Here is a 288,358-nt window from a genome sequence, read left to right on the forward strand (position 1 = left end):
TTACTATTGAGCTGCTGGGGGAACAGACACGCTTAATAAAGCCTCATCGACTTCACTATATTCGTCTCATGGAGTCTTTGTGCGCTACAATTTATTAAGCGTGCCTAAAAAGGACTATGGAGCTCAGGATCATTCCAGAATGCCTGAGGATCAGCCCCCACGCGTGCGCTACACAGCATCCACAGTATTTTGCATCAGCATTTTGTTCCTATTTCAGATTCCCAGCATCCACAGTATTTTGCCGCAGCATTTTGTTTCTATTTCAGATTTCCAGCATCCACAATATTTTGCCGCAGCATTTTGTGTTCATATTGCAGATTTCCAGCATCCACAATATTTTGCCGCAGCATTTTGTTTCTATTTCAGATTTCCAGCATCCGCAGTATTTTGCCGCAGCATTTTGTTTCTATTTCAGATTTCCAGCATCCACAGTATTTTGCCGCAGAATTTTGTTTCTATTTCAGATTTCCAGCATCCGCAGTATTTTGCCGCAGCATTTTGTTTCTATTTCACATTTCCAGCATCCACAATATTTTGCCGCAGCATTTTCTGTTCCTATTTCAGATTTCCAGCATCCGCAGTATTTTGCCGCAGCATTTTGTTTCTATTTCAGATTTCCAGCATCCGCAGTATTTTGCCGCAGCATTTTGTTTCTATTTCAGATTTCCAACATCCACAGTATTTTGCCGCAGCATTTTGTTCCTATTTCAGATTTCCAGCATCCGCAGTATTTTGCCGCAGCATTTTGTTTCTATTTCAGATTTCCAGCATCCACAGTATTTTGCCGCAGCATTTTGTTTCTATTTCAGATTTCCAGCATCCACAGTATTTTGCTGCAGCATTTTGTTCCTATTTCAGATTTCCAGCATCCACAATATTTTGCCGCAGCATTTTGTGTTCATATTGCAGATTTCCAGCATCCACAGTATTTTGCGGCAGCATTTTGTTTCTATTTCAGATTTTCAGCATCCGCGGTATTTTGCTGCAGCATTTGTTTCTATTTCAGATTTCCAGCATCCGCAGTATTTTGTTTCTATTTCAGATTTTCAGCATCCGCGGTATTTTGCGGCAGCATTTTGTTTCTATTTCAGATTTCCAGCATCGGCAGTATTTTGTTTCTATTTCAGATTTTCAGCATCCGCGGTATTTTGCGGCAGCATTTTGTTTCTATTTCAGATTTCCAGCATCGGCAGTATTTTGTATCTATTTCAGATTTTCAGCATCCGCGGTATTTTGCGGCAGCATTTTGTTTCTATTTCAGATTTTCAGCATCCGCGGTATTTTGCGGCAGCATTTTGTTTCTATTTCAGATTTCCAGCATCCACAATATTTTGCGGCAGCATTTTGTTTCTATTTCAGATTTCCAGCATCCACAATATTTTGCTGCAGCATTTTGTTTATATTTCAGATTTCCAACATACACAATATTTTGCGCATTTTCTGTTCATATTTCAGATTTCCAGCATCCACAGTATTCCGGCCGCATGTTTGGCTTTAATCGAATTCAAAAAGCTGAGGCGTTGGTTGGAGCAGGTGGCGGAAATGAATAAGCGAAATGTTTGCGTGGATGGGGTTTTGAAATTGAAACCTCCCTTTTGAATAGTATTCTGAAAAGCGACCATCCCTGTTCCATTCTTGCCCCGCCTGTGCAGACTGCGCGTCAGGGACTGTTGATTTGAAGTGCAACTGCGACACGTAATACTAGCATTTCCCGGTCTGCTTAAATTGCAGGGAGGCCTCAGCTCAGCACATACAATAGTCATGGCTGAACAAGGTAAGCTTCACTAGGGTCTGTCAGAGGTGAATTGCCGCGCGGTGGGCCAGATATGTCTGCCCCGAACAACAAGCAGCCAGCTCCGGGGTATACCTCCACATACCGCGCCAACAAAAGCAAGCTCCCGGAATGACTGCGCTACACACGGTTTTGTTTGCTTAGTTCTTTTTTTTTGTTGCGGTTACTTTAAATGAAGGATGAGCCGAGCGAAGTGAGCAGACCGCACAGACCGGATCCTGACGCATTCCCATCCTGGAAGTGCTTTTTCAGGGCCCGTCTTTCAAATCAGCACAACTTCAGTCTCGCCTCCGAAGCACAGCCCTGTTTCTCGCCTTGACATGAAAGCCCTCGACGGCGGCACCCTGTTCAAAAAGGATTCTAGAAATCAAACTCAGGATTTCAACTGCGGTTAATATATATAATCGCTTTGGGCCTGAACTTTATGTGGTGGGGGGAAATGGAGAACCTAGGACATTTGGGCAGGAAAGCAGCATCACAGCTGCCCTGAGGGCTATCTTGTTACCCGGCCAGTTAGGGGCCTCTTTCTACCCCACCCTGTGCCCCAGGCCAGGCTGCTCCTTAGCCATTTTGGCCTGAGGGTGAGGTGGGTGCCCATTGTGGTTACCCTCAAAATGGTAACTCCTCTCCCCATCCCAGGATGGTAGCATTGTGGAAAGCACAATTGCTCCAGGGTCCCAGGTTCGATTCCGGCTTGGTTCACTGTCTGTGTGGAGTCTGCACATCCTTCCCGTGTGTGCGTGGGGTTTCCTCCGGGTGCTCCGGTTTCCTCCCACAGTCCAAAGATGTGCAGGTTAGGTGGATTGGCCATGATAGTGTACAAAATTGCCCTTAGTGTTGGGTGGGGTTACTGGGTTGTGGGGATAGGGTGGAGCTGTTGACCTTGGGTACGGTGCTGTTTCCAAGAGCTGGCGCAGACTCGATGGGCCGAATGGCCTCCTTCTGCACTGTAAATTCTATGAAAACAGTAAAAAAAGACAAAATAAGAATACTGGTTTTGTTATGCTCTTGTCGTAGCATAAGCTGCTTCCTTGATGTGCACTCTGACAAAGGAAGGTTCAGACTTGGAGATAGCTTTAACATGTTAAACTATTAACAATCCTCCTACTTGGATTCGACACTACTGTTAATCCTGCGATAGCTACTCAGACTGACAAACCAGTCTGCTACAATCCACGTGGTGGGAGTGATGTTCAATCAACCCTGTGTCTGTACTCGTGGAGAGTCTCCACTGGAAAGAGACTGAGCATGTGTGATGTGTCCTTTTATATGGGTTGGTGTAATGCCCCCTGTGGTAGTGTCACCTCTGTGTGTATCGTGAATGCCCATTGGTCGTGACCTATTTTACTGACCTATTGGTTGACTGTGTGTCATAGAACATAGAACGATACAGCGCAGTACAGGCCCTTCGGCCCACGATGTTGCACCGACATGGGAAGTCAAAAACAAAAGCCATCTAACCTACACTATGCCATTATCATCCATATGCTTATCCAATAAACTTTTAAATGCCCTCAATGTTGGCGAGTTCACTACTGTTGCAGGTAGGGCATTCCACGGCCTCACCACTCTGCGTAAAGAACCTACCTCTGACCTCTGTCCTATATCTATTACCCCTCAGTTTAAGGCTATGTCCCCTCGTGCTAGCCATTTTCATCCGCGGGAGAAGGCTCTCACTGTCCACCCTATCTAACCCCGTGATCATTTTGTATGCCTCTATTAAGTCTCCTCTTAACCTTCTCTCTAACGAAAACAACCTCAAGTCCATCAGCCTTTCCTCATAAGATTTTCCCTCCATACGAGGCAACATCCTGGTAAATCTCCTCTGCACCCGCTCCAAAGCTTCCACGTCCTTCCTATAATGAGGTGACCAGAACTGTACGCAGTACTCCAAATGTGGCCGTACCAGAGTTTTGTACAGCTGTAACATGACCTCATGACTCCGGAACTCAATCCCTCTACCAATAAAGGCCAACACTCCATAGGCCTTCTTCACAACCCTATCAACCTGGGTGGCAATGCTCATTTCTCTGGTGCTCCCTCTAGTGTCTAGTTAGGTGTAGTATATGTACATTAACCGTTTGTGTACTTACAGTGATGTATATCACCACATCCCCCCTTTTTCATGTTACATATTTTCTGTACAGAGTTAAAGAAAATCGAACAAACTAGGTAGATGAGTGATACTCTGTACAAGTTATGATAACAGTGATCATTAAACAATAAGTCCAAATCATATGCATGAGTCCAAAGTTCACTAATTATTATGGTCGAGTGGCTTTCTTGTTTGGTTGGTGAGTTGGTGATGTTGATGGTGGCATTGCATTGCAAACGCCATCAGTGTCTCTGCTGAAGGAACCAAGAAGTGGTCAAATCACTTCGTTGTTGGATTTGGACTCTTTTTTTTTTTCTTTCGATGCTTGTGGTGGTAATTCTTGATGGCATCTGTCCTGAAGCCAGGTTGCCTGTTGGTAGTGCAACAAACATGAATTGGTAAGATGCATCATCCTGCCATGGCATGTCATTGTACTGAGCTGAGCAGTAACATTGTCCCTCATTTGCAGAGTTGTACCATGTCGTACCAGTCGTAGTTCCATTGTTGTTGTTTTTGTTGTGCTTGTTGTCGACGTTGTTGCCTTTGGTACGCTTCTTGCTATTGTCTTTGATGTTGTTGTGGTGGTTGGTTTTGTTGCCGTGTTTGCTGAGCTCAAGGACCACACTCTGTGGATAATACGAGTCCTTCACACAGTTACCCGTATTAGCGTGCTTTGTGGCATCTGCTGTCTCCTTGAGCATGCCGTCACTGAGTTTGCGGTGCCCCTCGTCTGGAGTCATGTCCGGCTTACTTGAATCAGCTTTGGCTTGTCGATGCTCCCCATCTGGAATCTGGTCTGCTCCCCATCTGGAATCTGGTCTGTTTCATCTGAGTCAGTTTTGGTTTGTTGATGCTCCCCGTCTGGAATCTGGTGTGGTTCAACTGAGTCAGTTTTTGGCTTGTCGATGCTCCCCGTCTGGAGCCCTTTCTAGTTCACCTGAATCAGCTTTGGTTTCTTGATGCTCCGTGTCCGGAGTCACTGCAGGTTCACTTGAGTCAGCTGTGATTTCTTGATGCTCACAGTCTGGAGTCATTTCAGGTTCACTTGCATCTTCTGAGGTTTCTTGATGCTCCACGTCCGGAGTCAAAACATTCAGGAATGCATTTGCTTGCGGAGAGGCTCGAGGGAGTGACGTTTGAAGTAACGTGGTGTCACCGGAGTCACCAGTCGTCTCACTGTGATTGTCGAGTGCCTCTGTACATTCTTGCTGAGGTCTGTCAAGGTGCACATCTGGTATGGGAAGTGGGATGCCGTTGTCACTTGTCTCATACAGTGGATAGAGCCTCCGTGTCTTCTTGTCGTTCATTTGAGCTGGGTAGACCATCAGAGTCTTCTTCTGGGGGCTCAAATAATCTGGGTGGACTGTCATAGTCTGCTTGCTGTACACTTTAGCGTGGTAGACTGTCAGAGTCTTCTTGTTCACTGGAGCGTGGTAGACTGTCATAGTCTGCTTGCTGTACACTTGAGCGTGGCAGACTGTCATAGACCCTCATGGTCTTGTTCATGCAAGGACCGCGCTTTGGAGTCTTGCATTGCTTCTATCATGGAGGCTGTCCACAAGCTCACTGTGGAGGCTTGTGTCACTCCCTCGGTGGAGTCTTGCAGCGCTCCTTGTGTGGAATCGTGCATTGGTCTCTCTGTGGAAACGGTCATCACTTCTTGTTCATGCAAGGACTGCGCTCTGGAGTCTTGCGTTGCTTCTATCGTGGAGTCTGTCCACGAGCTCGCTGTGGAGGGTTGTGTCACTCGAGTCACTTCTTGTGTGGAGACGTGCAGTTGTCTCGCTGTGGAGTCTTTCATCGCTTTCTGTGTGGAGTCGGGGACCCTTCGCGGTGCGTGGACCACTCTCTGTGTGGCAGCAGGCTGCTCTCTGTGGGCTTGTACCGCTCTCTATGTCTCATTGGTGTCAGGCCACAGCATAATCCTGCACTCACGAGTCGGGATGTCATATCTGCTGGGCTGAAGATCCTTAAATCCGAAGAACTCATCGTCGGGGTCGTCAGTGTGCAACACGTCTTGTTGCGGTTCGGATTTGGTACTGGGGTAGCCTCCCAAGGTGAAAGCTTTGTCTGAGTCGTTGTCTTCCAAGACCATATCATCACGCTTTGTATCGGAGCTGGCATTGGGCTTGCGATGTCCAAAGAAGAATTCAAGGTCTGAGTCATAGTCTTCAAGGACTGTACCATCACTTTGGGCGGTGCTTACTGCTTGTTGCAGGGTTCTGCGGAGGTTACTTTCAGCTACTGGTCAAATTTCAGGCATTGTGTTGTCGTTCCAGGTGAAATAATCTGGTTTTGAGGCTTTTGTTTTTGTGTTTTGGGACATTTCCCCTTTAAGTGGGCATGGTCCGTGGCCTCTGACATCACGAAGCGTGTGACGTAGTGCATAGGAAGTGATTGCGCATGCGTAGATCGCTGTTCCTTTACTTGGGGCCTTGTTCTCAATTGCGCATGAGCGGCTCCTCGTGCATATGCAAACGGACCTTCCTGTTCTGTGCGCTCTTTGTGCAACTGTGCATGTGCAGCACCTTTTCCAAGATGGCTGCAATTCAAAACTGCCGTTCGTTGCTGCAAGCCTACCTCGCGGTGAGTTTTGGTGCCTCTTTTACCTTTTCTTATTGTATGTTCCTCGCAGAATTCTTGGAATTTGTCCAGGACTGCCTGGAAGTCACCCTTGTTTTGCCCCTTTGAGTATTTGAAGGTCTGGAAGATTTCAGCTGCTTCTGGACCCGCGATGGTAAGTAGAAGCTTTATTTTCTCTGCATCCGGCACACCATCTCGGTCGGACGCTACCAGGTAGATCTCGAATCTCTGCCTGAACCCACGCCAGTTTTCACTGCGATTGCCTTGGTACCTGAGCTGCTGTGGAAATGGAATCTCGAACATCATCTTGCCTGGCTGCTGTTGCTGGTAGTCACTTTTTGCTGAGTTTTAACAATATGGATTGAAACAGATCACTCCTGGAACAATGTTTTGTTATGCTCTTGTCGTAGCCTAAGCTGCTTCCTTGCCTAAGCTGCTTCCTTGATGTACGCTCTGACAAAGGAAGGTTCAGACTTTGAGATAGCTTTGACATGTTTATTAAACTATTAACAATTCTCCTACTTGGATTCAACGCGACTGTTAATCCTGCTATAACTACTCAGACTGACGAACCAGTCTGCTACAATCCACGTGGTGGGAGTGATGTTCAATCAACCCTGTGTCTGTACTCACGGAGAGTCTCCACTGGAAAGAGACTGAGCATGTGTGATGTGTCCTTTTATATGGGTTGGTGTAATGCCCCCCTGTGGTAGTGTCACCTGTGTGTATCGTGAATGCCCATTGGTCGTGTCCTATCTTACTGACCTATTGGTTGACTGTCTGTGTCTCATGTCTCTGGTGCTCCCTCTAGTGTCTAGCTAGGTGTAGCGTATGTACATTAACCATTTGTGGACTTACAGTGATGTATATCACCACACTGGTTAAAACTGCTCTTCAATACTTTAACACTAAAATTACTAAAAATTGGGAAATAAGAATATTGGCCCGAACTCTCCCCTTCCCCCTTGTTGGGGCTTTGTAGTCCCAGTAATGGTGTCTATTGAGTTCTCTCAAGGGCGGATTTCCCTCCAGGGCAGAGGTCCCACTCTCAGCTTGTTTTTTAAAAATATTTTTATTCCATAAATTTTCACCATACAAAAGAAAAACAAGAAGAACAACCCTAACGATATAAGAAATGATCCCATCCCCCCAACAGTCAACAGTAACCAACCCCCGAAAGTGCATGATGAACAAACCTCAACAGTTGTAGAACCCCTCCTTCACCCCCCTCAACTCGAACTTCACCTCCCCCGTAGAATCATAGAATAATAGAATTTACAGTGCAGAAGAAGGCCATTCGGCCCATCGAGTCTTCACCGGCCCTTGGAAAGAGCACCTTGAAAAGCCCACACCTCCATCCTATCCCAGTAACCCCACCCAACCTTTTTGGACGCAAAGGGCAATTTAGCATGGCCAATCCACCTAACCTGCAGATCTTTGGACTGTGGGAGGAAACCGGAGCACCCATAGGAAACCCACGCTGGCACAGGGAGAACGTGCAGATTCCACACAGACAGTGACCCAAGCTGGGAATCGAACCTGGGACCCTGGAGCTGTGAAGCAACTGCGCTAACCACTGTGCTACCAGGGTCAAAAGCTCCAACAGGCCCCCCTCCATGCCGAGGCGCAGGGTGGAGCAGCTGACCGCCACACCAACAAGACCTGCCTACGAGCGATCAGCAATGCGAAGGCTAAAACATCTGCCCCTGCTACGCCTGCAACTCAGGCCGATCCGACACCCCAAATATGGCATCTAGGAAACTGAGCTCCACATCCATATGCAAGACCCCCGGGATTGTACTGAATACCGTCCAAAACCTTTCCTGCTTCGGGCAGGACCAAAACAGATGAACATGGTTCGCAGGGCCCCTTCCACAACACTCACAGTCATCCTCCACCCCTCAGTGGGCGGCACAGTAGCACAGTGGTTAGCACTGTTGCTTCACAGCTCCAGGGTCCTGGGTTCGATTCCTGCTTGAGTCACTGTCTATGTGGAGTCTGCACGTTCTCCCTGTGTCTGCGTGAGATTACTCCGGGTGCTCCGGTTTCCTCCCACAAGTCCTGAAAGACGTGCCTGTTAGGTGAATTGGACATTCTGAATTCTCCCTCAGTGTACCCGAACAGGCGCTGAAATGTGGCGACTAGGGGATTTTCACAGTAACTTCATTGCAGTGTTAATGTAAGCCTACTTGTGACAATAATAAAGATTATTATCGAACACCCGGCTCATCCTTGATTCTGTGAGGTGAGTCCTAAGTATAACTTGCAGCTGTATCAACCCCAACCTCACACACAAAGTTGAGGCATTCACCCTCTGCTGCACATCACACCACAGTCCCTCTTCCAGCATCCCCCCCCAGCTCTTCCTCCCAATTTGCCTTAATCCCCTCCATGGATATCCTATCCTCCAAGATCCTCCCATAGATCGCTGAATCAACCCCCTTCTCCAGCTCTCCCACTGACAGCACCGCCTCCAGCAAGAACGGAAGGTCGGGAAAACCTTTCTTGCATAGTCCCAAACCTGCATGTACCTAAACCACCTGCACCCCCAAGTATCTGAAGTGGGTTGCCGCCAAACAGAATGGCAACCCCCCACCCCCGTCCCTACTCCCAGCAGGGAGACCATAAAATACTCACTTTTGCCTGAATTCAATTAATACTCCGACTCTGGAGCAGCTCCATTATACTCCCCACTGACGTGCTCGGTTCTGAGATATACAACAGCAGGTCATTGGCCTATAAGGACACCTGTGTTCCATTTGCCTCCCTTCTGCAGCCCTGAGCTCCTTAGCGCAAAGGCCAAGGGCTCTATAGCCAATGCAAACAACTTAGGGCACCCCTGTTTCGTGATCCAATGCAGTGCAAAGTACCCCAAGTTCATGCTGTTAGAGCGAACACATGCCACTGGGTCCTTATACAACAGCCACACCTGCGCCACAAACCTCAGCCCAATTCCAAATCTCTCCAATACTCCATTAAGTAACCCCATTATACCCAATCAAAAGCCTTCTCTGCATCCAGTGCCACCACCACCTCTGTCTCCTTTCCCTCTGCTGGAGACAGGACCACAGTCAACAATCTCCTCACGTTCTAGAAGAGCTGCCGTTCCTTCACAAACCCTGTCTGATCCTCCCCAGTCAGCTTTGGGAGACATCCGTCGAACTTGACGACAGCACCTTTGCCAATATCTTGGCTTCTACATTCAGTAGAGATATGTGCCTGTACGACCCATACGCTACCGGGTCCTTATCCTTCTTTAGCAGCAACAAAATAGAAGCTTGCCCCATTATTTGTGGCAAGACTCCCCTGCTTATCGTATCTTCAAACATTCCCACCATCAACAGCGCCAACTTGTCCTTAAATTTCTTATAAAATTCAACTGGGAACCTGTCTGGCTCTGCTGCCTTCCATGCCTGCATCCTCCCAATCATCTCCTTCACCTCCTGCTCCCCCACTGCCTCCTCTCCCCCCAACACTGCTCCATCCGCTTCATCCAGCCTCGGACATTCCAACCCGTCCAGGAACACCATCATTCCCCGCTCCTCCCCTGGAGGCTCCGATTTATATAGATCCCTATTAAACTTGAATACATTATTGATCTGCTCCTGTGCCACCACCAGCTTCCCCATCTTATCCTGCACCTAAACTATCTCCTTCCCTGCCACCTCCCTCCGGAGCTGGCCAGCCAACATACGCCCTGCCATCTCCCGGTGTTCGTAGACCGCCCCCTGTCTTCTCAACTGGTGCACCGTTTTCCCTGTGGAAAGTTGGTCGAACCTCGCCTGCAATTCCTTCCTCTTGGACAAGAGACCCAGGTCCGGGACCCCCGCATACCTCCCATCCACCTCCAGAATCTCCTCTGTTTTTGGCACTCCTCTCTCTACCGTAGCTTTGAACAAAATCACCCCCCCCCCCCCCCCCCCCCGCCCCGCCTTCAGAGCTTCCCAAGCCACCGACTGAGAAACCTCCACTATGCAAATAAATCCCACATATTCTCCGATCACCTTCCTGATCTTGTCACAAATGTTCTGGGCCGGGATTTTTTGCCCTGCCGCATCACTTGTCTGCCCCGATCCACGGCGGGATTCTCCGTTATGCAGGTCGGTCAATGGGGTTTCCCATTGTGGGGCAGCCCCGCGTCGTCAGGAAACCCCCACGCACCGGCAAAACGGAGAATCACGCTGGCGGAGAATCCCGCCCCGGTCTGCTAACAACCCCACGTCCATTCTCCACCCCGACCTCTGAGTCATCCCCTTCTCCAAAGCCACATCCAGCCAATGCTCAGCATAGTTCGAAATCCCAATTGCTGAGTACTCCGACCTCCTAACCAAAGCCAATAGCGCCTTCCCCACCATGAAAAAGACTATCCTCGAGTACACCTTGTGACCGGGTGCAAGAACCTCCACGGGTCCACTCCTCCCATCTCCCTCGAGAGCCGAGCAAGCACCTTTGCCCCCATGACTGGGCCAGCGAGCGTGGCTGAAATATGCCCACCTTCGGTTCCTACACCATGGGATGGATTCTCAAAAAATGGTGGTATGTCCCCACACTGGTGTACAAACGTTGGCGTTTCACTTCAGACTTTCCTAAAAAAGATAAAGACCCATTCACTTACCTGCAGGGGGCAGGCAGGGACCCGGGGAGCTTTACACGAACGGGCCACCGCACCTCTGGTTCCAGGTCCACGCATTCGCACGGCGGCGGCCTCCAGCGGCCACGCCGAACGCGATGGCGGACTCAGCCGGCAAACCTGGACCAACAAACAAGGGCCCACCGATCTGCCCCGCGCCGCTCCATATGACCTGCCTGATCGCCGCCCATAAGGCCCCCCCCACCCCCCCCCAGTGCTTGATCCCCCCCCACCCCCCAACAGGGTGGCCGTGGACTGAGTCCCAACCGGCCAGACATGTTTAGAACCACGCCGTCGGGAATTGGGCCGGTCGGGACCGGAGAATCGCGGGAGCGGCGCTGGGCCCGATTCGGGCGTAAATGTCGATTCTCCGCCCACGCGCCAAATGAGATTTCGGTACGGGGCTGCGGAGAATCCAGCCCCTTATTCCAATTCCCCACCCTCACTATCAACTCGTGGGTCTCCAGATCCAGGATGGCACCCAGCACCCTCTTCACAAACCCTGCATCATCCCAGTTGGGGCCATATATGCTTGCCAATGCCACCGACCTCCCCTGTAGTGCTGCTGTCACTATCACGTACCTGCCCCCGGTCCACCACCACCTTCTCCATCTGAAACCTCACCTCTTGCCCACCAATACCACCACCCCCCCCCGAACCCTCCGAGTGGAAAACCTTATCCAGTTTCAGGTAGTTCATAGCGCGCACATGACGCTGGCTAGGATGAGCAGGTTCTTTAAGGGGGTAGAGGACAGGTGTGGGTGCGGGGAGGCCCACATGTTCACATGTTTTGGGCACATCCAAAACTGAAGGGGTTCTGGCAGGGGTTCGCGGACGTAATGTCCGAGGTGTTGAGGGTGAAGATCGTCCAGAAGTGGCAATATTTAGAGTGTCGGAAGAACCGGGCGTCCAGGAGGCGAGAGAGGCCGCTATCTGGCCTTTGACTCCCTCGTAGCCCGGAGATGGATTTTGCTGGAGTGGAGGTACTCTGAGCTAGCACTCCAAGGTGTTAGGATCCCAGACGAGATCCAACAATTTGCAATGTGAAGGATGCTTCATCATAGTAGTGATAACATTGACCAATAAATAGGTAACTTTTTTGTTAAAACAAACTTTAATTCTCCCAGTAAGATGTCACATGACCTGTTTATCCAGGACTCCGCACCATCCCACATAAATTACCTCCACTCTTGGATCCTCCAAAATGAAAACAATGTTCCATTAGCCATCTATCTGTAAATAAGTAAATGGTTAAAATCAATGATTACCTTATCTTTACGACCTCTTGTATCACAGCTTCAGCAGACACATTGCTTGTATGTATTTAGACCCAGGGTTAATAACATTACTGCAACAAATATAAAATACAATATAACATTTGCCTATATTCATCATACATCCCCACTTAAATAAAAACAGCCAGCAACCTGAAAAGATGGCTTCAGATTGCCAAATATCTCCTGATATTCTGACATCCAATGAATATTCCTGTGCTTTTTTAAGAGTTCAATCAGTGGAGCGCAACACTGCTAAAATTTGTCATAAATTATCTGTAGAAACCGCACATACCCTGAATCCTCAATTTCCCTCCTCTTTGAGGGCATTGGGAACTACCCAATGGCTTTCATTTTCATTCCGTGGGGCCATCTGACCATGTCCAACAGTATGGCCTAAATCTTCAGTCAAGTTTACCACAAAGCCAGTCTCTTGTAGTCAATCAAACAATTCCTTCAACTGTTCCATATGCCTTCCATGTTAGACTGACCACCACCCAGATCGTCTATGTACACTGCACAATTCCCTAATCCAGAAATGACCATGTTGATTAGTTTTTTGAATTTTGTTGGCACATTCTTCATTCCAAATGTCATACCAGTTATTCCAAATAATAATCCTTATTATTGTCACAAGCAGGCTTGCATTAACACTGCAATGACGTTACTGTGAAAATCCCCTAGTCGCCATACTCTGGCGCCTGTTCGAGTACAATGAGGGAGAATTCAGAATGTCGAAATTACCTAACAGCATGTCTTTCGGGACTTGTGGGAGGAAACCGGAGCACCCGGAGGAAACCCACATAGACATAGGAAGAACGTGCAGACTCCGCATAGACAGTGACCCAAGCCGGGAATCGAACCTGGGACCCTGGCACTGTGAAGCAACAGTGCTTACCACTGTGCTACCATGCCGCCAACAAATGGTCAAAAAATACTGAATCCCACTTTTTGTCATGACACGCTGGAAAATGGCACTGACCAACGATACACCGAAAGGCCGTGAGCGTTAACTGACAGTGAGCTGAGAATATGCTGGTGCACGTCTTGCAAAATTCTACCCTAGGTTTTAACTTCAATGTAGCACTGAGAACGTGTACGCTGTGGGGTTGGTGATAAATCACTGACTTGGGGAATGACTCACAAACCCTGGGAAAGTATCAGTCCAAATTTGTATGACCTATTGGTGCAAGGGATAGTCATATTTGATTCAAATCTGTCCAAAGATGTGCCGGTTACGTGGGTTAGCCATGCTAAATTGCCCTTAGTGTCCAAATAGGTTGGGTTGGGTTGCGGGGATAGGGTGGAGGTGTGGGCTTGGGTAGGATGCTCTTTCCAAGGGCTAGTGCAGACTCAATGGGCTGAATGGCCTCCTTCTGCACTCTAAATTCTATATAGCCATTTTTAAATGCCGCCCCGATCTCTGAGGCCACTGAGACAATCACCGACTCTCTCACCCCATAGCCTGACGGACGATGGGAGGGTTCCCGGATCACCCCGCACCCCCCCCAACACCCACTCAGGGCACCACCGGCCCGATCCTGTGCAGAAAATGACAACCTGGCACCATGGCAGTGCACATGCCAGCTGGCAGCACCACCTGGGCACCATGACAGTGCCAGGTTGGCACCCAGGTGGTACTGTAAGGGTGTCAGGCTGCCATTGCCAGGGCACCACCCAGCCCAAAGGGTGCACCTGGGGGCCTCTGATCCCCTGGGAGACCCCCATTCAATCTGGTCCCCGTTTGTGGGGACCAGTGCTGTACAGCGCTCGCCAAGGTCTCCGAGTAAAGGCTTTGAATCCCAAAGACTCGGGTACCTCGGGAATCTGCACATAGGAGCAAGACAGCTAGTCTCGCTCTAATGTGTAGATTGCCAGAAAGTGATCCTGCCCATTGTGGGCGGGATTTACGTCGCAACGTCTCGCGAGATTGCATTGGATCTCGCAAGGCCTTGTGAGCCGGGTATATCCTGGGAGCGGTGTCTTCCAGTCTTTATCAGCCAAGCTGCGCCGCAGCGAGCTGCTTTTCAGGCACAGCGTGGCCCTTAGCCACTTTTTTGGGCCCTGGGGAGTTTCTCACTGGTTTAGCCCATACTTAGAATTTTTTTCAGCTAGGGCAATGTCACTCCACACACACATGGGCATTATCCTACCCCCCCCCCCCCCCCCTTCCCAAAGTGAGAACATCTCGCTATGGGGGTCCCTGGGGGACCCTCTCTTCAGGCCCCCCACACACGGCTCCTTAAAAGACCCCAACCTCCCAGACGCTCCTACCTTTCTGGCCTGCACCCCGCACCCTTCAAACACCCTCTCCACCTTCCTTATTGGGCATGACCCCTCTCAGGCCCTGACCCTTGGCAGTGCAACCCAGGCACCCTTGTACTGGCATCCTAGCAGTGCTCCTCCCAGCTTGGCAGTGCCAGGGTGGCAGTGACAATTGGACGGTGCCATGGTGCCTGAATTCTAGGGCGAGGGCCAGGGAGTCACCCAGCTGAGGCATTGCTGGGGAGGCTGGAAGATTCTGGGAGGCCGATAGATCCTGCGTAAGCTTGCCTAAGTCGGTTTGAAACCTACTTAGGCGCCTGTTGTTTGTTGCGCCTTGCGGGACTTGGGTATATCCCACGAGGCGTAAAGGCTGCATAGATGCTTGGGGGAGTAATCCAATTCTTTGCCTTCGTTATTTAGCGTCGCCATGTCTGGGACTTGCGGTCGGTTGGCCCTGACCACAAGGAGGAGTGCCAGTCCCTCCTCGCCCCGATGGCCTGGTCGCACTGCCTTTTGGGTCCTGCCCTGTAGCCCTAACCCCCGGTATCCCACAAGCTCTATGCGATAGTTCACAGTGCCAATGTGTTGCTCTCTTTGGTGTTGTCTCTTAATTTGGCTCTGTTTAATTACGTTTGCTCAAGAGTCGGCAGGTATCTTTCGACACCGCCACAAGGTTCAAACCGAATACTGATCAAAGACTCGATACACCAGTTAGTAAGTTCAAAAGCAGTGCTCATTTATTTACACACAGTCAAATCTACTCGTGCATAAAACTCTACAACCTAAACTATCACTATTACAAAAAGCCTATACTTAGCTTCGGGTGCCCACTCAGTCAGAGGAACAATGGCCGTTGCTCGGTTCTGAGGCTGCTGGGTTGAGCTGTTTACAGGATAGCAACTAGGAACGTCTATCTCGTAGTGTGCGTTGACTTGGAACTTACTTGGTCTGGCGTAGCTGCTAGGCTGGTCTCTCTTCGCTGAGAGCCAAGGCCAAAGAAGAAAGATTCTCTCTTGGGGAATACTTTTTATACCTGAAAGGGCTTCGCGTGCTTTTGGGTGGGCCTTGAACTTGGCCTCAATTAATTGGACCTTTCCCAATCATTCTTATCGAACTTCCTCCAATAGAGGGGTGGTTCCCTGGTTGCTGGGCGTGTCCTAGGTGGCCGTTGGTTTGCTTTGTTTGAGTCTCCTCTGGTGCCGGGGTGTCTGCCTGAACATTGTTTATCTAAATGTTTCCCTTTTGTCCCCGGAGATGGCTCATTAGTATGTAGATGGCTTAGCAGTTTCTTTCCTGTCTGAGAGCCAAGGCTCTCATCGACAGACAAACCTTGTACCTGCTTGTTTCTCAGTATTGTCCAATTTTCCCTGCGTTCTTTGCAAGTGTCCATTTTGTAATCGGGACATGGCCATCCCAGATGGCTACAAATGCATGTGTTGGTTCTCGTTTAGACAATTGCAGAACGTAACGACGAGGGATTACCCATCAACTGGGGCAAAATACTGCAGAGAAATAAAGGAGACAAATGGTGGCAAGTGGTTAGCACTGCCTCATGGCGCCAAAGACCCGGGTTCAATTCTGGTCTTCGGTGGTGTGGGGAGTTTGCACATTCTCCCTGTGTCTGTGGCGATTTCCTCCGGGTTCCCACAGTTCAAAGGTATGTAGGTTAGGTGGATTGGCTATGTTAAATTGCCCCTTCGAGTCCAGGGGTGTGAAGGTTAGGTTAAGGGGTTATTGGAATAAGGCAGAGAAGTGGGCTTGGATCAAGTGCTTTTTCAGAAGGTTGGTGCAGACTCAATGGGCCAAATGGGTTCCTTCTGCACTGTTGGGATTCTATGAAAAGCGAAACAAACACAATCACTCCCATAGACAATGTATACCCCACCACCATTCACAGAGGTCCATAGTTTTGCACGAACCCATTCAGTTTTTGCCCAGTACATTCCTTTGCGTGAAATCATTTGCCTCTTCAGGCGTGTTGAAGAAATAATCCCTGGGCGGGATTCTCCGAAATGGAGGCAGAGTGTCTGTGCCATCGTGAACACCGTTGTGTTTTACGACGGCACGAAGCGGGCGCGGGCACTACCGATTCTGGCCCCCACAAGGGGCCAGCACGGCGCTGGAGCGGTTCACGCCCCTCCAGCCTCCCTTCCCGGCGCCAATTGGGCGCCGCACCAACCCGCGCATGCGTGGGGGACTTCCTCAACGCGCCGGCCCCGACGCAACATGGCGCGGGGGTTCAGGGGCCAGCTGCGTAACAAAATAGGGCCGGGGCTGGAGAGGCCGGCCCGCCAATTGGTTGTCCCCGATCGCGGGCCAGACCCCATCGGAGGCCCCCCCCCTGGTGAAGGAGCCCCCCTCCCAACCCCCGCAGGCCCCCCCCCCCCCCCCCGACCCTACGCGCCGGCTGCGAGCAGGTGTGGTCGGCGCCGGCGGGACTCTGCCGTTTCCGCGCGGCCGCTCGGCCCACCGAGGCCGGAGAATCTGCGGCCCGGCCACGGAGAGCGCCTCGCGACCGGCGCCGCGCCAAACGCGCCAGCGCAAATGCCGCCGATTCTCCACTGCTCAGAGAATCGCGTGCCGAATTCGGCGTGGCGCGGTTGCGGCGATTGTCCGGCCCGGCACGGGGCTCGGAGAATCCCGTCCCCTGTCTTTGTATGTGACCCAGAGTCTTGCCAGTTATAGCATGCAGAAACTCACCTTGTTTTTAAAGAGTGCCACTTTGGCCCCATTGAATTCTGCTCAGCGCTTGGCCAGGTTGGCCCTAATGCATTGGTAGATACGGATGCTATGTGCTTCACATTTGCAAGATCGCGTGTTCCTCACCCAACTCAGGATTCGTTCTTTGATATTTGGGTAGCCTGACGATTACCACCCGCGATAGTTCCCCCGTTCTTGGCTTCTGGCAGAGTGACCTGTGGGCCCTGTCTACCTCTGGGGGGTTTGTGAAGCCCTCATACCCGACCAGCTACCAAGCATTTTTATTTTTTAAAATAATTTTTATTAAAGGTTTTCATAAAATATCAATCACAAAATGAGAAAAAAAAAGAAACCAACAGGGTTAAGTACAAATCACAATCTAGAAAAGCAACCCTCCATACCACCCCCCACTGTACATAGATAATAAATTAACATTAACACCCCGACTTAACACAACAGGTGTATACACCCCCTCAGTCCCTTCAGTGTAAATAACAAAAACAATAATAAAGTAAAGCCCCCCCCCGAGCTGCTGCTGCCATTGACCAATGTCTATCATTCTGCCAGAAAGTCTTAAGAACGGTTGTCACCGCCTAAAGAACCCTTGTACCGACCCTCAAGGCGAATTTAACCCTCTCCAATTTAATGAACCCTGCCATATAGCTATCCAGGATTCCACGCTTGGGGGCCTCGCATCCTTCCACTGAAGAAGAATCTTTCGCCGGGCTACCAGGGACGCAAAGGCCAGAATACCGGCCTCTTTCGCCTCCTGCACTCCCGGCTCCTCTGCCACCCCAAATATTGTGAGCCCCCAGCCCGGTTTGACCCTGGATCCTACCACCCTCGACACCGTCCAAAATTCCTCCAGCTCTGGGCATGCCCAGAACATATGGGTGTGATTTGCTGGACTCCCTGAGCACCTAACACACCTGTCCTCACCCCCAAAAAACTGGCTCATCCTTGTCCCGTTCATGTGTGCCCTGTGCAGCACCTTAAACTGTATGAGGCTGAGCCTCGTGCACGATGAGGAAGAATTCACCCTCCCTAGGGCATCTGCCCACGTCCCTTCCTCAATCTCTTTCCGAGATCTTCCCCGCTCCCACCGACCCCCCCCCCCCCCCCCCAACACTCCCTGAGAGCACCCTGTCCTGTACTGTGTGTGGCAGTAGCCGCAGGAATTCCACCACCTGCCGTCTGGCAAACGCCCTTACCTGTAAGTACCTGGAGGTGTTCCCCGGGGGGAGCCCGTACTTCTCCTCCACCTCACCCAGGCTCACAAACCTCCCGTCCACAAACAGGTCCCCCAACTTTCGTATCCCTGCCCTTTGCCACCCAGAAAACCCCCCACCTGATCTTCCTGGGGCGAACCGGTGGTTCCCCCGTATTGGGGCCCGCGCCGAGGCCCCAACTTCCCCCCCCTGTGCCGCCTCCACTGCCCCCAAATTTTGAGGGCAGCCACCACCACCGGGCTCGTGGTATACCTCGGAGGGAGCGGCAGCGGCGCCGTTACCAGCGCCCCCAGACTCGTACCCACACAAGACGTCTCCAGCCTCTTCCATGCAGCCCCCTCCCCCTCCATCACCCACTTGCGCACCATCGTCGCATTGGCGGCCCAGTAGTACCCACAGAGGTTGGGCAGCGCTAGTCCTCTCCTATCTCTACTCCTCTCCAGGAACACCCTTCTCACCCTCGGAGTCCCTTGCGCCCACACAAACCCCATTATACTCCTGTTAACTCGCCTGAAAAAAGCCTTTGGGATAAACACGGGGAGGCACTGGAACAGGAACAAAATCCTTGGGAGCACCGTCATTTTGACTGACTGCACCCTACCAGCCAATGACAGCGGCAACGCGTCCCACCTCTTGAACTCCTCCTCCATTTGCTCCACCAGCCTTGTAAAATTAAGCCTATGCAGGGGCCCCCAGCTCCTGGCCACCTGGACCCCCAAATACCTGAAGCTCTTCTACGCCCTTTTTAGTGGAAGCTCACCAATCCCCCTCTCCTGGTCCCCTGGATGAACTACGAACAGTCCGCTCTTCCCCATGTTGAGCTTGTACCCCGAAAAAGTCCCCGAATTCCCTAAGAATCCTCATTCCCTCTGGCATTCCTCCCACCGGGTCCACCACATACAGCAGCAGATTGTCCGCATAAAGTGACACCCTATGCTCCTCCCCACCCCGCACCAACCCCCTCCAGTTCCTTGACTCCCTCAGTGCCAGAGCCAGGGGTTCAATCGCCCGTGCAAAGAGCAGGGGGGACAGGGGACACCCCTGTCTCGTCCCTCGGTGCAGCCAAAAGTACTCGGACCTCCTCCTGTTTGTGGCCACACTCGCCATCGGGACCTCATACAACAGCCTAACCCACCTGACAAACTCCTCCCCCAACCCAAACCTCTTCAGCACCTCCCACAGGTACCCCCACTCTACCCTATCGAAGGGTTTTTCAGCGTCCATCGCCACCACTATCTCCGCCTCCCCCTCCCTCGCCGGCATCATGATAACGTTCAAAAGCCTCCGCACATTCGCGTTCAACTGCCTCCCCTTCACAAACCCCGTCTGGTCTTCATGGATGATCTGCGGCACACAATCCTCAATCAAAGAACAAAGAAATGTACAGCACAGGAACAGGCCCTTCGGCCCTCCAAGCCCGTGCCGACCATGCTGCCCGACTAAACTACAATCTTCTACACTTCCTGGTACCGTATCCCTCTATTCCCATCCAATTCATGTATTTGTCAAGATGCCCCTTAAATGTCACTATCGATCCTGCTTCCACCACCTCCTCCGGTAGCAAGTTCCAGGCACCCACTACCCTCTGCGTAAAAAAACTTGCCTCGTACATCTACTCTAAACCTTGCCCCTCTCACCTTAAACCTATGCCCCTTAGTAATTGACCCCTCTACCCCGGGGAAAAGCCTCTGACTATCCACTCTGTCTATGCCCCTCAGAATTTTTTAGACCTCTATTAGGTCGCCCCTCAACCTCCTTCGTTCCAGTGAGAACAAACCGAGTTTATTCAACCGCTCCTCATAGCTAATGCCCTCCATACCAGGCAACATTCTGGTAAATCTCTTCTGCACCCTCTCTAAAGCCTCCACATCCTTCTGGTAGTGTGGCAACCAGAATTGAACACTATACTCCAAGTGTGGCCTAACTAAGGTTCTATACAGCTGCAACATGACTTGCCAATTCGTATACTCAATGCCCCGGCCAATGAAGGCAAGCATGCCGTATGCCTTCTTGACTACCTTCTCCACCTGTGTTGCCCCTTTCAATGACCTGTGGACCTGTACTCCTAGATCTCTTTGACTCTCAATACTCTTGAGGGTTCTACCATTCACTGTATATTCCCTACCTGCATTAGACCTTCCAAAATGCATTACCTCACATTTGTCCGGATTAAATCCATCTGCCATCTCTTCCCCCAAGTCTCCAAACAATCTAAATCCTGCTGTATCCTCTGACAGTCCTCATCGCTATCCGCAATTCCACCAACCTTTGTGTCGTCTGCAAACTTACTAATCAGACCAGTTACATTTTCCTCCAAATCATTTATATATACTACAAAGAGCAAAGGTCCCAGCACTGATCCCTGTGGAACACCACTGGTCACAGCCCTCCAATTAGAAAAAATCCTTGTGGCTAAAACCTTCGCTAGCACCTTGGCCTCTGCATTTAAGAAGGAAATCGGTCTGTAAGACCCACATTGCAGGGGATCCTTGCCCCACTTCAGGATCAAGGAGATCAGTGCCCGGGACATCGTCGGGGGCAAAGCCCCCCCTCCCTTGCCTCATTGAAGGTCCTGACTAACAGCGGGCCCAACAGGTCCATATATTTTTTATAGAATTCGACCGGGAAACCGTCCGGCTCCGGTACCTTCCCGCCTGCATGCTTCCTATCCCTTTGATCAGCTCCTCCAGCCCAATCGGGGCCCCCCAATCCCGCCACCAGTCCTTCTTCCACCTTTGGAAACCTCAATTGGTCCAGGAAGCGGCCCATCCCTCCCTCCTCCCGTGGGGGCTCGGATCGGTACAATTCCTCGTAACAGTCCCTGAAGACCCCATTAATGCCAACCCCACTCCGCACCACACTCCCTCCCCTGTCCTTAACTCCCCCGATCTCCCTAGCTGCATCCCGCTTCCGAAGCTGATGCGCCAGCATCCGGCTTGCCTTTTCCCCATACTCGTAAATCGCCCCATGGGCCTTCCTCCACTGCACCGCCGCCTTCCTGGTGGTCACCAGGTCGAATTCGGCCTGGAGGCTACGCCTTCTCCTCAACAATCCTTCCTCGGGCTCCTCCGCATACCTCCTGTTTACCCTCACCATCTCCCCCACCAGCCTCTCCCTCTCCCCCCGCTCCCTCCGCTCCTTGTGGGCCCTAATGGAGATCAGCTCTCCCCTCACCACTGCCTTCAGCGCCTCCCATACCATCCCCACTCGGACCTCCCCGTTGTCGTTGGTCTCCAAGTGCCTCTCTATACTTCCTCGGACCCGCTCGCTCACCTCCTCGTCCGCCAACAGCTCCACCTCCAAGCGCCACAGCGGGCGCTGGTCCCTCTCCTCCCCCATCTCCAAGTCCACCCAATGCGGGGCGTGGTCCGAAATGGCTATTGCCGAATACTCAGTATCCTCTACTCTCACTATCAGCGCCCTACTCAAAATGAAAAAGTCGATTCGGGAATAAGCCTTATGGACATGTGAGAAGAATGAAAATTCCCTAGCCCCCGGCCTTGCAAATCTCCAAGGGTCCACCCCTCCCACCTGGTCCATAAAACCCCTCAGCACTCTAGCCGCCGCCGGCTTCCTACCCGTCCTAGACCTGGAGCGACATACACATGTTGGGGCATGTTCCGGGGCATACACATTGACCAGTACCACCCTCTCTCCCTGCAACTTACCATTACGTACCTACCGCCATTATCTGCCACAATGCTCGACGCCTCGAATGACACCTTTCCCACCAAGATCGCCAGCCCTCGATTTTTGGCATCCAGCCCCGAGTGAAACACCTGACCTACCCACCTTTTCATCAATCTTACCTGGTCTGCCACCTTCAGGTGTGTCCTGGAGCATAACCACATCCGCCTTCAGCCCCGTCAGGTGCGCGAGCACGCGGGCCCACTTAACAGGCCCATTCAGTCCCCTTACAGCCCAGGTTATCAGCCGGATCAGGGGGCTACCCGCCCCCCTCCCCACCCGACGAGCCATGACCCCTCCTCGGCCAGCCACACGCCCGCACCCCACACCCGGCCCGTTCCCCACAGTGGCAGACCCCCGTCTCGACACCCCCCACTCTCCCCAGCTCCTCCTTGACCATAGCGTCACCGAGCTGACAGAGAAAAACACAGAGAAAAAGAAACCCGGAGCAATGCAAAGGCTCCCCCCTTGAAAAAAAAACATAACATATCAACCGCAGTCCCCAATCGCCCATCCCGACCCTCAATCTGTATCCAACTTCTCGACCTGAACAAAGGCCCACGCCTCCTCCGGAGACTAAAAATAATGGTGCCGGTCCTTGTAGGTAACCCACAGTCGCGCCGGCTGCAACATGCCAAACTTCACCCCCTTCCTGTGCAGCACCGCCTTCGCTCGATTGTACCCGGCCCTCCTCTTCGCCACCTCCGCACTCCAGTCCTGGTATATTCGAACCTCCGCGTTTTCCCACCTGCTGCTCCTCTCCTTCTTGGCCCACCTGAGCACACACTCCCGATCGACGAACCGATGGAACCTCACCAGCTCCGCCCGCGGAGGCTCATTAGCCTTGGGCCTCCCCTTCAAGCTCCAGGCGCCAGCACTCCCCTTCAAGCTCCAGGGGCCCCTGGAAGGACCCCGCTCCCATCAGCGAGTTCAACATGGTGACCACATAGGCCCCCAGGTCCGGCCCCTCCGGGAGGCCTAGAATCCGCAGATTCTTCCGCCTCGACCGATTCTCCATCTCCTCGAACTGCTCCTGCCATTTCTTGTGCAGCGTCTCGTGCGCCTCCACCTTTACCGCCAGGCCTAAGATCTCGTCCTATTGTCAGAGATCTTTTGTCGAGCCTCGCGAATCGCCACCCCCTGGCCGTCTGTGTCTCCAGCAGCTTATCAATAGAAGCCTTCATCGGCTCTAGCAGGTCCGCTTTAATCTCTCTGAAGCAGCGCTGGATACCCTCCTGCTGCTCCTCTGCCCACTGCATCCACGCTGCCTGGTCTCCGCCCGCCGCCATTTTTTTCTTCTTCCCTCGCACCTTCTTCGGGTCCACCACCACCTTTTTTGTCGCCCCGCTCCTGGTTGAAGCCATATACTGACAGGGAGCTGTTATAAACTCCTTCCCACACCGGGAAACGTCGAAAAAGTTCCGTTGGGGGCCCTGAAAAGAGCCCAAAGGTCAGTTTTTGCGGGAGCCGCTGAATGTGCGACTTAGCTCCGCATAGCCGCAACCGGAAGTCGACCAGCTACCAAGCATGTTTGACATGAACTCGGTTGGCCTCCTCCCTTCTTTACCCTCTGGTAATCCAGCAATCTGGAGGTTTTGGCGCCAAGACCTGTTTTGTTGGTCATCTATCTTGGCCTTCAGTGTCTTTTGGGTCACTACCAACCTTGTTTTTTTGGCCTCGAGCGAGGTGATTCATTTGTCTTGCTCCGTGATGGCTTTGTCCACTTCCCGGATCGTCGCTCCTTGAGTCTCCAGCTGTCGTTACACCTTGTCCATCGTTCCACACATGAGGCCAGCAGGGTCTTCATTTCTGTCTTCATCACTGACATTAGGTCCTCTTTTACTGCCTCCCTATGCTTTTGGAGTTATATTGATGTGAACTCCATCAGCTGCTCCGTCGAAGACTGGAACGGGAATGGTGATTCTGCTGGGTCCACCAGATTTGCGTTGTTACGAGGGTCCCCTGGCTCCGATGTTGGGGTCTTTCTCTCTCTGATTTTGCTTCCCTTGCGATCTGTCTGGTGTTTCGCCGGCTCCCAAATTGGGTGAGTTATTGATGGGGGGGTGGTTGGTTGGTTTTTTACAGATTTGGTGCCCATTCCTCAGGTCAAAAAGGTCCAACGAACGGTTGGAGCCACCTTTCGTGTGACCGCTCAGCTCATTGCCGCTCCCGAATTCCTGATTTTTCCTATTTTAAATTAATTCTAGTAGCAAGGTATTTTCGTCTTTTAAAAAAATAATCGAAGGTTATTTATTATCTTGCTTTCCTTGGATGTTTGAACACAATGGGCTGGATTCTCCGATTTTCAGGCTATATCTACGACTGGAAATTCGCCTCAAAACGGCCACCGATCCACCGTTTTGCTGGGGGCTAGCATGCAGACAGCATAGAGCACCCGGCTCCAGCTGCCGATATGGCTGGAGAATTGCCAGGTCCATGGCCGCGCATGGGCACAGCAGCGGCCTGCAACGGTATCGCCGCACGACATGGCGCTAGCCGCGCACAGACCCGGCCTGCCAAATAATGGCCCCCCTTTGGCCGGCTTGCAATCCCCGGACCACCCTGGACGGCGGTGCCCGTTCCGGAACCCCATTCATTGGCCCACAGTGGGGTAGCACGGCGATGGAGCGGCCCACACCGCTCCAACTGCTGATTCCGGCCTGAACCCGGCGCCGCGGGGTCTGCGCATGCGCGGTTGGGCCGGCGCCAATTACCGCATGTGCAGTGGCCTTCTTCCCCGCGCCGGCCCCGACGCCAAATGGCGCAGGGCTACAGGAGCCGGTGCGGAGGAAAGGAGGCTGGGGGGCAGAGAGGCCGGCCCGCCGATTGGTGGGCCCCGATCGCAGGCCAGGCCACTACGGAGGCCCCCCCCAACAGGCCGCCCCTGGACCCTTTGATGCCGAGGTCTCGCCGGCTCAGAGGATGTTAGAACGGCGCCGGCGGGACTCGGCTTTTTGATGACGGCCGCTCGGCCCATCCGGGCCGGAGAGTCGGCGCATAGCCATTTTCACAAAGTATGATCACCCAGTCCATAATATCCAGGATCCTCATACTTGTACTGAATGTGACAGCTGCCATGCATGACACAGTACCTGCATTGCGATATTATAAATCTATAGGGTCATTAAAAAATATAGACTTTCAAAATTATTCAATATGTCTCCTCGGTGCTATCAGACCGTTTTGTGGATTAAACCATGTGGTCTCTTGAGGCAAATAATTATTTTCTGATATTGACTCACTGGTTTCGACCAGTCAATGAAAGAAATTCCATCAATATCTGTATTGTAAAAACGAAAGTTTGCCTAGTCAAATGTAAAATTTGGCTACTATTTTGTGAATTAAACGATGTTATCTATCGAGGGCTAAAAATATTTTTTTCTGATACTGACTCACTGGCCAAGCAATAAACAGAACTACATATGAGAGGTATGGTTAGTAAATTTGCACATGACAGAAAAATGGCGAGGGGGAAATCCTTAAAATGCAGGACGATATAGACGGGCTGGTTGGGTGGCCGGAGCAGTAACAAATGGAATTTAACCCTGAAAGTGTGAGGTGATACATTTTGGGAGGACTAACAATGCAAGGGCAGGCACAAAGAACAAAGAAAGAAATGTACAGCACAGGAACAGGCCCTTCGGCCCTCCAAGCCCGTGCCGACCATACTGCCCGACTAAACTACAATCTTCTACACTTCCTGGGTCCGTATCCTTCTATTCCCATCCTATTCATATATTTGTCAAGATGCCCCTTAAATGTCCCTATCGTCCCTGCCTCCACTACCTCCTCCGGTAGTGAGTTCCAGGCACCCACTACCCTCTGCGTAAAAAAACTTGCCTCGTACATCTACTCTAAACTTTGCCCCTCTCACCTTAAACCTATGCCCCCTAGTAATTGACCCCTCTACCCTGGGGAAAAGCCTCTGACTATCCACTCTGTCTATGCCCCTCATAATTTTGTATACCTCTATCAGGTCGCCCCTCAACCTCCTTCGTTCCAGTGAGAACAAACCGAGTTTATTCAATCGCTCCTCATAGCTAATGCCCTCCATACCAGGCAACATTCTGGTAAATCTCTTCTGCACCCTCTCTAAAGCCTCCACATCCTTCTGGTAGTGTGGCGACCAGAATTGAACACTATACTCCAAGTGTGGCCTAACTAAGGTTCTATACAGCTGCAACATGACTTGCCAATTCTTATACTCAATGCCCCAGCCAATGAAGGCAAGCATGCCGTATGCCTTCTTGACTACCTTCTCCACCTGTGTAGCCCCTTTCAGTGATCTGTGGACCTGTACTCCTAGATCTCTTTGACTTTCAATACTCTTGAGGGTTCTACCATTCACTGTATAATGAATGGTAGAATTCACTGCACAATGAATGGTAGAATGCTAGGATGTACAGAGAACCAGAGGGAACTTGGGGTGCATGTAAAGATCCCTAAAGGCAGAAGGACAGGTAGATAAGGTGGTTAAGAAGGAACATGGGATACTTGTCTTTATTAGCCGAAGCATCGAATATAAGAGCAAGGAGATTATGATGGAGTTGTATAAACCACTCATAAGACCACAGATAGAGTACCGTGTGCAGTTCTGATTGCCATACTATAGGAAGGATGTAATTGCACTAGAAAGGGTGCAGAGGAGATTCACCAGGATGTTGCCTGAGCTGGAGCATTTCAGCTATGAAGAGAGGCTGTCCAGGCTGTCGTTTTCCTTCGAGAAAAGAAGGCTTGATTGAGGTGTACAAAATTATGAAGGACATAGAAAGATAAGAAGTAACTTTTCCTCTTAGAAGAGGAGCCAATAACCTGGGTGCATAGATTTAAGGTAATGGGCAGGAGATTTAGAGGGGATTTGAAGAAAACATTTTCACCCAGAGTGTGGTGGGAATCTGGAACTCGCTGCCTGAAAGGGTGGTAGAGGTGGAAACCATCACAACATGTAAGAAGCATTTAGATGAGCATTTGAAACGCCACAGCATACAAGGCTAATGACCAAGTGCTGGAAAATGGGCTTAGAACAGATAGATGCTGGATGAGTGGTGTAGACACGATGGACGCAAGGGCCTCTTTCTGTGCTGTAAAACTCTGGGGGGCCACTTTTTATGCCCACGTTCGCTGTGAGTGTGAACAGAGACACGGGCACAAAATTTTGTGGAGTTGGGAACCACTATTCCCGCCGCCATGATCTCGATTCCCATTTCCCCACTCTTCACTGGTGCCATAATGAGGTTCCCACCCAGGAACCTCATTTAAATATGTTTTAATGAATTGGCGTATCATTTAAAGGGCTGACTCGTGCATGAACCCCCCCCTCCAATCAGGCAGTTCCAGCCTCTGCAGAGGGCAGTGCCAGGAGCGGGCGTCCAGATCAGTTGGGAATGTGCAACGAGTCCTGGATGTTCCCATACACCAGTCACTAAAGATAAGCATGCAGCTACAGCAGGCGGTAAAGGAGGCAAATGGCATGTTGGCCTTCATAGCGAGAGGGTTCGAGTACATGAGCAGTGATGTCTTGCTGCAATTAAACAGGGCCCTGGTGAGGCCACACCTGGAATATTGTGTGCAGTTTTGGTCTCCTTATCTGAGGAAGGATGTTTTGCTACAGAGGGAGTGCTGAAAAGGTTTAATAGACTAATTCCTGGGATGACAGGACTGACTAGCTCACCCTTCAATTAGGTGCTGTCACGTAAATTTAAGGTGTCACCTTTTGTTGCCCATGATCAAACATCTTTGTATGTGGATGTATGGATTTTCTTACCCTTGGAGTAATTGCCTCAATTTAAATAACTCATCAGCAAGCTTTTATATCTTTTAAATGAAGACATGTTAGTTTACTTCCCATTTACGTGCCCCAGAGGTTAATTGAGACATGGGACAGGATTCCCCGACCCCCCGCCGGGTCGGAGAATCGGCGGGGGGGCGGCGTGAATTCCGCTCCGACGACGGCTGCTGAATTCTCCGGCGCCGGTTTTCGGGCGGGGATTGCGCCTTGCTGGTCGTTGGCAGTGGTCCCCCCGGCAATTCTTCGGACCCCAATGGGCCGAGCGGCCACCCGTTCCTGGCCAGTCCCGCCGGCATGAAATGGACATAGTCCATCCCGGCGGGACCTGGGTTGTCGGCCTTCTAGCGGGGTCCTCGCGGGGGGGTGGGGGGGGGGGGGACCGGCCCTGGTGCCCACCGATCTGCGGGCGGGCCTGTGCTGTGGGGGCACTCTTTTCTTCCGTGCCGGCTTCTGTAAGGCTCCACCATGGCGGGCGTGGAGGAGAAACCCCCTGCGCATGTGCAGGAAACCCGCTGGCGGTCCTGCGCATGCGCCAACTCGCGCCGGCCGGCGGCGGCCCTTCGGCACCGGTTGGCGCTGCATCAACCCCTCCAGCGCCAGTCTAGCCCCTGGAAGTGCGGCGGATTCCGCAACTTCCGGGTGGCCCGACGCCGGAGTGGATCACGCCGCTCTTGGCGCCGGTACGGGCCACCCCGCCAATTCCAGGAGAATCCCGGCCGTAATGTCTCATTCACACGGCTCATCCATGGCATCACACACACACGAGAGAAATAGAAAATAGGAGGGGAGTCATTTGGCCCTTCGAGCCTGCTCTGCCATTCATTCATGGCTGATCATCCAAATTAATAGCCTAATCCCGCTTTCCCCCATATCCTTTGATCCCCTTCGCCCCAAATGCTATATCTAACTGATTCTTGCAAACATACAATATTTTGGCCTCAGCTACTTCATATGGTAACAAATTCCACAGGCCGACCACCCTCTGGGAAAAGGAATTTTTCCTCATCTCTGTCCCAAATCACTTACCACATATCCTCAGATTGTGACCCCTGGTTCTGGACACACTCACCATCGGGAACATCCTTCCTGCATCTACCCAGTCCAGTCCTGATAGAATGTCAGAGGTCTCTATGAGATCCACATTCATTTTTCTGAACGCCAATGAATATTATCCAAACCAAATCAATCTCTCCTCATAGTCAGTCCCACCATCCCTGGAATCAGTCTGGTAAACCTTCGCTGCACTTCCTCTAGAGCTAGAACACCCTTCCTCAGATAAGGAGACCAAAACTGTACACAATATTCCAGGTGTGTCCTCACCAAGGCCCTGTATAATTGCAGCAAGACATCCCTGCTCCTGTACTCGAATCCTCTCTCAATAAAGGCCAGCATACCATTAACCTTTTTTTTAAATTTAGAAAACCCAATTCTTTTTTTCCAATTCAGGGGCACTTTAGAGTGGCCAATCCATCTACCCTGCACATCTTTGAGTTTTGGGCGTGAGACCCATGCAGACAAGGGGAGAATGTGCAAATCCACACGGATCAAACCCAAATTAGTTCATCCACTTTATTGCGAATGCTCCGCGCGTTAAGACACAATGCCCTGAAGCTTGTCTTTTTAATATTACTAGTCCCGCTCCCAATATTTTTCACTGTGGCCCTGTTTGAATCTCGTGATTTATCTGCCTCTTTTTTAAATTCCCCTTTCTGTCTTTTGTTTTTGTCCTTATTTCCTCCTCCTCTGACTCCTTGCATAGGTTCCCATCCCTCTGCCATATTAGTTTAAACCCTCTCCAACCACTCTAGCAAATATGACATCAGTCCCGGTCCTGCCCAGATGTAACCTGTCCAGTTTGTATTGGTCCCACCTCCCCCAGAACCGGTTCCCAATGGCCAAGGAATCTGAAACCCTCCCCCTCATACCACCTCTTCAATCATGTATTTATCCGATATATCCTGCTATTTCTACTCTGACTTGCCCGTGGCACTGGTAGTAATCCTGAGATCATGACTTTTGAGGTCCAACTTCTCAACTTTCTTCCTAACTCCCTATTTCTGCTTTTAGGACCTCTGGTCGTTGGTACCAATGTGTACCGTGACTACTGGCTGTTCACCCTCCCCCGCCAGAATGTTCGGTAACTGCTCTGAGACATCCTTGACCGTAACACTAGGGAAGCAACATACCATCCTGGTGTCTCGTTTGCGGCTGCAGAAACTCCTATCTATTCCCCTTACAATTGAATCCCCTGTAGCTATTGCATTGACATACTTTTTATTCCACCCCCTGCAGCAGAACCAACCGTGGTGCAACAAATTTGGCTGCTGCTGCTTTCCCTTGAGAGGTCATTCCCCTCAACAGTATCCAAAGCGGTATAACTGTTTTGCAGGGGGCATGGCCACAGGAGATTCCTGCACTGCCTCCCTAGCTCTCTTGTTCTGCCTGGTGGTCACCCATTTTCTTCCTGCCTGTGAAGTCTGAGCCTGCGGTGTGAACACCTCTTTGTACATGCTGTCCACAACACTCTCAGCTTCGGGGATGCTCCACAGTGTCCCCACCCGCCGTTCCAGCTCCGAAACCCGGGCTTCCAGAGCTGCAGCTGGAGACATTTCCTGCACACATGCTGGTCCCGGGCACTGGAAATGTCCCCGGCATATTGGAAATCCTGATGTGGAAGGTGACATTGTCTTTTCAGATACGATGGAGAAACTGGGAGAACTAGGGTGCAGATTAGAAACAAATGTTTTCCTCTTCAATAGGTTGCCTAAGATCTTGTATGATTCAACTGAATATCCTGTGGGCGTGAGTCCCATGTCAAACTTAATTATTTGGTAATTAACTTAAAAATTGCAGTTTGGGGTGGAAGAAGGTAAGTTTTGGACCAGCTTTCAAACAGGGTTCATACACGCTCTGCTTGCAGCTGCAACTTGTTAATTAGATAACTGGCTGAAACCAGTTTTCAGAGGCTAGAGTCGGACAGCATAAAAATGGGCGATGTTACAGCACTGACTTTGGGCTGCATTAGAATGCTAAAGTGGGAGTTTTGTGACTGAGGGAGTTCGGTGAGGAGGGAGCACGGTCCTTTCGTTTCCTACCTGTCCTCAAAGACCGTGAGGGGTCCTGGGAGTTTACAAAGAGTGCAACTGACTGGTGAGTAAGCCCTGGGGTATTAATTTTTAAACAAGATTGAATTGTAAGTCATTGTTTTATCAAGGGTAGGGACTTTGTTGACTTATTTTTAAAAATATAATAGTCTTCTAAAGTTTTAAATTTAAAGGGTTTAGTCATGGCAGGAGAACTCAAAGCCGTGTTTTACTCCATGTGGGATCCGGGAACATTTCCAGTCCCCGGGACCAGCATGTGTGCAGGGCGAGTCCAGCTGCAGCCCAGGTTTCAGAGCTGGAACAGCGGCTCGGGCCACTGTGGAACATTAGCGAGTCTGAGAGCATCATGGACAGCACTTTTAGAGAGGTGGTCACACCACAGCTGAAGAGACTTGAGGAACGAAGGGACTGGGTGGCCACCAGGCAGTCCAAGAAAAACAGGCAGGTAGTTCAGGAGTCCCCTGGGGTCTCGCACTGCCAGGTTGAGGGGGATCATGTGGCGAGTCGGTCTTTTAATAATATGCAAATTCATTAAAACATACTTCATAGAATCCCTACAGTGCAGAAGGAGGCTATTTGGCCCATTTGAGTCTGCACCGACCCTCTGAGAGAACACCCTACCTAGACTCCCGCCCTATCCCTGTAACCCTACCTAACCTTTTGGACACTAAGGGGCAATTTTGCCTGGCCAGTACACCTAATCTGCATATCTTTTGACTGTGGCAGGAAACCGGAGCACCCGGAGGAAACCCACGCAGACATGGGGAGAACGTACAAAGGAATAGTGTTTCACAACTCTCACTGAGGCATTAGTAGAATAGAGAAACTGCAGGATGGAGCTTAAGAAAGCAATTAGGAGAACAAAGAGGGGATTTGAGAAAGCTCTGGCTGCTAAAAGTAGGGAAAATCCCAAGATATTCTATAAATCTTCTAAAATTTGGGCAGCACAGTAGCACAAGTGGATAGCACTGTGGCTTCACAGCGCCAGGGTCCCAGGTTCAATTCCCGGCTTGGGTCACTGTCTGTACGGAGTCTGCACGTTCTCCCCGTGTCTGCGTGGGTTTCCTCCGGGTTCTCCGGTTTCCTCCCATAGTCCAAAGACGTGCAGGTTAGGTGGATTGGCCATGCTAAATTGCCCTTAGTGTCCAAAAAGGTTAGGAGGGGTTATTGGGTTACGGGGATAGGGTAGAAGTGAGGGCTTAAGTGGGTTGGTGCAGACCCGATGGGCCGAATGGCCTCCTTCTGCACTGTATGTTCTATGTTCTAAATATATCAATGGGCAGTAGATAACCAGGGAAAGAGTAGGGCCCGTTAGGCACCAAGGGCAAAACCTGTGGGTGGAACCAAAAATTGGTAGGATTGAACGAATACTTCACATCCTTTTCTTCACCGAAGAGAATGAGGAGGTAGATATGGAACTCTGGGAGAAAGACTGAGGTTCTTAAGCAAATTGTTGTAGGGTGTTGGCAGGCTTAAAAGTGGACAAATCTCCAGGTTTGGATGAATTGTGTCCCAGGATGCTGTGGGAGGCGAGGGAGGAGATTGGAGGGGCTATGACCCAAATTTTTAATTCCACTCTGGCGACGGGGGAGGTGCCAGAGGCCTAGAGAACAGCTAATGTGGTCCTACTATTTAAGAAAGGTTGTAGAGTTAAGCCAGCGAACTACAGACCACGGAGTCTCACGCCAGTGGTAGGGAAACTATTGGAGAAAGCTCTGAAGGAGAGAATCTATCTCCACTTGGAGAGGCAAGATTTGATTAGGGATAGTCAGCATGACTTTGTCAGAGGAATGTCATGCCTAACAAATTTGATTGTTTTTTTGAGCATGTGACCAGGTGTGTAGATGAGGGTAGTGCAGTTGATGTAGTTTACATGGATTTCAGCAAAGCCTTTCACAAGGTCCCACATGGGAGACTTATTAAGAAGGCAAATGCACATGGGATACAGCGTGATTTGATAAAGTGGTTAATAATTGGCTTAGTGTGGGAGGCAGAGGATGATAGATGGCTGCTTTTGTGACTGGAAGCCAGCTTTCAGTGGTGTACTACAGAGATCTGTGCTGGTCCCCTATTGTTTCTCACTGATATAAACAACAAAGATGACTATGTGAGAAGTGGGATCAGTAAGTTTGACCGAGTGGTTGAGTGTGTTGGGTTACAGGGGGATTTTGACGGGATGTTCAAATGGGCAGAAAAATGGCAGATTAATTTAACCCTGAAAAGTGTGAGATGATACACTTCGGAAGGAATAATTTGACAAGCTAGTGTTCAATGAATGGCCCGACACTGGGAGGTTCCGAGGAACAAAGGGACGTTGACGTGTTTGTCCATAGATCTCTGAAGGCAGAAGGGCACGTTAATGTGATGGTGAAAAAGGCAAATGGGACACTTGCCTTTATTAATCGAGGCATAGATTACAAAAGCAGGGAGGTCGTGTTGGACTTTTATGGAACTTTGATGAGGGCACAGCTGGAGTACTGTGTGCAATTCTGGTCGCCACATTATAGGAAGGATGTGATTGCACTGGAGGGGGCGCGAGGCAATTCACCAGGATGTTGCCTGGGATGGAACATTTAAGTTTTGAAGAGAGGTTGGAAAGGCTTGGGTTGTTTTCGCTGGAGCAAAGAAGATTGAGGTGCGATATGATTGATGTATACAAGATTGTGACGGCATGGACAGGGTGGATAGGGAGCATCTGTTCCTCTTAGGTGAAGGTTCAGTTAGGGACACAAATTCAAGGTCAGGGCAGGAGGTTTTTTGGGGAGGGGTGGAATTTAAGGAAAAACGTTTTTACCCAAAGGGTGTTGCACTGCCTGGGAGGGTGGTGGATGCGGGCTGCCTCACATCCGTTAAAAAGTACCTGGATGAGGACTTGGCACGTCATAATATTCAAGGCTATATGCTAAGTGCTGGCAAATGGGATTAGGTAAGCAGGTCAGGTTTCTTTTATGCGCGGAGCAGATTCGGTGGGCCGAAGTGCCTCTTCGGTACTGTATTATTTTATGAGTGCATTTAGCCGGGTGTCTCCTGGCCCTGGCATTGTCGAGAAAGACCCCGCTATCTATTGGGATTCTCTTTTATTTCGGGACCTCAGCGGGGGACTCCGGCCGAGGTTGCATTTTGTCTCATTTGATGCACTGAGGAGCTCCATTCCACTCGTGATCCCTCATCACGACCTACTGGACCCCCCCCCCCAACTTACCTATAAAGGGGTCATCGAACCCCCATACCTCAACTAATAAGGGCATGGCACCCCCTGGCCCGATCTGCGGCGCAGGCAAAATGCCACCTGGGCACCTTGGTATTGCCAGCCTGGCACCCTGGTCATACCTCTGCTAGCCTGGCAGTGCCATCTGGGCACCTTTGCAGTGCCCAGCTGTCATTTCCAAGGTGCCCAGGTGCCATCAGGGGTGCCTGGGTATAACCCAGGGGCAGCCGATCACCTGGGAGACTAGCGGCTCACTTTAGTATGCAAATATGCCAAATACGGATCTCGCCCATTGTGGGCATGACCCAGAGCAGACGTGTCACAATAACCCATTAGTTCTCTCGAGGCGTGGCTAGCCTGGTAAATCCCGAAAGAGGCCTCTCCCGGAATCTACCAGCTGCGTCGTGTCCTGATTCCGGTGGGATGCGGCTGGTTGATTGCACCCTATGTGTAAGGTGCTAGGAACCAGACATGACTCAGTGGTAGCACTATTGCCTCTGCACTGTAAGGTTCCAAGTTCCACACCAGGGATTGAGCACAGCACCTAGGCTGACCCTTCGGTGCCATACAACCAGAATTCTACAGTATCAGGTGCTAACTTGCAGATGAGATGTTAAACCAAGGCTCTGTCCTTCCCCATAACTGGATTTAAAAGGAAATTTCATTGAAGGACAATGGAGTTTACCCTGGGTCTCTGCCAGCATTCATCCCTCAATGAATTTCACTAAAATGGGTTGGCATAGAATTTACAGTGCAGAAGGAGGCCATTCGGCCCATCGGGTCTGCACCGGCCCTTGGAAAGAGCACCCTACTTAAGCCCACATCTCCACCCTATCCCCGTAATCCCACCTAACCTTTTGGACAGTAAGGGGCAATTTAGCGTGGCCAATCCACCAACCTGCACATCTTTGGACTGTGGGAGGAAACCGGAGCACCCGGAGGAAACCCACGCAGACACGGGGTAAAAGTGCAAACTCCAGACAGACAGTCACCGAGGCCAGAATTTAACCCAGGACCCTGGAGCTGTGAGGCAGCAGTGCTAACCACTGTGCCACCGATTTAGCAGTAAGAATAATGGTGAGGATATTGGTGCTCACTTATTATAGAGTAAATCGGGCAGCAATCTCCAGTGTCCAAATTTGCACAGTAAAATATGGAAATAAAGAGCTGCTGTCTTTAGTTGAACTGTTCTTCTGCAAGCTTTGATACATCAGTACCTTGCTGATAGACTCAGTATTCATTTACAGGAGGTGGTGGTGCGCTACAGTTCACACACGGAGCCAAGTTGCTATGCCAACATGCACTTTTACATGCATATTGTAGTCTGGAGATATGTGAAGTGATGGTGGCGGCTTTATTCTTTTCATTACATGACTGTTCAGGAATCTCTCCTGCCCTTACCATCTGCCATTGAGAAGCTTTGTAAGGATTTGTAGATTGATACTCGGCGTGTTTGACCAAGTCATGAATGCACCTTCCTTGGTCATCATATCATGGGATGGGAGCGTACCTGGAGCTTCTGGCTTAGAGGCTACCCACTGTGCAACAAAAGTTGCGGTACTTATACACTAAACACACCAGAAATGGTTAGGGCTGATCCATTGAAGTGAATTTTCAACAACATAATAGATAAATCTTAATTGCTGCCAAACAACACCTTTGTCGTTGAAAATTTACTTTTATATGTGTGATGTCTCATTCCTACAGATTTTAATTATTGTTAGAGATTTTGTAATTAAAAAAAAAACTTTGTATCAATCTCATTTCTCTCTTAGATACATCTTCATTCTCTTTCACTTTGCTTTCTGCACATGATTTTGCAACGAATGAAGTACTCTAATTGACTCTTCATGGTTTAAATTCTTGCATGTTTTAATAAGAATTCTTAAGTCTGTTTGGTTGAAGAGACATGAGTGGAATTTAGTGTAGCCTGCTAGAATGGGCAAGATGGTGTATGGACCTAGAGAATTGGGTAGGAGACTTTGCGCCTGACTCACGACAGTGGGAAAACAGTCCCACATTTAGTGAGTAGCAGGAAGGGCCGGTAGCAGCAGGGATGCAATTAGGCTTGTTAATGAGCCCCGTAAAACCAATTATCCTGAGCCCAGCGGGATTTACTGGTGGCTCAAGGATTATATGACACTCGCATGAATCTCCAGTGCCTCCAGAAAGCTACCAAGGAAACTCTGGTTTATCAATGGCCATTAGGGGCTCCCTCATTCAATAAATTCATGTGAGCAGTAAGAAGGGTGTGTGTGACAATACTGACGCTGTTGGGGGAGGCCATTAGGATTATAACATTTAATTGGGGGGGGGGGGGGGGGGTTTAGTTTCTGTGTCCAGAATTTTAAACTGATATTTTTTGCAATGATTTTCAATTTGCATGATTTTCAATTTGCATGATTGCTGCCTACCAGTGTCATGTGAATCTTGGGTTATGTGGACAACGTGAGCACTAATGATCAATTTAACTGGCACCGTTAGCTTGATTTTCCCCAGAAATACCATCCAACCTGATCTTCAGAAACTTTAGAATTCTATTTTAACACAAGTAGATTTCCTCTGATTCCATGGAGTTAATAGGATTTCATTTTCTAAAATTTAGATTTGTATTATAAACCTGTTACTCAGTCATTTAAATGGAATAAACTGAGATTAGGCCCCCATGAGGTACCTGCTCTGCGGCATGGGGATTATAAGATTCCTCGTCTCATTTATTTTCCATATTGTTCTTATCTGCTTTTAGCCAAAGTGAAGGCAACCACATCTGATGGTTATGTGGACACAGTATTGTATTTAAAATCAAACCTGAACTGTAACCCACACGGTATACCAGCACATGATCACGACTCACACATGAGGAATCGCTAATTGACTGAGCTATGAGAGGGTTGATGATACTGAAGGAACCAAGTCTCTCCTTCAGTAGAATAGGCCTGAAATTCTGCGGAGTGGCAATCAGAATCTACCTCAAAATCAAGCCGATCCTTTCCAACTCAGGCCAGGTGGGAACTGTGTTAGGCAGCGCACTCTTGAGGCCTTCGGTCAAAGGCTGTAGATGGAGAGAGGGAAGCTACACCGCCTGTTTTCTTTAATGGTGTCTGCTGCCTTTAGGCAGGTACATTTAAAGGTCGAGCCACTTTCAGAAGCCATGGAAAAGATAGGTTTGTAAGATAAGTGTGTAGAATCTAGGAGTGGGGAGGTTGAGGTTGGTCAGTGGGGAGGGTCAGGTGGTCAGTGGGGGAGTGGGGATGATCGGTCAGGTGCTATCGGATCAGTGGGTCGATTGGTCAATGGCAGGATTGGGGGGAGGATTGTGTGGCCAATCAGGGAGTTGGGTGATTGTGGATTGTGGGTCGAGTTGTTGTGATTGGGAGTTTGGCTGAGAGGATGTGAGAACTTTCCAGGTGCGTTCCTCAGCTACAACATTGAAAGTTACGGACATTAGCTCCAGAATATCTGACATAACAAATTAATAATTAATCAGCGTGTAAATTTGAATTATAAAGATCCTCCAAATATTGACTGTAATTTAAAAAGAACTTGACAGGACATGTGCCAAAGCAAAGTTTTAGGTGGGGCATAAAATTGAAGAAAGCAGTGGGGAGTTTTCTTAAAGGATGAAACCTTTTGCTTTGAATGTTGATGACACAATGGGGACGTGTTTGGAATCGAGGAGCGGCTGGGAAACCTATAAAAATGGCTTCCTGTTTTACACCAATGCTAATCCTGCTCATGGCCAGGCATTGCTCACATTGCCAAGGCTGAAGGCAGCCCTATCCACGTTGGGCCATGCTGATTGGACCTCCAGACACTGAAACCCTGATGCTGTCTCTAATTGTAAGGGACTCCCGAAGGTGGTTTATTGGTTGGTTGCCTCCAGGAAGATTGCTCTGTTGTCCCTGTTCCTGATTTGCAATTCGTCCCGAAGACAGGATAGTTATGCTAGAGGTAAAGTTTAGCCCCTTTTGGACACCAACACCTTGTTGGAAAGTAGAGACTTTTTGCCATCGCCTCCCAGCCAACTGACCTTTCAGGAGGAAACTTTGGGGAAATTATGTTCTACTCTGGAATTTCCCCATGCTCAGAAAGTCTATAACTACTGAAGCAGTAGAACTGAAGTAGCTTTTGACTGAGCTGTTTTTCTGATCTTCTGATTGTACAGAGTTTGCAAAGGTTGATGCCACAACTGGTCAAGACGAACACTGTTTCAAGATGGGTCCTGAGGCTGAAGACAAACTAACTTGTTTAGAGGTAGGTTGGATTTCCATTTTTCATTTTTAGCGATTTATACTTCAAAGGTGAAATAAAATGATAAAAATATGCCCCAGATTAGTTGACATCTTTGGAGAGCAATAGCAGACTGATATTTCAAATGTTTTATAATTTTCCGGAAGTCCTGATGGATTTTCTGAGTTGCTGAATACTTAGCCTCGCCATTACAAAAACTTTTTTTCCCCCCACTTCTGTAACATCACCTGCCTCGGCCTATCTGCTAGCAAAATCTCAACTTGGCTTTTATCATGTCCAGACTTGAATAAACCAGAACTCTACTGGACAGTCTTTCACCCTCCATAAACTTCAGCTCGTCAAATTCTGGAACAAGCATGTGCTTTCAACAATCCAAGCCTTACAATTTGCAATTTTCTCTCTAAATTTCTCTGCTGAGCTCTCTCTCTCTCCTTTCAAGTCCTTCCTAAATATCCGTTGCTTCAACCAAGCTTTTAGTTCCTCTTTTATTATCTCCTCCTCGTGTTCAGCATCATTTTCTTCTGATTATGTTTTTATGAAGTGCCTTGGGATATTTTTCTCTGTTAAAGGTGCTATTTAATTCCAACTTGCTGTTGCAATTGCTTTGTAGTTTCTAGGTTTTATTACTCGGTTTGTAAGAATGGTATAGAATTGACAGACTTATTTTTGCATTGAAAGTACTATTCTTCAAAGAAAATGAGGACAGTTATATTCATTGATTCTGATGTATTTTCTAAGGTGGAGAGTGACCATGTTGAAGGACTGTCCAGAAACAGTTTATTAGACATAAACCAGAAGCTTGGTTTCTTCCCAGCAATGAGTACTGATGAAAAGATAAAGCAATTCCAAACCTTCCTCACAACTGTACTGATAAATGATTTGGTGAGTATTAATGTCAAACAAAAAAAAAATCATATTCAGTTATTTTACTGTGCACAACACTGCCCAGAGTACAGAGAGTATATGTCGTTATAATGAAATTAAACTGACAGAGTTGTGGTTCTTGGTAACACAAAGTATACTGCTTTATCGTCGTAATGCTCCTTGAACTCTGTTATAAAGAAAGGCCTATGAAAATAAGTGCCAAGCATAGGAAACATTTACCAAAGGAACTGATAACTTGTCCATGTGTCATTCATCCCAGTGTCATTCTGTTCATATTAAATGTACAATTGGGACAAAACAAAAATGTTAGAAATTTGGGACCAGATTTTCATATTGGAGGTGGGAATCGGGGCTAATCCAAGATCCCCAGCAACTGCGGCTGGGGTTCAAGCCCGAGGTGGAAACAGAAGTGGGCCAAGTCCAGCGCAGGTCTAAAGGCCTGCCTCTATTCTCAAAAGGTCTATGCCCAGTGTTGGCTTACCTAATGTACAATTGAACCTTTTCATGGCTTTAAACCATCCTTCTCATCACCCTCACTCTATCGCCCATTATCCACTTAGTGAACAAAACTCACAATCACTTGCCTGGATGAGCATGGCTCCAACTGCATTTGAAGCTCGACACCATCCAGGACAAAGCTCCTGATGCACCATCCTATACATTCACTCTCTCCACAACTGACAGACAGCGGGGACAGTGTCTGCTATATATAAGGTGGACAGAAGCAAATCACAAAGGCTTCTTTGTAGCACCTTCCAAACCTGTGATCTCAACCACCTAGAAGGACAAAAGCAACAGGGAACACCACCACCTGTAAGTTCGCCTCCAAGCCACATACTATCCTGTCTTGATCTATATCGCCATTGCTTCATTGGCACTATATCAAAATCCTGGAACTCCCTCCTTAACAGTACTGTGGATGTACCTACACCACATAGACTGCAGTGGTTCAAAAGCTCACCATCACTACCTTCTCAAGGGCAATTAGAATTGGCCAAGCCAACGATATCCACATCCCATAAAAGGATTAAAAAATAGCAGGGAAGTAATTGGCTGAATCAGTTGGGAAAGTGATGTCAGTGATTATTCATTCTACAAATGATTTTAGTGCTGAAGCAATGTATTTATATTTCTGTAAATTGGTAAGTGAATGTGCTGTTTGGGGAGCTAAATCATACATACCATGAATAAGCTTGGTTTCATCCTTAGTTAATACTCAGCAGGAAGGGGGGGGGGGGAAACTTCCATTGAGGATTGTACAGCTTAATTTAAGGTGGTAAAAAAAAACTAAAATAATTGGGATTCTCTGTCCTGATCATTATCCAGAGACTTTTGCTGGAAGCAGATATATGTAGCCATTGGGTGAAGGGAGAGTAATACCTTCATCATAAATGACATACCACCTGCTTAAAGATTCGCTGCTTGGGCAAGGCAAAGGAGACCAAGCTGAGTGGTGCAACTGTTAACACAAGAATGCTGAGGCCAGGAGAATATTGAAGGTTTTCTTTAAAAGTGTCACCTTTTCTGTAAAACCATAAGCATCAGAGAGAGATGATACCTGTGGCTAAGTGATACCACTGCATCATATTCAGAAGATTGTGGGTGTATGTACCAATCTGTAACGTCAGCAGGTAGTCTGACACTTTAGCAGTGGACCGAGGAAGTATTACACCGTCAGAGAGGCTGACTGTTTGATGAACTGAGACTCACAGGGGGATCACAAAGATTTAAATAAGATCAGAGGTGCTTTCCCATGTTTTGGGACCAATATTTATCAGTAAAGCAGGTCTTTATCACATTGTTGCTTGTAGGAACTTACTGTGTGCAAATTGTGAAATTATAAATGTAAATACTTGAAAAGTATTTTATTGGCTGCATTGGGTGTCCTGCAGTTATGTAATGTGCAATATGAATTAACTATTTTCTTGCAGAAACTTGGAGATAAACAACCCAATAGATTTAATTCTGTATTTCTATGTTTATTGCTCTTAGGTGCGACAGATAAGTGAAGTACAATACCTCTTGCTATTGCATTACTTTGTTATGGCTCTCTGTTCCAGAGGCCAAGCACAGGTACATCTTGTTCCCATTAACATTTGTTTGAAGTCATTGTGGATTACCATCATTAAACTGTCACTTCCAATTCCAAATGTTTCGTTTTATCATATTCAGTATTTTAAGAGAGCTCAAACAAAGGTTTGGTAAAGTACTGCTACTTAGTGTAGCCAATGAGTATGTATGTTTATATCGAAACATAAAAGGATTGTCTGCAAAACTATGGGCGGCATGGTGGCACGGTGATTAGCACCGGGTCCAATTCCAGCCTTGGGTGACTGTGTGGAGTTTGGACCTTCTCCCCGTGTCTGCGTGGGTTTCCTCCGGATGCTCCGGTTTCCTCCCACAGTCCAAAGATGTACAGATTAGGTGGGTTGGCCATGCTAAATTATCCCTTCGTATCCAAAAGATTAGATGGCGTTACTGGGTTCAGGGGATGGGGTGCGGCAAAGGCCTAGATAGGGTGCTGATTCGGAGAGTCGATGCAGAGTCGATGGGCTGAATGGCCTCTTGTACTGTTGGGATTCTATGATATTACAGCAACATGTATTTTATATACGAACATACGATGAACGTCTGAGGATCCTGGGATTATATTCATTGGAGTTTAGGAGGTTGAGGGGAGATCTAATAGAAACTTACAAGATAATGAATGGCTTAGATAGGGTGGATGTAGGGAAGTTGTTTCCATTAGCAGGGGAGACTAGGACCCGGGGGCACAGCCTTAGAATAAAAGGGAGTCACTTTAGAACAGAGATGAGGAGAAAGTTCTTCAGCCAGAGAGTGGTGGGTCTGTGGAATTCATTGCCACAGAGGGCGGTGGAGGCCGGGACGTTGAGTGTCTTTAAGACAGAAGTTGATAAATTCTTGATTTCTCGAGGAATTAAGGGCTATGGAGAGAGAGCGGGTAAATGGAGTTGAAATCAGCCATGATTGAATGGTGGAGTGGACTCGATGGGCCGAATGGCCTTACTTCTACTCCTATGTCTTATGTCTTATGGTCTCATATATCTTCTCTAGTCTAAACACAAATGTCCCAGGGCACTTGGTAATAGGACACAAATGAATAATGAAAAAAAGACTGAGATACTGAAAGGGTTGGCCAAAAGCTTAACTTACGATGTGGATTTTACAGAAGGCCATAATGAAATAGTGGGAGCTCAAGAACTTTAGGGAGGGGTTTCCAGAGCATAGTACTTAGGCTGAAGTCGATCAGCAATAATGGGGAGGAAAGGATGCACACAAGGTTAGTCAGAGTTGCAGGAAATGAGGTAGTAGGGCTGGAGGATATTGGAGATGGGAGCAAGGCAATGAGACCATGAAGCAAATTCAATATGAAGATGAGGATTTTACCTTGAGGGTACAGTTTTAAATAAGCTGAAGTTTATGGAGGATAGTAAGAAGTCTTCCAACACCAGGTTAAAGTCTAACAGGTTTGTTTCGATGTCACTAGCTTTCGGAGAGCTGTTCCTTCCTCAGGTGAATGAAGAGGTATGTTCCAGAAACATATATATATAGACAGATTCAAAGATGCCAGACAATGCTTGGAATGCGAGCATTAGCAGGTGATTAAATCTGTACAGATCCAGAGATTGGGTAACCCCAGGTTAAAGAGGTGTGAATTGTGTCAAGCCAGGACAGTTGGTATGCCACTTTATGGAGGATGGCAGGCCAGTCAAGAAAACATTTAGAATAGTTCAGTCTGGACAATACAAAAATATTCCAATTATCTCCTAGCTAGCTCTACCATTTCCCATCCTCCAAATATTTCAGTTCATCTAAAATTCTGCTGCTCACATCCCAACTCAAACTCATTCCCCATCAACTCTGTGCTTGCCAACTTAAATTGGCTTGCTGCCCAACAATGCCTCAATTTAAAATTCTCATCCTGGTGTTCAAACTCTTCCAGGGCCTTTCCCCTTTATTCTCTGTAATCTGTTACAAGCCTTCCAAAAATTTACATTTGTCAAATTTTGGCCTTTTGATTATGCCCTAATTTCTTTGACGCACAACTAGCAGTGTTGGAAGATATATGTGGGTGTTGTGGAATCTAGCTGTAAGAAGTTAGGCCTGGTTGCCAGGGGCTTTTGGTGACTAAGTGAGTGTGATACATTGAACAGCGTGGGAGCAACAAGGTAGGAAATGTCATTTGAAGATGCGTTCACTGGGACTTCAGGTGGTGGCCATGGTGTGAGCAGTCACACATTTGGCAGCTCCCGCTTCAGGCAGGTTTTTTTCGGACCTTTTCCGCGTTCCGAGGGTGCATGTGTGGCTGAAAAAGGTGTAGGGTTTGCCAGAGGGAAGTCTGACTCCACTGGTGGGACTGATGGATAGATCCATGGACCAGAAGTGGGTCAAGAAGAAGGAAGGGAGCAGGAGAATCTTTGTGTGCCACAGCTTAAGATGGCAGAGGGTGCAGGGCCCACGCTGCATACCCAATGGTCAATGGACCAACTGGTGGACTTCTTAAATGAGAAGTTCAGCCAGCAGAGGAGAGAGGCCTATGAGGATCTAACCAAGGCTGTAGATCTGTTGAAGTCGGGAATCGATCGAGTGGAGCAGAGGCTCCCGGAGGCAGAACTTGATAATTGTAGGGATGCCTGAAGGCATCAAGGGAGTGGACGCTACCCCCTATGTGGCCAGAATGCTGGAAAAGCTGATTGGAGAGGGGGCCTTTGGCCAGCCCCTGGAGGTTGACAAAGCGCACAGGGCGCTAATGAGGCCGCAGGCAAACGAGCCAACAAGGGCAGTGGTGGGGTGTCTTCACCGGTTCCTAGATAAAGAAAAGATCCGGAGGTGGGCGAGGCAGACGCGGAGATCATAGAATTTACAGTGCGGAAGGAGGCCATTTGGCCCATCAGGTCCGCACCAGTTCTTGGCAAGAGCACCCCACTTAAGCCCTCACCTCCACTCTATCCTTGTAAACCAGTAACCACACCTAACCTAAGGGCAATTTAACATGGCCAATCCACCTAACCTGCACATCTTTGGACTGTGGGAGGAAACCTACACAGACACGGGGAGAACGTGCAGACTCCGCACAGACAGTGATCCAAGCTGGGAATCCAACCTGGGACCCTGGAGCTGTGAAGCAATTATGCTAACCACTGTGCTGTTAGATGTTTAGCTGCTGTTGTATAAGGAGTCAAAAGTTCTGCTGCTTTTCACCAACACCTTTATTTCACTTCACCAGACTCTGCACAAAACTCTAACATCACATCACCTGACACAAAGGCCACCTGAAGCCCCTTTACATATCAGTGTCAATTATTGGATACTTAACATAAATGAGACAACTAATTGGAATGTCTCTTAACCCATTACTTAACATCTGCTACCATGATGCACCTGGGAGGGGAGTGAGCTGAAAGTGTATCAGGACCTGGGCCAGGATCTGGCAAAGAGGAGGGCCGGGTTTAACCGGGTGAAGGCTTTACTCTTTAAAGAGGGGGTGAAGTTCGGGATGCTGTACCTGGCTCGCCTCTGGGTGACATTTAATAACAAAGAGCACTATTTTGGAACACCAGAGCCGGTGAGGTAATTTTTGAGAGGAAATGGACTGGCAGGAGAAGGAGGTTGTTGAACTGTGGAGGTGGGGTGTTTTTTTCCTGTTCTTTGGTAATTTCTGTATTTTTTGTTTTGTTGGTGGTTGGGTAACTTTTCTCCTCTGTGATATTTTGATGCAATGAGGGGGTGAATGCACCTTTTGGACTTTTAATTTTCTTTTGTTCTTGTTGGTTGCGGGTTGTGTGAGCAGGGGGAGGGGAATCAGTGGGGGTTAGGAGGTTTAGGCGCCTTGGGTGGGGGCTACCAGGTTAGCTGGGCGGGCTAGTTAACAGGAGCATAATGGGGGGGCGGGTGAACAGGTGATTAGTGAAGTAGAGGGGGATGGCGTTGTTTTGTTTAGTGTGGGAGGCGGTTGCTGATGAAGGTGTTGTTAATGTGGGGTAATATGGGAGGGAGTGGTGATGGTGGACATCCCGGGGTGGGCCTGGAGGGTAGTGAGGCACGAGCAGGGGGTTGGCCTACGAAGGGGTATGGTTGATTGGGGGGGGTGGCGGTGGGTGGAGAGATGCTCTCCGTCCAGGCTGGTCGCTTGGAACATGAGGGGGCTGAATGGGCCAGTCAAACGATCGGCTGTTTTTGCGCATCTGAGGAGTTTGAAGGCAGATGTGGCCTTTTTACAAGAGACACATTTGAAGATCGGGTCAAGGCTAAGGAAAGGATCGGTAGGGCAAGTTTTCCATTCGGGGTTAGATATGAAGACGCGTGGGGTGGTGGTGCTGGTCAATAAGCGTGTGGCATTTGAGGTGCGGAATGTAGTAGCGGGTTTGGGGGCAGGAGGTTCGTGATGGTAAGTGGAGGGGATACCAGTGATCCTAGTAAGTGTTTATGCCCCAAATTGGGATGATGTGGAGTTTGAGGTGAGTATTGAGGAAGATCCCGAATCTGGACTCGCTGATTAAGGGGAGGGGACTTTAACACGGTCATTGATCCGGGGATGGACCAGTTGAGCTCGAGGTCGGGGAGAGTGGTGGTGAGGGAGCTGAAGGGGTTCATGGAGCACATGGGGGGGAATGCACCCGTGGAGGTTTGGGCGGCTGAAGGAGTTTTCATACTTCCCCCACGTGCTTGCAGATTGATTTGTTTTTGTGGTGGTTAAGTTGTTGCTGCTGGCGGTAGTGGATTTGGGAGACCTCGGTGCCGTGAGGCAACAGTGCTACTCCCTGCGCCACCGTGCTGCCCCTTGGAGACGTGGTTAAGCAGGTGAATAGGGAGGTACGCGGAGGCCCCGGAGGCGGGAAGGAGAGGCAGAAACTCCACTCCAGATGGAGTTTGGACTGGTGTCCACAATGAAGGCAGTGGGGCAGTTGCAGAGGGCTAGGGGGACAGTGTATGAGTACGTGGAGAAGGCTAGTAAGATGCTGGCCCACCTGTTAAGGAAGCAAGAGGCGGCGAGGGAGATTGGCAGGGTGAAGGACAATAAAGATGGAGTGGTATTGGACACAGTGGTGTGAATGGTGTATTTAAGCAATTTCACAGGAGGCTTTATGATTCTAAGCCCCCGGCCGGACGGGAGGGAATGCAGAATTTTCTGGACGGGCTGAAATTCCCCAGGGTGGAGCAGGGCCTGGTAAAGGGGCTGGGAGCACCCATTAGACTGGTGAAGGTGACGGAGGGCATGGAGCAATGCAGGCAGGGTCGGGCCTGGGCCCGGACTGCTTTCCAGCAGAATTTTAGAGAAGATTTTCGGGAGACCTGGGTTGCTGCTGGTGAGGCCATTTAATGAAGCGAGGGAGAAGGGTGAGCTCCCCCCTATGTTGGCGCAGGCCTCAATATCTCTGATCCTAAAGAAAGACAAGAAGGAGCAGTGTGGGTCCTACCACCCAATATCACTATTGAATGTGGATGCCAATTTGTTTGGCCTCGGGGATTGAGGACTGTGTGCCGGGGGTGATGGGTGGGGACCAGACGGGGTTTGTAAAAATAAGACCCATGTTGGCCAACATCAGGCGTCTGTTAAATGTCACAATGATGTCCTATAGGGACGGAATGTGGAGGTGGCGGTCGCGATGGAGCGGAGAAGACTTTGGTCGGGTAGAATGGGAATATTTGTGGAAAGTATTGGGGCAGTTCGGGTTTGGGCAGGTGTTTGTGGATTGGATTCAATTGTTGTACCAGGTGCTGGTGGCAAGTGTAAGAACGAATCTGGTGAGTTTGGGGCACTTTAGGCTGTATCGTGGGATGAGGCAGGGGTGCCCACTCTCCCTGCTGCTTTTCGCCTTGGCGATAGAGCCACTGGCAATGGCGCTTGGAGCATCTAGGGTGTTGGAAAGGGATAGGGCGGGGGGGGGGGGGGGGGGGGGGTGGAGGGTGTCTCTATATGCAGACGACCTGTTGCTGTATAAAGCGGACCCACTGGAAAGCATAGGGGATATTATGGACATGTTGGTGGAATTTGGCCAGTTTACAGGGTTTGTGGAATTTGGCCAGTTTACGGGGTATAAGTTAAACATGGGGAAGAGTGGGGTCTTTCCGATCCAGGCGAGGGGGTAGGAGAGGAGGCTGGGTGAGCTGCTGTTTAAGGTAGTGGGGATGGGTTTCGGGTGTCTGGGCATCCAGGTGGCGCGGGGGTGTGAACAATTACACAAGTTGAATCTGCTCGGCTGGTGGAGCAAATGAATGGGGAGTTTAAAAGGTGCAATGTGCTTCCGTTGTCATTGGCGGGGTGGGTGCAGTCCGCGAAGATGACTGTGCTCCCAAGGCTTTTGTTTGTATTCCAGAACCTCCCTATTTTTCTCCTTAAAGGCCTTTTTTAGGAAGGTTAACACATTGATATCGGGATTTGTGTGGGTGGGGATGGCCCCATGAATGAAGAAGGCCCTGTTGGAGCAGGGGGGGGGGGGGGGGGGGGTAGGGGGGCGCGCCTTGCCTAGTTTAATAAATTATTGCTGGGTGGCAAATATAGCCATGGTAAGGAAGTGGGGAGGGGTTGGTATGGGAACGGATGATGACAGCCTTGTGTAAGGGTACTAGTTTGGGGGTGCTGTTGATGGTGCCTCTGCTGTTTTTGCCGGCCAGGTACTCCACAAGTCCAGTAGTAGTGGGTTCTGTGCCCTGAGGGTGTGGGAACAGTGGCAACAGCACCTGAGGCTTGAAGGGGCCTCGGTTTGGGCTCCAGTCTGTGGGAATCACAGGTTTTCTCCGGGAGGACTGGACGGGGGGGCGGTTTCAGGGTTGGCGGCGGGCGGGGATCGAGAGGTTTGGGGGTTTATTCGTGGGGGGCAGCTTTCCAAGCTTGGAGGGACTGGTAAAGGAGTACGAGTTGCCCAGCGGAAACTGGTTCCAATACTTACAGGTGTAGAATTAGGAGAGAAAACGGGTTCCGTCACTTCCTGATCTGCCGCCCCCGGGGTTGCAGGTGAGGTGCTGTCGAAAACAGAGGTTGGTGAGGGCAGGGTGTCAGAGATATATAAAGGATTTATGGATTGGGAGGGCCCCTTTTGGAGTAGTTAAGCGAAAGTGGGAGGAGGAGCTGGGGGGACAGCTGGAGGCTGGATTATGGGAGGAGGCTCTGAGGAGGGTGAATGCATCCTCTTCGTGTGCCAGACTGAGTCTCATTCAATTCAAGGTAGTCCACAGGGCGCATATGATTGTGGCTAGAATGAGTAGGCTCTTTGAGGGGGTGTAGGATAGGTGCTGGCAGTGTGCGGAGGGACCCGCGAACCATGTCTATATGTTCTGGGCCTCCCCGAAGCTGGAGGGATTTTGGCGGGGGTTCGCTGACGTGATGTCTGAGGTACTAATGGTGAAGGTGGTTCCGAGTCCAGAATTGGTAGTGTTTAGAGTGTCGGAAGATCCGGGAGTCCAGGGGGTGAGAGAGGCCGACGTTCTCACCTTTGCCTCTCTGGTAGCCTGGAGACGGATCCTGTTGGGGTGGAGGGACTCGGACCCGCCAAAACCAGGGAGTGTGGGTGAGCAACCTCGCGGATTTCCTTAGGCTTGAGAAAATTAAGTTAGCTTTGAGGGCGTCGGTGGATGGGTTTGCCCGGAGATGAAAACTGTCTATTGATTTCTTCCACGACAACTAAGTCAGCAGGGAAAGGGGGGGGGCTTGGGTCACTGTTGTGTGGAGTCTGCACGTTCTCCCCGTGTCTGCGTGGGTTTCCTCCCGAGGGCTCCGGTTTCCTCCTCTAGTCCAAAGATGAGCAGGTTAGGTGGATTGGCCATGATAGATTGTCCTGAGTGTCCAAAAAAGGTTAGATGGGGTTACTGGGTTATGGGGATGGGATAGGCTTAAGTGGGGTGCTCTTTCCAAGGGCTGGTACAGACTCGGTGGGCCAAAGGGCCTCCTTCTGCACTGCAAATTCTATGATTCTATACTCTTGTCCACGTCCCCCATTAAGATCTCCAATGCTGCATCTGTAACTCTGAAAATCCCCCCTTTGCTTGATGTTCAATTTTCCTTGTTTAGAATTGCAGCAGTAACATTCAGCCGTAGCCTCCTGCCATTCAGGGCAGCTCCTCTTTAATGGGCACCTTTAAGAATAGACAGTTGGCTGCTCCACATGTTCTCAGCACAGCGCTGTTCAGCCCCCTAATGAGCAAAGGGCAACCAGCAATACATGCAGCTCGCTGTGCAGCAACCGCTTGACCCTGAGCTATAATCATGAAAACCAAGGTGACACTGGAACCAGTGTAGGTAGATTATGAATTGCATCTATCTATTGGTGTTATCCATTTTTTAGCCCACAGTTTGTGTGTCAGTTGCTTTGCAGCCATTTTACATTATTTTATCTCCAGGATCTCTCTGAAGCTGAAAAGCAAATTAAGACAATTGAAAAGATGACGAAGGAGACACAAGAATGTGAGAGCTTTCTGTACGTAGCCTATCACACGTTAGGCTGTTTATACTACAAGCAAAATAGGTAAGGAATCTGTGCTTGAAGTTGGATATTTTAAAAACTACATAACACACCACAGGAATTTACCTGCACGGAAAACAAGCATTCAGTTTGGATGAAATCATCTGAACATGTCAATGTAGTATATACTCCCTGTTTTATATACTTGTATGTTTTTTGTTGAATCATAGAATCATAGAATTTACAGTGCAGAAGGAGGCCATTCAGCCCATCGAGTCTGCACCGGCCCTTACAAAGAGCACCCTACTCAAGCCCACGTATCTACCCTATTCCTGTAACCCAGTAACCACCACTTACACTTTTTGGTCACTAAGGGCAATTTATCATGGCCAATCCACCTAACCCGCACATCTTTGGACTGTGGGAGGAAACCGCAGCACCAGGAGAAAACCCACGCACACACGGGGAGAAGGTGCAGACTCCACACAGACAGTGACCCATCCGGGAATTGAACGTGGGACCCTGGAGCTGTGAAACAACTGTGCTAATCACTATGCTACCGTGCTGCCCTAACCTGTTATTTGTTTGTACTTCTGGGTTTCTTTTCATGGTGTGGGGAGAGAAACTTAAGAAAGGGATTAAATTTTCTTCTTGTGTAGAAAAATGTATTTTTTAGTAAAATTAGCTTAACAGTACAGAAGTTAGTCCTAATCTCTCTGTATTCTAAGAATGTATTAAAAGACACAAGATAGTAATTGAATACATTTAGTTAAGCGATTGTGAGATATATTTTGTTCAAACCCTTATTTTGGATGTTAGAAGTTTCAGTTACTTGGGGAGGAACGGTGCATCACTGAAAAAAATGTAAGAACTAATTTTGGGGGGAACCTATACGTACATACAAATTAGGAGCCAGGAGTAGACCATTCAGCACCTCGAGCTTGCCCCGCTATTCAATAAAATCATGGCTGATCTGGTTGTAACTTCAGTCCTACTTCTGCCTAACACCTTGTTAATCAAGAATTTATCTGGCTCTGCCTTATTAAAAAAAACTAGCACGCAATTACAGGATAGTAAATTTGGATCGGTAAAATCTTTTAAAAGTGTGGTTCTGGGAATTTATACTGTTAGAAGTTTTATGTATAAATATTGTGGGGGAAGCATAGTTTTGTAGACTGGGAGTGCTTGCGTTCAGTGAAGTGCAAGACTTCAAATGTGTAATGTCAGAGCATACAGCATTAACATTGTGGCAACTAGGCATTGAAGGGCAGCTTAATTTCTGAATAATAATCTATATTATTGTCACAAGTAGACTTACATTAACACTGCAATGAATTTACTGTATAAAGTCCCTCGTTGCCACACTCCGGCACCTGTCCAGGTACATACAGGAAGAATTCGGAATGTGCAAATTACCTAACAAGCACGACAAGGAAGGACTTTTACACTCTACACCATGAGTTCTTATTTTGTGCGATGACCTTTGTCGCACCTTCTCAAATGCCTTTGCAGAATCCGATCAATCGGTTCCCTATTATCCACCTTTCTTGTTACTTCCTCAAAAGATTCCACTAAATTAGTCAAACTTGGTTTCCTTTTAATGAAACCATGTTGACTCTGCCTGACTAATATTATTTTCAAAGTACCTTGCTATAACTTCCTTAATAATTGATTCTAGCATTTTCCCATGACAGGTGTCTAGGCATACTGGCCTACAGTTTACTGCTTTCTGTCTCTCCCCTTTCTTGACTAATGGTGTTGCACTTGAGGTTGCCCAATCCACTGGGACCATTCAAAAATCTAGGGAATTTTGGAAGCTCACTGCATCCATTTATTTTAAGACACTAGGATGCAGGCCATCAAGTCCAGTGGATGTGTCAGCCTTTAGTTCTAATAATTTTTCCAGCACCCTTTCCATCGTGAGCGTGGTTTTAAGTTCCTCCAACCGTTTAACCTGTTGATTTTCAAGCAATCTTCAGATTTATTTGTGTCTTCTACAGTGAAACCAGACACAATACCTGTTTAATGCTTCTGCAGTTTCCTTATTTCCCATTGTTAATTTCCCATTACTTGTATTAAAAGATGCCTTCTCACAGTTCTTTTTTTGCATTTGTCTTACTCCATTGGATTGTGTAAGCAGCATTTCCAAAGATTGACTCCTTTTTAAAAGAATCAAAGAATACTTAAAGTTTGGCAATTCACGTCAGTGAGACGTTGGTCCAAAGTGTCCTTTCAAATTTTCCATAAATTCAATTTTATAGACTTCTGTAGCCATTTGATTATATGTTATACTGCTCTCAGCTCCGATCTAACCAAATTCATGTATGTTTATGTACTCGCATTAGTGGCAATCTAAGGTTCAAAACCTTTTTTTTTCAGATTTAAAGGTGCTATGAAATGGTTTCAAAAATCCAAGCAAGAATTTGAACATAATCCCCCAACTATAGAGTGGACTGATGTGGTGTTAAAAGCAGAAGAGATTAAACCGGAAAATTTTGTAGTAAGAGTTTTATTTCTTTTTTAAAAATTCATTAATGAGAAGTAAGCATCACCGACAAGGTCAACATTTAATGCCCAACTCTAGCTGTCCTTGAGAAAGTTGTACTGAGCCATTTTCTTTCATGTACATCTAGAGTGTGGTTAGGAAGCGAGTTCCAAGATTTTGACCTAGTAAGGTCAAGACTATGGAAAAACTATGGGTGCAATTCAGTGGCCTTGTCGTGCCCGACTTGGTGTCAGGACAAGGCTGTTGAATGTCTCAAGATTCATGACGCCTGAAATGTCTCGTGAGATTCAAAGCAGAGCTGCTTTGATAGTGAATTCGCCTTCCAGAAAGGCATTAGTGAACCTGATAGGTTTTAGAATGGTAGTTAGTTTCATGATGGTTACTACTAGTGGGATTTGAACTCGTGTCTCTGCAGCATTAGTTCAGGCCTCCGAATACCAGTCCATTGGCATTACTACTATGCTACCATTCCCATTCACCTTCAAGTCAAGCCCCACTCGCACAATAGATTTGAGCACAAAAGGCAAGGCCGGCATTTCATTTGATATTGAGGAAATGCGCAACTTGAATGAGATGTTGAACTGTGGCCCTGTCTGCCCTTTTAAGTGGATATAAAATTTCCCGTGGCACTAATTCAAAGTGTTATTTCCGGTGTCCTGGCCAATATTTATCCTTCAATTAACAGAGTATAAACAGATTATTTGGTCATTATCGCAATGCTGTATGTGGGAGCTTGCTGTGCACAAGTTAACTGCCATATTTTCCAGAACAGTGGTAGCACTTTAATGGCTGCAAATCACGTTGAGGTGTCCAATGGTCATGAATGAGGCTAGTCATGTGTTTCGAGGCACCTTTTATTTCCATCAAATGACAATTAGTATCTGACTCCGTGATCTATGATGTTAGTTATTGAAAAAAGTATTTTCTCCCATATCATTTTTTGATTGGTCAGGAAAGATTCATGGTTAGTAATACTACCACCCAGATGGAGTTTTCTTAGTTGCCATCCAGTGGCGATGAGGCACATTAGAAAGTGCCACCCAAAACTTTGCTGTGTTTCTGTAAGCTTAATAAATATTACCAAATTGATTAATTTGGCCTCGGTTTCAATGGTGCAGCACACTAACCTGGCCAACTTTGATTTTTTTTCAGTTTTGCTTTCGGTGAAGTGTAACTGCACATCAGAAATGACACAACTGCTCAGCCATGCAAAAACATACTCATTATCACTTTACCCTTCGAGATTTTTCAATAAAATTAATGTGGGTGGATGGTGTCATATTAAATATGTTGGTGTATGCTATCTGAATTGAAGGTCAATAGATGTTGTTTCAGTATTAATGACTGATGAAAATGCTGCCAATCTGCTTGCATTGATAATGTTTTTAAGCGCACCTTAGTTAACACTCCTTTTGCTTTGTAACCATGCCCCTTAACTAGAGTTACTATTAAAACTATAAAGTATGGAATATAGATAACCTGAGTTCTGTTTTTATTTTCATAAATGATGTGACTACTGGAAGTTTGCTTTTATCATCCCATAGGTCAAAATAAATGAATATGTTGAAATGTGTAAACATGCTCCTGATCCTCTAGGCATCTGCCAAGATGCTAATTGTCAGGGATATTACAAGAGGGAAATATATGATTCTGACCCAGATTACAAGGTATGTCTTAACAAGAAAATCTAAAACAATCTTGATTGTGCTTAAAGGTCAGATCTTACAAATATTTTGTATTTGAAAAATATTTCAATGTTAAAAAGCTGTTCTAAAATGACTCCTTGTGAGCAGTTCTGTTTAATGTTTAACTTGCTCGAAAACATTGTTACCAGATTGCCCCACTGACCTTGTAGATGTTGTCATGGGATATAATTCCTAATTGTCTTTGCTGCCAATGTAAAGATAAAAATAAATCTAGATTCTAAAGCTTGCTTGGTTAGAGCTTCTAAGAAATGTGAATGAGCAGTTATCAGATTGATCATTAGAAAGTCATGCTGAATATCTGCCTAGTTCCAGGATTTTAATTGGTTCAGGGAGCATCTATCTGTTTAAGGATAGGTTACTGTAAATAATTGCATGATAATGTAATTCCACCTTTTTGTGCTGCACCTTTTTGTGCTGCTTTATTATGCTGCTTCCTTTTTCTGAGGGTCGCAATGTGCTGATCTCCGAACAGATCTCCGGTTTAAATGAACAGGTGCCCTTTTTGTTTTGAAAAGTAATTGCTGAAGCCTTTCTTTTCCTGCTCTCCCTCCACCCACCATTATTATTGCAGCTTTTCTAGAATCCTGTGACCGTTTGTTTGGTGCTGCTTTTTTTTGGCCTCTGATGTCATCCTGCCGCATTTTGGATGAAGAGAAACGTTTTTGTTTTCTTCTTTGACATTGCAGACATCCCTGGCAAGGCCAGCAATTTGTTGCCAATACACACATTGTCCTTGAAGATGGTAGGTATGATGAGGGAGTTAAGGCTGCCCCAGAACCACCTGTATCCACCCAGCAGTATCTGTACCCCAAAATGCAGAGGCAGAAATACAGTCATTGACCCAGGAAAGAATGCTTATCCAAGGGCCATCAGGACCTGCAGCCAAGGCAGAGCTGTGTCTATAGATATTTTAAGCAATTCGCTGATGTCTTATTTGTACAAGTAAGCATCTACTTGTGCTTAGATCAGTTTGGAATTGTGCCCAGAAGAAGCACCCCTTTTTGAGCCAAGTGAGAATGATTTTGGGGAGACCAATACAGCATGAAGATTGTATTCATTGATTTTAGAGAAGACTAATGTTTGCGTGCTAAGGGAGGAAGTGTGGAGATGTGCTAGAATTCATGAAGTCCCTGAGAAACATATATGACTATTAAGGACATGTACAAGGAATGCTGTACAGGAGTAAGAAACCGTGTGGGTGGAGAGTGAGAGTTTAGAAGACAAAGTTGAATTGCACCAACGATTGGCATTGAGCCCTTTCCTATTCCTGATTGTCATGGATATTCTAACTCCGCAAGTAAAGCCGGAAGTGCCATGATCCATGATGTTTGCAGATGACATTGAGCTTTGTGGCGGGGGTGATGACTCATTATTAAGAGAATTGTGGAAAAGCGCTGGATGATCGGGTCATGAAAATCAGTAAACCAAAGATCCAATTTTATAGACTATCAGTTTGAGCCGAGAGCAGAGGATCAAAGTGAAAGTGTATGGGTGAAGACTTGGGAAATAGTGAAGAGTTTCATGTGCCTGAGATCAATGGTGGCAGAATATGGAAATTAGCAACAGATTGGTTCTGGTTGGAGTCATTGGAATAAGTGCAGTGGAGTGTTACATGATAGAAAAGTAGCAAGAATCTGCAAGACAATTGTGAGACGAACCTTGTATAGTGAAGAAACTTGGGCAATTAAGAAAAGAGGAACAATGACTGCATACTAATGAGCTGGATGTGTGCAGCAATGAGGAAGGACAAAATCAGGAACCAGTACATCAGGGGTTTAGTGAAGATTGTTGGAGCATTGAAGAAAATAGCCAAGATTAAAGTGGCATGGTTATCTGGCATGAAGATAGAGAGGAAATGTGATGAGGCAAGTGATGGGGATGGAACTGCCAGGAAGAAGGAGCCAGGTAGGCCTAACACCACAAGGAAAGATGCGGTGGTGAGGGACTTCTATGCAGTGGGATTGGAAGAAGAATAAGTGACTGACAGGAGGAGCTGGAGAAAGGTGATCAACCACTTTTGTGGTGACCCCCAAATATAATGGGAGAAACCCAAAGAAGAAATGCGAATAACTTAATTCCCATCAATTTGCAGATGTAAGAAGAATACACAAATTATCGATACCACCAACCAATTCCTATTATTTTTACTTTTAATTGACTTGAATGCAAAACTACAGAGAGAAAAAAAATCATGATTTGTTTTTGATACTTTCCTTATTCTAAAAGCAGAGTAAATCCCATAAATTATGTCAGCTTTATTCACAAAGATTATATTGATGTTTGATTCAGGCTACTCCATAAATCTATCAACTCCGAGGCAATATACATATTTTTGAAACATGAAAAGAGAAGAAACTTGGTACCAGACTTGCAGAGGACAATGGTTATACACTGCTATTTGTGTACTTCTGAAGATCAGTAATAAAAACCATGAACAAGAAAGGATCCAGCAGTTCTATTTATCATTGGGGCCCAGTTTGGCTATCAACAGGAAGCATTCAATGTTCATGCAATGTTAACAAATGCCAAATCCATTCTCCTAGTTTCTGCTTGTACTATAATATTAATTTCCCGAAAGTTCAACAGCCACATTTGTTCTTCTATCAAAAGGTTTCTGAAAATCTAATTTCTTATTCCTCTCTTTTCCTGCCTTCCGCTCAAAATACAGCAAGGAACATTTTGTTTTTAAATCTTTAAAATTTGACACTTTAAAATTTGACACATCAACACATGTAATCTTGTCTTGTTTCAGGGCTATGTTGAACTTTGCTGTGATAATCGCTGTTTGATAGCATATCATACTACTTGCTGGAAAAAGCTAAAGGACTGCCAGTATCGTGGAAAAGCTAATCAAGTGAGAAAGATTCAAATTTCATTTCTCTTTCCCCCTTTCATTTATTTTATCTGTTGTTGAAAGCAAAAGGATTGGTTACCACATTGAATACTCCCCACCACTAACGCTGCTCCTGAAGTCCAGATACAGTTTCTAGTGGCAAGGAAAATCAAGGTCAGATTTTCACTACCAAAGCGGGTAGCTTAAGTTGGGAAATTTCTCAACTTGGCAGACTCCCCTCCAATTTAAATGGCCCCATTTGACCCAATTTCTGCTCCAAAGAGCCAGTAATTCCGGAAGCAGATATTAGATGCCCAAAAACATGGCCAAGCGCCAAGACATGCTGATTAGACGGCCTGCATCTGTTATCTGGGACTTGATCCTAGTTGCTTTAGAAGCAGTCAAGCCCGCTAACCCTCAACACTCAACCCCCACCTACCTTCCGGCAAAGCCGACGGCCCCCTCATTCCACTTCCATAGTCACACCTACTATCCCATGGGCAGACCTCAGGGGTCATGTGGAGATTTAAAAAAAAATAACTTGTAACAATGTTAAACAGACCTAACTCATACACGTTTGATAGTGGGGTGGGGGGCGAGGGGGGGGGGGGGGGGAATCCCATTCATGAAACCTATTTAGAACTTTTAAATTTCCTCCAGTGGTTGATCTCTTCTAAAACCAAACACATTTCTATTCCGCAGTCACATCCAAGACAGCTAATTCCTTGATATCCTCTTTTAAGTTGTCAACCAAACTGTGAACTAAGAATCTCCCGCAAGTGCTTTACAGGTTTTGAAACTCAGCCAAGCATCATAACGATACAATAACAGCCATTAGGAAATGTCAACAAGAACTCTATTAAAACTGTGGAACAGATGGCCTTTTTTTTTTCTAATCTAACCAGATGGCCTGTCAATCAAAGTCCAGCCGACTTTCTTTTTAAACTCTCACAGCTTCCACCTGTAAGTTTAGAAGAAGAAACTTTTGAAAAGATTCAGATCATGACATTTAAAGAGATCTTGCCCTCTCTTCGTGAGCGTGTACATCTACTCCATCAATTTATGGCTCCCCACACTGGGTTGAAGTCTTTGAAACAGCCAGAATTGATTCCACTTGAACTCAGCAGGAAGTTCAGAAGGTCCTGCTAAGTTCAGGAGTCTCACCTGTTTGAATCACACCCCCTCTGTATCTGTCAGAAATGGGGTTGAGACTTATGCATCCAGGTGCCACTGCCATTTTTAAAGGCCTGCAAAACCTTTCTGATTGCGACAGTTTAGCCACAGGCCTCATTTTACATTTGTTTTGATATACTTCATAGTAAAATAACTCAAATTAATTTATTTTTATATATTTCAGGATTTCTGTTTAATGAAATGTATGAACAATGATTGTAAAGGTCTTGTCATAAAATGTGTGATTCACAATGCCTTAGGAAGCACGCAAACTGAGGTAAGAACTTACAAAAATTTTAGACATATAGGACTGTTAAAAGGCAGCATAGCTTAGAACACTCTCCTCATTTCCTGCTTGCAGAATCTCCTATGCCTATTCACTACCTGTCCTTCCGGAATCTCCTGCACCTATTCACTACCTGTCCTTGCGGAATCTCCTACACCTATTCATTTACCTGTCCTTTCATAAGACATAGGAGCAGAATTAGGCCACTTGGCCCATCGAGTCTGCTCCGCCATTCAATCATGGCTGATATTTTCTCATCCCCATTCTCCTGCCTTCTCCCCATATCCCCTGATCCCCTTATTAATCAAGAACTGATCTATCTCTGTCTTAAAGACACTCAGTGAATTGGCCCCCACAGCCTTCTGCGGCAAAGAGTTCCACAGATTCATCACCCTCTGGCTGAAGAAATTCCTCCTCATCTCTTTCAAAGGATCGTCCTTTTAGTCTGAGATGGTGTCCTCTGGTTCTAGTTTTTCCTACAAGTGGAAACATCCTCTCCACGTACACTCTATCCAGGCCTCACAGTATCCTGTAAGTTTCAATAAGATCCCCTCTCATCCTTCTAAACTCCAACGAGTACAGACCCAGAGTCCTCAAACGTTCCTCATACGACAAATTCTTCATTCCGGGGATCATTCTTGTGAACCTCCTCTGGACCTTCCAAGGCCAGCACATCCTTCCTTAGCTAGGGGGCCCAAAACTGCTCACACTATTCCAAATGGGGTCTGACCAGAGCCTTATGCTGCCTCAGAAGTGCATCTCTGGTCTTGGATTCTAGCCCTCTTGACATGAATGCTAACATTGCATTTGCCTTCTTCACTGCAAACTGAACCTGACATTAACCTTAAGAGATTCATGAACAAGGACTCTCAAGTCATAGAATCATAGAATTTACAGTGCAGAAGGAGGCCATTCGGCCCATTGAGTCTGCACCGGCTCTTAGGAAGAGCACCCTCCCCAAGCCCACACCACCCTATCCCCATAACCCAGTAACCCCACTCAACCAACACTAAGGGCAATTTTGGACACTAAGGGCACCCAGAGGAAACCCACGCACACACTGGGAGAACGTGCAGACTCCGCACAGACAGTGACCCAGCCGGGAATCGAACCTGGGACCCTGGAGCTGTGAAGCAATTGTGCTAACCACTATGCTACCGTGCTGCCCTTCGTGCTTCTGCTTTCCGAAGCATTTCCGCATTTAGAAAATAGTGTACGCCTAAATTCCTCCTTCCAAGTGCAAAACCTCACACTTTTCCACATTGTATTTCATGTGCCACTTTATTGCCCACTCTCCTAGCTTATCCAAATCCTTCTGCAGCTCCCTTGCTTCCTCAATACTACCTGTCCCTCTACAGATCTTTGTATCATCTGCAAACTTAGCAACAGTACCTTCAGTACCTTCTTCCAGGTCATTAATGTATATTGTAAAAAGTTGTGGTCCCAGCACAGACCCCTGAGGCACACCACTAGTCACCGGCTGCCATCCTGAAAAAGACCCCTTTTATCCCCACTCTCTGCCTTCTGCCAGTCAGCCAATCCTCTATCCATGCCAGGATCTTACCCTGAACACCATGAGCTCTTAACTTATTTAACAGTTTCCTATGCGACACCTTGTCAAAGGCCTTCTGGAAATCTAAATAAATCACGTCCACTGGTTCTCCTTTATCTAACTTCCTTGTTACCTCCTCAAAGAACTGTAACAGATTTGTCAGACATGACCTCCCTTTGACAAAACCGTGCTGACTCAGTCCTATTTTATCATGCACTTCCAAGTCTCCATGTGACCTAATGAATCAATTTTGTGTTTCTTTTGATCTTCTCTTGACTTTTATTATGTATCATGCTGTCTGGAAAACTCTGCTGAAAAAAACTGGAAGGCAAATATCATTACAAACCTGCTGTGTTTTGCCATTCCACACATTTCTTTTCCCACTGGGAACTTGTCTTACCCAATGAACCATTTCTTCATTAAATGCTACATGATTCCAAGTGGTTGTGATTATGGTTGTTGATGGTGTTTTGTCTCTTTCTATAACTTGGAAAGTTTTTTAAAAAACTTTTGTACATTTTTCTTACAGTTTGAACTTAAAGTTCCAGATTTGTCATCTCAGATTCCAGCTGCGTACGTATTTTAAAACAACAATCTGCATGTTTTTCTTTGTTTAGTATAATAAACACATTACATGTGAGAAACAGCTTGAACATTAGAAAAATCTACCAAAAGGACAATTTATGGGGTGGGTATTGTGGAGAAGTAGTAAAGCAATAGGACCTGGTTGGGAGGGCTCGGGTTCATGAGCTGAGTGAGTGGGGGGGGGAGCACCAATGGTAGTGGAATACATGAAGTGTGAGAAGCAGGGGTGGTAGGGTGCATCAGAATGTAAGGTTCGGAACTTCCGGTTGCGGCGATGACCAGCTAAGCCGCACGTTTCGGCGGCTCCAGCTCGAATGGACCTTCGGGCTCTTTTAAGAGCCCCAACGGGGAATTTTTTCGGGACGAAACCCGGTGTGGGATGAGACAACAGGGAGTCCCCCCCCAACGAAAAAGAAAAATATCGGCGGCGGCGGCCAGATCGCGAAGAATCCTCGAGGACAGGGGCAGAAGGAAAAAGGAGCAAGATGGCGGCGGAGAGAGCCCAGGCGACATGGGGGTCGGACCAAGATGAATTCTTGAGACGGTGTGTGGAGCTGCTTAAGAAGGAGGTGCTGGCCCCGATGCTACAAGCAATTGAGGGGCTTAAGGAGGCATAAAAGACCCAGGAGATGGAGCTCCGCGTGGTGGAGCAGAAGGTGACGGACAACGAGGACGAGATCCTGGGCCAGGCGGTCAAAACGCAGACGCACGAGGCGCTCCACAAAAAGTGCATTGAAAGGATTGAAGTCCTAGAAAACAAATCACTGAGAAAGAACCTTCGGATCCTGGGTCTCCCCGAGGGAGTGGAAAGAGCGAACGGCGAGGCTTACGTGAGCACGATGCTACGCTCGCTAATGGGAGCTGAGGCCCCCTCGGGCCCCTTGGAAGTGGAAGGGGGCCCATCGGGTCCCTGCGAGGAGACCAAAGGCGGGAGACCCACCTAGGGCGACGATCGTGCGATTTCATCGCTTCAATGACAGAGAGGTGGTTCTGAGATGGCCCAAAAAGGTACGAAGTAGTAGATGGGAGAATGCGGTGGTACGGGTGTACCAGGATTGGAGTGCGGAGGTGGCGAGAAGGAGGGCGAGTTTTAATCGAGCCAAGGAGGTGCTACACAAGAAGAAGGTGAACAAAGAACAAAGAACAAAGAAATGTACAGCACAGGAACAGGCCCTTCGGCCCTCCAAGCCCGCGCCGACCATACTGCCCGACTAAACTACAATCTTCTACACTTCCTGGGTCCGTATCCTTCTATTCCCATCCTATTCATATATTTGTCAAGATGCCCCTTAAATGTCCCTATCGTCCCTGCTTCCACTACCTCCTCCGGTAGCGAGTTCCAGGCACCCACTACCCTCTGCGTAAAAAACTTGCCTCGTACATCTACTCTAAACCTTGCCCCTCTCACCTTAAACCTATGCCCCCTAGTAATTGACCCCTCTACCCTGGGGAAAAGCCTCTGACTATCCACTCTGTCTATGCCCCTCATAATTTTGTATACCTCTATCAGGTCGCCCCTCAACCTCCTTCGTTCCAGAGAGAACAAACCGAGTTTATTCAATCGCTCCTCATAGCTTATGCCCTCCATACCAGGCAACATTCTGGTAAATCTCTTCTGCACCCTCTCTAAAGCCTCCACATCCTTCTGGTAGTGTGGCGACCAGAATTGAACACTATACTCCAAGTGTGGCCTAACTAAGGTTCTATACAGCTGCAACATGACTTGCCAATTCTTATACTCAATGCCCCGGCCAATGAAGGCAAGCATGCCGTATGCCTTCTTGACTACCTTCTCCACCTGTGTTGCCCCTTTCAATGACCTGTGGACCTGTACTCCTAGATCTCTTTGACTTTCAATACTCTTGAGGGTTCTACCATTCACTGTATATTCCCTACCTGCATTAGCCCTTCCAAAATGCATTACCTCACATTTGTCCGGATTAAACTCCATCTGCCATCTCTCCGCCCAAGTCTCCAGACAATCTAAATCCTGCTGTATCCTCAGACAGTCCTCATCGCTATCCGCAATTCCACCAACCTTTGTGTCGTCTGCAAACTTACTAATCAGACCAGTTACATTTTCCTCCAAATCATTTATATATACTACAAAGAGCAAAGGTCCCAGCACTGATCCCTGTGGAACACCACTGGTCACAGCCCTCCAATTAGAAAAGCATCCCTCCATTGCTACCCTCTGCCTTCTATGGCCTAGCCAGTTCTGTATCCACCTTGCCAGTTCACCCCTGATCCCGTGTGACTTCACCTTTTTGTACTAGTCTACCATGAGGGACCTTGTCAAAGGCCTTACTGAAGTCCATATAGACAACATCTACTGCCCTACCTGCATCAATCATCTTAGTGACCTCCTCGAAAAACTCTATCAAGTTAGTGAGACACGACCTCCCCTTCACAAAACCGTGCTGCCTCTCACTAATACGTCCATTTGCTTCCAAATGGGAGTAGATCCTGTCTCGAAGAATTCTCTCCAGTAATTTCCCTACCACTGAAGTAAGGCTCACCGGCCTGTAGTTCCCGGGATTATCCTTGCTACCCTTCTTAAACAGAGGAACAACATTGGCTATTCTCCAGTCCTCCGGGACATCCCCTGAAGACAGCGAGGATCCAAAGATTTCTGTCAAGGCCTCAGCAATTTCCTCTCCAGCCTCCTTCAGTATTCTGGGGTAGATCCCATCAGGCCCTGGGGACTTATCTACCTTAATATTTTTTAAGACACCCAACACCTCGTCTTTTTGGATCACAATGTGACCCAGGCTATCTACACCCCCTTCTCCAGACTCAACATCTACCAATTCCTTCTCTTTGGTGAATACTGATGCAAAGTATTCATTTAGTACCTCGCCCATTTCCTCTGGCTCCACACATAGATTCCCTTGCCTATCCTTCAGTGGGCCAACCCTTTCCCTGGCTACCCTCTTGCTTTTTATGTACGTGTAAAAAGCCTTGGGATTTTCCTTAACCCTATTTGCCAATGACTTTTCATGACCCCTTCTAGCCCTCCTGACTCCTTGCTTAAGTTCCTTCCTACTTTCCTTATATGCCACACAGGCTTCGTCTGTTCCCAGCCTTTTAGCCCTGACAAATGCCTCCTTTTTCTTTTTGACGAGGCCTACAATATCACTCGTCATCCAAGGTTCCCGAAAATTGCCGTATTTATCTTTCTTCCTCACAGGAACATGCCTGTCCTGTATTCCTTTCAACTGACACTTGAAAGCCTCCCACATGTCAGATGTTGATTTGCCCTCAAACATCCGCCCCCAATCTATGTTCTTCAGTTCCCGCCTAATATTGTCATAATTAGCCTTCCCCCAATTTAGCACATTCATCCTCGGACCACTCTTATCCTTGTCCACCAGTACTTTAAAACTTACTGAATTGTGGTCACTGTTACCAAAATGCTCCCCTACTGAAACATCTACCACCTGGCCGGGCTCATTCCCCAATACCAGGTCCAGTACTGCCCCTTCCCTAGTTGGACTGTTTACATATTGTTTTAAGAAGCCTTCCTGGATGCTCCTTACAAACTCCGCCCCGTCTAAGCCCCTGGCACTAAGTGAGTCCCAGTCAATATTGGGGAAGTTGAAGTCTCCCATCACCACAACCCTGTTGTTTTTACTCTTTTCCAAAATCTGTCTACCTATCTGCTCCTCTATCTCCCGCTGACTGTTGGGAGGCCTGTAGTATACCCCCAACATTGTGACTGCACCCTTCTTATTCCTGATCTCTACCCATATAGCCTCACTGCCCTCTGAGGTGTCCTCTCGCAGTATAGCTGTGATATTCTCCCGAACAAGTAGCGCAACTCCGCCTCCCCTTTTACATCCCCCTCTATCCCGCCTGAAACATCTAAATCCTGGAACGTTTAGCTGCCAATCCTGCCCTTCCCTCAACCAGGTCTCTGTAATGGCAATAACATCATAGTTCCAAGTAGTAATCCAAGCTCTAAGTTCATCTGCCTTACCCGTAATGCTCCTTGCATTAAAACATATGCACTTCAGGCCACCAGACCCGCTGTGTTCAGCAACTTTTCCCCGTCTGCTCTGCCTCAGAGCCACGCTGTCCCTATTCCCTAGTTCTCCCTCAATGCTCTCACCTTCTGACCTATTGCTCCCGTACCCACCCCCCTGCCATACTAGTTTAAACCCTCCCGTGTGACACTAGCAAACCTCGCGGCCAGGATATTTATGCCTCTCCGGTTTAGATGCAACCCGTCCTTCTTATACAGGTCACACCTGCCCCGGAAGAGCTCCCAGTGGTCCAGAAAACGGAAACCCTCCCTCCTACACCAGCTGTTTAGCCATGTGTTTGTCTGCTCTATCTTCCTATTTCTAGCCTCACTGGCACGTGGCACAGGGAGCAATCCCGAGATTACAACCCTCGAGGTCCTGCCTTTTAACTTTCTGCCTAGCTCCCTGAACTCCTGCTGCAGGACCTCATGCCCCTTCCTGCCTATGTCGTTAGTACCAATATGTACAACGACCTCTGCCTGTTTGCCCTCCCCCTTCAGGATTCCCTCTACCCGTTCGGAGACATCCTGGACCCTGGCACCAGGGAGGCAACATACCATCCTGGAGTCTCTTTCACGTCCACAGAAGCGCCTATCTGTGCCCCTGACTATAGAGTCCCCTATTACTATTACTCTTCTGCGCTTTGACCCTCCCTTCTGAACATCAGAGCCAGCCGTGGTGCCACTGCTCTGGCTGCTGCTGTTTTCCCCTGATAGGCTATCCCCCCCGACAGTTTCCAAAGGGGTATATCTGTTCGAGAGGGGGACAACCACAGGGGATTCCTGCACTGACTGCCTGCCCTTTCTGGTGGTCACCCATTTCTCTGCCTGCACCTTGGGTGTGACCACATTTACATAACTGCGGTCTATGACGCTTTCCGCCACCTGCATGCTCCTAAGTGCATCCAATTGCTGCTCCAACCGAACCATGCGGTCTGTGAGGAGCTGCAGTTGGGTGCACTTTCTGTAGATGAAGCCATCCGGGACGCTGGAAGCCTCCCGGACCTGCCACATCTCACAGTCAGAGCACAACACCCCTCTAACTGACATTGCGTCAATTAATTAAAATTAAAATTTGTCTTTTTTTTTTTAAATACTTTTTTTTTTAAATTGCAAAGTTACTGTCAACTATCTGTTTCCTAGCACTAGATTTCTAATAGAAATGCGATAGCTAACTATAATACTCTCCGATCTCTGGCTTAGATATCCTCTAAATTATAATTAAGTTATTATGTTTAATTAGTTCCCAAATACTCAAATTTTTTTTTTAAATTTAGGTTAGAATCCCAACCAGCCACTCAGGTCACAGCTTTTCTGTGATGTCTCTTCAGTTTCCCCCCGACACACACAATTTGAAAAAAGGTATAAAAGTAAAAATCACTTACTTGCCTTCTGAGTGTCTGAGATGTTCTCAGGTTCTCTCGCTGACAGAGACTGCTCCTCCACCACCGATCCTTGACCTGCACAATGCTAATAATATAATATGGCACTTACCTTACACCAATGGGTCTTATTATTAGGTTAGAGGAGGAGGGCGGGTGGGAGACACTACACGTGTAGTGTCTCGGGTTTCCTCTCCACCGGAATTTGTTGGTGGGGGGGGGGGGGGGGGACTTGCCAGAGGTAGAACTTCCGGTTCCCGCCTTATATAAAAACAAATAAAACTGAAAAGAAGAACAGACACGGGACCAGGCAAGGCTTTTTTCGGGATGTTGCATCCGGCGCGACTGTGGGTCACGCACCAGGAGAGGCATCACTACTTCGAAACGGCGGAAGAAGCATGGACCTTCATTAAAAACGAGAAACTGGATCAGAACTGAGGGACTGATGTTGGAGGGAAAACGACAATGCTGATGTATATAGAGATGTAAATTGGGGAGGGGGGGGACACTAAGAAATGTGGGCGCCGGTGAGGGGGAAGAAGAGTCATAGGCGGGGGATGGGGAATGGAAGTGGGGCGGCAGAGGGAGCTGCGCCACAAGGGGCGGGACGGCTCTAGAGAACACGGGGCTTATTGTTCTTGTTCCCGCGCCAGAAAGGTGATGGCGGAAAGATAGGCGCAAGGTAGATGGGAGTTCCCCACATGGGGGGGTCAAGGAGTGAGCGGGAGAAGCTGGGGTCAGTTGAAGTCAGCTGACTTTCAGAAGCAATATGGGGGGAGTAATCATGCTAGATGGGGATCTAGCGGGGGGGGGGGGTGGAGGGGGGGAGGATAACTGGGTTGCTGCTGCAGAGATCGAAGAGGAACTGGTAAAAGAAAAGGTGGTCGGGGCGGGAATGCGCAGCCTGGGGAACGGGTGGGTGCGTGGAACCGGGACGTGGGACTGGCCTAGAGAGGGTGATGGCTAGTCGGGGGTGGGGGTGGGGGGGTGGGGAGGATAACTGGGTTGCTGCTGCAGAGATCGAAGAGGAACTGGTAAAAGAAAAGGTGGTCGGGGCGGGAATGCGCAGCCTGGGGAACGGGTGGGTGCGCGGAACCGGGACGTGGGACTGGCCTAGAGAGGGTGATGGCTAGTTGACAGGGGAGGGGGGCAGGCAGCCCCCCAGTTCGGCTGATCACGTGGAACGTAGAGGCCTAAATGGGCCGATTAAAAGGGCCCGAGTGTTCGCGCACTTGAAAGGACTGAGGGCAGACGTGGCCATGCTTCAGGAGACGCACCTGAAGGTGGCGGACCAAGTTCGGTTAAGGAAAGGATGGGTGGGACAGGTGTTCCACTCAGGGTTGGATGCAAAGAACAGAGGGCCATACTGGTGGGGAAACGGGTGTCATTCGAAGCTAGGAACATTGTAGCAGACAGCGGAGGCAGATATGTGATGGTGAGTGGCAGACTGGAGGGAATGGAGGTCGTGTTGGTTAACGTATATGCCCCGAATTGGGATGATGCGGGATTTATGAAGCGGATGCTGGGACGTATCCTGGACCTGGAGGTAGGAAACCTGATAATGGGGGGGGACTTCAACACCGTGTTGGACCCAGGGTTAGATAGATCTAGGACTGGAAGAAGGCCGGCAGCGGCCAAGGTGCTTAGGGGGTTTATGGACCAAATGGGGGAAGTGGATCCGTGGCGATTTGTTAGGCCGATGGCCAAAGAGTTCTACTTTTTCTCCCATGCCCATAAGGTGTACTCCCGGATAGATTTCTTTGTTTTGGGAAGGTCACTGATTTCGAGGGTGGAAGGAACGGAGTACTCGGCCATAGCTGTTTCAGATCATGCCCCACACTGGGTGGACCTGGAACTAGGAGAGGAGAGGGAGCAGCGTCCACTCTGGCGACTGGATGTGGGATTACTGGCGGATGAGGGAGTCTGCGGAAGGGTGTGTGGATGTATCGAAAGATACCTGGAGGCCAACGACGACGGGGAGGTCTGAGTGGGAGTAGTATGGGAAGCACTAAAAGCGGTGGTCAGGGGAGAGTTGATCTCCATCAGGGCTCACTAGGGGAAAACGGAGGCCAAAGAAAGGGAAAGGCTACTGGGGGAGATTTTGAGGGTAGATTAAAAATATGCGGAGGCCCCGGATGAAGGACTATACAGGGAGAGGCGACGACTCCAGACGGAGTTCGACCTGTTGACCACAAGGAGGGCGGAGGCACGGGATGAGATATGAATATGGGGAAAAGGCGAGTCGCCTGTTGGCCCATCAGCTGTGAAAGAGGACAGCGGCGAGGGAGATAGGGGGAATTAGGGATGAAAAGGGAACTACGGTGCGGAGAGCAGGGAAGATAAACGAGGTGTTTAAGACCTTAAACGAGAGACTATATAGGTCCCAACCCCCAGAGGGAAAAGAGGAGATGCGGCAGTTTTTGGACCAATTAAGGTTCCCGAGGGTGGAGGAGCAGGAGCTTTAAGGCCTGGGGGCGCCGATTGGGGTGGACGAGGTTACCAAGGGGCTGTGGAACATGCAGGCAGGGAAGGCCCTGGGACCAGATGGGTTCCCGGTGGAATTCTATAGAAAATATGTGGACTTGTTGGCCCTGCTGCTGGTAAGGACCTTTAACGAGGCCAGAGAAGGAGGGACCCTACCCCCGACAATGTCGGAGGCGACGATATCGCTAATCTTGAAGCGGGATAAAGATCCGCTGCAGTGCGGGTCCTATAGGCCTATCTCACTGCTAAATGTGGACGCCAAGTTGCTAGCAAAGGTGCTGGCAACGAGGATAGAGGACTGTGTCCCGGGGGTGGTGCACGAAGACCAGACAGGGTTCGTAAAGGGGAGACAACTAAATGTCAACGTGCGACGGCTATTAGGGGTGATAATGATGCCCCCAGCAGAGGGGGAGGCAGAGATAGTGGCGGCAATGGATGCAGAGAAGGCATTTGATAGGGTGCAGTGGGAGTATCTATGGGAGGTGCTGAGGAGGTTCGGGTTCGGGGACGGGTTTGTCAGCTGGGTTAAACTCCTCTATGGGGCCCCAACGGCAAGTGTGGTCACAGGTCGGCAAAGGTCGGAGTATTTTCGACTACACAGGGGAACAAGACAGGGATGCCCGTTGTCCCCATTACTGTTCGCGTTGGCAATTGAACCACTGGCCATAGCGCTGAGAGACTCCAGAAAATGGAGAGGGGTGATTAGAGGGGGAGAGGAACATCGAGTGTCACTCTACGCGGATGACCTACTGCTGTATGTGACGGACCCAGTGGGGGGGATGACAGAGGTCATGCAGATATTGAGGGAGTTTGGAGATTTCTCGGGATATAGGCTTAACATGGGAAAGAGTGAGCTTTTTGTGATACACCCCGGGGACCAGAGTAGAGGGATAGATGGCCTACCGCTAAGGAGAGTGGAAAGAAACTTCCGATACCTGGGGATTCAGATAGCCAGGAGCTGGGGAACCTTACACAGACTCAATCTGACACGACTGGTGGAACAAATGGAAGAGGATTTCAAAAGGTGGGACATGCAGCCGCTGTCACTGGCGGGCAGAGTGATGGTCCTCCCGAGGTTCCTATTTGTGTTCCAATGTCTCCCTATACTGATCACTAAGGCCTTCTTTAAAAAAATAGATAGGAGCATCACGAGCTTCGTGTGGGCAGGGAAGGCCCCGAGGGTAAGGAGGGGGTTCCTACAATGTAGCAGAGACAGAGGGGGACTGGCGTTGCCGAATTTGGGCGACTACTACTGGGTCGCCAACGTGGCGATGATTCGTAAATGGATGATAGAGGGAGAGGGAGCGGCGTGGAAAAGGTTGGAGATGAAGTCCTGCAAAGGGACGAGTTTAAAAGCGCTGGTGACGGCGCCACTACCGCTCTCCCCCAAAAAATTTACCACGAACCCAGTGGTGGTGGCAACATTAAGTATCTGGGGGCAATGGAGGCGACAGAGGGGTGTGCTGGGAGCCTCGGTGTGGTCCCCGATCAGGAACAACCATAGGTTTGCCCCAGGGAGGCTGGACGGAGGATTCCAGAGCTGGCACCGGGTAGGAATAAGGAGAGTGGGAGATTTATTTATAGACTGGACGTTTGCGAGCTTGGGAGCGCTTGAGGAAAAGTATGAGCTGCCCCGGGGAAATTTCTTTAGATATATGCAGGTGAGAGCGTTCACGAAACAACTGGTGAGGGAATTTCCGCTGCTCCCGACACAAGGGATCCAGGACAGGGTGCTTTCGGGGGTGTGGGTCGGGGAGGGCAAAGTGTCAGAGATATACCGGGAGATGAGAGAAGAGGGGGAGGAGTTGGTGGGCGAACTGAAGGGAAAATGGGAAGAAGAGCTCGGGGAGGAGATTGAGGAGGGTTTGTGGGCTGATGCCCTAAGCAGGGTAAATTCCTCTTCCTCGTGTGCCAGGCTTAGCCTGATTCAATTTAAGGTGCTGCATAGAGCACACCTAACGGGAGCAAGGTTGAGCAGGTTCTTCGGAGTGGAGGACAAGTGTGGGAGGTGCGGGGGAAGCCCGGCGAACCACACACATATGTTTTGGTTGTGTCCGGCACTGGAGGGGTATTGGAGGGGAGTGACGGGAGTGATCTCGAAGGTGGTGAAGGTCCGGGTCAAGCCAGGCTGGGAGTTAGCTATATTTGGAGTAGCGGATGAGCCGGGAGTGCAGGAGGCGAAAGAGGCCGATGTCGTGGCCTTTGCGTCCCTAGTAGCCCGGCGTAGGATTTTACTCATGTGGAAGGAAGCGAAACCCCCCGGACTGGAGGCCTGGATAAACAATATGGCGGGGTTCATAAAACTAGAGCAGATGAAGTTTGCGCTGAAAGGATCGGCTCAAGGGTTCACCAGACGGTGGCAACCGTTCCTCGACTACCTACTGGAACGTTAGAGGGAAGGTAGATGGCCAGCAGCAGCAACCCAGGGGGAGGGGGGGTGGGGGGGTAAACTGTTTGGGTTTTTGGAGGGGGAGAGGGGGCGGGGGGTGAGTATTACTTTGTGTTATTTGGTTAGTTTACCATGTTAGTTATATTGCAGTTATCATGTTACCTTTATTTTTATTTCTTTGATTTGTAAGGGAAAAAATTGTGTTTGAAAACTTTAATAAAATATATTTATTAAAAAAAAAAAGAATGTAAGGTTCGAAAAACATGTGGGGAAGATGTGGCAAAGCTGCCAAATATTTTGTCGTCAATGATTTTGAATTTGGGTCAAAGACCGTGAAGATCAGGATGATGAACTAAGGAAACTGCTTTTCTCTGCAAAGATAACTCCTCTAATCCCACTTCATCTGCCCTTTCCTTGTAGCTCAGCAAATCTTTTCTCTTCAGGCATTTATCCAATCTCCCTTTGAAAGCCACAGTTGAATCTGCCTCGACTGTACACTTGGGTATTGCTTTTCAGATGCTAACTACTTGCTGCATTAAAAGAAAATGTCCTCATGTCACCATTAGTTGCGTTAAAATCAGCGTCCTCTGGTTTTCAACCCTTCCAACAACCAGAATCTGTGTTTAAGCTATGTAGATTCCTCAAAGTTTTGACCACTTCAATCAAATTTCTCAACCTTCTCTTTGTGGAGAAAAACACCAGCTTCTCCAATCTATCCACATTGCTGAATTCCCTAATCGCTGGAACTATTCTCTTAAATACTTTCTATTCTCAAATACTTCCTGCACCATCTCGAAAGCCTCCAAATAGTTACTAAAGTTGCAGTGCCCAGAATTGCACACACTGCTTCCGTTGAGGCCAAACGATAACATACTCTCAGAACATCCTTTCTTTTGTGCTCTATGGTTCTATTTATAAAGCCCAGATCCATGTCTTTTTGCCATTTTCTCAACTTTCCTTGAACAATTTGTGTCGTATACCTAAAGGCCTCTCTATTCCTGCACACCATTTATAATTGTGCCCTTTATTTTGTATTGCCTATCTTATTCTTCCGACCAGATTGCATTACATCTATATTAAATTTCATCTGGCATGTGTGCACCCATTCCATTAGCTTGTTTATGTTCTTTTGCAGTCTTATCACTAACCTCTCTTCACAGCTCACGGTATTTCCAAGTTTTGTGTTTCCTGCAGGTTTTGAAATTGTACACTGCACAACAAAGGCTAGGTCATTAATGTAGATTTTTAAAAAAGCCGTGGTCCAAGTACAGACCTCAGGGGAACCAGGAACTGTACTTTCCGACAATCTGAAAAGCAACCATTCACCATCACTCTTGTTTCCTGTCACTCAACAGCCCATCCATCCTGCCACCTTACCTTTTATTCCATAAGTTTCAACTTTGGCTCAGTCTATTATATGACACTTTATTACAGGCCATATTCAACACATCAACCGCATTACCCTCATCAACCTTCTCTGTTCCCTCATCAAAGTACTCAATATAGTTAATTAAACACATAGATGACAGAATTCTACATAAACTGGAACTTGTGTAGGGAGGAGAATGTTTAACAAGTTAAGTCTTGATATGACAGAGTCTTATCTGTGAAATCAAAGCAGATGGTGGCAAAATGTATTAGAGACAGAATTACGTGCAATGAGTCCAAAGATGCGCAGGTTAAGTGGATTGGCCATGATCAATGCGCGAGGTTACAGGGATAGGCCGGCGGAGTGGGTCTGGGTAGAGTCTAGATAGAGCGTACTTTCCAAGGGTCGGTGCAGACTCGATAGGCCGAGTGCACAGTGGGATTCGATTTGAGCAGGTCTGGATTTGAAGTACAACTCAGGGTAAATTTACACTGTGTAGTAAAGCCTGTTAGGGCAGGCAGAGACTTGGGAACAAGTGTATGATACCCTCGAAGCAGTTTCATTTCTAAATTAAAGCAAAATACTGCGGATGTTGAAGATCTGAAATAAGAAAACTCAGTAGGTCTGCATCATCTGTAGAGAGAAACCGAAATGGTGTTAACACTTTGAGTCCACTATGACTTATTTTCCATATTGGACTTGAAGCGTTAACTGTGTTTCTGTTGCTCTAAAGGTGCTGTCAGACATGCTGAGGTTTTCCAGTACTTTTTGTTGTGATTTAAAAATAAATCATATTTGTGGTCAGCTGCTTTTGTGGCGATTGTCAGCTTATTTATTGTATTTTAGTAATCTGGAAATGTTAATATAAAGACGCAGTGAGTTTCTTTTTCCTCAGTCTTTTGATCGTTTTTCTTTTCCTTGTCATTGTGGACCTTGAATCACTTCCAGATAGCAATTTGTCAAATCAGTCAGTTCAGCTTATACTTTTATCCCAAGAGCAGGAGAGACACTTTGAATATCTGAGGAGTTGCAATTTGCACATGCAAATTATCTAAGATGGGGAAGCCAAAGTAATCTAGAGTGAAAAGGGTAGAAAAGAAACAAAAACATAACCAATATTTGAATAATCTTCATGCTTTATGCCTTAAAGCCCTGACGGAATTTTTTCCTCTCCTTCCTCCTCTCTACACCTTTTCCCTACTGATTTGAACCAGATTTTGAACTTTATGTGGTATAACATGGTAATGACGAATTTACAACACCACATGACAATGAAAGGTTCAAAGTGCAAAACAACAACAACTTGTATTTGTATAATGCTTTATAGCTATTTACATCATACCTTTAAAGTAATAAAATGTCTCATGGAGCATTATAATGAAAAAGTCAAGAGGCCAGAATTAGTAATTAATAATCTTCAAAACTGTATTTTATTTTTGTCACAGAATTGGGATACTATGCTTAAATCTAAGTCTTATAAATTGGTTCAATATATTCAATTTATTTAGCAAAGAAGCTGAATCTCCCTTTGACCTAATATTTTGTCCCTCCTTTTACAGAAAAAATGAACAAAAAGAAGTTGCCCTGGAGGAGTCCAGTAAATGCAATGAGCAGAATAACATCAAGATAAGATCAGACGAGAAAGGAGCGGATCTGTCTCTGCCGACAGGTTTGTCTGCTCTAATAATCATTTTAGTCATGGCTATTGTTCTTTTCCAGTTCTTAGCCTTGTATTTAAATTCCATCGCAGCTGCACCACCATCCCTCGAACCTCCCCCAACTCAGAACAGACAATTCTGTGTTCCTTCATCTCTGAACTTGTGCATTGTTCACTTTCTTAGTCCTCTGGTTGTCTTAGTCCTCTGGTTGATAAGTGTATCTTCAGTCATTTAAGCTCTTAAGCTTTGGAATTCTCCCGTAACTTAACGCTTCTCCTTTTTAAGTTCTTCCTTAAAACGGCATGGGTGACAATTCTCTGGGGCCGCTAGCCCCAGGCAGGAATCGTGGTGGCCTGTTGAATCGAGCGCGAGGGCAAAAAAGGGATTCTCGTGTCAAAGCCAAAGCGGGCGAGAACATGCTAATTCCTCATTTACATTAATTTGAATGTAATTATCAGGCAGGAAGCCTGACTTACCGGCCTCCTGGGATGCCTCTTCCTCCTCTTCCTCCTCTTCCTCCTCTTCCTCCTCTTCCTCCTCTTCCTCCTCTTCCTCCTCTTCCTCCTCTTCCTCCTCTTCCTCCTCTTCCTCCTCTTCCTCCAGCAGCAGTAGTAGTAGTAGTGCAGGTCCTAATCATTGAACTTTCTTTTTACAACTCTCTTGATTGCCAGGTTCAGGCTATTTCAACAGCGGATTTAGCTTTGTTGTGATAGCTCGTCATGGTCCATTAACTCCAAAGTTCCTTCTCTTTTGAGCAAGTGTTCTTTCATAAGCCGATTTTTAAAAAGAGACTGTTTATCTGTTCTGCAGTGCTTCCTAAAAAGAGCATGTGCGGGGCAGCACTCAGACAGGGAACCTGCCCTTTCTAGGAAGCACTTCATAACCAACAAAACCAGGCAGGATTCTCCGTTGCTCGATGCCTAAATCGGGAAAGGTGATTAGGCAAAGAATGGCTTCCGATGCTGATTTTGTCGCCTCCAAATTGCCGTCATTGAGATGCGTGCAGTTGCAACCCCATTTTAATATAATTATCAGGCCCACCTGTGATGCCAAAAGGGCACCGGAGTAATGTTGCCAATTAATAATGATGCTCTTTAGAGTCGCCAGGTATCCAATGATAGCATAGGGCTAAAGAGCTGGCTTTTAAAGCAGACCAAGGCAGGCCAGCAGCACGGTTCAATTCCCGTACCAGCCTCCCCGAACAGGTGCCAGAATGTGGCGACTAGAGGCTTTTCACAGTAACTTCATTTGAAGCCTACTTGTGACAAGCGATTTTCATTTCATTTCACAAGGCTTTACCGAATATCGATCAAAGGACCATACAACCAGTTAGTCAGTTCAAGTTCAAAGGTGGTTTATTTACACACAAGGATTACTTCGGCATGCAACACAAAACACTACAAGTTAAACTACACCTAACAACTACAATAACCTATACTTAACTTCAGGGCAACCAGCTCTATGCAGATGGACAAGGCCTTTGTCCGGATCATGCGTGGTTGGGTGGATGAAGTGGCTCTGTTTTTGCTGGGCTCATCCGTCTGGTAGTGATCGTTGGTCTTGAACTTGTCTGTCTGGTCATTATGCTGCACTTGGGTTGGCAAAGGCCGGATCCAAGAGAGACCGAGCACATGGCTGTGTCTCTTCTTATCCCTCTGGGATTTTGCGCTCTTTCGGGCGGTCCTTAACTTGGACCCAATAATTCGACAGGCTTCGATCACTGCCTTCGATTTTGGCCAATAAAGGGTTGACCAATTGATGGCTGGGCGTGTCCTTAGCGGTCATTGACCTTGGCTGTTTGGGCTCCCTGAGTAAAGGGAATGACGCCGCTTAGTCTGTATCTGTATCAGTTTCTTGAGTGCAGTCCTATTGTTCTGGGAAAATGGGCCATTAGAATGCAAACGGGCGGGGGGTTTCGATCGGGTCTGGCTATCTGAGTTGCAAATACACACACAAGCTCTGAGTCTGTCTGAGTCCTGGGTTGGCCATAATTCCCATGGTCCTTTGCAGGTGGCCATCTCAGATGGCTACATCCCGTCCTCTTGATCCTGAACGCGAAGCGTGGCGGAGCACACTGTTGATGCCTTGTCCATCCTTGGTGTATCGGTTACCCTTGGTCAAGGACAGGTTCTACACTACTCTGTCCTATGTTTATGGAGCATTTACCTAACATTTTTATTAACGCATCATACATTCATAATTTTTAACGGGTCACTAAAACATTTCACTGTTCCGCAGAATTGAATATCTAAATAACACTGTCTAAGCTACTCTCATGCTGCTGGCAAATACCAAAAAGAACTTGTGTACAATACAAGGTTTCAAAACAGCAGCATCACATTCCTACTTAATCTATCAAAGTTACAGAGGTATACGGTCTTTATTGTTATCAGCGATTACAGTGTTGTTGTTGTACAGTGAGTTGGGTGAATTCCAAAGAAGGGAGCTCGGAGTGTATATATCGGGGAGCGGGAGGCTCTTTTTCGCTATTTGCAGAATCTTAAGTGTCTGGCTGACACTGCAGATTATTGCAATTACCAGAAGGGCCTCTACTGTGTGTGAAAGGGGGTACCATTTGGCAATGTTTTCGCACCAAGTGGTGGTTTCAGTGTCTATCTCTAGGTGTGGTGTACGGGCTAGGGGTGTCCTGTTGTGTGGTGGTGTTCGGGGCTGGCGTGGTGTGTGGTACAGAGGTTTGTAATGTGCGCAGTTGTAGGAGTCCAGCAATGATCAGTGCAGGTGATCAGTCCTCTCTTCATCGTGTCTCTGTCTTCCATTTTCCATATATTCCTGGGGGTGCAAGCATAATATCTGTTATTATCTTCGGTTAATATCTCGTTTATTTGTCTTTCTCTCCTTAACTCCAATTACCCATTAGAATCATCACCATGTGGGACTCCCTCATTTTTTTTAATTTTTTTAAATAACATTTTGAGAGACAAGACATTGCCAAAAAAGAATTTCTTTGTATGTGTAGAGATTCTCGAGGCTGGTAGTTGATGCGGGGGTGGGCGGACAATTTCTCCGTCCAGTCTTTACTTTACTGCAGCCAGTGATGGCTGAGGCTCATCGTAACCAGCTGAATTTTAGGGTGGCCAGTTTTATAAAGTTTTGTCGTCCCAGGGTCCAGAGGTAGTTCGCGTGTAGCAGCATATGTGACAACCAAGTGTGTCATATGTGTAAATAGCAGATGGGGAACGACCAGAGGGTCGAGGAAGGTAAAGGGATGAGTGTACGGAGCGTGGCAAAGGGCATTCTTTAAACCACAATAAAAGAGCAGAGAAGGGAAAACTAAGACCTGCCAAAGACAGTGAAAAGTGTAAAGAACCATTCCAGAGTACTCAAAGTGACGGGAACATGAGGTACGTGTGGGCTGCGGCAGGACAAGAATGGGTGGAATTCCCAGGTAGGGCAGTGCCATTGCTCCACTACCCGAGCTTAGGTGACCGGATTCATTGGGGGCCCTCAGGCAGGGTGGGGATCAGTGCCGTTATTATCTACCTTGTTGACCTAAACGAGCGGAAAGAATTTGTGACACATGAGATCCAACAATTGTTCCTTTAACGGCCATTGGTCAGTAAATGGCGTCGGAAGAGTAACTATGACTGTATCAAGAAATTAGGTGTCAGACCAACATTAATTAAAACCATGTAACAAGAAGGAAAATAAAAAGGCGGGCCGGCTCCATCAGAAAGTAGGACACCATAATTCTTATGCGGCGTCTTTTTCTCATCATCTGGACACCTCTGGGTTCTGTATCAAAAAGCGTTGTAAAAGGATTACCATTACCAGAGTCAGAATCTGAATCATCACCATCTCCCGGTTGCCAGACTCGTGTCTGCCATTTTTGTGCCGTGGCCGCATGGGCCGTCATGGAATCCGAATCATTATGTCTAACCAGTCTACAAGAGTCGTCGTGGTGCCAAAACTTGGGTCGTTTGTCATGAGGCGTAGGGGCGATGGCAGTGAAGGGCAAGTTACTGTTGTCGGGCGGTGGCTCTGGCTGTGGCTGTGGAAGGGGGTAAAGGGGGCCAAACATGTCTTGGACGTGGTACCGGGGCCTGGAGTGACTGGGGCCGGGGTGGTTGTACCAGTGGTCAGTCATCGTGGTCAATTCGGGGAGGCTGGCGCTGTCATCAGTCAAGCTCAAGGTTGTTTTGAAAAACTCACCACTAATCTTAGAATTCCCCCTATACCAAAAAGGGCGACATTCTATATGGTGATCAGGGATTCTCACTTCCCGACTCCGATGCAAGCTTCAGTGGGTGCTATTCAGGTCAAACTATGTTTTCAAGTTATCCCCCGGTATAACCCATACCTTCACCGAAGATTTCATCTACTTACCACTTAGTAGCATCGATTCTGGGTCCCGCATTGCTAAGTAAGTAAAGTAGACTTTGGAATAACCACTATTTTAGGTTAAAACTTTAAGTTATTTTATTATTATATATTTTTTTCTCTTTTTAAAAGATGCAATCACTGTCTTTACAGAAAAGTAAAAAGATCTTGCTTCTGGATCCTTCTGGTTGTTTCTAAGGGACCTTCAGGCCCAACTTGACAATCAATCTTCTTTAAAGTCTGGTCTTCTTTAGATGTATTCACTGTTGCTCGGTTGCTATGGCCTATCTTTCCCATGTACTGAGCTGTGAGAGCTATCTCTGAGCTGACTCTGAGCTGAATCTGGCTACTCTTTAAATTCTAGTCCTCCTTAGATGTATTAGCTATTTTAGCTTGGCTGCTCTGCCCTGTCTCTTTCCCCTGACCGAGCTGATTGTAATCTGACTCTAGCTGCTTGTCCCCTCTCTCTCAGCTCTGGTAGGCGTTCTGGTTCTTCCTGTTCTGGTCTCTTGCTTTATATTAGTTTTCTAACAATTACATTTTTATGACGTTATTGTAAAGTAACTCATATTTTCTTTGATTGTAAAAAGTATCTTTTGATCTAAACCTTTTAATCCAATTAAGTATTCATTTTGACATGACTTCATCTCATAGATATGATTACATTGTGTCCTTTGTGATGTTCAAAATGCTTTGACTTCAAGAGGTGTTACTTTTAATTCCTGTCAATGATGTAGTTTTATTTTCCAATTGTGTCCTCAGCTCAATTTTGACTTTGATTTTGGCTTTGAAGTATGTTTCTCGTAGACTGATAAACCTGGTATTAGCAAATTTTCACACCTAGAATTACCACCAAATTCAACTGAACCTCATCCATTCTTTTCCAGATCCTTACTAAGATAGTTACTTTCAATGAAGGTGTGAGCCATTGTCTTTGGCTTCATTCAAAATCCTGTTTGTCTTGTTTGCTGAGCCTGCTTGACCAAGGCTATCTGCATTTTACAATCCTCCCCTGGCAGCTGCTGTCAACCCTTTGTGGGATCTTTCCCTGTATCCTCATGTTTCTCTCAGACCAGATATTGCCAGACTTCCATGTTTCAAATGACACATCTTTCCATATTTTCAATAACAAGGTAGAAGGTCGTACCTGTGCGCGGAGACGAGGTCGGGTCTGTGGGCATGGACGTGCTGTCAGGGCTGGGGGAGGGTTGGACTAGGTTGGGGCGGGGCAGAGGCATCTGCTATTGCTAGGGAGATGTGGTGGGAGTGGCTGCATTGGGTTCCATAGACTTTGAGCTGGTTGATGTTAAACCAACCAGTTTTACCATTGGGATACGTTATCTTGTACACAGAGGGACTGACTTTGTCCGAAATGGAGTAGGATCCTGCAAATTTGGGGGAGAGGAAAGAACTGGGATTGTAAAGGGAAACCAGTACTTGCTGACCGACTGTGTACTCTACGGGGTGGACGGTTTTGTCAAAGCAGGCTTTACTCTGCTTCCATCTAGCGCCTAGTCGAACAGCTGCAGCGAGTTATCCTGCTATAATATTGTCTGTGACTTGTTGGACTGCTTTTTCATGGGTGAGGGTGGTGACTGTGTGGCTTGCCAAATCGAGACCTAATAAATATTCAATTCCTTTCATGGGCCATCCGGTCATGAGAGTGTGGGGGGTGAAACCAGTGGAACTGGAAACGGTGTTCCAAAGAAACATAAGGGCAAATGGGAGAACTGTGTCCCATGTGGTGTTATTCTGTTGCACCATCTTTCTAATGGTTGCTTTTAAAGTGCGATTCATTCTCTCCACAATGCCGCTGGATTGGGGGTGATATGCGATGTGAAATTTTTGTTTGATTCCAAAAATCGTTAGGACATTTTGCATGACTCTGCCGGTGAAATGGGAACCTTGGTCTGACTCAATGCTATGGGGGAGTCCCCAGCGTGTAAATATCTGTTGAAACAAAATCTTAGCTGTGGCCTTTGCAGTGTTTGTCCGTGAGGGAAAAGCTTCTACCCATTTTGTAAAAGTGTTGATTACCACTAATACGTATTTGAAACCATTTCTGCTAGGGGGGAGGGGGCCAATGTAGTCGAGTTGCAAATTTGTCCAAGGGCCATTAACAGGTCGGGTGTGTCTCAATTGTCCCTTCTTGGAATACCTTTCAGGATTGTTCTGTGCACAGATTAAACAATTCTCAACATAATGTGTGACCTTGGATTTTAAATCGGGCCACCAGCACAAAGGTCTTAAATGGGCAATGGTATTGTCTATCCCCTGATGTCCATGTCCATCATGAAACTGGTAAATTATCTGGTTTCTGTCCTGGGTGGGGACCACATAAATTACATTTTTCAAAACTATACCGACCTGTACCATCAGTGAGTCCTTGCATTTGTCGTACGGGGCTTGGAAGTTACCGTCTAAAACCTGTTTGAGAGTGTCGTCTGCCTTTTGGGCCTGGGATAGATACATAGATCATAGATCATAGAATTTACAGTGCAGAAGGAGGCCATTCGGCCCATCGAGTCTGCACCGGCTCTTGGAAAGAGCACCCTACCCAAGGTCAGCACCGCCACCCCATCCCCATAACCCAGTAACCCCACCCAACACTAAGGGCAATTTTGGACACTAAGGGCAATTTATCATGGCCAATCCACCTAACCTGCACATCTTTGGACTGTGGGAGGAAACCGGAGCACCCGGAGGAAACCCACGCACACACTGGGAAGATGTGCAGACTCCGCACAGACAGTGACCCAAGCTGGAATCGAACCTGGGACCCTGGAGCTGTGAAGCATTTGTGCTATCCACAAGGCTACCGTGCTGCCCGTATAAATTTAGAGTACCCAATTATTGTTTTCCAATTAAGGGCAATTTGGTGTGGCCAATCCACCTAACCTGCACATCTTTGGGTTGTGGGGGTGAGACCCACATAGACACGAGAAGAATGTGCAAACTTCACATAGACTGTGACCCAGGGTTGGGATCGAACCTGGGTCCTCAGCGCCGTAGGCAGCGTTGCTAACCACTGTGCCACCGTGCTGTCTGGGACCAATACTCTATATTGGTCTGAGAAACCTGGACTGTGTGTATCGGTTCACTTTTGGGGGGTTGCCAAAAGTGACCATGGGGTGATCCTGCCTTGGCTAAGGCGTCTGCCTTTACGTTACCGGGTGGGGAGGAACGTTGATGGTTTCTCACTTTAATAATACCGTGCGTGCGGTCTTTAGCTGTCCTAAGAATGTGTTTCAACAATGAGGCTGAGGGAAGGGGTTTACCATCAACTGATACAAATCCTCGAGATTCCCACAGGGGCAGGAATTCTGTCAAGGTATTGCACACATATAAGCTGTTCGAATACATGTCCGCAGGGGTTGGAAAGGAATCAGGGCGCTGCACTACATATGCTATGGCTGCTAGTTCTGCTGCTTGTGATCCTAGGTGGCCGGGCAATTTTAAAGATATTTCTTCTAATGCGCGTCCCCGTGCGTCTTCGACCTAAATTCCACAACCAGTTATTCTCTTTCCATTTTCTATTGTGGAGTAACCGTCTACATAAATCTTTAAAGCATTGTCTATGGTGTGTGGATTCTGCGTCTTACTGCCTGCTCATGTGTGCAGTGACTTTGGAATAAAGGGTCCTGTGTGGTGTTGGGCTGCTATGATCTGGCACTCATGTTGGGTCCCTGCATATTGAAGGTTGTCTGCTAGAAATGTGTGGGCCTTTGTATGTTTGACTGTAATGTCCCTTCCTTGTAACAACAGTGTCCAGCGAGCTGCTCTGATCTGGCTGACTGAACCGTCCTTTAACCTACCATCTAAGAATAGCTGCGTGGGGGTGTGCTTGGTTAAAATCGTTACTGGGTTAAGGCCTGTGATGTATGCAAAATACTGTACTTCCCAAAAGACTGCAAGCAAGTGCCGTTCGCAGGCTGTAAATCCTTGCTCTACAGTATCCAAAATTTGTGAGGCAGAGGCTACAGGTCCTAAGCGGTCATGTCTTTCCTGTAGGAGTATTGCTGATAGGATTCGATTGGTGGTTGCTACTTCTATGGCATAGGGAGAGTGTGTGTCTGGAAATTGAAAAGCGGGGGCTGTGCCTAGGGCATGTTTTAATTCATCGATGACGTCTGTGTGCTGAGGAAGCCATTTCCATGGGGCATTCTTTTTAAGGAGTTCTGAGAGTGGGGCTGCTTTTGTGACAAAACCATGGTTCCTACAATATCCAACTAATCGTAAGAATGATCGGAGTGCAGTGATATTGTGGGGCAGGGGCCATTTAACTATTGACTAAATTTGCTTCTGTTCGATCTCTCTTCCCGTGGGTGATAATGGTGCCTAAATAAAGGACCTTTTCTTTTAGGATTTGGGCTTTTTTGGAGTTGACCTTGCATCCAATGGATTGCAAAAGACCTAGTAATTCCGAAAGAAGCTTTCCATGCTCTTCCTTTGTGTCCGGCTGTAGGAGTAAGTTGTCCACATACTGTATAAGTCATTCGGGGCGGGAAAATTTGGAAAGTCCGTTGGCCAATTGTCGGTGGAGAATGGAGGGGGAGTTGTGGAATCCTTGCTGGAGGCATGACCAGGTATACTGCTGCCCTTGAAATGTGAAGGCGAACTTGTATTGACAGGTCTTGTCTAGCGGGATGGACCAAAAGCCATTGCTGATGACCAGCACGGTGAACTACTTTGCCTGTACTCCTGCTTGAGCATGGTGTCGGGACTCGTGGCAACGGTGGGGGCTGCTAAAGGGGTGACCTTGTTAAGTTCTCGGTAGTCGATTGTCCGTCGCCAAGAACCATCGGGTTTTTTCACGGGCCAAATTGGGGCATTATTTGTTGAGGCTACCGGCCGAATTACTCCTTGATCTAATAAGCTATTGATGACTTTTGAAATCTCACCCTCTGCTTGCTGTGGGAAACCGTATTAGCTCTCTCGAGTGCCCATCCTGTTTCCTTTCCTGCAGCTACAGCCTCATCAATGGCCACCTCTAGTATGGCACTGCTGAGCTGTTGGCCCTGTGATTGACTAGCAGCTGTTGGATGCAGACTACCTTCTTTTCACTGAACAGCACCCTGAAAGAGCCATTAATTGGCCACCGCCACTATTTGCCGCCCCAGGGTCCCCCGCTGGGTGAAGTAGCCTTGGTTCCCACTTTCAGAACCAGCAGCAGCATGATTGAGTCACCTCCACAGAATCCAGCCCATTAAGTGTGAGCCTGTACAACAGAACATGCCTCATCTCTCTGTTCCCATACATGTGTGGCAGCTCTTCATCCACAGTATAATTAAATTATGACGTCGTTGTTTTGGACATGCCCAAAACTCAGGGGATTCTGGCAGGAGTTTGCAGACGTCATGTCCACTGTGTTAAAAACAAGGGTGGCACCGAGTCGAGGTGGCAATTTTCGGGGTGTCGGAGGATCCGGGAATCCAGGAGGAGAAAGAGGCGGACGTTCTGCCCTTTGCTTCCCTGGTAGCCCGGAGACGGATATTATTAGCTTGGAGGGACTCGAAGCCCCCGAAGTCGGAGATCTGGCTATCTGACATAGCTAGCTTTCTCTGTTTGGAGAAAATCAAGTTCGCCTTGAGAGGGTCGATGTTAGGGTTCGCCCGGAGGTGGCAACCATTCGTCGACTTCTTTGCAGAAAATTAATCGTCAGCAGAAAAGGGGGGGGATTAGCTTGGAGTAGGGGGTTAATAAAGGTGGGACCTGTAAGGGAGGAAGCAGGCTTTTTGCACTGTTTATAGACTCATATACATTGTTTATTTTGTCGTTGTTGTAAAACCAAAAATCCCTCAATAAAATTGTTTATTAAAAAAAGAATTATGACGTTGTCAGAAGTTTATTTTGATTTCGAAGCCCCGTGATGGTCCAAAGTGGGTTTATCATTTTTGTTTTGTAACGATCTAGTTAATGCAATGAATCATTTGTACCAAGATTAGTTCTTTAGTTTGCCAGATACCATGGGACTCGAGCATCAAATATGCTGTAAATAAATTAAGATTACTGGGGCTTTCCAATTCACTTCACACATTCCCTCCACTCTCCTACACACCGAAACCAATGCTCTCAACCACCTGCATTCTAGAAGAATAAACACCACCTGCATCCTCGAAGAATAAACACAAATATATGTTGCACTGTATTTCAAATAATAACAAGGGATCAATTTAAACATGAGGTGTAACCTGCAGTAAAATTGCTCGAAAGGTCAATATCTTTGATATATTCTAGATTTTTAAAAAAAATCTCTGTTTTATAAATGGGTGTCGTTCTAATTTTCTGTGGTTTGGGAGTTGGGGGGAAATTGTTCAATTGTTTTTATACTAAAACATTATACTTGGTCTGATCTTGGTATTGATGTCATTATGGGAAACAAATTTGTCGAAATTGCCAGGGAAATCTTTGTTTATTACATATTGTATGTAAATTTTATTGAATTAAAGTTGACTAGGACTTGCCAATTTATATTTACTAATTTACGTCATGCAGATACACATCTGTGCATGCAAAATGGGGTTGGACTTTCCAAAAGAGTGTTGCAGCTCTTTGGGATATGATACTTCAATGATAACAGAAATTTACAGGATATTGCAGTTGTTTCAAAACGACCACAAAGTAGTATTCCCAAAATCAACCTACAATGTTGCTGCAGTATGATGCATCTGTTTGAAATATCAATGTAATACATGCAACAATAATAATCTTTATTAGTGTCACAAGTAAGCTTACATTAACACTGCAAAGTTACTGTGAAAACCCCCTAGTCACCACACTACAGTCTACAATGCCTGTTCGGGTACACTGAGGGAGAATTCAGAATGTCCAATTCACTTAGTAAGCACGCCTTTCAAGACTTGTGGGAGGAAACCGGAGCACCCGGAGAACCCCACGCAGACACTGGGAGAACGAGCAGACTCCGCACAAACAGTAATGGGCTTGATATACATGTCACACTGTACTTCAATGAAAAGGAATGTAAAATTTGGTGAGGGGGGGTTTCAAATGCAGTTTACTTATCAAATGTGTGCTTGTATGAATATATATAATGTGACGTACTGTATAACTTAAGTTGATTGAAAATTTTGTTGCCTCTTGCAGATAAGTGTCGTTTGTTCTGTGAGGTCACTCTGAAAAGAAAGTTGATTGAAAATGCAATCGCAGAAATCGGAAAAATGTCTGAACTAGTGGCCCGCTGTGGCTTGAAAGAAGCATTTATGGAGAAAAGCAGTGAAATTACAGCAGAAATGATTGTAGACCATGTTTTGGGATGGAACTGCAATTTTAAAATCCGCCGATTCCTAATTCTATTTAAAGATGAGGATTTTTCTAATCACCCAGAATTAAAGGAATGGATGGGATTTATCTTGGAACTGGGTAAGATTTGAGTTTTCGCTACACGGAGTTGACCACAATACAGAGACCTTGACATAATTGAAAAGCACCATTTTAGTTAGAGTGACAAGTTTGATGTGAATGGATTTTTAGAAATCTTGTCGGGGATAGGGTTGGTGAAGTACTGCAAACTTGTGATTCCTTATCCACCTTGTCATCTGTTCATGTCTTTCACTCGTAGAAAGTCATGTCAATTAGTTTCATAGCAAACAGTTTTTCACCTTAGAAACATCATCACCATTAAGCACAATATTTTTACTATACTGTAGAACTTTATTTTGCCCAGCATCTTGCTCTGAATTCAGTGATAATCTTAATATGGGGCTCGATTCAACCGAAACATTTCTATGTTCGGTTTCGGGAGCATTTAACAGGATGTTTCTCAGCACCTGCAATGCCAAGAAAGACCCCGCTATCCAATGGCACTTTGCTGGGTTTTTCTGGCCTTGGCGAGGAATGTCCCATCAAGGCCGCACTTATGTAATTTCTTGCAGCTAGTGCAGATAGATTACTCGCGGATTGGGGTAGTTTGTCACCTCTCCCCGGACACCCCCACTTTACCCAACTCGTCTCTTCTGGAGTCCTAGAGCCCTACCTCACTCCACCTCTTATGGGCAAGGACACCTGACATGGGCCACCTGGGCACTCCCATTTTCCTGCCTGGCAATGCCATCCGGACTCCCTGGCAGTGACAGAATGGCACTGCCGGGGTGCCTGGGTGGAAGTGCCAGGTTAGCAGTGCCCAGGTGCCATTGGGAGTTCCAGGGCACCATCCTGACTAATGCCCGACCACCAATGAAGACCGGAGGTCTCCAATGGCCTGAGAGACCCCCCCCAGGGGGCATAATGATTGGTCCATGTTTAAGTGGACCAGTACTAAACGCCGCCCTGGCGAGGTCGCTCAGGCACAGCTGGTGAATCCAGGCGATTCCAGCAAATGCACATTTAAATGAGCCCAGCGAGATCCAGATCTCAAAGACTGTTAAAGCTCACGAGAAGTTTTGAGCATCGTAAACGGCCTCAGCCCGACAGCAAGTTGGGCGCGACGAGGCCGTTGAATCACGCCCATGAGCTACTGAGATTATTCTGCTGTCACAGGTACATATATTCAAGAGTATTTTTTTGCTTCATTTTATTTTTCTATATATGCAAGTATCTATTATCACTTATTAAGTCCAGTCTGCATTTTCTTGTATTTTAATAATAGTCGTGCCATTTGTTCTTATCCCATTAAGTTTCCTAAGATACTGGCAGGTTATTCAAATTTTAATTGCTCTAGTCCCAGGAGACACAATAGGTCAGAGCCAGCCACTTGAAATGGGCTTTAGCGAATTAACAGCCACTATTTCACTGTTCCTTCCTTTGACGTTCACAGAATGATAATTCAAGCTCTTTTTTTTTTTTAAACCTGTTTCCTAGTCTCATTATTATTTTATTTGCTTTGAAATTAAAGATTTTGGCAATATTATCTAAATCAGTGGAAAATAAAAACTGATGCAACAAAAAAACAGTTTTCTGATTTGCTATGAGCCCGTTTTGAATTGCTGATGTGGACCATTTTTACCTCCTATGTGTCTGAATGAGATTTCCTAATGCCTCCCATTGTGTCCAAACATAGTGATCTCTTTCATGTTTTTTGTTTAGGTGATCAATGCAGCTTGTGCTTCCTATATAGCTACAAGAAAGCTATAATCCAGATTCTTTTTGAAATGGAAAATCTCTTCACCTTTGCTCAAAAGCTGCTGTCAAGAAAAGCTCTACATAAAGAGGAAATAAAGGTGCTCAATGCAACCCCATTTGAACAAAGGCCAGATGTTCTGATGGAACAAATGACCACGCAGAAAGATCTTTGGCAGATGGGAGAGCTAGTGTTTGCCCTGGCTGACGAACGAGAGCGGATTCCCAACCTGAAGCCTTTATTTGAAGAGTTTGACCGAGAGTTTGAGAAATTCAGTAAGTTGAGAACAAGATCACAATTTCAACAAATTTTATTCAGACTGACACACCTAATCTTTGCATTTCAAAATGTCAAAAGCAACACATGAGCACGTCACTCTTCAGTCGTCAGGCAGACAGAATCAACTGGTGCCAACTTTAGCTCAAATGTATTGTGCAGCTTTCTTTGAAGTCAGCTACTTCTTGACTGTAAGCTACATTCTTGTATCAAAAAAAAATTCACTGCAGAGGATAGAATTGTAATTAATGTTTTGTGATTGATTACTCCTATTTTCAAATGTTCCTTTTTTGATTTGCAAGAAGAGGGAACAGTGTCAGACAGACCTTAACTTGGAACCAAAGAGGAAGGTTTCATTAGTTATTATTTTATTCCAGACTTAAAAGTTTTAGAGTTCTTCCCACCCAATTTAACTCTGGAACAATTTTCATTCTGATCTACAGTAGGGAATTGTCGGATTAGAACTACGAAACCCATGTCGATGACCTAACAAGATGGCCTAGAACCTCTGTTACCCCCACCTCTTCTTTTTTTTTTACTGAGGAGCATCTCTGGGGTGATGGGGGAGTTGGGACTTGCATCAGCTCCTGTGATGCCTCCTGGCCCTGACTATATTTTTGGCCCATTAACATGCGGGCTGTCTGGTCTCCTTCAAGGAGCAGTAACAGTTTGAGGCAAATAATTGCAGTAATAAACTCCAGGGCCTTTTCACAGAGGAAAAAACAATAACAAGCAGGTGAACTTTGGACAACTTTCTTTTCTCTGATTGGTGGGGTATGTATTAGTTACACTGGTCGCATTTAATCAAACCCTCTCTCTGTGTTTATGGAGAAGCCCAACCTTGGAGTCTTGCAGTTCTGGATGGTAGGTGCCTTGACCATCTAAAGTGTGCAAATGGCATGAAACAGAGCAGAGGCCATGTTTCCCAGTTGCATGAAGTGGTCCCCTGTGTATCATTCTGCCCCTGCCAATGGCAGATTTGTGAAAAGCTGAGAGGAATAAGAGCAGGTAGGTGGTGTGTGATGGGGAGTGAAGTGCAGAAGTGGAAACGGGTGGAAGGCCTAGGATTGTGTTCAGATTTGATTGGATACTGCTGGCTTTAAATAGCTACCATTCCTAGATTAATTCGAGATAATGATCTGGGTAACTCGCAGTACTGTTGGTTGAAAGTTCTAAGCTATATTAGTCATGGAACAGCTAGCACGTTTACCAGCATAATTATATTTTTTTATTCAGTTGCTCCAAATATGTTATGGACTATGATTGGAATTAAGAGGGTAATATATTAGTTTTGCAGAGCACTGTTAAAGAGTCCATATGTAACATCTGCTCTTGCTCATGTAATCCTAAAGATAAATTGACAGTTTAGTTGAACATGGCAAATTTCCTGGCTAAAATATTTTTTCCATCGAGTCCCGACAGTGCCGAGGGAGGACTTTCGGCCCATCAAGTCTGCATTGATCCTCCTAGGTCCACTCTCCCATCCACCCCACCCTATTCCCGTAACATAACCTGCACATTCCTGGACATTAAGGGGCAATTTAGCATTGCCAATCCACCTAACCTGCACTCTTTGTGCATCTTTATATATGATCTTTGTGGAATTGTAAAGTTGTAATTTGAGTGCATGATATATTGCTATGATAACCCAATTATTTTACATGTTCTTCATACTTGCTGACATTTAGACAAAGGCCGTGTCCCTAATTTTGGAAATGTTTTGCCCGTGGATCCCCTATCCCAGATCATGGATTATTCCTTATTTTACCGTCTCCTTCATCTGCTCATTATAAAGGGTACTGAGGTCGTTTTGCAGATATTTGATCGGGCAGTACCACCTCAGATACTGAAGAGGGAATTGTTGAAAAACAAACGCGCTCTGGAACCTTTTCACAAAGGCACTTCAAGAACTACACTTAACACCGGTGAATGGGGCTTACTTTATCCACCTAACAATGAACCACCCAACTCAAAGAGATTTGATATCACATTACTGGCATCACTTATTCGGCACATGAAGATCCTTCCTGCGCCACGCCGTGGATGGGATGCTGAACCATTGGAAAATGATCAGAGCAAAGGTGCTGCTATATTGCGCCTTTGTAACTTTCGAAACAAACTTCTCTTTGAAACTCTGAACACGGGAATTGAGGAACATGAATTTAAAATTGAGTGGGACAGAATCATAGATGTTCTCATGACCCTAGGAGCAGATAGCGAAACATTAAAGGAGCTTAAAGACTGCGCTGTTGAAAACCTCTGGGAAGATCACCATCGACTGGCTGGCTATCTAGGCAAACCCGTAGCAGATGTCATGCAACTGCTCTTGTCATTTTTCCAACAAGGTACAGTACAAACAAAGCAGGAAATAATATTTTTATAATTGGATAGAATTAATTTTTGTAAGTGTGCAATGAACATGCGGCAATCAAATGTTACGCAATACTCAATAGTCCCGTTGATCATAGAATCATGGAATCATAGAATTTACAGTGCAGAAGGAGGCCTTTAGGCCCATCGGGTCTGCCCCGGCCCTTGGAAAGAGAACCCCACTTAAGCCCACGCCTCTGACCCTGGAGCTGTGAAGCAACTGTGCTAACCACTGGGCTACCATGCTGCCCCATAGATTATAGTGCAGGAGGCCATTCAGCCCATTCCAATGGAGATGCTAGCTCTTCAACTGGCATTTATCCAATCTTACTTCTCTAGCCTCCCTTTTTCAGTTTGTATTCTTCCTTTACAAACGCTTATCTAATTCTTCTTTATTTGCCTATCCTTTATTAAGTAGCCCCTCATAATAAAGTATTCCATAATTCCAAAAACAGGCGGTGAGGGGAGAATTTCTTCTAACTTCACCTCATACTTGTATTCATAATCTTGGATCTGTTACTAATTTGCCAATGTGTTTTCATTGTTCATAGTTGGAGTAATTATTAATACTAGTGCATGCTCATAATGCTGTTAATTAGATGCAGGATTCCCCATATGAGCGATTAAACTGTTAAGATCCCACAGAAGCAATCTTTGATAATGGTCTTACTCTTGTACGCACATGAGTATAATGTCAGTCCTTAAACATAAATACTACAGTCCAAAGTTTGATTTTCCAGTCTATTATGTTTTAACAAACTGAATAAAACAATGAAAAAAACTGCTTATTTACATATGAATCAAAAGCACAAAAAGAGTAGGAAATAAAATCAATATATTCCTTTCCCTTCTGACACAGTTGTTTCTCTGTTGCATAGAGTAGGATGAGCCCCTTAGCTAAATTGATTGGGCGCTCCCTCTTCTGTCAGGCCACAGAGCAAACTGATGTTAATGGACAACTAAATGAGCAACGTTTCTAAATGACCAAACTACGTACATGTATTGCTGTTAACAATAAATTCAAAAATACTAAAATGTAACTTGAGAGCTGAAGGCTCTTCTCGGCATCACCAAGTGGCCCATCGCTAATAAAACTCTCATCCTTTTGTTTTAAAATTTTATAGGGGCGCCCATACAGGCAAAAGGAGCACCATCAACAAATAGTAAGTAATTGGCTGTATTGGTGAGAAACTGAGAAACCTGACCAAATGCATTCTGAAACAAAGGTTAGGCTGACAAATTGTTATTTTCTTTAGCAGCCAGGTTGCCTGCACTTCCTGCTCCAGTGGAGACAAAAGAGAAAATAATGGAGCCAGCAGATTTAAAGGATGATGCTGATGACTCAACGGTAAGATCGCCCTCCTATAAATTATCACGGATCATGTTTGGAAACTAATAATAATCTTTATTACTGTCACAAGAAGGCTTATGTTAACACTGCAATGAAGTTACTGTGAAAAGCCCCTAATCGCCACATTCTGGCGTCTGTTTGGGTACACAGAGGGAGAATTCGGAGTGTCCAAATTACCTAAAAGCACGGGCTGGATTCTCTGCACCCTGAAGCCGAAATCACGGCTGGCGTCGGGGCGGAGAATCCATTTCCCCGCACTGAATCGGGACCGGCCGCAGTTCCCTGATTCTGCGAGCGCCACCTAGCACCTACCTGGGGCCATTGCTGGAGGCCTGTTCCACCATTCTCCGCCACCGGCCGAAATCCCGATGGCGTGGGTCTAATGTGTCCTGCCGGTCGGGATACTAGCGTGGCGGCTGTGGACTCAGTTCGTGGCCGCCCTGATCAGGGGCGGGTTGATTGGAGGGCAGGCGGGGCCTGATACCCAGCTGGGCAATGTTTGGGCGGGCCATCAGGGTTGGGCGGGTGGCCGGGCCGGGGGGGGGGGGGGTCTGTTTTCAGTGTCCAGCTCCGCGATCTGGGTCCGCCATGGAGGACGCCGCGGCCACAGTGCGCATACGCGGCCTCCGACCCGGAAGTGCGGGGGCCCGTATCTGCAGCAAGAGCTCCTGGATCTACGGCGGATCCCTGCTAACCCCCTGCAGGGCAATATGTGATCCTTTCATGCCAGTTTTCTGGCATGAATGTCCACAGTTTTGACGCTGGCATGGGGACATAGACCCAATAACGAAGAATCCAGCGCCATGTATTTGGGGACTTGTGGGAGGAAACCGGAGCACCCGGAAGAAACCCACGCAGACACAGGGAGAAGGTGTAGACTCTGCATAGACAGTGACCCAAGCCGGGAATCGAACCTGGGACCCTGGCGCTGTGAAGCAACAGTGCTAACCACTGTGCTACCATGCCACCCAGTTAGATGGGACAAGGTTCTTCCATCTTTAGAATGTGGAGGAAGAGATGTAAAGTCTCTTTGTCAGATAAAGGCCCAGTTAAGCCTGTTTCAATTTGGTTCCCCCTTTCCAGGTCCTCACTACTGATTGTTTCTAATCAATACACTTTGCACTAGTATTGCAAGAAAAAGAAACTAGATACTTTCAAAAACACTTCTATGGTGATGTGGCAGTACAATAGGATGAAATCTTAAAAGAGTTAGAGGCAATTTAATGAAAAGATATAACACTCTGAGGGGTATGACAGGTTGGAAATGGAGGTGACATTCCCTCTTGTGGGAGAACCTAGTACCAAGGATCACTGTTTAAAAATAAAGGGCCGCCCATTTAAAACTGAGATGAGGCAAAAAAAAATTCTGAGAGTCGTGAGTCTTTACAACTCTCTTCCTTAAATGCAGCAGAAGCAGAGCCTTTGGATATTTTTAAGGCTGAGGTCGATAGTTTCTTGGTTAGCAAGGGGGGTCATAGGTTATTGGGGTAGGCGGGATGCAGATTTGAGGTTACCATCAGTTCAGCCATGAACTTGATAAATGGTGGAGCAGGCTCAAGGGGCTGAATCTCCTGCCCCTTCTTCATATGTTACACCTCCTCATTGTATTTGTTCAGTGCCGGTATGCCGAGTGTCTTCTAAACCTTGCATCACTTAGGTATTTGTTCAAGACATTGGCAGCAGTAGCATTGTTGAGAGGTCTGCTGTCAGACATTTTTACACATCCTGGAAATGCCTAATCTGCAGCCAGCAACCACGGCGGGCATTGTCAACAAGATCATCCCACTCAAATTTGAATTGCCCGCCAAGGAAACAAATTGTCTACTTGGTTTCCACATGAAACCAAAAGATTGGTGAAAGGTTTTGAATGAGAGCTACATTTCACTCGTTTGTTTTCTTTTGGTCTTGTAGGTATTGAAAGCCAAAATCAAGTCTAAGAAGAAAAAGAAGAAGGCTAAGAGTAAAAAAGTAAGCTGTGTTCCCATTTAACTGAATTAATGAAGTGTTTTCTGCGTTAAAAAAACCACAGTGACAGGTCAGAATACACGTTGTTCAAATGATTATTGATGGAAGGAGCTTCAGTGTTTGTGTTTGCTTCAAGTAATTCCAGTCATAATACTTTGTATGTAGAAACACCATGTACCAATGAGTTGCTTCTGATCACCAATCAAAAATACTATTCCATGCCCCTTTTTTATGTTTATGATACACAAAATGTTTTTTTTAAATTGCACAAAAATGATTTGCAAAAACATTGTAATAATAGAAGAGGTTTCTGACACTTTTTAGTGGTGAAGTCTGTAGCCAACTGCCTGTGACATAGCAAAACAGATAATCATGGCAGGGAGAACACAGGTTCAGACCCCACACTGAGTTCCCAATCTCTATTTAAGGGACTTTAAAGGAGCGCACAGGGAAGTGAGAGGTTTCTGTGATGCTGAGCGTTTGTTTGCAGCAAGCTCAGGGAAGCATCGATTTGATGAAAACAGGTCATGGGACACTCTATTTTACATGGATGGATATTCTCTCAGTAGTTGAGTTGAGGTAGAGTCATTAATTTATTAGCTAAAGCAGCTTTTCCCAACCTTAGTTCCATAGAACCCTGAGGCTTCCAGAAATCCGCGGAAGCAATGTTTGAAAAGATGTCCTTCCAGCTTGTCCAATCGGAGGCGGTTTTCACTCTACGTTGGCTATTGATAGGTGCACTAGTCAGTCTATCAGCCGCCAATGGACTGAGAAGTCGGCCTCTGATTGGACGACCTGGAAAAAGTACCTAAGCGAACATTAAATGTGCGAGGTAGGAGTCAGTATAGCTGAGAGCGCAGGCCCAGCGGCTGAGCAAAGGCAGGACAACTAGGTGATACACTGGTAATGCTATAGAGCATGATCTCAATGGGATGATATAAAGGGAGCAGAAAATTGTCACGCTCAGAGATGTGGGTGCATTGACTGGCCTGTCTGGCAGCCTCTTGTCACTGCCAAAGAGTAGAGCAGAATATGGCTGTAAGGTGGCCAAATACATGGCATGGAGCTTGTCTGTCTAAAACCTTGCGCCAGCTCCCTGCCACCGCTGATCCATACCTGTACAACTTTTGTTTTTAAAAATTCATTCTTGGGGTGTGCGCATCACTCGCTAGGTCACCATTCATTGCCCATCCCTAATTGCCCTTGAGAAGGTGCTGGTGAGTTGCCTTCTTGAACTGCTGCAGTCCATATGGTGGAGGTGCACTCACAGTCAGTGCTGTTAGAGAGGGAGTTCCAGGATTTTGACCATGAAGGAACTGTGATAAATTTGACAAGTCAGGATGGTGAGTGACTTGGAGGGGAACTCCCAAGTGATGGTGTTCCTATGTCTACTGCCCTTGTCCTTCAATATGGTAGTTGTCATGGGTTTGGGAGGTGATGCCTAAGGAGTCTTGGGAAGTCCCTGCAGGGCATCTTGTAGTTGGTACACACTGCTGTCACTGTGCATTGTTGGTGTTGGTGGGAGTGAATGTTTGTGGAAAGGATGTCAATCAAGCAGGCTGCTATGTCCTGGATGGTGTTGAGCTTCTTCAGTGTTGTTGGGGCTGCACTCATCCAGGTAAGTGGAGAGTATTCCATCACACTCCTGACTTGTATCTTGTATGTCATGGACAGGCTTTGGGGCGTCAGGAGGTGAGTTGGTCTCTGCAGAATTCCCAGCCTCTGACCTGCTCTTGTGGCCACAGTATTTATATGGCTAGTCCCGTTCAGTTTCTGGTCAATGTTAATCCCCAGGATGTTGATAGTAGGGGATTCAATGATGGTAACCTCCTTATATAAGTAAATAACATAAGTTATAATAGCAGGACCGGTGTGATTAGAATGTAATTAGCTAGAGGAATTTTAGATGAGGATTATTGATCTGGAAGCTGAACTGCAGATTCTGCGCAACATTTTGTTCCAGAAAATGGTCACATCTCTTAGAATAGGGTTATCTGTTTTGGGTAGCGATGAGGAACAGGGGGATGTGACCATGAGCGAGGTAGGTATATGGACCGAGCAGACAGTAATAGAGGAACCTCCGACCTTGCAATTGTCAAGCAGGTTTGTGGTGCTCGCAACCTGTGTGGATGAAAACGAGGTCTGCAAGTTGGATGAGCAGGTTGGCCATGGCACCGTGGTACAGGAAGCCGTTCACGTGGTTGATGTGAGCAGGAATGTAGTCACAGTAGGGGACAGTATAGTGTGGGGATTGACGCTGTTCTCTGCAGTAAAGAGTGAGAGGTCAGAAGGTTGTGTTGCCTGCCCCGTGCCAGAGTTTGTGACATTTGCTCAGGGCTGGAGAGGAGGAGGATCCAGTTGTCATGGTACATGTAGGTACCAACAACATAGACAGGACAAGGAAAGACGTTCTGTGTAGTCAGAATGAAGAGCTAAGCATAGAATTAAGAAGCAGAACCTCAAGGGTAATAATCTCTGGATTATTACCTGAGCCAGGTACAAATTGGCATCCGGCACAAAAGAACAGGGACATTAATGCATAGCTTAACGATTGATATGGGAAAAGGTTCCAGTTCGTGGGGCACTGGCATCAGTACTGGGGAAAGTGGCGGCTGTACCTTTGGGACGGTCTACATCTGAATCATGCTTGGACCAGTGTTCCAACAAACCTCATAACTATTGAAGTAGAGAGGGTTTAGACTAAACCAGTGGGGCTAAGGGATCAAGCTTGTAGAAAATCAAGGGATAGAGTCAAGGCAGGACAGCAAAATAGTAGTACGGGAAATGAGTGTCAGTGAATGGCGGACAGGGAGAGAGAAAAAACTTAAGAGTATGTCAACAGTCCAGACTAAATGTTATAAAGAAAGCTAAAAGACAAAACTAAAGGCTCAGTATATGAATTCATAAAGTAAATAAATTGATAGGGCACATTGAAGTAAATAAATCTGATCTGATAGCTATTATGGAAACGTGGCTGTAGGATGGCGAGGATTGGGTCCTGAATATTGAGAAGTATGTGACAGTCAAGAAGAATAGGAAGCTAAGTAAAGGTGGAGGGGAAACACTGTTAATCAAGGATGGCATTGATGCAATAGTTAGAGATGATGTTGGTCAGGACATCAGGATGTAGAATCAGTTTGGGTAGAGATTAAATAGTAGTGGAAATAAATATAGTGGGAATGGCCTACAGGCCCCCAACAGTATTGTCCACTATATAGGACAAACTACAAGAAAAAACTCCACTTTGCAGGAAAGTGGAGTTGATGCCGACAGGAAATCAGCCATGATGATATTGATTGGCGGAGTGGGTAATGGGCATGCTGTAGATATAGTATATCTGGACGTCCAGAAGGCATTTGATAAGGTGCCACACAAGGTCAGACCACATGGGATTAGGGGTAATGTATAGAAGACTAGCTAATCGACATAAGAAACAGAATCGGGATAAATGGGTCTTTTTCTGGTTGGCAAGATGTAACTATTGGGGTGCCTCAGGATTCAGTCAACGGGCTCCAATTATTTAGAATATATATTAATGACTTGGATGTAGGGCTAGGAGAGAGAAGCCAAATTTGACACTAAAATAGGTGGGCTAATAAGTTGCAATGAGGAAATAAGAAATTTACAAATGGGTATACATAGGTTATGTGAGTGGACCAAAATTTGACAGATGGAGTTTAACATGGATAAGTGGCGAGTTTTCATTTCAAGATTTTCCATTTTGGTCGGAAAATTGGAACAGCAACTTATTATTTAATTGGAGAGAAACTTCAGAATGCTTCGTTGCAGAGGGATCTGGGTGTCCTTGTACATGAATCGCTGAAAACTAGTCTGTAGGTCCAGCAGGTAATGGCAAATGGAATTTTGGCCTTCAAAGCTTGTAGCTTAAGGCATGGAGTATAAAAGGGAAGTGTTGCTGCATCTGTAAAAGGCATTGGTGAAACCGCACCTGGAGTACTTTGTACAGTATTGGCCCCCTTATTTGCGGAGGGATGTAGTTGCATTGGAGGCAGTTCAGAGGAGGTTCACTAGATCGATTCCATGATGAGGGGTTTGTCATAATGAGAGAGATTGAGCAGTTTAGGCCTACACTCTCTCGAATTTAGAAAAATGAGAGGAGATCTAATTGAGATATATAAGATAACAAAAGGTATTGACAAAGTCGACGTAGAGCAAATGCTTCCTCTTCTGGGGCAATCTAGAACAAGAGGTTGATAGGCTAAGGGGTAGCAGTTTTAAAACAGATGAGGAGAAATTACTTCTCAAAGGGTCATAAATCTGTGGAATTCACTACCCCAGCGTGAGGTGAATGCCAGGACATTGAGCAAATTTAAGGAGGAGATGGGCAGATTTTTAATTAATTGACAGGTTATGGAGAACGGGCAGGAAAGTGGAGTTGATGCCGACAGGAAATCAGCCATGATGATATTGATTGGCGGAGTGGGCTCAAGGGGCTGAATTTCCTCCTCCTCCTAGTTCTTATGATAAAGGGACAGCAATAATCATCAGAAATGATTAAAATCACCCATCATTGCCATTCCTTTATTTAATCTACATATAATAGTAGCCTGGATAAGGAGTTCATAGAATGCTTTTGAGAGTTTTTTTAGAGCAACACATTCTGGAACCAACCAGAGAGCAGGTTATATTAGACTTGGTATTGTGTAATGTGACAGGATTAATTATTGACCTCAAAGTAAAGGCACCCCTCGGTAGCAGTGACCACAATATGATTGAATTTTACATCCAGTTTGAAAGGCAAAGAGTAGATCCTAGACTGGTATTTTAAACTTAAATGAGGGCAATTATGTGGGCCTGAAAACTGAGCCAGCTGAAATGATCTGGGATATTAGGCTAGAGGATAGATCAATAGAGAAACAGTGGCAGACAATTAAGGGCATATTTCAGAATATTCAGAATAAATTTATTCCTACTAGAAAGAAAAATTCTAAAGGGAGGACTGACCCATCATCTGTGGTTAACTAAAGAAGTTAGGAAGGCATCAAACTTTAGGAAAAAGCATATAACTGCACAAAAGGTGAGTGGCAGGCCAGATGATTGGTCAGAATATAAAGCAGAGCAGAGAATAACTCAAAAAGGTTAATCAGGACAAATAAATTACGACCAAGAGAGGAAGCTAGCTAGAAATGTAAAAACAGATAGCAAGAGTTTCTACAGATACTGAAAAAGAATGCAAGGAAAGTAAGTGTTAATCCTCCAAAGAGTGAGAACGGAGAGGTAATAGCAGTAAATTCTGCACTGTAAATTCTATGATAATCTATGATAAAGATATGGTGGATGAAATTTTGTCTTCATAGAAGATACAAAAACATCCCAGTTATAGCTGTAAATCAGGAGGTGGAATTTGGACACGGCATTGCTGGCGGACAAGGGATTCTGTGAGCATATGTCCTATGCCATTGGAGAGTACATTGAGTTCAATGGAAGTGAGGCGGTCTCGCCTTTACACTGTGGAAAGCAATGAAGATGGTTATTAGAGGGGAGATCATCTCCTACAAGGCGCATTAGAATAAATCTGGAATAGTGGAGAGGCAGAGGCCGGTGGATTCCACCCTTGAGGTGGACTACCAGTACTTGATTGCCCCGAACCGGAGTTGTTGGGGAGTAGGAAAAAACTGCAGTCGGAATTTGAGCTGTTCTCGACGGGAAAAACGGAGAACCAGCTGCAATGCTCGAGGGGGATGTTTTACGAATATGGGGAAAAGGCCAGTTGTCTTTTGGTGCAACAGCTGAGACAGCAGGCTGCTTCCTGGGAGATGGTGCAGATATGGGATTTGGGTGGTGGGTTTGTATTCCGTCCCAGGGGAGGTTACTGCGGTGTTCATGGCTTTTTATCGGGAGCTATATAAGTCAGAGCCTCCAGAGGAGGGATCGCCAATGATGCAGTTTTTGGACAGGGTGTCTTTCCTGGTGGTGGAGCAGGGGAGAAAGGAAGAGTTGGAGTCGATTTTAAGACCGAGGAGGTTATGAACTGTTTTGGGCTAATGCAGGTGGGTAAACTTCTGGGTGCAGATAGGTACCCAATCAAATTCTATAAAACGTTTGCAAGTTAGTTGATTCTTTTTAGACAAGGAAATCAAAGGTTATCTGGGGTAGATGGGAATGTGGAATTCATAACACAAACCGATCAGCCATGATCTTATTGAATGGCGGAGCTGGCTCCAGGAGCCAAATAGCCTACTTCTCCTGTTCTGTTTGTTCATATGCAGACATTGCCAACACCTATGTGGCCCAAATTTGGAATCCTGGTGTCACATCAGCCGCAGCCAGTTAGACTGTGAGATGCCAGGATAATGATGGTTAAGCATATTTGAGTGCATATTGGGGACCCAGCTGCATGCGTCTAGATCAATGGAGAATGGCACATGGTGCAGGCAGCGGCCTGTGATGCAAACTGTTTCTGGGGTACCAAGTAAGCCTGTGTAACTTCATTAGAAGCAGCGCTCTACAAAGCAATTATGTGCTCCAAGTGTTTTCCTAGAGTCATTAAAATTGGCAGTGTACTTTATGGTCAGAGGCATAAAGCAATTGGAAAAAGATAAACCAGTAATAGACAGAATACAAGGATTATGTGCAAGGCAATTCTAGGGTGGCACAGTGGTTAGCACTTCTGCCTCACAGCGCCAGAAACCCAGGCTCAATTCAGGTGACTTTGTGGTGTTTGTACTTTCTCTCCGTGTCTGCGTGCTCCAGTTTCCTCCCACTGTCCAAAGATGTGCAGGTTGGGTGAATCGGCCATGTTAAAATTGCTTCTTAGTCAAAATATGTGCAGGTTATTGGGGTTATGAGGGAGTGGGCCCAGGTGGGGTGCTCTTTCAGAGGGTCGGTGCTGACTCGATGGGCCAAATGGCCTCCTTCTGCACTGTAGGAATTATATGGTTCTATGTAGTTGATAACGATTAAATGATAACTCTCGACAATGCAAAGTCGAGAGCTCTATAATAATACAGAAACACACCATCACTTGAATCTAGTGTTTAGTCTGCTCTAATCCATTTATTACCACCCAGATACAAAGAAGCACATGGGTACATTGTATTCAACCTGTGCCAACACCACCTGATTTCATTAACAATGAGAAATCATTATTTCGATGGAAAGGACTTTTGTGAGCGCTCCTGTGTGGATGAAATTTTCTGAAACAAAGTCCTTTCCTTCCAGGCTCAAATAAATGAAGAGGATCAAAATACAGCCCATGATGCAGCGTCTGACAAATGGTAAGGTCCTTTTTAAATGGACTAATCTTCTTTACATGAACACTTAATTGGCAACATAATCCATTTCTGTTTCTTCCCTACATGTATAAACTTATTTATGAACATTTAGATTTAATTCAATTATATTTGGAGCCAGAGTGCGACACAATTCCTTAACTTGGCATATCCTGTTTATATCCCTGTTGGGTCAGTATGAGAACAATGAATTGATGCATCAAATATGACTTGAAAAGAAATAATGAGCGGGATTCAACCACCGGATTGTGCCTGATGCGGATTAGGGTGCGCTGGGTGAATAATGGGAAAGGCCAAAATCAAGATTCTTGTCAACCGCAAACCATTTTACAATTCACCTGACCCCATGGCGCGTTCCGATATCATCCAAAAATGGCGAGCAGATATCGTTAACCATAATTTGCAGTCATTTCAATCTCATCAACGACATTGAGGTCGAATTCCTCCCGGGAATTACCTGACTCCCCAGTGACAAATCACGCCGGGGTCGTTTAGTACTCCATTTTGTACAAGGCAGGAGAATGGTGATAACTCACTGTGAGAAAAACTCTGGTGCTCCTCCATTTCAGCAAAAGTCTGACTCCTGTCAATCTGCTGACAGCGAGGTCACACCCATCCTCTGAACGGAATCGGCATCGGAGGCTTTTCATCTTGGACCCAAAGGCTGGTGTATAGAACATAGAACATAGAACAATACAGCGCAGTACAGGCCCTTCGGCCCACGATGTTGCACCGAAACAAAAGCCATCTAACCTACACTATGCCATTATCATCCATATGTTTATCCAATAAACTTTTAAATGCCCTCAATGTTGGCGAGTTCACTACTGTAGCAGGTAGGGCATTCCACGGCCTCACTACTCTTTGCGTAAAGAACCTACCTCTGACCTCTGTCCTATATCCATTACCCCTCAGTTTAAAGCTATGTCCCCTCGTGCCAGCCATTTCCATCCGCGGGAGAAGGCTCTCACTGTCCACCCTATCCAACACCCTGATCATTTTGTATGCCTCTATTAAGTCTCCTCTTAACCTTCTTCTCTCCAACGAAAACAACCTCAAGTCCATCAGCCTTTCCTCATAAGATTTTCCCTCCATACCAGGCAACATCCTGGTAAATCTCCTCTGCACCCGCTCCAAAGCCTCCACGTCCTTCCTATAATGCGGTGACCAGAACTGTACGCAATACTCCAAATGCGGCCGGACCAGAGTTCTGTACAGCTGCAACATGACCTCTCGACTCCGGAACTCAATCCCTCTACCAATAAAGGCCAACACTCCATAGGCCTTCTTCACAACCCTATCAACCTGGGTGGCAACTTTCAGGGATCTATGTACATGGACACCTAGATCCCTCTGCTCAGCCACACTTTCAAGAACTTTACCATTAGCCAAATATTCCGCATTCCTGTTATTCCTTCCAAAGTGAATCACCTCACACTTCTCTACATTAAACTCCATTTGCCACCTCTCATCCCAGCTCTGCAGCTTATCTATATCCCTCTGTAACCTGCTACATCCTTCCACACTATCGACAACACCACCGACTTTAGTATCATCTGCAAATTTACTCACCCACCCTTCTGTGCCTTCCTCTAGGTCATTGATAAAAATGACAAACAGCAACGGCCCCAGAACAGATCCTTGTGGTACTCCACTTGTGACTGTACTCCATTCTGAACATTTCCCATCAACCACCACCCTCTGTCTTCTTTCAGCTAGCCAATTTCTGATCCACATCTCTAAATCACCCTCAATCCCCAGCCTCCGTATTTTTTGCAATAGCCTACCGTGGGGAACCTTATCAAACGCTTTGCTGAAATCCATATACACCACATCAACTGCTCTACCCTCGTCTACCTGTTCAGTCACCTTCTCAAAGAACTCAATAAGGTTTGTGAGGCATGACCTACCCTTCACAAAGCCATGCTGACTATCCCTGATCATATCATTCCTATCTAGATGATTATAAATCTTGTCCCTTATAATCCCCTCCAAGACTTTACCCACTACAGACGTGAGGCTCACCGGTCTATAGTTGCCGGGGTTGTCTCTGCTCCCCTTTTTGAACAAAGGGACCACATTTGCTGTCCTCCAGTCCTCTGGCACTATTCCTGTAGCCAATGATGACATAAAAATCAAAGCCAAAGGTCCAGCAATCTCTTCCCTGGCCTCCCAGAGAATCCTAGGATAAATCCCATCAGGTCCCGGGGACTTATCTATTTTCAGCCTGTCCAGAATTGCCAACACCTCTTCCCTACGTACCTCAATGCCATCTATTCTATTAGCCTGGGACTCAGCATTCTCCTCCACAACATTATCTTTTTCCTGAGTGAATACTGACGAAAAATATTCATTTAGTATCTCGCCTATCTCTTCAGACTCCACACACAATTTCCCATCCCTGTCCTTGACTGGTCCTACTCTTTCCCTAGTCATTCGCTTATTCCTGACATACCTATAGAAAGCTTTTGGGTTTTCCTTGATCCTTCCTGCCAAATACTTCTCATGTCCCCTCCTTGCTCGTCTTAGCTCTCTCTTTAGATCCTTCCTCGCTACCTTGTAACTATCCATCGCCCCAACCGAAACTTCACACTTCATCTTCACATAGGCCTCCTTCTTCCTCTTAACAAGAGATTCCACTTCCCTGGTAAACCACGGTTCCCTCGCTCGACGCCTTCCTCCCTGTCTGACCGGTACATACTTATCAAGAACACGCAGTAGCTGATCCTTGAACAAGCCCCACTTATCCAGTGTGCCCAACACTTGCAGCCTACTTCTCCACCTTATCCCCCCCAAGTCACGTCTAATGGCATCATAATTGCCCTTCCCCCAGCTATAACTCTTGCCCTGCGGTGTATACTTATCCCTTTCCATCATTAACGTAAACGTCACCGAATTGTGGTCACTGTCCCCAAAGTGCTCTCCTACCTCCAAATCCAACACCTGGCCTGGTTCATTACCCAAAACCAAATCCAACGTGGCCTCGCCTCTTGTTGGCCTGTCAACATATTGTTTCAGGAAACCCTCCTGCACACACTGTACAAAAAACGACCCATCTATTGTACTCGAACTATATCTTTTCCAGTCAATATTTGGAAAGTTAAAGTCTCCCATAATAACTACCCTGTTACTTTCGCTCATATCCAGAATCATCTTCGCCATCCTTTCCTCTACATCCCTAGAACTATTAGGAGGCCTATAAAAAACTCCCAACAGGGTGACCTCTCCTTTCCTGTTTCTAACTTCAGCCAATACTACCTCGGAAGAAGAGTCCCCATCTAGCATCCTCTCCGCCACCGTAATACTGCTCTTGACTAGCAGCGCCACACCTCCCCCTCTTTTGCCTCCTTCTCTGAGCTTACTAAAACACCTAAACCCCGGAACCTGCAACATCCATTCCTGTCCCTGCTCTATCCATGTCTCCGAAATGGCCACAACATCGAAGTCCCAGGTACCAACCCACGCTGCCAGTTCCCCTACCTTGTTTCGTATACTCCTGGCATTGAAGTAGACACACTTCAAACCACCTACCTGAACGCTGGCCCCCTCCTGCGACGTCAAATCTGTGCTCCTGACCTCTATACTCTCATTCTCCCTTACCCTAAAACTACAATCCAGGTTCCCATGCCCCTGCTGCATTAGTTTAAACCCCCCCAAAGAGCACTAACAAATCTCCCCCCCAGGATATTTGTGCCCCTCAGGTTCAGATGTAGACCATCCTGTCTGTAGAGGTCCCACCTTCCCCAGAAAGAGCCCCAGTTATCCAAAAATCTGAAACCCTCCCGCCTGCACCATCCCTGTAGCCACGTGTTTAAATGCTCTCTCTCCCTATTCCTCATCTCACTATCACGTGGCACGGGCAACAACCCAGAGATAACAACTCCGTTTGTTCTAGTTCTGAGCTTCCATCCTAGCTCCCTGAAAGCCTGCCTGACATCCTTGTCCCCTTTCCTACCTATGTCGTTGGTGCCAATGTGGACCACGACTTGGGGCTGCTACCCCTCCCCCCTAAGGACCCGGAAAACACGATCCGAGACATCACGTACCCTTGCACCTGGGAGGCAACATACCAAACGTGAGTCTCTCACGCTCCCACAAAATCTCCTATCTGTGCCCCTGACTATAGAGTCCCCAATTACTAATGCTCTGCTCCTCTCCCCCCTTCCCTTCTGAGCAACAGGGACAGACTCCGTGCCAGAGGCCCGTACCCCATGGCTTACCCCTGGTAAGTCGTCCCCCCCACAAGTATCCAAAGCGGTATACTTGTTTCTCAGGGGAACGACCGCAGGGGATCCCTGCACTGACTGTTTTTTCCCAGTCCCTCTTACAGTTACCCACCTATCTCCAATCTTTGGTGTAACTAATTCCCTGAAGCTGCTATCTATGACCCCTTCTGCCTCCCGAATGATCCGAAGTTCTTCCAACTCCAGCTCCAGTTCCCTAACTCGGTCTTGGAGGAGCTGGAGATGGCAGCACTTCCTGCAGGTAAAATCAGCAGGGACACTAACTGCATCCCTCACCTCAAACATCCTGCAGGAGGAACATTGTACTCCCTTCCCTGCCATTCCTCTAACTTTCTACCAAGATCTGGCTAACAACTAAATTAAATTTTTATAAAAAATAATAATAATAATAATATAATAAAATATGGTACTTACCTCAGACCAATGGGTTTTATTATTAGGTTAGAGGAGGAGGGCGGGTGGGAGACACTACACGTGTAGTGTCTCGGGTTTCCTCTCCACCAGAATTTATTGGTGAGGGTCTTCCCAGACGTCCGCGGGTCGACTTCCTGATCCCGCCTAAAAAACTAATTTAAAGAAAAGAGAAAAAGTCTCAGCTCCTGCTGAAACTGACTCACCACTCACCAGCTGCTCTCACGCCGCCGAAATCGACTGGCCTGCCCCTGCAAAGAGAAGTGCTTTTAAAGGTTGACTTACCTCCCAGCACCCTCCTTCCGCAATGCTCCCGCTGAAACTGACTAACCAGCTGCTCTCACGCCACCGAAATCAACTGGCCTGCCCCTGCAAAGAGAAGTGCTTTTAAAGGTTGACTTACCTCCCAGCACCCTCCTTCCGCAATGCTCCCGCTGAAACTGACTAACCAGCTGCTCTCACGCCACCGAAATCAACTGGCCTGCCCCTGCAAAGAGAAGTGCTTTTAAAGGTTGACTTACCTCCCAGCACCCTCCTTCTGCAATGCTCCCGCTGAAACTGACTAACCAGCTGCTCTCACGCCACCGAAATCAACTGGCCTGCCCCTGCAAAGAGAAGTGCTTTTAAAGGTTGACTTACCTCCCAGCACCCTCCTTCCGCAATGCTCCCGCTGAAACTGACTAACCAGCTGCTCTCACGCCACCGAAATCAACTGGCCTGCCCCTGCAAAGAGAAGTGCTTTTAAAGGTTGACTTACCTCCCAGCATCCTCCTTCCGCAATGCTCCCGCTGAAACTGACTAACCAGCTGCTCTCACGCCACCGAAATCAACTGGCCTGCCCCTGCAAAGAGAAGTGCTTTTAAAGGTTGACTTACCTCCCAGCACCCTCCTTCCGCAATGCTCCCGCTGAAACTGACTAACCAGCTGCTCTCTCGCCACCGAAATCGACTGGCCTGCCCCTGCAAAGAGAAGTGCTTTTAAAGGTTGACTTACCTCCCAGCACCCTCCTTCCGCAATGCTCCCGCTGAAACTGACTAACCAGCTGCTCTCACGCCACCGAAATCGACTGGCCTGCCCCTGCAAAGAGAAGTGCTTTTAAAGGTTGACTTACCTCCCAGCACCCTCCTTCCGCAATGCTCCCGCTGAAACTGACTAACCAGCTGCTCTCACGCCACCGAAATCGACTGGCCTGCCCCTGCAAAGAGAAGTGCTTTTAAAGGTTGACTTACCTCCCAGCACCCTCCTTCCGCAATGCTCCCGCTGAAACTGACTAACCAGCTGCTCTCACGCCACCGAAATCGACTGGCCTGCCCCTGCAAAGAGAAGTGCTTTTAAAGGTTGACTTACCTCCCAGCACCCTCCTTCCGCAATGCTCCCGCTGAAACTGACTAACCAGCTGCTCTCACGCCACCGAAATCGACTGGCCTGCCCCTGCAAAGAGAAGTGCTTTTAAAGGTTGACTTACCTCCCAGCACCCTCCTTCCGCAATGCTCCCGCTGAAACTGACTAACCAGCTGCTCTCACGCCACCGAAATCAACTGGCCTGCCCCTGCAAAGAGAAGTGCTTTTAAAGGTTGACTTACCTCCCAGCACCCTCCTTCCGCAATGCTCCCGCTGAAACTGACTAACCAGCTGCTCTCACGCCACCGAAATCGACTGGCCTGCCCCTGCAAAGAGAAGTGCTTTTAAAGGTTGACTTACCTCCCAGCACCCTCCTTCCGCAATGCTCCCGCTGAAACTGACTAACCAGCTGCTCTCACGCCACCGAAATCGACTGGCCTGCCCCTGCAAAGAGAAGTGCTTTTAAAGGTTGACTTACCTCCCAGCACCCTCCTTCCGCAATGCTCCCGCTGAAACTGACTAACCAGCTGCTCTCACGCCACCGAAATCGACTGGCCTGCCCCTGCAAAGAGAAGTGCTTTTAAAGGTTGACTTACCTCCCAGCACCCTCCTTCCGCAATGCTCCCGCTGAAACTGACTAACCAGCTGCTCTCACGCCACCGGTGTGGTGGAGGGTAACAGAGTGTGGATGCAGGCAGGCCCGTTGTGATGATTAAGAAGTTTCACATGTATCAGGTGTTACATGTTTTAATAATGTACATTTTACATTTCCATTCCCTTCCAGCTAGAGATAGTGAACAACCCAGTGCCCACTCGGTGCTCCTTGCTCTTCTTAATCGTTTGTGGTCTGGTGCTACTCTAGGTGTGTCCCAGGAAGCACATCAGGCGGAGGCAGCCTGCTGCCTTCCACTCCCTGTGGCATTTGATGCCGTTGATGGAAGATCTCTGAAGGGCCTGGAGCCGGAGTGTCTCGGCCAACTTACTGGTGTGGCGGGCGTCGCCTTGCCACCCTATTCTGCCCGCTGCCCTTGAGATTCGCCGGTGTCAGGAGGAGGGGTTCAGGAGAAATAGAGACTGATGTCATCTTCTTGTGGCAGGCCCCAGGCTGGCCTCTAGCACTTTGTTCTCTCTGGTGGTGCCCAGCGAGGCAGCGGGAGTTAGCTCCAGAATCAAAAGAACATACGACCTAGGAGCAGGAGTAGGCCATCTGGCCCTTCGAGCCTGCTCTGCCATTCAATGACTGATCTTTTGAGGACTCAGCTCTATTCCTTTATTCTTCAAAAAACTATCTTTCTTTATCTTGAATGAAGGAGCCTCAACTATCTCACTTGGCAGGGAATTCCATAGATTCAGAACCCTTTGGGTGAAGACATTCCTCCTAAGCTCAGTCCTAAATCTATTATCACTTATTTTGAGGCTGTGCCCCCTAGTTCTGCTTTCACCCGCCAATGGAAACAATCTCCCCGCATCTATCCTATCTATTCCCTTCATAATTTTATATGTTTCTATAAGACCCCCTCCCCCCGCATCCTTCTAAATTCCAACGGGTACAGTCCCAGTCTATTCAACCTCTCCTCGTAATCCAATCCCTTCAGCTCTGGGATTAACCTAGTGAATCTCCTCTGCACACCCTCCAGTGCCCGTACGTCCTTTCTCAAATAAGGAGACCAAAACAACACAATACTCCAGGTGTGGCCTCACTTACACCTTGTACAGTTGCAGAATAACCTCCCTAATCTTAAACTCTATCCCTCTAGCAGTGAAGGACAAAATTCCATTTGCCTTCTTAATCATCTGTTGCACTGTAAGCCAACTTTTTGCGACTCATGCACTACGACACCCAGGTCCCTCTGCACAGCAGCATGTTTTAATATTTTATCATTTAAATAATAATCCCTTTTGCTGTTATTCCTACCAGAATGGATAACCTCACATTTGTCAACATTGCATTCCATCTGCCAGACCCTAGCCCATTCACTTAAACTATCCAAATCCCTCTGCAGATTTCCAGTATCATCTAGACTTTTTGCTTTACCACTCATCTTAGTGTCATCTGCAAACTTGGTCACGTTGCACTCCAAATCGTCCATGTAAATTGTGAACAATTGTGGGCCCAACACTGATCCCTGAGGGACACCACTAGCTACTGATTGCCAACCAGAGAAACACCCATTAATCCCCACTCTTTTTGCTTTCTATTAATTAACTAATCCTTTATCCATGCTACTACTTTCCCCTTAACGCCACGCATCTTTATCTTATGCAGCAACCTTTTGTGTGGCACCTTGTCAGAAGCTTTCTGGAAATCCAGATATACCACATCCATTGGCTCCCCGTTGTCTACCACACTGGTAATGTCCTCAAAAAATGGCACTAAATTAGTTAGGCACGACCTGCCCTTTATGAACCCATGCTGCGCGTGCCCAATGGGATTACTTCCATCCAGATGCCTCGCTATTTCTTCCTTGATAGATTCCAGCATCTTCCCTACTACAGAAGTTAAGCTAACTGGCTTATAATTACCCGCTTTCTGCCTACCTCCTTTTTTAAACAGTGGTGTCACATTTGCTAATTTCCAATCCACCGGGACCACCCCAGAGTCTAGTGAATTTTGGTAAATTATCACAAGTGCATTTGCAATTTCCCTAACCATCTCTTTTAGCACTCTGGGATGCAGTCCATCGGGGACAGGAGACCTGTCTATCTTTAGCCCCATTAGCTTGCCCATCACTACCTCCTTAGTGATAACAATCGTCTCGGGGTCCCCACCTGTCATAGTCTCATTTCCATCAGTCACTGGCATGTTATTTGTATCTTCCACTGTGAAGACCAACCCAAATAACCTGTTCAGTTCCTCAGCCATTTACTCATCTCCCATTATTAAATCTCCCTTCTCATCCTCTAAAGGACCAATATTTACCTTAGCCACTCTTTTTTGTTTTTTGTTTTATATATCATCTGATTCGTGTGGCTCTGCCAGTCCTGGAGACTACCTATTGTCTGCACCATGGTGTTGACACCCTCAGCCATGCCCTGGAGTGCCTAGGCAATGCCCACCTGTGTATGGGACATGTCCCTCATCGACTGGGACATGATGTCGAGACCTTCAGCCATGGTCATCACAGACTGAGCCATACCTTGGGCACCACCACTCATGATGTGGACGTCATGCTCCAGGTTTTCCACAGCTATCGTCACCCTAGCAGTGTTGGCCTCAGTGCCATGCATTGTCAGCGCCATCTCCGGCATCTGAAGCCTTTGGGACTCCTCCAATCAGCCTTGCAGTCACTGGAATATTGCTGACACCCCCTCCTGAAACTCATGGCTGTGTCCTATCATTTGCATCAGCTCTTGGAGAACTTTGTCCGGAGGCTTGGCATCTGACTGAGATTCAGCTGAGTCCTGGGCTCCAGCAGACCTTCGACTGCTGTTGGCACGCATGTCCAAACTGGAACAATTGTTTATTCCTGTCTGGCACAAAAATAGAACGGGAAAGGTGGCCATGGCTTACAAGGGAAATTAGAGATAATATTGGATCACAGGAAGAAGCATACAAATTGGTCAAGAAAACCAACAGGTCTGAGGATGGGGAGAAGTTTAGAATTCAGCAAAGAAGGACAAAGGGATTGATTAAGACTGGTAAAATAGAGTAGGAAAGTAAGCTTGCAGGGAACATAAAACTGACTGTAACAGTTTCTATAACTCAGTGAAGATAAAAAGACTAGTGAAGTCAAATGTAGGTCCCTTATAGTCAGAAACAGGGGAATGTATAATAGGGACAAAGAAATGGCTGACCAACTAAACACATACTTTGGTTCCGTCTTCACAAGCGAGGACACACATCAGGTACCAGGAATGTTGGGGAATGCAGGGTTTAGTGAGGGGGAGGAACTGAAGGAGATTACTATTAATAGAGAAATAGTGTTGGGGAAATTGATGGGATTGAAAGCTGATACAACCCCAGGGCCTGATTATCAACATCCCAGAGTACTTAAGGAAGTGGCTCTATAAATAGTGGATACATTGGTGGTCATCTTCCAGGATTCTATAGACTTTGAAACAGTTCCTGCAGACTGGAGGGTAGCTAATGTAACCCCACTATTTAAAAAATGAAGGTAGAGAATAGATAGGGAATTATAGACATGTAAACCTGATCTCCGTAGTGGGGGAAATTCTGGAATCCATTATCAAAAGTTTTTTAACAGGGCACTTAGAAAATAGTGGCAGGATTGGACAGAGACAGCGTGGATTTATGAAGGAGAAAACATGCTTGATAAATCGACTGGAATTCTTTGAGAATGTAACTAGTAGAATTGACGAGGGGGAGCCAGTGGATGTGGCATAGTGGAACTTTCAGAAGGCTTTTGACAAAGTCTGTATAAGTGCAAAATTAAAGCACATGGGAATTGGGGGTAGTGTATTGAGATGGATAGAAATCTGATTGGCAGACGGGAAACAGAGTAGGAATTAACGGGTCTTTTTCAAATTGGCAGGCAGTGACTAGTGGGGTACCACAGCGATCAGGCTGGGACCCCAGCTATTCACAATATATATTAATGATTTAGATGAGGGAACAAAATGCCATATCTCCAAATTTTCTGATGACACAAAGCTAGGTGGGAGGGTGAGCTGCGAGGAGGATGCAGCGATCCTTCCGTGTGTTTTGGACAAGTTGAGCTAGTGGGCAAATTAAAGGGCGATGCAGTATGATTTAGAGAAATGCGAGATTATCCACTTTGGTAGTGTAGCGCACAATGACTTACGAGAGAGACGAGAAGTGATGAAGTCGATTCAGGCTTTATTAAGCAAGACGTGTCCCCAGCAGTTCAGCAACAGAATGAAGCGGCGGGGAGAAGCTCGGGTTCTTATACTCCGCCTTCAGGGCGGAGCCAGGAGTCAGCAGCCAACCAGGACCCGGGATCTGTCAGCCAATAGTATCACGGCTTCACAGTCCCACATGACCCCTAATACATACCACCACATTCACCCCTTGTTAAAAAGGAACCCGGCGGGGTGGTGGTTCGCATGGTGGTAGGGGTTTACAAGGCTGGCCCTGGAAGTTAAATTTCGGACATGTTACTACAGTTTTAGCCCTACACTGGGCTATGTACAAGTTTGTGAAAACTATTTACAATATTAGCCAGAAAAAACATTTTTTTTTTTTTGTTACAATACAACAACATTCTTGGTGTCACGCGGATGCCACGAGTCGAGCGGGCGGTCTGGTCTTCCTCGTTGATCGCCTCAGCCCCGGTGGTGGTGCAGGTGCTTGTTCAGGCGTTGTCGTCTCCGGGAGCGTTTCGGTGTTTGTTCCTGTTTTACTCCTGGGCGGGCACGGGAGGAGGACCGGTCCCCCCGGGAAGGGGGCGGTCGCGGGGTGCGCCGGTGGCAGGGAGGGGATGATCAGTGTCGGGGGTGTGTCTGGGCGCTGGGGGGGGTGGGGTGTGTGTTGCCAGCGGGCGCCAGGTCCCGCAGGGAGACCGTGTCCTGTCGGCCGTCGGGGTACGCCACGTAGGCGTACTGCGGGTTCGCGTGGAGAAGGTGAACCCTCTCGACCAACGGGTCCGATTTGTGCGCCCGCACATGTTTCCGGAGCAAGATGGGTCCTGGGGCTGCCAGCCAGGGCGGCAGCGACGTTCCGGAGGAGGACTTCCTGGGGAAGACAAGGAGGCGCTCATGAGGCGTTTGGTTAGTGGTGGTACACAGCAGCGACCGGATGGAGTGGAGAGCATCCGGGAGGACCTCCTGCCACCGGGAAACTGGGAGATCCCTGGACCGTAGGGCCAGCAGGACGGTTTTCCAGACCGTGCCGTTCTCCCTCTCTACTTGCCCGTCCCCCGGGGGGTTGTAGCTGGTCGTCCTGCTCGAGGCTATGCCCTTGCTGAGCAGGAACTGGCGCAGCTCGTCACTCATTAAGGAGGACCCCCTGTCGCTATGGATATACGCGGGGCAACCGAACAGAGTGAATATGGTGCCAAGGGCTTTAATGACTGTGGCCGCTGTCATGTCGGGGCAGGGGATGGCGAAGGAGAAACGAGAGTACTCGTCCACCACGTTCAGGAAGTATGCGTTGCGGTCAGTGGAGGGGAGGGGCCCTTTGAAATCCAAACTGAGGCGTTCAAAGGGGCAGGAAGCCTTGATCGGGTGCGCTCTATCCGGCCTGAAAGTGCGGTTTGCACTCTGCGCAGATGTGACAGTTCCTGGTGACTGTACGGACCTCCTCCACAGAGTAGGGGAGGTTGCGGGACTTTACGAAATGGTAGAATCGAGTGACCCCCGGGTGGCAGAGGTCCTCGTGGAGGGCTTGGAGGCGGTCTATTTGTGCGTTGGCACATGTGCCGCCGGATAAGGCATCAGACGGCTCGTTCAGCTTTCCGGGACGGTGCAAGATCTCATAGTTGAAGGTGGAGAGCTCGATCCCCCACCTTAAGATCTTGTCATTTTTAATTTTGCCCCGCTGTGCATTATCGAACATGAAGGCTACCGACCGTTGGTCGGTGAGGAGAGTGAATCTCCTGCCGGCCAGGTAATGCCTCCAATGTCGCACAGCTTCCACTATGGCTTGGGCTTCCTTTTCCACTGAGGAGTGGCGGATTTCTGAGGCGTGGAGGGTCCGGGAGAAAAAGGCCACGGGTCTGCCCGTTTGGTTAAGGGTGGCCGCCAGAGCTACGTCGGATGCGTCACTCTCGACCTGGAAGGGGAGGGACTCGTCGATGGCGCGCATCGTGGCCTTTGCGATATCCGCTTTGATGCGGCTGAAGGCCTGGCGAGCCTCTGTCGACAGGGGGAAGGTAGTGGACTGTATTAGCGGGCGGGCCTTGTCTGCATACTGGGGGACCCACTGGGCGTAATACGAAAAGAAACCCAGACAACGTTTCAGGGCTTTGGAGCAGTGGGGGAGGGGAAATTCCGTAAGGGGGCGCATGCGTTCGGGGTCGGGGCCTATTATCCCATTGCGCACTACGTATCCCAGGATGGCCAACCGGTTTGTGCTAAAAACGCACTTTTCCTCGTTGTATGAGGTTCAGGGCGTTAGCGGTCTGGAGGAATTTTTGGAGGTTGGCGTCGTGGTCCTGCTGATCGGGGCCGCAGAAGGTTACGTTGTCGAGATACGGGAACGTGGCCTGCAACCCGTGCTGGTCCACCATTCGGTCCATCTCCCGTTGGAAGACCGAGACCCCGTTTGTGACACCAAATGGGACCCTTAGGAAGTGGTATAGACGCCCGTCTGCCTCGAAGGCTGTGTACTTGCGGTCACCTGGGCGGAAGGGGAGCTGGTGGTAGGCGGACTTGAGGTCCACGGTGGAGAAAACCTTATACTGGGCAATCCAATTTACCATGTCGGATATGCGGGGGAGAGGGTACGCATCTAGCTGTGTGTACCTGTTGATGGTCTGACTATAGTCTACGACCATCCTTTGCTTCTCCCCGGTCTTTACTACTACCACCTGGGCTCTCCAGGGACTATTGCTGGCCTGGATTATGCCTTCCTTCAGCAACCGCTGGACTTCAGACCGAATAAATATCCGGTCCTGGGCGCTGTACCGTCTGCTCCTAGTGGCGACGGGTTTGCAATCCGGGGTGAGGTTTGCAAACCAGGACGGGGGTTCAACCTTGAGAGTTGCGAGGCCGCAGATAGTGAGTGGGGGTGTTAGGCTCTGCAGGTTACACTGGAAATCTAATCCCAGTAATGTGGGCGCGCAGAGTTGGGGAAGGACGTAGAGCCTGTAGTTCTTAAACTCCCTCCCTTGCACCATTAGGTTCGCGATGCAGAACCCTTTGATCTCTACGGAGTGGGATCCTGCAGCTAGGGAAATCTTTTGCGTACTTGGATGGATGGTCAGAAAGCAGCGTCTTACCGTGTCTGGGTGAATAAAACTTTCGGTGCTCCCGGTGTCGATCAAGCATGGTGTCTCGTGTCCGTTGATCAGCACCGTTGTCGTCTGGAGCGTCCGGGGCCGTGATTGATCCAGTGTCACCGAAGCCAGTCGTGGGAGTAGTGTTGCGGGGTCTTCTTCGGACCCCGTGGAGCCGTCGATGCTGGGGTCCTTTTATTGTCAACCAAGATGGTGGCGTCCATGAATCGCACGCGGCCGGGGGTGGACAAAATGGCCGCCCCCATGGATCGCACGTGGTCGGGGGTGGACAAAATGGCCGCCCACTGAATCGCACGTGGCTGGGGGGGTCACAAGACGGCGGCGCCCACCCTCTCCTCGTGGTGCCCGGGACCCAAAATGGCGGCACCCGCGGGTCGCACATGGGGCGCTGGGGGGGGTTGGGGAGCGTTTGGGATATGCTGGGCTCGTTCTTCTCCGGGGATTGCGGCGACCCCCCGGGACCGGCACACTGCCGCGTAATGGCCCTTCTTGCCGCAGCTTTTACAAATAGCTGCGCAGGCCGGGCAGCGCTGCCGGGAGTGTTTCGCTTGCCCGCAGAAATAGCAGCGGGGCCCCCCAGGATGGTCTGGCGCTTTAACCGCGCAAGCCTGTGAGGGGGGGAGGGGGGGGGGTTTGTCGCGACGGGGGTCCAAGGGGCTGCCGCGCGGTCGGGGCCGTAGGCGCGGGCGTTTTGCGAGGCCACATCTAGGGAAGCTGCAAGGGCCCGTGCCTCAGAGTCCTAGCGACTCTCTTTCTAAAAGTCTTTGGCGGATTTGGGGAGAGTTCATACCTGCCACAAAAGCATTGCGAATTAGCATGTCCGTGTGTTCGATCGCGTTCACCGGCGGGCAGCTGCAGCCCCGTCCCAAAATTAGCAGCGCGGCGTAGAATTCTTCTAGCGATTCTCCGGGACTTTGCCGTCTCGTCGCGAGTTGGTGGCGCGCGTAGACCTGGTTAACGGGCCGAACGTAGATGCCCTTCAGTAATGCGAGCGCCGTCGGGAAATCCTCTGCGTCTTCTATGAGAGGGTAAATTTCCGGGCTTACCCTCGAATGCAGGACCTGCATTTTCTGGTCTTCTGTGATCCGGCCGGGGGCCGTTCGGAAGTAGCCTTCAAAACATGCTTGCCAGTGTTTAAATACTGCTGCCGAGTTCGCTGTGCGGGGGCTGATCCGCAGGCATTCCGGGGCGATCCGGAGCTCCATAGTCTTTTAAGCTCGCTTAATAAATTGTAGCGCACAATGACTTACGAGAGAGACGAGAAGTGATGAAGTCGATTCAGGCTTTATTAAGCGAGACTTGTCCCCAGCAGTTCAGCAACAGAATGAAGCGGCGGGAGAAGCTCGGGTTCTTCGGAGCCAGGAGTCAGCAGCCAACCAGGACCCGGGATCTGTCAGCCAATAGCATCACGGCTTCACAGTCCCATATGACCCCTAATACATACCACCACAGGTAGCAAAAACGAGAAGCCAGACTATTATCTGAATGGCCATAAATTAGGAGAGGGGATTGTGCAACGAGATCTGGGTGTCCTGGTACACCAGTCATTGAAGATAAGCATGCAAGTGCAGCAGGCAGTAAAGAAGGCAAATGGTATGTTAGTCTACATAAGGAGAGGATTCGAGTACAGGAGCAGGGATGTCTTGCTGCAATTAGACAGGGCCTTGGTGAGGACACACCTGGAATATTGTGTGCAGTTTTGGTCTCCTTATCTGAGGAAGGATGTTCTTGCTACAGAGGGAGTGCAGTGAATGTTTACCAGACTGATTCCAGGGATGGAGGGACTGATGTATGAGGAAAGATTGAATAGGTTAGGATTGTATTCGCTGGAGTTCAGAAGAATGAGGGGGATCTCTTAGAAACCCATGAAATTCTAACCGGGCTGGACAGGGTAGATGCAGGAAGGATGTTTACGATGGTGTGTGTGTCCAGAACCAGGGGTCACAATCTGAGGAAACAGGGTAGATGATTTAGGACAGAGAGGAGGAGAAATGTCTTCACCCAGTGAGTGGTGGGCCTGTGGAATTTGTTACCACAGGAAGTCATTGAGGCCAAAACATTGTATGTTTTCAAGAAGCAATTATATATAGCACTTGGGGCAAAGGGGATTAAAGGATATGGGGGGAATGTAGGATTAGGCTATTGAGTTGGATGATCAGCCACAATCATAAGGGCGGCACAGTGGCTAGAATACTGTTTCCAGCGCCAGGGACCCGGGTTCAATTCAGACCTCGGGTAACTGTCTGTGTGGAATTTGCACATTCTCACATTCTCCCCGTGTCTGCGTGGGCTTCCTCCGGGTGCTTGAATAAGGAGCCTGAATGGGGAATTGCGACCGGGGCTGCACATAGCCCCATTTTGTACAGTAGGGAGCTCTGCTCGCCTGAACTCCCCATTGTAGCGAGGGATTGGGATGCCATTTTTAAATGCTATTGGGCCGCCGTCTTGAGTGGGCTGCCCAGTAGCGAGCCTACGCGGCTGCCCGACCCCCAGCACCGCAATTGACCACGGCCACCTTAAATCAGCTCTGACCCCCATATTGCCTAGGTGCCCCCCCATCCCCAGGTATTGGGCGTAGGGAGGATGATCTTTCGAAGGGTCAGCGCAGACTCGATGGGCCGAATGGCCTCCTGCACTGTAGAGGCTTGATGATTGAATGGCCTCCTTCTGCACTGTAGAAGCTCATTACCAAAGGCACAAAACTGATCTTTGGAAGAAGGCAAACCTGATCTTTGGAAGAACATAGAACATAGAACAATACAGCGCAGTACAGGCCCTTCGGCCCACGATGTTGCACCGAAACAAAAGCCATCTAACCTACACTATGCCATTATCATCCATATGTTTATCCAATAAACTTTTAAATGCCCTCAATGTTGGCGAGTTCACTACTGTAGCAGGTAGGGCATTCCACGGCCTCACTACTCTTTGCGTAAAGAACCTACCTCTGACCTCTGTCCTATATCTATTACCCCTCAGTTTAAAGCTATGTCCCCTCGTGCCAGCCATTTCCATCCGCGGGAGAAGGCTCTCACTGTCCACCCTATCCAACCCCCTGATCATTTTGTATGCCTCTATTAAGTCTCCTCTTAACCTTCTTCTCTCCAACGAAAACAACCTCAAGTCCATCAGCCTTTCCTCATAAGATTTTCCCTCCATACCAGGCAACATCCTGGTAAATCTCCTCTGCACCCGCTCCAAAGCCTCCACGTCCTTCCTATAATGCGGTGACCAGAACTGTACGCAATACTCCAAATGCGGCCGTACCAGAGTTCTGTACAGCTGCAACATGACCTCCCGACTCCGGAACTCAATCCCTCTACCAATAAAGGCCAACACTCCATAGGCCTTCTTCACAACCCTATCAACCTGGGTGGCAACTTTCAGGGATCTATGTAAATGGACACCTAGATCCCTCTGCTCATCCACACTTCCAAGAACTTTACCATTAGCCAAATATTCCGCATTCCTGTTATTCCTTCCAAAGTGAATCACCTCACACTTCTCTACATTAAACTCCATTTGCCACCTCTCAGCCCAGCCCTGCAGCTTATCTATATCCCTCTGTAATATGCTACATCCTTCCACACTATCGACAACACCACCGACTTTAGTATCGTCTGCAAATTTACTCACCCACCCTTCTGCGCCTTCCTCTAGGTCATTGATAAAAATGACAAACAGCAACGGCCCCAGAACAGATCCTTGTGGTACTCCACTTGTGACAGAACGCCATTCTGAACATTTCCCATCAACCACCACCCTCTCTTCTTTCAGCTAGCCAATTTCTGATCCACATCTCTAAATCACCCTCAATCCCCAGCCTCCGTATTTTCTGCAATAGCCTACCGTGGGGAACCTTATCAAACGCTTTGCTGAAATCCATATACACCACATCAACTGCTCTACCCTCATCTACCTATTCAGTCACCTTCTCAAAGAACTCAATAAGGTTTGTGAGGCATGACCTACCCTTCACAAAGCCATGTTGACTATCCCTGATCATATTATTCCTATCTAGATGATGATAAATCTTGTCTCTTATAATCCCCTCCAAGACTTTACCCACTACAGACGTGAGGCTCGCCGGTCTATAGTTGCCGGGGTTGTCTCTGCTCCCCTTTTTGAACAAAGGGACCACATTTGCTGTCCTCTAATCCTCTGGCACTATTCCTGTAGCCAATGATGACATAAGAATCAAAGCCAAAGGTCCAACAATCTCTTCCCTGGCCTCCCAGAGAATCCTAGGATAAATCCCATCAGGTCCCGGGGACTTATCTATTTTCAGCCTGTCCAGAATTGCCAACACCTCTTCCCTACGTACCTCAATGCCATCTATTCTATTAGCCTGGGGCTCAGCATTCTCCTCCACAACATTATCTTTTTCCTGAGTGAATACTGACGAAAAATATTCATTTAGTATCTCTCCTATCTCTTCAGACTCCACACACAACTTCCCATCCCTGTCCTTGACTGGTCCTACTCTTTCCCTAGTCATTTGCTTATTCCTGACATACCTATAGAAAGCTTTTGGGTTTTTCCTTGATCCTTCCTGCCAAATACTTCTCATGTCCCCTCCTTGCTCGTCTTAGCTCTCTCTTTAGATCCTTCCTCGCTACCTTGTAACTATCCATCGCCCCAACTGAAACTTCACACCTCATCTTCACTTAGGCCTCCTTCTTCCTCTTAACAAGAGATTCCACTTCCTTGGTAAACCACGGTTCCCTCGCTCGACGCCTTCCTCCCTGCCTGACCGGTACATACTTATCAAGAACACGCAGTAGCTGATCCTTGAACAAGCCCCACTTATCCAGTGTGCCCAACACTTGCAGCCTACTTCTCCACCTTATCCCCCCCAAGTCACGTCTAATGGCATCATAATTGCCCTTCCCCCAGCTATAACTCTTGCCCTGCGGTGTATACTTATCCCTTTCCATCATTAACGTAAACGTCACCGAATTGTGGTCACTGTCCCCAAAGTGCTCTCCTACCTCCAAATCCAACACCTGGCCTGGTTCATTACCCAAAACCAAATCCAATGGGGCCTCGCCTCTAGTTGGTCTGTCAACATATTGTTTCAGGAAACCCTCCTGCGCACACTGTACAAAAAAACGACCCATCTATTGTACTCGAACTATATCTTTTCCAGTCAATATTTGGAAAGTTAAAGTCTCCCATAATAACTACCCTGTTACTTTCGCTCTTCTCCAGAATCATCTTCGCCATCCTTTCCTCTACATCCCTAGAACTATTAGGCCTATAAAAAAACTCCCAACAGGGTGACCTCTCCTTTCCTGTTTCTAACTTCAGCCCATACTACCTCGGCAGAAGAGTCCCCATCTAGCATCCTCTCCGCCACCGTAATACTGCTCTTGACTAGCAGCGCCACACCTCCCCCTCTTTTGCCTCCTTCTCTGAGCTTACTAAAACACCTAAACCCCGGAACCTGCAACATCCATTCCTGTCCCTGCTCTATCCATGTCTCCGAAATGGCCACAACATCGAAGTCCCAGGTACCAACCCATGCTGCCAGTTCCCCTACCTTGTTTCGTATACTCCTGGTATTGAAGTAGACACACTTCAAACCACCTACCTGAACACTGGCCCCCTCCTGCGACGTCAAGTCTGTGCTCCTGACCTCTATACTCTCATTCTCCCTTACCCTAAAACTACTATCCAGGTTCCCATGCCCCTGCTGCATTAGTTTAAACCCCCCCAAAGAGCACTAACAAATCTCCCCCCCCCCCCCAGGATATTTGTGCCCCTCAGGTTCAGATGTAGACCATCCTGTCTGTAGAGGTCCCACCTTCCCCAGAAAGAGCCCCAGTTATCCAGAAATCTGAATCCCTCCCGCCTGCACCATCCCTGTAGCCACGTGTTTAAATGCTCTCTCTCCCTATTCCTCATCTCACTATCACGTGGCACGGGCAACAACCCAGAGATAACAACTCTGTTTGTTCTAGTTCTGAGCTTCCATCCTAGCTCCCTGAAAGCCTGCCTGACATCCTTGTCCCCTTTCCTACCTATGTCGTTAGTGCCAATGTGGACCACGACTTGGGGCTGCTCCCCCTCCCCCCTAAGGACCCGGAAAACACGATCCGAGACATCACGTACCCTTGCACCTGGGAGGCAACATACCAAACGTGAGTCTCTCACGCTCCCACAAAATCTCCTATCTGTGCCCCTGACTATCGAGTCCCCAATTACTAATGCTCTGCTCCTCTCCCCCCTTCCCTTCTGAGCAACAGGGACAGACTCTGTGCCAGAGGCCCGTACCCCATGGCTTACCCCTGGTAAGTCCCCCCCCCCACAAGTATCCAAAGCGGTATACTTGTTTCACAGGGGAACGACCGCAGGGGATCCCTGCACTGACTGCTTTTTCCCAGTCCCTCTTACAGTTACCCACCTATCTCCAATCTTTGGTGTAACTAATTCCCTGAAGCTGCTATCTATGACCCCTTCTGCCTCCCGAATGATCGGAAGTTCTTCCAACTCCAGCTCCAGTTCCCTAACTCGGTCTTGGAGGAGCTGGAGATGGCAGCACTTCCTGCAGGTAAAATCAGCAGGGACACTAACTGCATCCCTCACCTCAAACATCCTGCAGGAGGAACATTGCACTCCCTTCCCTGCCATTCCTCTAACTTTCTACCAAGATCTGGCTAACAACTAAATTAAATTTTTTATAAAAAATAATAATATAATATCATAAAATATGGTACTTACCTCACACCAATGGGTTTTATTATTAGGTTAGAGGAGGAGGGCGGGTGGGAGACACTGCCTGTGTATAGTGTCTCGGGTTTCCTCTCCACCAGAATTTATTGGTGAGGGTCTTCCCAGACGTCCGCGGGTCGACTTCCTGTTCCCGCCTAAAACACTAATTTTAAGAAAAAATTCTCAGCTCCTGCTGAAATTGACTAACCAGCCAGCTCCACTCCCGCCGAAATCGACTGACCTGCCCCTGCAAAGACAAGTGCTTTTAAAGGACAGACTTACCTCCCAACAGCCACTTCCGCACTGCTCCCGCTGAAACTGACTCACCAGCTGTTCTCCCGCCGAAATCGACTGGCCTGCCCCTGCAAAGACAAGTGCTTTTAAAGGCAAACCATTCTCCTCTTTTCCATGGAGCAACAAGATGCAACTCTGAAATTGTAGCTTAACTGTAGGTTGGGTGCCCAATAACGTTGCTATTGGCATGGACATCGGCTCCAATATGTAAACTACCCTGCCACCTAGATTTGTGGCAGCTTCATCACGGGAAAGTGTAGCGTGCTGAAGTTAACACATTAAACGACAGGATTATTGGAATTTCCATGCTGATATAATCTAAGAGATATAACGAAAAGTATGTGGTTAGTTAAGACAATCAGACATAGGAATCTCTTTGTTCTTTGTTTGTTCTTTGAGCAGAATTAGGCCACTCGGCCCATCGAATGCTCCGCCATTCAATCATGGCTGATATTCTTTACATCCCCATTCTCCTGCCTTTTCCCCATAACCCTGATCCCCTTATTAATCAAGAACCTATCTATCTCTATCTGAAAGACACTCACAGTGGCCTCCACAGTCTTCTGCGGCAAAGAGTTCCACAGACTCGCCACCCTCTGGCTGAAGAAATTCCTCCTCATCTCGATTTTAAAGGATTGTCCCTTTAGTCTGAGATTGTGTCCACTGGCTCTAATTTTTTCGACAAGTGGAAACATCCTCTCCATGTTCACTCAATCCAGACCTCGCAGTATCCTGTAAGTTTCAATAAGATCCCCCCTCATCCTTCTAAACTCCAGGGCAGCACGGTGGCACAGTGGTTAGTATTGCTGCCTACGGCACGGAGGACCTGGGTTCAAATCATGGCCCTTGGGTCACTGTCCATGTGGAGTTTGCACGTTCTCCCTGTGTCTGCGTTGGTTTCACCCCCACAACCCAAAGATGCGCAGGGTAGGCGGATTGGCCACGCTAAATTGCCCCTTAATTGGAAAAAATAATTGGGTACTCTTTTTAAAAAAAAAAAAAAAAAAAAAAAATGTTAAAAACAGTCCTTCCAACGTGAACGAGTACAGACCTAGAGTTCTCAACCGTTCCTCATACAACAAGATCTTCATTCCAGGTATTATTCTTGTGAACCTCCTCTGGACCCTGTCTAAGGCCAGCACATCTATCCTTAGACACAGGGCCCAAAACTGCTCACAATACTCCAAATGGGGTCTGACCAGAGCCTTATACAGCCTCAGGACTGAACCTGCACGTTAAGCTTGAGAGAATCGTGAACAAGGACTCCCAAGTCCCTTTGTGCTTCTGATTTCCTGAGCATTTCCCCATTTCGAAAATAGTCTATGCCTCAATTCCTCCTTCCAAAGTGCATAACCTAACACTTTTCCACATTGTATTCCATTTGCCACTTCTTTGCCCACTCTCCTAGCCTGTCCAAGTCCTTCTGCAGCCCCCCTGCTTACTCATTACTACCTGTTCCTCTACATATCTTTGTATCATCTGCAAACTTAGCAACAGTACCTTCAGTACCTTCTTCCAGGTCATTAATGTATATTGTAAAAAGTTGTGGTCCCAGCACCGACCCCTGAGGCACACCACTAGTAACCAGCTGCCATCCTGAAAAAGACCCCTTTATCCCCACTTGCTGCCTTCTGACAGTCAGCCAATCCTCTATCCATGCCAGGATCTTACCCTTAACACCATGTGTCTTAACTTATTTGTATTCTGAAATTCTGTTCGATCCATCCATGGACAAGCATTAAATGGATTGGGTGGCATTCCAGGAAGGGCTTGTTCAGCCATTTTCTATTGTATAGATTAGCACTCTTGATATGTATGTATATTGTTTCTGTGGGAAGAATGCAGGAAAGATTGGAGAAATGGTGGGAGGTAAAGAAAACCCCTGTGAATAAAAGTGAGTATTTGAATGTCCAGCCTTTCACTCTGGCAAGATAGTAGCAAACTTTAGCTGCAGTTTGTCTTAATTTTTCGTTAACGCCAAACGTGTTAGTTCAACTTACTGAGTTTTATTTATAACAGCGAGACCCTATCAATTCCTGTGCAAGAGAACCAGCTGAATGAGAATGGAAGCAACAAGCAAATGGCAAATTCCAGCTGTGATGTTTCTGCATTTAGTGCCTGTGCGCCAGCCTCCTCACTACTGGCATTGGGAACTGTGACTGACAACAGTAATGCTGGTCCCTCTTTAACAAGTCATGAAGTCAACACACTTGACGACTTCCCTGATCAAACTTACCAAAGCGATGGAGAGCTGGATGACATTGATAATACTCTCATTGATGAGGAGTCCACTGGTTCCTCAGTATGTACCGCATCAGTAAGTTAAAATTTGAGTTTATGATCTTTTTATATATTTTTTTAAAAATTATCGCACAGGGCTTGAAACTCATTAAAGGTCAACTTAAATATGGATAAGGCAGTCATAGAATCAAACCAAAATTTGCTTTGATTCAGGTTGAATGTTTTCTGGAGAAGAAGAATTGGATAGTGAGTTTGCTATAATCATTAAGGTGGAGGGGTTCGTGACAATTTTCATTTGGTTTGATCTTGATTTAGCCCTTATTTAGCTCCTGATCTTTGGACACATCAAAAGACAAGAAATAGGAGCAGGAGTAGACCACATAACCTGTCGAGCTTGCTCTGCCATTGAATACAACCGTGTCTGATCTTGGTTTCAGCTTCACTTTCCCACCCACTCCCTATATTCCATGATTCCCTGAGAGACCAAAAACCTGTCTCTTGTAGCCTTAATTTTAGTCAGAAATAGAGCATCCACATCCTCTGGGATAGAGAATTATGAGGATTCACAAGCCTTTAAGTGAAGACATTTCTCCTTATCTCAGTCCTAAATGGCTGTTTCCTCATCCTGAGCATAATTGTTGATTGCTGGGGGTAATTTCTGTCACTGATAAAAGTATAAATATGATGAACTGATGATTTTTCCAATGCAGAAGCTACACTTGAGAGAGTTTAAGCTATTTGATTTTTCTCTTGCAGGATTTGTATTCATCTCCATTGGTTGTCGACGGAGCATTCAAAATGCAGGAGCGCATATGGCAAAATGTGAAAGAGGAATCTGAAATGAGGCAAAAGTTCATTGCTTCACAAAATGAAAACGAAGTAAGTTTTTTCCCCAACATTGCTTCACAAAATGAAAACCAAGTAAGTTTTTTTTTTCCCCAACATTATTTCATTTGTAACACATTCATTCCTGCCAATGTGCCATCAGAACTTCTTAAAATGGACCACAAGTCTCTCTATTGAAAAATGGCATTGGATAGATAATTTTGCCGCTTTTTTACTGATTACTGTTGATGGAGGGGAATTTCTGGCTTTACCAAACACCTTTTACTTCAGCATCTGTTTCAATTGTTTGAAATTTTTACAGGTTCTTACACGGAACTTGGAACAATTGATGACTAAGCTCAAGGAAGAGCAACACCAAAGAAGCTTCACAGAAAACCGTTACTCAAGACTCCAAGAATATTATCAGCTCGAAATATCCAGGTATGTCTCCACTTGGAATATGCACAGTGTACATCTGCTAATGAAGATGCAAAACACATTGGTCTGGATTTAGTGATCAGCGATGAAATTGCTTGTCGTTGACTTCAAAGAAAGCTTTTTAAAAATAAATTTAGAGTACCCAATTATTTTTTTCCAACTAAGGGGGCAATTTAGTGCAGCCAATCCAGCTAACCTGCCCATATTTGGGTTGTGGGTGTGAAATACACACAGACACGGGGAGAATGTGCAAACTCCACGCAGACCGTAGCCCAGGGCCGAGATCCAACACGGGTCCTCAGTGCCATAGGCAGCAGTGCTAACCACTGCGCCACTGTGTCCCACATAACTTCAAAGAAAGCTGCCCACAAAGATCTAGTGAGCTCTGTGCTAAGGATTCCCCCTTTCTCAACATTAATTTCTCTCCACTAAAGGGGAATTCTGGAATCCAGCACTTGATGTCACCAAGCAGCCAATCACATTGGAAAATTCTCACAGACTGCAAACCAGGAAGTAACAAGACGATTTCATCTTAAGAACATAAGAACTAGGAACAGGAGTAGGCCATCTGGCCCCTCGAGCCTGCTCCGCCATTTAATGAGATCATGGCCGATCTTTGTGGACTCAGCTCCACTCTCCGGCCCGTACACCATATCCCCGAATCCCTTTATTCTTTAGAAAGGCATCTATCGTTTTCTTAAAAACGTTTAAAGAAGGAGCCTCAACTGCTTCACTGGGCAAGGAATTCCAGAGATTCACAACCCTTTGGGTGAAGAAGTTCCTCCTAAACTCGGTCCTAAATCTACTTCCCCTTATTTTGAGGCTATGCCCCCTAGTTCTGCTTTCCCCGACCAGTGGAAACAACCTGCCCGCATCTATCCTATCTATTCCCTTCATAATTTTATATGTTTCAATAAGATCCCCCCCGCATCCTTCTAAACTCCAATGAGTACAGTCCCAGTCTACTCAACCTCTCATCATAATCTAATCCCCTCAACTCTGGGATCAACCTAGTGAATCTTCTCTGCACTCCCTCCAGTGCCAATATGTCCTTGGGTAAGGAGACCAAAACTGAACACAATACTCCAGATGTGGCCTCACCAACACCTTATACAATTGCAGCATAACCTCCCTAGTCTTGAACTCCATCCCTCTAGCAATGAAAGACAAAACTCGATTAGCCTTCTTAATCACCTGTTGCACCTGCACTCCAACTTTTTGCGACTCGTGCACTAGCACACCCAGGTCCCTCTGCACAGGTCCCTCAATCACTGACCATAACTTTTCAGAAAAAATTGGGACATATGCATGCAGGATTACAGTAAAAGTTGAAATATCATAAATTAAAAAAATATCTTCATTATTTTAATGTTCAGAATTTTTATTATGGAATGGAGAAATTTGACATTCCACAAATATAAAATTAGATTTCCAGCACCAGAAAGCTTTTTCAGCAATAATTTTGGCTTGGTACACCATTTTTAAAAAAACTCACTTCCACCTCATTCAACAAGGCTTAACCTTTACAAGGGATTTCATAGAATCATAGAATTTACAGTGCAGAAGGAGGCCATTTAGCCCATCGAGTCTGCACCGGCCTTTGGAAAGAGCATCCTACTTAAGCCCACGCTCCCACCCCATCCCCCGTAACCCAGTAACCCCATCTAACCTTTTTGGACACTTAGGGCAATTTAGCATGGCCAATCCACCTAACCTGCACATCTTTGGACTGTGGGAGGAAACCGGAGCCCCCGGTGGAAACCCACGCAGACACGGAGAGAACGTGCAAACTCTACCCAGACAGTAACCCAAGCCGGGAATCGAGTCTGGGACCCTGGTGACGTGAAGCAACTGTGCTAACCACTGTGCTACCTTGCTGCCCAAATTTTACAAGATTTATAGAATATCTTGGGATTTTCCCTACTTTTAGCAGCCAGAGCTTTCTCAAATCCCCTCTTTGTTCTCCTAATTGCTTTCTTAAGCTCCATCCTGCAGTTTCTCTATTCTACTAATGCCTCAGTGAGAGTTGTGAAACACTATTCCTTTGTACGTTCTCCCAATGTCTGCGTGGGTTTCCTCCAGGTGTTCCGGTACAGTGATGATAATAGAGTAAATAGCAGAAGTTCATAACCAATGCAATGATTTTTAAAAAATCTGAGGCGGGATTCTCCCCTACCTGGCGGGGTGGGGGGTTCCGGCGTAATGGAGTGGCGGGAACCACTCCGGCATCGGGCCGCCCCCTAAAGGTGCGTAAGTCTCCGCACCTTTAGGGGCCAAGCCCTCACCTTGAGGGGCTAGGCCCGTGCCGGAGTGGTTTTCGCTCCGCCGGCTGGCGGGAAAGGCCTTTGGCACCACGCCAGTCGGCGCCGAAAGGTCTTCGTCGGGCGACGCGTGCGCGTGAGCGTCAGCGGCTGCTGACGCCATCCCCGCGCATGCGCAGGGGAGGGGGTCTCTTCCGCCTCCGCCATAGTGAAGACCATGGCGAAGGCGGAAGAAAAAGAGTGCCATCACGGCACAGGCCCGCCCATGGATCGGTGGGCCCCGATCGCAGGCCAGGCCACCGTGGGGGCACCCCCCCCGGGGCCAGATCGCCCCGCGCCCTCCCCCACCCAGGACCCCGGAGCCCGCCTGCGCCGCCTTGTCCCGCCGTTCAAAAGGTGGTTTAGTCCACGCCGGCGGGATTGTAATGAAACCAATATGTCTCCTTTCAAATTAAATTCTGGTATTGAGAGGATTATGACGGGGGTGGGAGGCTTGTACTAAAATCACAGCAAATTAATATGCAGGTACCAAAGGTAAATGGTATGTTAATCTTATTTTAAATGTGCTGGAATACAAGAGTAATCAAATTTTGCTCTGATTATGTAATGCTTTTGGGAAAGACCAAAACAATAGCTCTTTCTTCAGGTTTGGTCTCCTTTTCAAAGAACATATGTCTTATGGCTGCAATAATGGTTCACGAGATAGATTCTTGAGATGAAAGGGCTGTCCTATAAGGTGAGAATAAATAGAATTCTTCTGGAGTTTAAATACTGATGGGTGATCTCATTGAAATATATCACAGGGTAGATGCTGAAAAGCTATTTCTCCAGGTTGAAGAGTCTGGAACTAATGGCCATGCTCTCAAGATAAGAGATCAGCCTTTTAGGACAGAAATGACAGAAAATGTCTTCACTCGGGAGGTTTATGAATCTTTTGAATTTTGTGCCCCAGAGGGCTATGAATGGTCAGTAAATGAGTATATTCATGACTGCGATTGATAGATTTTTGGACATTGTCAATTGGCTGATATGGAGATCAATCTTGCTTAAATCTACATATTGTCGAATCTTTTAGTCTCATACTCATCTAACAATACACAAGAATACCAATGTAAGGGAAATCAAAATGTTTCTACTGCATAAGAAGAAAGTGCTGATTGGTTGGCAAGTGGACTCTGATTGGTAGAGGTGGTGACATGGAGAATGCACCAGCTGATGGTGATTGACAGTTAACTGCCAAGCATTGTTTGAAATTTAACCCAGGCAGCTTGACGCAGGTCAAAGCACTGCCTTGAAGAATGAACCAGCAAATGGCTGTCACTTATTTTGTTCAGCTGAAACAGGTGCAATATGCATACATGTTATTTTTGTCTGCAAACAACAGAGCCCTGTGTATTAATATATGTAGCCTCCAGTACACACTATGCGTCACACTGTGAGCCCGACTGACCATATTAAATCGGTTATCGGCATAGTTCATAGCACACTGGATTATTTAGCAAATGTTGTCCAATTGCAGAATGTTAGAAACTGTTTTGAGTTTTGTCTGGTTGGGTATGATTTGTAACTTGCCCATTGCGAACAGTGGCTGGGACATGCTGTTACATATGATCCGCAGATTTTTGAGGCGTACGGCCTACATACCTAACATCACACAGGCATTGAAATCCATATATCGCATTACACATTTGTGTGATATACAGAGCATCGTTTTTGCCTTGACAGCAGCATCCTGTTCATGGTGAATACCACTTGCGTTGCCACGGCATAGTAGCAACATGAACAGCTAGCTTCACCTGTTGCTCAAAGTTTTGGGATTCCTTGCCCTGCTAGGATAATCTGAGTGAGACTTGGTACTTTTCAGGGCTGAATGTGTTGGTCTTTGACCCATTCTTGAGTTTACATGATTAGATATCTATTATCCTGCAGGATGTCTTTAATATGCTCTATTCAGTATCCATCTTACATAGTGAGACAATGGCTCAGGCTCTATTTATGAGTTTGCTGATAAGGCCAATCTTTTAGCGCAAGGGATTGTAAGAATCCCAACGGGTATATTGACTGGTGAAGGTAGACTTGTGGTAGACCGTGGTATAGGACGCCCAGCAGATTTCTCAACTAGTACCCATCAAGGAAAGGAAGTTCATTTGACTGCTCCATTTCAACGGTGAAATTGATTGGAGCATGGAGCCCATTAAGACATGTAAGGAAATTGTTACATACAGATGTGGGTTTAAATATAACAAACGCATCCTCCACATAGGGGCACAGATAGGAGATTTTGTGGGAGCGTGAGAGACTCACGTTTGGTATGTTGCCTCCCAGGTGCAAGGGTACGTGATGTCTCGGATCGTGTTTTCCGGGTCCTTAGGGGGGAGGGGGAGCAGCCCCAAGTCGTGATCCACATTGGCACTAACGACATAGGTAGGAAAGGGGACAAGGATGTCAGGCAGGCTTTCAGGGAGCTAGGATGGAAGCTCCAAACTAGAACAAACAGAGTTGTTATCTCTGGGTTGTTGCCCGTGCCACGTGATAGTGAGATGAGGAATAGGGAGAGAGAGCATTTAAACACGTGGCTACAGGGATGGTGCAGGCGGGAGGGATTCAGATTTTTGGATAACTGGGGCTCTTTCTGGGGAAGGTGGGACCTCTACAGACAGGATGGTCTACATCTGAACCTGAGGGGCACAAATATCCTGGGGGGGAGATTTGTTAGTGCTCTTTGGGGGGGTTTAAACTAATGCAGCAGGGGCATGGGAACCTGGATTGTAGTTTTAGGGTAAGGGAGAATGAGAGTATAGAGGTCAGGAGCACAGATTTGACGTTGCAGGAGGGGGCCAGTGTTCAGGTAGGTGGTTTGAAGTGTGTCTACTTCAATGCCAGGAGTATACGAAACAAGGTAGGGGAACTGGCAGCATGGGTTGGTACCTGGGACTTCGATGTTGTGGCCATTTCGGAGACATGGATAGAGCAGGGACAGGAATGGATGTTGCAGGTTCCGGGGTTTAGGTGTTTTAGTAAGCTCAGAGAAGGAGGCAAAAGAGGGGGAGGTGTGGCGCTGCTAGTCAAGAGCAGTATTATGGTGGCGGAGAGGATGCTCGATGGGGACTCTTCTTCCGAGGTAGTATGGGCTGAAGTTAGAAACAGGAAAGGAGAGGTCACCCTGTTGGGAGTTTTTTATCGGCCTCCTAATAGTTCTAGGGATGTAGAGGAAAGGATGGCGAAGATGATTCTGGATATGAGCGAAAGTAACAGGGTAGTTATTATGGGAGACTTTAACTTTCCAAATATTGACTGGAAAAGATATAGTTCGAGTACAATAGATGGGTCGTTTTTTGTACAGTGTGCAGGAGGGTTTCCTGAAACAATATGTTGACAGGCCAACAAGAGGCGAGGCCACGTTGGATTTGGTTTTGGGTAATGAACCACGCCAGGTGTTGGATTTGGAGGTAGGAGAGCACTTTGGGGACAGTGACCACAATTCGGTGACGTTTACGTTAATGATGGAAAGGGATAAGTATACACCGCAGGGCAAGAGTTATAGCTGGGGGAAGGGCAATTATGATGCCATTAGACGTGACTTGGGGGGGATAAGGTGGAGAAGTAGGCTGCAAGTGTTGGGCACACTGGATAAGTGGGGCTTGTTCAATGATCAGCTACTGCGTGTTCTTGATAAGTATGTACCGGTCAGACAGGGAGGAAGGCGTCAAGCAAGGGAACCGTGGTTTACCAAGGAAGTGGAATCTCTTGTTAAGAGGAAGAAGGAGGCCTATGCGAAGATGAAGTGTGAAGTTTCGGTTGGGGCGATGGATAGTTACAAGGTAGCGAGGAAGGATCTAAAGAGAGAGCTAAGACGAGCAAGGAGGGGACATGAGAAGTATTTGGCAGGAAGGATCAAGGAAAACCCAAAAGCTTTCTATAGGTATGTCAGGAATAAGCGAATGACTAGGGAAAGAGTAGGACCAGTCAAGGACAGGGATGGGAAGTTGTGTGTGGAGTCTGAAGAGATAGGCGAGATACTAAATGAATATTTTTCGTCAGTATTCACACAGGAAAAAGATAATGTTGTGGAGGAGAATGCTGAGCCCCAGGCTAATAGAATAGATGGCATTGAGGTACGTAGGGAAGAGGTGTTGGCAATTCTGGACAGGCTGAAAATAGATAAGTCCCCGGGACCTGATGGGATTTATCCTAGGATTCTCTGGGAGGCCAGGGAAGAGATTGCTGGACCTTTGGCTTTGATTTTTATGTCATCATTGGCTACAGGAATAGTGCCAGAGGACTGGAGGACAGCAAATGTGGTCCCTTTGTTCAAAAAGGGGAGCAGAGACAACCCCGGCAACTATAGACCGGTGAGCCTCACGTCTGTAGTGGGTAAAGTCTTGGAGGGGATTATAAGTGACAAGATTTATAATCTTCTAGATAGGAATAATATGATCAGGGATAGTCAGCATGGCTTTGTGAAGGGTAGGTCATGCCTCACAAACCTTATTGAGTTATTTGAGAAGGTGACTGAACAGGTAGACGAGGGTAGAGCAGTTGATGTGGTGTATATGGATTTCAGCAAAGCGTTTGATAAGGTTCCCCACGGTAGGCTATTGCAAAAAATACGGAGGCTGGGGATTGAGGGTGATTTAGAGATGTGGATCAGAAATTGGCTAGCTGAAAGAAGAGAGGGTGGTGGTTGATGGGAAATGTTCAGAATGGAGTACAGTCACAAGTGGAGTACCACAAGGATCTGTTCTGGGGCCGTTGCTGTTTGTCATTTTTATCAATGACCTAGAGGAAGGCGCAGAAGGGTGGGTGAGTAAATTTGCAGACGATACTAAAGTCGGTGGTGTTGTCGATAGTGTGGAAGGATGTAGCAGGTTACAGAGGGATATAGATAAGCTGCAGAGCTGGGCTGAGAGGTGGCAAATGGAGTTTAATGTAGAGAAGTGTGAGGTGATTCACTTTGGAAGGAATAACAGGAATGCGGAATATTTGGCTAATGGTAAAGTTCTTGGAAGTGTGGATGAGCAGAGGGATCTAGGTGTCCATTTACATAGATCCCTGAAAGTTGCCACCCAGGTTGATAGGGTTGTGAAGAAGGCCTATGGAGTGTTGGCCTTTATTGGTAGAGGGATTGAGTTCCGGAGTCGGGAGGTCATGTTGCAGCTGTACAGAACTCTGGTACGGCCGCATTTGGAGTATTGCGTACAGTTCTGGTCACCGCATTATAGGAAGGACGTGGAGGCTTTGGAGCGGGTGCAGAGGAGATTTACCAGGATGTTGCCTGGTATGGAGGGAAAATCTTATGAGGAAAGGCTGATGGACTTGAGGTTGTTTTCGTTAGAGAGAAGAAGGTTAAGAGGAGACTTAATAGAGGCATACAAAATGATCAGGGTGTTGGATAGGGTGGACAGTGAGAGCCTTCTCCCGCGGATGGAAATGGCTGGCACGAGGGGACATAGCTTTAAACTGAGGGGTAATGGATATAGGACAGAGGTCAGAGGTAGGTTCTTTACGCAAAGAGTAGTGAGGCCGTGGAATGCCCTACCTGCTACAGTAGTGAACTCGCCAACATTGAGGGCATTTAAAAGTTTATTGGATAAACATATGGATGATAATGGCATAGTGTAGGTTAGATGGCTTTTGTTTCGGTGCAACATCGTGGGCCGAAGGGCCTGTACTGCGCTGTATTGTTCTATGTTCTATATCAGAGATATGGAGAGAGTGGAGTTGAGGCAGAAGTTCAGCCATGAGATTTGAATGGTAGAGCATGCTCAATGGACCTTACTTCTCCTCGTTCTTCTGTTGCTTCAACATTTTTACTTGTGTCCTTTAGATTGAACCAGCAACTGCAAAGCAAAGATGAAGAAATAAAGAAAATTACATCACAGTTTATAAATGAACGGTAAGATCCCTGCCAAAACTGCAAACGTCCATCAATGTTTTAGTAAACTATTACTCCGATGTTGTTAGCTGTGAGAGGTGAAAGATAAGTCTGAGGGCCAGCCTACAGTCTCAGCTGTTCTCAGTCCGATGCCCTGTAGTCAATTCTTGGAACCTCTTTCTTTTTGAGCTCAGAGCTAATGTTCCAATGCGCATTTGGAAAAACAATATAAGAAATTAAAATTCAGTGTGCTTCTCCAACCCCTCCCCACCCCCAAACACACATCAAAAAACTGTCTCGTGCTCGCACAACAGAAGTAATTCTTTGGGGAAAACATGGCTTACCTGGGCTTCCTCTGTGATGTGAACAGAATCTATTCTCTATCTGAAACTGTGAACAAGAAAGAAAAATTAAAGCGGCAACGTAGAGAGATGTGAAAGAACTTGACATTAACCATACAGTGTAAAGGAGTTCAAATAAGTTTTTTTTAAAAATAGGAAAAGAACAATTAAATTCAACGCAGCAGCTTCAAAGTAGGTGATAACCAAAGAAATCACCAAGAAGGGAAAAAAGTAAGAAATGAGTTGGAAATAAGCATAGGTTGAAATAGAAGAAACATCAAGAAGAAATAAAGATTATGAAGGGGACAGCAACATGACTAAACAGTAAACCATAAATATTCTAGTCTAATCACAAAATGAGTTCTTTATACTCAAGTGAAGTTACATGAGACCTTCACTGCTTGTTTCTTTAACTTTTTCCTGATGCACAATAGACGTATAAACTGTGTGAACCATTTGATAGCAGCAGTGATCATCAGTATCAACGACATAGGTAGAAAGAGGGTTGTAATCCTGCAGTTTAGGGAGCCAGATAGGAAATGAGCAAGCAGGACCTCAAAATTAATAAGGGGTTAGCACTACATGCAAATGAGTATAGAAATATAAGGATTAAGCAGATAAATATGTGGCTGGAAACATGGTGCAGAGGGAGGGCTTTAGATTTCTGGCACATTGTGATTAGCTCTGGCGGAGATTGGACTGGTACACACTGGATGGGTTGCGCTCAAGAAGAGCCAGGACCAATATTCTTGTGGAGCGATTTGCAAGTGTTATCCAATTGCAACTAAATGGCAGAGGTGTGGGAACTGGCAGGAGTTGGGGGATGATAATAGAGAGAAATACCAAGGTGCAGAGAATAGTGAGAGAGAGAGAGAGACACACACAGAGAGCACTAGAGGAGGAAATAGTAAGTTATTAAGTGGACAAGGGGGAAAATACTGAAGTCTAAATAAGGATTACTGTGCACGAATGTGAATGCTTGGAGTGTGGTAAATAAGATTGGTGAGTTGCAGGCGCAGATAGCTATGTGGAAATATAATGTGACTATAACGGAGATCTGTCTCAGAGAAGGAAAGTACTAGATATTGAATATTCCTGGAAATAAGGTGTTAAGGACAGATGGGAAAGGAAGGAAAGGGGAAGAGTGGCATTATTGATTAAGGAGAACATTGCTATGCTGGAGAGAGAGAATGTCCCAGAAGGGTCAAGGACAGAATCCATTTAGCTAGAGCTAAGGAACAAAAACAGATGCAATTACATTGTTCAGTGTTGTCTGCAGGCCACTAACCAGTGGGAAGGGTGTAGAGGAACGCATTTGCGGTGCAAGAATTATAGAGTAGTTATAATGGGGAATTTATACGAATAGAGATAAGGATAGTAATTTTGTGAAGGGCAGAGAGGGGCAAGAGATCACAGAGCATGCTCAGGAGAACTTTCTACAGAATTACGTTTCCAATCCAACAACAAAGGAGGCATTGCTGGACCTGGCTCTTAGAAATTAGGTGGGCCAATTGGATCAAGTGTCAAGAGGGAAACATTAGGAAACTGTGATTATAAGGTTTAGGTTGGCTATGGAAGAGAACAAGGAATAATCCAGAATTTTTGATGAGGTGACGCAGAGAGTTACTGAGAGTAATTCTGTTGATGTGTATATGGAATTGCAAAGGGCATTTGATAAAGTGTGGCACAACAGACTTGTGAACAAATTTAGAGCCCATGGAATAAAAGGGACAATGGCAACATGGATCTGAATTGGCTGAGTGATATGAAATAGAATAGCAGTTATTGATTGTTTTTCAGACTGGAGGAAGGGTTTTGATTGCGTTCCCCTGCTCTTCCTGATATTTATTAATGACTTTGCCAACGGTGTACAGGACAGAATTTCAACAGTTTTAACTCTACACCTCTATTGTTAAAGCCTAGGATGCTGTATGCTTTACTTGGAAGCATTGTGAACTGTGAGAATGGTAGTGTGGAGTTTCAAAAGCACAAAGACAGGTTTGGACAAGTGGCAGATGAGATTTGATGCAGAGATTTTGCTGGAAAGAACACAATGGGTAGAATTTTCCAGCCTCTCCAGTTGGTGGGATCGTCCATTCTCACCGAAGTCAAGGAGCTTCGAACTCCTCTGTATTTTATGGCTCTGCCCTGCCCCAAAGGGGCCATCAAGTTCCACCCAATGAGACAACATAGAACAAAGCGTACAGTTTTAAAGTGGATGGAGGAGCAGAGGGACCTAGGTGTATATGCGCATAAATCATCGAAGGCAGGACAAGCTGAGAGAGTGGTCAGTAAACCACTGCTTAGGCAGCCGGCTGAGTGCTCTGCAGCAGTTGGAACGGGAAGATGTGCGGCTGCCAAAGCTCTGTCTGAGACAGGGAGTCTCCCCCCACCCTGGGGGTCGGTGCATGCACGCACCGGTTATTTTTTTAATTGTCTGCAATTAAAAAGCTCCTTTCACTGGGTACGCATGTCGAGAGACCCTCCTTCCATTGGAAGAGGATCCGACTGTCTTGAGCAATGCACAATGTGCAGAGCTCAAATATGATTTTGTGGGTTTTCCTTTTGAAACATTTTAAGCTTGGGCAAGCAGTGGGGTCTGATGGAAACCCTCCCCATATAAAGATGGGTAACACAAGTGGATAGCACTGTGGCTTCACAGCATCAGGGTTCCAGGTTCGATTCCTCGCTGGGTCACTGTCTGTGTGGAGTCTGCACGTTTTCCCCGTGTCTGCGTGCGTTTCCTCCGGGTGCTCCGGTTTCCTCCCACAGTCCAAAGACGTGCAGGTTAGGTGGATTGGTCATGATAAATTGCCCTTAGTGACCAAAAAAAAAGGTGAGGAAGGGTTATTGGGTTATGGGGATAGGGTGGAAGTGACTGCTTAAGTGGGTCGGTGCAGACTCGATGGGCCGAATGGCCTCCTTCTGCACTGTATGTTTTATGTTCTATGTTCAAAAGCGTACTGCTCCTAAACTTTAACAATAGAGGTATAGAGTTCAAAAGCAAGAATGTTATGTTAAACTAGTATAAAATACCAGATCAGCCTCAACCGGAGTAACCACTCAATGATGGTAGTTTAAGTTGTCGGACTATTGATATTGTTCTATGAAGAGATTTGGCAAGGAAATATTTCAGAATAAGATGTGATTGTTTAATTTGTTATTTTGTCTTCTGAGAGTTCAAAGCTAGTGATGCCATTTCAGTTTTCTTAAATAAAAAACAATTGCAAATAAATATTTTGAGATTTTTTTAAACCTTTATTTTATGCCTGTTAATTTAATTTCCTCCCACTGCACGAAGAATTGCGATGATAATTACATGTTGTAACATCAAAAGCTTTCTTTTGGAAAGCGTTTAGGATGTCACCACACATCAAGATCAGAAACAATTCTTTCAGAACATTCAGCTTCAGTAACTCCAAGGTTGTAACAACAATGGTAGCAACAGTGCAATCTGTTTGAATAAAATGTATGAAAAGGGCGGCCCCCCAGAACTGACAATGCCAGGTGACGAGAGGCCTCCAGAGTTCACGTAGCTGGCCCTCTATCTGTTGGAGTAGCCTGGGAGTCAGTGAGCACCTGAGGGGATAGGGCCCATCCCAGGGCCTCCTGCAAGAGAGGTGCTGGAACACTCCAGTTCTTCTGAACCCCTCCCAACACTGGCGCATCTGTTGGGCAGTGGGCAAAACAGGGTGACACAACATCACCTGTGCAGCCCGAAAGTCATCCAGGTCCAGCCCTCCAGAGGACATCCGCCAAGGGCATTACAGGGCAGAGGGCAAGACGAGCAGCAGGCCACCTCCACTCCTGATGTGCAATCTGAGGAAACACCTTGAAGGAACGGAAGGCCACAGGAGATCAGAAAGATGGAGGACACATAAGTTAACATGGGTGTAGTAGAACATGATTAATCAGGGGGAAGGGGACACGATCTGTATAAATGCTTTTCCGTCACCAGTCCGATCTGCCTCTCACTTCTGTCCCATGGGTGGGAAGGTTGGGCAAGGGCTGGGTCTTGGCCCATGCGAAGGAGTCCCCATCGCACAACTAGGAATCATCTGGGCAGTCAGAGGTATGTTATGTAAAAGGCAGGAGTCAGACTTTGTCAATGAGGAGCACCAGAGCTCATCTCACAGCGAGTCGTCATCTTCCTCCATCTCGCAGACAAGACCCACTGATACTGCCAACCCAGGGCCAACACCCAGTTGTGACGCTGGTATGATCTTCGGAGGGGTGAGGGGGAGCTGTCCGAAGGAGAAGGTGGAATGTAAGGCTATGGGGTAGGTGATTTGAAAGGGGAAGGTGGGGTGAAAGGCTCAAGGCTAAGGGGAAGATGGGGTGAAAGGCTGAGGGGAATGGGAATGTGGCGGGGGGAAGGCAATGGGACTGCGTCCAAGGTGCATGATGGAGATGAGCTCCTGTCTTTTGGCTCCCAGTAAAATTGGGAGGTGATCAGGTTGTCTCTGGTGTGACAGCCCTGAATGACTTGTTCCGTGTGGCCTGTCAAGCCAGCTCCGGGTCCTCTCCTGGTTCCTCATGGTCACTGTCCTCGACCGTTCTTCCTCCTCCTCCAGCATATTGCTCTGCTCTTGGGTGATGTTGTGCAGGATGCAGCCGGCCACCAAGATGCGCGAAACCCTCTGGGTCTGTATTGGAGAGCCTCACCAGAACGGTCCAGGCAGCGGAAACACATCTTTAGGAGCCCGATGCACCACTCGATGACACTCCTGGTTGCTGAGTGAGCATCATAATAACGATTCTCTGTCTCAGTCTGTGGCCTCTGCACAAGCGTCATCACCATGACCTCAGTGGGTAGCCTTGTCACCCGCTGGCCGACACCTCAACTGAGGGAGTGCATCAAAGATGTCTGGAACCTCCGAGTACGCCAGATGTATGCATCGTGCAGTCTGCCTGGGTATCGTGCGCAGATGTGTATGATGTGTAGCTAGTGATCGCACACCAACAACATGTTTAGAGAGTGGAACCCCTTCCTGTTAATGAGGGGCACCTCCTGTCGAGCCAGTGCTCTGAGGACGACATGTGTACTATCAATAATCCCCTGGACCTGGGCCATTCCAACTATGGCAGCAAATCCTGCAGCCTGGGCATCCTGGTTGGCCTGGTCCAGGTTAAAGTGGATATAAACAAACAAAAGTACAGCGGCCCTCCCAAGTCTGTGCCGACCATGCTACACGTTTAATCTAAAACCTTTTACACTTCCGGGGCCCGTATCCCTCTATTCCCATGTATTTCTCAAGATGCCTCTTAAATGTCACTATCGTACCTGCTTCCAACACCACCTCCTGCAGCGAGTTCCTGGCTCCCACCACCCTCTGTGTTTATAATAAAAAAAAAACCTCCCTCGCACATCTCCTCTAAACTTTGCCCCTCACACCTTACACCTATGTCCCCTAATAATTGACTCTTCCACCCTAGGAAAAATCTTCTGACTATCCACTCTGTCTATGCCCCTCATAATATTGTAGACTTCTATCAGGCCGCCCCTCCAACCTCCGTTGTTCCAGTGAGAACAAACCGAGTTTATTCAACCTCTCCTCATAGCTAATGCCCTTCACACCAGGCAACATCCTGGTAAACTTCTGTACTCGCCAAAGCCTCCACATCCTTCTGATAGTGTGGCGACCAGAATTGGCCACTAGATTCCAAGTGTGGCCTAACTAAGGTTTTATGCAGTTGCAGCATGACTTGCCAATTTTTATACTCAATGCCCCTTCCGATGAAGGCAAGCATGCCGTGTGCCTTCTTGACTGCTTTCTCCAACTGCGTTGCCACTTGCAGTGATCTGTGGACCAGGACACCCAGATCCTGCACACCTAGATGCCTGGATGCATAGGGCATCCATGACATCTCTGATGCACCTGTGCAAGGACATATACAAAATCGCACAGAGGTTCTCGCTCGATCCCTGAAATGAGCCAGTTGAGGGAAGCCATCAACTTGATGGCCACTGAGAGTGGGTGTCCTCCTTCGAACCCTCACGGTGCCAGGTGTATCATGTACTTGACACTGCAGCCCTGTCCTCATTAGTGGCTGGCATTCGACCCTTGATGTGCAAAGCCTCTATCCTTACCACCCATCCCTGCCAAATGAGGTGCCACAACAGATGTTAACGATGGGCTCTCTGGCCCCTGTCCATTGGGGTCTTCTGTGGGTGTTCCCTTTGAGTGAGCCTTGTGCCTTCCCGCCAGAATGGTGGCAGCTGCTTGTGTGGTGCAGGCGTTCATACTGTGCAGGCATTTGGCTCTATATTAAGAGGTGTGCGGGCAGGTCCTACAGATGTGAGTCATTGAGAGATGCGTGCCTTTGCTGGGAGATTGGTTGCATTGTGATGTGGAGCCTGGGTTTAACACATAGGCTGTGACAGGGAGCAGCTCAGGACTGCCACCAAGTCAGTCCCCACTAGTGGCAGAACTCCAGACATACATGGCACCCCCCCCCCCCCCACCCAGCACCCCTGAATCACACCCTCGTGACTCCCGATCCAGACGGGTGGTGCTTCAGGCTTCCAACCCATTAATCACATTCAAATTAATGCAAAGGAGCTGTTTGCCTGTGCCCGCCGACATGGTGCAGGAATCCAGCTATGGACGGCGAGGTGGGACTGGACACGGGTCTGCTGCCTGGCACCAATCCTGTTTTTGGATAGACGTGGAATTCTCCGTCCGGACCGGATTTCTGGTTCTGACGCTGGTGTGGGAACAGTGGTGTTTTATGACAGCAAAAATGGCTCAACAGGTGTACCAATTCAGCAATTCTAAATGGGCTAGCACCATCGCCACATGGAACACAAGCGGTTCCATGTAAAACCGCGCCCGATTTGCCGGGTCTGTGATTGGCGCACATGAGACTCGCATGCCGCAGCCACACTAAAATGATCCCCCCCGCCCCCCCTAACCGGATATCCTCCTGGACGCCGTGGAATAGGGAAGGATGACCCTGTATCACGGCCCGGGTGGAAGGCCACCAGGTACCGCCCTGCCTGGATGGGTGCAGGTGGCAGACACGGTCAGCACCATGGGCAACGTCGCCCCGATGGCATCCAGTGCCGGAAGAAACTGCACAACCTCCTCAGTGCGTCCAGGGTGAGTAGGCAGCACTGTGCCCCTGGCACTAACCCCGCATCCCCTCACACCTGCAACGCCGCCCCTCACCTCGAGGAACAGCTGAACCCTCACCCTGCCCACATGCCAGCCGCCATGCCCAGGTGCCCTGGCCACTGAGGCCACCCAACCCCTGGACTGCTTGCGTTGGAACGTCTAACAGTGTCGTTGTCTGTGTTTGCCCCTCCCCCACCCCCAGGAGAAGGCTGCGCATAAACGCCAGGAGCGGGAGAAGACCAGAGGAGGACCACCAGACGTGCGGCCCCTCACCATGCCCGAGCAGAGAGCACTGTGGATGGCGGCCCAGATGAAAGGGAGGTCGCCGACGCGGAGGTCGGCGGTGGCTGAGCAAGTGAGACCGCCTGCTTAGTTGCGAATCCTCATGACACGTGTGCGCACCGCATCCGGTACAGCAGCTGGAGGTAGGAGCAGCCGAGGGGGCGGACGGTCGGAGGACAGGCCGGCCCAGGAACCAACTCCAGTCCAGACGGGACCCGGGCGTCTGGAACATCCAGTCCCAGCCATAGTGCAGATGAGACAGAGAGCCAGGGACTACAAGAAGGGATGACGGCCGGAGTCCTGCACGTGCAAGAGCGGGGGATGGTGCCGGTCATGCGTGCCACCCAGGCCGGCACCGCATGTGTGGCGTCCGCGGTGGAGGCAATGGGGGCGACAGTGTTAGATATGGGTCAGAGTGTGCAATGCCTGGGGCATTCCTGTGCAGGTGGTGGCTGAGGCCCAGGACAGGGCTGCCTCTCACAGGCAACCATGTGCCACATCCATCTGGACCTTGCAGCGGCGCCCCTCAGTGTGGCCCAGCCACAGCAGGCCGTGCCTGAGAACATCAGCGGCATTGCCCAGGCGTGGCGCAGACACTGGGCAGGGTGGCCCAGTCCCAGAGGGAGATGTCCCAGTCCCAGAGGGAGATGTCCCACACCTAGAGGGACGTGACCCAGTCATTGGCTGATGTGGCACAGACCCTCAGGGTGGTGGCACAGTTCCAGACGGAGATGGTCCACTCCATGTGCTCCATGGCCGTGAACGTGCAGACCCTGGTGGCGACTAGAGCGGGCCTCGAGAACTGGAAGCACTAGGTGGCAAGGGGGCTCGGGGGATAGCTCCGCTCGCACCCCGAGGGAGGAGGAGGTGCTGGGGCCCATGCCAGTGACTCCCACAGGAGCAGCGGAGCACCTCGGACTCTTCCCCCTCCTGTCCCTGGTGCATCTGTTGGACAGCGGGCAGAACAGGGGGGCACCATGCCACCCGGGATGCCCGAGCTGCGGCTGGGCCCATCCAGGCCGGGCCGCCCCACGAGATGTCCACTAATGGAGACCCTTGTCGCAGGGCAGGAGTCACAGCAGGCCGCCTCCAGCCGTGCTGTACCGTCATACGATGTGGCGCACCGGAGCTCATCGCAGAGCGGGTTATCATCATTTTCCATCCCATGGACCAGACCCGCTGTCACTGCCAACCCAGTGCCCCCAGCTCGTAGCGCTGCAGGCATGTATAACAGATTGGGTGTGCATGCGGATGGTTTGGTGGTGTGGGAGGTGATGGGGTGTGGGTCTGGGATGGTGCTGTCCATTTCCCCGGCCAGCAATCCCCCCTTTCCCCGCCCCCTCCCAAGTCAGTCCTGCAGCGAGGGCGTCCCGTGCCGCTGGCCCTGCCGATGCCGTCGTGTGGCATCCCGAGCCCCATGTCCCGCTCATGGTCGCCCTTCTCCGCATCCTCCTCGTCGGATGAGGCCTGCCCTTGCTCCTCATCCTCCTCCTACAGCACATCGCCCCTCTGCTGGGCTATATTGTGGGGGATGCAGCAGGCCACCTTGATGCGGGAGACCCTCCCAGCCTCGTACTGGGTCCCCTCCAGAGTGGTTCAGGACCTGAAGCGCATCTTCAGAACTCCGAAGCACTGCTCGACCACACCCCTGGTCTCTGTATGGGCATCGTTGTATCGGGTCAGTTCAGGGCGACCGTCACCTTGACGGTCACCGGGAGCTGGTGTCCTCCCCCATACTCCCGCGGTACCAGGTGTGCCATCATCTGGCAGATGTGTCTTACAGTCCCCGCCTGCATGCCTGGTCCGGCAGGTCCTCGACTGGCATGCCCCACCCCCGGCTCCATCGGTGCCCCTGATCCTGGTGCCCGTCCCTGCTGCCTGGGGTACCGTTGGCTGGCACAATCCTCACTGGGGGCTGCCGTGGGTGTTGCCCTGGGTGGTCCCCCGATGGATGGCTGCCGTTTGGGCAGGGTGTTTGGGACTGTGGGGGGGGGGTTCTATGACGGGGGGTGGGGGTGAGGGTAAGCGCACCCATACGGCCGATGTCACTGTGTAGAAACAGGGGCCAAGGTGGGTGGTCAGCAAGATGGCCGCTGTAATGGCAGTCCGTGCCTGGGCACCGACCGGCCCAGTCCTGTAGCTGGGCTCCCTGGCTACTTGGCCTGTTTCCCCTCTTTCCTCCTCCTCTCTCTCTCTCTCTTTCCCCCCCCCCCCCCCCTCTGGCAGCATGGCCGGTGTCCGGCCCAGCAGCCCGCAGTCACTCCACGGCAATTCCTACCTCCTCTCTGACAAAGACATAGATCATACAGTGCAGGAGGAGGCCATTCGGCCCATCGAGTTTGCACCGACCCACTTAAGCCCTCACTTCCACCCTAACCCAATATCCCCTCCTAACCTTTTGGACACACGGCAATTTAGCACGGCCAATCCACCTAACCCGCACGTCTTTGGACTGTGGGAGCAAACCGGAGCACCCGGAGGAAACCCACGCAGACACTGGGAGAAGGTGCAGACTCCGCACAGACAGTGAACCAAGCCGGGAATCGAACCTGGGACTCTGGAGCTGTGAAGCAACTGTGCTAACCACTGTGCCAACCTGCTGCCGTGTTTATAGATATAAACACAAATCTTTGCTACTCTCACACTCCGCAGCCAGGACGCCAGATTCACGATTTTTCTTTTTTTTAAAAATATTTTATTCAAATTTTGCGGCCAAGCAAAACAATACAAAGGTTTTCCCTTTTTACAACAATAAAACAATATAAATAACAGTGACTGTTTTAACAAGTAAATAAATAATATAGAAACTAAATGGCAACTGCCATAGCAAAAATAATAACTCTCCAGATAATAAAATCAAACAATCGAATATACATAACCAAGTACAAATAGCTATATAAAAACACCCCTGAGGACACCTGAGCCCCCCCCCCCCTCTGGGTTGCTGCTGTTATCTTCCCATTTCCTTTATTGTTCTGCGAGGTAGTCAATGAACGGTTGCCACCGCCTGGTGAACCCTTGAGCCGAACCCCTTAGCGCGAACTTTATCCGTTCTAGTTTTATAAACCCTGCCATGTTGTTTATCCAGGTCTCCACGCCCGGGGGTTTGGCTTCCTTTCACATAAGCAATATCCTTCGCCGGGCTACTAGAGACGCAAAGGCCAAAACATCAGCCTCTCTCGCCTCCTGCACTCCCGGCTCTTCTGCAACCCCAAATATAGCCAACCCCCAGCCTGGCTCGACCCGGACCCCCACCACCTTCGAAAGCACCTTTGCCACCCCCACCCAGAACCCCTGCAGTGCCGGGCATGACCAGAACATGTGGGTGTGGTTTGCTGGGCTTCTCTAGCATCTCCCACACCTATCCTCTACCCCGAAAAATTTACTGAGCCTTGCTCCGGTCATATGCGCCCTGTGCAAAACCTTGAATTGTATCAGGCTTAGCCTGGCGCACGAGGACGACGAGTTTACCCTGTGTAGGGCATCAGCCCACAACCCCTCCTCAATCTCTTCCCCCAGCTCTTCTTCCCATTTTCCCTTCAGCTCATCCACCATGATCTCCCTCTCGTCCCTCATTTCCCTGTATATATCCGACACCCTACCATCCCCCACCCATGTCCCTGAGATCACTCTATCTTGAATCTCCTGCGTCGGGAGCTGCGGGAATTCCCTCACCTGTTGCCTCGCAAAAGCCCTCAGTTGCATGTACCGAAATGCATTCCCTTGGGGCAACCCACATTTTTCCGTCAGCGCTCCCAGACTCGCAAACGCCCCGTCTACGAACAGATCTCTCAGTTGTACAATCCCAGCTCTCTGCCACGCCATGCTCCAAATCCCCCATCTATTCTCCCGGGACAAATCTATGATTATTTCTTATCGGGGACCGCACCGAGGCTCCCGTCCTTCCCCTGTGCCGTCTCCACTGCCCCCAAATTTTCAGTGTTGCCACCACCACTGGACTTGTGGTGTATTTCTTCGGGGAGAACGGCAACGGCGCCGTCGCCAGTGCTTGTAGGCTGGTTCCTTTGCGGAACGCCATCTCCAATCTCTTCCACGTCGCTCCCTCCCCTTCTCCCATCCACTTACACACCATTGAGATATTGGTGGCCCAGTAGTATTCACTTAGGCTCGGTAGTGCCAGTCCCCCGTCCCCCCTATCCCTGCTATGCTGCAAAAACCCCCTCCTTACTCTCGGGCTCTTCCCAGCCCACACAAAACTCATGACACTTTTCTCGATTTTCTTGAAAAAAGCCTTCGTGACCATCACCGGGAGGCACTGAAACACAAAAAGGAATCTCGGGAGGACTTCCATTTTGACCGCCTGCACCGTACCCACCAGTGATAGGGGCACCATGTCCCATCTCTTAAAATCCTCCTCCATCTGTTCCACCAATCGTGTTAAATTAAGCCTCTGTAGGGTTCCCCAACTCCTGGCTATCTGAATCCCTAAGTACCGGAAATCTCCTTGTTACCTTCCTCAGCGGTAACTCATCTATTCCCCTGCTCTGCTCCCCCGGATGCACCACAAACAACTCACTCTTCCCCATATTCAATTTGTACCCCAAGAATTCCCCAAACTCCGAGTGTCTGCATTATCTCAGGCATCCCCTCCACTGGGTCCGCAACATGCAGCAATAAATCATCTGCATACAATGATACCCGGTGTTCTTCTCCTCCCCTGAGTACTCCCCTCCACTTCCTGGAGCCCCTCGGTGCTATGGCCAAGGGCTCAATCGCCAATGCAAACAGTAACGGAGACAGGGGATACCCTTGCCTCGTCCCTCTATAAATACGGAAGTAGTTAGACCTCTGCCTGTTCGTGACCACACTCTCCACCGGGGCCCTATACAGCAGCTGTACCCATCCAATAAACCCTTCTCCAAAACCAAATCTCCTGTACTTCCCACAGATAGCCCCACTCCACTGTCGAATGCTTTCTCGGCGTCCATAGCCACCACTATCTCCGCCTCCCCCTCTGGTGGGGGCATCATCATCACCCCTTACAGCCTCCGTATGTTCGTGTTCAGCTGTCTCCCCTTAACGAACCCAGTTTGATCCTCGTGGACCACCCCTGAGACACAGTCCTCTATCCTCGTCGCCATCACCTTGGCCAGGAGCTTAGCATCTACATTTAAAAGGGAAATGGGCCTGTAGGACCCACACTGCAGCGGGTCTTTTTCCTTCTTCAAAAGGAGCGATATCGTCGCCTCCGACACAGTCGGGGGCAACTTCCCCCTTTCCCTGGCCTCATTAAAGGTCAAAAGCGGGGCCAGTAGGTCCATATATTTCCTATAAAATTCCACCGGGAACCCGTCCGGTCCCGGGGCCTTCCCCGCCTGCATGCTCCCAATCCCTTTTACCACCTCCTCCATCTCAACCTTTGCTCCCAGTCCCGCCCTCTCCTGCTCCTCCACCTTCGGGAATTCCAGCTGATCCAGGAAACACATCATTCCCTCCTTCCCTTCCGAGGGCTGAGCCTTATATAACCTCTCATAGAATGCCTTGAACACCCCGTTCACTCTCTCCACTTCCCGTTCCACCTCTCCCTCCTCCTCTCTCACCCCACCTATCTCCCTCGCTGGCTGCTCCCCTCTTCCTCAATTGGTGGGCCAGTAGCCGACTCGCCTTCTCTCCATACTCATACTGTACATCCTGTGTCCTCCTCCACTGTGCCTCTGCCTTACCCGTGGTCAGCAGGTCAAATTCCACATGTAGCCTTTGTCTTTCCCTGTACAGTCCCTCCTTCGGTGCCTCTGCATATTGTCTGTCCACCCTCAGACGTTCTTTCAACAATCGCTCCCTTTCTTTACCCTCTTGCTTCCCTTTATGTGCCCTTATGGATATCAGTTCCCCTCTGACCACCGCCTTCAACGCCTCCCAGATCACTCCCACCTGAACCTCTCCGTTGTCATTACGCTCCAAGTGCCTTTCGATACACCCCCTCACCCTTAGACATACCCCCTCATCCGTCAATAAGCCCATATCCATTCTCCAGAGTGGGTGCTGTTCTTTTTCCTCTCCTACCTCCAGGTCTACCCAATGTGGAGCGTGGTCCGAAATGGCTATGGCCGTATACTCCGTCCCTGTCACCTTCGGAATCAGTGCCCTTCCCAAGACAAAAAAGTCTATCCGTGAGTATACTTTGTGAACATGGGAGAAAAATGAGAACTCCATACTCCTAGGCCTACTAAATCTCCAGGGATCTACTCCTCCCATCTGCTCCATAAAGTCCTTGAGCACCCTGGCCGCTGACAGCCTCCCCCCGGTCCTGGACCTCGACCGGTCCAGCCCTGGATCAAGCACCGTATTGAAGTCTCCCCCCATTACCAACTTTCCCGCCTCCAGGTCCGGGATACGTCCCAACATACGCCTCATAAAATTTGCGTCATCCCAGTTCGGGGCGTATACGTTCACCAGAACCACCGCCTCCCCTTGCAATCTGCCACTCACCATCACATATCTACCCCCACTATCCGCCACTATGGTCTTTGCCTCAAACAGTACCCGTTTCCCCACCAAGATAGCCACCCCCCTATTCTTCGCATCTAAACCCGAATGGAACACCTGCCCCACCCATCCTTTACGTAGTCTGACCTGGTCTATCAGTTTCAGGTGCGTCTCCTGCAACATAACCACATCTGCCTTTAATTTCTTTAGGTGTGCGAGTACCCGTGCCCTTTTAATCGGCCCGTTCAGCCCTCTCACGTTCCACGTGATCAGCCGGGTTGGGGGGCTCTTTACCCCCCCCCCCTTGTCGACTAACCATCCCCTTTTTTAACCCAGCTCCTCACCCGGTTCCCACGTACCCGTATATCCCACCGACGGTGCCCTCCCGCCTCGACCACCCCATCCCATAACAGCTCCCCCTTCTCCTTAGCAGCAGCAACCCAGTTAACCCTCCCCCCCCCCCCTCTCCGCTAGATCCCCTTCTAGCGTAGTTGCCCCCCCCCCCCCCCCCCCCCCCCCCCCCCATGTTGCTCCCAGAAGTCAGCGAACTCTGGCTGACCTCGGCTTCCCCCACTGTGCGAGGCCCCCTCCTTCCTGTGTCACCGTTCCCGCCACAATTACCATAGTGCGGGAACAAAGCCCGCGTTTCCCACTCGGCCCCGCCCCTAATAGCACATTTCCCTTCTCCTTCCCCTTTCCGTCCCACCGACGCCCACAGTTCCTCACCCCCCCCCCCCAACATGGGGAAGAGAGAAAAGTTGCAGGATCATTAACAAATTGAAAAATCATCCCCCCCCCCCCACCCCCCTTCCCTTCCTCGCCCCACATAATCACCCCACCACTTTGTCCCAGAAGCTCTTTCTCTCGCCAGACTATTCCAGCTTCTCGTCCACAATGAATGTCCACGGCTGTTCTGCCGTCTCAAAGTAGTGGTGCTTCCCTTGGTGTGTGACCCACAGTCTCGCCGGTTGCAACATTCCAAACTGAACCTTCTTTTTGTGAAGCACGCCTTAGCCCGATTGAAACTTGCCCTCCTTCTCGCCACCTCCGCACTCCAATCCTGGTAAACGCGGATCACCACGTTCTCCCACCAACAGCTCCGAGTTTTCTTCGCCCATCTGAGGGCCGTCTCTCTGTCATTAAAGTGGAGAAACCTCACCACTATAGCTCGAGGTATTTCTCCAGCCTTTGGTCTTCGCGCCAGAACTCGATAGGCTCCCTCCACCTCCAAAGGGCCCGTTGGGGCCTCCGATCCCATTAGCGAGTGAAGCATCGTACTCGCGTATGTCCCGACGTCCGCGCCTTCGGGAAGACCCAGGATTCTTAAATTCTTCCTCCTCAAATTATTCTCCAGTGCTTCCAACCTCTCCACACACCTTTTGTGCTGTGCCTCATGCGTTTCTGCCTTCACCACCAGGCCCTGTATTTCATCCTCGTTTTCAGCAGTCTTTGCCTTCACGACCCGAAGCTCCAGCTCTTGGGTCCTCTGGTCCTCCTTTAGCCCTTCAATCAACTGTAATATCGGGGCCAACACTTCCTTCTTCAACTCCTTCTTCAGCTCTTCCACACAGCGCCGCAGGAACTCTTGTTGCTCCGGGCCCCATAACAAACGGCCACCTGCCGACGTCATCTTGCTTTGAGCTTCCCTTCCTTGCCGCTGCTCCAGAGGATCCTCCGCAATCCGGCCGCTATCCTCTCCCTTTTCCATGCTTGTCCGGGGGGATTCCCTTCTGGTTTACCGCACAGTGTTTTTGGCCGTTTAAATTGCCGTTGTGGCTCCTATTAAGAGCGCAAAAGTCCGTTCCAATGGGAGATGCCGAAACGTGCGACTCAGCTGGTCATTGCCGCACCCGGAAGTCCACGATTTTTCTAACCACAAGTGAACGACGCCATCGGGAAATTGGCCCATCAGACGCAGTGAACCATGGAGCATCGGCTGTGAGGCCCGCTAATGATATGCCTACTGAACTTTTAGCCTGCACGGCGGGCGACACGTTTACGCCATTTTCAGGGTGCCAGAGCACACCGATTTGGCATCAAACCGCCGTCTACCACCTTGCGGGCTAAAAGTTCAGTAGGCATTTCGGCGTCGGAAGCTATTCTCTGCCCATTCCCGTTCATGATTTTGGCCTCGGCAAGCAGAGAATCCAGCCACCGATCTTAGTGACCGGGAGCAAAGAATACCAGCCATTGTCTGCTGCCAGGCATCTATTCAATTGGTAATACTTATAGCTCTCTTGTTCCTTCTATGGTAGGTCCTTGTGGAATAAAGATAAAGTTAAACTAGAAGATGTAACTGCCAAAAACATTGCAAAGTTAGTAGAGGCAACAAAGCGTGCAGTAGCTGCTGAGGTAAGCATTATTGCTAATCTTGGAACAAACTGTTCCAATTATTGGATGAACTTCTGAATTTCAGAGGTGGTTATCACCGCAGGAATATATTTTGTTAGTTTTGTCTCCAAGTTATTTGATATTTTCAGCTGTTGAAACTGGCTGATCTATGTTTGCATCATATTGTTCAGTTATCTTATAGATTTGTCTATTTAAAAAGAAAATGTAAATGGTGCAAAGATTAATTGGATCTATATTGGAAACACTTAAACAATCATCTGTTTTCAGCACTGATAATATTTATCAGCATGTTTTAAATTATATTAAATGGGGTGAATGCTCAAATTAAGTAGCTCCTTTTTAAATTGAGAAACAACGTGGCCAGCAATGATGGATAAGATAGTTTAATTTAAAAATTACTATTATACGAGCCACGTGGGCATTCAATTGAAAATGACATTGGGGCTTCTACAATCCTTCAAAGTTGGGGTAACTGACTTGGGGAGCTTGATTCTGCACATTCCTTAGCTGTACAAAGTGAATGCAGTGTGCTGTATTTTGGAACCTAGTTTCCATGGCCTAATGCTCATCTATATCCACTCCACAGACACGGTTATCATAATAGCCTAACCAACTTTCAACCTAAGTTGAGATTGAATTTTGTGGCTGGAATCTGGAAATAAAAGTCTAATGATGACCATGAAACCAATGTTGATTGTCGTAAAAACCCATCTGGTTCACGAATGTTCTTTAGGGAAGGAAATCTGCTGTCTACCCGGTCTGGCCTACATGTGACTCCAGACCCATAGCAATGTGGTTGACTCTTAACTGCCCCCTGAAGGCCAATTAGGGATTGGCAATAAATGCTGGCACAGCCAGCGATGCCCACGTCCCATGACCGAATACACCCCCATGTTAGACTCATTGCTTTCGTCCTTTGATATTGACCTCCTGAAGTAGATTTATGCCTGTTCTGTCTGGGAGCACAACAAATCTGGATGTCTACTGAATGCTTATGCTTATGCGAGAGGAACTGTAAGCTTTATCCTCTGGGTTGGTTGCCATATCCCCAATAGAATCCATTTTCTGGTAGAAACATCTCATGGTTGCCTTTAACATTTATCGGGATTTTGTTGTATAGTACATGTCCACACATACTCCAATGTATATGTTTAAATGTTTGTTATAGGTTTTGTTTTTAGAATGCCGAAGAGATCATGGTCTCTTCCAGTTGCAACAGGCTGAGCAAGATTGTTCGGTTCAGCTTAGGGCTGCAGAAGAGAATTTGACACGGTGAGACGACTAGCTCAATAGTTTTAACATAAATCAGTGTACAATTTATATGTTGTTCAAGGCTGCATGTTATTATCATCGATATCTCTGCTGTGTTCTCGTGCCCCATTATCTTTTACTATAAATAGCTGAACTCCATGACAATAGCAGTTTCTCAAAATTGGGATAGAAATTTGTCAAGCGGGGTCTGCTGAGAATTGATGCTCATCCACGCAGCAATGTTATGGAAGATGCAGATTGGCTGACTTTGGCACCAGTGGATCTCGTAGCATATCTCTTTTTTGACCGTCACTTCAGCCTTCCAAATGCAAATGTTAATTTTTAAATAGCAATAACCATTGGACTCCTGGCGAGCCACGGTGGAAGTTTGTATTCTGGGTGTCTGCAGATCCTATCTTCTTTAAGGATACTTCTGTTCAGCTGAACTCGCCTTAAATATTTCATTTACACTCAGCTTTTCAGTGAAACAGCACTTCTGAAGTTTATCCATGAACAAATATCAAAAAGCCCACAACTCGCAATCTCTGCACAAAAAACCCCAAAGAAAACCCCAAATTGCTTACTTCTACATACTGTCTATTATGAAAAGGTGGGACTTTTGATTGACCACTGGGGAATAATTCTAGGGAACTAAAAGTCATTATTTGCATGTAGGATTCATACAAACAAGATTTAAAACAGCTGCTATATAAGGCCCAGTGACCTATCTGCTTTGAGTTCTGCTCATTATAAAAAGATAGCTTATTTTTCTATAATTAATGCTTTTGAGTTCCATATCCTTCTTTACAGCCTCTACTCTTTCATGTACCATCACTTATAAATATTTTGCATGAGATTTTTTTTCCTACTGCTGCTTTTACTTTCATCCTCTGCAAATTATTTTTCCTTTATCGCTGAACGGCCAAGCCTTCCTTTAACAACTTACTTTACTTATAAAAGTTGTTATTTTCTTTTACGGTGTCGACTAGTTTTGTGCCATTTCTTTTTAGCCCTTCTAATTTTCTGCTTCAGTTCCTTACTATGTGCTTAGTATTGTGAGCCCACTTTGTCAGGTGCCTATTTTAAGTTTGTTTTCCCTGTGTTCATTTCAGTACTATATGCGTCTCATTTTCTCTACTTTTGTATATTTTGGTCCTATTTATAAAACCCATCTGCTTTTTATGGAGTCAGAGTCATAGAGTTACATCTTTATATAATACTCTGGCTGTGGCCTAACAAATGTTTCATAGAGTTCCAAAATAACTACATGGATTACGGTAAAATGATATAGTGTAGATTTATTTGTTCTTAAGGGCAGCACGGTAGCATTGTGGATAGCACAATTGCTTCACAGCTCCAGGGTCCCAGGTTCGATTCCGGCTTGGGTCACTGTCTGTGCGGAGTCTGCACATCCTCCCCGTGTCTGCGTGGGTTTCCTCCGGGTGCTCCGGTTTCCTCCCACAGTCCAAAGATGTGCAAGTTTGGTGGATTGGCCATGATAAATTGCCCTTAGTGTCCAAAATTGCCCTTAGTGTTGGGTGGAGGTGTTGACTATGTGTAGGGTGCTCTTTCCAAGAGCCGGTGCAGACTCAATGGGCTGAATGGCCTCCTCCTGCACTGTAAATTCAATGATAATGAATGATTAATCTAGGACAAAGGTTCGGCACAACATCATGGGCCGAAGGGCCTGTTCTGTGCTGTATTTTTCTATGTTCTATGTTCTAACCTCCCTGCTCTTAAACTATGCCTCGGCTAATTAAAGCAAGTATACCATATGCCTTCTTAACCACTGTATATCCACCTGCTCTGCTACCTTGTTTTTTTTAGAAAATATTTTATTGAAGCATTTATAATTTTAACATTTTAAACAATAGAGAAATCCAACACACACACAACCCCACAATAACATACCCAACTCGCCCCAGCTCTAAACCCTAACTAGCCATACATTAGATTTCCTGCCCTTATTCGTCACTTCCATGCCACCAATTTTCGTATCATCCGTGAACTTACTGATCAACCCTCCTACATTCGTGTCCAAATTATTTATATAAACCAAAAAGAGCAAGGGCCCCAACACAGATCCCTGTGAGACCCCACTGGACACAGACCTCCAGTCAGAAAAACACCCCTCGACCATCACCCTCTGCTTCCTGCCGCTCAACCAATTCTGGATCCAAGTTGCCAAATTTCCTTGGATCCCTTGCTGACTATGGACTATGTCAATGCATTGCCTTGGTCACCTCTTCGAAAAATTCAATCAAGTTGGTCAGACATCACCACCCTTAACAAAACCATGCTGACTGTTCTTGATTAATCCCTGCCTCTACAAATACAGATTAATTTGGTCTCTCAGAATTTTCCAATAATTTCCCCACAACTGAGGTTAGACTGACTAGCCTGTAATTTCCTGGTTTCTCCCTTCTCGAAGAATGGTATCATTGCCTTTTACAAATTCATACTGGCTGTTTTTCTGGGTCAGTAATAACTTTTATCCCTAATTATGGCCTCTCGGGGCTTAGCCACTACCATTGTTAGGTTGGATGTTTTATAGTGACCTGGTTTGAAACTTTCTCTCTTCTTTGAACAGAAGGGTGAAATAGACAGTCTCCTTCAAGTCTAAATGATGAAAAAAGCAAATACGGACAATTGTCTCATCCAGAAAAACCTTTGACTTGGCAAAAGCATTTCAAGATGCAGTGCTTGTTGAAATCTAATGAAAACCATTGTACCTTTTGCTAACAGGAGTTTTGAGTCTGCGCATGTACGTGCAACAGTAGATGGTTGGCAAGCAATTGTAGCTGATATAAGAAACAAGATTGATTTTACGAAGGTGAGTTTTTCTATACCAACTTATGCTAAAGTACTATTATCGAACCAGTGTTAGTTTTTGTCCGATTACTCACCTTGGGGCAGACTTTTACTCTCCCCCAAGGTGGGGGGGGGGGGGGGGGGGGCACTGTATGCTTTGTTAACCACTCTTGCAACCTGACCTTCAATGACTTATGTATATGTACACCCAGGTCCCTTTTCTCCTGCACCCCTTTCAGATTGTATCCTTTATATTGTCTCTCCATGTTCTTTCTACCAAAATGAATCACTTCACGTTTCTCTGACTTCATCTGTCATCTGTCTGTACATTGCACCAACCAGTTTGTCCTATTGACGTTTTACGTGGTCCTCCTCACAGTACACGATGCTTCCAAGTTTTTGTATCATCCACGTATTTTAAAATTGTTACCTGTACGCCTTGGTCTAGGTCATTAATATATATCAGAAAGACAAGGATCCCAACAATGACCCCTGGGGAACTCTGCTACAAGCTTTTCTTCGGCCCAAAAACATCCATTAAATACTACTCTCGATTTCCTGTCACTCAGCCAGCTTCATAACCATGTTGCTGCTGTCCCTTTTGTTCTATGGGCTATAACTTTGCTCACATGTTTGTGTGAGGGACTGTATCAAATGCCTTTTGGAAGTCCATTTATACCACATCAGCATCATTGCCCTCATCAACCTTCACTGTTACCTTCTCTTAATAACTCCAGCAAATTAGTTAAACATGATTTTCCGTTTACAAATCTGTGCTGGCTTTCCTTAATTAACCCATGTTTACCCAAGTGACCATTGGTTCAAATTATTGCTTCTAGATGTTTCCCCACCACCGAAGTTGAACAGACTGACCTGTAGTTGCTGGGCTTACCATTGAGCAGAAACTGAACAGGACTAGCCATATAAATACTATGGCTACAGGAACAGGGCAGATGCCAGGAATCTTGTAGCAGTAACTCAGCTCCCATAAGCTACAGGCCACATGTCAAGACTGTGTTGGAATATTCTCCCTTTGTCTGGGTGGGTATAGCTCCAATAACATTCAAGAAGCTTGACACCATCTAGGACGAGGCAGCCTGCTTAAGTGGCTCTCCATCCATAAATATTCACTCCTTCCACCATCGATGCACAGTAGCAGCAGTGTGGACCAACTACAAGATGTATTGCAGGAACTCACCTGACAGCACCTTCTAAACCCACAGCCACTGCCATCTAGAAGGAAAGAGCAGCAGATACCCTAGAACACCACCTGCAAGTTCCCCTCCAAGCCAAACACCATCCTGACCTGGAAATATATTGCTCTTCCTTCACTGGGTCAAAACTCCTGGAACTTCCTCCCTAATAGCGCTGTAGATGTACCTACACCTCAAGGACTGCAGTGGTTCAAGAAGGCAGCTCTTCCCCACTTTCTCAAGGGCAATAAATGATGGGCAATCAATGCTGGCCTAGCCAGTGATGGCCACATCACTTGAATGAATACATTTTTAAAAGTTGTGATGATGGAAGCAATGAACAGCGATACCTATTGGTCTTCCAATGGTTTTCTTTTGGAAACGGAGAGAGAGTGAGAGAGGGAAGTTGAAATTGTGAGCTGTAATTATACATGTTATACATTTATTTATCAAGGCCCGCCTTCTCAACCTTGCCCCTCACCTGAGGTGTGATGATCCTCGGGTTAAATCACCACCAATCAGTTCTCCCCCTCAAAGAGGAAAGCAGCATATGGTCATTTGGGACTATGGTGACTTTACCTTACTGTACCTTACCTTACCTTCCTTGTCTATATGTCGAAGCCACTCAAACTTTCACTTCCATTTGATGTCCGGAAGTTTGAATTCCCTTTCTGCATGAGTTCCTTACCTTGCCCCTGAAAATTCATTGAATTAAATATTAGACTCCTCCACCATGATTATGTTTCTCTGCATTGCCAAAGTCAAAACATAACTGATTAGATTTTGAATTCATAGGCTATAATGCACTGAACCACACAGATCATAGTTTGATTCTTGATGTGTGCTCAGTTAACTGATCTTTAGTTGCTATGGTTGACCTCAGCACCCAGAGTGATAGAAGGGGGATGACAGTGAGTCCTCTACTTCCGACTACCTTCCTCTCTTCTCTCCCTTCAACTCATCACTGAACGTGTGTCTTCAACTTTCTGAATCTCATGTTCTGAAGTTCCTCCCTAAGCTTCTTTGTTTCTCTACTTCCCTCTCCTCTGTAGACCCATCTCTCTTTGACCAAATGTTTTAATCATCTCTTTCGGTATCGCTTCTTTTGGTTCAATGTCCATTATTGTCTGATTAATACTCTGTGAAGTGCCTTGCTGTGATCCTATCCATGATTGAATTGTCTTTCTGCGGGACGCAAAAAGCTGGAAGGAAATCCGGAGAGCAGACAGAGAGCACAGAGTCTCACTCTATGCAGCTGACCTGCTCCTCTATGTCTCGAAGCCACAGGAGGGACTGAAGGCAATACTGCAAATACTGAAAGAGTTTGGAATCTTCTCGGGCTACAAACTTAACCTGGGCAAAAGCGAGGCATTCCCAGTGAACCCCAAAAGGGGAAGGGACAGAGCTGAAGGGGCGCAGGTTTAAAACAGCCCAGAACAGATTCCGTTACTGGGGATCCAAATAGCCAGAGACTGGACACAGATCCACAAGTGGAACCTGACCAGCCTGGTGGAGGAAGTAAGAAAAGACTTTCAACGGTGGGGCTCACTCCCTTTCTCCCTGGCGGGAAGAGTGCAGACGATCAAGAACGTACTGCCAAGGTCCCTCTTCCTGTTTAGATCCATCCCGATCTTCAAGGCCTTTTTCTAAAACATGGACAGGCTAATCATGGTGTTTGTGTGGGGGGGTGTAAGAACCCGAGAATTCCCAAACTGACACTGCAAAAAGGAAAAGTCAGAGAGGGCCTGGCTCTACCGAACCTACAATACTACCACTGAAATGAAATGAAAATCGCTTATTGTCACAAGTAGGCTTCAAATTAAGTCACTGTGAAAAGCCCCTAGTCGCCACATTCCGGCACCTGTTCCGTGAGGCTGTTACGGGCCCTGAACAGGCGCTGGAATGTGGCGACTGGGCAGCAACGGCAGAAAAAGTAAGGGGATGGGTACAAGAACCCGACACAGATTGGGTACAAATGGAGGAGGCATCCTGTAAAGGAACGACCCTCCGGGCCCTGGCTACAACAGCACTCCCATCCTCCTCAACAAGATACACAATGAGCCCAGTGGTAACGGCCACGCTGAGAACGTGGACCCAGTCGAGACAGCACTTTGGGATAACCAAAATGTCCCCATGGTCCCCATCTGCGGCAATCACAGATTCCCCCCAGCCACCTTCAAAAGATGGAGGCGGGACGGGGGCACATTGACGGTTGGGGACTTCTACGTAGGGCGCAGACTGGCGACACTGGACGAACCGACGAGGAAGTGGAAACTAGCAAAAGGACAGGAATTGAGACACCTCCAAATAAAGCACTTCCTCCGCAAAGAGACAGTAGGGTACCCCGGGGCCCCAGAAAACACTACTAGAGGACCTGATCGGCACAAGCAGCGAGAAGGGGGGGGGGGCGGGGGCGGGGGCTATGTGGGAAAATATACGGACATCTACTGGACAGAGCTCGAACACCACTGGACGAGACCAGACAAAAATGGGAGGACGAACTGGGGACAGGGGTAGGATGGGGACTCTGGAGCGAAGCACTGAACAGGACGAACTCCACTTCCTCCTGCACAAGGCTAAGCCTAATGCAGCTCAAAGTGGTGCACAGAGCACACCTGACCAGAACTCAAATGAGCAGATTCTTCCTGGAGGTGGAGGACAAATGTGAGCGGTGCCAGAGGGGCCCGGCCAACCACACCCACATGTTTTGGGCTTGCCCAAGCTTGCTGGGTTCTGGACAGCCTTCTCCGAGGCAATGTCCAAGGTTGTGGGGGTGAGGGTGAAGCCATGCCCAATAGTGGCAATCTTCGGGGTATCGGAGCAGCCAGAGTTACACATGGGGAAGGGGGCCAATGGGGGGGATGAGAAAAGCCAAGAAAAATGATTGAATTGTCTGCCAACATTCATTTTCTGGTATTGCACTTTAACAAAGTCAATGTTGTTGAGGTCAGAAGGTTCCTTGTGACTTTGGAACAGTATCTAGGTAAAAGTAAATTACTGTAAAAGAGAGAAGGAAATTAAGAAGATACTTTTCAAAGGCTGTATGAGTATGATAGTATTACAAACGTATGCCGTAATAAAAATCTAGTTCATTCACCAGGCTTTCTGTGCTAGTGTCAACTGTTGTAATAATTGGCATCTTCATTTAATTTGTAGTAATTTGGATATTTCTTATTCTTAGAATCAGTTTGACGAACAGATAAGTTTGTTGAAGAGTGGAACTAAATTGAGTCTGCTTCCTAAGATAAAAATCCCACCACCACCTCCACATCCTGATGCAGTTGTAAGTTCTTACTACTATAATTTCTTTACAACATTGAATATTCTGTCTGGATTAATCTTGCTCAAATAATTTTCTATTCCTAGAACCATAGAATTCCTACAGTGCAGAAAGAGGCCATTTGGCCTGATTATGGAATCTGCATGACCCTCTGAAAGAGCACCTACCGCGCACCTCCCCCCCCCCTCCATCTACCTCGACCCCCCCATCCTCACAGCCCCCTAATCCCACCTAACCGACACATCCTTGGACACGAAGGGGCAATTTTATCATGGCCAATCCACCTAACCTGCACATCTTTGGACTGTGGGAGGAAATTGGAACACCCGGAGGAACCCATGCAGACTCAGGGTGACAAACTCCACACAGACAGTCACCCGAGGCCGGAACTGAACCCAGCTCCCTGGCCCTGTGAGGCGAGGCAGCAGTGCTAGCTGTGTCGTTCCTGTTAAAAGTCTGCAGTCAAAACATCCATAAAACCTCAAGCAGTGGACTTCCAGTGGCATCTGCGAGCGGGTTGGCCGCATCGAGAGGAGCTCCCGCCGGTGGCCACTATTTACGGCGCTTTCGGGGATTTCCCTGATTTTTCGCTCTCTCTCCCCCCACCCCCCTGATTATTGTCTGCATTTGGGGCCGCCCCGGGCGTCAAGCGGGGCCGGTTTGAAAACCGGCGAGGAACCCCACGCGGGTGTCGGGCGGCTGGTGCTGAGACGGGCCCAGTGCGTGCGGAGGTCGGAGCCAAACGGAGGTCAAGGCGGCAGGCCCGAAGACAGGGCGCGATGTAGGTGAGATGTCCCACATCAGGTGGCTCCCACCTAAAATGTTGTAAGAAGACTGAAATCCAGTCCCAGGGGAATTCTGGAGGAATACAAAAAAGAAGAGAAAGAAGTTTTAAAGAAACTTGGTGAAAGTTTTTTTTTCTTTTTTTGAAGGAAGAATTTTTTTGTTTTTCTATAATGAAAAAAAAAAATTGAAGAAGGAAAGAAGGCTCGCCATTGAATGAGAGTACCAGCAAAAGCACTGACAAGGTGGCGGATGCTGGACCGCATGGTGAGGCCACACAAGTTACGGTGGAGAAGATGACCAAGGTGATGGCTGTGGAGCTGGAAAAGCAGTTTACGAGGCACATGGAGGCTTTGAGGAAGGAGATGGCGGTCACATTGAAGTTATTGGTGGAGGAGGCAATCGCCCCGGTGAGAGTAGCTGTGGCAAAGACATCGGCCGAGGTGAGAGAGCAGGGCAAGAAGATGAAGGAAGTGGAGGAGGCCGTGTCGCAGCACAGCGACCAGTTCACCTCGATGGGGGAACGAGCTGCGGAGGGTGGTGGAGGTCAACAGAGGACTCCGAGCAAAGCTCGAGGACTTGGAGAACCGCTCGAGGCGGCACAATCAGAATTGTGGGCTTGTCCGAAGGGACAGAGGGCCCAAGGCCAACAGAGTACTTCGCAAAGAAGTTGGTGAAGTTGATGGGGGAAGGGTGAGAACCCTTCCCGGTACGAACTGGACCGAGCTCATCGGTCATTAAGGCCGAAGCCCAAAGTGAATGAGCCACCAAGAGCAGTAATTATCTGCTTCCATAAGTACTGCATGAAGGAGAAGGTGTTAAGCTGGCGAAGCAGAAGCGCGAGGTGCAGTGGGATGGTGCTGGAGTTCGGATCTACCAGGACTTGACGGTGGAGTGGGTAAAAATACGAGCGGCGTTCAGGCGAGTGAAGGCGGCACTGTACAGAAAGGGGCTGCGATTTGGTATGGTATACCCGGCGAAGCTGAGGGTGACGTATGATGCCAAAGACTTTTATTTAGAGACGGCTGAGGTGTTCGTGAGGGCAGAAGGCTTGGGACAGACGTGAGGAGCGGAGCTGGAAGAGAGACTGTGGACTATGATTGGGGAGCTGGAAAATGTATAAATGCTATAACTTTTTTTTTACTAACGTGTATTGTAATTTACTTCTCTTCACATTGTTACAGAGTTCAAGTTATTGGTTGAGTTGATTGGCATTCTGTGTTGCGACGGTTATATCTTATTTTAGTGAATGGTATGGGTTGGATTGTTGTTTTTGTTTTTTCTTTCTCTGGGACTAGGTGGGAGGGACGGTATACCTTGGTGGGGGGAGCCACCCGCGCTAGCTAACTAAAGTCGGCTAGTGAACGGAGGTGAGGTGAGAAGAGGGCTGCAGACATTGGAGTCTGGTTAGCCGGTTTCGATGGGCCTACGAGGCGAGGGAGGGGGGGGGGAAGGGATTGATGCTGGGAGATGTTTTTTCAAGAGGAAATGTCGGGGGTGGGGGGGATGGGGTTTGATGTTAATAATGGATAGGGGCGGGTCAGGCTCATTGGGTAGGGCCCGGTGGTATGATGATGGTGGATAAGAAGGGTTGGGGGGGGGCGGGGGGAGAGAGAGAGAGACCCCCGATCCCGAGTTAGGATAGTCACGTGGAACGTGAGGGGGTTAGTAGGTCCGGTCAAGAGGTCAAGGCTGTTTGCGCATCTTAAAAGTTTGAAAGCCGATGTAGGTATGCTGCAGGAGACTCACTTGAGGATGAAGGACCAGGTGAGACTTTAAAAAGGGCTGGGTTAGTCAGGTGTTTCACTCTGGATTTGACGGAAGGGTTCGAGGGGTAGCGGTAATGGTCAGCAAAAGAGTACGCTTCCAGATGGAGAAGGTGGTGGCAGATCAGGCGGGTAGATATGTGATTGTGACAGGGGCGCTGGCGGGGAGGTTTAGTGGCGCTGTTGAGTGTATGCGGTCCCAATTGGGACGATGTGGGATTCGCAAAGAAGGTGTTTGGGACCATCCCCGACTTGGACACACACGAACTGATAATGGGGGGGGGAACTGGAACTTGGTGTAGGAGCCAAGGTTGGACAGGTGACGGCCGCGCTCGCTGGTCCCATCGGGGGCGAAGGTGTTGGCTGGGCTAATGGTGGAAATGGGAGAGATGGACCCTTGGAGGTTTCTGCACCCGAGGGAATGGGAGTATTCGTTTTTCTCAGCAGTCCATAAGGTGTACTCGCGGATCAACATTTTCATGGTGGGGAAGGCTTTGCTGGCTGGGCAGTTGCTCGGCAATTGCAGTGTCAGATCATGCTCCGCATTGGGTGCATATGGTACTGGAGAAGGGGGTAGCGCAGAGGCCGGGGTGGAAATTAGATGTGGGGCTTTTGGCGGACCAAGGGTTCTGTGACAAAATTGAAACGGTAATTGAGGAATATGTAGGTTTCAACTGTATGGGTGAGGTGTCAAAGGCAGTTGTCTGGGAGGCTCTAAAGGCGGTGGTGAGGTGATTTTGTTTAAGGCCAGGGTGGACAAAGAGGAGAGGTTGGAGCGGCAGAGGGTAATAGATGAAATGTTGGAGGTAGATCTGAGTTATGCAGAAGATGGGGACCCAGCAAAGTTGGAAAAGGGGAAGGAATTACAGGCGAGCTTTGACCGACTATCTACCAGGAAGGCGGTGCGCCAACTGAGACGAGCAAGGGGTGCAGTTTACGAACATGAAGATAAGGTCAGCTCCGGAGGGAGGCAGCGGTAAGGGAAATTGTTCAGGTGAGGGACAGAGCAGGGAAGTTGGTGGTGGCTCCGGGTCTGATTAACAAGGTCTTTGAGGAATTTTATGAGAGGTTTTACAGGTCAGAGCCACCTGGGGGAGACCGGGAGATACAGGAATTTCTAGATGGGTTGGAGTACCCAAGGTTAGGGGAGGGGGACATTAGAAGGAGCGATAGTGGAGCAGGAGATAAAAGATGCGATTGGGAGGATGCAGTCGGGGAAGGTGGCAGGGCCGGATGGGTTTTCGGTGGAATATTATAAAAAATTCAAGGATAAGCTGGCACCCCTTATGGTGGGGATGTTTGAAGAGGCGATAGGGAAGGGGGTGTTGCCACAAACTTTGGGGCAGGCATCGATTTCCCTGTTGCTAAAAAAAGATAAGGATCCGATGGGGTGTGGGTCGTATAGGCCCTTATCTCTTCTGAATGTGGACGCAAAAGTATTGGCGAAGGTACTGGCGGGTAGGCTGGAGCAGTGCCTCCCGAAGGTGATAGGTGAAGATCAGGCGGGGTTCGTGAGAGGGAGGCAGCTCTTTTCAAACGTTAGAAGGGTATTGAACATCGTTATGGCACCGGCGGAGGGGAAGGAAACAGAGGTGGTTGTTGCACTGGATGCTGAGAAGGCGTTCGACCGGGTAGAATGATGGCAGTTCTGGAGCGGTTTGGGGTTGGACCAAGATTTGTTAACTGGGTAAACCTACTATATAAGGAGCAGAGGGCGAGTGTCCGCACAAACAACATCAGCTCGCGATACTTTTCTCTCCACCGTGGGACTAGGCAGGGATGTCCTATGTCCCCCCTGCTGTTTTCACTCGCAATTGAGCCGTTGCCCATTGCATTAAGAAGTTCGGGGTTATGGAAAGGAATAATGCGGGGCCGGGGGGGGGGGGGGGGGGGGGGAGGGTGTGGATGGAGCATATGGTGTCCTTATATACCGATGACTTGCTGTTGTAAGCAGCAGGGGCTGGTTTAGCACACTGGGTTAAGTAGCTGGCTTTTAAAGCCGACCAAGGCAGGCCAGCAGCACGGTTCAATTCCCGTGACCAGCCTCCCCGAACAGGTGTCGGAATGTGGCGACTAGGGGCTTTTCACAGTAACTTCATTGAAGCCTACTTGTGACAATAAGCGATTTTCTTTTCATTTCATTTCATACGTGTTGAAACCGAGTGTGTCGATAGGGGGTATATATGGAGCTGCTTCGAGTGTTTGGGTCTTTCTCGGGTACAAACTAAATCTAGACAAGAGTAAGTATTTTGTGGTGTCTCGGCCGGGGATGGGGGCAGAGGTGGGGGGCTGCCATTCCGTAGGGCAGGGACCCACTTCAGGTACCTGGGGGTGCAGGTTGCCCTGCGGGGGGGGGGGGGGCGGGGGGCTCCACAAGTACAACATTTCTAGTTTGGTGGGGAGGGTGAAAGCTGATCTGGCAAGGTGGGATGGTCTCCGTCTGTCACTAGCGGGCCGGGTACAGGCGGTTAAAATGAACGTGTTACCCCGATTTCTGTTTATTTTTCAATGCCAATCGATTGTCCAGCCAAAAGGCTTTTTCAGAGAGATTGAGGGAATGTTAACTTTGTTCATATGAGATGGGATGGTGGCCAGAGTTAGAAAGGTGCTGCTACAGAGGGGAAGGCAGGCAGGGGGTTTGGGTCTTCCGAACTCGATGTATTAATACTGGGCGGCGAATGTGGAGAAGGTGCGGAGCTGGGTCAGAGGGGTTGATTCTCAGTGGGTCAGAATGGAGGTGAGTTTGTGCAGGGGGTCGGGATGAAAGCACTAGCAACGGAGCCGCTTCTGATAGCCCCGGGGAAATAATAATATTATAATAATAATCGCTTATTGTCACAAGTAGGCTTCAATGAAGTTACTGTGCCCCTAGTCGCCACATTCCGGCGCCTGTTCAGGGAGGCAGGTACGGGAATTGAACCCGCGCTGCTGGCCTTGTTCTGCATTACAAGCCAGCTGTTTAGCCCACTGTGCTAAACCAGCCCCTATATACTCAAGGAGTCCGGTAATAATAGCTTCATTGTGAATTTGGAGGCAGTTTCGCCAACACATCGGGTTGGGGTCAGGGTCAAGGGAAATGCCGACTCGGAGGAGCCACTGATTTGAGCCAGGGAAGTGAGATGGAAATGTTCTGAAATGGGAGGAGAAGGGGATTAAGACAGTAAAAGATTTGTTTCTATGGGGTCGATTTGCAGGATTGAAGGAGCTGGAAGCGAAGTATGGGGTGGAGCAGGGAGAAATGTTTAGATACATGTAGGTTTGAGATTTTGCTAGAAAGGAGATACAGAGCTTCCCCGTGGAGCCGACCTCCACATTGCTGGAGGAGGTGCTGACGACAGGGGGACTGGAGAAGGGGGTAGTGTCGGCGGTTTACGGAGCTATTTTGGAAGAGGAGAAGGCACCACTGGAAGGGATCAAAGCAAAGTGGGAGGAAGAGTTGGGAGAGGATATGGAGGAGGGGTTCTGGTGTGAGGTGCTCCGGAGAGTGAATGCCCCCACCTTGTGCGCAAGGTTGGGGCTGATACAGCTGAAGGTGGTATGCAGAGCACACCTCACGAGGGCGAGGATGAGCCGATTCTTTGAAGGAGTAGAAGATATGTGTGAACTTTGCGGGTGGGGCCCCGCTAATCACGTTCATATGTTTTGGTCCTGTCCAAAGCTAGAGGATTACTGGAAGGAGGTTTTTAGGGTAATTTCTAAAGTGGTGCCTATGAAACTGGACCCGGGCCCCCGGGACGCCATATTCAGGGTGTCGGACCAGCCAGGGATGGAAACGGGTGCGGAGGCAGATGTTGTAGCCTTCGCCTCGTTGATTGCCCGAAGGCGGATCCTGGTAGGTTGGAGAGCAACCTCTCCACCCTGTGCCCTGGCGTGGCGGGGGGACCTGTTGGAATTCTTGACTCTTGAGAAGGTTAAGTTTGAACTGAGGGGAAGGCTGGAGGGGTTCTACAATTCATGGGCATTATTCATTATGCACTTTCGAGAACTGGATAACATCGAATATTAGTTGGGGTGGGAGAGTTGGAGGGAGGGTGGGGGCGGTGTGTGTTAATGGCGACTATGGGTGATCTCTAATTCCTTTTTGTCATTTGTTTATGTGAACATGCGGGCTAATGTTTGGTGGGAGGATGGGATCGTTGTTATTGATATGGGGATTGACATATTTGTCACTGATTATTGTTTATTGTTGGTGGGTGTAAATTTGGGAGAAAATGTGAAAAAGGAGGAGAATAAAAACTATTTATTAAAAAAAAAAAAAGCTCAAGCAGTGTGTGTTTTGCTCCTTTCATTTACAGATGAAACATTTTCTGGAACAACATTTACAGGCAAAAGCAAACAATGTGCAGACTGGATTTGAGCAACCGAAGTCTACCAATGGAAGGTCCACAAATGTTACAGGACAGACACATGTTTCTGTGGCTGTGCAAGAACAGGTGGGGACCAATAAATCCGATTAGACCAATAATAAAGGCCAGTGACGTTTAGACTAAACTGAACTAACTTGAACTATCTTATCCAGTTTATTGATGATAATTAATGTTTGATTATTTGTTAACATCCTAGGTGCTCGCAACTTAACATATTCCTTCCATAATTATGGTTTTACTGTTTGCTTAGTAAGTGACTTATTTAGCTGAATTTTCAATTTTGAACACAAGTTAAAACTAATTACGACAGTGTTAACCTCAAAGTTCTTCTTTGCATAAACTTTCTGAAACTTTAGCAATCTTGCTCCAAATGGCATCGATTGCCAAGGTGTGTGGAGAAAATCAAAGTGAATGGTTTGTATAGAAAATATGTCTGTACCATATGTAGGGACTTAAACCAGTTCCGCTAATCCAATTCCTTTTCATTACTCTTACTGGTTTACACAAGTTGTAGGTCTGGTTTTTTTTTTGTCCTTTATTCTTTCATGGAATGTTGATGCCGCTGGCTGGTTGGGCATTTGATGCCCATCCCTAATTGTCCTTGAACTGAATGGTTTACTTGGCCATTTCCAAGGGCAGTTAAGAGTCAACCACATTGCTGTGGGTCTGAATTCATATGTAGGCCAGAGAGGGTAAGGATGGCAAATTTCCCTCAGGTCTTGCTGCATTTGAACAAGGACTGCTTCAGCGTCTGAGGAATATCGAATGATGCTGAACATTGCAATCATCAGCGAATATCTGACATTGAACATCCCCAGCAAACATTGGACCTTAGGATGGAGGGAAGGTCATTGGTGAAACAGCTGAAAATGTTAATGCCTGGGTTGCTTCCCTGAGGAATTTGCAGAGTTGGTAGAAACATGATAAGCCAAATGGCCCCTGTCTGGACTGTAACTGTTCTAGGTGACACCAATCCCAGACTTGCCTGTGTTCCTGACCACTCTGAGTCTACTTCCCAACTCTGCCACCAAGTGCCACAAACCACCTGGAGCTGCCTATGGCTTTTATTTTCTTGTTCACTTGACTTTCTCTGAAGTAAAATGGAGTCTGTGGGGAGGGGACCTCTTCTTTGCTCAGATTGAATCAGCCTAGAAAATACATCTCACCCATTCACAGAACTTCCAATTCATCCACTCGTTCTGCTACCTCAACTGCTTCATAATCCCATCCTCCTCTGTAGCAGTAACATTCCTTCTCCCCATCCTGAATCACCATCTCTATCCCTCACTCCTACCCCCATTGCTCACCACCTCCTCTACCTCTCAACCCCTTGTCCCCCACCCTGCATGCCACTTGTTAGGTGAATTAGACATTCTGAATTCTCCCTCTGTGTACCCGAACAGGCGCCAGAGTGTGGCGACTTTCACAGTAACTTCATTGCAGTGTTAATGTAAGCCTACTTGTGACACTAATAAAGATTATTATCATTAATGAAATACGGGTTTTTAGTACAATCAATGATAATTTTCATGGGTCTCCATTACTGAGACGAGGTTTTGACTCCAAATCTAATTAATTGAATTTAATTTCAATCAGCTGCCACAGTGGGATTTGTACCTATTTCTGCAGAGGACCAGGCTCTGGATAACTGGTCCAATGGCATTACCATTACATCACCATCTCCCCCTTGACATTGTATTAGCAGGCGTGTTCATTGATGTAATGAGATTGATATTCTGATTGTGATTTCTGCTACATAGAAACATAGAAAATAAGAGCAGGTGTGGTCATTCGGCCCCTCGAACCTGATCTGCTATTCAATATAATCGTGGCTGATCATGATCTCCCACTTTCCCCCATATCATTTGATCCCTTTAGCCTCCAAGAGCTGTATCTAACTCTTTCTTCAAAACAGATAATTGGCCTCAATTGCTTTCTGTGGCAGCGAATTTCACAGACTCGCCACTCTCTGGGTGAAGAAATATCTCCTCATTGCAGTCTAGCTTGTATCTTCAGACTGTGATCCCTGGTTTTGGACTCCCCTGCTATCAAGAGTATCCTTCCTGCATCTACCCTGTCTAATCCTGTTAGACTTTTATAGGTTTCTTCGAGATCCCCCCTTATTCTTCTAAACTTCAGCGAGTATAATCCTAACCATCTCAATCTCTCCTCGTACGTCACTCCCGCCATCCCAGGAATCGGCCTGGTAAACCTTTGCTGCACTCCCTCCATAGCAAGAACATCCTTCCTCGGGTAAGAAGATCAAAACTGCTCACAATATTCCAGGTGTGGTCTCACCAAGGCCCTGTATAATTGCAGTAAGACATCACTGCTTCTGTACTCGAATCCTCTCCTTATGAAGACTAACATACCATTAGCCTTCTTTACTGACAGCTGCACTTGCATGCTTACCTTCAGTGACTGCTGTACAAGGACACCCAGGTCTTATTGCACATTCCCCACTCTCAATTTATAGCCATTCAGATAATGATTTGCTTTCCTGTTTTTGCTACCAAAGTGGATAACCTCACATTTATCCACATTCTACTGCATCTGCCATGCATTTTCCCACTCATTCAACTTGTCCAAATCGCACTGAAGTATCTCTGCATCTTCGTCACAGCTCACCCTCCCGCCCAGCTTTGTGTCATCTGTTAGTGCTACATGGTTCAGAATTGGGGTATTTTGACAGTGGTCATGACTGTGAAGAGCAGGGAGAATATTTGGGCAGGGTCACATGAAATAGTTGCCATGTCTTTCGTATGGTGCCTGAGGCAGGTGGGGGTTCTACTCACATTTTTCCCTCCTGCAAATATATCCTGTGATTGTTAAGAATCTATCTGCAGAACCACAAAGGAGGGACTTCCCGAGTGAGCCCTACACCCCTAATATTGGGTGTAGGCCAATTGCTTCAGACTTTGACTTAAGGGTTGTAAATGCTTTGCTGTGAAGTGAAGATTTGAAGTTTACAGCAACAAGAAAAAAAAATTGTGCCAGCGATGCTGCCTGGATCACAACAGTATATGTTTAAAACTTATGAAGCAACTTGTTTAAATAGAGAGAAGAAAACACAAATGTCCTCCTGTTTTCCACTCTTTTTAGTTATCTTTTAAGTATATGGTTTGTTGAGGTTTAGGTTATATATAAATTTTGACGTTATTTTAAAATTAGTAAAGGTTTCTATGCATTAATCCATAGCTTCGAGGGCCTGTCCCAGAATCTGAACAAACCACATCCCAGCAGTCTACAAAAGTTGGCGCTGGGGCAGCGGCAACACCAATAGGAATCCGTGGGAAGAACAGCTTTGAGAGAATTATGGAGAAACTTTCAACATCCTATCCACAATTTACCAGGTTATAATTTGTGGCTCAAATTCTTTGCTCACAGAAGTATATCCAATGCAATTTATTTTCTTCAACTCTGGCACACATGTTCCAATATACAGTTGGAACATTGTCTTACATCTGAGGTATGTTAAAATGAAAATTCTATTTCTGTTTCCATTCTAGAGGCTCATTAACAGACTTCTTGAAAGAAGTAAGGCTGTCTAATGGTGGATCCCTTTCGGGATTATCCTATGATGAGATTGTTAATAAAGTCGCACAATTAGTGGAATCAAAACTCTCAGAGGTAAATTTGAGCATTTACTGCTCTTGCAAAAATGGGAACAAGCAATTCAGCAGTTTTATGCTTTATGGATGAACCCGTTCCCATAGCAATCAATATTTTTCTTTTTGACTTTCTGCATTTCAGAGCAACTACAGTGGTCAAAAGAAACCCTCTCAGCAATCTGTTTGGCGTTCATCGAGGCAGCAGGGGCTTCAGTCTTGGGAAGGAGCCAGGGCACTGGTAACTTACACTTGAAAATGAAATGGAAATCGCTTATTGTCACAAGTAGGCTTCAAAAGTTACTGTGAAAAGCCCCTAGTCGCCACATTCCGCCGCCTGTTCGGAGAGGCTGGAACGGGAATTGAACCGTGCTGCTGGTCTGCCTTGGTCTGCTTTCAAAGCCAGCTACTTAGCCCTGTGCTAAACCAGCCCCATATGATACATAATGTACTGAGATACTATGCATGTAAAGTTTAGAGACAAAGAATTCATACATTTCTTTCAAAGAGTTACGGTTGTTCTTTACTCTTGGCATGAGACCCTGCATTCCCAGCCTGAGATTTCCCATCTTTACAAAGTAATCGATGAAATAAATCACAGGCTACCACTGCACAATTCTGTGACATGTATTCCCAGAGTGCTTTCATTTGGAATTTTAACTCCAATATGACTTGGAGAATTCATTGCTCATTTGTACAGACCCATTCATTTCTTTAACTAGGCATCATTAAAAGTTTATTTGAAACGGTCATAGTTACAGTGGATAGTGCTAGCAGTAGAGAATTAAACTCTCATCCCAAGAGGGCTTGGTTTGAATCCCATCCTCCATGAATATCACAATTTGCTGACTATTGATAGGTTCTGTTTGACTGGGTCTCTGTTCTTCATTGGGTTGCAAAGGAAGAGGATTAAAGTAGCAATCCTCAACAAGCGCAACTGAATGTCAGTAAGCTAAAATCTGGTTATCAGTGGCCTGAAGAGGTCTGTGGTCGAGGCTTTCCTCTCTCCTTGGCTGAAGGAAGATAGCAGAGAGATAACATAGCAGTGTGGAAGGATGTCACATTGGATTAAACTTATTTTGAATTGAACTTCGTAGCCATTCTCATGGCTCAAGAAGAGTTCAGCGCACAAGGCGAACATTTATGAAATAATCTGCACGTTTTAAGTTCGGATTATGACAGTTATTCAGACAAGGAACGTATTTGGAAAGAGACCCAGTGTGAACTTGGATGTTGCATCCTAAGCCCATTATTGCGTGTGGTCATTAGGCACAGAAGATTCCTTTGAGTACGTTCAGTTTGCAAAAAACGCTTGATGTCCTTGCCATTTACCATCCATGAAAGGGATCTTCTGCACATATATAGTTAACATAGCAATTGAGAAGTTCACTAAATTAATAAATATGTGTCAATGGACTTGAGATTTTAATTTGCGTTTTACATGCTGATCTACAATGGCACTGCCAAGTCATGAGCCCATTGTGTATACTGAGATACTGTAAGAACTGTTGCAACTCAAAATAATCCTTGTGTTTTGCAGACTGGTGAGCAAGACCCTTGTGTGATCTGTCATGAAGAACTTGCTATAGAGTCTATGCTTATTTTACCATGCGCTCACAAGTTCCACTCTCAGGTATTATCATCACATTTTGCCTTTATTAACTTAATTTTTACGACCTCTATAAAACAAATAAAGAGAAAGAGGATCCATCACTGTGAAAATCTTTTAATAGGAACACTTCGATTTGAGAACAAAATGTAGACTGAATTCATATCTAACATGGAAAAAATAACCTGTTCTTGCAATCTATAACCAGCCACTAGGAGGTATGAAAGCATTGTAGCATTATACTTCGATTGTTTTATACCTTCTCTTGACTGAGAAATACTTAGCGCGCAATTTTACAATCCGTTGCCCTGGCGCCGATCCCATTACGCCGGATGCATAGTGGGTTTCGCACAGGGGCCGAGTCACACGAGTCACCTGACCCCATGGCGCCCAGCGCAATCTGGATCACACCCTCGTTGGACAGATAATCACATTTAAATGAACCGTTAACACAGCCCGTTTGAGGCCAGACTTTTAGTGATGGGGGTGGGGAAGGTTGCCCCTCTGCGGTTGAGGGTTGGGGGCATGTCTTTGTCTGCGAGGGGTTGCGATGTCCATGGGTGTGGGGGACCCTCAACCTCACATTGAGACCTGGGCACCCTTTTAAAAGGACGTCCCAATCTCTGAGGAGCCAGTCTTGCCGGCGACTTTAGTTCCCCGCTGCAGAAAACAATTTCTAACTGGGATTTTCCAGTGAGAAACTCCTTAAGCTCCATAAAATGACTTAACTGTAGTTGAATATCGGTCTGGATCGCGCCCAAACACCTGGCAGAATTCACTCTGCCAAACCCACCCAAAATGACACCTTTTTAAAAAAAAATAAATTTAGAGTACCCAATTAATTTTTTCCAATTAAGGGACAATTTAGCATGGCCAATCCACCTACCCTGCACATCTTTTGGTTGTGGGGGGGAAACCCACACAAACACGGGCCGAATGTGCAAACTCAAAACGGACAGTGACCCAGAGCCGGGATCGAACCTGGGACCTCGGTGTCGTGAGACAGCAATGCTAACCACTGCGCCACCGTGCTGCCCTCCAAAATGACACTTAGTCATGTTTTGGGAGAATCACGCCCGTAGTTTCTGCTAATGGTGCAACTGAGATCTCCTTAAATCTGAATAATAGGGGGGTGAATTTATATCCTACAGATCTGCCTATCATATAGCATTGTATAATGCAAAGCTTGGTATTTTACCAGATTCCTGTAATTCTTTTTCTTCATTTAACCAGTGCCCCCTTTGAAAGTAACGATTGAATCTGTGTCCACCAGCTTATCAATCAGTGCATTCCAAACTCTACCAATTTGTTGCATTATTTTATTTTCTCATTGATTTTTTTTGGCAAACACCTTGCATCTCTGCCCTTTGGTTGGCAACACTTCAGTCATTAGAAACAGTTTCTCTTTATTTATTCCATCTAAATCCTTTATGACACTTCTATTAAATCCCCTCTTTGTCATCTCTGCTCTGAAGAAGATAACCCCAGTCTTTCCAGTCAATCCATGTCACTGGAATTCCTCATCCCTTGAGCCATTCTGTTAAACCCCTGCAAAGCCTTCCCATTCCCCCTAAAGCATGGTGCTCAAAATTGGGCATAATTTAACTAAATTACCAAGAAACACAGGGCTGTAAAGCGCGACTTAGATTTGATAAGGGGCCTCAATGGGGTACCCGCGGCCGATTCTGCACATAGCCCTGTTTTATGCATTGAGGAGTCTCACTCGAGGGAACTCAGTGTAGTAAGAAATCGGGGTGCCATCCAAAGCCCCCAAAGAGACTCCCACCCCCACACACTATGGGAGGGTCCTGGCCTCCCCCGCACCCTCCCCAACACCCACACGGCACCCCAACGTGATCACCCCATGGAAAAAATACCAGCTTGGCAGTGCCAATCTAGGACCCTACCGGTCTCCCTGCCAGTTGGCAGTGCCACTTAGGCAGTGCCAGGCTGGAACCCAGGTGGCAGTGCCTGGGTGGTGCTAGGGTGCCAGCCTGCCCAAAAGGCATGAACCTGGGGGCCTCCGATGCCATGGGAGACCCTCCCGGTCAGTGCCCATAGAGCCCTGAGGTTCACCTTGGGACGGAGGGGCAGCTGGTTCGAGCCCCGGCTGCCCTGCATCATCTGGCTTTGCCAGCCCTGGCGGTTCCCCAATGTCCGCACCATCGTGTCGACGCCCTCGGCATTGCTCCTCCGTGACTGGGACAAGTTCCGCAGCGCCTCAGCCATGCCCATCTGAGAGCGGGACATGTCCCATAGAACTTCTTCAAGATCAGCCTGGTACTAGGTGAATACCCCAGCGAAGCAGACATTCTACCGAGACCTTCAGCACTGGCCATCACTGACTGCACGATGCCTTGGACACCTTCACAAATGGAGCTGATGTCTTGCACCAGGCTCTCCACTACCAGTGCCATCTCCTGCGCCCGTAGCCTCTTGGACTCCTCCAAGCTGCTATGGATCTGCGGACATCTCCCTCTGAATGTCCCGGCCACTCTCTAGCGTCTCCATCAGCTCTGGGTACCCCTGTGCCACAGGCTCAGCATCAGGCTGGGACCCAGCTGAGTCCTGGGATCCAGCAGCCCTCTGGCAGCTGTCTTGCCCTGGGGGTTCCTGCCTCCACCTAATGTGCATCATCAGTGGTGTGGTGCTCACCAGACTGTGCCCCAGAAGCCTGTCCACTAACGTGTCCCACCGAGGTGTGTATCTACGCTGGTGGAGGGTGGGGATGACAGCTGTGCTGCGACTATAACAGTTGCATCCTCGGAGCTCTCCGAGATATTCTGCTCGTAGTCAGGAGAGGGTGCCGCCCGGGATGGGCTGGCGCTGTCGGCTGAAGGACCTGTGGGAGAAAGGACATGTGGTCAGTGGGAGGGATGGGGTACTCACATTTGACAAGTCCTCTGGGTGGATCCAGGTGGCTCCTCACCGCTGCGGCATCCGCCAGCCTCCGCGGCCACCCCAGTCACCTCCAGTGCCCACTCCTCGAAGGCGATGAGGATTCTTAACTCCGACACCCCACCACCAGTCTGAGCCCTCTCCCGACGATTCTGGGAGAGCTTTTCCTGATGAGTCACAAAGAGGGCATCGTTAGCCACACGCGTGATTCACAGATGTGGTGGGCCGGGTTGGAGGGAGGATTGAAGGGGGAGGGGTTGCCTGGGGGGGTGAATGCTCCATTGTGGTGTGGGGGACTTTGGTGTCTACTCACTCGTGCTGCCCAGTTCAGGTCGTTGACCTTCTTCCAACACTGGAGGCCAGTCCTCCTGGTCACACTGCCCAAGCTGACTGCTGCCACCACCTCGTCCCAGGCAGCACTGGCTGCCTCGTAGCTCACCCTTGGGACCTGGGGTGGGGGGGGGGGGGGGGGAGAGGGAGAACAGGACAACAGGACATCTCTCCCGGCCTCCACAGCGTCCAGGAGCCTCCCCAGATCAGCATCCCTGAATCTTGGGGCTGGTCGCCTCGCGCCATTATTGCGAGCTGGCAAGGATTGTGCGAGCAAGTGCAGCTTAAGTGCTGCTCGACCTTGTTAGCCAGGGGCTGGCGAGTGTGGTCCCGGCGAATCAGCTGGCGAGCCATCATTTGGGGCGAGAAGTCCGTGATCCCTCGTTACGAGGACCAATTAATGTTGAATAGTGTTGCCGGTCTCGCTGGGCCGAGTACCGGGAAACCCGGGACAATTCCTGCTCACTAGCACACATAGAACGTTTTCCGAGAATCGCGCCCAAAGTTGCAAAAGTCTAGGTTGACTCTCCAGTGTACTACTGAGTGAGCACTACACTCAGAAGCGCTGTCTTTCGCATGAGGTATTAAGTCAAGGTTTCATTTGGTGTCTCAGCCAGGCTTAAGATCCCATGACTTCATTTCAAAGAAACCCAGGGAAGTTCCATCCTTTGTCCTGGTCAATATTTATCCCTGTATCAATATTATCAAACCAGATTATCTGGTCATAATCACACTGTTTTGGGAGCTTGCTGTGCACAAATTAGCTGCTGTATATTTTAGGTGACAAGAATTACTGTACTTCCAAAGTATGTTGATTTGGTCGTGAAAGGTGCTGTATTTTTGTTTTATGATTAAACCTTGTGATCCTATGGTCATTATTCCCAAAATTCTCCCCGGGTGTGACATTTTCCATGAGCCCGTCCCCACATTCCCCAGGACTAGATCCGGTAATGCTGCCTCGCTTGTTGGATAGGAAATTCACCAAAATTGTCCAGAACTCACTTCAGAACTTTCTCTCCTTGCTGTCGTTAATGCATTCATTGACCTCAATATCAGGGTAGGTAAAATCTCCCATTATCACTGCGCCATAGTTCATGCACCCCTCAGTAACCAATGTTTAAGAGATCGATGTTAATTGTAAACTTAATAATTAAAATAGATTGATTAATGGCCATTTTTTTCCATGTAGTGTATTGGACCATGGCTGCATGAACAGAGGACATGTCCAACTTGCAGACTTCATGTCGTGCTACCACAAGAATTCCCAGGTCTTCCCAGTCGGAAAATTCCTCCAATGTCAACGGTTCACAAAAATGCTCAATAAATGTTTGTATGTTGAAACACCCTCAGGTTTGCTATCATTACACATTTTAAAATTTTACTTTGTGTTCCAATATCCAAGGCATTTACAAAAAAACATTGGTCCTAACTCTGAGAGTCACATTTGCCACTTTCCAATCCTCTGGCACTTCCCCTGTATCTGGGTAAAATTGGAAAATTATGGCAAGCCATTCCATTATCTCCAGCCCCACTGTTGTGTACAAATTAAGGTTAATGCACATGTAGAGACACTTATTTATAATATTACTTTGTGAATAAATCTATAACTGAATAAACATTGGGCGGGATTCTCCGATCGCGGGACAGAGTGCCCGCGCAGTCGTGAACGCCGTCACGTTTCACGACGGCACGAAAGGGGCGCGGGCACTAGCGATTCTGGCCCCCACAGAGGGCCAGAACGGTGTTGGAGCAGTTCATGCCGCTCCAGCCTTACTTCCTGGCGCGCACTGGGGGCGGCGCAAACCCACACATGCACAGTGGCGACACGCCAACCCGTGCATGCGCGGTGGCCTTACTGAACACTCCGGCCCCGACGCAACATGGCGCGGGGGTTCTGGGGCCAGATGCGCAAAAAAGTCGGCCCGGGGGGGGGGGGGGTGGGGGGTGGAAAGGCCGGGCAGCCGATCACGGTCCAGACCCCATCGGAGGCCCCGTCCCCACAGGCCGCCCTTCGCGCAGAGTTCTCGCTGGCGTGGTGCGGTTGCGCCGATTCTCCGGCGCGGGGCTGGGAGTATCGTGCCCATTGACATCTGGGCTCCTCCTTTACCAACTGGATTCAACAAGGTAGCAGAGAGAGTGGGTTGCTGAAAGGTGAAGGTTAGAAACTAAGAAACAGGGGCGGGATTCTCCCACCGGGCGGCTAAGTACCGACGCCAGAGTAAAAACGGGAGTGTTTTACTCCAGCGTCGGCACCCATTCCGGGACCTCATTCTGCGGCCCACAGGGGGCTAGGACGGCGATTGGGACCCACCGATCCGCGGGCGGGCCTGTGCCGTGGGGGCACTCTTTTCCTTCCGCCTTCGCCACGGTCTCCACCATGGCGGAGGAGGAAGAGACTCCCTCCACAGCGCATGCGCGGGGATGCCGTTAGTAGCCGCAAACGCTCCCGCGCATGCGCCGCCTGGCAATGTCATTTCCGTGCCAGCTGGCGGGGCACTTCCGCCAGCTGGCGGGGCGGAAATCAGACCAGCGCGGGCCTAGCCCCTCAAGGTTAGGGCTCGGCCCCCCAAGATGCGGAGGATTCTGCACCTTTGGGGCGGCGCGATGCCCGACTGATTTGCGCCGTTTTTGGCGCCGGTCGGCGGACATCGCGCCGATACCTGAGAATTTCAGATTACAATCAGAGTAGCTTCAGTGAAGATTGTGAAAGCAAGTGTCAATTGTCAGGTTTAATTGCTGTGAAATTATAGATTAGTTAGGTAAAATATAGATAATGGTAGAATTTATCTATAATTAGGACATTACACCTGAGAATCAAATAAATGGTTACCTTTGTTAAACAAGGCAAACCAACCTTACCCTAAAGCTTTTGCACACACATAGGGACATATTTGAATCCGACAAAAACCGTTCCAGATCCAGAGCACTTTTTAAAAAAACATTTTATTAAGGCGTTTGTAATTTTTAACAGCAATTTTGAAAGCAAACATAACACAGTAAATAACGCCCCCCCCATCGTATCTGCAGACAGCTTAAATTTCTCCAAAAATGTTGATAAACGGCTGCCACCTCCGGACAAACTCTAACGTCGATCCTCTCAGGGTGAACTTGATCTTCTCAAGCCTGAGAAACCCGGCCATGTCACTGATCCATACGCCCTCCACGGTAACAAGATCTGTCTCTGGGCTACCAAGCAGGCAAAGGCCAAAACGTCAGCGCCTCTCGCCCACTGGACACCCGCGTCTTCCGCCACTCCAAAAATCGCCACCTCTGGACTCCGCGCCACCCTTGTCTTTAGTACCTTGGTCATGACATCGGCAAATCTTGCCAGAATCCCCCAAGCTTCGGGCAGGCCCAAAACACATGGACATGATTCGCGGGCCCTCCCGCACACTGCCCACGCCTATCCTCCACCCCTTCAAAGAACCTGCTCATCCAGGCCACATTTATATGTGCCCAGTAGACCACCTTAAATTGTATCAGGCTGTGCTTGGCACACGATGAGGACGAGTTGACTCTACTCAGAGCATCCTCACACAGACCTGCCTCAAGTCCCTTGCTCAACTCATCCTCCCATTTATGCTTTACCTCCCCTATCTGGGTCCCCTCCCACTCCATCAGCTCTTTATAAATTCCCGAGACCTTCCCCTCCCCCACCCTCACTTTCGAAACTACCTTGTCCTGTATCCCCCTGAGGCGCTAGAAGTGGAAAGGTCAAAACCTGCCTCCGTGCAAAGTCCTTCACCTGCCGATATCGGAACCCATTCCCACTTCGCAGCTCAAACTCCTCCACCAGGTCCTCCAAGCCGTCAATAAACAGTTCCCCTATCCTCTCGATCCCAGTTCGCTGCCACCTCGGAAATCCCCCATCTAGCCTCCTCGGCACTAACCGGTGGTTACCACAAATTGGAGTCCATACCGACGCTCCCTCCTATACCGTGTGTTTCCGCCACTGTCCCAACACCCTCAAAGTCGCCACTACCCTGGGCTTGTGGAGCACCGAGCCGGCAAGAACGGCAGAGGTGACGCTACCAGTGCCCCAAGCTTGTGCCCTTATGTGAGGCTGTCTCCGCCTGCTCCCACACCGACCCCTCCCCCTCTATCCACTTCCTGATCATAGCTATATTTGCTGTCCAATAATAGTTCCTAAAATTCGATAGGCCCAGCCCCCCCCCCCCCCCCGCCCCGGCTCCTTCTTTACTTGCAGGGTTTTGCCCGCCCACACAAACCCAGAGGCCCTCTTAAAAAAGGCTTTTGGACTAAAAATACAAATAGGGAGACACTGCAATATGAACAACAATCTCAGGAGAACCGTCATCTTTACGGTCTGTACCCTCCCTGCCACTGACAACGGGAGCATATCCCACCTTCGAAAGTCCTCCTTCATCTGTTCCACTAACCGAGCCAAATTTAATTCATGAAGCTGCTCCCACCCCCGCACCACTTGGATTCCCAAGTATCGAAAACTCCCTCCCACCACCTTGAATGGCATCTCCTCCAATCTCCTCTCTTGACCCCTCGCCTGGATCACAAAGACCTCACCCGTACCCATATTCAATTTATATCCCGTCCTAATTCCCCCCAGGATCCTCATAATCTCTCCAACCGCCCCCAGCGGGTCAGAAATATACAGGAGTAGGTCGTCCACATATAGTGCGACCCTGTGCTTTACCCCCACCCCCCTGCACTATCCCCTGCCAGTCCTTTGATGCTCTCAACGCCATCGCCAGTGGTTCTATAGCCAAGGCAAACAGCAGTGGGGAGAGTGGACATCTCTGCCTCGTCCCCCGGTGCAGCCTAAAATATTCCGAGCTCACTCGGTTCGTCCGCACGCTTGCCACCGGTGCCTGGTACAGCAACCGGACCCAGTCCACAAAACCCTGCCCAAACCCAAACTGCCCCAGGACCTCCCACAGGTACTCCCACTCCACCCGGTCAAAGGCCTTCCCCACATCCATGGCGACTACTACCTCCACCTCCCTGCCCTAGGAGGGCATCATGTTCACGTTTAAGAGCCTTCTGATGTTGGCTGTTAACTGCCTCCCTTTCACAAACCCCGTCTGATCCTCCCCCATCACCCCTGGTGCACAATCCTCCATTCTCGAGGCCAAGATCTTGGTCAGCAATTTGGCGTCCACGTTCAGTAGGGAGATTGGTCTGTATGATCCGCATTGTTCCGGGTCCTTCTCCCGCTTCAGAATCAGGGAAATCGAAGCCTGTGACATCGTTGGAGGAAGAACCTCGCGCTCCCTAGCCTCATTAAACACCCTCACCAGCAAGGGCCCCAGCACCCCGGAAAACATCTTGTAAAATTCCACTGGGTACCCATCTGTCACCGGGGCCTTGCCTGACTGCATAGCCTCCAATCCTTCCATTACTTCATACAGCCCAGTCGGGACCACTTGGCCCTCCACCAGCTCTTCCTCCACCCTCGGAAACTCCAGTCCTTGAGAGGAACCATTAAACAGCAGGGGTATCTGTCAGGGAAGGTGATTCATAGAATTTACAGTGCAGAAGGAGGCCACTAAGCCCATCGGGTCTGCACCGGCCCTTGGAAAGAGCACCCCACTTAAGCCCACGCCTCCACCTTATCCCCGTAACCCCACCTAACCCTTTTTGGACCTAAGGCAATTCATTATGGCCAATCCACCTAACCTGCATATCGTTGGACCGTGGTAGGAAACCGGAGCACCCAGAGTAAACCCAAGCATACACAGGAAGAACGTGCAGATTCCGCACAGACAGTGACCCAAGCCAGGAATCGAACCTGGGACCCTAGAGCTGTGAAGCAACTGTGCTAACTGTGGTGTTGGGCGTTCTGACACACAGATGAGCCAACACAGTTGTGTTTGGTACAACGCTGTTTTATTCAAACTTATTATCTACAGTTTTGTCTTGATACTCTGCACGTGGGGACTCCCTGTCTGTGATGTTAAAACAGGTCTTGTCGTTGTCCTTGTCCCCAGATCTACTGCCCACCAGGTGTCGTGTTTGTTCTTTTATCCTGTCCCTGTCTTTGTCTGTGATTGGTTGTGGTGTTGTGTCTGATTTGTCTGTTGGTGTGTCCATCATGATGTGTGTGTTTGAATATCATGACATCCCCCCTTTTTACAAAGATATGTGCCTACGTGGTTATAAATATAATCGTGTCGTGAGTGCATCTAAGTGTGTGTGTGTTGTGTACAGCATGTGCATATGACGTAACTATTTACATGGGGCGATGTCGGGTGCGTCCTGCAAACGAGGTTGTACCATAACAAAACATGAATGCGAAAAAAAAACTTTGAATAGTGGTCCGGTCAAACGATATCTGGAACGATAAACAACAACAGGTTATAATACAGTAGTGTTTAACTTTTTAAACGTATGAACAGTGGTATAAGTCCAGTCTAATGGGTGTGCGACGAATGGGTTGACCGCCTCAAGGGTGGGTCAAGAACCACCGGCTGATGTGCAAGCCAGGCCATGGGTGGCGATGGAAGGGGCGTGATCTGCGGCAGCTCCACAAAGTCATCCCCGGAAGCCTGTTGAGGATCCGGCTTGTGTGTACAGTGTGGCTGCGAGCGTGGAAGTCGGCGACGGGCGCGCCAATTGCGGCGACGCACTGAACCATCCGGCATGCGTATCAGGAACGAGCGGGGAGCCACACGTCGGAGAACTTCGGCCGGTGCTGACCAGCCACCATGTGGTAGATGGATGCGTACTTTGTCTCCGGAGGACAGGGGGGGGAAGGTCCGTCGCCCGTGTGTCGTACAGACTCTTCTGGCGATCACGCTGCATTTGCATCTTACGAAGAACTGTATCATGGTCCGTTGTTGGTGCCAGGATGGATGGCACCGTCGTCCTGAGGGAGTGACCCATCAGGAGCTGTGCTGGCGAGAGACCTGTGGCTAGCGGGGCCGATCGATAGGCCAGCAAGGCGAGGTTAAAGTCCGATCTGGCAGCAGCCGCCTTGCAGAGGAGCCGCTTGGCAATGTGAAAGCCCTTCTCTGCCTTCCCATTCGACTGTGGATGTAGAGGGCTGGACGTCACATGAGTGAAACCATATGCTGCGGCAAAGGACGACCATTCACGGCTGGCGAAACAGGGTCCATTGTCCGACATGACAGTCATTGGAATGCCATGGCGAGCCCCAATGACTGCGGACGACGTCAGATCATGTAGAGGTATGACTTCCGGGTAATTGGAAAAGTAATCTATAATAATGATATAATCTCTGCCGAGCGCGTGAAATAGGTCAACACCCACCTTCGCCCAGGGGGACGTCACCATCTCGTGTGGTAGAAGCGTCTCCGGAGGTTGCGCCGGCTGAAACCTCTGACAGGTTGTGCAATTGAGCACCATGTTGGCTATGTCTTCATTAATACCCGGCCAATATACCGCCTCTCGGGCCCTCCGTCTGCATTTCTCGACTCCCAAGTGGCCTTCGTGTAGTTGATTAAGAATCATCTGGCGCATGCTGTGCGGAATGACAATCCTGTCTAACTTCATAAGGACCCCGTCAATGTTGGTAAGGTCATCTCGCACATTATAAAACTGCGGGCACTGCCCTTTGAGCCACCCTTCCGCCATGTGGCGCATCACTCACTGTAGAAGGGGGTCAGTCGCTGTCTCTGCGCATATGCGGGCCAGACTTGGGTCGTCAGCCGGCAGATTTGCTGCTGTCAGAGTAACGTGTGCCTCAATTTGACGCACGAACCCCTCAGCATCTGGTGGTGTACTCACTGCTCGGGAGAGCGTGTCCGCCACAATGAGATCCTTCCCTGGAGTGTAGATCAGTTCGAAATCATACCTCCTGAGTTTAAGTAAGATGCGCTGGAGGCGAGGGGTCATGTCGTTCAGGTCCTTGTTTATTATGTTGACCAGGGGGCGGTGGTCAGTTTCGACCGTGAATCGTGGAAGGCCATACACATAGTCGTGGAACTTGTCCAATCCAGTTAACAAGCCCAGGCATTCTTTTTCGATTTGCGCGTAGCGCTGTTCCGTAGGGGTCATGGCTCGTGAGGCATATGCAACCGGGGCCCATGATGACGTGCTATCTTTCTGCAAGAGTACTGCTCCAATACCAGATTGGCTGGCATCCGTTGAGATTTTTGTGGGGCGAGCCGTGTCGAAGAACGCCAACACTGGTGCCGTGACCAGTTTGTGCTTGAGCTCCTCCCATTCCAGCTGATGCGATTGTTGCCATTGGAATTCTGTTGATTTCTTCACGAGATGGCGCATAGCCATTGTATGAGAAGCAAGGTTGGGAATGAACTTCCCAAGGAAGTTGACCCAGCCCAAGAATCTTAGGACCGCCTTCTTGTCAGCCGGCCGTGGCATGGCTGTGATGGCGCTAATTTTGTCTGCATCGGGACGGACCCCTGATTGTGAGATGTGGTCCCCGAGGAACTTCAGCTCAGTCTGGCCAAAAGCACACTTGGCGCGGTTGAGACGCAGGCCATTTTGTCGTATGCGGGCGAAGACGCGTCGTAGACGATGCATGTGCTCCTGCGGAGTGGTGGACCAAATGATGATATCGTCCACATATACATGTACCCCTTCGCTGCCTTCCATCAGCTGCTCCATGATTTGGTGGAAAACCTCAAATGCCGAGATGATGCCAAATGGCATCCGGTTGTAGCAGAATCTGCCGAAAGGGGTGTTAAACGTGCATAGCCTTCGGCTAGCCGGGTCCAATTGGATCTGCCAAAATCCTTTGGACGCATCCAGTTTGGTAAATATTTTGGCTTGGGCCATCTCGCTGGTGATTTCCTCTCTTTTGGGGATGGGATAGTGTTCCCGCATAATGTTGTTATTTAGATCTTTAGGATCTATGCAAATGTGGATCTCGCCAGAGGGCTTTTTTACACAGACCATGGAGCTGACCCATGGCGTGGGCTCCGTGACCCTGGATAGGACCCCTTGGTCCTGAAGAGCCTGCAGCTGCAACTTGAGGCGGTCTTTGAGTGGCGCAGGAACCCTGCGAGGTGTGTGAACGACCGGGATGGCGTCCGGTTTGAGGCGAATCTTACATAGAACATAGAACGATACAGCGCAGTACAGGCCCTTCGGCCCACGATGTTGCACCAAAACAAAAACCATCTAACCTACACTATGCCATTATCATCCATATGTTTATCCAATAAACTTTTAAATGCCCTCAATGTTGGCGAGTTCACTACTGCAGCAGGTAGGGCATTCCACGGCCTCACTACTCTTTGCGTAAAGAACCTACCTCTGACCTCTGTCCTATATCTATTACCCCTCAAAGAACAAAGAAATGTACAGCACAGGAACAGGCCCTTCGGCCCTCCAAGCCCGTGCCGACCATACTGCCCGACGAAACTACAATCTTCTACACTTCCTGGGTCCGTATCCTTCTATTCCCATCCGATTCATATATTTGTCAAGATGCCTCTTAAATGTCCCTATCGTCCCTGCTTCCACTACCTCCTCCGGTAGTGAGTTCCAGGCACCCACTACCCTCTGCGTAAAAAACTTGCCTCGTACATCTACTCTAAACCTTGCCCCTCTCACCTTAAACCTATGCCCCCTAGTAATTGACCCGTCTACCCTGGGGAAAAGCCTCTGACTATCCACTCTGTCTATGTCCCTCATAATTTTGTATACCTCTATCAGGTCGCCCCTCAACCTCCTTCGTTCCAGTGAGAACAAACCGAGTTTATTCAATCGCTCCTCATAGCTTATGCCCTCCATACCAGGCAACATTCTGGTAAATCTCTTCTGCACCCTCTCTAAAGTCTCCACATCCTTCTGGTAGTGTGGCGACCAGAATTGAACACTATACTCCAAGTGTGGCCTAACTAAGGTTCTATACAGCTGCAACATGACTTGCCAATTCTTATACTCAGTGCCCCGGCCAATGAAGGCAAGCATGCCGTATGCCTTCTTGACTACCTTCTCCACCTGTGTTGCCCCTTTCAGGCGTGTAAGTGTATGGCAATGTCCCCATGCCTTCAAATACCTCCTGGTTGTGAGCAAGGAGGGAATGGAGATTTGCGTGGAACTCGGCATCCGGGAAGTCGGATATCTCATTTGGAGAGAGAGACATAATGCGCCGTACCAGGTGAAAGACCTTACACGCCTGTGCGCCCAGTAACTAATCTTTTGATGAGCCAACAACTTCGAAGGGGAGTGTGGCCGTGTGCGTTTTGTGAGTTACCTGTAGCTGGCAAGAACCCATGGACGGGATGACGTTCCCGTTATAATCAACCATCTTGAGCCGGGATGGCGTGATGGGTGGTTTGACCTTCATGGCCTGGAATTCAGAGTATGCAATCAGGTTGGCGGATGCGCCGGTGTCCAGACGGAAGGTGACGTGCGATTGGTTGACCGTTAGGGTGGCACTCCACTCATCGGCCGGATTGATAGCGTTGACCCTGTTTACATCGATGACGGAAACCCGGAAGGCATCCTGGTCATCTGCATCATTTAGCTGGAAGTCTTGATGCGTGAGCTGGACGGTCCTGACGTGTCTGCGAGGTTGTCGGAGATGTGTAGGATCCATGGGTTGGGCCGCACGACAGTGGGCAGCGTAGTGGCCCATCTTGCCACATCGGAGGCACTGTCGGTTTTTAGCAGGACATTGCCCTTTTGTACAGCTCCACAGTTGCCGCACGTCATGACGTCACTGCGTTCGTTGCACCACTGCGCATGCGCAGTGCGATCTTTCATTGGGCGCGCCTGCACGGTGCGTCCCTCTATGTCGCCGTTGGTTTTGGCGCGCACAAGCGCGGGAGACCGCGAAAAGCGCGGGAAGTGGCCGCTCTCGTCGGGGCCGCGGGTCGGGAGATAATCGATGGCCTGGATGCGTTTACGTCGTGGGCGGCCTGGCTTGCCGATTCGACGGCTGGGGACCTCCTCCGTGCCAATTCGGATGCCTGAAATCGGGCAAAACGGCTGGTTGCATTCTCGTGGAGGACACAGGCTTCCACTGCAGACGCTAAGGTGAGGCTTTTGATTTTAAGAAGCTGCTGGCGTAGGCCACTGGAGGCAACGCCAAAAACAATCTGGTCCCTGATCATGGACTCTGAGGTGTTGCCGTAACCGCAGGACTGCGCTAGAATTCGGAGGTGCGTCAAAAAGGGTTGAAAAAGCTCCTTACCTTGCAGGCATTGCTGAAAGAGATATCTTTCAAAACTTTTGTTCACTTCAACATTAAAGTGCTGGTCTAGCTTGAGGATGACTGTGTCATACTTGGATTGGTTTTAGCCTTCTTTGAACACCAGTGAGTTGAAGACATTTATGGCGTTCTGACCTGCGTAGGAGAGGAGCATTGCAATCTTTGTTTCGCCCGAGGCACTCTGTTTCTCGTTGGCTCGGATGTACAGGTCGAATCGCTGCTTGAAGAGCTTCCAATTGGTACCAAGGTTCCCCGCGACTTGCAACGGCTGCGGTTTATTGGTGAGGTCCATGTCCAGAATGGCAGGTTAGTCGGCAGGTATCGATCCACTCCTGTACCATGTGGTGTTGGGCGTTCTGACACACAGATGAGCCAACACAGTTGTATTTGGTACAACGCTGTTTTATTCAAACTTATTATCTACAGTTTTGTCTTGATACTCTGCACGTGGGGACTCCCTATCTGTGATGTTAAAACAGGTCTTGTCGTTGTCCTTGTCCCCAGATCTACTGCCCACCAGGTGCCGTGTTTGTCCTTTTATCCTGTCCCTGTCTTTGTCTGTGATTGGTTGTGGTGTTGTGTGTTCTGATTTGTCTGTTGGTGTGTCTATCATGATGTGTGTGTTTGAATATCATGACACTAACCACTGTGCTACCATGGCACAAGCCAGACCACGGACCAATATAAATAATTGTAAGACAAGATATACGTAGGTATCTTTGCACTGATTGGATATTATAATTAAGTAAGCGTGCACTTATTGTAATTGGTTATTTGTTCTCCGAAAAGAAAACAAAAGAAAAATGCAGCACAGGAACTGGCCCATCGGACCTCCAAGCCTGTGTCGATCATGATGCCCTAACCAAAGACAAAACCTTCTGCCCTTACTCGGTCCGTATCCTTGTATTTCCTCCCTATTTATGTAACCATCCCAGGTGCCTCTTAAATGTTGCTAATGTGCCTGTTTCTCATATACTGTGCATGATGTAAACCTAGTCAATAGTCAAGATTGGACATAAATAACTAGTAACAAATGATTGGATAATGCTAACTTCTTGTAACTACATATAAAGTATTACTGCCTGTACAATCCTTGAAAGGTCTCATCTATACCTCTCGTCTGGTTCCTCATGAGCAGGATAGTGAACTATAGCTGAACAGTTGCACCATTTCTCCTCAACAGTTTAAAATAGGCACTTCCTGCAGACACTTCTTTTTGGTACAAGCAAGTGAACTACCTCCCCCTCAAGGAAGATAACGATCATGATTTATACATACTGGTACAGGCTGTTACAAAATGTCACAAAGGACACAGATATCTAAGCACAGGATTCTTTCAGTAAAACAAAATATTTAAAGTCCTGACTTTTTTAAGAAAAGAAAGGTTAAAAAGATATCATCATATCCAGGGTCAACTTTGTCTGTCAGAGGCACGCTGATGTGTGTCTATTTAAAACAAGGATTCATCACACATTAAATTTAGATAATGCAGAACACCTCCTTAAATCGTTACCAATATATTTTAAATCACTAATATACCACTCTGAACATATGGGAAGCAAAAGTGGAAAAGTGCTGACTGGTTCAAAGCTAATTTCATTGTAATGGAACCTGTCACTGTGATGGATATCACATTCGCCACAGTATTTGGTTTGAAATAAGGCAACAGAAATTAATACGTCAAGTATTTTAATTCAAAGCGGAATAAAACCACTTTAGCTAAAGGTCATCCAGAAGTCACCATTTACTGGGAGAAACTCCTAACTGACTTCAAAGATCATTAGGACATTCCAAACAAATACAGGATAAGGAAATCCTTGCATTGACACACTGTAAATTCTCTAAATCACTCCCCTACAACGATAATTATTCAAACCATAAAGACAGGAACATTCTTCAGATAAACAATACAACAAATCTTTCCTTAACTATATAACTCTTGACACTTAGAATAACACCCTCAAAGAAGTGTCTGTTTGATAATCTATATATCTAATCTATATATCTAAGAAACATGGCAACATTGAAAGAGACAGATCTCTACGATTCCCTCTTTGCCAATATATCTTAAGATTCCTGACATTCACGCAGACACTAAGATCTTTAAAACATATATTGATGATAATACATCAAATTAGCCATTTGGCTATAGGCAATTATCCAACAATAAGTGATAAGATAACAGAAAAGGTCCTTGACCGATTAGAAGATTTTATGCATATAGGAGGAGCACTTTAGCGAAAATTACCCCTCTCTTCAGTGCTACTGAAGGGAAAAAAGCTCTGTTCTTCAAGCTTGCCTCGTCAAACAAAGCCCATCGTGGTTTTTGTAAGTATGTTTCTGTTAAACTTCTCAGAAATGTATTAGAAATTGACAGGAGATACTTTAGGATTTCCCATGTTTTAGATATCTCATTCTCTTAAGAGAAGCTAGTGTGTTGGCAGATAACAAAGGACTGTTAATGGTTTTATATTATTAACAGATAACTAAAGACTGTTAATCAATTTGTATTTTTTAACTCTGCAGTACTGTATGTATCAATTGAGAGTATTTTACAATAAAAATACTTTACTGTGTAGACTTACTCTCAAAGTTTAAAATCCTAGACACTCATTTAGGAAGTCTTAAATGACTGGGACCCACGACGATAGAGGTAACGATTTAGTTATGAGTGACACATCTGAACTTTTCCCATAAAAATTAACTGAGATCCTGTTTAACTGTCTGAGACCCGGAAAACCATTCTCCCTTCGTCAGATCTATTTTGAGTCTTAGCAGAGAAAAATGGATTTCTCACTTTTGGTGGGTTAACCTAAATCATAGGTTAATAAAGTATTATCAGGTCCAGAATAACCGAAATCCGTCACATCACCAAGTATAAGTGATCCATTAATTACAAGAACAATACGAGCAAGAAAACTCTGACTGCATCAAGAGATGTTTGAAGTTCAACAAACTGCTGGGCTGTGTACCGATGACTACTGGTTACAACTCTTCTAGAATGTCCAAATGTCCTTCCAACACAAAATGCCAGGGGCATGTATGAATTGACCATCCCGAATTTCCCTTGAGAAGGTGGCAACGAGTTGCTACCTTGAACTGCTGCAGTCCACATGGTGTAGGTACACCCACGGTGCACTGCGTGCAGGTAAGGGGTTGGAACGAGAACTCAGCAGACAGGCAGGGGTCAGACTATGGCATAGATTGAGGGGCAACGACACTCAGCTCCTTGCGGGTTATCGTCACCCCACCCGCCCTCGACAGTAACTCACTGACTACCGACACAGTCCCAGCACCCTGCGACACAGACCCTGGGAGAGGGGGTGGGTAAGGTGGCAATGATGGACCAGGTCATGTCCTCTGTGAATCAGGTGGGTATGAGGCTGCCCCTTGCCCTCCCGGCTTCCCAGATTCTAGCCGCTGACGCCAGTAGCACAGTGGTTAGCACAGTTGCTTCACAGCTCCAGGGTCCCAGGTCTGATTCCCGGCTTGGGCCACTGTCTGTGCGGAGTCTGCACTTTCTCCCCGTGCCTGCGTGGCTTTCCACTGGGTGCTCCGGTTTCCTCCCACAGTCCAAAGATATTCAGGTTAGGTGGATTGACCATGCTAAATTGCCCTTCGTGTCCAAAAAAGATTAGGTGGGGTTACAGGGATAGGGTGGAGGCGTGGGCTTGGGTGGGGTGCTCTTTCCAAGGGCCGGTGCAGACTCGATGGGCCAAATGGCCTCCTGCACTGTAGAGTCTATGATTCGGTCTTGCAGCCTCAGGCTGGTCTTCCGGTTCCTCCCTAGGCTCATCCTCCAGCCCATGCTGGTCCGACGCCGCCTCCTCATCTTCGTACTCCTTCGCCTCTGCCAGTCTCGCTGGCTAAGTAATCCATGAGCCCAGTGGTGGTGTTGGCTTTAACGGTATGGGGGCAGTGTAGGCAGCATTTTGGGCCGGAGAGTATGTCGTTGTGGGCGCGATCTGCGACAACCATGGGTTTGTGCTGGCGGGTGTGGTAGTATGTATTGGGGGTCATGTGGGACTGGAAGCCCTAATGTCATTGGCTGACAGATCCCGGGTCCTGGTTGGCCGTTGACCTCAAGCTTCGCCCTGAAGGCGGAGTATAAGAAGCCGGAGTCTTCCCCTGCAGGCCAGTTTACTATCGAGCTGCGGGGGAACAGACACGCTTAATAAAGCCTCATCGACTTCACTCTATTCGTCTCACGGAGTCTTTGTGCGCTACAATTTATTAAGCGTGCCTAAAAAGGACTATGGAGCTCAGGATCATTCCGGAATGCCTGAGGATCAGCCCCCACGCAGTGAACGCGGCAGCATCCTTCAAGCACTGGCAGACTTGCTTCGAGGCCTACCTCAGAACGACCACCGGCCGAGTCTCAGAAGACCAAAAACTGCAGGCCCTGCACTCTAGGGTGAGCATGGAGATTTTCTCCCTCATCGAAGACTCGGACGATTTCCAGACGGCCTTCGCATCACTGAAAAGTCTCTACGTTCGTCCAGTTAACCAAATCTACGCTCGCTACCAGCTCGCGACGAGACGGCAAGCTCCCGGAGAATCGATGGACGAGTTCTACGCCGCGCTGCTGATTTTGGGACGAGCCTGCAGCTGCCCGTCTGTAAACGCAAACGAACACACGGACATGTTAATGCGCGACGCTTTTGTGGCAGGTATGCAATCCTCCCAAATCCGCCAATGCCTTCTAGAAAAAGAGTTGCTAGGACTCTCAGAGGCACGGGCCCTAGCAGCCTCCCTAGACGTGGCCGCGCGTAATATCCGCGCCTACAGCCCCGACCGCGCGGCAACCCATTGGGCCCCGTACGTACCCGTCGCGCCAAACCCCCTACCCCCCCCCCCCCCCCCCCCACAGGCTTGCGCGGTCCAAACGCCGAGTCGCACCAGGGGCGCCCGCTGTTATTTCTGCGGCCAGGCGAAACACCCCCGGCAGCGCTGCCCGGCCCGCGCAGCAATCTGCAAAAGCTGCGGGAAAAAGGGCCATTATGCGGTTGTGTGCCGGTCCCGCGAGGTCGCCGCTGTCCCGGGAGAACAGGGAGCCCTGCAAGCAGTCTACGCGCCCCAACCCCCCCAGCACGCCATGTGCGACCCGCAGGCGCAGCCGCTCTGGGTCCCGACCAACCCGGTCCGGGGAGAACTGGGAGCCCTGCACGCTGCCTACGCCCCTCAACCCCCCTCCCCGCAGCCCATGTATGACCCGCCGCCGGCGCTACCGCTTTGGGTCCCGGCCAACACTCTCCACGGAGAGGAGGGAGTTTTCTGCGTCCATAACGCCACCCTAACCCCCACCGCGCGCCCCACGCCTGACCCGCCGGCGCCACCTACTTGGGCCCCGACCACCGCTGTCCCCGGTGAGGGAGCTCCGCGTGGTCCCAGCGCTCGCGGTCCCACGCCTGACCCGCCAGCGCCGCCGACTTGGGCCCCGACCACCGCTGTCCCCGGTGAGGGAGCTCCGCGCGGTCCCAGCGCTCGCGGCCCCACGCCTGACCCACCGGCGGCGCCGTCTTGGGCCCCGACCACCGCTGTCCCCGGTGAGGGAGCTTCGCGCGGTCCTAGCGCTCGCGGTCCTAGCGTTCGCGGTGAGGGAGCTCCGCGCGGTCCTAGCGATCGCGGTCCCAGCGCTCGCGGCCCCACGCCTGACCCACCGGCGGCGCCGTCTTGGGCCCCGACCACCGCTGTCCCCGGTGAGGGAGCTTCGCGCGGTCCTAGCGCTCGCGGTCCTAGCGTTCGCGGTGAGGGAGCTCCGCGCGGTCCTAGCGATCGCGGTCCTAGCGCTCCCCAGCCCCCCCAGCACACCATGTGCGACCCGCAGACGCCGCCATTTTGGGTCCCGGCCACCACGAGGGGAGGAGGGGCGCCGCCATCTTGGACCGCCCCAGACCTGTACGACGCGTGGGGACGGCCATTTTGTCCACCCCGCCGCCATCTTGTGACCCCCCAGCCATGTGCGATGTATGGGGGCGGCCATTTTGTTCATCCCGACGCCATCTTGGACGGCAACAATGGACCCCACTCCACTACTACAACCACAGCTCGCTTCGAGTACGCTCGATCAGGCTCGGCCCCGGACACTCCAGACGACGACGACAACGGTAATAATAAACGGCCACGAGACGCCATGCCTAGTCGACTCCGGGAGCACGGAAAGCTTTATACACCCCGACACGGTAAGACGCTGTTCCTTAACCACCTATCCCAGCGCACAAAAGATTTGCCTAGCTGCAGGATCCCACTCCGTACAGATCCAGGGATTCTGCATAGTTACCCTAACGGTGCAGGGGAGGGAGTTCAAAAACTACAAACTAAACGTCCTTCCCCAACTCTGTGCCCCCACCTTGCTGGGATTAGATATCCAATGCAATCTACAGAGCCTTACGTTCAAATTCGGCAGCCCCATACCCCCACTCACTATCTGCGGCCTCGCTACCCTCAAGGTGCAACCCCCGTCCTTGTTTGCGAACCTCACCCCGGATTGCAAACCCGTCACCACTAGGAGCAGACGGTACAGCGCCCAGGACCGGACCTTCATTCGGTCCGAAGTCCAGCGGCTACTAAAGGAGGGCATAATCCAGGCCAGCAATAGTCCCTGGAGAGCGCAGTGGTAGTAGTGAAGACAGGGGAGAAACAAAGGATGGTCATTGACTATAGCCAGACCATCAACAGGTACACACAACTTGACGCGTACCCTCTCCCCCGGATATCCAACATGGTCAATCGGATTGCCCAATATAAAGTCTTCTCCACCGTGGACCTCAAGTCCGCCTACCATCAGCTCCCCATCCGCCCAAGTGACCGCAAGTACACAGCCTTCGAGGCAGACGGGCGATTATACCATTTCCTATGGGTCCCTTTTGGCGTCACAAACGGGGTCTCGGTCTTCCAACGGGAGATGGACCGAATGGTTGACCAACATGGGATGCGGGCCACGTTCCCGTATCTCGACACTGTAACCATCTGCGGCCACGATCAGCAGGACCACGACGCCAACCTCCAAAAATTCCTCCAGACCGCCAAAGCCTTGAACCTCATGTACAACGAGGACAAGTGCGTTTTTAGCACCGACCGGCTAGCCATTCTGGGCTACGTAGTGCGCAAGGGGATAATAGGCCCCGACCCCGAACGTATGCGCGCACTCATGGAATTTTTCCTCCCGCACTGCCCAAAAGCCCTGAAACGCTGCTTGGGCTTCTTTTCGTACTACGCCCAGTGGGTCCCCCAGTACGCAGACAAGGCCCGCCCCCTAATACAGACCACGACCTTCCCTCTGTCGACAGAGGCTTGCCAGGCCTTCAGCCGCATCAAAGCGGATATCGCAAAGGCCACGATGCGCGCCATCGACGAGTCCCTCCCCTTCCAGGTCGAGAGCGACGCCTCCGACGTAGCTCTAGCGGCCACCCTTAACCAAGCGGGCAGACCCGTGGCCTTTTTCTCCCGGACCCTCCACGCCTCAGAAATCCGCCACTCTTCAGTAGAAAAGGAAGCCCAAGCCATAGTGGAAGCTGTGCAACATTGGAGGCATTACCTGGCCGGCAGGAGATTCACTCTCCTCACTGACCAACGGTCGGTAGCCTTCATGTTCGACAGTGCACAGCGGGGCAAAATAAAAAACTACCAAATCTTAAGGTGGAGGATCGAGCTCTCCACCTTCAACTATGAGATTTTGTATTGTCCCGGAAAGCTGAACGAGCCGTCCGATGCCCTATCCCGCGGCACATGTGCCAATGCACAAATTAACCGCCTCCAAACCCTCCACGAGGACCTCTGCCACCCGGGGGTCACTCGGTTTTACCACTTCATCAAGTCCCGCAATCTCCCATACTCTTTAGAGGAGGTCCGTACAGTCACAAGGGACTGCCACATCTGCGCGGAATGCAAGCCGCATTTTTTCAGGCCAGATGGAGCGCACTTGATTTAAGGCTTCCCGCCCCTTTGAACGCCTCAGTCTCGATTTCAAAGGGCCCCTCCCCTCCACCGACGACGACGCATATTTCCTTCATGTCGTGGACGAATACTCCCGCTTCCCTTTTGCCATTCCCTGTTCTGACATGACCGCGGCCACAGTCATTAGAGCCCTGAACAGCATCTTCACACTTCGGTTACCCCGCATACGTCCACAGCGATAGGGGGTCCTCTTTCATGAGTGACGAGCTGCGCCAGTTCCTGCTCAGCAAGGGCATAGCCTCAAGCAGGACGACCAGCTACAACCCCCAGGGGAACGGGCAAGTAGAAAGGGAGAACGGCACGGTCTGGAAGGCCGTCCTACTGGCCCTACGGTACAGGGACCTCCCAGTTTCACGGTGGCAGGAGGTCCTCCCGGACGCTCTCCATTCCACCCGGTCGTTATTATGTACGAGCACTAATCAAACGCCACATGAGCGTCTCCTTGTCTTCCCTAGGAGGTCCTCCTCTGGAACGTCGCTGCTGACCTGGCTGGCGGCCCCAGGACCCATCCTGCTCCGAAAGCATGTGCGGGCACATAAGGCGGACCCGTTGGTCGAAAGGGTTGACCTCCTCCACGTGAACCCCCAGTACGCCTACGTGGAGTACCCCGACGGCCGACAGGACACGGTCTCCCTGCGGGATCTGGCGCCCGCTGGCAACACGCACACCCCCCCGAGACCATCAACCCAACCCCCCCCCCTTCCTGCCACCGCCGCACCCCGCGACCGCCCCCTTCCCAGGAGGATCGGTCCCCCTCCCCTCCGCTCCGACCAAGAATCAAGCCCAAGCTGAAACCGTACGGCTCCTGGAGGCGACAACACTGGTACAAGCACCACCACCACCGTCGGGGCCAAGGCGATCGACACGGACGACCAGACCGCCCGACCTACTCGTGGCATCAATGTAAAACAAATATGGACTGTTCACAAGAACATTTTGCTTTTCTTCCTATACCCTCTGTAAATAGTTGCAACAGGACAAAATTGTCCAATACTGTATTGCCATGTGAATGTTTTGTCCTCCCAGGACCAGCCCTGTAAACCCTTACCACCATACGAAGCATCACCCCGCCGGGTTCATTTTTGACAAGGGGTGAATGTGGTAGTATGTATTGGGGGTCATGTGGGACTGGAAGCCCTGATGTCATTGGCTGACAGATCCCGGGTCCTGGTTGGCTGTTGACCTCAAGCTCCGCCCTGAAGGCGGAGTATAAGAAGCCGGAGTCTTCCCCCGCAGGCCAGTTTACTATCGAGCTGCGGGGGAACAGACACGCTTAATAAAGCCTCATCGACTTCACTCTATTCGTCTCACGGAGTCTTTGTGCGCTCCAGCGGGGCTGGAGGTTCCGGCGGTGGCAGAAGGTGGGGATTGAGTATTTCAGGGAATTGTTTATCGGGGGCAAATTCGCGGTCTGGAGAAGTTGGAGGAATTGTATGAGTTTCCCAAGAGGGTGAATGCATCCTCGTCATGTGCGAGGTTAAGCCTCATCCAGTTTAAGGTGGTGCATAGGGCCCACATGACGATGGCGAGGATGAGCAGGTTCCTTGCGGGGGTGAAGGATAAGTGTGGGTGATGTGCGGGAGGCCCACGAATCACGGCCACATGTTCTGGGCAAGTCCAAGACCAAGGGGGGTTCTGGCAGGGGTTCTCGGACGTGATGTCCAAGGTGCTGGGTGTGGGGGTGGCCCCAAGTCCGGAGGAGGTGATATTTGGTGTGTCGGAAGACCTGGGAATCCAGGGAGGAGAGAGGGTGATTTATTGGCCTTGCCTCCCGAATGGCCCAGAGATGGATTTTGTTGAGCTGAGGGACTCGGGGCCGTCGAAGGCAGGGGTGTATGTGAGCAACCTGGCAGAATTCCTGAGGCTGAAAAAAGTCAAGTTCGCTCTGCGGGGTTCGGTAGAGGGGTTCACCCGGAGGTGAAAACTGTTCATCGATTTCTTCAAGGCGAATTGAGGGGTTAGCAAGGCGGGGGTGTTGGGGTATAAAGGGGTTAAAATGGGGAAGGCGGGACATGATGGGGCTGGTGTCAGGTGGGTTGGAGGTCTGTGGTTATTGGTTGGGTTGATGTGTTCTTGTATTCTGTGTATATATGTTAAAAAATTAATAATTAGGGGACAAGTAGCACCCTTTGCAAGCAGGATCAAGAGAATACCACATGGTATGATGCCCCCCTGACATCAGGGCGGGGGACACTTTGAACTGGCTTGAAAGACCAATTGGAGCAGAAAGGGGAGACTGAGATTCCCAATTATGAATGAGTAGGAAGGTGAGGGGTACTAGGAGCTAAATTAAAACAGCAATTCATGGACATAACCCCATTGTCATCCTGCACCAGGTGAGTCCAGACCTGCCGAAAGTGGACAAGCATTGGGAGGACAATCGTCTGGTTACTAACGTTCGAGATTGCAGACGGGTCAAGAAGGATATGACACAAAGATGTATTTTGTTAGGAGCCATTTTGGTACTGTGGCAGGAGCAAAACTTAATTGGAGGTATTCAAACATGGCGTTCCAGGCATGGGAATTTATAGACAACAGCATTTTCAAGAACTTTGGAGAGGAAGGGTGATTGCGGATGGGGCTTTCGTTTGCAAGAACAAAGGTTTTTTTCTAAGATAAGAAAGGATGCTGTGAGACGTATGCAGGCAGTAGTAATTCCAAATAGAATAGGGTTTAAAAGCAGTGGTAGCTGTGTATAGCGCCCCTGGTAGCAGCTGTGAAGTGGCAGAATGTATATTTGCAGAGATTAGACAAGCATGCAGCGGAGGCAGAATGGGGGATTTTAACTTCTATACCAATTGGCTCATGTCAGAAAGCCAACAAATTTCTTGTGATCCAGGGCTGTTTTGTTTATTCATTCATGGGATGTGGATGTTACTGCCAAGACCAAAGACTGTTGCCCACCCTTATTTGCCATGGAATTTTTACTGCATAGGGATAAATTTCCTTAATTATGTCTGTGCTGTATCTTTACTGGAGCAATCCTAAACAAGCACAACTGCGCTGATTTAGCATCTTTGCCCTATTACGCGCCACACTAGGCTGCAATTTCTAACCTATTTGGCAGACAGGCACCTACAATGCACCCCAGCAATTTTGGATTGGGTCAGCACCAGCGATCCCCAGCACCTAGAACCTGACACCTGCAACAGGATTGACAGACAGTAGAAGGCTTTCCCCATGATTCCCATTGACTTCAATTTTGCAAGGGTGCATTGATGCTATAGTTGGTCAAATGCTGGAGTTTACTACCCCATTATCCTCCCTAAATATCAACCCGTGTTCACGGCCACCCCCTTGACCCTGACCGTGCGGCAAGTACGGTAGCACATTGGGTAGCACAGTTGCTTCACAGCTCCAGGGTCCCAGGTTCGATTCCTGACTTGGGTCACTGTCTGTGCGGAATCTGCACGTTCTCCCCATGTTTGCGCGGGTTTCCCCCGGGTGCTCCAGTTTCCTCCCACAGACGTTCCTCTTGACTTTCCGGCCAAATTGTTGCAGCGAATGAAATTGTTGCGATCATGAAGAGGCCACGGCAAGGCCAATGCATGAGGTGTGAGTGAGGACTCTTCCCTGGGCTGCTGCTTCATCTGTACATCGATTCCTGTTTCAGTCTGCTGATTGCTGCAATCTCCTTACTAAAGTGGATCTACTGGATTTGAAATAGCACAAGAGAACAGGCCCCCAAACTAAAGCCAACAGAATTCAGAGCAGATCAGAAGGTGGAATTTTCAGCGAGAACAGCGGCCTGGCGCATAAACCCATGAGATCAGAAAACGCGAGACTGTGTTCCCTAATACTCCAGGCCCCTCTCCCCCTCTGAATATTCATCAGTCGCTGGCGCAACGTCACGCTGGCATGCTTTACAACAGCTGTATAAAAATTAAAACCTGTCGACCTCACCTCCAAAGGGGATATTGGAGGTGAGTGCTGAGGTCGCCAATATCCTCTGGTGGGTCTATTGGAGGGGACTTGGGGATCCAAATAAATGCCACTCGGGGACAGGGGAGAGCGGAGGGTTGCATCTCAGCGACTGCAGGAGAATGATGGGTAGCACTGTGGTACAATGGTTAGCACTGCTGCCTCGCAGTGCAGGGACACAGGTTCGATTCCAGCCTTGGGTGACTATGGAGTTTGCACGCTATAATTATAGGACCACAGAATTCCTACAGTGCAGAAGGAGACCTTCAACCCATCAAGTCAGCACTGACCCTCTGAAAGAGCACCCTACCCCTACCCACACCCCTACCCTATCCCCATAACCCCACCTAACCGACGATCCAGCTGCAACGGGTGAATCACATTCAAGCCCCATATCGGGCTCCGTGCCATGTGCAAACCTCACATGAGTCATCCGAGTCGCTCCGCCCTCACTGGGAAAGATCCAGATCTGCATCCTTAAATGAGCTTTACGGCCCGGCAACCTGGACTCACCGGCTGCCACTGGCGCCCTCGCCAGGGCACAGGTTAGCACTGATCCACACAAATGTTGTAATGGCACCTGGGGGGTATCCCAGGCCATTGGAGACCCCCCCCCCCCCTGGTGGTCAGGGACAGGGCAAGGCGGCACCTTGGCACTTCCTCTGGCACCCGGGCACCTTACCACTGGCAGCCTGGCAGTGGCAACCTGGCACTGCCATGGTTCGGGCCCGGGGGGGGGGTCCTTGCCAAGTAGAGGAGGATTGAGGGGGGGGGGGTCAGAAAAGTGAAGGGCGGGGGGGGAGAAAGATCGGGGCTTCTGGAAAAAATGGCTGACAGTGGAGAGGAACTTTTCAGCTCAGCAGGAAATCCCTCTGAGTGCAGGCTCGGCAGGAAGAAACTCCCCGAGGCCAAAAATCCAAGCAAAATGCCATTGGATAGTGGGATGCCTCTCCGCACTGCAGCCACCAAGAAACACCCTGCTAAACCCCATGCCGTTCAGTGGACTTTAACAAGTCCACTGAATCGCGCCCTTAGTCTTCCTCACCCTCCCGACACGACTAGGTAGATTCCCAAGATCCACAACTGAGGCTGAGGCGGGCTGCTAACTTCCACACCCTGTTGCCTGTGATGACCTTGGCATGACTCCCCGGGGGGGCCGGGACCTTGAGGGTCCGGGCTTGCTTTCGAGCTGCACAGATGTTGAAATGCTGTCCTCCTCGCTATGCGGGGCTGGAGATGCACCACTCACAGGGAAGGGGGGGTGTCAGATGGGCTGGACACCCAGGGTCCCCTGGGTGGAAACTCCTGGGCTGCACCTCTTACTGATCCTCTTCCCTTTGGGTGCCCAGGGGCCCCAGGGCTCCTTCATGGGATAGAGCGGCAACTGGAGAGAGATCCTGAAGCCCCGCCGTCCTCTGGTGCCGGATCCCTGGGATGTTGCTTCCTCCGCCGTGGATCCCAAGTGTGAGGTTCTCATCAGTGAATGACCCAGCAGCCTGTCGACTACTAAACCCCACTGAGTTGCGAATATCTGTGCTAGTGCAGGGTGCTGGTGATAGGTGTGATGCCTCTTCAATGCTGGCCTCTGAGAAATCTCCCTCGGAGCTGCTGGGGTCTGTAGTGTCCTGGGGCTGTGAGGATGGTCTGGGCTGCTTTACTGATTGACCTGCAATGGAAGAGAGAAGGCATTAGTGAGAGAAAGGGGAAGGCTGTTCGGAAAAAGGTCACTGACAGGAGACTTTCACATGGCTGCATGTGTTGAGGGTTCTCCCCAACCTTAATCTCTGCACAGGTGTGGTCCAGCTCCTCGGCAGCAATCTCAAGAGCTCATTCCTCAAATGGGGTTAAGGCCTGTAGCTCTGACATCACTCTGGCTGCTATGACCACTCACACCTTTTGTGCTCATGTTTGTCTTGCAATGAGACAGATGGGGAGAGTGTCTGCGGGACCCATGCCAGGTCAGGTGGTACTGTTGTGTGGTATGTATGGGGGGGGGGGGGGGGGGAGTGAGTGGGAATGCGGATGTGAGTAGAAGAGGAACGGCTGCGGGGATTATGGGTGGGGGGGAAACTGACAAATGATGTGACCCCTCGAGGTGAGTGGGGATGAATTCACGATGGAGGTGTGAGGGCTGTGTCAAGGGGTTCTGAGGGACACATGAGGAGGCGGACGTACCCTGGCTGCACAAAGAAGGTCATTAATCTTATGACACTGCAGCTCTATCCTCTTGTGGAGTGAGATTCTCTCCTGTTTTCTTGACGGGTCAGACACTTTGAGAAAATATCGGAACATTCTGCCCAAATTGTGCAAGATCAACTCAGCCAGCAGCTGGAAGTGCAAATTTTCTGGCAATATTAAAATCAGCCTGAATAACAGCCAGTTATGTAAAATTACACAGATTTGTCAGGATTCTCAGGCAGCACGATAGCACAGTGGTTAGCACTGTTGCTTCACAGCTCTAGGGTCCCAGATTTGATTCATGGCTTGGGACACTGCCTGTGCCACCCCCCTATCCTCCACCCTATCTCCATTTGTCTGCGTGGGTTTCCTCCGGGTGCTCCGGTTTCATCCCACAGTCCAAAGATGTGCAGGTTAGGCGGATTGGCCATGCTAAATTGCCCTTAGTGTCCAAAAAAAGAGTAGGTGGTGTTACTGAGTTACGGGGATAGGGTGGAGGTGTAGATCCCCAAATTTCTTTCTCTGTCAGTCTGGCCTCAATAAAAGTTGAGACGGATTCGCACGTAAAAAGAAGTTATTTATTTAGCTTGCAAGCTTAATCATCTTACAGAAACGTAAAAGACATCCAGCCTCTTACACCCCAGAAAAACGACTGACTAAAAGACAAAGGGATCTCTGCAAAATCAATTCAAATGGTATCAAGTTTCACATACTCGACGGACATAGGTCAGCCTATGTCCCTCCTGACCTGTTTAATCTATTCTGATTGGCTCACTTCCAATCCCTTTCTCTGGCCCCTATCAATGCAGCATCACTCTCATAGACACACCTCTTCCTGCTTTTTCCATGCGGTCTCAAACCCCTTTGTCCCTAACTGCCAGAATCAAAGTGGCTTATTTCTACATTACATTAACTAGTATCTCTAAAGTAACTATTTTATATCACATTCGTCATTCCCTCCTTTTATCATTCCATGATAACCGAACTATCCAATCCATAGCTACGGTTCCTCATCTAAAAAGATCCGTCGCTGCATTTCCAATTCCTGTCTTAGCCCCCCTTCATCTGCCTCACCCTCATGGATTTTAACAGTTAAATTTTTTTTCTCGGTGATTGGGGCGGTGATCTTATCTAGTGCACCCCGCATTCTACCCATCACACATTTAAGGATGGCCAGGCCCACAAAGATGCAGCCGATAGCTACCACTAGATACATGGCCATATTTATCAACCAGTCCTTCCATCCTCCAAATCCCCAGTTACCCCAAGAGCCAGGATCCTGCATCCCGTCCAAGTGATCCCGTATGCGATCCATAAATTTAGTGATGTTAGCGGTCAAGTCCTGAACCCCCATAATACACTTGCCCTGTACTATGGCGCATACCCCACCCTCACGGGCCAGAAGATAGTCAAGAGCATACCGGTTCTGCATTGCAAACAACCGTAGCTGAGACAACTCCTTAGTTATTGCCCCGAGGGCTCCCAAGGTTTCATTTCCCAAGATGGTAAGGCCGCAAATAAAATAATTCCGATCACTAACAGCCAAGGAACCCCCCACACCTCCCAGCGTCAATACGCTCAGAATGCCCCACCCGGCTGAGTGGCCCCGGTTGGGTGCAAGAACCTGAGGTTTTTTCCAGTTCTCGCAAAATTCAGCAGAGACTGCCCGGCGTGCTAACTGATTATGCAGGTTCCACGCCGAAGGGCAGGGGACTGGTAGGGACTAGAGTCCCTATAGCAATTCGGCGGGGAAATGGGGGTGACAAAACGTTGGTCGCCGTACCATTAAATAAAAAGTAGTATCCTTGTTCCGTGTGGAGACTAGCATCACAATCAGCATATCGGTTGCGTAAGGACCTCCCAGTAGCCCAGTTTATCCAATTTTGAAATGCCCATTCGGGCCGCCCAGCAATGCGGAAAGCCCTAGTCCCAACAGTGATATGAGAGACATTCGCCCAGCCACAGAGGAGCTGGAGGCCGGCGTTCAATGGAACGCAAGTGATGTTGTAACAAACGCATTGGCCAGACGCCTGGGTGATATGGCACCTCCTGTCCGTACAGGTGGGAAACAGACATGTTATATTTGTGTCCACCTCTACCAGCAAACAGCCATATCCTTCACTGCTGAAGCAATTCTCGTACGACCGGGAATCCCTATTGGGAGTGAAGTGGCTAGGTATGTACGCCCTCCACCGTCGCAGCCTATCGTACTGTGAATGGGAATTATCCCGAGGAAGGGAAAGGCAAATAGCCGGTGGTGCTGAATCCGGATCGTAAGGAAGAGTGACTTGCTCGGGCAGTGGCTCAGAATGCTGACAATGAACCATCGTTTGGGGAGTGCCCCAAAGCGGTGAAACAGAAAATAACCTAGACACCGCTGCGGGGTTTGGGTAGCAGACAACCCGTCCCTGGCCATACAGACGGTGGTAAATCTGGTAGAAGAGATTCATACTACCCGGGTTTTCCTCAGTTTGGCCTTTAATTAACTTAAGTGTATCTCCCGGTAACCTACGTTCTAGCTGTACTTCCCTTCTCACACGCCCCGTCCTCTCTCTAGTCCCTTTCTCTTTCTCATGGTCTCTTCCTACACTCTTCTGACAGCCTGATGTTACCTTTATTGTACCACTTTTAACACATCCAAAATCAAATTTACATGTATTCCAAAAACAAGGCAATGTCCATATAATGTTCCCTTCCCATCGCCGGGACCGGTGCAGCTGCTTCATGACTCCCGCATTCTCCTTAACTTTGATGACCTTCCATGAGTCGATACCATGTCCTCGTATATGGGGGCAGTGAAGAACATCACCTGTGCATAGGTGATGTATCCTTGTAGATTGGTTGGGGCTACACAGATACATAATATTCCCCTTTTCCATGTCCATCGCCAATAACACGCCAAGCGAAGTGAGGCCAAATATCAGACAGACGATGCGTAGCCACTCCATCATGCTCCACACCTGGAAAATAGCACTGGAGAAGGGAGGCAGGTTAGTATCCAACCTTTTACAGTAGTGGAGATGGACTCAATTTACAGTGATGTAGGTGGACCCAAGCACCTCGCCCCTCCACTTTAACTGCTGTGGGGGTGGTAAGGAGAACTTGGAAGGGCCCGTCCCATCGCGGCTCCGACCCCTTCCTAGTCCAATTTTTGACCATGACATAACTACCGGGCTGGACTGAAAGTGAGCTAGGTACTGGGGGCAATGGCTCGTGAGCCGCGCGGACTTGGCCATGGAGTTCCTTGAGCACTTGCGTAAGGGCTAGAACATAGGTGGTCATTTCTTCAGTCATCTGATGAAACTGAACCCGTCTGGGAACCTGCAGGCTCCAAGGAGTTCTAAGAGGCCTGCCATAAAGAATCTCAGCGGGAGAGAGCCGGGCTGGTCCCGCAGGTGTAACCCGCAGCTGGAAGAGGGCAACGGGGAGCAACTGAAGTCATGTCAGTCCCGTGTCTGCTCTTAATTTAGCCAATTTAGTTTTGAGGGTCTGATTGTGTCTCTCAACCAACCCGGCTGCCTGCGGTCTGTAAGCACAGTGTAACTGCTGGCGTATGCCCAACTGGGAGCAAAACTCCTTGTTAATTTGTCCAATAAAATGAGGCCCATTATCAGAACTTAACTGAGCTGGTATACCGTACCGGGGAATGATTTCCCTCATCAAGACTTTAACCACAGTAGCAGCTTTATTATCGATAGTCGGATACGCCTCGACCCATCTGCTGAACACATCCACAATGACCAAAACATATTTGTAACATTGACACCTTTCCAACTCAATGTAATCCATTTGGAGCGTCTCAAAGGGACCACTGGGCAACGGGGTTTGCCCCTTCCCACAAGGGATACCTTTTCCGGTGTTATATTGCTGACAAATCAAACACCGATTACTGATACTTTGGGCCAACCCCTGTATTTTAGGGTGCCACCAAGTGTCCAGCAACAAATCACTAGTCCCTCGAGCCCCACAATGAGTTGCAAAGTGTACACATTCGATGACCCATAAAGCCAGTACATCAGACATACAAGTCTGATGTGCAGGCGTGGTCCATAAAGAGGAAACAGAATCATATGTACAACCTAACCGTTTCCACATTTGTTTATCACTCTCAGGAGCGTCCTCCTGTAACCTTATGACGTCTTGGATGGTTGGCATTGGCTTGTCAGAAGCAGACTTATTCATAGTAGATCGTTTAGTCTGACTTAACATTTTAGGCACCATCACTTGCTGAATTTGTGCGGCTGTGCGCGCTGCACGATCTGCTCGTTCATTACCAACGTCAACTGGGGTTGTACCATTCGTGTCGGCAGCGCATTTAATAACGGAAATCTGCGCTGGCAGAAGGAGGGCCTGCAGTAGGTCATTAACTAAACCCCGGTTGGATATTTCTGTGCCTGCCGAGGTAAGGAATCCCCTATTCTTCCAGAGTTGTCCGAAGTCATGAACTACCCCGAAAGCATATCGGGAGTCAGTGTAGATATTTACCCGGCGATCTCCCCCAACTATACATGCACGGGTGAGGGCAAAAAGTTCGGCTTGTTGTGCTGAGTAAGGGGTCTGGAAAGCTGCCGCTTCTAAAATCAGACCATCCTGATCTATGATTGCATAACCGGACAGTCTCCGGCCAGTGGGGCTTACTAATGCACTGCCATCAACATACATAATCATGTCAGGTTGTTCTAACGGAATATCACTCAGATCGTCCCTTATTGTTGTAGTTTCCTGAATCAAGGCTAAACAGTCGTGACCAGGTGCATCCTCATGGACAGGGGGACCGCTAAGAAAACAGGCTGGATTGATAGTGGTACAATATTTAAATGTCAGACGTGGATTGTTCAAAAGGTATATTTCATACCTATTCTGACGAGCTGCGGTAAGATGCTGAGTCTGCAGTTGCCCCAATAGTGCGATTACCGAGTGGGAGCTATACACCGTAATATCCTGTTGTAGAGTGATGTTGGCAGCAGCCTGCAAACTATTGTATATCGCTGCCAAGATCTGGGTGCAAACAGGGTGGCCCAACGCCACTGGGTCGAGTTTGGAAGAGTAATATGCTACGGGCCGGTGCTTGTCCCCATGTTGCTGAGTGAGTACCGCTGTTGAACATCCTTCCAGAACAGTACAGTATATCTGGAATGGTCGGTCGTATAGGGGCCTACCGAGGGCCGGTGCTTGTAGCAAGGCCTGCTTCAGGCAACGGAAGGCCTCGAGTGCCTCGGTGGTGAGAGTAAAGTTTCCCTCTTTACTCGTGTAAGGTGTCAGCAGCTTTGTATAGACAGCGATGTTTGGTATCCACTGCCGACAATAATTCACCATACCCAGCCAATGACGAACCTCCTTGGCTATTGTAGGGGCGGGGAATTGGCATATTGGTTCAATCCTACTGGGGTCGAGACTTCTTTCTGTGGCTGTAAGTAAAACTCCTAAGAACTTAACTTTTCTCTGAGCCACCAAGACCTTTGCTTGTGAAACAACATAACCCAACGAGGATAGGTGGTTCAATAATTGGATCACATCATCCCTATTACTGGGCTCGTCAGGACTTGCCACCAATATGTCATCTACATACTGCACTAGAGTGGAACCATGCTCCAATGTCAAGGCCTGGAGTTGGGTCTGCAAACATCTGGAGAAGAGTGTAGGTGAATTGACGAACCCCTGTGGCAGTCGGGTCCAGGTATACTGCTGCCCATTGTAAGTGAAGGCAAACAAATATTGACTTTCAGTCGCAAGTGGGAGGGCAAAGAAGGCGTGCTGAAGGTCAATTACGGCGAAGACCCGGGCTTGTGCTGGAATTTGAGCCAGTATGTGGGCAGGGTTAGGGACGAGAGCATGTAACGGCTGTGCGATGGCATTAATTGAACGTAAATCCTGTACTAATCGGTACTGGTCTGGTTTGGCTGGTTTAGGCACAGCAAGTATGGGGGTGTTACATTCTGATTGTAAGGGACCAAAATACCCTGTTTCAACAGTTCTTGAATTAATTTATCTATTGATGGAGCAGCTTGAGATTTCAGGGGGTATTGCCGAATGGAAGGTAGCTTTGCATGATCCTTAATCATTACCTTGATAGGTGTAACATTTGTCTTTCCCACTTGTGATGGGTATTCCGCCCAGACCTGTGGATTGACATATTCCAACACATCATGTCCCCTGTGATGCTGCAGTCGAGTGTTAATCGTTTCAGGGACCTCAAAATATTTTATGGTAGTGCCGTCTGGCATGGCTTGAAGTGCGTAGTCTGTTGGATCTGAATGATCCACTGCCCTCCTGACCATTCGTCCCATATCCCTGGCATGGTACTGGTCATGGACCTGACGTGTAATATGAGGGCTTACCGAAGCTGACTGTGGCCATAAATGTGGTGATATTGTAACAAAATCGGCTGTACCTTCTTTTCCCGTGACTGTGGCTGTAACCTTGACTGGCCATTCGGTCTCAAGTAATGGCCGGTATTTGTCCTCCAACTCCCTGTTTCGTCCAGTTCTGTCATAGGCCAGGGTAACGTGATGCAGTGACTGTTCAACGTCTAACGTCCACCACTGGGGGGTGATAGAAATATAGCACTGTTGTCTCATCCTCCATGATGTAACCGTTACCCCCTCATCTCCGCATTCTAGCTGTAGCTGGAAGATACACAGTAAATCTCGGGCCAACAAGTTACAGTCCAATCCAGTAGTCACTACAAACTGATGTTCTGCAGACGTATTCTCGTAAGTGACTGTCACAGGTTCAGAAATAGGATACTCACACACCTGTCCTTGGAACCCTGATAATTGCTGCGTGTGGTCGGATATTGGTAATTTAAGTGTTGATTGCACAGAAGACATCGCTGCCCCTGTGTCGATTACAAATGAGTGATGTTGATCTCCTATCTGCAGAGAGATAATAGGTTCCCTGTCGGATTGGAGAGTCCTTATGGCTAAATTAGCTAGTCAATCCTGTGTTGGGAAAGGGTTTTCCTGGGAGAAGTCAGTGTATCTCATCTGTCCTCCCCTTGGTGGGTACCCTCTCCTTTGGGTCGGATAATCTCCTTCTACTGTCTGTCTTTTAAAGGGGCATTCCTGTTGCCAGTGATCTACACGGCCGCAATTAAAACATGCATTGCTCCCTCTATTTCTGCCCCGGCCTCGTCTTCCAGTAGACCAATGGCCCCTCAGAGGGGGCTGCGGTTGTAGAGCTGTTGATTCGTTCAGTGGACCATAAAAATGGGGTGAGGGTCCCTTTGGGTGGGTTTGGTATCCTCCTCTTCGCTGATCCACCCACCCAAAGTCACTATATTGGGGCTCCTGCTGGTAAACTACCATTTCTGCCGCTTGTTGGGGTCGCAGATCATCCTTTTTCATTACATACTCAGTCTTAACCTTTGTAACTGAGCCTCCTTCTTGGCCTACACCCTCCTTCCAGTAAAATCTGACTGCCCTTGCCATCTGGGAAGGGTCGTTCTCCGTCCAATTCATGTTATTACATTTCACAGCAGTAACCACAGAAGGTGGTAGGCAATGCATTAACATAGCACAGTATTGAGGGGAATTCTGACCATTTTGATACAGCAAATCGCCTGACTGCCCCCGGTAGATTTCATTAAAACGCCCCAGAAATTCCTCTGGCTCTTCAGTCTTCTTAGGTTTTAGGTCTAAGATAACAGAAAGATTTATGGGCCTTTGAAATGTGCTATTCAACGCATTTAAGATCTGTGTCCTTCTATCGTCGTCTAACGCATAGGCCTGCTGGAGTGCGGCATGACTAGCATAATTCAGGTGGTTAAGATAATTGCGGTACTCTGCTGGGGTTAAAATCTGCTGGACTAGGGCCCAGAGGTCCCTTGAATCAGCTTGATAAATTGAGATAGTAGTTCTCAATGAATCCACAAAGGCAGCAGGAGATTTTTTCCTATCTGGGATTGTAGTCATAATAGCCATCATCTCACTGGGTGTCCATGGGAAGTAAACGTCTATTGTGGGGTTTGCAGCCGCAGTCCCTGGATCGGGGTTTCGCATCTTCCTAATCGGTAACTGTCTCCGAATGTCACCAGGGGGCACTCTAGCTATTTCCCCTGGTTGTTCCAAGACTTCAACGTCTCTCCCTGTCACTAGGGGGAGTTCTTTCTCTTCAACCAAAGTTGTTTCAGCTTTCTTTGTTCCCAACTCTTGTGATTTCTCCTTAGTTTGGGGAGACTTAGGTGATATGCTTAATTGTTTCTGGTGAGCTTCAAGCCCCTCTCTTGCTGTCCGAGATCTTGTCCTAGAGCTAACTGGGCTTGTGGGACAAAGTTCCTTTTGCTCTTTCGGTTGTGAAGTTGGTAAATCAGGACCCACACTATCACCCAAAAGGGCTTGAGTTTCTGGCATATTTGAAATCTGGGGAGCAATGGCTGGGTATATATTATTGTACTCTGGTGGTTCTGGAATGAGCGCAGACCATACTATGGGTGCAGACGGAATTTCTACTGACTTTTCCGACTTATTGAATTTTTCTTCTTCTGACAATTCAAGGCCAGCCATTGAACTACGTAGTTCACCTCTTGTGTGACCCGGGTCCTTCCTGTCTCTATTTGCTCTTTTTTTAAATGCACATTCCTTTTTCAAGATCTGTAATGTTTTTAGGTTACCCTGTTCACTAATTGAAATCCCCATTTTAAGGGCGTTATCCTGCCAGCTGGACAACATAATCTTATCTTTTTCCTCTTGACAATATTGCCTCCATAATCCAATTAATTCTTTAGTTTTCATACCTTGATTTTTTTTCCATATCTGTCCCTGGATTTTCTTAACCATTTCTAGGTCTTTGGTTCCCCCTAGTGGCCATTCATCTCCCATTTTAGTTCTTAACTGTGCTGACAATTTTCTAAAGTCCTTTGCTTTGTCCGGATACTTATCACATAATATTTGCAGTGGCATGCCTGGATCATTTGTGCTATCCAAGGAATTTCCCATAATCTCAACTAGTCCTTGGAACTGCGTTTTTCCGCCACTACAGTCCAAGGAAAATTCTTTAACTTAATCAACTATATTTTTAACACACAGACATATAGAGGTGAACCATTTTTCAATTTCAAATGTTACATCTACCTCTCATAACATAACCCAACCGAATTAACTTACAAATACAGTTGAACCATTTATATTTTAAATGTTACATCAACAGTACAGCCTACCCCAGCCGAATTAACTCACAATTAAAGTTGAACCATTTATCTTAAATGTTACATCAACAATACAGCCTGCCGCAGCCGAATTAACTCTATGAAATCCCATCAATTAAAATGCTTATCCCCAGACTGACCTGTGATTTCGTCGAGGCGGTCTTTCTGTGCCAACCGCGAGTGACCAGACTAATCAGACGATAAGAAGAGGGGAACAATCAATGCTGGTCGTTTTCCAGTTCTACATTGAGGGCCCTTTGTTCCCCATCCTCCTGTTCATAATCAGTCTAATTCTGATTTCGCAGTTGGATCAGGATCGCCCTGAGAAATCCCGGGTTTCGGCACCAAATGTAGATCCCCAAATTTCTTTCTCTGTCAGTCTGGCCTCAATAAAAGTTGAGACGGATTTGCACGTAAAAAGAAGTTATTTATTTAGCTTGCAAGCTTAATCATCTTACAGAAACGTAAAAGACATCCAGCCTCTTACACCCCAGAAAAACGACTGACTAAAAGACAAAGGGATCTCTGCAAAATCAATTCAAATGGTATCAAGTTTCACATACTCGACGGACATAGGTCAGCCTATGTCCCTCCTGACCTGTTTAATCTATTCTGATTGGCTCACTTCCAATCCCTTTCTCTGGCCCCTATCAATGCAGCATCACTCTCATAGACACACCTCTTCCTGCTTTTTCCATGCGGTCTCAAACCCCTTTGTCCCTAACTGCCAGAATCAAAGTGGCTTATTTCTACATTACATTAACTAGTATCTCTAAAGTAACTATTTTATATCACATTCGTCAGAGGTGTGCGCTTAAGTTGGGTGCTCTTTCCAGGGACCAATGCAGACTCGATGGGCCGAATGGCCTCCTTCTGTGATGTAACTTCTATGAGCTATATGAAGACTGCTGTCTCTGCACCTTCATAATAGTGTTTGATAACTAGCCAACGGTTTCAACTCGCCTACTTTTTGACAAGTTCTCACATTCATTATTCTTAGATGTGGTATGCCCATAGTCTTTACCACTGATGGGAACAAAATGTTCATTATTACAGGTTGTATTGTAAGTATTAGGGGAGTTTAGGTTTGCATATACATAATGCAAGAGTATCTTTTGATGACATACCCAACAGAGTTCCCAGGTTGTAAGAAAGGAACTGAAGTTTGAGCAGTTTGTATTAGTTAACAGAAATCTGTTAACCTCTGATTGTATCAAATTTGAACCTAGTTTTGATTGATGAATGGAAAATTTGTATAAAACTTACCTGATTTCGTCACTTTCGCAGGAAATGATGGTTTTATTTTTATACCGCTTGGGGTTGGGATATATTTAGTTTTAGACCTGCTGCTTAGGTGAGCCATATCTATGATATCAACGGAAGAGTAAAGTCACCATAGTCCCAGATGACTGTAGGCTGCTTTCCCCTTTGAGGGGAAGGGGTAAAGTTGAAAAAGCAGAGCCTTCCAGAATAACCTCAGCAGGAATTGAACCTGCATTGCTGGCTTTACTCTGCATCACAAACCAGCTGTCTAGCCAAGTGAGCTAAACTGGCCCCCAATAAAAATGTACCAGGAAGTTAAAAACTGATATTTGCTTGCTCGACTTGATTGTATTTTGGGAATAAATAAGGCAAGCCCCTATATCTACTCTATGGAAATGACATGATGAAAAGAAAACTGAGGAAGGCAAGGAAGTTATTTGGCTTTAAGGATTTTTTGTCTCTGGAATGAAACATGGTCTCTCATAGACATTTCTTCCATCTTCTTCCGTCAGGAAAAAAGATACCAAAGTTTGAGGTCACGTACCAACCGATTCAAGAACAGCTTCTTCCCTACTGCCATCAGACTTTTGAATGGACCTACCTCGTATTAAGTTGATCCTTTCTCTACGTAGACCTTGCTATAACTGTAACATTATATTCTGCAGTCTCTCCTTCCTTCCCTATGTAGAGTATGCATTGTTTGTACAGCATGCAAGAAACAGTACTTTTCATTGTATACATGTGACAATAATAAATCAAATCAAAATAGACCTTGAAAGTGATAACATCTTTTCACTTGATTGTCTTAGATATCAAAGGATTGGTCTTGATAGAGATCACTATTTTTAGTGGCTACATCGAGTCCCAAGATTCTGGGTTCATCTGGGTCCCATTCCAGGAGTCGGATTTTCCCAGCCCAATTTGGACTGGACGGAAGTAGGCAGGAAAGAAAAATGGCAGCAACTTCATGGGGTTGGAAGCTCTGCCCGACAGTTGTTTTGTGAGGGCAAGGGACAGGGCGGGTCTCCAAATTCACCCACACTCGTTACAATACATCTTCTGTCCCACCAGGGGGCGACAACATTTTTGACCATTGATGCACGATCAATTGGACAAAGACGAGAGTTGAATACAACTGAGGCTTTATTACTCTAAGATGTGTGGCCTCCCACAGCAGCTGGCGAAATGGCTGCTGCGCGGAGGACACACATATTTACACTCCGCCTACTGGGCAGAGCCAGCAGTCAGGGTCTACCACTGTACCTGTAGTTCAGGGTCTTACCGTACATCTCCTAATATATGTACAACAGTGGTTTACCACATTCACCCCCTGTTAAAATTGAGTCCGGCGGGGGTGGTGGAGAACGATATACAGCAAGTTTGAGTTTAATGTACAGTACTGCAAAAAATCTTTCTCTTGGAAGTCCAGTGGGTAGACAGTCCCGAACCAGTTATATGTTTAGCCGGTCCGGGGCCTTGATGTGCCGCTTGGAGCGACGCAGTGGTGGCGCGACTCCGATGTTGGTCTGGTCCTTGGTGACTCCGGGAGCATGCCACAATCCTCTTCATCCTCGGGCGTGGGCAGGGGGAGGATGGATAGTCCTGCGGGGGTTGCTGCTGGGAGCGACGGGCGGGGGGGGGGGGGGGGGGGAGCTGGGCCAGAGGTGTGTGTGTGTGGAACCTGCTGGTGCCAGGTCCTTGAGGGAGACAGTATCCTGGCGGCCGTCAGGTTACGCTACATAGGCATACTGGGGATTCGCGTGGAGCAACTGCACCTTTTCTACCAACGGGTCCGCCTTGTGGAGTCGGACGTGCCTACGGAGGAGTACAGGTCCTGGAGCTGCGAGCCAAGTCGGGAGCGACACCCCCGGATGTGGACTTCCTGGGGAAGGCAAAGAGACGTTCATGGGTGTGTCGTTAGTGGCGGTGCACAGTAGTGGCCGAATGGAGTGCAATGCATCAGGGAGGACCTCCTGCCAGCGAGAGGCCGGGAGATTCCTGGACCGTAGGGCCAGTTGGACGGCCCTCCAGACCGTCCCGTTCTCCCTCTCTACCTGCCCGTTTCCCCGGGGGTTATAGCTGGTCGTTCTGCTGGAGGCGATACCCCTGCTGAGCAGGAACTGACGCAGATCATCACTCATGAATGAGGATCCCCTGTCACTGTGGATGTAGGCGGGGAAACCGAACAGAGCAAAGATTTTGTTGAGGGCTTTGATGACAGTGGAGACGTCATGTCGTGGCATGGGATGGCGAAGGGGAATCTGGAGTACTCATCGACCACACTGAGAAAATACGTGTTACGGTCGGTGGAGGGGAGGGGCCCTTTAAAACCCACGCTGAGACGTTAAAGGGGTGGGAGCCTTCACCAGGCGGCACGGTCTGGCTGGTCGAAGTGCGGTTTGCACTCCGCACAGACCTGGCAGTCTCTAGTGATTGTCCGTACTTCCTCGACGGAATAGGGCAGATTGCGGGCCTTTATGAAATGGTACAACCATGTGACTCACGGATGACAAAGGCTGTCGTGCAGGGTTCGGAGTCAGTCTACTTGTGCGCTGGCACATGTACCTCGGGATAGGGCATCTGGGGGCTCGTTGAGCTTGCCGGGGCGATACATAATTTCGTAATTATAGGTGGAGAGCTCGATCCTCCACCTCAAGATTTTATCATTTTTGATCTTGCCTCGCTGTGTGTTGTCAAACATGAAAGCTACCGACCGTTGGTCAATGAGGAGCGTGAATCTCCTGCCGGCTAGGTAATGCCTCCAACGCCGCACAGCTTCAACGATAGCTTGGGCCTCCTTTTCGACGGATGAGTGCCGAATTTCTGAGGCATGAAGGGTGCGGGAAAAGAATGCCATGGGCCTGCCTGCCTGGTTGAGGGTGGCGGCTAGGGCGACGTCTGATGCGTCGCTCTCCACTTGAAAGGGCAGCGTCTCGTCTACTGCGTGCATCGCGGCCTTGGCGATATCGGCTCTGATGCAGTCAAAGGCCTGTGGTGCCTCGGCCGACAGGGGAAACTGGGTGGACTGTATAAGTGGGCGGGCCTTGTCCGCATAGTTTGGGACCCACTGGGCGTAGTATGAAAAGAACCCCAGGCAGCGTTTGAGGGCCTTGGGGCAGTGGGGGAGGGGGAGGGCCATGAGGGGGCGCTTGCAGTTGGGATCGGGCCCCAGAACTCCGTTCTGGACCACATAGCCGAGGATGGCTAAGCGGTTCGTGCTGGATACGCACTTCTCCTTGTTATAGGTGAGGTTTAGGAGAGTGGTGGTGTGGAGGAATTTTGCAAGGTTGGCATCGTGGTCCTGCTGATCGTGGCCGCAGATGGTGACATTGTCTAGGTACGGGAAGGTGGCCCGCAATCCGTACCGGTCGACCATTCGGTCCATCTCCCCTTGGAAGACCGAGACCCCGTTGGTGAAGCCAAAGGGAACCCTGAGGAAGTGATAGAGGCGACCATCTGCCTCGAAGGCAGTGTATGGGCGGTCCGCCTTACGGATGGGGAGCTGGTGGTAGGCGGATTTGAGGTCTACAGTTGAAAAGGCCCGGTCCTGTGCAATCTGATTGACCATATCGGATATGCGTGGGAGGGGGTACGCGTCGAGCTGCGTGTACTTGTTGATGGTCTAGCTGAAGTCCACGACCATTCTGTGTTTCTCCCCAGTTTTAACTACTACCACTTGGGCTCTCCAGGGGCTGTTGCTGGCCTCGATGATGCCTTCCCGAAGCAGCCGCTGGACCTCTGACCTGATGAAGGTCCTGTCCTGGGTGATGTACCGTCTGCTCCTGGTGGCGACGGGTTTGCAATCCGGGGTTAGATTTGCGAAAAGGGAAGGTGGGTCGACCTTAAGGGTCGCAAGGCCGCACACAGTGAGGGGTGGTAGGGGCACACCGAATTTCAAGGTCAGGCTCTGGAGGTTACATTGGAAGTCCAGGCCGAGTAGCAGGGCAGCGCAGAGATTGGGGAGGATATAGAGGCGGAAGCCGCTGAATTCTACGCCCTGGACCAGGAGTGTGACTGTACAGTACCTCCGGATCCCCAAGGAGTGGGAACCGGAGGCCAGGGAGATTCTTTGATTGGCGGGGTGTACCGTGAGGGAGTAGCGCCTTACCGTATCAGGGTGGATGAAGCTTTCGGTGCTCCCGGAGTCCAGTAGGCAAGAGGTCACGTGCCCATCGATCTTAACGTTGGTCGATTCGGTGGCCAGGTTGTGCGGGCGAGACTGGTCGTCGCTGGTGTCGGACAATGGGGTGCCGGGGGCACGGGTCCTGGAACGATGGTGGTGCCCATGTGCCGTGGGGAAGACAAGATGGCGACGCCTGGAGATCTTGGGGTGGACAAAATGGCGGTGCCCACTGGCTGCACGTGGCGGGGGTTGAAAAAGATGGCGGTGCCCATGGGCCGCACGTGGTCTGAGGGGAAGAAGATGGCGCCACCCGCTGGCCACGCTTCGTCTGAGGGGGGGAAGATGGCCACGCCCACTGGCCGCGCGTGGTCCGGGAAGGTGAAGATGGTGGCGCCCATTGTGCGTAAACGAGGGAGGTCGAGGCGATAGCGGCGACTGAGTAGGCCTGGCACACCGCAGCGAAGTGCCCCTTCTTACCGTAAGCCTTACAAAGGGCTGCGCTGGCCAGGCAGCGTTGGCGGGGGTGTTTTTGTTGGCCACAGAAGTAGCATCGGGGACCCCCGGGGTTGGCTGGCTGGTGCATGGCGCAGGCGTATTAGCTGGGTAGGACCCCCGCTGGGGCGGCTGTCTGTGGGGTCCACGATGCGTAGGAGGGGTGGGCCGCGCGGCTGTTGCGCGAGGCGACCGTCATGGATAATGCTATTTTCTTTGTCTCTGCGAGATCGAGCATGGCCCCCTCTAAAAGTCGCTGGCGTATGAGGTCTGACCCAATCCCTGTAACAAAAACGTCCCGCATAAGGAGGTTCGAATGTTCCGTGGCCATAATGGCCTGACAGTCACAGTCTCTGACTAGTGGAATTAATGCACGCCAGAAGTCTTCTATGGACTCACCAGGGAGCTGACAGCGAGTGGAGAGTACGTGTCTGGCGAAGAGCGTGTTCGTCCGCTGGGTGTAATTCTCTTTAAGTCGCGCCATGGCTTCGTCTTAGTTCGGCGCGTCTTGGATCAGAGGAAAGGTGTTGGAGCTCAGCCTCGAGTACAGTATCTGTATTTTCTGAGCTTCCGGAATTGGGTCTGGTGCAGACCTGATGTATGCCTTGAAACAAGCTCGCCAGTGCTGAAAATCATTTTTGGCGTCGCTTGATTGCGGATCCAGCTGCAGGCGATCCGGCTTGATGCGGAGGTCCATGTTCTGAAAATCTTAGAGTAATAAATTGATGCACGATCAATTGGACAAAGATGAGAGTTGGATACAACTGAGGCTTTATTGCTCTAAGATGTGTGGCCTCCCACAGCAGCTGGCGAAATGGCTGCTGCACGGAGGACACACATATTTATACTCCGCCTACTGGGCGGAGCCAGCAGGCAGGGACTACCCCTATACCTGTAGTACAGAGTCTTACTGTACATCTCCAAATATATGTACAACAGTGGTTTACCACAACCACTGCTACTCAAAAATCAAAGGCGCATGCCGTTCCATCCCCCGACCACACTTTGAGATGTCAGACCATAAGACGGTGCTCCTTCTCCCAGCTTACAAGCAGAAACTCAAGCGGGAAAATCCAGGTAAGAAGGTCGTGCAGTGCTGGTCCGAGGAAACAGAAGAGCTTGTTTCCTCTGCTTGGAGACAGTGGACTGGTCCATATTTAAGAACTCAGTGACCAACTTAAATGAGTATGCCACCACCGTCACAGACTTCATCAGCAAATGTGTGGACGACAGCGTGCGAAAGAAAGCAGTACGTATGTTCCCCAACCGAAAACCATGGCTCAAACGTGGGATTGACTCCCTACTGAAGGACAGGTCATAGATTCATAGAATTTACAGTGCAGAAGGAGGCCATTCGGCCCATCGACTCTGCACCGGCTCTTGGAAAGTGCACCCTACCCAACCACACACCTCCACCCTATCCCCATAACCCAGTAACCCCACCCAACACTAAAGGCAATTTTGGACACTAAGGGCAATTTAGCTTGGCCAATCCACCTAACCTGCACATCTTTGGACTGTGGGAGGAAACCGGAGCACCCGGAGGAAACCCACGCACACACGGGGAGAACATGCAGACTCCGCACAGGCAGTGACCCAAGCCAGGAATCGACCCTGGGACTCTGGAGCTGTGAAGTCTGTGGTAGTGTCAGGTATTGCAGTACCCGAGAGGCTGTGGACCACTGGGTAAGCCTAGCAGCTTACCATTGGCTGTTTGGTATGTGGCTCTGCCCTGACAGGCGGGGTATAAGAACAGGTGCTGTCCCAGCAGCCCTCATTCTGTACCGAAGCTGCTGGGGATACAAGCTGATGATATAACCTCGTCTTCGAGTCTAATTGATCGTGCATCAATTTAATAGACTAACTTAAGCTGAAAGAATGGATCTCCGAATCAAGCCGGAATGTCTACAACTCAGCCCCCACGCGGAGAACTCGGAGGCGATATTTAAGCACTGGCTGGTGTGTTTTAAAGACTACCTCGAGACGGCCGGAGGCACCCCCTCAGGAGAACAGAAACTGCATCTCCTGCACTGAAGGGTAAGCCCTGGAATCTTCACCCTCATCGAGGAGGCGGAGGACTATGATGATGCGATCGAACTGTTAAAGGGACATTATATACGTCCTGTAAACCAGGTCTACACACGTCACCTGCTTGTAACTAGACGGCAAATCCCCAGGGAATCGCTGGAGGACTTCTACCGTGCGCTACTGGTGCTGGGCAGGAACTGTGGCTGTCCGCAAGTTTGGGGCAGCGAGCACACAGAACTTGTAATCCGGGATGCCTTCGTAGCAGGAATGAGCTCTTCAGAGATCCGCCAAAGACTTTTAGAAAAGGACACCCTGATACTGAGAGAAGCACGGGCCCTGGCAGGGTCCATGGTTGCCTCCCGAAACGCGCAGTCCTATGCGCCTGACCGCGCAGCGGCCCCCTGGGCTGCGTGGCATCCCGCAGCGGCAGCCCCACTGACCTTCCCCGTGTACCCGCAGGCCTGCGCTGTAAGACAGCCCGCTAACTCCGTTGGGCCCCGTTGTTTCTTCTGCGGGCAGGCGAAGCACCTCCGCCAGCGCTGCCCAGCCCGCACCTCCAAAGGGTGCGGCAAGAAGGGCCATTTTGTGGAGGTCTGCCAAACACAAGCCGTGGCCGCGGTCTCCAACAACTCCGGACCGCCGCGGCAGCCTTCCCTTCGGGCCCCAGGCGGCCAGCACTCACCGCCACCCCCTAATCCTAGGGCCATGCCCGACCCACGGCTGCAGCCATCTTGCCCCTCGGACAGCACGCTGGATGGATGGGCACCGCCATTTTGTCCATCCCGCCGCCATTTTGTTCATCCCCGATCACCATGTGCGATCCATGGGAGATGCCATCTTGGATGGGGCCCCAGGCCCCCAGCACAGCCGACTACATGCTGCCCGATCACAACCCACAACTGCTCCATCTGGCCTCGGTGACGCTGGACCAAAATCGACCTCGGACATTCGCAACAGCAACGACGATGATCTTCATCAACGGCCACGAGACGTCTTGCCTGATCGACTGAGAACACGGAGAGCTTTATACACCCCCAACACGGTAAGGCGCTGTTCACTTGTTACCCACCCTGTAAACCAAAGAATCTCCCTGGCCTCCGGGTTACACTCAGTGGAGATAAAGGTGTTCTCCCTAGCGAACCTCACAGTCCAAGGCAGGAAATTCAAGAATTTCCGCCTTTATGTCCTGCCGCAGCTCTGTGCGGCTACACTCCTGGGTTGGACTTCCAATGTAACTTGCAAAGCCTCACCTTTAAATTTGGCAGCCCTATAGCCCCCCTTACTGTCTGCGACCTCGCGACCCTTAAGGTCGACCCACCTTCCCTGTTTGCGAACCTCACCCCGGATTGCAAACCTGACACCACCAGGAGCAGACGGTACAGTGCCCAGGATCGGACCTTCATCAGGTCGGAGGTCCAGAGGCTACTGAGGGAAGGGGTCATTGAAGCTAGCAACAGTCCCTGGAGAGCTCAGGTAGTGGTGGTAAAGACCGGGGAGAAACATAGGATGGTCATTGACTACAGTCAGACCATCAACAGGTTTACGCAGCTGGATGCGTACCCTCTCCCCCGCATATCCAACCTGGTAAACAGGATCGCGCAATGCAAGGTCTTCTCCACGGTGGATCTCAAGTCCGCCTACCATCAGCTACCCCTCCGCACTAGTAACCACAAGTACACTGCCTTCGAAGCAGATGGGCGGCTCTACCAATTTTTAAGGGTTCCCTTTGGTGTCACTAATGGGGTCTCGGTCTTCCAACGCGAGATGGACCGAATGGTTGACCGGTACGGCTTACGCGCAACCTTCCCGTATCTTGATAACGTCACCATTTGCGGCCATGACCAGCAGGACCACGACACCAACCTCCGAAAATTTCTCCAGACTGCGAAAATTCTTAACTTAACGTACAATAAGGATAAATGCGTCTTTAGCACCGACCGCCTAGCCATTCTCGGCTACGTACTGCGAAACGGAGTTATAGGCCCCGACCCTGAACTTATGGAGTTCCCCCTCCCTCACTGCTCCAAGGCCCTGAAGCGCTTCCTCGGGTTTTTCAGTTATTACGCACAGTGGGTCCCCAACTACGCAGACAAAGCCCGACCCCTGATCCAGTCCACAACCTTCCCCCTGTCGACGGAGGCCCGCCAGGCCTTCTGCCGCATCAAAGCAGACATTGCAAAGGCCACGATGCGCACCATCGACGAGTCCCTCCCCTTCCAGGTCGAGAGCGTTGCGTCCGACGTAGCTCTGGCCGCCACCTCGACCAAGCAGGCAGACCCATGGCCTTCTTCTCCCGTACCCTCCATGCTTCCGAAATTCGCCATTCCTCGGTCGAAAAAGAGGCACAAGCCTTAGTAGAAGCTGTGTGACACTGGAGGCATTACCTGGCTGGCAGGAGGTTCACTCGCCTCACTGACCAATGGTCGGTGGCGTTTGATAATGCACAGCGGGGCAAGATAAAGAACGACAACATCTTGCGGTGGAGGATAGAACTCTCCACCTACAACTACGAGATCTTGTACCATCCTGGGAAGCTAAACGAGCCTCCTGATGCCCTGTCCCGCGGCACGTGTGCCAGCGCACAAGTGGACCGCCTCCGAGCCCTCCACGAGGACCTCTGCCACCCGGGGGTCACTCGCTTTTTCCAGTTCATTAAGGCCCGCAACCTGCCCTACTCCATTGAGGAGGTCAGGACAGCCACCAGGGACTGCCAAATCTGCGTGAGTGCAAACCACGCTTCTGCCGGCCAGAGAGGGCGCACCTGATTCAGGCTTCCCGTCCCTTTGAGCGCCTCAGCATGGACTTCAAAGGCCCCATCCCCTCCACCGACCGCAACACGTATTTCCTGAACTTGATTGACGAGTACTCCCGCTTCCCGTTCGCCATCCCCTGCCCCGACATGATCACAACCACGGTCATCAAGGCCCTCCAGGGTATCTTTACACTGTTCGGTTCCCTGCGTACATACACAGCGATAGGGGGTCCTCCTTTATGAGCGACGAACTGTGTCAATTCCTGCTCAGCAAGGGCATCACCTCGAGCAGGATGACCAGTTACAACCCCTGGGGAAACAGACAGGTAGAGAGGGAGAATGGAACGGTCTGGAAGACCGTCCTACTGGCCCTGCGGTCCAGGACTCTCCCAGTCTCCCGCTGGCAGGAGGTCCTTCCAGAGGCCCTCCACGCCATTTGGTCGCTGCTCTGTACAACTACCAATCAGACACCTCATGAACATCTCGTCTTCCCCAGGAAGTCCTCCACTGGGACCTCACTCCCAACCTGACTAGCGACACCCGGACCCATCCTGCTTCGGAAGCACGTGCGGGCGCACAAGTCGGAACCATTGGTCGAGAGGGTCCACCTGCTGCACGCTAACCCCCAGTACGCCTACGAGGCGTTCCCTGATGGCCGGCAAGATACAGTCTCCCTCCGGGACCTGCCGCCCACCGGAACCCCACACGCACCCGAACCATTTCCCCCGCCCCCTCACCCCCCACAGCACCTCACTGGGGGGTCGGTCCTCCCGCCTCTCCTACCTAGGCCATCCCATCCACCGACACCCCCTACAGGCGCCCCCTCTCGTGTCAACCGTTTACCATGGACGACAAAGCCATGCTCCCAGAGTCAAGATGCCCGGACCCCCACCAGAACCACCACAGAGGCTCAGACGATCCAGGAGGGCGACCAGGCCACCCGACCAACTGATTGCTACACTGTAACTGTAAATGAACACTGACTGTATATATCTTCCACGCTTGTAAATACTCACGGTACCTCCATATCTGATCATACAATGTTCAATGCAATTGTAACCACTGGCCACCACCCATGCCGGACTCTTTTTTATCAGGGGGTGAATGTGGTAGTATCAGGTATTGCGGTACCCGAGAGGCTGTAGACCATTGGGTAAGCCTAGCAGCTTACCATTGGCTGTTTGGTATGTGGCTCCGCCTTGACAGGCGGAGTTTAAGAACAGGTGCCGTCCCAGCAGCCCTCATTCTGTACCAAAGCTGCTGGGGAACAGATCTAGTCTATTAAACATAGAACATAGAACAATACAGCGCAGTACAGGCCCTTCGGCCCACGATGTTGCACCGAAACAAAAGCCATCTAACCTACACTATGCCATTATCATCCATATGTTTATCCAATAAACTTTTAAATGCCCTCAATGTTGGCGAGTTCACTACTGTAGCAGGTAGGGCATTCCACGGCCTCACTACTCTTTGCGTAAAGAACCTACCTCTGACCTCTGTCCTATATCTATTACCCCTCAGTTTAAAGCAATGTCCCCTCGTGCCAGCCATTTCCATCCGCGGGAGAAGGCTCTCACTGTCCACCCTATCTAACCCCCTGATCATTTTGTATGCCTCTATTAAGTCTCCTCTTAACCTTCTTCTCTCCAACGAAAACAACCTCAAGTCCATCAGCCTTTCCTCATAAGATTTTCCCTCCATACCAGGCAACATCCTGGTAAATCTCCTCTGCACCCGCTCCAAAGCCTCCACGTCCTTCCTATAATGCGGTGACCAGAACTGTACGCAATACTCCAAATGCGGCCGTACCAGAGTTCTGTACAGCTGCAACATGACCTCCCGACTCCGGAACTCAATCCCTCTACCAATAAAGGCCAACACTCCATAGGCCTTCTTCACAACCCTATCAACCTGGGTGGCAACTTTCAGGGATCTATGTACATGGACACCTAGATCCCTCTGCTCATCCACACTTTCAAGAACTTTACCATTAGCCAAATATTCCGCATTCCTGTTATTCCTTCCAAAGTGAATCACCTCACACTTCTCTACATTAAACTCCATTTGCCACCTCTCAGCCCAGCTCTGCAGCTTATCTATATCCCTCTGTAACCTGCTACATCCTTCCACACTATCGACAACACCACCGACTTTAGTATCGTCTGCAAATTTACTCACCCACCCTTCTGCGCCTTCCTCTAGGTCATTGATAAAAATGACAAACAGCAACGGCCCCAGAACAGATCCTTGTGGTACTCCACTTGTGACTGTACTCCATTCTGAACATTTCTCATCAACCACCACCCTCTGTCTTCTTTCAGCTAGCCAATTTCTGATCCACATCTCTAAATCACCCTCAATCCCCAGCCTCCGTATTTTTTGCAATAGCCTACCGTGGGGAACCTTATCAAACGCTTTGCTGAAATCCATATACACCACATCAACTGCTCTACCCTCGTCTACCTGTTCAGTCACCTTCTCAAATAACTCAATAAGGTTTGTGAGGCATGACCTACCCTTCACAAAGCCATGCTGACTATCCCTGATCATATTATTCCTATCTAGATGATTATAAATCTTGTCTCTTATAATCCCCTCCAAGACTTTACCCACTACAGACGTGAGGCTCACCGGTCTATAGTTGCCGGGGTTGTCTCTGCTCCCCTTTTTGAACAAAGGGACCACATTTGCTATCCTCCAGTCCTCTGGCACTATTCCTGGAGCCAATGATGACATAAAAATCAAAGCCAAAGGTCCAGCAATCTCTTCCCTGGCCTCCCAGAGAATCCTAGGATAAATCCCATCAGGTCCCGGGGACTTATCTATTTTCAGCCTGTCCAGAATTGCCAACACCTCTTCCCTACGTACCTCAATGCCATCTATTCTATTAGCCTGGGGCTCAGCATTCTCCTCCACAACATTATCTTTTTCCTGAGTGAATACTGACGAAAAATATTCATTTAGTATCTCGCCTATCTCTTCAGACTCCACACACAATTTCCCATCCCTGTCCTTGACTGGTCCTACTCTTTCCCTAGTCATTCGCTTATTCCTGACATACCTATAGAAAGCTTTTGGGTTTTCCTTGATCCTTCCTGCCAAATACTTCTCATGTCCCCTCCTTGCTCGTCTTAGCTCTCTCTTTAGATCCTTCCTCGCTACCTTGTAACTATCCATCGCCCCAACCGAAACTTCACACCTCATCTTCACATAGGCCTCCTTCTTCCTCTTAACAAGAGATTCCACTTCCTTGGTAAACCACGGTTCCCTCGCTCGACACCTTCCTCCCTGTCTGACCGGTACATACTTATCAAGAACACGCAGTAGCTGATCCTTGAACAAGCCCCACTTAACCAGTGTGCCCAACACTTGCAGCCTACTTCTCCACCTTATCCCCCCCAAGTCACATCTAATCGCATCATAATTGCCCTTCCCCCAGCTATAACTCTTGCCCTGCGGTGTATACTTATCCCTTTCCATCATTAACGTAAACGTCACCGAATTGTGGTCACTGTCCCCAAAGTGCTCTCCTACCTCCAAATCCAACACCTGGCCTGGTTCATTACCCAAAACCAAATCCAACGTGTCCTCGCCTCTTGTTGGCCTGTCAACAAACTGTGTCAGGAAACCCTCCTGCACACACTGTACAAAAAACGACCCATCTATTGTACTCGAACTATATCTTTTCCAGTCAATATTTGGAAAGTTAAAGTCTCCCATAATAACTACCCTGTTACTTTCGCTCTTATCCAGAATCATCTTCGCCATCCTTTCCTCTACATCCCTAGAACTATTAGGAGGCCTATAAAAAACTCCCAACAGGGTGATCTCTCCTTTCCTGTTTCTAACTTCAGCCCATACTACCTCGGAAGAAGAGTCCCCATCTAGCATCCTCTCCGCCACCGTAATACTGCTCTTGACTAGCAGCGCCACACCTCCCCCTCTTTTGCCTCCTTCTCTGAGCTTACTAAAACACCTAAACCACGGAACCTGCAACATCCATTCCTGTCCCTGCTCTATCCATGTCTCCGAAATGGCCACAACATCGAAGTCCCAGGTACCAACCCATGCTGCCAGTTCCCCTACCTTGTTTCGTATACTCCTGGCATTGAAGTAGACACACTTCAAACCACCTACCTGAACACTGGCCCCCTCCTGCGACGTCAAATCTGTGCTCCTGACCTCTATACTCTCATTCTCCCTTACCCTAAAACTACAATCCAGGTTCCCATGCCCCTGCTGCATTAGTTTAAACCCCCCCAAAGAGCACTAACAAATCTCCCCCCCAGGATATTTGTGCCCCTCAGGTTCAGATGTAGACCATCCTGTCTGTAGAGGTCCCACCTTCCCCAGAAAGAGCCCCAGTTATCCAGAAATCTGAATCCCTCCCGCCTGCACCATCCCTGTAGCCACGTGTTTAAATGCTCTCTCTCCCTATTCCTCATCTCACTATCACGTGGCACGGGCAACAACCCAGAGATAACAACTCTGTTTGTTCTAGTTCCTAGCTCCCTGAAAGCCTGCCTGACATCCTTGTCCCCTTTCCTACCTATGTCGTTAGTGCCAATGTGGACCACGACTTGGGGCTGCTCCCCCTCCCCCCTAAGGACCCGGAAAACACGATCCGAGACATCACGTACCCTTGCACCTGGGAGGCAACATACCAAACGTGAGTCTCTCACGCTCCCACAAAATCTCCTATCTGTGCCCCTGACTATAGAGTCCCCAATTACTAATGCTCTGCTCCTCTCCCCCCTTCCCTTCGGAGCAACAGGGACAGACTCCGTGCCAGAGGCCCGTACCCCATGGCTTACCCCTGGTAAGTCCCCCCCCCCCCACAAGTATCCAAAGCGGTATACTTGTTTCTCAGGGGAACGACCGCAGGGGATCCCTGCACTGACTCCTTTTTCCCAGACCCTCTTACAGTTACCCACCTATCTCCAACCTTTGGTGTAACTAATTCCCTGAAGCTGCTATCTATGACCCCTTCTGCCTCCCGAATGACCCGAAGTTCTTCCAACTCCAGCTCCAGTTCCCTAACTTGGTCTTGGAGGAGCTGGAGATGGCAGCACTTCCTGCAGGTAAAATCAGCAGGGACACTAACTGCATCCCTCACCTCAAACATCCTGCAGGAGGAACATTGCACTCCCTTCCCTGCCATTCCTCTAACTTTCTACCAAGATCTGGCTAACAACTAAATTAAATTTTTTCTAAAAAATAATAATAATATAATAAAATATGGTACTTACCTCAGACCAATGGATTTTATTATTAGGTTAGAGGAGGAGGGCGGGTGGGAGACAGTACACGTGTAGTGTCTCGGGTTTCCTCTCCACCAGAATTTATTGGTGAGGGTCTTCCCAGACGTCCGCGGGTCGACTTCCTGTTCCCGCCTAAAACACTAATTTAAAAAAAAAAAAAAAAAAATTCTCAGCTCCTGCTGAAATTGACTAACCAGCCAGCTCCACTCCCGCCAAAATTGACTGGCCTGCCCCTGCAAAGACAAGTGCTTTTAAAGGACAGACTTACCTCCCAGCAACCACTTCCGCACTGCTCCCGCTGAAACTGACTCACCAGCTGTTCTCACGCCGAAATCGACTGGCCTGCCCCTGCAAAGACAAGTGCTTTTAAAGGACAGACTTACCTCCCAGCAACCCCTTCCGCACTGCTCCCGCTGAAACTGACTCACCAGCTGTTCTCACGCCGAAATCGACTGGCCTGCCCCTGCAAAGACAAGTGCTTTTAAAGGACAGACTTACCTCCCAGCAACCACTTCCGCACTGCTCCCGCTGAAACTGACTCACCAGTTGTTCTCCTGCCGAAATCGACTGGCCTGCCCCTGCAAAGACAAGTGCTTTTAAAGGACAGACTTACCTCCCAGCAACCCCTTCCGCACTGCTCCCGCTGAAACTGACTCACCAGCTGTTCTCACGCCGAAATCGACTGGCCTGCCCCTGCAAAGACAAGTGCTTTTAAAGGACAGACTTACCTCCCAGCAACCACATCCGCACTGCTCCCGCTGAAACTGACTCACCAGCTGTTCTCCCGCCGAAATCGACTGGCCTGCCCCTGCAAAGACAAGTGCTTTTAAAGGACAGACTTACCTCCCAGCAACCACTTCCGCACTGCTCCCGCTGAAACTGACTCACCAGCTGTTCTCCCGCCGAAATCGACTGGCCTGCCCCTGCAAAGACAAGTGCTTTTAAAGGACAGACTTACCTCCCAGCAACCCCTTCCGCACTGCTCCCGCTGAAACTGACTCACCAGCTGTTCTCACGCCAAAATCGACTGGCCTTCAGTTATGCTACAACCTCGTTTTTGAGTATAATTGATCGTGCATCAAAGCAATTGTGCTAACCACTATGCTACCGTGCTGCCCTGAAAGTCATAGAAACATAGAAAATAGGAGCAGGAGGATGCCATTTGGTGGTCATACAGACTGCGTTTAGTCTCTCTAATATAGAGTAGACCACATTGGGAGCAGCAAATGCAATAGACCAGATTGAAGGAGGTGCACGTAAAGCGCTGTCTCATTTGAAAAGAATGTTTAGGCCCTTGGATGGTGTACAGGGAGGAGGTAAAGGGGCAGGTTTTACACCTTCGAGCCTCCCCAGCCATTCATTATGATCATGGCTGATCATCCAACTCAATAGCCTAATCTCACTTTCCCTCTGTAATAAATTCACGGAGGCAGAAGTCCCTTCACTAGAAATCCTTTTATTAACAAAACCAACAACCATACAACCAGGTGCATTCAGCCTGCTGTCTACACCGGGCGTGCAGAGTTTCTGACACTCCCTGTTATATACAGAGAAAGGGGTTCCCTGATTGGACCACTAATCAGGGAACTCATATTCTAATTGGCTAATCTCAAAGGCCTGGTCTAAGTCATTACACCCCCCATATCCTTTGATTACCCTTCGCCCTAAGTGCTATATCTAACTCCGTCTTGACAACATTTTGGTCTCAACTACTTCCTGTTGTAACAAATTCCACAGGCTGACCACTCTCTGGGTGAAGAAATTTCTCCTCATCTCTGTCCGAAATAGTCTACCCCGTATCCTCAGGCTGTGACCCCTGGTTCTGGACACACCCACCATTGGGAACATCCTTCCTGCATCTACTCTGTCCGGTCCTGTTAGACTTTTATAGGTTTCTAACTTCATCCAGACTTGAAATGTTAACTCCGTTCTCTGTCCACAGATACTTTCAGACCTGCTGCGATTGTCCAGCATTTTCTGTGTTTATCTTGATGTGAGGGCCACGAATAATCCAGCACAAGTCTGTAGATTCAAACAGAAACTTTATTTACAACAATATGTACACAGCAGCGCTACCTTCTCTAGCCGGTACTACACTGGCCAGCTCTATTTACAAAGCTGCAACTACTAATGTTTTCCCCACCCCCCTCATTGGGGGAGCACATACTCTCCAAGGGGATAGCCAATCGTCCCCAGTCAATAGTATTCAGGCAGGTTATGACATCCCTCCCTCCCCCCCTCCCCCCCCCCCCCCCCCCCCCCACCTCCCCTCCCCCCAAAAGTCTGAGGAGTCCACCGAAGACCTTGGCGAAGGAGGGCATAGGACTCGTTTTACAGCAGGCTGGGCAACATTCGCACGAGGCGCTGGATTTGGCGGTGTGTAATGAGAAGGCGAACGGCTCTTCCGAGATGAATGACATAACAGCTGCAAGTCTGCGGGCCGTGAAACCGAGGGCTCCCGCTCGAAGGTGTCCTACATGTCCATCTCTAATTCGGAGTCAAGAACCTCCATCATCTCGGCGTCCGCATGTCCGTGGGGTTCTGTAACGATACGAGCAGAGGGCGCCAGAGGGAGACCTCAATGATGAGCATCTATTGTCTCGGAATCCGGTAGTTGCTGCGGCTGGAAAAGTGATTTCCGGGGACCGGAAATCTGCGGAAGAGGCGGCCTTCTGTCCTGAATGTGGTCTAAATGCTTGCATTGAATACGACCCCAGGCTGGTAGGAGACTGGGTCCATTCGAAGGATAAGGAGGGGAGCATCACTGGGCATAACCAACAAAATTTTGAACAATCACTGGGTCACAAAGCGCAAACTGTCAGACCAGCCAATGCTGAGAAGGGCCATGCCCCTGCCGTTCCTGATTTTGGCGTACCTTCGCGCCAATATCGGTTCTGAGGCGGGTACGCAGTCTGCAGCTCATTAGGAGTTCCGCGGGCGCTACCCCAGTCACCGCATGCGGAGTGGTCCTATAAGAAAACAAACAACGAGCCAATCTAGTGACCATGGACCCAGAAGACTGCTGAGGCCCCGTTTGAACGTTGCACTGCGCACTCTGCCAACCCATTGGAAGCCGGGTGATACGGAGCGGTGCGAATATGGCATATGCCGTTCATCTTCATGAACCCTGCGAACTCCTCACTTGTGCCATTGTCTGAGACGTGCACCTTGGGGAGGACATGCATGCTGAAAGATAAACACATCTTCTCTGTGGTTGCACGGGACGTTGTTCCCGCCATCCTATGCACCTCGAGCATCGATCGATAAGAGGAACATGGATCCTTGAAAAGGGCTGGCTGAATCTGCATGCAACCGCGCCCAAGGCCGCCCTGGTCATTCCCAGTGATGTAGGGGCACGGCCGATGGGAGGTTCTGATGCTCCCGGCAAATGGAGCAGTTTTGGGCCCTTCTCAATGTCGGCGTTGAGGCCTGGCCACCAGACATAACTCCGGGCCAATATTTTAATTCTGGTCACACCCGGATGACCATTGTGGAGTTCTTTTTATATCAGTTCCTGCCCTTTATCCGGGACGACCACACGCGTCCCCCACAAGTGGATACCGGCTTCCACGCTAAATTCTGACAGCTTGGAGGAAAATGTCCACAACTCGCCTGGGAGCGGTCTATGCTGCCCACCATACAGGACTATGTGCCAAACCTTTGACAGGACTGGATCTGTCTGGGTCCACTCGCGGATCTGCGATGCCGTGACAGGCAACGAGTCCATAAAATTTGGGCTTGCAACCACCTCACCGGTCGTGGGGGTCGACAAGGGGCCAGTCAACAAAGGCAATCGGCTCAGTGCATCTGCATTCCCTATCTGGGCCCCTGGCTAATGCTCCAAAGGATATCTGTAAGCAGCGAGCAACAAAGCCCAGCGCTGGATCCGCGCGAAAGCAATGGGTGAAATTGGCTTATCCTCTCTGAAAGGTCCAAGCAGAGGCTTATGATTGGTCATGATGGTGAAGTGGCGGCCATAAACATATTGGTGGAAGCATTTCACAAAGACCACCGCCAGGCCTTCTTCTTTTCTGATGCAGTCATCATGCGGGAGGCGAAAGCTATCAACCGCTCAGCTCCGTTCTCCATCTTGTGGGACCGGACGACCCCAATACCATTTGGGAAGGCATCACACATGATGAGAAAAGGTTTTGCAGGATCATCGTGGGTTAGTAACCCAGATGATGACAATTGTTGCTTTACTCGCTGAAAAGTGGTTTTGTACGGCTGACCCCAAACCCAGGTGTGATGCTTCTTCAACAGAAGGTGCGACAGGGCCAGCATGGTCGCCAGATTGGGGTGAAACCTCCTGTCGTAATTTATGAGGCCGAGAAAAGAACAAAGACCCGAAGCGTGTATCGGGGGCTGTAATGATATGCATAAGCAACTCTGTATGTTAATATGTTAGACCTCCAACCAGCAGGTGGAAGTAGAAGTACGCCACATGACACTGCAACCTTGAGGAGTCTGGGTGAGGAGTCGTCATGGATAGTCGTGTTTTCTATTAGCTCTCGTATTCTTGTTGTTAACAGTTCGTTAGTAGTATTAGTATTGTTTTCTACCCACGTTATTGTAATTTAATAAATCTTAACTCGTCACGAACTAGACGTTCTTTGCAATGCACTAGAACGTAACAGGGGCAGGGATTGCACGCACCTTCTCTGCAACAGGGTGAAAACCTTCACGGTCCACCCGTACACCAAGGTAGAGCACTTCCTTCGACTGAAAGGCACACTTTGCATAATGTAAACCGACTCCAACTTCCCAAGAGGCGTTTAAGCACAGCCTCCAAATTATCTAAATGTTCTTGTTCTGAAGCTCCCGTAATCAAAACGTCGTCGAAGTAAACAACGACACGTGACAACCCTTGCAAGATGCATTCCAAAACGCGTTGAAAAATAGCACAGGCAGAGGATGCTCCAAAGGACAACCATGTATACTCATACAGGCCCTATGCGTATTGACAGTAACATATGATTGGGAGGCAGGGTCCAACTCCAGCTGCAGATAGGCGTGACTCATATCCAATTTATAATAATCGTTATTGTCACAAGTGGGCTTACACTAACATGGCAATGAAGTTACTGTGAAAAGTCCCTAGTTGCCACATTCCGGCGCCTGTTCGGATACACTGAGGGAGAATTCAGAATCTCCAATTCACCTAACAAGCACACCTTGTGGGAGGAAACCGGAGCGGCCGGAGGAAACCCCGCAGACACGGGGAGAATGTGCAGACTCCGCACAGACCGAGAGTCCGCCCACAAGCTTCGCTTGGAGATCTTCTATGTGGGGCATGGAATATCGGTTGAGCTGGGAAGCTGTGTTCACCGTAAGTTTATAGTCGCCGGACAACCAAACCGTATTATCTGGCTTCACTACTGGTACGACTGGCGCTGCCCAATCGGCGAAACGGACCGGCCTGATCATACCCAGGGACTCCAGGCAAGTGAGTTCCACTTCTACTTTCTCAAGCAAGGCGTAAGGCACCTTGAATGGGAAGCGCCCCTCTTGACGTCCGTAAGCAACAGGAGTCATCGGAGTTCCAGCAATGTCCAATAGTTTCCCCGTATAGGTGGCCAACATGGCCTGTGTATCGGTCAATGTAAGGGTCTGTATACCCTCCTTGAGGCGGTCTAATGTCTTCTGGCCAACCACGGAGACCACTGCGCCAGCGGGTGACCATTGACCTGCATTGTCACCTTAATGGTGGCCACTCGGGGAGCTGCCACACAATTCAACTGCAGGCAGTCGTCCTCCATCTCCACATCCTCAGGAATAGTACCCTTAGGTTCATTCAAATGGAAAGTACAGCCCATGGGCTGGCCCCTGTTTATGCAGGAATGATGGGGCCTGTGACGCCCTCAGGAGTGGTGTCCGTGCCGGGTTTGGTACCCACAAGTCCTACACTGACACAGTTCCTCAGCCATCAATTCTGGATCATGGGCGAGATTCTCCGACCCCCCACCGGGTCGGAGAATCACCGTGGGCCGTCGTGAATTCAGCCCCCGCCGCCTGCCGAATTCTCCGAAGGGAGAAAAGTCGGCGGGGGTCACGTCGGCGTAAATCAAACCACCTTTCAATCGACGTCAACCAGTGCTCAAGGTTTATGCCGACCAGCGTGGAGGTGGGTGACGGCCTAGGGGGTTGGCCGCTGGAGAGGCGATGGCGTGGCCGCAGTCTGTATGTGTGGGGGAGAGGTGTGTGTGGGGTTGTGTGTGTGTATGTGTGTGCGGCGGGGAGGGGTTTAGAGTGGGCTGGGCTCCGGGGGAGTGCCGGGAGGGGGGTGAGTGCCAGGGACGGGAGGATGACTGTCGGGGAGGGGGACGGGGTCCGTGCCGGGGAGGGGGACGGGGGGCCGGGTCCGTGCCGGGGAGGGGGATGGGGACGGGAGGTCCGTGGCGGGGAGGGGGATGGGGGGACGGGGTCTGTGCCAGGGAGGGGGACAGGGTCCGTGCCGGGGAGGGGGATGGGGGATGGGGGGTCGGGGTCCGTGCCGGGGAGGGGGACGGGTGGGGGACGGGGGGGGGGGTGGGGTCCGTGCCGGGGAGGGGGACGGGGGGACGGGGTCCGTGCCGGGGAGGGGGACGGGGGGGACGGGGTCCGTGCCGGGGAGGGGGATGGGGTCCGTGCCGGGGAGGGGGAGGGGGGCGGGGGGGTCCGTGCCGGGGACGGGGACGGGGTCCGTGCCGGGGAGGGGTTGGGGGGGGGGGTGGGGGGGGGGGTCAGTGCCGGGGAGGGGGACGGGGGGGGGGGGGTCCGTGCCGGGGCGGGATGTTGGGGGGGGGGGGTCCGTGCCGTGGAGGGGGGGTGCGAGGGCAAGTGAGTTGGTCCACCTGGCCAGGTGCCAGCCTCCAACAGTCGGACTCATGCGGTCCATGCCACCTGGCTGGGGGAAGGAGGGGGGTATGGGCAATGATGACAAGTCGTGCCCCCCCCCCCCCCCCCCCTCAACTGGCCGTCATGTTTTCCGGTCAGCCAGCGATGTTGGCCGCCGTGGCGGCAGCCGCAAATGTCCATGTTGCCCTGGATGAGGAGGAGGAGCGTGCCAGAGAGGCGGCGCAGGCTGCCGCAGAGGGGCAAGCGATCAGGCTGGAGGGACACCTGACCGACAGGACGAGGAGGGGGAGGAGGACGTCGCGGCCCCACGGCAACGGAGGCACCCGAGGACGCCCCGTGTGTACCGGCCCCGGCAGTCATACCAGGACCTCATGGACCGGGAATGCAGGAGGAGACTCCGGATGAGCCGGGAAACTGTGGGCCAGCGGGCACGGGACAGGCTGATAGACGCCCGTTTCACTGACTAGATGAGTGTGGGAATCGGGTAGTATGGCCACAGACCGCACACCATGGCAGCACCCGACCACCCACACCCCCCCACCCAGCCACCCACCCAGCACCCTCACCCCCCTCCCCAACCCCACACACCCCACCCGCATGCACACCATCCCCCATTGCCGATCCACCTGCGGCACAACGGCCGGGCTCACACAGTTGCCGGTGGACGCGTGTCTATTGCAGGCAATGGAGGATGATGACAACCCGCCCTGCGATGAGCTCCTGGCTCCACATCGTTGGACTATGTCTGACCCATGGCCACAGTACCACCATCCACCCGGACCATCCCTGCATGCGGCTGTGACACTGCAGCGCACGGTCCGTCCTCTGCCCAGGGGGATGTTGATGGCGGCCCAGGGGGAAGGGGGCAGACTCACCTGGGGCTGAGGTAAGACCACCCCTCACTTGCGCTCAACGTACATGACACCCCCGCACGCTTTGGACAGAGCACAAAGGCAGCTTCTGTAGGTGTAACATTGACTTTAATAACGAAAGGAGTTCATGCACGTGCCCTAGCCCCTAAAACTCATCTGTGCCCTGCACCCGTGCCAACTTACTCAGTGTCTAATTGTTTGGCCTTACGGGCCCTTTGACTACGTCTACGTGGTTCCCCAGACGGTACAGCAGAACTGGAGGTGGACTCCTGTGATTCCTGCCCTCTGACACGGGATCCCTTTGGCAGCCGTTTCCTGGGGCGTCCTGGCCTAGATGGGCCAGGCTGCGGCCCGGGCAACTGGGATGGCGAGCTGCCAGCCTGTCCTGCCCGTTGCCCACCCGATGCACCTGGGACGGAAGGGGGGGAGCCCGAAGTGTTGAGGTGTTCTGGGACCTCCCCTACAATGGGACCCGGAACAGGCCCCAGCACCTCCTCCTCCCTCGGGGTGCCCGATGGCCCCCAGGCCTCTACATGGGTGGGGGATGCGAAGAGACTAGCCATCCGACGCCCCCCCCCGACATCTGCCACTGCCAGTCCTGGAGGCCCGTGCTGGTATCGACAAGGATCTGCAGGTTTGCAGCCATGGAGCTCAGGGAGTTGGCCATCCCTGTCTGTGTCTGGGCGACGCCGGCTAGCACATGGGCAATGGCGCCGATGCCCTCAGCGATGGCCTGCTGAGACTGGGCCATGGCGTTGAGCGCCTCTGCCATCTGCCGCTGGCGCTGGCTCATGGCCTCCTGTGAGAGGGCAGCCATGTCCTGGGCCACAGATGCCGCCTGCACGGAAAGCGCCTGGCCTCGCAAACCGCTCCCCATGTCTGACACCGTCGCACCCATTGCCTCCACCGCGGACGCCACCCGTGCGGTGTCGGCCTGGGTGGCATGCATGACCGGCACCACTGCCAGCTCCTGTACACGGGTGGACTCCTCTACCTGCGACTGCAGCCGCCGCAAGCCGGCCGTCACCCTCTTCGCTCGTCCCAGGTTCGGTGGTTGCATCGGAGCTATGGGTGGGTGTGGTAACTCCAGGAACCCGGGATCCATCTGGGCGGCAGATGTTCACTTGCACCGGGCTGCCCTCCGACCGCCCGGCCCCTCTGCTGCTCCTACCTCCACCTGCTGTACTGGGACGGCTGTGTTGTGCGCACCAGTGAGTGTACCGGACGCCTCATCACTAAAGTGCCCAACCGAGGTGAGTGTTTCTGCGATGGTGGAGGGTGTTGGTGACAGCAGTGGCGTTGTGTCGTGCGCATCGTCCGACTCTGAGTCCATGGCACTTTGGGGTGGCGGTTCGTCTCCGCCCATCCACCCTGTGTCACAGTCCGGTATTTCGCTTTCCTGGGTAGTGCTGTCCCTGGTAGGGGTGTCCTGGGTAGTGGTGTCCTGGGTAGGGGTGTCCTGGGTAGGGGTGTCCTGGGTTGTGGTTTCGTGGCTCGGCTGTGACGGGGGCCTGTGGCTGCCCCTCACGTCGCTGGGTGGCACACGCCTGCGTCGCCGCACCCGCACGAGACGGGGGCGTCGTCTCCCTGTTGCTCCAGGTCTCTCCGTTCCTGTGGTCTCCGAGGGACATCGTGCGGGCGTCGCATGCCAGAGGGTCCGGGTCTCTCCGTCTCCAGTGGTCTCCGAGGGGCATCCTGCGGGCATCGCATGCCAGAGGCTCCGGGTCTCTCCGTCTCCCGTGGTCTCCGAGGGGCATCCTGCGGGCATCGCATGCCAGAGGCTCCGGGTCTCTCCGTCTCCCGTGGTCTCCGAGGGGCATCCTGCGGGCGGTCTGCATCTGCGGGGATGGGTGCCTCGACCTTTGCTCCTGCAATACACAATGAAGCATGCATGGTTAGACACGCAGGCAGTGATCAGGTGATATGGGGGAGGGGGGGATATGGGAGGGGGGATATGGGGGAGGGCTGTCGGTGGCTCATTTGCTGGTGGGCCCCCGACCTCTGCATCAGCAACCTCCCGGTCCTCAGGTCCGCCAGCCAGTTCCAGGGCCCTTCCCTCATGTTCGGTCAGTGGCCTCTCATCAGCGGGGCCTCCTCCAGTCCTCACATGCTCCCTGGTGTTGTGTGCACGCTTCTCCTGTGGGGGGTGGTGGCAGGGGTAAAAGGTAACAGTGTTAGGCAGGTATATGAATGCACGCCATCGGTTGCGCGTGTATTGCAGAGGTTAAGGTTAGGGCTGGATTCACTTGGGGAAATGGGGGAAGGCGGATATGGGGGAGGGGGGATATGGGGAGGGGGGCTATGGGGGAGGGGGGATATGGGGGAGGGGGGATATGGGGGAGGGGGGATCTGGGGGATATTGAGGAGGGGGTTATTGAGGAGGGGGGATATGGGGGAGGGGGATATGGGGGATGGGGGGTATGGATATCAGGCAGGGGGGGGGGAGGGTCACCCTGGCTGCCCTGACGAGGTCGTTCACCTTCTTGTGGCACTGGGTGCCTGTCCGTGGTGTCAGGGCCACAGCGCTGACGGCCTCTGCCACCTCCCTCCACAGACGCCGGCTGTGGCGTGGGGCAACTCTGCGGCCGTGTCCGGGATACTGGGCCTCCCTCCTCTGCTCCACTGCGTCCAGGAGCGCCTCAATGTCACGGGACTGGAACCTCGGGGCTGAGCGGCGGGCGGCCATCCGGTCGGGTCTTCTGGTCGGGTGGGGGGGAGCAGCGTGTCTTATGAGCCGTCACGCCGTGTGGCGTGTATGATGCCGCACGGCGTGAACCACGTGAGCCAGTGCGGATAGCGTCATGTCGCTGCTAGCCCATTCCGGGCCGGAGACTTTGCGACGTTTGGGGCGGCGTGATGCAGGTGGGATTTGCGCCGTTTTTGGCGCCGGTCGGCCGACATCGCGCCGATGACGGAGAATTTCGCCCAAGATTCCCTTCGGGGAGGAACGTCCGGCAGCCACTGGTGTCGGTCCTTAAGTCCAAGGTACAGCATGGGTGAGGGAAGACGCTTTTGGACAGAAAGGGGTGCACCCCAAAGCATGCACTCCATTCCTGTACCTCCTGCGCTCCCCGTTCTGGACTCTCTCGGGACAACGCTATCTGGATGGCCAGTTGACAAGTCAATATTGGCTCGGCTAACAGTTTCCTCTGGGTGGCCGAGTTGTTAAAGCCACAAACCAAACGATCTCGTAATATCTCTGACAAAGTGTCACCATATTCACAGTGGTCCGTAATCCTGCGTAGTCTGGATAAGAACTCAGCAAGGGACTCTCGTGGGGTCCTCTCTGCGGTGTTAAACCAGTAACACTGGACTATCATGGGCGGGGATGGGTTAAAATGTTGACCCACCAAAGTCACAAGTTCATCAAACGTTTTACTCTCAGGTGCAGCTGGGTATGTAAAGTTCCTTATTACCCCAAACTTATGTGCGGTTAGCAAAATGACCACCTGGTGTTCATTTACGGTGATGTTATTCGCTCAGAAGTAGTAACACATCCATTGTGCGTCCTCGTTCCAACTCTCCAGCGCAGCATCAAAGACATCAAAACATCCGTAAAGAGGCATGGTGCAACAGAAAAAATAAACTTCCAACCTGTATCCAACACTAGGTCAAGGAGATGGGCTTCAGCAGCGTAGACAGCGATCCAACTTTAACCTTCGTCGCCAGTTTTGCGAGGGCCACGAAGAATCCAGCACAAGTTTGTAGATTCAAGCAAAAAGTAAATTTATTTACAACAAAAGCAGTTCACCACTGCTTCCTATTGTAGCCGGTACCACATTGGCCACCTCTATTTATACAGGTGCAACTCTTAATGATTTCCCCGTCCCCCTTATTGGGGGAGAACACACTCCACCTGAGCAGCTCATGCTCTGATGTGCAGGAGGGGAATCTGTCTCTGAGCTCCAGCTCCTCTGCATGCTGGCTGCCTTTTCTGGACTTTGAAACCTGGACTACGGCAAGGGGGAATGGTGCTACGACCGATTGGATGGTGTGAAAGCGGAGCCTGTTGCTGCTGCCAGTTGCTTGCAGGGGAGAGAGAGGAGAGTGCTTACCTGCAGTTGTCACGCCTGGGACTCGTACTTGTCACTGGCTGCCTTTCTGCTTATTGGCTTGGAGTGGGGCGAGGAGTGGATCTTGGTTGGCCTGCTGTCGGCCTGAAAGTGGAGCGGACTCGCTTTTGCAGTTGTAGACTGGATGGTGTCTGGAGACCGGATGCTGGGACTGAGAACAATAGGGTGGCGGCCCAATTGACTATGTATACTGTTTGTACTGATGTTGGTTGTGGAGGGAGGGGGGGGGGGGGTCTTTGTAGCTGGTCATTTGTTTAAAGGAATTGTTTGGGATTGAACTGTAGCCCCTTCTTGGGAGGGGAGAGGTGTTCTCTCTCTCTCAAACTGTGGCCTTTACCGCTGTGTCCTTTTCCGGTCATCTGTGCTGCTCGTTGGGCGTCATTCTGCTGATATGGGGCTACCATTGGGGGCAGGGGTGGTTGTGTGTGTGTGCTGGCCAGAGAGCGGATGGTTTTTGTACCTTGTAAATGCTTTTGGCATTTTACTGTCATTCGTGACTGTGTTTACTTTGCATTTTGCTGATTCTTTTGTATTTTTGAGTTGTCAATAAACTTAAAATATTTCCTTGGATAAACAATAGTCCCCAGCCAATAGGATTCAGACAGGTTATAACACTCGAGGAATATGTCCAGCCAGAGTTGACAATCCCAGGAAAATACAGAGGAAAAAATAAAAACAATATCCTTGAAAGTCTAAGACACAGGATGCATGGCAATGTTCTCCAGGGTACTCCTGAGGTTTGGGAAAGGCAGAGAGTTAACCATGAAAGCTACATGTTAACGATTGGCTGACAAGATGTTTTGAAAGCAACAATTCAACTTTCATAGATATAGGAATGCCCTCAGAACCCAAGTCCCCCTTTCATCCTTCCCACCCAAGAGGCAGCCTGCCCCTGTTCCCACGCACTTGCAGCTTATTAGACCCACCCCGCAACCAATTAAGGCTCCACTTCAGGGAATTTGCTGCTGGTTTCACAGCAAAGTTGAGTTCAGGACCAGAATTAAATCAGCATCTCATTTCCCATTCCTCTGGCAACCTCCGGCCCGAGGACATGAGCACAAAGATCAAGGTTGACACTTCAATGCAGTACTGCGGTTGTGCTGCGCTGTCGGAGGTGCCGTCATTTGGATAAGATATTAAAACAAGACCCACCATTTGCTTGTTATGGTGGGTGCAAATTATCCCATGGCACTACCCTGTATTTGGAAGAAGAGGAGGGGGTTTATTCCAATGTCCTGGCAAATATCTATCATTGAATCAAAATCTCAGATTATCTAGTCTTACCATATTGCTGTTTGTGAGAGTTTTGCAGGGCGCCCAATGGGCTGCCATGTTTCCTGAATTACAACAGGCATTGCATTTGACAAAAGACTACGGGCAGGATTCTCCATCGGCTGAAGCTGGAATCATGAACCGCGATTGGGCAGAGAATCGATCGGGCACCCAGAATGCCATGCTCACGTGTCTCAGCAGCGGCATCAATGCGTTCTACTCCACACAGACAGTAAACACCGCTCGCATATCATTAGCGGGCCTGATCCGGTATTCTCCAGGGTCTCTGCGATACTCCGCCTCCGCCAGGGGGAATTACCGACAGTGAGTCTCAATTGTGGTTACAAAAATCAAGAAACAAGTGCCGTGGCTGATGTGGGGGCGAGAGGAGGTGGGACATGCAGAGGTGCGAACGTGGGCTGCCGATCCTGCCGCTGGCAGGGCTGGCTAGGGGGAGGCCATCTGCCAAGACCGGGCCGGGGGTGGGGGTGACCAGGGGATGGGCCGTGGGGTCTAGGTGACCCCCCCCCCCTCCACAGGAACCGGGCGTCAAGGCACAGACTGCCATTGCCGCGGCCTGCAAGGTAGCCATCCTGTTGCGCACCCCACTGACTCCCCACTGTGGCCCTGGTCATGCCACCCACCTTATGGGTGCCCCCACCCCACCTACTGCCGGACCCCAGCCCCCCCACCACCCCACCAACCGATCGGCAGGGCAGCATGCGGCCTATCCAAGGGCAGTGGCCACAGTACCCCCTACAGCAGGGTGCCGGACAGAGGCCAGGAAGCGTACCGCTGGCATAGCTAGCGCTAGCCAACGGTACACCTGGCAGAAGGAACGGGCGCCAGGGCCTGAGGACCCCCCATGGTGCCGGATACCGACAGGGCAAGGGGTGCGAAGGGCAGGGACCAGGGGAACGGCCGGGGTGGCTGAGAGGATGTTGGAGGAGGAGAAGGGAGATGCGGGGCAGGGTGTGAAGTGCAGACCAGGGCACGGTGTAGCCCGGTGGACCTCGTTGGTTCAGGGGGTATGCACCATGCTAACTGGAGTAATATCATGGTTGTGTTGTAATTCACTGACTGACCACTAGGAGTCTCACTAGTATATAAGTGAATGTAAAGTCAGCGGGCCAGGCACTGGCTGGAGGAAGTAATAGAAGGAGCCTTAATGGGCATAATTTCGGCATTAGAAATGTTTCACCGTGCCATGGATCACATCATCGAAGGCATTGAAGGTGTATATGTGTAGTTGGATAAACCATAGAAGAGCACAATTGCTTAAAGATCTAACGAGCGTCAGGAGAAATAGGCTGAAGCTCAACCAGGAAAAGTGCCAATTTGGAGTAACTGAGGCCACATTCCGAGGTGACAAGCTCTCATCGCATGGCACTGAACCTGACAAGGACAAAATCCAAGCAATTCTCAACATGTCAAAACTATACGACAAGAAAGCCATCTTAAGAGTGATGGGTATAATCAATTTTATAGAGAAATTCATTCCAAACCTGTCAGCAAAAGCAACACATCTACGCGATCTCCTGCACAAGACAATGGATTTCACTTGGATTGAGCAACATGAGCAAGTGTGGAAAAGCTCAAGACTTCACTAACCATCACACCAGTTCCCACGTTTTTAACCCATCTAAGCAGATTAAAGTGCCAACAGACATATCTGGGAGCAGTTCTTCTGCAACCATTGGATTGGAAACCAGTCGCGAATGCATCACGATCCATGACGACAATAGAGCAGAGGTACACTCAAATCGAAAAAGAATGCTTGGGTTTAGTTGTAGGCTTGGAGAAATTCCACGGCTACATCTATGGGCTTCCAAAGTTCACAATTGAGACAGATCATCGTCCTTTTGTTAACATCATCAAAAGAAACCTCAACCAGATGTCTCCGCACATTCAGAGGTTGATAATGAAGTTACAAAGCTAAGACTTAAATCTCATCAACACGCCAGGTAAATATTTGTCCTTAGCAGATGCATTATCAAGAGCACCAATGCAAAGTATTGATGGTGAGATTATTGAGGATGTGGATCTGCATGTCAATCTTATTTCCACACTACTACCAGTATCAGATACAAAGCTCCGTGAGATCCAAGAAAAGACCAGGAAGGATCAAACTCTTCAAGAGGTGATGAGGAATATCAACTCACACTGACCCAGAGGTCAATGTATGGAGTTCTACAATATAAGATCTGAACTCAGTATCATTAATGGAGTGGTACTTCGTTTGAACACTATAGCCATACCCCAAGCTCTTCGCAAGGATGTATTAAAGAGGATACACAAAAGACATCTTGGGATTGAAAAATGTAAACAGAGAGCTTGTGGCTCTGTTTACTGGCCAGATATAACCAGGATATTGACAGGATGGTCAGTTGTTGTGATACATGCCAGACGCATCATTGCAAACAAACAAGAGAACCTATTCAAATATCTGAATTACCTACGGCACCATGGCAGAAAGTAGCTATTGATCTCTTTAACCTACGAGGGAAAGATTATTTAAGATCATAGACTATTTAATTATCCTGAAATAGCTGTACTGTCAAGTATAATGGCAAGCAGTGTAACACTGTAAACCAAGTCAATTTTTGCTAGACATGGAATTCTGCAAGTCGTCGTGAGTAACAACAGTCCTTGTTTTATCTGTAAAGAGTTGCACCACTTCACAGTCACGTATGATTTCAATCACATCACGTCAAGTCTGTTGCACCCTCAAGCCCATGGAAAAGCTGAAAAAGGTGTACATATTGTTAAGCAATTGTTGAAGAAAGCAATGGTCAGCCAATCTGATCCATATCTCACACTATTGAGTTACAGAGCGTCATCATTGTCGCATGGTAGATTGCCAGCAGAGTTACTCGTGAATAGAAGGTTGCGTACCACACTTCCATTCTTGGCAAAGAAGGAGGAGAAAGCAGTGGAAATGCAAAACATTAAAGAGAAACAAAAGCAGTTATATGAAAGTGTCCAGAACTTTATCACCTCTGAGTAGTGATGGCATTGTGAGAGTAAAAGATTCCCGCAATTGGTCGAAAAAAGCCATTGCACGTACTGACAGAGGATGGGTTGGTTTTAAGAAGAAATCGTCGCTCACTATTGAAAACCAGAGAAGACTTTCACAACAATGTAATGGATGACAAATCTACATCAGAGTCAACGCAAGCTGCAGAGGCAGATAGTTCAGCAGTTCCTGAGCATGAGAATGTCATGGAGAACATTGAATCTGAGCAGCAAGGTCAACCAGTAAAGAAGATAACCTGATCGACTCAGTTTGTAGATTTGGACTATTTGTACACACTATGTTTGCTGTTCTTGTGAATAGGTATCTATATATGTATATTTGTTAAACCAGTTTTAAAAATTAAAAAAAAAACACTGTTGGACTCATAGTCTCATGATATCACATGTTACTATACTGATAATAATGAATTAATTTATTCTTTCAAAGGAAAGAGGATGTAGTGTTATCATGGAGGTGTTGTAATTCACCAACTGACCACTAGGAATCTTACTAGTATATAAATGAATGTAAAATCAGCTGACCAGATACTGGCTGGAGGAAGTAAAAGAGGGAGCTTGCACGATTTTGCTGTTGTTCATCTGTTATCTTCAAAGAATTATCATCGAATTTACAGTGCAGAAGGAGGCCATTCGGCCCATCAAGTCTGTACCAGCCCTTGGAAAGAGCACCCTACCGAAGCCCTTATCCCCGTAACCCCACCTAACCTTTTTGGACACTAAGGCAATTTAGCATGGCCAATCCACCTAACCTGCACATCTTTGGACTGTGGGAGGAAACCGGAGCACCCATAGGAAACCTATGCAGACACGGGGAGAAAGTGCAAACTCCACACAGACAGTGACCCAAGCCAGGAATCGAACCCGGGACCCTTGAGCTGTGAAGCAACTGTGCTAACCACTGTGCTACCATGCTTCCCATGTTGTATATAGTTTTCCCCCAGTTAATGGTAATAAATGGTTTATAACTTTAACTGTAAGTGTTCTTGTAATAAATCAGGCCATCCAACAAGAACATACAATAACATGTCTGACTGTCACACCCTACAGTCAATGGTCTTTGGATTTCAACAAGAAATGGTGGCCTTCATCCTAATCACCACAGCCCTAGGGAATACCTTGAGGCTGTACGAGCTGGTGCTGCTTGTGAAGGACCCTGCAGCGGCGGAGTCTGCCCCAAAGGAACAGGAGCCAGCCGGTGTGGATGGAGAGCCACCGACCAACAGGCCGAAAAGGAGGATGTGGGAAGGAGACACCACATGAAGCCTTGTGTGCACTGGCAGTGCCTGTCTTTTGAGTACCTGCCGGACGGGGCATGCTGCTGAAGACTCCGCTGAGAAGGGGGACAGTGCGACATATCTACTGGATATCTCCTGGATCACACTTGGCACTGCGGGGAAATGGGGGAGGGGTGCACCTGCTCCCAGAGGCCGTTGAGGTTACGGTCGCCCTGAACCTTTACACAACGGGGTCCTTCCAGGTGCTGAGTGGGGACCTATCCGGAATCTCACTGACCTTGGTGCACAGGTGCATCCGCGCCGTCACGGAGTCCCTATATGCCCAGTCGGCACAATACATCCATTTCAATGTGGACCAAGCCTACCAGGATGCCCGGGAAGCAGGGTCTGCTGCCATCGGTGAGATGTCCCAGGTCCAATGGGTGATTGACAGGATGCATGTTGCCCTCTGAGCACCGGCCCATGATAGTCCAGTCTTCACAAACTGAAAGGGGTTCCACTTTATGGACATGCAGCTGGTGTGTGACTGTGAGTTGTACATCATGCTTTTCTGCGCCCGATACCGGGCAGTGTGCACAACGCCTTCATCCTGGCACACTCGATGGTTCCTGACATCTTCGAGGCACACCCCCAGCTGAGGGGTTCGCCCCTGGGCGACAGGGGTTATCCACTGCGGCTGTGGCTGATGACACCTATTCGGAGGCTATAGACCAACACAGAGACCCGCTACAATGATGCCCATGCAGCGACCAGGGGCGTGATCGAGCAGTGCATCGACCTCCTGACGATGCGGTTTAGGTGTCTGGACCACTCTGGAGGGGCACTCCAGTATGATGCTGAGGGGGTCGCCCGCATCATGGCAGCCTGCTGTGTTCTCCACAACATCGCGCAGCAGAGGGGAGACATGCTGGAGGAGGGAGATAAACGGCAGTCAGCGTCGAAAGAGGAGGATGCGGAGGAGGGCAAGGATGGGCAGGACATGGAACCCAGGCAGTCACGGCTTGGGTCACTGTCTGTGCAGAGTTTACACTTTCTCCCAGTGTCTGCGTGGATTTCCTCCAGGTGCTCCGATCTCTTCCCACAAGTCCCGAAGACGCACTTGTTAGGTGAATTGGACATTCTGAATTCTCCCTCAGTGTAGCCGAACAGGTGCCAAAATGTGGCGACTAGGGGATTTTCACAGTAACTTCACTGCAGTGTTAATGTAATCCTACTTGTGACAATAATTAAGGATATTATTACTATACTGTTTTTCATTAATGTCCCTTCGTGTTTGAGTGTAACTCTTTATGTCTACTGTACTTAGCAAGTATGGGATGAGTATAGAATTAAGCCTCATGGCTCTGAAATGACCCTCATTTCATGGTAGCTACATCCTGAGATAGCCAGCTATTGCTGATGCGTGGCTAGTATAATCCTGCCTTCTTTCTCTTCTATGCGCAGACATCTGAGGAAGGGGGGGGGGGGGCTGAAAAACTCTGACCCCCCACATTGAAACCAAGTGGATTTGAGATGGATTGCGTTCTAGATTCAGACCTTTAACATTTTAACCTCCCACCGCTTCCATGATCAAAACCCACCCATTTTGTGGGGTCGCGGGGCAGGGGCATGAAATAGGTCTATAGTTATTCCACTTTCCGAAAACTTAGATATAATCATACAATGAATGCAAAATTATGTAAGGTGGTTGAAGTCTGTATTAGATAATGATCAGTGGTGATAGTACTTTCTTATCATCTGCCATTCAGAGTAAATAGCACAAGCTATTAAATAAGATTATAAAGTTCCACTGACACCAAAAAATGATTGTATACTTAGATGAGCATTGGAAAGTTGACATTCAGCATTTGTGAGGGTAAGCAATCCCTCTTCCTTTTCCTCTCTTGCTCTTCAGATGATTGCTAGTAAACATGCGATAAGAATTCTGGTAAGGACTGTCTCCCCCAGACACCCACCCACCCAGCCCAGTTTTCCACTCCCCATGTGTCCCTCCTCCAATGGTATGACATATCAGGAATTTGGTGGGATAGGTAAACAATACTTACATTGGCCAGAGTTTTCAGGGCATTCGCTGGCTGTGAGATTCTCTGGTTCCCGCTGGCAGCGTACCCCTGCTCGTGGATTTCCTGGTGCCATGGGGTGGCTTCAATGGGAAATCCCATTGACAAGCGACGGGAATAGAGAATCCTGCTGCCAACGAATATCACGTCACCTCCCGCCATCGAGAGGCACGCGGCTGGGAGGCCAGAGAATCCAGCCCATTTTTTCCACTCTACAACAGTATTGACATTTTAGCAAGCTCCCTTAGCGCTCTGACTTAACCCTTAAATACTGTATAGCCTGTATGGAATGTATCTTAATTATATTGCTGTATGCATTAAACATGCATATTTACTGCCCGACTGTGAATATATTTTCTATATGTTTATATGAAAATTTATCACACGCACAAGATATTAATCCGCTTTATCCTTTCAAGTTACTAAGTGATAATAACTAATAGTGATGACTATTAATGCAGAAGGTTGAAGTTGTGCATATTTGGTGCTCCAACATCCTCAGTTAGAAGGCCTATGCAAAGATTCTGTACTTACCACACTCTTGCTTTCAGCCATGAGTTAAGATGCAGGTCAGTTCTTACCTAAATTACGCTTGGCCTTCAAATGCAACCCATAAACTCCACTCTGAGCCCTATACCAGAAAATAAGTAGGGGTCAGAATGGAGGGAGGGGCGACTGCTGCTGCAAGGCCTCCTCCCTCAGTGGACAACCTAAGGCCTAGTACTGCCGCTTCCTTGCACCTACTACCCCTTCTAGTTGGCAGTGATAGAAAATGGTAATTGATGAAGACAACAGAAAAATCAACCAGCACCCAGGCGCTCACACCCATTACCATTTGCACATGGTGGATGGAAAGGGGCATCCAGTACCTGTTGCAGCAGGGGTGAGTTTAGAGAAATCCAGGTTGGGACGGTCAGGCATGTTGCAATATACCTTTAAGGAACTGTGTCATCACTAAAAGGAAAATGTGTCATGTGATCCAGTCTTGGTTTAATTTTGCTTTGATCAGGGCACACGCACAGTTCTCATGCACCCTGAGTCCTCCCTCAGGTTCTGGTGCCCCACAATCTGAGTTTCCTCATGGAAATGCATAGCACAGAGTTGTCGCCTGTATGGGCTGCTGCTGCATACCTTTCACCTCCTTGCCCTCCCCTGCCATCCAGACATGCCCTGGTGTGCCTTGTTGCCTACTGTCCAGAGGTGGAGGCCCCCAGTGGAGGACTCTCCACGCATGTGTCCACCACTTTACCATCAAATCTGTTCCTTTCTTTTTGATTGCAGTTCAACCCCGCGTACCTGGACTTCGGGAATCAGGTATGGAGTGGGCTGGGGAGGGAGAAGGACCTTCTTGTGGGCCTGCTCCTGGGCCTAGGCAACCTGGCTATTTCTAGGTCCAGGCAGCAGGCAATCAAGGGGGTCATCCATCCTGATTGTCTGACCCCTTCCACAACAATGTCCATTGCCGGATGTCCCTGGAAAGGGAACACGTGGGGTATGTTGATACCATTGTGGCCTTCCATGCCTTGTGGGCACTGTGGGGATGTATTATGGACCCCTTTAATCACATTTTGTTTTGATGTTTCAAATTTCCTTAGGGCTTCTATTTACTTTGATGCAGTGTCCCTTTAATGAGCTACCTTTTAATTTATCCATCAATTTGTTTATTTGGCTACCCAAAAGAAGCACAGCTGAGGCATTCAAACTTTATACCTACGTATAACTGTTCTCATGGCTTAATAAATGAACACACATGTTTACCAAATCCCATATAAGCGATTGGTGTTGTCATGAATCAGCCTGGAGACAGCATAGGCAGAATTCAAAGGGCCTCAATTGGTACATGTAACTCCCAGTAATGAGTTTACAATGGCGGATTAGATAATAATCAAGTGTGAATATTTTATGGAGGAGAAATAGATTATAGATGATTGAGATACACATATGTTAATGTATAGTCAAGGAACTTGATGGGGGCAAACAGCCAAATACACAGAAAGCATAAACAAAGAACAACAAAGGTATAATTGCCCAGACCGTGGAAAGCTAGGAGAGGCAGTCACCATCAACAGTCTCAGAAAGCAGACAGGTCAGTTTCCAGACACCAAGCCTGAAGGTCAAGTTTACAGCAAACAAGCTTTTACGTCTGAGAATCAAGACAGTGCAGAAAACCTTTGTAACAGCAATTTTAAAATATCTTCACTGGACCAGGAAAAGGACAGCTCCCAGATTGAGTATCAACCCTGTAAGGTGCATTAACTATAGTGGTTATCAAATTTGGATGTTGTTTGGGAAAGTGGGGCAGTCTTACAGAGTTCAGGTCTCATAGATATAGTTTGTAACAAGGGGTACGTTCTATAGAAACTGAATGTTTAATAATTCATACATCTTAATTGTGTGCGGGTCGGGTAATCCTGTTTGTGTGTATTTGTCTTTTCATTATAAATCTTCTTTAATAATTGTTCTATGATAACTGGGTTATCTATTCTCACCGGGTTTTCACTTGTCTCCACAGAGAATAGGGCACCCCCGATCAGCACAAGTATGAGCATCGGGGGCTCCTCCCTCCCAACAAACATAACACAAACCCCGGCCTCAATGGGGCTCCCCAGAGGGTCCGCCCCTGGCACAGTGCCAATGGAATGGTTTATTGCTTTATTGTTTATTGCAGGGGGAATGGAACATAAAAGTAAGGATGTTTTGTCACAGTCATGCAGGATGTTGGTGAGGCCACATCTGGGGAACTGTGTTCTGTTTTTGGCTTCTTATTTAATAAAGGACATGAATGCATTAGAAAGGAGTTCAAAGAAGGTTCACTGGGCTGATACCTGGGGGAGGGAGTTATCTTACAAGGAAAGGTTGGACAGGCCGGACCAGTATCCACTGGGGTTTAGAAGAATGAGAGGTGATCTTGAATGAAATGAAAATCGCTTATTGTCACAAGTAGGCGTCAAATGAAGTTACTGTGAAAAGCCCCTAGTCGCCACATTCCGGCGCCTGTTCGGGGAGGCTGTGACGGGAATTGAAACATATAAGATTCCAACAGTACTGGGTGGATGCTGAGGGGATGTTTCCTCTCATTGAGAGACAAGAACCAGAGGACATGGTTTAAAAACAATGGGTCCCCCATTTAAGATGTAGATGAACTTTTTCTCTCAGAGGGTCATGAATCTTTTTAAAAAATTATTTGTTCATGGGAGTCACAGGCTGGGCCAACATTTAATACTCATCCTTAATTGCCCTTGAGGAGGCAGTTAAGAATCAATTATATTGCTCTGCATCTGGAGTCATATGTAGGCCAGGCCAGTAAGTTTCCTTCCCATAGTTTCATGGTCATTATTAGACGTTTGATTCCAGACTGTTTTTGCTGAATTCAAATTTCACCATGTGCAGTGGCGGGATTTGACCCTGGGTCCCCACAGTATAATTCTGAGTCTCTGGTTTAATGACAATTCCACTATGCTACCACCTACCAGAGGTAGACAAGAGGCAGAGGTAGATAGATTCTTGACTGACAAGGGAGTCAAAGGTTATCGGGGTAGTCGGGAATGTGAAGTTGAGGCCACAATCAGAGCCATGATCTTGTTGCATGGTGGAACAGGCTCGAGGGGCCGAATGAAATGAAAATCGCATACTGTCACAAGTAGGCTTCAAATGAAGTTACTGTGAAAAGCCCCTAGTCGCCACATTCCGGCACCTGTTCAGGGAGGCTGGTATGGGAATTGAACCGTGCTGCTGGCCTGCCTTGGTCTGTTTTAAAAGCCAGCGATTTAGCCCAGTGTGCTAAACCAGCCCCAGTCCTATTCCTGCTCCTAACTCTAATATTCATAAGTTCGTAGGTCTGTGATTGAAAAGGTTTAGCATACATTTTTTAATTTGCCAATCAAGTGCAGTGATTTGTGTGTTTGAAAGTAAAGTCATTTCAGACTTCTACTCGTTGGAACTGAAGGTTTCCTATTTGCTTTGTTATTCAATCTTCGTCAGAGTTTAACATTGGTTTTCACCTCCAGTTTCATTTAGCCCATGAGCAGTGTGAAACAAATCAGCAGCAATGCTCATTACCCTCATCAATATCAAACACACAGGAAATGCTGTGTTTGCTACTTTGATCAGATAACTGCTAATACAGCCTTCGGTCGAAAAAAACCAGTTCATATCCTGTGGCAAACCTGCTCAGTCAAAAAAAGAATGTTTTTTTTTGTCTATCTGGGCAGCGAATTACAGATTTACTCAGTTTTCAGATAAAATGATAACTTCTGAAAGTTTAAATGTTCATAGTGAAAGTTTAGATCTCGGGCAGTTTCCTCCATGAAGATTGCAAATTAAAGTATGATCAGTTAGCCACTTAGTGGAACAAGAGATAATCTAATTGTACACTGCGAGATTTAGAACCTTAGATGTTCATCACAGAATCATAGCATTGAATCATAGAATTGTACAGCACAGAAGGACGTCATTTGGCCATTAGTCACTGTGCCGGCTCTTCATAAAATTTCCCTTTGAAAATTATTATTCAAGCTACTTCCACCACCACATGCAGTGCGTTTTGTAACTCCCTTGCTGAAGAGTAATTCTCATCATTTGCTCTTTGGATTTTTTGCCTGGTCTGTTAAGTTGTGTCCTCTGGCTGTTGACCTTACTGCTACTGGGAACAATTCGACCAAAACCCTTCCTAATGTTATATGTTAAAGGGTTACTTTAAACGACATCATGTTGTAAAGGTACTGGGCTGGATTCCCGACACGTGCAGCTAGAACTACGATCAGGTGGAGGACAGCAGGTAGTTCCAAAAATCGCGATTTACGCCTGGCGCCGATTCCATCGTGATGCTCCAGCTGAAGTCGGGCTGAAGACGTTAGTGATGTTCGCACCCCATGCAAATCCATCTTTTGCATGGATTTGAATGTTATTAGCGGGTTGAACACTGCATGCGCCACCCCTCCGCGATGCTCCACACCTCCATGAAGCTCCACCCCTCCACATGCTCCACCCCTCCTTGATGCTCCACACCTCTGCGATGCTCCACACCTCCATGAAGCTCCACCCCTCCGTGATGCTCCACCCCTCCATGATGCTCCACCCCTCCATGATGTTCCACCCCTCCGTGATGCTCCACCCCTCCGTGATGCTCCACCCCTCCACATGCTCCACCCCTCCACATGCTCCACCCCTCCATGATGTTCCACCCCTCCATGATGCTCCACCCCTCCATGATGCTCCACCCCTCCATGATGTGATCTAACGTGATCTAGCAGGACATTGCGATGTGATTCCCACTCATTGTGGACAGGATCACTTTCTGGAAAATTTGAGTATTGGAGTCAGACAGCTAGTTCAGTTCAATGAAGCAAATATGCTGTAGACTGGAAGTTTGGACTCGGGCGAGCACCGTTCAGCACGGGTCCCCACAACCAGACCAGACAGAACGGCACTCGTGGGGGTCTCCCAGGGGACTGGGGGCCCTCCTCCTCGTGGCAGCTTGGCACCCTGAAAGTGCCCCAACCAGCAAGCAGGGGCATCTTTGTAGTGCCAGGCTCGCACTGTCAGGCTGGCATTTTTTACACACCGGGATTTGGGCATGGAGGTGCCCTGACCGAGTGCAGGGTGGGCCAAGAGCCCCCTTGTCCGTGAGTTGTGTTCAGGGGTGGTCACTGAATGAAGCTCCTCAGTGCAGGAAATGGGACTAAGTGTGGCCTTGGCCGCGCGTTCCATGCTGAGGTCCCTGGTCTACCCGAATTGCCGTTCGATAGCATGGTATATCTCAGAGCTCTGAGCGGCAGAAACACCCAACCCATCGAGCGCACTATGGGACTCTGTTCCCATTCGGGTAGGTCGCACCCTTGGTCTCCCAAATGGAGAATTCAGCCTGTTGTTTTTCATTCCTCTAGTAGCCCTCAAGTCATGACTATAGCCTAACCTCTAATACTTAAGCTAAACAATCAAGTCATAGTTCAACCAATAAATAATTATTTCCAACGGTAATGCTGAGTCAAAGCTTCTAGTCTACAGCATATTTGTTTCCTTGAACAGACCTAAACCTCACTTCAATATAGGGCGGACTGACAATATGGGAAATTGGGAGATTTCCCGAGTGCCCTGGTGTGTGAGAGGGTTGTGGGGCCATGCGTCGCGGCGTTCCTGATCACGGGAAGTAGTGCCCAATGGCCGCAACCAGCTTTTAAAAATGCTGGCTGCGACCAGCTCTCAGAATGCTGGCCAACCTGAGCATGTCCCCTCAACAATGCTCAGGCCCGGCGCCCAGAGAGGCAGACTGCCTCCTCCTGAAGTAAATCGATGGAGAATTTCTGCTGGAGCAGCGGCAGAGAGCAGGTCACGTGCTGCCTATACTGATGTCACGTGCCCTGGGCTGACGAGAGATTCCTCCATTTTGTTAGCAACAAACAAGCAACAGGACTGAGGAATTTTAAATGGTTTGTTTCGTAAATGGATTGCGAAGGTCAGCTGGCGTGGTTCACAAAGGTCGGCCGGCATGTGTCTGAAGGTCAGCCAGCATTGTCCCGAAGGATGGCCGGTTGTTAAAAATGGATCCCGGGCAAAAAAGTTTGAAAAACACTGATCTAGATCATTAATATATATCAGGAAAAGCAAGGGTCCAGGGGAACTCCAGTACAAACATTCCTCCAGTACAAAAATTACCTATTGACCATAACCCTCTGTTTCCTATGTCTCAGCCAATTTTGCACCCATGTTGCTACTGTCCCTTTTATTCCATGAGCTATAAATTTTCTCACAAGTCTGTGCTGTGGCACTCTATCGAATAAATGCCTTTTGAAAGTCAATGCAGACCACATCAACAGTGTTACTCTCATCGATCTGTTCCTCTTCAAAGAAACTCCAGCAAGTTAGTTAAACCTGATTTCTCCTTTAGAAATCCATGCTGGCTCTCCCTAATCAACTCACATTTTTCCAACTGACTATTAATTCTATCCTGAATAATTGTTTCGAAAAAGTTCCCCACCATTGATGTTAAACCGATTGATCTGTAGTTGCTGGGCTTATCCTTACAATATTTTTTAAACAAGGATGTAATGTTTGTAATTCTCCAGTCCTCTGGAACCTCCTCTGAGTCTAGGGAAGACTGAAATATAATGGCCAATGCCTCTGTAATTTCTACTCTCACATTCTTCAATATTTTTGGATCCATCTAATCGGATCCCGGTGCCTTATCAACCTATCCAACATTTCCTCCTTATCAATTTTGAACCCTTCTAATAATTGAGTTTCCTCATCTGTCACCACATCCTGGATAGCGTCTACTTACTTGCTAAAGACAGATTCAAACTAATTATTTAATACCTCCGCCATGTTCCCTGTCTCCATCTGAACATTCTCTTTTAGGTCCCTAATCGGTCCTACTCTTTTCACACTCAGTGACTTGGCATCCACAGCCTTCTGTAGCAAAGAGTTCCAAAGCTTCACCACCCTCTGGTTGAAGAAATTCCTCGCCATCTCTGTTTTAAAGGATCATCCCTTTAGTCTGAGAAGGTGTCCTCTGCTTCTAGTTTTTGTTACAAGCGAAATCATTCTTTCCATGTCCACTCTCTCCAGGCCTCACAGTATCCTGTAAGTTTCAATAAGATCCCCCCTCATCCTTCTAAACTCCAATGAGTACAGACCCAGAGTCCTCAAACGTTCCTCATACGACAAGCTGTTCATTCCAGGGATCATTCTTGTGAACCTCCTCTGGATCCTTTCCAAGGCCAGTACAGGGGCTGTTTAGCACAGGGCTAAATCGCTGGCTTTGAAAGCAGACTAAGGCAGGCCAGCAAGCATGGTTCAATTCCTGTAACAGCCTCCCCGAACAGACGACTAGGGGCTTTTCACAGTAACTTCATTTGAAGCCTACTTGTGACAATAAGCGATTTTCATTTCATTCATTTCATTTCATTTCATTTTCATCTGTCGTTAGATACGGAGCCCAAAACTGGTCACAATACTCCAAATGGGGTCTGACCAGAGCCTTATACAGCCTCAGAAGTACATCCCTGGTCCTGTATTCTAGACCTCTTGATATGAATACTAACATTGCATTTGCCTTCTTAACTGCTGACTGGACCTGCACATTAACCTTAAGAGAATTGTGAACAAGGACTCCCAAGTCCCTTTGTGCTTCTGATTTCCTCAGCATTTCCCCATTTAGAAAATAGTCTATGCCTCAATTCCTCCTTCCAAAGTGCATAACCTCAAACTTTTCCACACTGCATTTGCCACTTCTTTGCCCACTCTCCTAGCCTGTCCAAACACTTCTGCAGCCCCCCTGCTTCCTCAATACTACCTGTCCCTCTACAGATCTTTGTATCATCTGCAAACTTAGCAATAGTGCCTTCAGTTCCTTCTTTCAGATCGTTAATGTGTATTGTGGAAAGTTGTGGTCCCAGCACAGACCCTGAGGCACACCACTAGTCACCGGCTGCCATCCTGAAAAATACCCCTTTATCCCCACTCTCTGCCTTCTGCCAGTCAACCAATCCAGATCTTTGTATCATCTGCAAACTCTATCAACCAATCCTCTATCCATGCCAGGATCTTACCCTTAACACCATGGGCTCTTAACTTATTTAACAATCTCCTATGTGTCACCTTGTCAAAGGCCTTCTGGAAATCTAAATAAATTGTTTCCACTGGTTCTCCTTTGTCTAACTTCCTTGTTTTTTTTAAAATACTTTTATTCTCCTCCTTTTTCACATTTTCTCCCCAATTTGCACCCAACAATAATCAGTATCGAATGCAATGTCAATCCCCATATCAATAACAACTATCCCATCCTCCCACCAAACCCCCAAACATTAGCCCGCATGTTAACATAAACAAATGACAAAAAGGAATCAGGAATCACCCATAGCCCCCATTAACACATACCCCCTCCCCCCAACCCTCCCAGCCCCCTCGCCCCTAATGTTCGATGTTATCTAATTCTTAAAGTGCATCATGAATAATGCCCATGAATTGTAGAACCCCTCCATCCTTCCCCTCAGTTCAAATTTGACCTTCTCAAGAATCAAGAATTCCAGCAGGTCCCCCAGCCATGCCAAAGCACAGGGTGGAGAGGTTGATCTCCACCTTAACAGGATCTGCCTTCGGGCGATCAATGAGGCGAAGGCCACATCTGCCTCCTCACCCGTTTCCAGCCCCGGCTGGTCCGACACCCTGAATATGGCCTCCCGAGGGCACGTGCACCACTTTAGAGATTACCCTAAAAACTTCCTTCCAGTAATCCTCCAGCTTTGGACAGGACCAAAACATGTGAACGTGGTTTGCAGGGCCGCCCCTGCAACGTTCGCACACATCTTCTACCCCCTCAAAGAGCCGGCTCATCCTTGCCCTTGTAACCCCCCTCAAAGTGCTAACTCGCCCTCGCCCTTGTACTTCTCAAAGAACTCTAACAGATTTGTCAGACATGACTTCCTTTTGACAAAGTTCTGACTCAGTCCTATTTTATCATGCACTTCCAAGTACTCCGTGATATCATCTTTAATAATAGACGCTAAAATCTTACCAATGACCGAAGTCAGGATAACCGACATATAATTTCCTGTCTTCTGCCTCCCTCCCTTCTTAAACTGTGGTGTTACATTAGCCACTTTCCAGTCCTCTGGGACCCCTCCTGCCTCCAGTAATTCCTGAAAGATCACCACAAATGCCGCCACAATCCCCTCAGCTATTTCTTTTAGCACCCTGGGGTGTAGTCCATCTGGTCCAGGTCATTTATCCACCTTCAGACCTTTCAGTTTCCCCAGGACCTTCTCTTTAATGATAGCCACTGCACTTACCTCTGCCCCCTGATTCTCCTGGAGCTCTGCCACCCCACTGGTGTCTTCCACCATGAAGACTGATGCAAAGTAACTATTCAGATTGTCTGCCATTTCTTTGTTTCCTATTATTACTTCTCCAGCCACATTTTCCAGTGGTCCAATGTCAATTTTTGCCAATCTCTTACCTTTTTATATATTGAAAAAAACTTTTCCTATCTTCTTTTATATTACTGGCTAGCTTGCACTCATACTTCATCTTCTCTCCCCTTATTGCTTTTTTAGTTGTCCTGTGCTCATTTAAAAAATATTCACAATCCTCTAGCTTCCCACTAATCCTCGCCACTTTGTATGCTTTTTCTTTTGCTTTTATGCTGTCTTTGACTTCCCTCGCCAACCATGGATGCCTTGTCCTCCCCTTAGCATGTTTCCTCCTCCTTGGGATGAATCTCTGTTGTGCCTCCCGAATTACCCCCCAAAACTCCTGCCATTGTTGTTCCACTGTCTTCCCTGCTAGGCTCCTTTTCCAATCAACTCTGGCCACCTCCTCCCTCATGTCTTTGTAGTTACCCTCATTTAATTGTAATATCGTTACATCTGATTCTAGCTTCTCCCTCTCAAACTGCAGGGTAAATTCTATCATATTGTGGTCACTGCTCCCTAAGTTCCCTTATCAAGTCTGCCTCATTACACATCATCAAATCCAGAATTGCCTGTTCCCTAGTAGGCTCTACCACAAGCTGCTCCAAAAAAACATCTCTTAATCATTCCGCAAATTCCTTTACTTGGGATCCACTACCAACCTGATTTTGCCAGTCCGCCTGCATATTGAAGTCTCCCATGATTATTGTGATGTTGCCTTTTTTACATTCTTTCTCTATCATATGATTTATTTTCTGCCCCACATCCTGCCTATTGCGAGGGGGCTTGTACATAACTCCCATCAGGGTCTTTTTACCTTTGCGATTCCTCAACTCTACCTACAGAGATTCTATGTCTTCTGATCCTATATCGCTCCTTGCTATCGATTTAGCTTCATTCCTTACGAACAATGCAATCCCGCCTCCTTTGCCCATCTTTCTGTCCTTTCGATAGGACACATATCCTTGTATATTTTGATCCCAGTCCTGATCCCTTGCAGCCACGTCTCTGTGATTCCCACACCATCGTGCCGGCCAATTTCACTGTGTGCAACAAGCTCAATTACCCTGTTCCGTATACTGCATGCATTAAGGCACAACGCCCTCAGTCCTGCAATGACCACCTCCCTTCTCACACTTGTCACCTTGTCAGTGATCAAATGTTGTCCAGGAAGACCGTGACTCGTGGTAACCCCTGAAGTATATTCTCCATAACCCATTGGAAAATGGCACAGGCTGACGACATTCCAAAGGGAAAGCTGGTGTCCTTGTATAAGCCGCGGTGCGTGTTCACCGTCACAAACGTCCATGAATTCAGATCCAAAATCAACTGCAAGTTTGCGTGACTCACGTCGAGCTTTGTGAAGGTGCGCCCCCCGCTGAGCTGTGAGTAGAGGTTTTCTATCCGTGGTACCAGGTAAAGGTCTAAACGGGAGGTGCGGTTTATCGTCGTATCTTGTAGTCCCTGCATAACCTGATGGTGCCATCAGGTTTCAAGTCTGACGCTATCGGTGCTGCCCAATTTGCAAACTGTACTGGGCGGATGATGCCCAACTGTTCCAGTGGTCTAGCTTCACCTCCTCTTTAGGTTTCAGGGCGTAGGAAACGGGAAGGCCGCAGAAATACCGCGGTTGTGCCGATGGGTATACGGAAATCTTGCTGTCAGTTCCCGGATAGTCCCCAGGCTTTTCTTAAATACTTCTGGAACTAGGGCAGCACGGTAGCACAGTTGCTTCACAGCTCCAGGGTTCCAGGTTCGATTCCAGCTTGGGTCACTGTCTGTGCGGAGTTTGCACGTTCTCCCCGTGTGTGCGTGGGTTTCTTCCGGGTTCTCTGGTTTCCTCCCACAGTCCAAAAATGTGCGGGTTAGGTGGATTGGCCATGATAAATTGCCATTCGTGTCCAAAAAGGTTAATTTACTGGGTTACAGGGATAGGGTGAAGGTAGGCTTGAGTAGGGTTCTCCTTCCAAGGGCCGGTGCAAATCGATTGGCCGAATGGCCTCCTTCAACACTGTAAATTCTATGATATCGGTAGCCCACAAGTCTGCATACTTAGCTCCCTCCTATACTCGCTTTACACACAATTGTGTGGCAAAGTTTGACTCCAACTCCATCTACAAGTTTGCTGACGACACGACCGTAGTGGGTCGGATCTCGAACAACGACGAGTCAGAATACAAGAGGGAGATAGAGAACCTAGAGGAGTATGTAATGACAACAATCTCTCCCTCAATGTCAGCAAAACTAAAGAGCTGGTCCTTGACTTCAGGAAGCAAAGTACTGTACACACCCCTGTCAGCATCAACGGGGCCGAGGTGGAGATGGTTGACAGCTGCAAATTCCCAGGTATTCACACATTACCAACAATCTGTCCTGGTCCACCCACGTCAACACTATGACCAAGAAAGCACAACAGCGCCTATACTTCCTCAGGAAATTAAGGAAATTCGGCATGTCCACATTGACTCTTACCAACTTTTACAGGTGCACCATAGAAAGCATCCTATCTGGCTGCATCACAGCCTGGTATGGCAACTGCTCGGCCCAGGACCGCAAGAAACTTCAGAGAATTGTGAACATCGCCCAGTCTATCACACAAACTCTCCTCCCATCCACTGATTCTGTCTACACCTCCTGCTGCCTTGGTAAAGTGCAGCATAATCAAAGATCCCAGTTTACTCACTCTCCTAACTTCTTCCAAAGGGGCAGGAGATTGGGCAGCACGGTAGCCTTGTGGATAGCACAATTGCTTCACAGCTCCAGGGTCCCAGGTTCGATTCCGGCTTGGTTCACTGTCTGTGCGGAGTCTGCACATCCTCCCCGTGTGTGCGTGGGTTTCCTCCGGGTGCTCCGGTTTCCTCCCACAGTCCAAAGATGTGCAGGTTAGGTGGATTGGCCATGATAAATTGCCCTTAGTTTCCAAAATTGCCCTTAGTGTTGGGTGGGGTTACTGGGTTATGGGGATAGGGTGGAGGTGTTGACTTTGGGTAGGGTGCTCTTTCCAAGAGCCGGTGCAGACTCGATGAGCCGAATGGCCCCCTTCTGCACTGTAAATTCTATGATTCTATGATGATTCTATGAGATACAAAAGTCTGAGAACACACACAAACAGATTCAAAAACAGTTTCTTCCCCTCTGTTACAAGACTCCGAAAAGATCCTCTTATAGACTGATCTGATCAATACTACACTCCTGTGTGCTTCACCCGATGCCTGTGTCTGTGTATTTACATTGTGTACCTTGTGTTGCCCTATTACGTATTTTCTTTTCATGTACTAAATGATCTGTTTGATCTGCATGCAGAAAAATACTTTTCACTGTAACTCGCTACACATGACAATAAACAAATCCAAATCCATTGCTTACACAATCTCAGAATTTCCAAAATGTCATATATAATTCATCACTTTGACTGCCTTTCTCACATGACAGAAAATATGTCAAAGAAATTACTGTGAGATTACAGATTTATCCCAGTTTTCTTTTCTTTTTACTCCCTCTCTAAACTACCATTGATCAGATATTCATGAGTTGGCTCTGCAGGTCCATAGGTTCTTGTGGAGTGGAAGATTCATTTCTAACTGAAGGAAATGGTGTGTAAGTGACCTATTTTATCTTTGTCAGCTAAATTTATACTTTGAAAGGAAATTAACCTGAATTATACTTTGACAAAGCAACATGTACAATGAGATTAAAGGCATAAAGAATGTAGGGGTGTAAATGTCAATCTCTAACTATGCATTTTCCACTGACTTAAGTTCATCTTTTTCATCAAGTATAATTTGAGACCCTTTGTACTCATTGAAGGGCAATTTTAGTAATTACAAATCTGGCATACAGAAATAAGAATTAAGGATTTCTGTTGACGGGGATGTGCTGAGCAGTCACACATAAGGTGGCTCTCCGCTGAAGGACAAGAAAATAGGCGCTTTTAGTCAAAATTAGCCTGCAAAAAAAATAGACTAAAATAGCCCCCTTCACCCTCAACGACACAAATACTAGCAGGAATGGCAGGAAGTAGCAGTTCCAGAGGCCACGGAGAAACAAAAAGCGGCGGTAAAGATAGGAGCTTCGAGCGAGCGGGTCAGCTGACCCACAAGGGCAGAGGGGTCCCCGGCCACTCCCAAGAGAGGAAAACCAGTGACCCGAAAGATGAGTCTCCACCACACTGGCGGATGGTTGGAAGACGTTCCTCACAAAAGAACTGAAGGAGGAAATAAAAGTCAAGATCAAGACGACGGTTAAGGTGGCAGCAACGGAAGCATTGGCCATCATGCAGATGGCCCTCGTCAAAGTGGAAAAAAAGAATAGGCCCAGGGAAATAGAATCAAAGAACTGGAGAAAGCCTCGAAGGACCAGAGTGCCCAAACCATCGCTCCAGGTGCTGAAATGAAATGAAATGAAAATGAAATGAAAATCGCTTATTGTCACAAGTAGGCTTCAAGTGAAGTTACTGTCAAAAGCCCCTAGTCGCCACATTCCGGCGCCTGTTCGGGGAGGTTGGAACGGGAATTGAACCCTGCCGCTGGCCTGCCTTGGTCTGCTTTAAAAGCCAGCTATTTAGCCCTGTGCTAAACCAGCCCCTTAAAGAGGTTTGTGGCAATCCAGGGGAGCCTGAAGGTGAAGGTGGAGGACCAAGAGAACCAATCAAGGTGCCAAAACATTAGAATAGGGAGCCTGCCAGAAAGAACCAAGGACAGGGACCCAACGAACTACGTGGTGCAGATGCTGGAAACCTGGTGGGGAGAGACAGCTTCCCCAACCCACCGGAGATCGACAGGAGGAACAGCCGGGAGTGATTATCGCCAAGTTACACTGGTGGCAGGACCGGGAATGAATCCTACGTTGAGCCAGGCAAACAAAGGCCTGCAGCTGGGAGGGACACAGAATCACGGTGGACCAAGAGAGGGCAAAGTCGGTCCCTTACAGCAACAGAATCAAGTTTGGGATGTCGTACCCAGCCAAACGTTGGGCAACATACCAGGGCAGGGAATATTATTTTACCGCCCTTGCAAGTGGGAATGCGTCCGTCCAAAAGAACGGACTAGATAAACAGCTGTGGAGGCAGGATTGAGGCAGACACTGGAGAGACAGAGAAAGTTAAAAGACAATTTGCGCGGGGCTGTATCACCTCATTCTGAACGGCAGAACTAGTTCACAGAAAGGAGGGGACGAAAGCAGCAGAATGCAGGAGAGGGTGAGGAGGAGACAGAGGGGAAACTAGAACAGCGGGTGCAGGGGGTACTCCAGCCCGTCCCCGGGAGCTTGCCACGAGGTCCACAGAGATTTGAAGATTTTTCAGACTGCATTAATGAACTATATGGAGTCTTTGAAGTCACCAATGAGTCTCAGATTTCATGGTAATGTGGACAGCAACTGGCGTGTGTTTAAACAACAATTTAATCTTAGATTCATAGAACATACTGTGCAGAAGGAGGCTATTCAGCCCATTGAGTCTGCACCGACCCACTTAAGCTCTCACTTCCACCCTATCCCCGTAACCCAATAACCCTTCCTAATCTGTTTCTTACTGCAGTAAATTTGGAAGATCAATCAGATTTGCATAAGGTAGCGATGCTCCAAACAGCAGCAGGGCCCAAAGCAATTGCTGTGTTTAATACGTTTGAATTTGCAAACGATGTAGATAGTAAACATTTTAAAGAAGTAATTCGAAGATTTGATGTACAATGCACCTCCAGAAAGAATGAAATTTATGAACGCTTTGTATTTAGATCACATTTTCAGAACACAAGAGTCCGTCGAGTGCTGATTTAAAGTTAAAAGCTAAAAACTGTAATTTTTCTGCGGTGGAATCTTCGATGATTCGGGCCCAAATTGTGTTTGGTGTGAATGAAAATAAGCTGAGGGAATGGTTGCTGAGGGATTAGGACCTGCCTTTGGAACACACAGTTCAGATTTGTCAGGCTCACGAGCTAGCAGCACAGCATTCTAAAATGTTACTCAGTAACAGCAGCATCTTCTTAGAGGAAAACACTCCGGTTGCCGCCCTTTTACCAAAAAGGTGGGAAACGTCCAAAAAAGGCTGGAAAGTTCCAACAGCTCCTCGCGCACCAACAGGTTACAGATCAGGACAAAGTATTTTTGTGTAAAAGATGTGGCCAAAAGCACAAATTAAGGGAGCGTCCAGCGTTTGGCATGTTTTGTTCCAAATGCAAAGGAAAAGATCACTTTGCTCAGAGTTGTTACTCTAAGCTCAATTCCAGATCAGTCAGTGGAAGACACAGGGTTGGATTCTCCAATTCTGGGGCCATGTCCCCACACCGCAGTGGGAACGGGGTTTTACACCAGAAAACATGGCGTAAAACAACCACCGATTCCCCATTTTGCTGGGGGCTAGCATGCCGGCAGCGTAGAGCAGCCGACTCCAGCTGCCGATACGGCCTGGAGAATTGGCGGGTCCGTGGCCGCACATCCAGGCCACCACCGTACCACATGGCAGAGGCCGCTCGCGGACTTGGCCCGCGAAATAGTGCCCCCCCCTTTGGCTGGCTCGCGCGCCCCGGACCACCCCCCACAATGCCCCCAGCCCCTAATAAAGTCACCCCTGCCCGCGGTTCGGCCCTCCCCCGACTGTGGCGGCGCTGGACTGAGTCCGCAGTCACCACACCGAGTTCCCGACGGATGAGACCGCACACGACCGTCGCTGTCGGGACCTCGGCTGGTCAGGGACCATAGGCGCCTGTCCTTCAAGGAGCTGCTAGACTGCATGTGCCACTGTCGACTCCGGCTCACGCTGCTAACCATGCGCCACCTGTGCCAGATGGTGGCACACCTGGCAACGTGGAGGTATGGCGAAGAGCACCCACTCCCGGTGGCCATCAAGGTGACAGTTGCCATGAACCTTTATGCCTCTTGCTCATTCCAGGGCTACAGCGGGGACCTATGTGGGTCCCACAGACATCCGTGCACAGGTGCATCTACGCTGTCACGGGAAACATCTGCGTCCGAACATCAGACTACATCACCTTCAACCTGGACTTGGCCCAGCAAGATGCCTGAGCAGCCGGATTTGCCGCCATCGCTGGCATGCCCCAGGTCCAGGGGGCGATCGATGGCATGACATCTTAGCGCTGGTTTGACATGGGGTGCCCGTCATCAATAGGAAGCGCTTCTACTCCCTGAATGTGCAGTTGGTGTGTGACACCAGCTGCACATCATGCACGTCTGCACCGATACCTAGGCAGAGTGCACAATGCATATATCCTGGCGTACCCGACAGTTCCTGGCACCTTTGAGCCCCTCCCTCAGGTGAGGGGTTGACTAGTTGGCGACAAAGCTGAGGTTATGATGAATGACTCCTCTGCAGATGTCCAGACTGAAGCGGAGAACCGTTATAACACTGCGCACACAGCAACCAGGCGCGTCATCCAGTGGTGCATCGGCAAGCTCACGATGCCCTTCCAATGCCTGGTCCGCTCCGGTGAGGCTCTCCGATATAGTCCCAGCTGGCCAGTTGCTTCCTGCATAACATCGTGCAGCAGAGGGGTGACATGCTGGAGGAGGAGGAATAATGCCAGGCCTAACCTGATGAGGAGGATGTCCAGGACGATTCAGGATCATGGATCTGGCATGGCAGGCCACCCAGCATGTCATCCAGGGCTGACGCACATGTGACAACCGAATCACCTCCTGACTTAGCAACTAGGAGGGTTGGCCAACCCTGTGCCACCTCTTTCCCCCCCCTTCAAAACTACCCCCCACCACCCATACAAAATCCACCTTCCCCAGAGACTCTAAACCCTTCCGTCTCCCTTAGTCCTTCCACCCCTTCCTTCTCCCTTAGTCCTTCACTCCACACTTGACCTTTGACAAGGTCCCTCATGGCAGACTGGTACAAAAGGTGAAGTCACACAGGATCAAAGGTGAGCTGGCAAGATGGATACAGAACTGGCTAGGTCACAGAAGGCAGGGAGTAGCAATGGAAGGGTGCTTTTCTGATTGGAGGGCTGTGACTAGTGGTGTTCCGCAGGGATCAGTGCTGGGACCTTTGCTGTTTGTAGTATATATAAATGATTTGGAGGAAAATGTAACTGGTCTGATTAGTAAGTTTGCGGATGACACAAAGGTTAATGGAATTGCGGATAGCGATGAGGACTGTCGGAGGATACAACAGGATTTAGTTGTTTGGAGTCTTGGGTGGAGAGATGGCAGATGGAGTTTAATCCGGACAAATGTGAGGTAATGCATTTTGGAAGGTCTAATACAGATAGGGAATATAGAGTGAATGGTAGAACCCTCGAGAGTATTGACAGTCAGAGAGATCTAGGTGTACAGGTCCACAGGCCACTGAAAGGGGCAACACAGGTGGAGAAGGTAGTCAAGAAGGCAAACGGCATGCTTGGTATGAAGGGCATTAACTATGAGGAGCGGTTGAATAAACTCGGTTTGTTTTCACTGGAACAAAGGAGGTTGAGGAGCAACCTGATAGATGTCTACAAAATTATGAGGGGCATAGACAGAGTGGATAGTCAGAGACTTGTTCCCAGGGTAGAGGGGCCAGTTACTAGGGGGAATAGCTTTAAGGTGCAAGGGGCAAGGTTTAGAGATGTACGAGGCAAGTTTTTTACACAGAGGGTAGCGGGTGCCTGGAACACGCTGCCGGAGGAGGTGGTGGAAGCAGAGACGATAGTGACGTTTAGTGGGCGTCTTGAGAAATATATGAATAGGATGTGAATAGAGGGATACGGACCCAGGAAGTGTAGAAGATTTTAGTTTAGACGGGCAGCATGGTCGGCGCAGGCTTGGAGGGCCGAAGGGCCTGTTCCTGTGCTGTACTTTTCTTTGTTCTTTGTTCTTAGTATTCCCCATAGGCTTAGACCCCTTCCCGTTACCACAGCTCCCCCTCCCCCCTCTGAGGGTCCTACCAGCATCATCACAGGGTGTTGGATTTCAAAGAGTCTTGTTTACGGGATGGAGGATATTGATGACTCGCTGTGAGATGAGCTCTGCTGCTCCTCATTGTCTTACAGGGAGCTGGTTTCCTGGCCAAAGGCGGGATGGATGGGATCAGGTGCACAGTGGATAGGCCGGGCTTGGAGGATTCCAGTGATCCTCTGGGTGGGCTTGCTGAAAGTGTTAATGGTGAGACTTTTACTCCTAGAGGGGCAGAGTGCCAGGGAGGGTTCCAACAGCCAAGGTGCATGTGGCCTTTGTTTAAGGTGAGCTCTGTTAACCCCCTGCTTCCTCTGCTATGGAGGTGTGCTTCTGGGGAGTGCCAACACCTGGTGGGCCAGTGATTAAGCATGGCAAGCCCATCCCCTTGATGATACTGCTGGGATATGTTGGGTGTGCTGCGTGAGTTTCTCCATGGTCAGAAGCCCTCAGAACATTTGTAGGTTTCTGTCAGCGGTCTCAAAAACCAGAAGCTGGATTCTCCACCCCGCCACGTTTCTGTTTCACCGCGCCAGTGGGATGCTCCGTTATGTCGGCTGGTCAATGGGGTTTCCCATTGTGGGGCAGTCCCACGCCGTCGGGAAACCCCCACACACCGGCAAAATGGAGAATCCCGCCGGCGGAGAATCCAGCCCCAGGAGCCTGTAAGTTGCAACTCGATGTGGGTTTAAATGATTTTATCCAGCAATGGGGGTCTCAGCCAGGATACCCCGATCCCAAGGCAGACGCCCCGAGTTCAGGCACTTCCAATGTCGCTCCCAGCTACTCCCTGAGAGCCAGGCATACAACCCCCAGCAATCCTGAAAAATCTGCTTACCTCCGTGTTCCCCCTCAATGGCCATGGTGCACAGGCCCCGCTTGTAAATACTGGCACCAAATCACGTTCGCGTGACTGCTGGCTTAGTGGGCTAGAGCACCATGGGTGAGGGAGAGGTGGAGATTCAGGTTTCCAGACCATTAATCATATCAAAATGCAAGTAAATCACGGTTTTGCATGGTGCCACCGGTGGGAACCGGAGCATCGCAAGGAGCCGATCCTGTTTTTCAGCCGGTGCTCCATTCTCTGCCGGATCGAGAAACCTGCCACTGGCATTGGGCAATGGAGAATCTTCCCCCAATCACCTGCTGGGTATAGAAGAATTTCCTCACGTCACAGTTGTTCCTTTTACCAATCAACTTAAATCGGTCTCCTCTGGTCCTGGAATGTTCTGCCAATTGGAACAGTATCTCTCCATCTACTCTGTACAGACTCCTCATGATTTTGAATACCTCTATCAAACCTCCTCTTAATCTTCTCTCCTCCAAGGGGACCAACCCCATCTTCTTCAACCTATCTAGATAAGTGGAATTCGGGATCCTAGTCAGTGTTTTCTGTATTATATATTATTATGAGGTTATTATTTATAATTATGAGAATTTTAGAACTCACAAGAAGTTAGTGTACAGATACACAAGTGGTCAGGAAGGCAAATCGAATGTTGGTGTTTGTGGCAAGGGGAGGGGAATATAAAAGTGGAGACATTTTACTGCATTAGTACAGAATGGGCAATAAATACGACCTCGACAGCAACACCCACATCCCTTGAATGAATAATAAAAACAACACCTTGGTCATCTGTTTTTGGAATCCTTATTTGAAAGGAAAATATAGTTACATTCGAAGCATTTCAGAGAATAGAGAATATTCACTCAACTCATTCTTGTGAGGAAGGACATATCAATTGAAGAAAAGTTGGACAGGTTGGACCTGTACCCATTGTAGTTTAGGAGAATGAGAGGCGATCTTATTGAAACATAAAAGAACCTGAGGGGACTCGACAGGGTGGATATTGGGAGGAATTTTCCACTTGTGGGGGAGACTAGAACTAGGGGACACAGTTTAAGAATGGGACGTCTCCCTTTCAAGACAGAAATGAGGAGAGTGTTTTTTCTCTCAGAGGAATTCTCTCCCCCAAGAAAGTAGTAGAGGCTGGGTCATCAATTTTATTCAAGACTGAGTAAGTCAGATTTTTGATCAACAGGGACTTTAAGAATTATAGCGAATAGACAGAAAATTGGAATTCAGTCCACAGTCAGATCGGTCATGATTTTATCAAATGGTGGGGCAGGCTCAAAGGGCCGAATGGCCTCCTGTTGCTTCTAATTCCTACGTTCCTATGTGATGAATTGACACCACCTGAAATGATCATAGATTCTCCTTTAGATGCTGATGGGTCTGCTGTATATTTCTGTTTCAGTTTGCAGTATTGCTGGCTGTGTTGGAGTCCCGTGCTCTCAATAAAGTGTCACGTTTGTTTATCGCCCGACTCACTGCATTGGCATTTTCAGCATAAAAACCACACGCATTCAGCAATTCTGAAACGTTTTGATGGCATTTAACCTAAATAGCAAAGATCAGCAGGTTCGTCCAGTGCAAACGTCGTAGCTGGATTCAATCCTGTTCCTTTCCCTTTGATGTTTACAGAGGTTTACTGAATTGCAATTGAGAGTTGTAAGGCTAATTATTTTACTCCTTCCTTATCCAGAAACACTGAGGCTAATTGTAGTTTGAGTAATGTTGTTCCCACTAAAATCAGCCTCTGCCGAGACATGAATTGAACCAAGAATTTTACTGTTTTGTGCAGCTCAGTTACTCATTGTATAAGCTTATTATTACACTAACAAGGGAACCATGGGCAAATTTAATGCCTTGTCCTGTTGGGTTTGTTGGTGGCAGGGGGAGGGGAATGTCCTGCTACCTTCCTCACTCTACAGGAATTAAGTCCAGGGCAGGAAGGACATCCACGAGCCTCCCCTCCCCACTGCTAATGAATGTCCATCGAGCCGCCATTGGTATACACCCAGTGGCAGGCAGCGGTCTCACCATTCAGGAAACCTGGAAAGCAAACCTTGCCTTGTTCATAGGCACTTGGTGCACGTTCCTGTGCTGTACTTTTCTTTATTCTATGTTCTTTGGTCACTGGCACTCAATATTAAGTGAATCAAGTGATGTAAGAGACAATGCATTTAAAATAAAAATGACCAGGCTTCTTCCATCAAAGGAGTCAAAATACCACCGTTTAACTTTCCATATGCAGCTAAGCACAGTGAGGTCACAGTGATACATAATAGCGGGTGGAGGCAATATGTTCCAACAAGTTCAGGATTCATTTTTCCCCGGTGATGGGGTTGGGGAATAGGATGGAGGAACTGAGGAACCAAGGCAGCTGCATCCTTAAATTTAAGTTTGATGCCTGGGGTATTTGAAAGCCTGAGCCTCCCTGCCTGCCAGCTATTCACTCAAAGCTTTTGGGGGGCCATCATTTCTAACAACTAACAAAAGTGGTCCTTTGTCCCCCATTCACACCAGTATTAACTCAATTGTGAATATTACACTCATGCAGGAATAATTAATACTTTTTGATAAAGGTATTTTAATTCCAATTTTCAACATTTTACTTTTTACAAAAAGAACACACCGAACATATCTAACCCCCACCCAATGAGAACCCCCCCCCCTCCCTCGTCTCCCCTCCCTCGTCTCCCCCTCCCACTCCTTAACAGTCGATGGTAACCAACTCTCCAAAATGCAGAATGAACAAATCCCAACTCTTATGGAACCCGTCACTTGCCCCACTTAGGACAAATTTCACCTTTTCCAGGGCTAAGAGCTCCAATAGGTCCCCCTGCCAAGCTGAGGCACAGGGTGGAGAAGCTGACCTCCACCCCAACAGAACCCGCCTGTGAGCATTCAGCAAGGCGAAGGCTAAAACATGTGCCCCTGCAGCCGCCTGCAATTCCAGCCGGTCCGATACCCCGAATATAGCCTCTAGGGACAAGGCTCCACATCCACGTCCAAAACCTCCGAGATGGTGCTGAAAACTGACCTCCATAACATTTCCAACTTTGGAGAGGACCAGAACTAATGCACATGATTAGTAGGATCCCTCCCACACTATTCACAAATGTCCTGTACGCCCTCAAACAGTCAGCTCATCCTTGACTTCAGGCGTTATTGGGAAGTTCAGAAAGACCTTCCTCGCAAAGCCCCGCATCTGCATATGGGCAGCATGGTAGCACAATGGTTAGCACAGTTGCTTCACAGTGCCAGGGACCCGGGTTCGATTCCCGCTTGGGTCATTGTCTGTGTGGAGTCTGCACGTTTTCCCTGTGTCTGCGTGGGTTTCCTCTAGCTGCTCCGGTTTCTTCCTACAAATCCCGAAAGACGTGCTGTTTGGTGAATTGCACATTCTGAATCCTCCCTCTGTGTACCCGAACGTGGCGACAAGGGGCTTTTCACAGTAACTTCATTGCAATGTTGAGGTGAGCCTACTTATGACACTAATAAAGATTATTATTATGTACCGGAAACTCCCCCCCGGTGCCAGTTCAAATTTCCCATTCAACTACTCCAAGCTCGCAAACCACCTTCCCAGAAACAGATCCTTCGTCTCCCTAATCCCCCTCTCCTCCCATTCTCGGAACCTCGCATTCATCCTCCCCAGCTTAAATCCATTATTCCCCCTATTTGGAATCACCCTAACCCCCGCTCCCAAGCTAAAGTGCTGCTAGAACTGCGTGCAAACCTTCAGCATGCCCACCGCAACTGGACTTCCCAAATGCTTCCCTGAAGTCAGCGGAGGTGGCGTCATTGCCAGCACCCACAACCCGACCGCCTGTATGGGCCCATCTCCATCCTTACCTACAAAGCCTCCGCCTCCTTTTTTCATCCTTGTACCTTCTCTGCATTCGCCGCCAAGTAATAATACGTCAAATTCGGGAAGCCTAAACCCACCAACTGACGCCCCCTCTGCAGCACCACCTTCCTTACCTTGACCACATTCCCCGCCCAAACAAACAAAGAAATCAGCCTATCCATCCCCTTGAAAAAGGCCTCAGGCAAAAAGGGGTCAGGCACTGAAATATAATCAAAAACCACAATAAAATGTTAATATTCACTGCCTGTACCCGGCCTGCCAACAACAGAGGAAGATTATCCCACCTCAACAGATCAGCCTTGACCCTCCCCACAAATGTGAAACATTTTACTTCAACTTCCGAAGACTTGCCCAGTCCCGAGCCATGTGCACCCACAGATACCCAAAATGAGATGCTGCCACACGGAACGGCAACGACCACTACCCCAACCCCAGTCCTGGATCTGAAACCATGAAATACTCACTTTTCCCCAAGTTCAGCTTGTACCCCGAATCTTTGAAGCAAACCCATTATGTCCCCCACCGAGGAGCCCAGTTCGTAAATATATAACAACAAATCATCCGCGTACAGGGACACCCTATGTCCCCCCCCAACTTTCCCCTTCCACATCTCCAAGCTCCTCAGCACAATGCCCAAGGGCCCTATCACTAATGAAAACAGAAGGGGGGACTTGGGGCAACCCTGCCACGTTCCCCGGTGCAACGTAAAATACCTTGAATTCATATAATTCGTGCAGACGCTCGCCATCGGCTCCTTATACAGCAACTGCACCCATGCCACAAACTTAGGTCCAATCTCAAACTTCTCCAACACTGCAATCAGATAACTCCACTCCACCCAGTACTATTAATACTTCAATATGGCCCTTAAAATTAAGAAAAAGATTAAACTTCAGTAAAACCAAATGTATGATTACTTTGATTGAGTGAATTAATAAGCAATTTTACTTGAATGCTCATTTTAAAATGGATGCAAATGTGCAAAAGTGTTTGCAAAAAGGATTATATAAAATCACTAATTGTCTAATGGTACACTTAAAAAACCTCTCATTTCTCACTTAACCTATGAGTCATTTTGGTGAGAGCAGTTACCATACTTGGTAAAAGTGAGAACCGTATTTTTCAGGAAACGATAAATCTCTGATTCTTTGTGGTTCTAGTTGTTAGTAACACAAAGTTTCCACATTAGTTGCTCATACTTAAGTTCAAAATAATAAATGTGTTCTAAAGTTTATGATTGATTAATTTTGGGCGGCACGTGGCACAGTGGTTAGCGCTGCTGCCTACGACGCTGAGGACCCGGGTTCGAATCCCGGCCCTGGGTCACTGTCCATGTGGAGTTTGCACATTCTCTCCATGTCTGCATGGGTTTCACCCCCACAACCCAAAGATGTGCCGGGTAGGTGGATTGGCCACGCTAAATTGCCCCTTAATTGGTAAAAAAATAATTGGGTACTCTAAATTTATTTTTAAAAATGATTGATTAATTTGCCAACAATATATTCCATTGAAAAAGAAAGACTCTATTGAAAGAATGTATCATCTGTGGCTAATTAAGGAAGTTAAGGGTGGTAATAAATTGTAAAAAAGGGGAGAGAACGTTACGAAGATTAGTGATAGGCCGGAAGGTTGGCAATACCTTCGAAATCTGAAATACATGGAGAAATCTAAAAAAATGGAGAAATTAGAGTATGAGAGAAAACTAACAAGAAATGTGAAATCAGACAGTAAAAGCTTTTACAAGTATTTGAAAAGGAAAAGAAGAGTTAAAGTACATAAATCACAAGGGGTATATATATGCAGCAAGTAACTAGGAAGGCAAATTAAGTATTGGCCTTCATTCCAAGGGGGATGGAGTAGGGAAGTTTTGCTCAAACTTTTGGTGAGACCAAAGCTGAAGTCATAGAATCCCTACAGTGCAGAAGGAGGCCATTCAGCCCATCTGCACCGACCCTTGGAAAGAGCACCCTACCTAGGCCCATGTCACCACTGTATCCCAGTACCCCACCTAACCTTTTGGACACTAAGGGGCAATTTAGCATGGCCAATCCACCTAACTTGCACATCTTTGGACTGGGGGAGGAAAGTCACCCAGGAATTGCACCCGGGTCCCTGGTGCTGTGAAGTAGCAGTGCTCACCACTGTGCCACCGTGCCGCCCGAGTATTGTGGACAGTTCTGGTCTTCTTACTTAATACTTATACTTGCATTTGAAGCAGTTTATAGAAGCTTCACTAGGTTGGGATTCCTGGAATGAAGGTGTTGTTTTATGAAGAAATGTTGAGCAGGTTGAGTGGTTGATTGTTGGGGATTAGAAGAATGAGAGGTGATCTTATTGAAACATTCAAGATCCTGAGGGGGTTTGACAGGGTAGCTGCTGAGAGGCCGTTTCTCCTCATGGGGAATGTTGAACTAGGTTGCACAGTTTAAAAATAATTTAAGACTAAGTGTGGAAGGGAAATTAATGTGAGGATTAGTTGCTCGCTTGGAGAATACATTAATATTAGTTGCTATTAAAGAAAAAGCACTTGCTAAAGCCATGATGGGATTGCTTGACTATATTTTAACATTGTTTTTAGCAAGAATACGGATTAGAAACAGCTTGCTGGATTTGACCAAAATTATGCTGGATTCTTGCGAAGGACAATAAATACATACAAGAGTTGTTTTTAGCTAAGGGCAAGAACTGAGTTAGATAGATTTTTGAGGCGAGCATGCAAACACCAAACAGACAGTCACCCAAGGCTGGAATCAAACCTGGCTCCCTGGCACTGTAAGGCAGCAGTGCTAACCACTGTGCTACCGTGCTGCAGATACTGTAACACATTGCAGCTTTCTGAAGGTGCCCCGCCTAAGAATCTGCCAGAGATCAGCTGATGCTTTCATCTCCATAGAAACATAGACTGCACTGGTGACAATAGCAGGAGGGAATAAACAAACGCATGCACAATGTCGCCCTGGCTATGACGACACTTTCTCCTCGAGCTTTGATGATCTGCCAGCTGCCATTTGATCCATCATTCTGTTGATTATTGGGGATACAGATCAGGGGTTCGTTGCAATAGTGATAACGAGAATTAACCTGCTCGCTACTCACCGCACTCAGGATAGTAGGACAAACCAGGCTTCTGCCTCCACCCCTCAAAACATACCACTGGAAAATCAGACACCTGGCTGCATAGGAACAAGCTCCAATGCTGTTTGCAGCAGTGGTTCATAGTTAGGAGCAGCCATGAGAGGAGGGTCACCTCAGTCCCATGGCCCCTTTGTAGAATGTAATCCCATGACATTGACTCCGGTTTCAGCTCAGAGAAACACTATACTAGCTTAAAGGAAAACATGCTTAGCCATCAAGTCAAAGTGTGACATTCAGATGAGGAAGTAGTTTGTATTCATTTTGGACGGTATTTTATTGAAAGAACATGTTCACTTCTGATGTTGTGTTTTGTTTTTCATGGAGTTTAGCGTCATACAGGAAGAGATAGTTATTTAGTGAAGACTTATTCACTCAAGTTAGAACTACTGAAGCAATTACAGAGAGACAAAGAGGGCAGTCACATTGTAAATTGGGTAGTGGGTTGAAGAGAGCTCCCTTGATTTGAAAGTGAGGCAGGAAGTATGGTGATTGTGCCAATGGTGTTACATCAATGACATAATTGGTAAGATGTGTTCTGACATCCTTTGCAATAGTCATTTGGGTGTAAGTCATCATGATGCTCCCCTTTATTTAGTTCTGGTTCCAATGGAGCTCAGCCCTGTTCATCAGGAGAGTCAAGGCCCAACCTTGTTGGAATGGCAAAGTTGAGAAGGCACAGCAGGCTATAATTGTTCATGACACATGATCTGAAGCTTATTGGAGATCTTTTGAGGCACTGATAGTCTGCCTTTAAGGCCCAAATGTAGAACTCCTTTGCTGCAATTTCGGCCACGCTTACAGGACCTTTATTCATGCGTGCAGGCAGTAATGTCATCCAAAAGTCACCTAGTGGCCCCATAGAGGTCAGGGGAGGTCAAATTTTGAAAGCTAATTACATTGTGACAAGTTCTATTGCAATGAAAGGAAATAAAAATTGTCAGAGATGTAAGGCGAGCTGCTGATTGGCTATCATCCATGTTGTCATAATATACACCAGTCTATCATGGTGCAGACACACACTGATGGACACACAGTGGGACCAATCAACATACACAACACCGCAGCCAATCACCAGTGAGAGCACACGCACTATAAAGACAGGGGGCATCAGAGTTCCCGCTCATTCGAGTAGCAGCTAGCTAGGAGGATAGAGCTCACAGCCTGCAACACAGACATTCACCATGTGCTGAGTGCATCAATTGGTGGTTAGGACAAGGCAAAGGTCTTTAGTTAAAGCTAGTATTGTATGAACCCACAGTCTGAGTATGTTTAAACAGTTAATGATTCAATAAAATAGTGTTGCACTATTTCAAGTGTTGGTGACCTGTATGTGATCCAGAACACCCAACACATCATGATACCAGGAGTGGTGGGATACTAGCACTTCTTAGACCTACCTGCAAGTGATCTGCCTTCTGCCAGCATTCCGTCATCCTGCAACATGGACAACATCAGCCCGCCGCCCCGGCTCCGCATCATCGGCAACCCCGGGGCCAACTGGAAGATTTTCAAACAGCGTTTCCAGCTCTTCCTCGAAGCCACGGACAGGGAGGGCACCTCGGACATTCTCCACGGCCGGGGACCATGCCATCTACATTTTCAACTCTCTCACCTTTGCAGATGACGAAGATAAGACGAAGTTCAAGACGGTCCTCCTAAAGTTTGACACTCACTGCAGCGTAGAGGTGAATGAAAGTTTTGAACACTACGTGTTCCAGCAGCGTTTGCAGGGTAAGGATGAACCTTTCCAATCCTTTCTTTTTTTAAAAAAAATATATTTTATTAAAGTTTTTCGATCAAAAAGAATTTTCCATTTTTACAACTTTGTAACAAAATGTACATTGACCGTTATTTAAACAATATATTAAACTAACAACCAGTGCAGAAAAAGAACAAGAAAAGAGAAATAATAATACTGAAAAAATAAATATAAACAACTAGGATGGAAAGAAAAAAAAAAACCCAAACACCGAATACACCCCCCCCCCTTCTTCCCCACCCCCCCCCCTCCCCTGGGTTGCTGCTGCTGTCTTTCCTGTTTTCCCTTATCGCTCTGCGAGATAGTCAAGGAACGGTTGCCACCGCCTGGTGAACCCTTGAGCCGAACCTCTTAGTGCGTATTTTATTCGCTCCAATTTTATAAACCCTGCCATGTCGTTTATCCAGGCCTCCACGCCCGGGGGTTTAGCTTCTTTCCACATAAGTAGAATCCTTCGCCGGGCTACTAGGGACGCAAAGGCCAAAACATCGGCCTCTCTCGCCTCCTGCACTCCCGGCTCTTCTGCAACCCCAAATATAGCTAACCCCCAGCTCGGTTCGACCCGGACCCCCACCACCTTTGAGATCACTCTTCCCACACCCACCCAGAACCCATGCAATACCGGACATGACCAAAACGTGGGTGTGGTTCGCCGGGCTTCCCGCGCACCTCCCGCACCTATCCTCCACTCCAAAAAATCTACTCAGCCTTGCTCCCGTCATATGCGCCCTGTGTAGAACCTTGAATTGGATCAGGCTAAGCCTGGCACACGATTACGAGGAATTTACCCTACTTAGGGCATCTGCCCACAGCCCCTCCTCAATCTTTTCCCCAGCTCCTCCTCCCATTTACCCTTCAGCTCCTCTACCATCGTCTCCCCCTCGTCTCTCATTTTCCTGTATATATCGGACACTTTACCTTCACCGACCCATGCCCCCGAAATCACTCTGTCCTGGATCCCTTGCGCCGGGAGCTGCGGAAATTTCCTCATCTGTTGCCTCGCAAATGCCCTCACTTGCATATAGCGAAATGCATTCCCAGGTGGCAGCCCATATTTTTCTACCAATGCTCCCAAACTCGCGAACGTCCCGTCCAAGAACAAGCCCTTCAACTTCCCAATTCCTGCTCGCTGCCAAGATTGGAATCCCCCATCTATCCTCCCCGGGACGAACCTGTGATTGTTCCTTATCGGGGACCACACCGAGGCACCCGTCACTCCCCTATGTCGTCTCCACTGCCCCCAAATCTTCAAAGTCGCCCCCACTACTGGGTTTGTGGTGTATTTTTTCGGGGGGAACGGTAACGGCGCCGTCGCCAGTGCTTTTAAACTTGTTCCCTTACAGGACGCCATCTCCAGCCTTTTCCACGCCGCCTCTTCTTCTTCCCTCATCCACTTACATATCATGGACACGTTGGCGGCCCAATAATAGTCACTCAGACTCGGCAGTGCCAGTCCCCCTCTGTCCCTACTGCGCTGCAGGAACCCCCTCTTTACCCTCGGGGTCTTTCCAGCCCACACAAAGCTCATAATACTCCTGTCCACATTCTTGAAAAAGGCCTTTGTAATCAGTATGGGGAGGCACTGGAACACAAAAAGAAACCTCGGAAGGACCACCATTTTAACCGCCTGTACTCTGCCCGCCAATGACAGGGGCACCATGTCCCACCTCTTAAAGTCCTCCTCCACCTGCTCTACCAGTCGTGTCAAGTTAAGTTTATGCAAGGTTCCCCAGTTCCTGGCCACCTGGATCCCTAGATATCGAAAATCCCTTGCTACTGTCCTCAGCGGCAGATCGTCTATTCCCCTGCCCTGTTCCCCGGGGTGCATCACAAAAAGTTCACTCTTTCCCATATTCAATTTATATCCCGAAAACTCTCCAAACTCCCTGAGCGTCTGCATTATCTCTGGCATCCCCTCCACTGGGTCCGCCACATATAGCAGCAAATCATCCGCATATAATGATACCCGATGTTCCTCTCCTCCTCTGAGCACCCCCCTCCACTTCTTAGAGCCCCTCAGCGCTATGGCCCATGGCTCGATTGCCAACGCGAACAGTAATGGGACAGGGGACATCCCTGTCTTGTACCCCTATATAGTCAGAAGTGGTCAGATCGTTGCCTATTTGTAATCACATTTGCCACCGGGGCCCTATACAGGAGCTGAACCCATCTAATGAACCCCTCTCCAAATCCAAATGTCCTCAGTACTTCCCACAGGTAGTCCCACTCCACTCTATCAAATGCCTTCTCTGCATCCATCGCCACCACTATCTCCGCCTCCCCCTCCGGTGGGGGCATCATCATCACCCCCAGCAACCTTCGTATATTGGCATTCAATTGCCTCCCTTTAACAAACCCTGTCTGGCCGTCATGTACCACCCCTGGGACACAGTCCTCTATCCTTGTCGCCATCACTTTGGCTAGTAACTTGGCATCTACATTTAGGAGGGAGATGGGCCTGTATGACCCGCACTGCAGCGGGTCTTTGTCTCGTTTCAGGATCAACGATATCGTCGCCTCCGACATTGTCGGGGGTAGCGTCCCCCTTTCCTTAGCCTCGTTGAAGGTTCTCGTCAGGGGTGGGGCCAGTAGGTCCACATATTTCCTGTAAAATTCCACCGGGAACCCATCTGGTCCCGGGGCCTTTCCTGCCTGCATGTTCCCAATTCCTTTAATCACCTCCTCCACCTCAATCTGCGCTCCCAAACCTGCCACTTCCTGCTCCCCAACCCTCGGGAACTCCAGCTGGTCCAGGAAGTGTATCGCTCCCTCTTTTCCCTCCGGGGGTTGGGACTTATACAGCCTCTCATAAAATGACTTAAACACCCCGTTCACCCTCCCCGCTCTCTGCTCCATCCGTCCCTCCCCGTCCCTAACTCCTCCGATCTCTCTCGCCGCCCCCCTCTTCCTAAGTTGTTGGGCCAGCAATCGGCTCGCCTTTTCCCCATATTCATATTGTATTCCATGTGCCTTCCTCCACTGCGTCTCCGCCTTACCCGTGGTCAGCAGGTCAAACTCCGTCTGTAGTCTCCGTCTTTCTCTGTATAGCCCTTCATCCGGGGCCTCCGCATATTGCCTATCCACCCTCAGAATCTCCCCAATCAGTCTCTCCCTTTCTTTACCCTCTTGTTTCCCCCTGTGGGCTCTTATGGAAATCAGCTCCCCCCTAACCACCGCCTTCAGCGCCTCCCATACTACTCCCACCTGGACCTCTCCATCATCATTGACCTCTAGGTATCTTTCAATACATCCCCTCACCCTTCCACATACCCCCTCGTCCGCCAACAGTCCCATGTCTAATCTCCAAAGTGGGCGCTGCTCCTTCTCCTCTCCTAACTCCAGATCCAGATCCACCCAATGTGGGGCGTGATCTGAAACGGCTATAGCCGAATATTCCGTTCCTACCACTTTCGGGATCAGCGCCCTTCCTAGGACAAAAAAGTCTATCCGGGAGTATACTTTATGGACGTGGGAGAAGAAGGAAAACTCTTTACTCCTCGGTCTAGCAAATCTCCAGGGATCTACTCCTCCCATCTGCTCCATAAACCCCTTAAGCACCTTGGCCGCTGCCGGCCTCCTCCCGGTCCTAGATCTGGACCGGTCCAGCCCTGGGTCCAGCACCGTGTTGAAGTCCCCCCTCCATTACCAAATTTCCCATCGCTAGGTCCGGGATGCGCCCCAACATACGCTTCATAAAACCCGCGTCATCCCAGTTCGGGGCGTATACGTTCACCAGCACCACCGCCTCACCTTGCAATCTGCCACTCACCATCACGTACCTGCCCCCACTGTCCACCACTATGGTCTTAGCCTCAAACGATACCCGTTTCCCCACCAGTATTGCCACCCCTCTATTTTTCGTATCTAAGCCTGAGTGGAATACCTGTCCCACCCATCCTTTCCTTAATCTGACCTGATCCGCCAATTTCAGGTGCGTCTCCTGAAGCATAACCACATCCGCCTTCAGCCTCTTTAGGTGGGCAAATACCCTTGCCCTCTTAATCGGCCCATTCAGCCCTCTCACGTTCCAAGTGATCAACCAGGTTGGGGGGCCCTTTACCCCCACCCCCCCCCCATCGTCGACTAGCCACCCCCTTTTTTAAACCAGCTCCTCACCCGGGTCCCACGCACCCGTTTGTCCCCCAGACGGCGCCCTCCCATCCCGACCATCCCATCCCGTATCAGCTCCCCCTTACCCTCAGCAGCAGCAACCCAGTTAGTCCCCCTCCCCCCCCGCTAGGTTCCCCTCTAGCTTGATTGCTCCCCCCATATAGCTTCCGGGAGTCAGCAAACTCTGGCTGACCTCGGCTTCCCCTGTTTACCCTTGGCCTCCCTGCGTGTGAGGCCCCCTTCCTTCCTGCGCCCACTTTTCCCGCCGCAATTTCCATAGCGTGGGAAAAAACCCTGCGCTTCCCTCTCGGCCCCGTCCCTAGTGGCGCAGCTCCCTCGCCCCTTCCCTGTCCACGCCTCCTCTGCCGTCTCAAAGTAGTGGTGTTTGCCCTGGTGTGTAACCCACAGTCTTGCCGGCTGCAGCATTCCAAATTTTACTTTCGTCCTGTGGAGCACCGCCTTGGCCCGATTGAAACTCGCCCTCCTTCTCGCCACCTCCGCACTCCAATCTTGATACACGCGGATCACCCGTTCTCCCACCTGCTACTCCGTGTCTTCTTAGCCCATCTCAGGACCATCTCCCTGTCCTTGTAGTGGTGGAACCTCACCACTATTGCTCGCGGTATTTCCCCTGCCTTTGGTCTTCTCACGAGGACCCGGTATGCTCCCTCCACTTCCAGGGGGCCCATCGGGGCCTCAGCTCCCATTAAAGTATGGAGCATCGTACTCACATACGCCTCAACATCAGCTCCCTCTGTCCCTTCGGGAAGACCCAAAATCCTTAGATTCTTCCTCCTCGAGCTATTTTCCAGGGCTTCCAGCCTTTCTATGCACCTCTTATGTAGTGCCTCGTTCGTCTCCGTCTTCACCACCAAGCCCTGTATCTCGTCTTCATTCTCGGCTGCCTTTGCCTTCACTCCAGCGAGCTCCATCGCCTGGGTCTTTTGCGTCTCCCTCAATAGCTCAATCGCCAGCAACATCGGCGCCAGCACCTCCTTCTTGAGCTCCTCCACACATCGTCGGAGGAACTCCTGCTGTTCCGGGCCCCATACCATCTGGGCTCCCTCAGCCGCCATCTTGCTTCTCCCTTCTCTGCCGTTGCTCCAGAGGATCCTTCGCAATCTGGCCACTACTATCGCTTCTTTCCATCCACACCCGGGGGGACTCCTTCCTTTGTCGCCTCACACTGGGTTTGGCCATAAGAAATTTCTGTTGGGGCTCCCGATAAGAGCCCAAAAGTCCGTTGAAAGGGGAGGTGCCGAAACGTGCGGCTTAGCTGGTCATCGCCGCAACCGGAAGTCCTCCTTTCCAATCCTTTCTAATGCACCTTCGCATCCTTGCGCAATCTTGCAGCTACGGGCCCACCTCCGACTCCATGATATGCGACCAGATCATTTTCGGTGTTCTGTCGGACCCCCTACGTCAGCAGCTCCTCAAAGTAAAGCAGCTCACCCTAGCGACCGCCATCGAGACCTGTGTCTTACATGAAAATGCCACGAGTCGGTATTCCCATTTACAAGCGGCTGAAACGGCGCGGCAAGGTCCCCACGAGGCGGAACGGGTCCAAGTGATTGAGCACCTCCAGGGCCTCAGGCTGGATGAGGGCGGCCATTTTGTGCGCTTTTCGCGGACTCTCGCGCTTGTACGCACCAAACGAGGGGACAGCAACATTGAGGAACGTAATGCACTGGCGCGCACCATGCACAACCGCATCGCGCATGTGCGGTGGCGCAGCGAACATGCTGATGTCACGACGTGCGGCAACTGTGGCTCCGCCCATTTAAAGCGGCAATGCCCCGCAAAATCTCGACAATGCATACGATGTGGAAGACTTGGCCACGATGCTGCCTGCTGTTGGGCAGCTCAGCCTTCCAATTCATATCGCTTCAGCCAGCCTCGCAGGAATGTTCGGGCAATTCAACCCACGGTCACCGAGTCCGATGCGGACCTCCCACACAGCAGTGACACCGAGGACCCAAAGGCGCCTTTTTGAGTCGGTGTCATAACGAAAAACAGGCTGTCCCCGAAGCAAAGACATCAGCCGCTGTCGGTATACAGCATCGATCCAGACGATGAATGGTGTGCCACCCTGACGGTCAACCGGTCCCAAATACGATTCCGCCTGGACACTGGTGCCTCCGCCAATCTCATGGTGTGGTCTGCTTTCCAAAGCCTTCGTGTCAAACCAGCCATCCTTCCATCGGCCTGCCAGCTATTGGACTACAATGGCAACATCATTCCTGCTACCGGCTCGTGCCAACTTGAAGTGACGCACAAGTCACGAAAAGCCAACCTTCCTTTCGAGATTATGGGCTCCTCGAAGGACTCCCTGCTTGGCGCACAGGCGTGCAAGCTGCTGAACCTCGTTCAAAGAGTTCACTCTCTCTTTCCTGATGACACGTCTGCCTTCCAGGACGCTGACTTCAGGGCGCAACTCGACGCCATCATCGACCAGCACCGTGATGTCTTCAAAGGCATGGGCACGCTCCCATATACTTACAAGATCCTACTCAAACAGAACGCCACGCTTGTGGTGCATGCACCTCACAGAGTCCCAGTACCCCTCAAGGACCTCCTCAAGAGTTACGGAACCAACCGACTGGGTCAGTTCCATGGTGTGCGTAAAAAAGCCTTCCGGCGAGCTCAGAATTTGCATTGATCCCAAGGATCTGAATCGCAATATCATGAGGGAGCATTATCCAATTCCCAAGCGCAAAGAGATCACATGCGAGATGGCTCGCGCCAAGCGCTTCACCAAACTTGATGACTCGAAAGGATTCTGGCAAATCCAGCTCGACAGATCCAGCAGGAAACTGTGTACCTTTAACACCCCCTTTGGCAGATATTGTCACAACAGAATGCCGTTTGGGATCATATCGGCTTCAGAAGTGGTCCACAAGATCATGGAACAAATGATAGAAGGCATTGAAGGTGTTCGCGTCTATGTCAACGACATAATCATTTGGTCCATCACCCCGTAGGAGCATGTCAGTCGCCTCCAGCGCGTGTTCAAACGCATACGGGTGCAGGGCTTACGCCTCAACAGAGCCAAATGCTCCTTCGGCCAGACGGAACTCACGTCCCAGGGGACCACATCTCCCGGTTGGGTGTCCGGCCGGATGCGGTCAAGGTAGCTGCCATCACAGCCCTGAAAACGCCAGAGGACAAGAAGGCGGTCCTCCGATTTCTGGGCATGGTCAACTTCCTAGGGAAGTTCATCCCGAACCGAACCTCTCATACCACGGCTCTCAGGAACCTGGTCAGGAAGACGACAGACTTCCAATGGCTTCCTGCCCACGAGCGCGAATGGAGACAACTCAAAACCAAACTCACCACAGCCACGGTATTGGCTTTTTTTGATCCAGCGAAAGAGACAAAAATTTTCGACTGATGCCAGCCACTCTGGCATTGGGGCAGTGCTCCTGCAACGCGATGAGGCCTCATCATGGGCCCCCGTTGCATATGCGTCACGCGCCATGACCCCTGCGGAACAGCGCTACGCGCAGATAGAAAGGGAGTGCCTGGGCCTTTTGACCGGTATCGTCAAGTTTCATGATTATGTGTACGGCCTTCCCCATTTCACCGTCGAGACCGACCATCGGCCACTGGTCAATATAATACAGAACTTGAACGACATGACGCCTCGCCTCCAGTGCATTCTGCTCAAACTCCGGCGATACAACTTCCAGCTGGTAGACAGCCCGGGCAAAAACCTAATCATCGCCGACGCTCTGTCCGGGGCAGTCAACACTCCGTGTGACCCAGCGGGATTCGTCTGCCAGGTTGACGCCCATGTGGCCTTTGTGGCCTCCAATCTACCTGCCACGGATGAACACCTCGTCCAAATTCACCACAAGACAACGGCTGACCCCCTGCTACAGCGTGTCATGCGCCACCTAACAGACGGGTGGCTCAAGGGCCAATGCCCGCAGTTCTACAACATCAGAGACGATCTGGCGGTAGTCAATGGTCTTCTCCTGAAACTGGACTGCATTGTCATCCCGCACAGCATGCGCCAGCTCGTCTTGGAACAGCTACACGAGGGCCATCTTGGCGTGGAGAATTGCCGCCGACGGGCCCGAGAGGCAGTGTACTGGCCCATCATCAATGACGACATCGCCAACACATTGCTCAACTGCCCCACCTGTCAGCGGTTCCAGGCGGCCCAACCATGTGAGACCCTACAGCCCCATGGGTTGGTCACGTCCCCTTGGTCCAAGGTCGGCATCGACCTGTTCCATGCGCTGGGCAGGGACTATGTTCTGATTGTAGACTACTTTTCAAACTACCCGGAGGTGGTACGTTTACCCGACATCACATTGTCTGCAGTCATCCGTGCCTGTAAGGACACCTTTGCTTGACACGGCATCCCACTCACTGTGATTTCGGACAATGGCCCCTGCTTCGCAAGCCAGGAATGGTCCAACTTTGCCAGGAGGTACAACTTTGTGCATGTGACATCCAGTCCCCTGTACCCCCAATCCAACGGCAAAGCAGAGAAGGGAGTACATATCGTCAAACGGTTCCTCTGCAAGGCTGCCGATGCTGGGTCTGATTTCTACCTCAGCTTGCTGGCCTCTCGCTCTGCCCCACTGTCCACTGGCCTATCGCCAGCCCAATTGCTCATGGGTCCTACCCTGAGGACGACGGTGCCGTCCATTCATGTCCCAGACCTCGACCATGTTCCGGTCCGTCAACGAATGCAACTGTCTCGTGCACAGCACAAGGCGGCTCATGACTCCCGTGCAGCTGATCTCCCTGCTCTGGCTCCAGATGACAACGTCCGCATCCATCTTCCGGATAGTGGCTGGTCTGCAACTGCTGTAGTTGTTCGGCAGGTGGCTCCCTGCTCGTTCCTGGTTCGTCTGCAGAACGGCTCCATTCTGCGCTGCAATCGACGTGCCCTTCGTCTCGTTCCGCACTCGCTACTTGATCCTCCACCATTGCCACGCCCTCCTGTTGACCCTGACCTGGACTATGCAGAGATTCCGGTCACTCTGCATCCTCCTCACTCTGACGCAGTCCAGCCCGCTCCTCAGCCGGCGGCTCCTGACCCACCCTTGAGGCGGTCAACCAGAATTCGTCGCCCACCTCAGAGACTTCATTTGTGAACTTTGTGGACTTATGGACTTTCTGATTTGTTCTGTTCTTCCGTTTAATCGTTTATGTGGTTTGTATATAGTGTTCATCTCGTTATTCTTGTGACACACTGTTTTTCTGCACCAGGCACCTTCCCATGTAAATAGCTTAGTTTTTATGTACATAGTCCTGTAAATATTTCACACACACGTAGTCAGGAACATTCACCATACACTATTTATTGTCATGCAGGTACATTTTTTAATAAAAGGGGGGATGTCATAATATACACCAGTACATCATGGTGCAGACACACGCTGATAGACACACAGTGAGACCAATCAACATACACAACACCGCAGCCAATCACCAGTGAGAGCACACGCACTATAAAGACAGGGGGCATCAGAGTCCCCACTCGTTCGAGTAGCAGCTAGCTAGGAGGACAGAGTTCACAGCCTGCAACACAGACATTCACCATGTGCTGAGTGCATCGACTGGTTAGGACAAGGCATAGGTCTTTAGTTAAAGCTAGTATCGTGTTAACCCACAGTCTGAGTATGTTTAAACAGTTAATGATTCAATAAAATAGTGTTGCACTATTTCAAGTGTTGGTGACCTGTATGTGATCCAGAACACCCAACACATCACATGTCACACTGTTTTTCAAACTCAGGATTATCCCACAACCTCTACCCTGTTATAGGCATTCCTATTGAGGTGGTGGATTTGAAGGGGTTTCTGTGGGAGTACGCAATGCAAGATGGGACCTCAGAGAAGCCAGCAATCCCATGAAATTAGGTGACTTTATCTTTCTGCCACATTGACGTGATGCTGAAAGTGAAGAATTTACCAGCTGTCCTGTAAAGTGAGTGGCGACCTGATGAATTGCCCATTTTAAGCAATAAAGAGTCCAGGAGGACATGCCAGGGGCAGAACCAGGGATACCTAAAATTGTGATGCCAAGCTGGTGAAGCTACAACACAATTAAACAATTAACCAAAGGAGGGGAGTCACATATATCCCCATCCTCAATGCTGGGTGGACCCAACATATCAGTGCAAAGGACAAGGCTGAAGCACTTGCAGCCATCTTCAACAGGAATTGCCAAGTGGATGATCCATCTCGGCATCCTCTTCAAGACCCCAACATCACAGATGCCAGTCTTCAGCCAATTCTATTTACTCCACATATGTCAAGAAACACCATTGGCTTGTAATGCAGAACAAGGCAGCAGCGCAGGTTCAATTCCCGTACCGGCCTCCCCGAACAGGCGGCGGAATGTGGCGACTAGGGGCTTTTCACAGTAACTTCATTGAAGCTTATTTGTGACAATAAGCGATTATTATTATTATTAAACAACCGAAGGCACTGTATACTGCAAAGGCTTTGAGACCTGACAACATCCTTGGCTGTAGTACTGAAGACTTGTGCTCCAGGATTAGCCACACCCCAAGTCAAGCTATTTCAATACATTTACATGATATTAACATGGCAATGTGGAAAATTACTCCCTGTATGTCCTGTCCACAAAAAGAAGGACAATATATCAATCACCAGCGAAGTGATGGAAGGTGTCATCAACAGTGTTATCAAGCGGCATTTGTTCAGCAATAACCTGCTGACTGATGCTCAGTTTGGGTTCTGCCAGAACCACTAGGATGACCTCATTGTAGCCTTGGACCAAACCTGATCGAAAGAGCTGAAATCAAGAGGTGAGAGTGACTGCCCTTGACATCAAGGCTGTATTTGACCAATTCTGGCATCAAAGAGCCTTAACAAAACTGGAGTCTATGAAAATCGGGGGAAACTCTCCGCTGGTTGGAGTTGTACCTGGCGCAAAGGAACGTGGTTGTGGTTATTGAAGTCAATCATTTCAGCTCCAGGACATCCCTGCAGGTGTTGCTCAGGGTAGTGTCCTAGGCCCAACCATCTTCAGCTGCATCATCAATTACCTTCCCTCCATCATTAGGGCAGGAGTGGGAATGTTCACAGATAATTGCAGTGTTCAGTACCATTTATAACTCCTCAGACACTGAAGCAGTCCATGTCCATATGCAACAAGGTTTGGACACTTTAGACTTGGGCTGATAAGTGACAAGTAACATTTACACCTCACAATCGCCAGGCAATGACCATCTCCAACAAGAGAGAATCTCTTCTTGATATTCAACATCATCCCAATCAGTGAATCCCCCACAACCTTCCAAGCCCACAACCACTACCATCTAGATGAACAAGGGTGGCAGGTACCTGTGAACATCACCACCTGGAGGTTCCCGTCCAAGTCACTTTCCATCCTGACTTGGAAATATATCACCGTTCCTTCACTGTCACAGGGGCAGCATTCTGGAACTCCCAATCTAATAGCATTGTGAGTTAACCTACACTACATGGAATGCAGCAGTTCAAGTAGGCAGCTCACCTCCATCTTCTCAAGGGCAATTAGGGTTGGGCAACAAATGCTGGCCTAGCCAGTAAAACCTCATCATGTAAAAATTAATTTAAAAACAATAAACACTTTCTATTCCATTCCATGAGTGCTCTTGGCTCATGAAAGCAGGTCCTTGGCTCCTTGTCGGCTGATGCTTGATCTTGAGCTATGTTTTTGGCCGTTTTTGTCAATGGTGCTTTGCTACTGCCTTCCACTCTTGGACAGGGTGAGGAGGCCGGTCCCAAGTCTACCTCAAACTGCATCGGAAATCCAACCTGACCTTGCAGTATAAGAGTGTTCAGGCAGAGAAAGGATCAATGTAGGACTAAGGAAACAATTCCACCAATATAGTGATGTAGAAGGAGACAGCATTCATGCAGGGCTACACCCTGGAGATGAATATAATGATGGGTTGTTAATAAACACTTAATGTTCAAGGATACAAGCCTCCAGATCTCTCCATGAGGCACCAAGCGACCCTTACAATAGCACTGTTGGCAAAATTCTGAATCACATATTAGCCATCTAGGCAAATCAACAATAAATGCCTTAAAGCATAACCTATCCTACATAGTGTAAGATGAACAGAATAAATTTCATTTGCGGATACTTAAGTTTTAAGATTGATTTCAATTGTGCTGTTAAATTCTTATTAAATATTGTTGAAGTCATGTTAACTGTAAACAAGTTTTAGTTTTGTTCCAGAGAGTTAAAAGCAGCTTGTGCCATTTCAATCTGTTCAGTCGATTTCTCACAAGATAATTTAAGTAGAATGTGACATTTTAATTGCCCTTTTCATTAAAGTCATTCTTAAAAACAACAAAATATTCTAATCCAGACAACATAAATGCAAAAAGCAAGGGATAAATTTGACAAAGTACGGAATGATGTCTAATAAATGATGAAAACAGATCATGAAACAATCGCGGATTAATTTGTAAAACATTTACAAAGTATTTCCTCAACGTCTCGAAAACATTTTACATCCTTTGCGCTTCATAGTCCTATTTTCAAACCAAGAGACACGAGGTCACAAATTGCTTGCAGCTTTTTTCAAATGGTTGTGGAGTGCAATAATTTTGCTATTGCGAACACATTTGTTAACCTCCCAAGGCAGTGATTGAGACAAATCATTTGAAGCACTGTGGAAACCAATCACCTTTTACAGTAATTCTGTATCATTGTTTATTAGGAACTTACTGGCAGTCATCCAGCTGCTGCTCTGTTATCGAGTACACATTGGGTGGAACTTCCTGTGGAGGCGTAATTCGAAAGTTACCCCCAAGATTAATGCCAATTGTGTGCCCATTCGCCAACCTCTATTTACACACAGATTTCAATGGAATTGGATTGCTATACATTAGAAATTGAGAGGAACAACTGAGGCCTGCAAAAAGTGCCTCGCTTAAGTATAAAATTTAAAGTTTCACATCATTCAACCAGCATTCGTACCTTAGGCGCTGAGTGAATAGGACATGCAGCTGTGGAAGCTTTTTAATTTTCATGCGACTGGTACTGATGCCAGTAAATGCATGGAACGAAGCATAAAATGTAGGTGGCCTCAAGAATGCATAAAAACACATTGTACAAAAAAATAGAAAACCAGATTAACGACTTTGTTTCCCGTCACATCTACAATTTTAGGCTTAATGTTGCAGCCAGATGATTGAAGCAAACTCACCTGTCCCACTCTTCAGACTGGGAGTAGGGCCATTCTAATGAGCTGAGATGCATACAATAAATTTAAGGACAGCACGGTGGCACAGTGGTTAGCACAGTTGAAGGTGGCAATTCCTAGAATGCACCAGTGTTGGTGAAAGTAAACGAAAATGGTGCTGAACATTGCGCAATCATCAGTACGCATCTCCACTTTTGACCTTATGATGGAAGGGGGGCCATTGATAAAGTAGCTGAAGGTGGTTGGGCTTAGGACACTACCCTGAGGAACTCCTGCTGTGATGTTCCGTGACTGAGATGATTGACCTCCAACCACCAGAACCATCTTGCTTTGTGCCAGGTATGACTGCAACCAATAGAAAGAGAAAGTTTTCTCCCTGGTTCCCATTGACTCCAGTTTTGCGAGGGCTCCTTGATGCCACATTCAGTCAAATGCAGCCCTGATGTCAAGAACAGTCACTCTCACCTCACTTCTTAAGCTCAGCTCTTTTGTCTATATTTATCTCAAGACTGTAATGAGGTCAAGAGCTGAGTGGCCCGAACAGAAACCAAACTGAGAGTCCGTGAAGAGGTTATTGCTGAGTAAGTGCCGCTTGGCAGCACTTGCGACAACACCTTTCATCATTTTGCTGTTATAATACGTAGCACAGTGGTTAGCACTGTTGCTTCACAGTGCCAGGGTCCCAGGTTCGATTCCCGACTTGGGTCACTGTCTGCGCGGAGTCTGCACGTTCTCCTAGGGGGCGATTCTCCCAAATGGAGCCCAAGTGTTCGCGCCTTCGTGAACGGTGTCGCGTTTCACGACGGCGCGAAACGGGCACGGGGACGACTGGTGGGGGCCAGCACTGCGCTGGAGCGATTCACGCCGCTCCAGCCTCCCTTCCCAACGCCAAATGGGTGCCGTACCAACCCACGCATGCGCAGTTGGGCCGCGCCAACCTGCGCATGCGCGGGGGACTTCTTCAGCGCACCCGCCCCAACTCAACATGGCGTCGGTGTTCAGGGGCCGGCCGCGCCAGAAAGTAGGCCCGGGGGGAGGAGAGGCCAGCCCGCCGATCGGTGGGCCCTGATCGCAGGCCAGACCCCATCGGAGGCACCCCCCCGGTGAAGGATCGCTTCCCTCCCCCCCCCCCCCCCCCCCCCCCCCACAGGCCGCCTACCCAACCCTTCGCGCAAAGTCCCCGCCGGCAGCGACCAGCGGTGAATGGCGCCAGCGGGTCTCTGTCGTATCCGCGTGGCCGCTCGGCCCATGCGGGCCGGAGAATTGGCGGCCCTGCCGATTCCAGCGGCCCGAGGCCGGCGCTACCTCAAAACGCGCCGGCACAAATGACACCGATTCTTCGCACCTCGGCGCGGGGCTCGGAGAATCGCCCCCATTATGGCTGCGTGGGTTTCCTCTGTGTGCTCCAGTTTCCTCCCATAAGTCCTGAAGGACGTGCTGTTAGGTGAATTGGACATTCTGATTTCTCCCCCTGTGTATCCGAACAGGCGTCGGAATGAGGCGACTAGGGGCTTTTCACAGTAACCTCATTGCAGCGTTAATGTAAGCCTACTTGTGCCAATAATAAGGATTATTATTGTTATTATACATTTGGACCGCTTTGCTTTCAGCAGCACCACGGGTGATCTACTGGAATAGGTGGATGGGGGCCAGTTTAGCTCACGCGACTAGGCAGTTGGTTTGTGATGCAGAGTGAAGCCAGCAGCGTGGGTTCAATTCCTGTACTAGCTGAGGTTATTCAACTTTGCCCCTCACCTAAGGTGTGGTGATCCTCAGGTTAAACCACAAGCAGTCAGCTCTCCCCCTCTCAGGGGAAAGCAACTTATGGTCATTTAGGACTATGGCAACTTTACCTTACTTTCAGAATATGTGGAATTCGTAAATGCTGCAACCTATCCTGCACTTATAACCCTAATAGTGTTTACTGTGATGTATCCCTATCCCTTGCGTTATCACGTCGTAAAATATTAGCATAGGCCTCGATTTTACAAGTTCAGCGAAAAAGCACAAAAATATTAAATATTTCAACTGCTGTAAGCTACATAACTACGCAAATGTCATTAAAACAGTAATAAAAGTGCTATTCTGTGCTTTGCATAAAACAGATTTTTGAGCTGTTGAAATGTTTTTATTCAGACAGGAAGATTTACTTTTGTTACAATCCCAGTTGGTGTAACAATCAGACATGCAAATTCCAGAATGGAACCCTTGCTCAAAAGAGCCTAACTGCGCCCCCTTCCTCCCCCATCCTCCCCACCCACTGCCCAATAAAATGTGGAGGAACAGAGTCACAGGACTGCTAAAATGGTTTCTTAAACATGAAAAAAATGGACTATGGTACCATATGCCTTTACTTCCCCATTAGTTTAACTATATCACACAGGTTTATGATTAACAAAAATTACAAAGAACATCTTAATCTACAATGGTCTCAATAATACAAAGTCCCTTTTAAGCACATAAGATGACTGTGGCAAAATACACTTTCCATTCTGAAACCCAAGTGAATGCTTGTGGATGTCTCCTCAGAATTCTGCCAGATGATTATCACATGAGAGTTTCCAAATTCCACTCACAACAACAGGCTTTAAAGTCTTCTCTCATAATTACGTTTTTCCTTAGTGGTTTTCATTCTGAAACCCAGACCAGGTTTTCCAAGTGACATTTTTAAACAAAGCTTCCACTCCACATTTAACAGCGAATCCAGTCCAGGAATTTACACCAATCCCTTCAGGATTTCTTTGTCTTGGCTGCTGTGCAAACAGCTCACAATTGCTTGAACTGTTGATTCACTGTTTGTATTAAAATGGCATCAGACATTTCAGCTACCTCTGAAGTCTGCTGCTCCACTTTAAATCTAGTTACTGCAATTGTCTCTTTAACTCAAAACACATTGTTTTCTCTTCCTTGAATTTTTCTAAACAATACCTTGGTCTTTGTTCTCTTAACTTCAGTTCTCGAGAAATTATTTCAGTCCTAATTCCCTGGTTATCTAGATTGTATCTTTTCCTGAGGAAGTTTGCATCTTTGCAACTCCCATGTCCTGTCCAGCTGAGGGCTGTTTACTCCCCAGTGTCCTGTCTCCAACTGCCCACAAGTTCAGCTAAAACTAAAACTAAAAAGCTTCTCTACCTTATAAGGCCCCAGTTGCTAAACAACACCCACATGCTTATGCCTTTATTTATTTTTCACACCATAACCCTCTCTAAGCACAATAGTAACACGGTTGGAACTTAATCAACCCCCACACATACAAATATGTGTCCAGGATGAATCTAACTATTGGTTTTACCCTTACAGGGACAGAAACATTGTGTTAAACCCACTTAAAGTTATATTTTGGGTGCATTTCTATCCCACGTTGTGCCCAGCGCAACTGGCTTGCTGGATGGCACTCTAAGAGAAGGCAGGACACGTAAGGGTGAGGGAGGCTTGAGAGATTTGCGGGTCCCGGGATGGAAGCCCTAACTGATTGTTGCTCTCTCTCCTCCAATTCCTTCCAGATAAAACGATGTTTGCTGGGGTGGACCCTGTTGAGCATGCCCTCATGTTGCTTGAAGCAGACGAG

General features: G+C 48.8%; 1 protein-coding gene across 3 annotated transcripts; it reads left to right on the forward strand.

Moving 5' to 3' along the window:
- The first annotated feature begins 1,543 nt into the window (after positions 1–1,543).
- On the forward strand, positions 1,544–174,790 carry LOC140427849 (E3 ubiquitin-protein ligase DZIP3-like). Of its 3 annotated transcripts, none has more exons than XM_072513632.1 (32): positions 1,544–1,774; positions 38,521–38,609; positions 39,345–39,488; positions 41,484–41,564; positions 49,851–49,975; positions 52,292–52,412; positions 53,963–54,085; positions 56,877–56,978; positions 58,315–58,407; positions 60,498–60,541; positions 73,761–73,870; positions 85,302–85,577; positions 87,240–87,548; positions 89,238–89,894; positions 91,044–91,082; positions 91,179–91,267; positions 93,182–93,238; positions 100,418–100,473; positions 123,389–123,686; positions 124,367–124,489; positions 124,758–124,876; positions 132,962–133,030; positions 149,453–149,549; positions 150,718–150,821; positions 153,546–153,633; positions 157,986–158,087; positions 164,929–165,066; positions 168,199–168,353; positions 168,510–168,630; positions 168,754–168,849; positions 170,149–170,241; positions 174,635–174,790. In XM_072513632.1, exons 1-32 carry the CDS (start codon positions 1,762–1,764, stop codon positions 174,767–174,769), a joined length of 4,266 nt encoding a protein of 1,421 aa, XP_072369733.1. In that variant the 5' UTR covers positions 1,544–1,761; the 3' UTR covers positions 174,770–174,790. The 3 variants fall into 3 exon arrangements, with proteins under 3 accessions (XP_072369733.1, XP_072369732.1, XP_072369734.1); XM_072513631.1 differs by having other exon boundaries at positions 1,545–1,774; positions 91,176–91,267; XM_072513633.1 differs by lacking the exons at positions 1,544–1,774; positions 38,521–38,609; positions 39,345–39,488; positions 49,851–49,975 and having other exon boundaries at positions 91,176–91,267.
- Positions 174,791–288,358: the final 113,568 nt, after the last annotated feature.

Source organism: Scyliorhinus torazame, chromosome 8, assembly GCF_047496885.1.
Source record: "Scyliorhinus torazame isolate Kashiwa2021f chromosome 8, sScyTor2.1, whole genome shotgun sequence".
Lineage (NCBI taxonomy): Eukaryota > Metazoa > Chordata > Chondrichthyes > Carcharhiniformes > Scyliorhinidae > Scyliorhinus > Scyliorhinus torazame.

What these genes read in the sequence shown, in the direction of transcription:
- LOC140427849 (XM_072513631.1), top strand. An exon ending in CTGTACTGATAAATGATTTG is followed by an intron (nt 39,489 to 41,483) that starts GTGAGTATTAAT and finishes TATTGCTCTTAG; the next exon opens with GTGCGACAGATAAGTGAAGT. An exon ending in ATCGTGGAAAAGCTAATCAA is followed by an intron (nt 56,979 to 58,314) that starts GTGAGAAAGATT and finishes TATATATTTCAG; the next exon opens with GATTTCTGTTTAATGAAATG.